Source organism: Pantherophis guttatus, chromosome 2 (assembly GCF_059756535.1).
Source record: "Pantherophis guttatus breed Tessera chromosome 2, ASM5975653v1, whole genome shotgun sequence".
Lineage (NCBI taxonomy): Eukaryota > Metazoa > Chordata > Lepidosauria > Squamata > Colubridae > Pantherophis > Pantherophis guttatus.
Window position 1 is genome coordinate 276,474,825 of NC_142064.1, and position 211,827 is coordinate 276,686,651.

The window sequence follows — 211,827 nt, forward strand, 5'->3', positions numbered from 1 at the left end:
ATTATTTACACATTGGAGAATAAGGCATTTACATCTGACAAAGTCCAAGTGTCGGAGTCTGAGAAACTCTTAATTTAGGCCTTTACTTGAGAGCCACTGATCATGAGAAGAGTTGGGTAGCCAGGATCTCAATCCCCTCCAAGGTGGCTGAGGGGCATTTCTGCCTTTCTTTGTGCTGACCAAGTGCAGGATCAGCCCCAGAGGAGGAGAAGGGTCAGAGCAGCTTCTGGGGAAAGTGAAGGGGGAGATTCAGAGGAAATCTGGTGCATTGCAAAGGTCCTTGAAGGAGAGTTTGAGGGCCCTAATTGGGTTGCTGAAAGGAAGAAATCTTGGTTTAATCAGAGTGAGATTTTCTGTGGAAGGAGGAGGAGCCCCTCTGAGTCCTGGGTTCAAAAGCCGATTCTTGCTCAGATGGCTGAACTCTGGGAGGGGAGGGGGGATTTTCCAGCGGGGGGGGACAGGAGGAAGATCTGGGGGGCTAAGTCACTCCATTGCTCCTTCCTTCCCTCCCCCCTTTGCATTTCCCCATTTGGGTTTCCCCCAAAGGATCCCATGGCCTCTGGTCTCACCCGGATTCCCCCTCCCCCATTTTATAAAACCCCTCGCCAAATCTGCATCTGTTAACAGTCCAGGTTGGCCTTCAGTGAAGTCAGGATGGGGTTTTTTTCCCCTGTGAATGGAAAGGAGGGGGGACCAGGGGGGGTTTCCTGCTGCTTTTGAGCTTCTGGGAGGGTGGAATCCCCCCTTTTACCTGTGCAGCCATTGCAGCTTCCTTGGGGCAGAGGCTGAGCAACCCAGAAGGGGGTTTGAGGGAGGCCTTGCTAGAAGGGGGGAGGGCACAATTGGGGCAGGTAAAGTTTGGGGGACCCTCCCCTCCCCTCCTCTCTCACCCCCCCACCTTCCCTTCCCTCCAACCCTTCAGGCCCTCCAGAAGCTCCTTTTTTCCCCTCTCAGTCGCTCCCTCATTTCCATCTCCTGCCTCTTCTTCCACCATCTCCCCCTTCCTTCCCCCCTTCCTCCTCTGCCCCCCAACTCTCCTCCTCTTCCTCTTCCTTCTTTCCCCCAGTGCCTCAGATGGGAGCCTCCATGGGATCAGGGTCCTTGACTGGAGCCCCCAAACATTTCCCCTCTGGCTCCCTTCCAGGCGCCTCCTCCCACTCCCTGAAGTATTTTCTCAGCTCCATCTCGGACCCCAGTCAGGGGCTGCCCCACTTTGTCTCTACGGGGTTTGTGGATGGTCAAATCTTAGATCACTATGACAGCCACACCCGGAAAGTGCAGCCTCGAGTCTCCTGGATGGAGAAGTTTGGGAAGGAGGATCCCCAGTACTGGGACAGAGAGACCCAGAAGGCACGTGGCAATGAGGAGATGTTCAGAAGAAGCCTGGAGATTCTGAGGAGTCGCTACAATCAGAGCGAAGGTGAGTGATGGGTCGGGTGGCTCCACCGGCCCCATAATCCCCTCCCCAGGAACCAGAGGGGGGGGAAAGAAATGGGTCCCTTCAAAGGGAAAGGCTGCTTCCACACCTTTTAAAAAGTCTTTTTTTATACGTTTATTCTTTTTTAAAAAATCATGTTGCAATATTTTCAGGATCAGACTCAATAAGATCAACAAGAGTTAAAGATTTAACTATATATTCTTTTATTTACATTAGGCATTCTATATTCACTGAATATTCACAGATAGAAGCAAGGGAAATGGTGTAGGTAGCTCCTTATATATACAATGGGTGGAGCTATATGTGGGAGTGGTGAATTATGAATACATTAAGAAGTGAAGAATAAGTTAACCCCTGATACCCTGTCTGTACACTATTTACACATTGGAGAATAAGGCATTTACATCTGACAAATCCCCCTCTAAATGCCGATTCGTTATACAACACCAGTTACATTCAGATTCAGGACAATACAAAACATACAACTTAGAGGTTAAGTATTTATGCTGTTTAGAAGGTAAAGGCTTCGTTAATATATCAGCTAATTGTTCTGAAGTGTCGCAATGCACTGCTTTAATAAATCCATCCTGAGATAATTGTCTTACATGTTTAAATTTTATATCTATATGTCTGGACCTTTGTCCAATGGCATCAGATCTAGATATTTCAATGGCTGCTTTATTGTCTTCATGCATAACAAAAGGCAGAGCAGGTTTTTTCCAGACATCTGAAATTAAATCATTAAACCATACAAGATTATTTGCGGCCTTGGATAAACAAACATATTCCGCTTCTGTTGTTGAAGTAGCCACTAGTTCTTGTTTACCAGTGTACCAGTAAACTGGACAGTCATTTAAGAGAAATACATAACCAGATGTGCTTTTTCTGCATGAGGTGTCTCCAGCCCAATCTGCATCTGCATAACACGTAAGCTTTGGTTCTTTAATATCATTAGGTTCTAACATTAAACAAAAGTCTAGTGTGCTTTTTAAATATCTTAAAATTCTTTTAACAGCTTCCCAGTGGTACATCGTTGGTTTGCTGACATGCCTGGATAATAAATTGAGTGGTAAAGCGATGTCCGGTCTAGTCCAATTAGATATGTAAAGGAGTGAACCTATGATTGATCTATAGAATGTATTGTCCTTGAACTCGGGAGAAGATTCATCAGAATTCCTTAGAAAGTCAGTTTGCATAGGGGTATCACAAGGTTTGGCATTGTTTAAGTTGCATTTATTTAAAAGATCTATGATCTTATCTCTCTGGGTAAGTTTGAATCCCCTTTTTGTTTTATTAATTTGGACACCAAGGTATTTGTTTACCTTGCCTAAAGATTTCAATGAGAAGTGTTCATTTAGTTTAGTTACAAAAGTTTCTCTTCTTTCTTTATGTTTTCCTATGTATAAAATGTCATCCACATAAATCAATACAAATTCAATATAATCATCACCCCTCTTGATAAAGAAACAATTATCAGCAGTGGTAGCGTTGAAGTCCATGGTCTTAAGTACTTTTACTAAACAATCATACCACCGTTTACCAGATTGTTTTAGCCCGTATAAACTCTTGTTTAACAACCAAGTCTCATTTCTGTTTGTGTATGGACTATGAGGTGCTCTCACGTATATTTCTTTATCTAATTTTGCGTGTAGGTACGCAGTCTGTATGTCATATTGGAATACATCTAGATTGAGTGCTGAAGCTACCACTAGAGCTGTTTTGACACTCTCTGTTCTTACAGTGGGGGAATACGTGTCAGTATAGTCCTCTGGATATTTCTGTGCATAACCCTGTGCAACCAATCTAGCTTTGTATAGAGTATTTCCTCCCTCTAAATTCTTAATTTTATATATCCATCTGGTACCAATAATTGTCTTATCTTTAGGCGCAGATGTAGGTGTAAATACATTTAGTCCTTGTAAACTTTCCATCTCCTTCTTCATTGCTAATTCCCATTTTTCTTTTTCTTCGTGAGGAAGTTTTAACACTTCCTCGTATGTATTGGGTGTTGTTAGTTCACCATTCATGTGCATTACATAATCCTTGTATTTATTTGGCATTTGATTTCTGGTGTTTCTAATGATTTTCTCGGGTTTACTATCGTTATCATGCAAATATCTTGCTTCCTTTTTTGTTAGTGTATCTGTCTTTATTTTGAGTTGGCTATTTGTCCAAGTTTTGGTTTTGTTTTTATATTTGTTGATATTTTGTTTTTCTATAGTCCCTTTCTCATGAGATTTTGTATCTTCATGTTTATTTGGGAATATCTCATTAAGATGTAATTTAGACCAGTTAGCTTGTTCATGGAACACAGCTGTTCTGGAGACTATAAATTTGTTGTTACTATCAATGAATCTGTATCCTTTAGTGCCAGTCTCATATCCCATAAATCTGAGTCTCCTGGACACATTTTCTCCCTTTCTTCTTAATTGTTTAGGTATGTGTACGTCTGCTGTGACTCCAAATATATGCATGTGTGCTAATTTTGGTTTTCTATTATACATCACTTCATATGGTGTCTTATTTATAATGCTGGACCATGTTCTATTTTGTGTGTAATTTGAATAATGTAAGGCTTCTGACCAGAATTGTTTGCTTAAGCCAGCATCTTCCAATGTGCATCTAATCATGGTTTGTAATGTGGAATTTTTTCTCTCTGCAATCCCGTTTTGGAACGGAGAAAATGGACTAGATGTGTAATGTAACATTCCTTTGTCTTTTAACCATTGTGAGAATTCTTTAGACATGAATTCGCACCCTCTGTCTGTCATAATTTGTTTTATTTTGATGTTGTGTTGTGTTTCTATGCGTTTGTAAAATTCTTTAAATTTTTGAAATGTTTCATCTTTGTGTTTTAGTGTGTAAACAAATCCATAGCGGCTATAATCGTCCACTATTGTCAGGAAGTAACGTTTCCTATAAGTGATTGATGGAGTTAATGGACCAACTAAGTCCATGTGTACTAAATCAAAAATTTTGTTAGTTGATCTGGTAGATTTTCTTGGCCTGGGACTAGTTTTTAGTTTTGTAGATTTACATACTGAGCATTCCAGATAATTTTCACAATTCTTTATTTTAACACCTTCTGCGTGTTCAGTCATTTTTTGCACTACAGGAAAACTGGCATGTCCTAACTTCCTATGCAATATGTGAGCACACTCATCATGAATTGGTTTACCTATCTTTGGCTTCTTATCGTTGTGTGCATCTGTGTGATCATGAGATATTTTACATTCATCATTGTCACTGTTGCTAACATTCTCATCATCTATTTCAATACAATCTTCCATATTTGAATCAATGTTATGTAACCATTTTTCTTTTGTTATTAGGTAAGGTAGTCCTCCTTTAGTCACCACAGTGCCTACATTTATTTTATTCTTTTCCAAAGTTGCCTTTCCTTTTGAAAAGACAATGTTAATGTCAGAATCTCTGCTTAGTTTTATGGCACTTAATATGTTATGAGGTATTTCAGGTATTAGTAATACCCCCTCTATTTTTCCTAAACCAGGCAAGGTTACATTTCCTCTACCTAATACTTGAACCTTTTCTTGGTTAGCAACCTTAATTACAAATTTATCTTCTGCAAATGAAGACAATATACTTTTGTTATTAGTGGTGTGATTAGTTGCTCCAGAATCAATAAGCCAATTATTGTTCTCACTTTGTTGTGTGTTAGTGTTGTCTTGTTTATTTAATCCATTCAGTGAACCAGACTTTCTATCCTTTGAATTGTCTCTGCCCCCTCTATTCTCTCTGTGATTTGGTGGGCTCCTATATCTATGCCTTTCTATGGAAGGCTGTCTATAATCGTATTTGTTTCTGTATTCTGATCTATATCTTTCTTTTAAGAATTTTGGGCAATCTCTTCTATTGTGTTCCCTGGATCCACAATTATGACATTTAAATGTTCCACTATATTTTTCTTGGAAAGCTACTTTCCTATATGGTTTATGTTCTGTGTGATTGTTAGAACGATTCCTTCTAGAATTATCTTCTGTTATCAATTTGTTAGATAGACTTTCTATGGATAAATACCCTAGATTGATTGTGTCTAAATGTGACATAAAATTGTCCCATGATGGGTCAAGTGAGTTGATAATGACACTTTTCATTGTTTGGTCTGAAATCACTTCCCCCCTCAAATGCAGTTCAGCTCTTATTTTGTTCAAAGATATTAAATGTTCACTTATGGAAACCCCTGGTTTTATCCTAGATGAAAAGAAGTCTTTAGATATCCTTGTGGTGGTGGCTACACTGTCACTGTGAAACAAATTAAACATGCATTGAATAATTTCTGAAACAGTCAAATTTGGCTTAATGCTGTGATACATTGCAGGAGACACACTAGATATTATTAAGAAAAAAGCTCTATGGTGTAAGCAATCTATTTTTAGTGTCCAAGGTCTTTTTGGGGGACTAGTGATAAAAAACAGTAAGTTTTCCTTCATAAAGACAACCTGGAGCTGTTGATACCATTCTTGTAAATTAATGCCATCAACCCTTAGTTTTGGGAAGTCACTGGGTAAATTTCCGACATTATTGGGTCCATTACTTACAACCTGAGGTAGTCCGTGGTCTCGTAAATGCAGAAAATTGCAAAACGGCATGGGGATGCTCGCTACGAGTCTGCATGATCTTCTCTCCTGTTCATGTCTTCCCGGATCGTCAGCGTAGTTTCGCGCATGCGCGTTGTCCATTTCTTCTTCGGCGTCGTCGTGGAAGGTTCTCCTCATTGCGGCCCGCTCGCTCTGCTCCTCTTCAGATGAGTCGGTCTCTGGTTCGACTTTGGGGGTTCTGGCGACGGTGGCTGTTCTTCCTCTTCTATTGAACGCGTTGGTGCTTGCTTCGGTCTGCGGCGTAGGGCGGTATCGGCAGGGCTCTCTGGGTTCCGGCGTCAGCGTTCTAGTAGTCAGGATGGGAGCGGGCAGGTCTTGAGGCATTGGCTTGCTCGTTCGCTTTTTTAGTGTCTTTTTAGTAATTTTCAGTTTTGGCCCAAATGCAGCAAAGAGCGTTTTCATCGCTGATTTTATTTGGTGTTTTGTTGGATCTTCCTCGCTTTCTGGTTCTGATTCTTCTGAGGTGTTTGAATCTTCCTTTTCGTTTTCGTTGTCCGATAATATTTTTCGCGCCAGAAATTTTGAATTGAGATTGCTGATTGGCTCTTCTTCGTTCATCTTGGAGGCCGGTTGAAACCAAGATGGCCGCCATTCAAATTTTTGCGCGGGATCATCGTTTTTCTTCTTTGTAATGATTTTCTCCGCAGTCATATTACTCACTATTTTTGGATCTTTGGGTTTTTCATTGGTGATGTTTTTCTCTCTCGCTGCTCCGCTGTTCTTTAGCATATCTTGGAGGTTCGCGATGAGGCTTTCATCATTCTTCTGGCTTTTTAATAGTTTTAATATCTCTGACCTGAGTTCGTTATTTTCTATTTCGATTTCCTCCTGGTCATCAATTATTTCTTCGTCTTCAGTGGTGTATTCTTCGGATTCTCTCGAAATTGCATTCGTGGATTCGTTGATTATTTCTTGTTCCGTTTCCATTTCTTTGCTGTAGGCCCTGGTGTTGGGCCTATCTTTCTTATACATTTTAAAGCTTTTTATTGAGTCAATTAACCATCCTCTGCTACCAGTTTGTTGCAATATTTTCAGGATCAGACTCAATAAGATCAACAAGAGTTAAAGATTTAACTATATATTCTTTTATTTACATTAGGCATTCTATATTCACTGAATATTCACAGATAGAAGCAAGGGAAATGGTGTAGGTAGCTCCTTATATATACAATGGGTGGAGCTATATGTGGGAGTGGTGAATTATGAATACATTAAGAAGTGAAGAATAAGTTAACCCCTGATACCCTGTCTGTACACTATTTACACATTGGAGAATAAGGCATTTACATCTGACAAATCAATATAAGTTTCTCATTCCCTCCATAGCTGACATTTTCTGCCAATTGCAGTTAATAAAAAGATGTTTAAATTTATCCATCTGTCTTTCTGAATATTGATATGGATATGGATATAAACTGAGGTAAAAAGAGACCGAAATCTCCCCTCCCCCCATGAAAGATGGACGATCTGGCCTTGGGGGATCTCCTGCTGTGGGGGAGGAAGGGAATCACAGATCTTCCCACACCAAAAAAAAAAACAGGCAGGTGGATCCTAAGGAGATCCTGGGGGAAGCAGGTCCTCGTCCTTCTGTCTGTTTCCACCCCAGAGAAATGAGGGATCGAGTGCAGATCCACCTGGGGAGACTAGATCCCTTTCCTTCTCCCCCTTTTTGGAGGGGCGAGTGGGGCCCAAATGCCAGGAGCTTCTTCTCACCCTCCAGTTGGAAGGAGAGGCCGGGAGGACCAAATGGGGGGCTGGGGGCTTTTGTGGGGGGGGATCTCAGGGCCAGGATCCTCCCAATCTTCATGGGGAAGAGACGGAAAAGAAAGAAACCTCCATTTGGGGCCCTTCCAGAGTCTCTCAGAGCCTTCATGGCTTCCCATCCTTGGTCCCTCAGGCTGAACTCCTGCACGGTCCTCTTGGTGGGGCTGCCCTGGAGGGAGGGAGACTCTTTCTTCTGCAGCCCCCCCTTCTGCCATCTTTGGGGGACAAGATTCACCTCCAAGGAACCTTATTTGGGGAGGGTCTGCAAGGAAATGTGTGTGTAAAGAGAGGCTGCTTTTGGCTGAAGAAAAGCTTCTCCACAAACAGGAGCCATTTTCCCTCCTTTCATCCCAAGGAGCTGCAGCCCCCCCAATTCTTCCTCCCTTTCCTTGCCCCTCCCCCTCTACCGGTGACCCCCAGAGCTCTGCCAGTTCTGCCCCTGATCCCCCAGGATCTCCCCAGATCCCTCCAGGCCCCCTGCTGGCCTCTCAGGGGAGCAGAGCTGGACCCAGAGGGCTCCCCCTGGTGGAGGAAGGAGGAAGGAGACCGGCCAGAGTGGAGGGGAGCCTCCTTTCCAGGCTCAACGGCCCCAAATGTCCCAACCTTTCCTCAAAGGGAGGCTGCTTCCTCCCTCCCATCACCTCAGTCGCCTCCTCTGGACCTTCTCGGGCTCCCTCCTCTCCTTTTGGAGGTCTGTTCACCAGAAACTGCAGACAATATTCCAGATGTGGCTGCACCCTTGATTTTTTTTTTAAAAAAATTGATTTATATGCTGCCCTTCTCCGGAGACTCAGGGCGGTTTACAATGCGTTAAGCAATAGCCTTCATACTTTTGTATATTTATACAAAGTCAGCTTATTGCCCCCACAAACTGGGTCCTCAATTTACCTACCTTAGAAAGGATGGAAGGCTGAGTCAGCCTTGAGCCTGGTGAGATTCGAACTTACAGTAATTGCAGACAGCTGGTGTTAATCACAATGCTATCAGTCTGCTGAGCCACCAGGCCCGTTTGCTCTAAGGCTTTGTGATATTAGCCTGTGTTTTCAATACCATTTTAATGATCGCTGACATCCTCTTGGTCTTTTTAATTTTTTAATATAATTTGTATTAAACCTTTTAAACAAAAGATAAAAACTAATAGAAGGTAACATAAAGAAAAGATGATAAAGAAATCAAAGAAAAATTTAAAAAGTACAAGAAAAGAAAACAATTGAAGAAAATAAAGAAAAAAGACATAAAGAAGTGGCTTCTGATATTCTTCACAGTGGTTCTAAATATTACTACATTTTAGCCCCTCTAAAGCAGCTTTTCTTCATCTTTTGGCCCTGAAAGAACTCTTGAACTATTTTTCAGACCTCAGGAAACCCCTGAAGATCCAGGCTCAGAGATCGGCTGAAATTGTTTCATGCATAGACCTTTGAGATGCATTAATAGTGTTCTTACACGAACAATAAAAAAATGAAACTTGCCTTTTCAACGTGATCCCTGTGCTTTCTTTTTACTGCACAAATATTCAGTTCTGTGCCAAACTTGAAATAAGAACACATTTCACCTTCAAGTGAAATAAGACAATTTCTGTCTTAGCTTTTGATGCTTCTGAAGTACGACAGAGCTTGTTCCCAGAAGTTGAAAACTGCTGCCACATGTTCAGGGCCTTCCTGTGAATGGCAGGAGATTAATCTTGGGCAGAAATCCAGAACTATTTTTCCCATGGGGAGATCAGGGAATCTCCTCTCGAGAGCAGGATCAGATTGCAGCTCACGAGGTTCTTCCTCTTCCTCCAAAGGGAAGTTTGCTGGCTGAGCAGAAGATGCAGAGAAAGGATGCTTCACCTGTCATTCCTGGGTGTGGAAAGGGAGGGAAAGGACTGGTCAGTTTAGTTCAGCTGTACTTACAGGAGGTTTTCCATTAGATTTGAGAATTCCTGGCGTCCTTCCTCCCTCTCAAGCCCAGACAGGAATAGAAACATTTCAAGATTTCCTTTTGGTTTTTTCAAACATTCAGTTTTCGTTTAAATCCAAGAATCTGTTCACTCGAAGTTGAAATATCTTCTCCAGGGCCTTGCAGAGACTGTGAACTTCAAACTTCATTTCAAAGGTTAATAACCCTTTGGGTCTCCAGATCAGACTGGGCCACTTGCTGCTGTTGCTAAGAAAAATATTCCTTTGTGGCCCTTCAAGGCTTCATTCCCACATTGCATTAAACCATGGTTTGTTTCTGGTTAGCCCAAAGTGGGAACCAGCCTTTGTGACTTGGTGCTATTTGTGAAGGTAGACCAAGATTTATGGTCACAGAGATCCCTGCAAGCTTTTGTGTAGATCAACCAGATTCTCTTTGAGGCCATGAGATTCTCAGTCCCTCTTTGCAGCCGCAGATTCAGGCAATTGTTCCCTCTCTGGCATCCCTTCCTTTCCCTCCCCCCTCCCCCGAGAAATGGTAGAAGGAAAGATGGAAGGGATTTCTGTCCCTCTGTTTCTTCTGTGACTCCTTCTTTTCTCGGTCTCCCTTGGGATCCTCTGCTGGCTTTTCCAGCTTCGCTTTTCCCTGGGGAGGTTCAGGGGCTCCATCCTGGGAGGGAAAATGTAGGGAGACGGGTTGAGGGAGGGGAGAAGGGCGGTTAGTGATGGAGTCTTTCTTTCCCTTGATTGTTAGGGAGGAAATGGGGGAATCAGTGCCTCCCTCCAGTGTCACAGTCCCTGCAGGGAGGGGGATCTCTGTTTATCTTGAGTTCTCCCCAAACCATCATCTTCTCCCTCTTTCAGGACTTCACATAATACAGGTGATGTATGGCTGTGAGCTCCGGAGAGACGGGAGCAAAGGAGGGTTTAACCAGCATGGCTACGATGGGAGGACCTTCCTCACCTTTGACAAGGAGACCCTCACCTGGGTGGCTCCCGATCCTCTGGCCCAGATCACCCAGAGGAAATGGGATGCTATTCCAGGAAAGAATCAGAGACATAAGGCCTACCTGGAGGAAATCTGCATTGAGTGGCTGGAGAAGCACCTGTCCTATGGGAATGAGACCCTACTCAGGAGAGGTGAGTATCTCAATCCAGGCTGGACTTTCCACCTTTACGGTTGGATTTCTTGTGCACATTCAGCCCTTTTGGGTCCCTTGTGCGGAGCCTGTTTGCCCTGGTGGGAATCCTCCTCCTCCCCTCCCAGCACCTCTCCAGGACATGGGAAGAACTGATTGGTTCCTATTGCCAGGCAGCCGTTCAATGCACCAGGAAATGCAGCCTCTGCCTTGCAGGCATCTATATGGATCAGGCAGAAAAGGATTTAAGGGTATCCTGTTCACTGCCCACAGTGAGGCCACCATTTGGGGTTCTTCAATGAAATAACCCAAACTGTAGCCAAGAGTGGTGGGCAACCTTAATTTCCTCCCACTAACTCTCCTTCCCCCCACATCTCACAGAAGGCTCCCTCCCAGTCTCGTCCCTGATGGTGCACCTCCCACGCCCATCACTGGGGGGCTCCACTTCTACCATTAATAAGACACTAGCAGTGCCCCCACTTGGGCAAAAAGGCCCATGAATGAGGGGTTCTTTTCTTTCTGAGGGAGGAGCAAAGTTTCTGTCAATCTTTCTCTTAAACCTCAAACAGGTTCCCACAATTCTTAGTCCGCCTTTCCTAAAAACAACCCCCTCCCCACCTTCAGGAACACCCCTCATCCCACAGGGGGGCTCACATTATAATCTTTTCATAGAAATTTTTATTAATGTACCATCTAGAACACCCCTCTCGCCTAGATCTACCCCTTCCCCTCTGGGACCCTTGATCCCTCCAGGATCAGCTGGATGAAATTAGGATCAATGGGAAACTCCATACACACCCCACTGATGATTGCCAACAGGCAGCCCCTCCCTTCCCAGGGAGGACCTTCTCTCTCTTCCATTGGCATCACCTCTCTCTGTCCCCCCCCCCTTTCAGAGATCAAATCTCTTTTCCAAATTGATCAGTGTGAGATTCCCTTTGAGCTCTCTTCCTCTTAAAATTGTGGTTGTGTTGCTTAGAAAGAGGCCTCGAGCAGCCTCAGATTCAGGGGAGCAGAAGAGGATGCAAAAAGTAGGGTGAAACTTCTATTTGTTGTTGTTTTGAAAGGGAACATAAAAGAGCATCTCCACTATCCCTCCCCTGAAGGGAGCAGCCCAAGATCAGTCAGAGTTGAAAGCAATCAGAGTGAAATTTTCTTGGACCTTCAATTGGCTGCTGGAGGTTTTTCAGGCTGAGTCTCTGGGAAGGACTCAAAATCAGGAGTTCTTGTGGTTGAGGATTTTTGAGATTGAGAGCATTTCCCAAAACTCTTGGAGATGCAGCATGTGTGGAGTGGGAAGTAGTGGGAGATTTTCCTGCCCCTCCAGGATTCCCACCCACCTTCCAGGCTCTGGAGGGGCTCAGAGTTAATTCCTGTGTTTCTGCAGAGCCTCCGATGGTGACGATGAGCAGCAGATCAGAGACTGAGGATGGGATGGAGACGCATGTCTGCCGTGTGGATGGTTTCTACCCGAGGGAGATCGATGCTTCCTGGAGGAGGGATGGGGAGGTCTGGCTGGATGACACTCTCCGCGGGTTTCTGGCCCCCAATGCGGATGGGACCTACCACTACTGGCTCAGCATCCAGATCGATCCCAAAGAGAGGGACCGCTATCGATGCCACGTGGAGCACGACAGCCTGCAGGAGCCTCTGGATGTGGCCCTGAAGGGTGAGAGGCTGCAGGGAGGGAAAGGCTGGGCTCTTTGGCAGCCTGGAGGGTTGTGGGAGAGAAATCTGACCCCAGCTGTGTCCAGGTGTGAGCATACCTGAATTTTAAGACATTGGTTTTTCCAGTGTTTGAGGTTGGTGAAGCTGCAAGGACCAGACCATAGAACTGACTTCAGGTGATGGAAACTACAGAATCCCATCACAATACTTGGCCGATCCTGATGAAATGCCCTTAGATCCTCTCTGAGGCCTTCCCTGTTTCTTGCCCCCAACAGAAAAGCAGCAGTTCCTCTGAGCACCAGAAAGAGATTTCCTTTTGTTTACAGTTCCTAAAGTAGAAGAATCAGGAGGAGTCTGGCAGCCCCTTTTCTGAAGGCAAATTCTGATTAAAACGGATGAACTGCAGCTGAGTTCAGGAAATGCAGAGAGTAGCTGGACTGATGCTTCAGGAGTCAGAAAAGAAAGTACCAAAGTCTGAGTTTTTTCCCATTAGAGACTAACAGGATTTCCTGCTTTAAAGGTCAAAAGGTCACTCTGTGTTGCTGCTCTAAGAAAGAAGCTCCACATTATTTTATGATACGATACATGAATTCCCGAGGCTCAGCATAAAACCCAAGGAAAAGATCCCTCTCTCATAAGCGTCCCTAATGTTTTTTACACTGGACGTCCACATTTGCAAAATTCAAATTCTAATTTTTTTATTGATGATTGTCACCACGATACAAGAAATATTCAAATGTAATTGTTATGCTGATATCCCAGGGAAAATTTATTACATGTATTTAAATATTTGTTTTATTTTTCTGGTTGTTTATAGCAAGCATCAATTCACAAGTGGCCTGATTGCTATTCAATGGGAATCCTGAATTTTGTGCAAGAGAAATTTAAATTTGAAGTTCCCTCCTCAAACCTGCCCCCCCTCCCCCAAGCAATACCAATTTATGATGCTTTGCTAAGACCATACTTGGAATTCTTCACCCAGTTTTGGTCGCCACAATATAGAAAAGATGTGGAGACTCTGGAAAGAGTGCAGAGAAGAGCAAGAAAGAGGATTAGGAGCCTGGAGGCTAAAATATATGAAGAGCAGTTGCAGGAATTGGGCATGTCTAGTTTAAGGAAAAGAAGGACGAGGGAAGACATGATACGTTCCAATATCTCAGGGGCTGCCACAAAGAAGAGGGAGTCAAGCTTGTTGCAATATTTTCAGGATCAGACTCAATAAAGATAATAGAAGTTAAAGCTTTAAATATATTTCTTTTTAATTATGATAGGCATTCTATATTCACTGAATATTCAAGGTAGAAGCGACGAGAATGGTGAGGGTGGCTCCTTATATATACAAGGGGTGGAGCTAGGAATGGGAGTGGTAAGTTATGAATACATTAAAGTCCAAAGAATAAGTTAACCTCTGATGTTCCATATATACATTATTTACACATTGGAGAATAAGGCATTTACATCTGACAAATCCCCCTCTAAATGCCGGTTCGTTACACAACACCAATTACATTCTGATTCAGGACAATATAATACATATAATTTAGAAGTTAAATATTTGTGTTGTTTAGAAGGTAAGGGTTTTGTTAATATGTCAGCTAATTGTTCAGAAGTATCGCAATGTATTGCTTTAATGAATCCGTCTTGAGACAGTTGTCTCACATGCTTAAACTTTATATCAATATGCCTGGACCTTTGTCCAATTGCATCGGATCTGGATATTTCAATGGCCGCTTTATTGTCTTCATGCATAATAAATGGTAAGGTGGGTTTCTTCCAAACATCAGTGATCAGATCATTGAACCATACAAGGTTGTTTGCAGCTTTGGACAAACAAACATATTCCGCTTCTGTAGTAGAAGTGGCTACTAGTTCTTGTTTACCAGTATACCAGTAAACTGGACAATCATTCAATAGAAAAACATAACCAGAAGTACTCTTTCTGCATGATGTATCACCAGCCCAATCTGCATCAGCATAACAAGTAATTTTTGGTTCTCTGTCATTATTGGGTTCCAACATTAAACAAAAATCTAATGTACCCTTCAGATATCTTAGAATTCTTTTGACAGCTTCCCAATGATACAAGGTTGGTTTACTAACATATCTTGACAATAGATTGAGAGGTAATGCAATATCTGGCCTAGTCCAATTAGATATATAAAGGAGTGAACCTATAACTGATCTGTAAAATGTGTTGTCTTTAAACTCAGGGGAAGATTCATCAGTGTTTCTAAGAAAATCAGTTTGCATAGGGGTGTCACAGGTTTTAGCATTATTTAAGTTACATTTGTTTAGGAGTTCGATGATTTTATCTTTCTGTGTAAGTTTGAATCCCCTTTTAGTTTTGTTAATTTGCACACCAAGGTATTTATTCACTTTACCCAGAGATTTCAGTGAGAAGTGTTCATTTAACTTATTTACAAAGATTTCCCTGCTCTCTTTATGCTTTCCAATGTATAAAATATCGTCCACGTAAATTAATACAAATTCAATATGATCATTACTCTTTTTTACAAAGAAACAGTTATCAGCAGTGGTGGCGTTGAAATCCATGGTCTTAAGTACTTTTACCAAGCAATCGTACCATCTTTTGCCGGATTGCTTTAATCCGTACAGACTCTTATTTAATAACCAAATTTCGTTCTTATTAGTGTATTGACTGTGTGGTGCTCTTACATATATTTCCTTATCTAATTTTGCATGTAAGTATGCGGTCTGTATGTCATATTGGAATACGTCCAGATTGAGTGCAGATGCTACTACAAGGGCTGTTTTGACACTCTCTGTTCTCACTGTGGGTGAATATGTATCAGTATAGTCTTCTGGATATTTTTGTGCATAGCCTTGTGCAACTAGTCTAGCCTTGTATAAGGTATTGCCTCCTTCTAAGTTCTTAATTTTATAAATCCACCTGGTACCTATAATTGTTTTATCCTTAGGTGCGATCGCAGGTGTGAATACATTTAATCCTTGTAAACTTTCCATCTCTTTTTCCATAGCTAGTTCCCATTTTTCTCTTTCTTCATGTGGAAGTTTCAATACTTCTTCATATGTATTAGGTGTTATTTGTTCTCCATTCATATGCATTATGTAATCTTTGTATTTATTTGGTATTTGGTTTCTATTGTTTCTAATAGTTCTTTCAGGCTTGCTATGGTTATCATGCAAATATCTAGCTTCCTTTTTTGTTAATGTGTCTGTCTTTATTTTATGCTGACTATTAGTCCAAGTTTTGGTTTTGTTCTTACTTTTGTTAATATTTTGATTTTCTGTTGTTCCTTCCTCGCAAGATATCGTATCTTTACATTTATTAGGAAATATTTCATTAAGGTGCAATTTTGACCAATTGGCCTGTTCATGGAACACAGCTGTTCTGGATACTATAAATTTGTTATTACTATCAATAAATCTGTACCCTTTGGTTCCAGTTTCGTATCCCATGAATCTTAATCTCCTGGATACGTTTTCTCCCTTTCTCCTCAATTGTTTAGGTATGTGTACGTCTGCAGTGACTCCAAATATGTGCATGTGTGATAATTTGGGTTTTCTATTGTACATCACCTCATATGGTGTCTTATTCACAATACTGGACCAGGTTCTATTTTGAGTGTAATTCGAATAATGTAATGCCTCTGACCAAAATTGTTTGCCTAAACCAGCATCCTCTAATGTGCACCTAATCATGGTTTGTAGTGTGGAATTTTTCCTCTCTGCAACTCCATTTTGAAATGCAGAAAAAGGATTGGACGTGAAATGTAACATTCCTCTATCCTTTAACCATTGGGAGAATTCTTTAGACATGAACTCACATCCCCTATCTGTCATAATTTGCTTTATTCTGATATTATGTTGTGTTTCTATACGTTTGTAGAATTCCTTAAATTTCTGAAATGTTTCATCCTTGTGCTTTAATGTGTAAACAAAACCATATCGGCTGTAGTCATCCACTATTGTTAGGAAGTAACGTTTTCTATAGGTAATTGAGGGACTTAATGGACCAACTAAGTCCATATGTACCAAATCAAAAATATTGTTAGTTGATCTGTTAGATTTTTTTGGTCTGGGACTGGTTTTTAGTTTGGTGGACTTACATACTGAGCATTCCAAATAATTTTCACAATTTTTTATTTTGACACCTTCTGCGTGTTCAGTCATTTTTTGTACTACAGGAAAGCTTGCATGTCCTAACTTCCTGTGTAAGATGTGAGCACACTCATCATGAATTGGTTTACCTATTTTTGGTTTCTTTTCCTTGTATGTGTTTTTGTGATCATGAGTTATTCTACACTCATCATTGTCACTGTTACTGACATTTTCATCATCTGCTTCAATACAATCTTCCATATTTGAATCAATGTTATGTAAACATCTTTCTTTAGTTATCAGATAGGGTAGACCTCCTTTTATCATTACAGTACCTACATTTGTTTTGTTCTTTTCTATAGTTGCTTTCCCCTTTGAGAAAACTATATTGATATCAGATTCTCTGCTTAATTTTATGGCACTTAGTATGTTGTGAGGTATTTCTGGGATTAATAATACCCCCTCTATTTTCCCTAGACCAGGCAAGGTCACATTTCCTTTGCCTAGTACTTGAACCTTTTCTTGATTAGCTACCTTTATCACAAACTTATCTTCTATAAATGAAGATAATATACTTTTGTTGTTGGTGGTGTGATTTGTTGCACCAGAATCAATAAGCCAATTGTTATTCTCATCCTGCTGTGTTCTGGTGCTGTCTTGTTTATTTAGCCCATTCAGTGACCCAGATTTCCTCTCTTTTGAATTTTCTCTACCCCCTCTACCTTCTTTGTAATTTGGTGGGCTTCTATATTTGTGTCTATCTGTGGAAGATTGTCTGTAATTATATTTGCTCCTATATTCTGGTCTATGTCTCTCTCTTGAGACTTTGGGGCAGTTTCTTCTACTATGTTCCCTGGATCCACAATTGTAGCATCTAAAGGCCTCATTATGTTTATCTTGAAAGACTACTTTCCTAAAAGGTTTGTGGTCTGTTTGGTTACTGGATCGATTTTTTCTTGAATTGTCTTCTGCTATCAATTTGTTAGATAGACTTTCTATGGATAAATATCCCAAATTAATGGTATCTAAGTGTGACATAAAGCTATCCCATGATGGATCAAGTGAATTGATAATAACACTTTTCATTGTTTGATCTGAAATCACTTCCCCCCTCAATTGTAGCTCAGCTCTTATTTTGTTTAGATTTATCAAATGCTCACTTATAGAAACCCCTGGTTTTACTCTAGAGGAAAAGAAATCCTTAGACATTCTTGTGGTTGTAGCTACGCTATCGCTGTGAAATAGATTAAACATGCATTGAATTATTTCTGATACAGTTAGGTTTGGTTTGATGCTATGATACATTGCAGGAGACACGCTAGATATTATTATGAAAAATGCTCTATGATGTAAACAATCTATTTTTAAAGTCCAAGGTCTTCTTGGAGGGCTAGTTATAAAGAATAGTAAATTTTCTTTCATGAAAATAACCTGAAGCTGTTGATACCACTCTTGTAAATTAATGCCATCAATTCTAAGTTTTGGGAAGTCACTGGGTAAGTTACCTACATTATTCTGTCCATTACTTACAACCTGGGGCAGTCCGTGATCTCTCAAGTGCAGGAAATTACAGAACGGCATTGGGATGCTTGCAATGAGTCTGCGCGGTTCTCTGGCCAGTTCAAGTCCTTCTGGGTCGTCTACGTAGTTTCGCACATGCGCGTTGTTCATTTCTTCTTTGGTGGCGTCGTGGAAGGTTCTCTCCCTTTCAGCTCTCTCGATCCGCTCCTCCTCAGATGAGTCGGTCTCTGGCTCGGTTTTTGGGGTTCTGGTGGTGGTGACGGTTCTTTTCTTCTTTTTGTGTGCGTTGGTATTCGATTTTGTCTGTGGTGTAGGGCGAAATCGGCATGGCTCTCTGGGCTCGGGCGTCGTCGCTTTCGAAGTCAGGATGGGAGCGTGCAGGTCTTGAGTCGCCGGTTTGATTTCTTGGTTCTTCGTAGATGTCTTGGTAATTTTCAGTCTTGGCCCAAAAGCAGCAAAAAGCGTTTTCATTGCTGATTTTACTTGAGATTTTGTTAAATCGTCTTCACTTTCTGATTTTGGATCATCTGAAGAGTTTGAGACTTCTTTCTCACTTTCTTCGTCTGATAGTGTTTTTCGCGCCAGAAATTTTGAACTGAGCGTTTTGATTGGCTCTGCTCCATTCTCTTTTGAAGTTCGTTGAAACCAAGATGGCTGCCATTCAAAATTTCGCGCGGGATCACATCTTTTCTTTTTAACAACTATTTTCTCAGTAGTCATCTCACTTACGATTTTTTGATCTTTGGGTTTTTCTTTAATGACGTTTTTCTCTCTCGCTGCTCCGCTGTTCTTCAGCATCTCCTGGAGGTCCGCGATGAGACTTTCATCATTCTTTTGGCTTTTTAGTATCTTTAATATCTCTGACCTGAGTTCGTTATTTTCTATTTCGATTTCTTTCTGGTCATTATTTTCACTCATTAGTTCTTCTTCTTCAGTGGTGTATTCTTCGGATTCTCTCGAAATCGCATTGGTGGATTCGTTGATCATCTCTTGATCAGTTTCTATTTCTTTGCTGTAGGCCCTGGTGTTGGGCCTATCTTTCTTGGACATTTTTAATTACTTATTGAGTCAATTAACCATCCTCTGCTACCAGCTTGTTGCAATATTTTCAGGATCAGACTCAATAAAGATAATAGAAGTTAAAGCTTTAAATATATTTCTTTTTAATTATGATAGGCATTCTATATTCACTGAATATTCAAGGTAGAAGCGACGAGAATGGTGAGGGTGGCTCCTTATATATACAAGGGGTGGAGCTAGGAATGGGAGTGGTAAGTTATGAATACATTAAAGTCCAAAGAATAAGTTAACCTCTGATGTTCCATATATACATTATTTACACATTGGAGAATAAGGCATTTACATCTGACAAAGCTATTCTCCAAAGCCCCTGAGGGCAGGACAAGAAGCAGTGGGTGGAAACTAAACAAGGAGAGAAGCAACCTAGAACTGAGGAGAAATTTCCTGACAGGGAGAACAGTTCATCAGTGGAATGACTTTCCTTCAGAAGTTGTGGCTGCTCCATCACCAGAAACGTTTCAGAAGAGACTGGAGAGCCACTTGTCTGGGGCCTCTGGAATGAGCAGGGGGTTGGACTGGAAGACCTCCAAGGTCCCTTCCAACTCTGTGACTCCGTTATTCTATTTCTGCCATTTGTGGGACCATCCAGAACCTGCTTATAACCATATTCCATTTTTCATGCTAAAGTTCTGGAAGCACAAATTATAATTTTTTGTTATTCCTGGACTGGCCAAGGAAAATGAAAGTGTACATTTAAAAAAAAAGTCTAGGAGATATGAACTATTTTACTTTAAATAATAAAATGCAAACACTCAAACTGAAGAAAAAAGCATACAGAGCTGCCCATTTCCACTCAGAATCATGGCTTATTGGAGCAGCCTATAAAAACAACAAAAATGTTTTTGTTTTAACAAATTTTGTTTATATTATTGTGTTGGTGAAGTTTTTGTTTTGTAACCTGCAAAGAGTCACAAGGTGGCAAACGGCTGTTTTTGAGTGGAAAAGCCAAAGATGAATTCAGTTGCCTTCATGCTGGGCTGGGGTGAGAAGGAGGCAGCGTCATGAGGACACGTCCTCTAACAACGGTTAGCAAGGCGCCTTCATCTTACCTTGAGAAGGACAGAAAAATGAGCCCATGGAGTTTTGAATTTGGGGAAATTCCAGCTTTCACTTCTTTAGGTCTCTTCTGTGATTGGGAGGATTGTTTGGGGTTCTCTGTCAACGATCTGCTCTTTCTCCCAATTTAGAACCAACCAATTCAAAATCCAATCTCGGGCTCATCATCGGCTGCGTTGTGGCTGCTCTTGTCCTGGTGGGTGTGATTGCTGGGATCCTCCTGGTATTCTTCAGTAAGTATCTTTTGGGGGGGAGGGGTGATGGAAGGAAGATGGGGAGATTCCCCCCTAAATCTCTCCCTTTGGGGAGCTTCTTCTGGGCTTCCTTCTGTTTTCTCAGCCCTCTTGGGGAGCATCTGAGATCTCAGCCTCTTGCTGGGACTCCAGTCATTTGTATTTTGAAGATCTTTCTCTTTTTATAAATGGGAAAAAGTGTCTGTGAAATATCTCCTGGGGTTCTTCCTCCTACAGAGGGAGAAATTGGGTGATCTCTCGTGGATTCTGTTGAACTTTCACTGATTTTTATCTTTGCAGAAAGACGTCAAGATGACTACAATGCAGCACCAAGTGAGTGAATTGTCCTCTTTCCATGTAATTTCCAACTTAGAACAGGCTTCAGAGGCATCATCACTTGAGGATTGTTTGTGTGTGTGTGTGTGTGTGTGTGTGTGTGTGTGTGTGTGTGTGTGTGTGTGTGTATTTAAAAACAAAAGAAACTCATGAAGCTGCAGTTGTGCTATTTCCTCCTAAGAACTAAGCTGGGGAAGGAGGCCCCCTTTTCATAACAGCCAGGCTGTTCTTGGGAGTGAAGATCTAGGACAAGAAACCCTCAAGAGGATGAGAAGATCCATGTGGGTGAAATATTTCCTCTGAGTGAGAAGCTGCTGTTTTCCAAGTAGGAGGAACTTACAAAATTCAATTTACTTGCACTGGTTTGTTCCTGCAGAGGAGAAGGGAAACTCTCCCTGTTGGATTTCCAGGCACTTTCATTCAGGCAGGGAAGGCAGCCCACAGTCTGCGTGGTGGAGCCTGGCCCCCTTTGGAGGAAAGAGCCCTTCACTCCTTAGGGAAATAGGAAAACCTCCACAATGCCGTGATCCCCAGTGGTCGGAGACTCTTCTGGTGAGATAGCTGAGACTGGCTGAATCTGGAAAGGAGGATGTTCTCCTCTCAGAGACATGTCCAGCTGGGTTTAGGTTTGGCACCAGCTGATACCCCAGGACGCAGCCCAGGTGGGATAGCAAGTGGTCCTCTGAGAATCTTCTTTGGCTTTCAAGGGGCCTTGTGCCCCAAATTTTTGGTTGTTACTCCCTGTTTTGGAGCTAAGTTCATGAAATCAGTTGGGCTTGTTCCTACTGTACCAGCCTCCCTACCTGAGTGCTGTAGATTATTTGGGGTTGGCAGTGGAGTTCCCCAGGATTATGGTCTTGCGAGAGGGGTCCTTGGTGCTCTCTGAGCTTGCTTGACTAGCACTGAGGATGTTACCTAGTTATGGTAATGAAACATCTGCAAGAAAACAAACAAGCTCACAGAACGGCTTGGCGGCTTTGCTCCCTGTTTTTTAAAGGGGAGACTAGGAACAACCCAAGATGACCTTCGGACAATCATGCACAGACAGAGAAGAGAGGGGGCTGGATCTCTTGCCATCCTTTCCCTTCAGCTGCTCAGCTTTCTTAAGCACACCTGGGTTTTAATTGCACTCCTGAAGCTTTACAATCTCTTGATTTATGACTAGTTCACTTCTGACCTATTTTATAACCTGGACTTTTACAACTTTTTTCCCCTCCTCTTTCATTGTTTACCATTAAGTTTAAATTATTATTTGTTTATTCGTAAGAAAGTTGCAATGGATTTTATGTTTATATGTACACAGGATTATACTATAAATCTTGCTCTTTCTATCTTTTTTCTTTCTTTTTTTAAGTGTCTCAATATTTAACTCTGAATTTTTATGGAAAAATTTCCCCTTTTTTAACTCTGGAGGAAAAAATCCTTTCCCTCTGCTTATCTGCTTCTCTTGTCTTTGAGTAGAAAACCAAAAGTGTTTTTCATGTCTTCGAAAGGCGATAAATTATTTTGGGAGATAACTGAAAAAAGAATGCTCTCCAATTTACAGGATCTACGACAGGTCAGTTAGGCTGCAAATAGATCTACAAGATTATAAATTTTGGACCTCTTTTGCAAGGGGGAAATTGATTTCTCAGCGTTCAACTGGGGAGGGCATAATATGACTTTTCCTGTTTTTTCATTAATTTTTTTCAATGTTTTTGTTTAGTTTTGTTCTGTCTCTGTTCAATCCTTTTCTTTTGGATTTTAATCTTTTGCATAAAATACAATAAAATGGTCAATTCTAAGAAAAGTGGAACAGGAGATCCACAGTTTGGCCAGGCTCCTTTCCCCCTAACTGTTGCACACATATCATAAGAATACGAAAATAGTTTGCTGAAAATAAATGGTTTTGCCTTCTTCTTACCTGAGTTGCTTCCTATTATTGGAAGTTGGGAATAACAAGGATTTTCCCCTCCTGGCTGTTCGGAGACCCTGAGTTCCCTTTGAGTGGCAGGAAGGGGAGGAACCAAGGCAAAAACTGGGGGGGCTCCTTGGGGAGGAGGCAGCCATTTTGCTCCTGTGTCCAGATGTTTCTCTTGCCTCAGGCTGTTGGCCAAGTGGCTGGTCTCTGAGCCTCACCCAGTGGCCCTTCGGGAGACAGGAGTTCAATGCCCAGCCAGAGCCGTCCTGATTCCCTGGCAGAAGGGCAGCTTCTCCTGCTTCTGGGAGATCCTCTCTGGACTCCTCAGCTGCCCAATAGGATGCAGTGGCCCAAGAGTGGGGAGACCCCTGATGGATGGGAAAGATGTCCCCCATATTACAGAAAGTCTTCAACTTACGACCACAATTGACCCTAAAATTTATTGAGTTTTACCCCGTTTTACGACCATTTTTACGACCAGACAGTTATCGAGTCTGGCTTCCCCATTGACTTTGTTTGTCAAAAGGGGACCACATGATCCTGGGACTCTGCAACCGTCATAAGTATGAGGCAGTTGCCAAGCGTCCGAATGTAAATCATATGAGCCACGAAGATGCAGAAACGGTCATAAGTGTGAACCATGGTCATATCTCCTTTTTTCAGTACTATAACTTTGAAAGGTCAATAAATGAACTGTTGCAAGTCGAGGACTACCTGTATAGCGGATGCTTTCTGGGAGAGGAGTGAAAAGGGGGGGTCTTTCACTCCAATTCCTTTTGGGCTCCCCAGATGCCCTCAAGAGCTCCCATCTTTGACAGCCTAAAAAGGGGACAGTTTCCACCTGCAACACAAGAGTCACATTCAGCCTTGGGCAGCTAATCATGTAACCCACAAAACTTTTAATGTTATAATAAACAATGTAAAAAAACAATAGAAGGGTTTACGGACGATATTATCTAATTTATATGCAGTCCATGACAATCCCTTTTCACTCAGTGCTGCCCAGGGAAGCCAGAAGGTTGGAGACGGCTGCTTTAAAGCATTTGGTGAGAATTCAATCCCTATTTGAGCATATCAATTCAAAGGTTTTAGAAAGTTTCTCCTTACTTCTAGGTTGGATCTCTCTTTAAGAAGCTTCCACCCCTTTTTCTTTTCTCCTGCCCTCTGGAGCTTTGGAGAAGAAGCCGATCCTTTGTGGCAGCCCCCCCTAAGTACTGGAAGGCAGGTATCATGGGTCCCCCCTCCCCGATTCTTCTCTGCCAGAGGCTAGAGACCCATCCCTCCTTCAGTCTCTTCCCCATATAAGATTTGGCCTCAGGATCCTTTATGATCTTTTGTTGCTCTTCTCTGCACACTTTCTAGGGTCTCGGCGTCTTTTTTTCTATCGTGGTCCCCAGAGTTGTACCCAGAATTCCAAGGGTGGCTTCACTTGTGCAATATAAACCGACATTATGGCTTCTCCTGATCTTGATCTTCTCCCTCTGTTGATGCAGCCCAAGACGGCCTTGGCTTTTTTGGCAGCTCCCCCTGATCCCCGGCTGGGAGGGGCTGTGCGGGGTCTCCCCTCCCCTTTGCCTGCGCCCCTCCCCCCAGGCCCTGAAACACCTCCCACTTTTCCCAGTCCCGCAGTTCCGCCCCTCCCCCAAGAGGCGGAATCCCTGGAAGGGGATTTCCTGATGGAACTTTCGCTTTCCTCTCCACGTCTCTCTCGCCGGTTGCGCCTGGACCTCTGCCTAGCAACAGTGACGAACATGGGGTTATTTTTTTTCTACTGGTTGAGTTCGCCCAATCGCCAGCGGGCTCTGGATTGTTGCACTGTTGACCACCCGGAGCCCCTCTCGGTTTGCTTGCGACTTCAGGAGAGCGGAGCGGAGGTTGAGGATCGCGGCCAGGATGGCTCTGCGCTCTGCGCCCTTCCTGCTCCTGGTGTTGGTGGCGGTCGCCCTACGAGAGAGCTGCTTCGGTGAGTCCCTTTGGGGGCCTTGGGGGGGTTTCTCCCTTTTTATCTGCCAGGGAATTTCTCTCTCTCCTCCCCCCCAAAATATTTATTCCCAAAAGGAGAATCCTCTGGGATTAGGCTCCGACGTTGCCCCCCTCCAGGAGAGCCCCTTTGGGAACAAGACAAGGGTGGACCCTCCAGATGTCAGTCAAGTCTACCTGGGCACCCCGAAGCTCAATTCTTTCTCTCCCTTCCAAAATGAAGATTGTTGGAAAGCGGCGTTTGCACGTGATCAGGTCAGTTCACAAACTTCCTGGCTGCCTCCGCCCAACTCCCTCCGCCTGGATCCTCTTTCCTGCCTTTGGCGGTGATCTGTGGCTCTTTGTGGCTTCTGGTGCTGGGAGGACCCGGCTTGATTCTCGGTTCCCTGCATTGGCAGAGGCGGAGACTGGTGCAAAGGAGCGACCGGGATAAGGCTGCCGTGTGAATGCAGCAGGATGAGAGTCTGGAGAGAGAAAGGCTCCTTCAATAACCTTCCTCAAGATTCGCCTTTCTTCCTTTTCACTTTCTCCTGGCTCCCCCTCCCCCTCCCACCGCATCCTAAACCCCAAGATCCCCCAAATTTTCCTTTCTGGGACAGGCAGGGATTTGCCTCCTCAGGTGATCCTTCTTCCATTCCAGAAGCCACCAAAGTGGGAAAATTTGCAAAATTAAGAATATTTAAAATGTAATATTATGATGTTATTATTCCTTAGTAGTCAGGAAGGGGCCTTCGGAAGTTCCTAGCTGATCGCTGAGAGAAACTATCACTGAAGCATCTTTTCCAAAGGCAGAAAGAAAAACCGTCAGGATCTTAACCATTAAATAGGCTGGGTTGGAGGCAGAAGAAGAGAAGCAACTCTGGATGCTGACCATGAAATAATGAACGGCTTGCTTGGACACAGACAGTCCTGACTTGAGGAGGATTCATGACTGTGAGGATGTCCCACCTGCGTTAGATTCACACATTTCTCCTCAGCCCCACAAGGGAAAGAAGCAGGTTCTGGATCATGGAGAGTCCGATCCCCCCCTCCTTCTGTTGGAGAAAAGCTTTGATCCCTTTGGAATCTGAAATCTCCCAAGAGCTAGAATTGGATCTGGGGCTCCCTCTCCCCAAAAGCTCTTGAGAAGCCACTGGGATTGTGGGGAGGAGCAGGAAGAAGGAGGCCCAGGCCTTTGCCTTGGACTGGGAAGGCCTGGGAGACCATACTGGAGGGAATGGGCAGTAGGAGCACAGGTAGTCCTCAACTTACAACAGTTTATTTAGTGACCATTCAAAGTTGCAATGTCATTGAAAAAAGTGACAGCATGACCATTTTTCACACTTATGACCATTTTACTGTCCTCATGGTTACGTGACCGAGATTTTGATGCTTTTGGCAACTGATTCATATTTATTTATTATTTTTTAAACAAGTTATATTGGTTTTTTCTCCTCTCCCACATTCACCCCAATTTTTTTTTTGAACAGAGTGTTGACCGTTTCTTATCTTATACAATTAATCTAATTCAAATACATTTTACTCAATTACAATTTTTGCCAAAATCGTTTTTCCCTTTTCTTTTTTTTTAAACATATCCCAATATTTCTATATTTGCGTACATAAACACCATCTTCATTTGTCCCTAGATTCTAACTTTACTATTTATTCATATTTATTCTCTTTTATTCTTAAACAGTTCATTCTTTATCTTAATATATTTATATTTGTTTGTCGGAGTTGCCTTTCTTCCACTTCATCTTTTTTATTGCACAGCAATCTTTCTCCTCAAACCTACCCTCTCCCTCTTCCCTATCTCTTCCTACTTTCTTTCCCCACCTCCTTCTTCTCTTCTCTACTTCCCCTTCCCTTCTCCTTCTCTCTTCCCCCGTCTTACCTTTTCTCCTACTCTAATTTCCCTTCCCTTCCTTCCTCCCTACTCTTCCATCCCTCTCTCTCCTTCCTCCTCCCTTCCAACTCTCTTCCCCTCCTTCATCTCTCTCTATTGCTGTATTCATTTTCAATTTAATATTTTCCACCGTGGAGGCCAGGCAGCCCCGATCCCTTGTCCTTTTAATTATTAACAGTATATTTCATCTTATTCCTTTTTTTTTTCAAATCTTTACTCAATCTTCTAATCCTTTATCTTTTTTACTTTTACCAATGTATTTTTTCTGCTTTACTTCTTGCAAGTATAACATTTAAATCATTTTTATAATTTCAATTTCATTCAATTTTACATTCAATCTTCCTATCTTAACAATATATTTCCACTTATTCAAATATATATTTATAAAGCGCATCTTAATAATTTCTCATTTTACCCAATCCAATTAGTTCTTAAAATATTCTTAATTTGCCTTCTTTTCTCTTTTTGATTGTTTCAGATATATAGTTTGAAATATTCCAATTATTACATTTCCCCCAGCAAGTTTAGTCATATTATTAAAACCTATCATTCTATAGACCTCCGATATTATTAAGCATATGATACTTATTTCTTATTATTTTCCATCTCTTTTCCCTCTTTCTTATATTTCCACTGTAAATCCCAGTGTAATCATTTAAATTTTTTATATTTTTCCTATTCCACCCTCTTTTCCTTCTTTGTTTCTTTTCTTTTTGTCCATACCTAATATTACAATTGTTTAATTTTCCATAGTCAGTCTCTTTATCTTTGTCTTCTTCATTATCCTTCTCTCCTTCTTGTTTCTCATTAGTCATTTCCTTTTCATCTTCAGTGCATTCTAGCTCAGTCTTTACATCCTCGAATTTCCATGCAAATTTATAATCATTTCCTTCATTTCCAAACACATCGACTTTATCAGTTCCTGTTCCATTTTATTCTTTCCGGGTTGATATTATTCCAGTTTTAAGTCGCATTACGGTCCTTCTTTTTTAATCATCAAAGTCTATCCTCTTATAGGCAAAACATATCATCCTTAGTTCTCGCCAGTTATTGTTTCAAAAGTTCAAGGTTTTATTTTTTTTTCCTCGCTTCTTCAAAGGTTTTCTCAAAACAGACAATTCCGTTTCATGCTCTTCTTTCTCCTACAGATGTCTCTCTATAATCCACCGTTCCACTCAGCTAATTAACAAATCGCCATTTTATTTGTAATCCACATCCGTTTTTACCAAGTTAAAAAAGAGAAAAAAAAGTTTTTCACTTCTTCTTTCACCTTTATATACAACCAATCAGTTTGTAATCCAATCCAAATTAAATCCAAGTTCCAAATTTACATTTCTATTTATCAATCACTTTTAATTCTTTAGTCGGGTTCTTCTATGGCGCGCTTGTCATTCTCACTTTTTCTCTTCATCCGCCATCTCTCCCCGTCGCTATTTAGCCGCTATTTCCACACCGGGGTAATTTTAGTAGTTTAAAATATTTAGAATTTTCTTTTTATTGTCTATGGGTTGGCCAATCACTCACCCAACACCAACACTCTGTCCAAATCTTCCCTCCTGCACATCGCTTGCTCCAGAGGCTTCATGGCGATTCACCCTGATCACCGCCTCCCATCACCGACTCGGAGAGTTTCTCGGGCTATCCAAGGAACTTGCCTGTCCTTCTTTAGACACTGAGCTGCCTCTCCTTCTTCACTGTCCCTACAGGACAGTTTCAGTCCGAAGACCCCTCAGGTGTCGGTTCGTCTAGCTGGTTTTTGCCAGGCTCGTTGGAGCCCTGCATTTTTCCAGCCAGTCACGCTGCGCCACTTCTGGATTCTCAACTGATTCCTATTTATGACGGTTGCAGTGTCCCCGTATCACCTGATCCCCTTTTGCAACTTTCTGACAAGCAAAGTCAATGGAGAAGACAGATTCACTTAACAACCCGGTTATTAATTTAACAACTGCAATGATTCATTTAACAACTGTGGTAAGAAAAGTTGTAAAATGGAGCAAAACTCACTTCACGAATGTCTCACTTAGCAACAAAAAATGTGGGCTCAATTAAGGTCATAAGTCGAGGACTACCTGTATTTATTTCTCTGGGCTTTGGAGGTTCTGCCCTTTTGTATGCAGACCCAGGTTCTGCCCAAATACGTCCCATGAACGATCCTGAAAATGATCTTCAAAATCTTTGGTGCCCTGAAATAATTTCTGATCTGAAGAGCTTTCAGAATGGACACCAAAAAGGGGCCTTGGGGATTTTCCAGTTTAACGTATTTCCCAGCAGCATTTTATTCATTTTATTTTCTTTTGATTCTTTTATCCTGCTTAGAAGCGGTTGTTTTTCTGTTCATTGGGCAGCCTTAGAGTCTCTACCGTGTTTGTATTTTGACAATGGAAACTAAAAGGTGACTTAATGTGATTTTTTTTTTGGTCATTGTTCGGAAAGTTTTCTGTCTTGTGAATTGAGCCTGTCCTCCAAGAAAGGGCTGAAAAAACTTTGATGCTCCTCATTCAGGAGTTTGCATGATAGAAACTGACAGAATTTTGTATTTTTATGTTGGATTCCCCAGAGGGGCTTTAAAGATGACAGGACCCCCCAGACAGAGACTGAATTTAGGGAGAGGACCAGGGGTGAAATCTAAAATTTGTTATCTTCGGCTAAGAGGTTGTAAAAAATTGTTTTCAAAAGGCTCTGAGGATCCAAGCTGAGTTCCCTGATCAGCAGACGCTTTTTTAAAAAGCCTCTGCAGATCAGGGAACTCAACTGGGATCGTCAGAGCATTTAAAAGAAAACAAGGGTTTTTTTCTTTTAAATGCCTTTGATGAGCCGCACAATCATCAGAGGCTTTTTTTTTTTACTTTTAAAAGCATTTTTTCGGCCGAAGTTGTAGAAAAAATGCTTTTAAAAGTAAAAAAAATGCCTCTGATGATTGTGCGGCTCAGCTGGGCATGGGGGGGGGCAGTGGGAATTTTTGCTACCGGTTCTCTGAACCACCCGCCTCCATTGCTATCGGGCGATCCGGTCCAAACCGGGAGCATTTCACCCCTGGAGAGGACCCCAGCTGAGCCCCCTCCCCAAAATATGGGCGTTGGCAGGAGAAGCTCCCAACATCCTCCTTGGGGGCAGGGATTGGGGCCAGGGTGGAGAGGCCAATGGTTTTCTGGGGGTGAGGAGAATTCTGGGAGTTGAAGTCCAAGTGTTGGAGTCTGAGAAACTCTTAATTTAGGCCTTTACCTTGAGAGTCATTGATCATTGATCCATCTGGGAGCGCGGGAAGACCCCTTGGAGGCTAGAGCTGAGGATTTTGTACAGTATCTGCATGACAAAATCGCTCAAATTCAGGAAGGCTTGGACTCTGACGGGATAGGTTCAGACTGGGTGATGGAGGAAGGTCTTGAGAGTGTTATCTGGGAGGAGTTTGACCCGGTGACTCCCGACGATGTGGACAGGATTCTGGGTAGACTTAGCGGGGCCACATGTCTATTGGAGCCGTGTCCCTCCTGGCTGGTGCTGGCTTCTCGGGAGGTTACATGAGGCTGGTTCCAGAGGATTATCAGCGCTTCTTTGAGCGAGGGTTGCTTTCCCGCCGCCTTGAAAGAGGCGGTGGTGAGGCCCCTCCTCAAGAAGCCCTCCCTGGACCTGGCTGTTTTAGCGAATTATCGTCCAGTCTCCAACTTCCACTTTGTGGTGAAGGTTGTTGAGAATGTGGTGGCGCGACAGTTCCCCCAGTACCTGGATGAAGTGGTCTATCTTGATCCATTCCAGTCGGGTTTCAGACCTGGGTACAGCACAGAAACGGCATTGGTCGCATTGGTTGATGATCTCTGGAGGGCTGGGGACAGGGGGTTTTCCTCTGTCCTGGTCCTATTAGATCTCTCAGCGGCTTTTGATACCATCGACCATGGTATCATGCTTCGCCGGTTAGAGGGGTTAGGGGTGGGAGGCACCGTGTTGTGGTGGTTCTCCTCCTTTCTCTCTGACCGGTTGCAGTTTGTGTTGACAGGGGGCCAGAGGTCAACCTCGAGGCGCCTTGTGTGTGGGGTGCCGCAAGGGTCGGTCCTCTCGCCCCTTCTGTTCAACATTTATGTGAAGCCGCTGGGTGAGATCATCCGTGGTTTCAGGAAGCAGTTCCATCAGTACGCTGATGACACTCACCTGTACATCTCCACCCTGGAGCACCCCAATAATGCCCTTAATGCGATGTCCTGGTGTCTGGAGGCCGTGCAGATCTGGATAGGGAGAAACACGCTCAAGCCCAACCCGTCCAAGACTGAGTGGCTGTGGCTCCCGGCGTCCCGATATAGTCAGTTGGTGCCATCTCTGACTATTGGGGGCGAGTCGTTGGCCCCCACGGAGAGGGCTCGCAATTTAGGTGTCCTCCTGTATGCACGGCTGTCCTTAGAAGAACATATGACGGCCGTGGCCAGGGGGGCTTTTTATCAGGTTCGCCTGATCCGCCAGTTGCGTCCCTTTCTGGATTGGGACTCCCTACTCACGGTCACTCATGCCCTCGTCACTTCCCGCCTGGACTACTGTAATGCTCTCTACATGGGGTTCCCCTTGAAGAGCACCCGGAGGCTCCAACTGGTCCAGAATGCGGCCGCGTGGGTGATTATGGGAGCGTCATGGCGCTCCCATGTAACACCTCTCCTGCGCGAGCTGCACTGTCTTCCCGTGGTCCTCCGGGTGCGATTCAAGGTATTGGTTACCACCTTCAGAGCACTCCATGGCTTAGGACCTGGGTATTTACAAGACCACCTTCTGCTACCAATAGCCTCCCACCGGCCAATTCATTCCCACAGAGAGGGGCTCCTCCGGGTGCCGTCGGCCAAACAATGTCGGCTGGCAAACCCCAGGGGAAGAGCCTTCTCTGTGGGGGCTCCTGCCCTCTGGAATGAATTGCCCCCCGAAATGCAGAGGATTCCCGACTTACGCACCTTCCGCCGGGCCCTCAAGACGCTTTTATTCCAACAAGCCGGGCTGGCCTAATTTTTAAATTTTTAATCGTTAACTTTTAATTTTAAATGTCCAAACGGGTAGTTTTATTTTAATTAGATATGGGCCAAATTATTTAATATTTCTTAAATTGTTTTTTAAATTTTATATCTGTGTGTTTTATTTTGGCTGTACACCGCCCTGAGTCCTTCCGGGAGAAGGGCAGTATTAAATAAATAAATAAATAAATAAATAAATAAATAAATAAATAAATAAATAAATAAATAAATAATCAATCAATCAATCAATCAATCAATCAATCAATCAATCAATCATGTGAAGAGTTGGATAGCCAGGATCACAATCCCTTCCCGAGGTGGCTGAGGGGCATTTCTGCCTTTCTTTGTGCTGACGAAGTGCAGGATCAACCCCAGAGGAGGAGAAGGGTCAGAGCAGCTTCTGGGGAAAGTGAAGGGGGAGATTCAGAGGAAATCTGGTGCATTGCAAAGGTCCTTGAAGGAGAGTTTGAGGGCCCTAATTGGGTTGCTGAAAGGAAGAAATCTTGGTTTAATCAGACTGAGATTTTCTGTGGAAGGAGGAGGAGCCCCTCTGAGCCCTGGGTTCAAAACCGATTCTTGCTCAGATGGCTGAACTCTGGGAGGGGAGGGGGGATTTTCCAGCCAGGAACGGGGGGGGGGAACAGGGGGAAGATCTGGGGGGCTAAGTCACTTCATTGCTCCTCCCTTCCCTCCCACTCCTCTCTCACCTCCCCACCTTCTTCAGTCCCTCCAGAAGCTGCTTCTTTCCCTCTCAGTCACTCCCTTAGTTCACCTCCTGCCTCTTCTTCCACCATCTCCCCCTTCCTTCCCCCCCTTCCTCCTCTGCCCCCCAACTCTCCTCCTCGTCTTCTTCTTCCTTCTTTCTCCCCAGAGCTTCAGATGGGAGCCTCCATGGGATCAGGGTCCTTGACTGAAGCCCCCTTCAAGGTATTGGTTACCACCTTTAGAGCGCTCCATGGCTTAGGACCTGGGTACCTAGGAGACCACCTTCTGCCACCGGTAGCCTCTCACCGGCCAGTACACTCCCACAGAGAGGAGCTCCTCAGAGTGCCGTCGGTCAAACAGTGTCGCCTGGCAGCCCCCAGGGGGAGAGCCTTCTCTGTGGGGGCACCTGCCCTTTGGAACGAGCTCCCCCCGGAGATACGAAGGATCCCGGATTTACGCACTTTCCGCCGTGCCCTCAAGACTTTGTATTCCAATAAGCTGGGCTGGCCTAACTCTTTTTCATTGCTTAATTTTAATTTGCTTTTAAAAGGGGGTGTTTTAATTAGTATGGGCCAAATTTGTTTAATGTGTTTTAAATTGTTTTTAAATTTTATATTGTATGTGTTCTATCTTTGGCTGTTCACCGCCCTGAGTCCTTCGGGAGTAGGGCAGTATATAAATCCAAATAAACCTAAACCTAACTCTTCCCTTCCAGGCGCCTCCTCCCACTCCCTGAAGTATTTCTCCACCGGCATCTCGGAGCCCAGTCAGGGGCTGCCCCACTTTGTCACTGTGGGGTTTGTGGATGATCAAATCTTCAGTTCCTATGACAGCAACAGCCGGAAGATGAAGCCTCGAGTCTCCTGGATGGCGAAGGTGAGGAAGGACAATCCCCAGTACTGGGACAGAAACACCCAGGAAGTACGTGACACTGAGGAGGTCTTCAGAAGAAACCTGGAGACTCTGAGGACTCGCTACAATCAGAGTGAAGGTGAGTGATGGGTCAGGTGGCTCCTCCGGCCCCATAATCCCCTCCCCAGGAACCAGAGGGGGGAGAAATGGGTCCCTTCAAAGGGAAAGGCTGCTTCCACACCTTTTAAAAAGTCTTTTTTTATATGTTTATTCTTTTTTGTAAATCAATATAAATTTCTCCTTCCCTCCATAGCTGACATTTTCTGCCAAGTGCGGTTAATAAAAAGATGTTTAAATTTATCCTTCTGTCTTTCTGAATGTTGATATGGATATGGATATAAACTGAGGTAAAAAGAGACCGAAATCTCCCCTCCCCCCATGAAAGATGGAGGTTCTGGCCTTGGTGGATCTCCTGCTGTGGGGGAGGAAGGGAATTACAGATCCCCCCCCCCAAAAAAACCAGGCAGGTGGATCCTAATTAGATCCTGGGAGAAGCAGGTCCTCGTCCTTCTGTCTGTTTCCACCCCAGAGAAATGAGGGATCGAGTGCAGATCCACCTGGGGAGACTAGATCCCTTTCCTTCTCCCCCTTTTTGGAGGGGCGAGTGGGGCCCAAATGCCAGGAGCTTCTTCTCACCCTCCAGTTGGAAGGAGAGGCCGGGAGGACCAAATGGGGGGCTGGGGGCTTTTGTGGGGGGGGGGAATCTCAGGGCCAGGATCCTCCCAATCTTCATGGGGAAGAGACAGAAAAGAAAGAAACCTCCATTTGGGGCCCTTCCAGAGTCTCTCAGAGCCTTCATGGCTTCCCATCCTTGGTCCCTCAGGCTGAACTCCTGCATTGCCCTCTTGGTGGGGCTGCCCTGGAGGGGGGGAGACTCTTTCTTCTGCAGCCCCCCCCTTCTGCCATCTTTGGGGGACAAGATTCACCTCCAAGGAACCTTATTTGGGGAGGGTCTGCAAGCAAATGTGTGTGTAAAGAGAGGCTGCTTTTGGCTGAGGAAAAGCTTCTCCACAAACATCAGCCATTTTCCCTTTCATTCCAGGGAGGTGCAGCGCCCCCCCCCCACTTTCTTCTCCTTTTTCCTTGCCCATCCCCCCACCTCCAGGCAGACCCCAGAGCTCAGCCAGTTCTGCCCCTGATCCCTGAGGGTCTCCCCAGATCCCTCCAGGCCCCCTGCTGGCCTCTCAGGGGAGCAGAGTTGGACCCAGAGGGCTCCCCCTGGTGGAGAAAGGGGGAAAGAGACCGGCCAGAGTGGAGGGGAGCCTCCTTTCCAGGCTCAACAGCCCCAAATGTCCAAATTTTTCCTCAAAGGGAGGCTGCTTCCACCCTCCCATCGCCTGAGTCACCTTCTCTGGACCTTCCCCAGCTCCTTCCTCTCCTTTCCAAGGTCAATAACCCTTTGGGTGTCCAGATGAGACTGGGCCACTTGCTGCTGTTGCTAAGAAAAATATTCCTTTGTGGCCCTTTGAGGCTTCATTCCCACTTGCACTAAACCATGGTTTGTTTCTGGTTAGCCCAAAGTGGGAACCAGCCCTTGTGACTTAGTGCTATTTGTGAAAGTAGACAAAGATTTATGGTCACAGGGATCCCTGCAAGCTTTTGTGTAGATCAACCAGATCCTCTTTGAGACCATGAGATTCTCAGTCCCTCTTTGCAGCTACAAATTCAGGCAACTGTTCCCTCTTTGGGATCCCTTCCTCCCCCCCCCCACCCCCGAGGAACGGCAGAAGGAAAGATGGAAGGATCTCTGTCCCTCCGTTTCTTTTGCCACTCTTTCTTTTCTCAGTCTCCCTTGGGATTCTCTGCTGGCTTTTCCAGCTTCTTCTCCTTGGGAAGTTCAGGGACTCTCTCCTGGGGTGGGGAAGGGTTGGAATGCAGGGAGGCAGGTGGAGGGAGGGGAGGAGAGCCGTTAGTGATGGGGGATTTCTTTCCCTTGAATGCTAGGGAGGAAATGGGGGTGTCAGTGCCTGTGTCAAAGTCCCTGCAGGGCGGGAGGCAGCCCTGTCTGTCTTCAGGACTCTTGAAACCATCCTCCTGTCTGTTTTTTAGGCCTGCACACATTCCAGAGGATGTTTGGCTGTGAACTCCGGAGAGACGGGAGCAAAGTAGGGATTGAACAATATGGCTACGAAGGGAGGACCTTCATCACCTTTGACAAGGAGACCCTCACCTGGGTGGCTCCCGACCCCCAGGCCCAGATCACCCAGAGGAAATGGGATGCTATTCCAAGAAAGAATCAGGGACATAAGGCCTATTTGGAGAAAATCTGCATCGAGTGGCTAAAGAAATATGTGTCTTACGGGAATGAGACGCTGCTGAGGACAGGTGAGCATCTGGATCCAGGATGAACTTTCCTCCTTTATGGCTGAATCTCTTGTATACATTCTGCCACTTTGGGTCCCTAGTCTTTAGTCTGTTTGCCCTGGTGGGAATCCTCCTCCTCCCCTTCCAGCCCCTCTTGCAGGACACGGGAAGCCCTGTTTGGTTCGCATTGCCAGGCAGCCATTCAATGGACCAGGAAATGCAGACTCTGCCTGGCAGCTGTCTGGGTGATTCAGGCAGGACAATCACTTAAGGGTGTCCTGTTCGCTGCCCACAATGAGGCAACCATTTGGGGCTATTCAATGAAACCCTCATTAGCCAAACTGTAGTTGAGAGTGGTGGGCACCTTTAATTTCCCCCCATTAACTCTGCTTCTCCCCACATCCCATAGGCGGCTCCCTCCCTGCCTTGCACCTGATGGTGCACCTCCCACCCCCACCGCTAGAGGGCTCCACTTCTACCATTAACAGTAACAGTAATAGAGTTGGAAGGGACCTTGGAGGTCATCTAGTCCAACCCCCTGCTCACGCAGGAGACCTGTGCTAGGGATTTGAACTGCTAAACTGACCTTTCTGATCGAGGAGCTCAGTGTCTTAGCCACTGAGCCACCTAGTCAGGCTTTGTTAATAAGACGTTATCAGTGCCCCCACTTGGGCAAAGAAGGCCCTGGATGAAGGGTTCCTTTCTTTCCAGGGCGATGGGGGGGGGAGCAAAGTTTCTGTCAACCTTTCTCTTAAGCCTCAAACAGGTTCCCACAATTCTCAGTGAGCCTTTCTCAAAACAACCCTCTCCCCACCTTCAGGAACACCCCCTCATGCCCCAGGGGGGCTCACATTGTAATCTTTTCCTAGGATTTTTTATTAATTTACCATTTAGACCACCCTTCTCCCCTAGGTCTACCCCTTCCCCCCCTGGGGTCCTTGATCCCTCCAGGATCAGCTGGATGAGATTAGGATCAATGGGGGAATCCCCCCCCATGATTGCCAACAGCCCCTCCCTGCCTGGGGAAGACCCTCTTCCTTTTTCCATTGGCATCTCTCTCTGCCCCCCCCCCTTTTCAGAGACAAAACCTCTTTTCCAAATTGATCAGTGTGAGATTCCCTTTGATCTCTCTTCCTCTTAAAATTGTGGCTGTGTCCCTTGGAAAGAGGCCTGGAGGAGCCTCAGATTCAGGAGAGCAGAAGAGAAGAGCATCTCCACTATCCCTCCCCTGAAGGGAGCAGCCCAGGATCAGTCAGAGTTAAAAGCAGTCAGAAAGGAATTTCCTTGGATCCTCAATTTTCTGCCGGATGCTTTTCAGGCTGAGTCCCTCTGGGAAGGACTCAAAATCAGGAGTTCTTGTGGTTGAGCATTTTCCAGATTTGGAGCATTTCCTAAAACACTTGGAGACACTGCAAGTGTGGAATGTAAATCTTTGGATTAAAACTAAGTGGGGGGAGATTTTCCTGCCCCTCCAAGTTTCTCAGCTACCTTCCAGGCTCTGGAGGGGCTCAGAGTTAATTCTGGGGGTGCCGTTTCTGCAGAGACCCCAAAGGTGACGGTGAGCAGCAGGACGGAGGTGGATGATGGGATGGAGACGCACGTCTGCCGCCTGGATGGCTTCTACCCCAAGGAGATCGATGCCTCCTGGAAGAGGGATGGGGAGGTTTGGCTGCAGGACACCTTCCATGGGTCTCTGGCCCCCAATGCAGATGGGACCTACCACTACTGGCTCAGTGTCCGGATCGACCCCAAAGAGAGAGACCGCTATCGCTGCCACGTGGAGCACGATGGCCTGCAGGATCCTCTGGACATGGCCCTGAAGGGTGAGAGGCTGCAGGGAGGAGAAGGCTGGGCTCTTTGGCAGATTGGAGGGTTGTGGGAGAGAAATCTGACCCCAGCTGTGTCCAGATGTGAGCAAAGCTAACCTATGAGTCATTGATTTTTCCAGTGTTTGAGGTTGGTGAAGCTGCAGGGACCAGACCATAGAATTGGCTTCAGGTGATGGAAACTACAGAATCCCATCACAATATTGGATCGATCCTGATGAAATGCCCTTAAATCCTCTCTTAGGCCTTCCCTGTTTCTTGCTGTCAGCAGAAAAGCAGCAGTTACGCTGAGCCCCAGAAAGAGATTTGATTTTGTTTACAGTTCCTAAAGTAGAAGAATCAGGAGTCTGGCAGCCCCTTTTCTGAAGGCAAATTCTGATTAAAACGGATGAACTGCAGCTGAGTTCAGGAAATGCAGAGAGTAGCTGGACTGATGCTTCAGGAGTCAGAAAAGAAAGTACCAAAGTCTGAGTTTTTTTCCCATTAGAGACTAACAGGATTTCCTGCTTTAAAGGTCAAAAGGTCACCCTGTGTGGCTGCTCTAAGAAAGAAGTTGCACATTATTGTATGATATGATGTGTGAATTCCTGAGGCTCAGCATAAAACCCAAGGAAAAAATCCCTCTCTCAAGGGGTTCTGTATATGCTCATAAGAGAAAGAGCCCATGGAGTTTTTAATTTGGGGTATTTCCAGCTTTCATTTCTTTAGGTCTCTTCTTCCCTGATTGGGAAGATTGTTTGGGGTTCTTCTTCAATGATCTGCTCTTTCTCCCAATTCAGAACCAACCAATTCAAAATCCAACCTGGGGCTCATCATTGGCTGCGTAATGGCTGTACTTGCCGTGATTGTGATTGTTGGGATTTTGGCTTTTATTTACTTTCGCAGTAAGTATTCTTTTTTGGATGATTGGGGGAAGATGGGGAGATTCCTCTCAAGTCTCTCCCTTTGGGGAGCTTCTTCTGGGCTTCCTTCTGTCCTGTTTTCCCAGCCCTCTTGGGGAGCATCTGAGATCTCAGCCTCTTGCTGGGACTCCAGTCTCGACTCAGACTGAATCTGAGATTCAGGCAGTCCTGTCTTCTCCTGACCTGGGAAGAGGCATCGCAGTTCCGTCCTTTTCAAAAGCTTTGTTCAAAGAGCAGCAGAGAAGGATTTCCATGAAAATCTTCCTCCCCTCCCAGTTGCTTCTGCTGCTTCCCCCAATTCCCCTCCATCCACCTCAGAGGCAGCAGCTCTCTCTTTTGGGCAAATCAGGAGATACATTTGTATTTTGAAGATCTTTCTGTCTTTGTTGATGGGACAAAGTGACTGTGAAGTATCTCCTGGGGTTCTTCCTCCTATGGAGGGAGAGTTTGGATGATCTCCGGTGGATTCTTTTGAGCTTTCACTGATTTTTATCCTTGCAGAGAGACGTCAAGATAGCTACAATGCAGCACCCAGTGAGTGTTTTGTCCTCTTTCCATGTAATCTCCAATTTAGAGCAGGAACCACAGAGTCAGTATTGGTTGAGAGGGATGTGTGTATGTATGTTTCTGTGTGCTATCTTCCTCTTCACCCTAAGAACCAGGCTGGGGAAGATGGGCTCCCTTTTCATTACAGCCAGATTGTTCTTGGAAGTGGAGTCTTCAGGGAGAAACATCTGGGAGAAGGAACCTTCAAGAAGATGAGAAGATCTGGCTGGTGGAAAGTCCCTCTGACTGAGAAATTGCTCTGTTTCCCAAGTAGGCAGAAACGAAAGGCCTGGCCAAAAGAGAATCAGAAGCTCCATAAAATTAGGGATGACAAGGGGCCATTTTGAGAGAAGAGGAGCTTTGTGGGATGCCAGCTGGATCTCCCCATGGCTCACTAAGCACAAACTGGTTACAAAAAGAAACTTTGGCTCCATCTGTAGCTTTTTAGGTCAGCTCTGCCTTCTGGTTTTGTGTGATATAAATATAAATTTTAAGAATTTATTATGCCTTTCTTATGGCTTTTAGCCAAAGCAGTTTGGTTCAAACTCTCTCCATGTTATTTGTGGGTCTTTTTTTTTCTTATAAAGTTTTTTATTTTTATTTTTCATAAACACATTTACATGTACAGTCATTTCCATCATTTTTCATTCATCTTTTCTTTTGACTTTCATTTTTCATTTTTACTTTTACGGGGCTGCTCTTTTACCTCTTTTATTTGTGGGTCTTTGAAGGTGTGCGAGAGAGAAAGGGAGGGAGGGAGGGAGGGAGGGAGGGAGCTGGAGTCAGAAAGAGCTGAGCTGCCCCACCTATAAGCTTAGAGAGAGACCTCCTCACCCCCTTTTTCTTTCTTTCTTTTCCAGCAAGAGACAAAGGATCCAACAGTTCAGACCAGGGTGAGTCGGAGGGAGCTGCTGCTCCTGCTGCTGCATGAGCCATTCTGCCCCTTTGCAAGACTTTGGAGAGATGGATGCGGAAATGAAAAGAGGGAAAGGCTCCTATTTTTTTAAGCAGCCCCCCCCCCAATTCATCCTCCCTATGTCAGCACTGACATAGAAAAGGGAGGAGAAGCCTGAACTTTTGCCTGCTAAATCCCTTTGAAGATTCGGTCTCCTCGGAGATGGGGAGGGGGGAGACATTCCTGTGATCTGACGAATAAGGAATCAGGAGAGTGACTTGGAAGATAGCCAATGAGAAGCAGAGAATTGGGGATCAGAAAGGGAGGGATTGGGGGGCAAAGGTCAGTACTGACCGCGAAGAGTCAGGATCAGGTTGCTGTGCTCGAATAAAGAGAAAATTTCCTTAAAGATCGGCAGTTTGGAAGTTCATTTATTTTGAGATAGCATCGAAACCTGACACCCTATGTGTCTGGTTCTGGTGGAATAATAAGAATAATTGCACCCACTTTGGCCTAGTGGTGAGGGCACCAGGCGAGACCATGAGTTCTGGTCCCACCTTAGGCATGAAAGCCGGCCGGGTGTCACAAAATTCACTTTCCTTGCACTGGTTCATCCTGCAGAGGAGAAGGGAAACTCTCCCTGTTGGATTCAGGCAGAGGAGGCAGCCCAGAGTCTGCATGGTGGAGCCTTGACCCCCTTTGGAGGGAATTGCCCTCAATTCTTTGAAGCGAAATAGGGAAACTTCCAGCAATGTCATGATCCCCAGAGACGCTTCTGCTGGCATAGCTGAGACCTGACTGATTGTGGAAGGGGGTGGGGGGAGATTCCCTCTTTCAGAGATGTGCCCAGCTGGGTTTAGGGTTTGGCCCCAACGAGATCCCAGCCAGGATTGGTGGGTTTACAGTGGTCATCTGAGAATCTCTTCTGGCACTCAGGATGCTCCCACCCCACGATTCTGGTTATGACTCCCTGTTTCTGACTCTGGGCTGACATGATGGGCTTGTTGCTACTGTACCAGCCTCCCTGCTGCATGGCCACCTCCCTGCCTCAGTTTCTGGGGGCCACCTCAGGATTGCCATGGACTTGCCCAGGATTCTGGTCCTGGGAGACTTCAATCTGCCATCCCTGGGTTTGGCCTCAGAAGCAGCCCAGGGGTTCATGGCCTCCATGGGGTCTGTGAGCCTCTCCCAGATCGTCCTGGGTCCGACTTGAGACAGCAGTCACACACTGGACGTGATCTTCTTGTTGGAGCAATGGCAACATAATCTGATGGGGGAATCTGGTTTTTATTGATTGTTTTAAATATTCTACATGCCATTTTATTGAATTTTACTGTGAGCTGCCTAGAGTCACCTTAATGAGATAGGTGGGATGGAAGTTTAATTACTAAATTAATAAAAAGCTTTATGTCCTCTGAGAAGTTTGTGAAGCTGCAGAGGTTTAATGGTGAAGAGAGAGAGGATCAGGACAAAGCTATTCCTGTCCCTGTCCCTGTCCCTGTCCCTGTCCCTGTCCCTATCCTATCCTATCCTATCCTATCCTATCCTATCCTATCCTATCCTATCCTATCCTATCCTATCCTATCCTATCCTATCCTCTCACTCTGTGTCTGTCTCTCCAATGCAGGGAGGAACCAGGCCATTTAGCAGCCCACTCGCAGGTGAGTGGCCCCACGGGGGTCTGTGTGGGGAGGAGGGAGAGAGGAGAATGAGGGCTTTGAGGTCCAAGGGCCAACAGATGGTGAAGGTGCTTTGGGAAATCCCTCTTCTCTCTCCTATTCATCTCAAAGGCTGGAAGGGAAGGAATTTGGGGGAGATCCAGAGGGGCTCTGGGAAGGGGGGGGGCTCTGCCTGCCCCCAAACTCTTCTCCTGCAAGGCCAGACTGTGGCTCCTTTTGGGATCTGACTGTCTTGGATCAGGAGGCTCAGAGAGCTGCAGAGAGGAGATTTGTCAAGGAAGGACGTAGCAGCTGTCCAGATGAAGTCAAAAGACACTGAGACAAACTTGTAGGTTAGATATATAAAAGTATTTAAGATTTATAGTTGCAGCAGACAAGATAGTCAGGAAGACAGGAACATCTTGAGGTAAATCAAAAGGCACACGGAACACACAGACGAAAAAGGCGGGAAAAAGGGAAACTCCCCCTTTATACCCACAGCAACCAATCACAGCGTGGATTGCCTCATGCAGAAGCCAGTTCAACCAATCAACTACTGCCCATTGCACACTTAACCTGTTCCAGCTCCTAAACTTAATATCCTAACAGGACTGGGGGGTCCCCAGTGCAGGAGGGAAAGAGGGGCAGATGAGGGGCTTCTTGTGGGTCTTGCAGTCATGGATGGAGAAGGGGCTTCTCTCCACTCCTTCCAGCCCTCTGGGGATCCCTCCCTCCAGATGCTGAAGGAAGACATAGGGGGAAGATAAGGATCCGTAGATCTCCGGGAGCAACACAGACTAGTATTGGATTCCTATATTTGAGGGGGGGACATTGATTTTATGTAACTTGTGGGGCAGGTTCTCAGCTGTCTCAGAGCCAGTCCCAGCCCTGCCTCTCCCTTCTTTCTACCTTGGAATATCCCACCCAGCAGATCCCTCTCTTGAGGAAGCAGCAGTTCTCAGGAGTGGGATCAGCTGGGCAGATTGGTGCTGATCCCACAGCCTGGGTGGTGGGATTCTTCCTCTGGGCTCCCTCCCAGACTGACCCTGCCTGCTTCTTCCCTCTCTTTGCAGCACGAGTGGACAGTCCCAGCATGAGGAGAGAGGAGAGAAGATGGGACCGACCTTCCCCTGAATTAGGCCGGACTCTCAGGAACCCTTCAGGCCCGTCCTGCATGCTTGGAACCAGGATGCATTTGGGGTCTTTCACCATCGCTTTTATCATTGGATCAGTAACCTTTTGTATTAGGATTGAGGAACCGAGGAGAAAAGAACATCTTACGTGTTTATAATTGTGGAATCAAAAGGATTCAAACTGGAATTAGTAGATATTATTTTATTTTTTATTTATTTGTATCCTGCTGAAGGCATTGAAGATATCTAACACACCTTCTCCTCCTATTTCCCCCACAACAACCACCCTGGGAAGTGGGTTGGGGTCAGAGAGAATGACTGGCCCACCCAAGCCGTCTTTCGTGGCTAAGGCGGGATTTAAACTCACAGTCTCTTTCTAGCCTGGTAACCACTACAACAAATTGCCTTGTATAGCTTGTAAATAGCTTTGTAATATAGCTTGTAGCAACTATGTTGTTATTTTTGGTGACCTTTAATAGGCTTCTGCTGATTAACAGGTTTTAGAGAAGGGCCCATAGCCCATAGTTGGTAAAGTTCCTAATTAAAAACCTAAGGAAAAGTGTCAGATGTAAATGCCTTATTCTCCAATGTGTAAATAATGTATATATGGAACATCAGAGGTTAACTTATTCTTTGGACTTTAATGTATTCATAACTTACCACTCCCATTCCTAGCTCCACCCCTTGTATATATAAGGAGCCACCCTCACCATTCTCATCGCTTCTACCTTGAATATTCAGTGAATATAGAATGCCTATCATAATTAAAAGAAATATATTTAAAGCTTTAACTCCTATTATCTTTATTGAGTCTGATCCTGAAAATATTGCAACAAGCTGGTAGCAGAGGATGGTTAATTGACTCAATAAGTAATTAAAAATGTCCAAGAAAGATAGGCCCAACACCAGGGCCTACAGCAAAGAAATAGAAACTGATCAAGAGATGATCAACGAATCCACCAATGCGATTTCGAGAGAATCCGAAGAATACACCACTGAAGAAGAAGAACTAATGAGTGAAAATAATGACCAGAAAGAAATCGAAATAGAAAATAACGAACTCAGGTCAGAGATATTAAAGATACTAAAAAGCCAAAAGAATGATGAAAGTCTCATCGCGGACCTCCAGGAGATGCTGAAGAACAGCGGAGCAGCGAGAGAGAAAAACGTCATTAAAGAAAAACCCAAAGATCAAAAAATCGTAAGTGAGATGACTACTGAGAAAATAGTTGTTAAAAAGAAAAGATGTGATCCCGCGCGAAATTTTGAATGGCAGCCATCTTGGTTTCAACGAACTTCAAAAGAGAATGGAGCAGAGCCAATCAAAACGCTCAGTTCAAAATTTCTGGCGCGAAAAACACTATCAGACGAAGAAAGTGAGAAAGAAGTCTCAAACTCTTCAGATGATCCAAAATCAGAAAGTGAAGACGATTTAACAAAATCTCAAGTAAAATCAGCAATGAAAACGCTTTTTGCTGCTTTTGGGCCAAGACTGAAAATTATCAAGACATCTACGAAGAAGCAAGAAATCAAACCGGCGACTCAAGACCTGCACGCTCCCATCCTGACTTCGAAAGCGACGACGCCCGAGCCCAGAGAGCCATGCCGATTTCGCCCTACACCACAGACAAAATCGAATACCAACGCACACAAAAAGAAGAAAAGAACCGTCACCACCACCAGAACCCCAAAAACCGAGCCAGAGACCGACTCATCTGAGGAGGAGCGGATCGAGAGAGCTGAAAGGGAGAGAACCTTCCACGACGCCACCAAAGAAGAAATGAGCAACGCGCATGTGCGAAACTACGTAAACGACCCAGAAGGACTTGAACTGGCCAGAGAACCGCGCAGACTCATTGCAAGCATCCCAATGCCGTTCTGTAATTTCCTGCACTTGAGAGATCACGGACTGCCCCAGGTTGTAAGTAATGGACAGAATAATGTAGGTAACTTACCCAGTGACTTCCCAAAACTTAGAATTGATGGCATTAATTTACAAGAGTGGTATCAACAGCTTCAGGTTATTTTCATGAAAGAAAATTTACTATTCTTTATAACTAGCCCTCCAAGAAGACCTTGGACTTTAAAAATAGATTGTTTACATCATAGAGCATTTTTCATAATAATATCTAGCGTGTCTCCTGCAATGTATCATAGCATCAAACCAAACCTAACTGTATCAGAAATAATTCAATGCATGTTTAATCTATTTCACAGCGATAGCGTAGCTACAACCACAAGAATGTCTAAGGATTTCTTTTCCTCTAGAGTAAAACCAGGGGTTTCTATAAGTGAGCATTTGATAAATCTAAACAAAATAAGAGCTGAGCTACAATTGAGGGGGGAAGTGATTTCAGATCAAACAATGAAAAGTGTTATTATCAATTCACTTGATCCATCATGGGATAGCTTTATGTCACACTTAGATACCATTAATTTGGGATATTTATCCATAGAAAGTCTATCTAACAAATTGATAGCAGAAGACAATTCAAGAAAAAATCGATCCAGTGACCAAACAGACCACAAACCTTTTAGGAAAGTAGTCTTTCAAGATAAACATAATGAGGCCTTTAGATGCTACAATTGTGGATCCAGGGAACATAGTAGAAGAGACTGCCCCAAAGTCTCAAGAGAGAGACATAGACCAGAATATAGGAGCAAATATAATTACAGACAATCTTCCACAGATAGACACAAATATAGAAGCCCACCAAATTACAAAGAAGGTAGAGGGGGTAGAGAAAATTCAAAAGAGAGGAAATCTGGGTCACTGAATGGGCTAAATAAACAAGACAGCACCAGAACACAGCAGGATGAGAATAACAATTGGCTTATTGATTCTGGTGCAACAAATCACACCACCAACAACAAAAGTATATTATCTTCATTTATAGAAGATAAGTTTGTGATAAAGGTAGCTAATCAAGATAAGGTTCAAGTACTAGGCAAAGGAAATGTGACCTTGCCTGGTCTAGGGAAAATAGAGGGGGTATTATTAATCCCAGAAATACCTCACAACATACTAAGTGCCATAAAATTAAGCAGAGAATCTGATATCAATATAGTTTTCTCAAAGGGGAAAGCAACTATAGAAAAGAACAAAACAAATGTAGGTACTGTAATGATAAAAGGAGGTCTACCCTATCTGATAACTAAAGAGAGATGTTTACATAACATTGATTCAAATATGGAAGATTGTATTGAAGCAGATGATGAAAATGTCAGTAACAGTGACAATGATGAGTGTAGAATAACTCATGATCACAAAAATACATACAAGGAAAAGAAACCAAAAATAGGTAAACCAATTCATGATGAGTGTGCTCACATCTTACACAGGAAGTTAGGACATGCAAGCTTTCCTGTAGTACAAAAAATGACTGAACACGCAGAAGGTGTCAAAATAAAAAATTGTGAAAATTATTTGGAATGCTCAGTATGTAAGTCCACCAAACTAAAAACCAGTCCCAGACCAAAAAAATCTAACAGATCAACTAACAATATTTTTGATTTGGTACATATGGACTTAGTTGGTCCATTAAGTCCCTCAATTACCTATAGAAAACGTTACTTCCTAACAATAGTGGATGACTACAGCCGATATGGTTTTGTTTACACATTAAAGCACAAGGATGAAACATTTCAGAAATTTAAGGAATTCTACAAACGTATAGAAACACAACATAATATCAGAATAAAGCAAATTATGACAGATAGGGGATGTGAGTTCATGTCTAAAGAATTCTCCCAATGGTTAAAGGATAGAGGAATGTTACATTTCACGTCCAATCCTTTTTCTGCATTTCAAAATGGAGTTGCAGAGAGGAAAAATTCCACACTACAAACCATGATTAGGTGCACATTAGAGGATGCTGGTTTAGGCAAACAATTTTGGTCAGAGGCATTACATTATTCGAATTACACTCAAAATAGAACCTGGTCCAGTATTGTGAATAAGACACCATATGAGGTGATGTACAATAGAAAACCCAAATTATCACACATGCACATATTTGGAGTCACTGCAGACGTACACATACCTAAACAATTGAGGAGAAAGGGAGAAAACGTATCCAGGAGATTAAGATTCATGGGATACGAAACTGGAACCAAAGGGTACAGATTTATTGATAGTAATAACAAATTTATAGTATCCAGAACAGCTGTGTTCCATGAACAGGCCAATTGGTCAAAATTGCACCTTAATGAAATATTTCCTAATAAATGTAAAGATACGATATCTTGCGAGGAAGGAACAACAGAAAATCAAAATATTAACAAAAGTAAGAACAAAACCAAAACTTGGACTAATAGTCAGCATAAAATAAAGACAGACACATTAACAAAAAAGGAAGCTAGATATTTGCATGATAACCATAGCAAGCCTGAAAGAACTATTAGAAACAATAGAAACCAAATACCAAATAAATACAAAGATTACATAATGCATATGAATGGAGAACAAATAACACCTAATACATATGAAGAAGTATTGAAACTTCCACATGAAGAAAGAGAAAAATGGGAACTAGCTATGGAAAAAGAGATGGAAAGTTTACAAGGATTAAATGTATTCACACCTGCGATCGCACCTAAGGATAAAACAATTATAGGTACCAGGTGGATTTATAAAATTAAGAACTTAGAAGGAGGCAATACCTTATACAAGGCTAGACTAGTTGCACAAGGCTATGCACAAAAATATCCAGAAGACTATACTGATACATATTCACCCACAGTGAGAACAGAGAGTGTCAAAACAGCCCTTGTAGTAGCATCTGCACTCAATCTGGACGTATTCCAATATGACATACAGACCGCATACTTACATGCAAAATTAGATAAGGAAATATATGTAAGAGCACCACACAGTCAATACACTAATAAGAACGAAATTTGGTTATTAAATAAGAGTCTGTACGGATTAAAGCAATCCGGCAAAAGATGGTACGATTGCTTGGTAAAAGTACTTAAGACCATGGATTTCAACGCCACCACTGCTGATAACTGTTTCTTTGTAAAAAAGAGTAATGATCATATTGAATTTGTATTAATTTACGTGGACGATATTTTATACATTGGAAAGCATAAAGAGAGCAGGGAAATCTTTGTAAATAAGTTAAATGAACACTTCTCACTGAAATCTCTGGGTAAAGTGAATAAATACCTTGGTGTGCAAATTAACAAAACTAAAAGGGGATTCAAACTTACACAGAAAGATAAAATCATCGAACTCCTAAACAAATGTAACTTAAATAATGCTAAAACCTGTGACACCCCTATGCAAACTGATTTTCTTAGAAACACTGATGAATCTTCCCCTGAGTTTAAAGACAACACATTTTACAGATCAGTTATAGGTTCACTCCTTTATATATCTAATTGGACTAGGCCAGATATTGCATTACCTCTCAATCTATTGTCAAGATATGTTAGTAAACCAACCTTGTATCATTGGGAAGCTGTCAAAAGAATTCTAAGATATCTGAAGGGTACATTAGATTTTTGTTTAATGTTGGAACCCAATAATGACAGAGAACCAAAAATTACTTGTTATGCTGATGCAGATTGGGCTGGTGATACATCATGCAGAAAGAGTACTTCTGGTTATGTTTTTCTATTGAATGATTGTCCAGTTTACTGGTATACTGGTAAACAAGAACTAGTAGCCACTTCTACTACAGAAGCGGAATATGTTTGTTTGTCCAAAGCTGCAAATAACCTTGTATGGTTCAATGATCTGATCACTGATGTTTGGAAGAAACCCACCTTACCATTTATTATGCATGAAGACAATAAAGCGGCCATTGAAATATCCAGATCCGATGCAATTGGACAAAGGTCCAGGCATATTGATATAAAGTTTAAGCATGTGAGACAACTGTCTCAAGACGGATTCATTAAAGCAATACATTGCGATACTTCTGAACAATTAGCTGACATATTAACAAAACCCTTACCTTCTAAACAACACAAATATTTAACTTCTAAATTATATGTATTATATTGTCCTGAATCAGAATGTAATTGGTGTTGTGTAACGAACCGGCATTTAGAGGGGGATTTGTCAGATGTAAATGCCTTATTCTCCAATGTGTAAATAATGTATATATGGAACATCAGAGGTTAACTTATTCTTTGGACTTTAATGTATTCATAACTTACCACTCCCATTCCTAGCTCCACCCCTTGTATATATAAGGAGCCACCCTCACCATTCTCATCGCTTCTACCTTGAATATTCAGTGAATATAGAATGCCTATCATAATTAAAAGAAATATATTTAAAGCTTTAACTCCTATTATCTTTATTGAGTCTGATCCTGAAAATATTGCAACAAAAAGTTTCACAATTAAGAACCAAAACACAAGTATTTAACACTGGACTCAGAGATAACGATGGAAGCGGTTTGTGAGAAATAAGAAATTGGGTAGACTTTCTATGAATAAATTATAATAACAGACTGTTAAGAGAGTGCTTTGAATTTTAACTTTGCTGTTGTTCAACTGTTAACTATTTTTCCTTTCACATATGTAATCTACGACAGGTCAGTTAGGCTGCAAATAGATCTACAAGATTATAAATTTTGGACCTCTTTTGCAAGGCGGGGAAGCTAATATTGTTGCAATAGATTTCTCAGTGTTCAACTGGGGGGGGGCATAATATGTCTTCCTGTTTTTTCATTAATTTTTTTCCATGTTTTTCTTTAGTTTTGTTCTGTCTCTGTTCAATCCTTTTCTTTTGGATTTTAATCTTTTACACAAAATAAATAAAATAAAATGGTCAATTCTAAGAGAAATGGAACAGGAGATTCACAATTTGGCCTGGCTCCTTTCCCCCTAACTGTTGCACATACCATAAGAATACGAAAATAGTTTGTTGAAAATAAATGGTTTTGCTTTCTTCTTACCTGAGTTGCTTCCTATTATTGGAAGTTGGAAATAACAAGGATTTTTCCCTCCTGGCTGTTCAGGGACCCTGAGTTCCCTTTGAGTGGCAGGAAGGGGAGGAACCAAGGCAAAAACTGGGGGGCTCCTTGGGGAGGAGGCAGCCATTTTCCTCCTGTGTCCAGATGTTTCTCTTCCCTCAGGCTGTTGGCCAAGTGGCTGGTCTCTGAGCCTCATCTGTGTCTGCCTTGTTGGGTTGCAGAACTTATGGGAAAGATGTCCCCCATATTACAGATACTCCTCATTTGATGATTATAATTGAGCCCAAACTTTATGTTCCTAAGTGAGAAATTTATTAAGTGGGTTTTGCCCCATTTTACGACCATTCTTACCACAATTGTTAAGTTAATAACACAGTTATTAAGTGAGTCTGGAAGGGTAGAGGGCCTCTGGAATGAGCAGGGGGTTGGACTGGAAGACCTCCAAGGTCCCTTCCAACTCTCTTACTCCGTTATTCTATTTCTGCCATTTGTGGGACCATCCAGAAGTTGGATATCACCATATTCCATTTTTCATGCTGAAGTTCTGGAAGCACAAATTATAATTTTTGCTATTCCTGGACTGGCCAAAGAAAATGAAAGTGTATATATAAAAAAAAGGCTAGGTGATATGAACTATTTTACCTGAAATAATAAAATGCAAACACTCAAACTGAAAAAGAAAAGCATACAGATCTGCCCATTTCCACTCAGAGTCATGGCTTATTGGAGCAGCCTATAAAAACAACAAAAATGTTTTTGTTTTAACAATTTTTGTTTATATTATTGTGTTGGTGAAGCTTTTGTTTTGCAAGCTGCTATGAGTCACAAGGTGGCAAACGGCTGTTTTTGAGTCGAAAAGCCAAAGGTGAATTCAGTTGCCTTCATGCTGGGCTGGGGTGAGAAGGAGGCAGCGTCATGAGGACACGTCCTCTAACAACGGTTAGCCAGGCGCCTTCATGTTACCTTGAGAAGGACACAAAAATGAGCCCATGGAGTTTTTCATTTGGGGAAATTCCAGCTTTCACTTCTTTAGGTCTCTTCCCTGATTGGGAGGATTGTTTCGGGTTCTCCGTCAATGATCTGCTCTTTCTCTGTGGGAGCCCCTGCCCTTTGGAATGAACTGCCCCGGGACATACGCAAGATTTCCGCTGTGCTCTTAAGACCCTGCTCTTCCGACAGGCAGGGCTAGCTTCATAAATTGAGTTTTAAATTTGGAGTTCTTAAATTTTTGGGTTTTTTAGTTAATTGGTCTTAAATGTAATACTTTTAATAATTTTTAAATTTAAATTGTGATATTTGTATTGTGTTTTTACCTGGCTGTACACCGCCCCGAGTCCTTCGGGAGAGGGGCGGTATAGAAATAAAATTATCTATCTATCTATCTTTCTCCCAATTCGGAACCAACAGATTCAAAATCCAACCCGTGGCTCATCATCGGCTACGTTGCGGCTGCTCTTGTCCCGGTGGGTGTGATTGCTGGGATCCTCCTGGTATTCTTCAGTAAGTATCTTTTCAGGGGGGGGTGATGGAAGGAAGATGGGGAGATTTCTCCCAAGTCTCTCCCTTTGGGAAACTTATTGGCTTCAGAAGTCCTGTTTTCCCAGCCCTCTTGGGGAGCATCTGAGATCTCAGGCTCACGCTGGGACTCCAGTCTCAATTCAGCTAAGTCTGAGACTCAGGCAGTCCTCTCTTCTTCTAAGCTGGGAAGAGGCATCCCAGTTCTGTCCCTCTTAAAGGGACAGAACTGATCAAAGAGCAGCAGAGAAGGATTTCCATGGAAACCTTCCTCCCCTCCCAGCTGCTGCTGCTGCTTCCCCCAATTCCCCTCCATCCATCTCAGAGGGAGCAGGTCTCTCTTGGGGCAAATCAGGAGATACATTTGTATTTTGAAGGTCTTTCTGTCTTTGTTCATGGGACAAAGTGACTGTGAAATATCTCCTGGGGTTCTTCCTCCTACGGAGGGAGAGTTTGGATGATCTCTGGTGGCTTCTTTTGAGCTTTCACTGATTTTTATCCTTGCAGAGAGACGTCAGGATGGCTACAAAGCAACGCCAAGTGAGTGACTTGTCCTCTTTACATGTAATCTCCGATTTAGAGCAGGGACCAGAGGCACCGTTAATTGAGAGGGGAGTGTGCATGTATGTTTGTGTGTGCTTTCTTCCTCTTCCTTCGAAGATCCAGGCTGGGGAAGATGGGCCCCCTTTTCATTAAAGCTAGGCCAGGGGTGGGTTTCACTTACCTTTGCTAATGGTTTGTATTGGGAGCATGTGCAGCACTTCTGCGTGGGTGCAGTGCTTCTGCGCATGCGCAGAGTGTCCATGATGGCGGGTGGGCAAAGCCTCCCACCGCCGCTACTACTGGTTCACAAGATCCGGAGTGAACCGGTAGGAATCCACCACTGAGCTAGGGTGTTAGTGGGAGTGGAGTCCTCCAGGAGAAACATCTGGGAGAAGGAACCTTCAAGACGATGAGAAGACCCAGCTGGTGGAAGGTCCCTCTGACTGAGAACATGCTCTGCTTCCCAAGTAGGCAGCAAGGGAAGGCTTGGCCAAAGGAGAGTCAGAAGCTCCATAAAATTAGGGGTCAACGGGGGGCATTTTGAGAGAAAAGGAGCTTTGGGGGATGCCGCCTGATCTCCTCTTGGTCTCCCATCACAAGGCTCACTAAGTACGAACTGGTAAGAAAAAGAAACTTTGGATCCATCTGCATCTTTTTAAGTCAGCTCTGCCTTCTGGCTTTGTGCGATCTACACACACATTTTAAGAATTCTTTCCAATGCCTTTTAGCCAAAGCTGTTTGATCCAAACTCTCTCCATGTGTTTGTGAGTCTTTGATTGTGTGCGAGAGAGAGAGAGAGAGAGAGAGGGAGGGAGGGAGGGAGGGAGGGAGGGAGGGAGGGAGCTGGAGCCAGAAAAAGCTGAGCTTCTCCACCTATAAGCCAAGAGAGCAACTTTCTCACCCTCTTTTCTTTCTTTCTTTTCCAGCAAGTGACAAAGGATCCAACAGTTCAGGCCAGGGTAAGTCGGAGGGAGCTGCTGCTGCTCCTACATGAGCCATTCTCTCCCTTTGCAAGACTCTGGGTGGATGAGGGGATGAAAAGAGGGAGAGGCCCCCCTTTTTAAAGCCCCCCCCTAATTCATCCTCCCTGGGTTCCCTCTATGTCCAGTTTTAGTGAAATAATTAAAAGAGTCAGTTTGGTTTAGTGTTGAGGGCACCAAGTGAGTCTAACTGGGTTGACGGTGAGTTCTAGTCCTGCCATAGGCATGAAAACCGGCCGGCTGTCACAAAATTCACTTTCCTTGCACTGGTTCATTCTGCAGAGGAGAAGGGAAACTCTCCCTGTTGGATTCAGGCAGAGGAGGCAGCCCAGAGTCTACATGGTGGAGCCTTGGCTCCCATTGGAGGAAATTGCCCTCAATTCTTTGAGGGGCAATGGGGAAACCACCATTGATCCCTAGTGGTTAGAGACTCTTCTGGTGGCATAGCTGAGACCTGACTGACGGTGGAAAGGGAAGAGGTTCCCTTTCTCAGAGATGTGCCCAGCTGGGTTTAGGGTTTGGCCCCAACCGAGATCCCAGCCAGGATTGGTGGGTTTACAGGGGTCATCTGAGAATCTCTTCTGGCACTCAGGATGCTCCCATCCCACGATTCTGGTTGTGACTCCCCATTTCTGACTCTGGGCTCACTTGACCAGTTGGGCTTGTTGCTACATACCAGCCTCCCTGCTGCATGGCCACCTCCCTGCCTGAGCAGCTTGGGAGCCATCTCAGGGTTGGCATGGACTTGCCCAGGATTCTGGTCCTGGGAGACTTCAGTCTGCCACCCCTGGGTTTGGCCTCGGAAGCAGCCCAGGGGTTCGTGGCTTCCATGGCAGACATGGGACTCTCCCAGACCATCCTGGACCCGCCTCAAGGCAGTGGTCAATAAACTCCGGATATGATCTTCTTGTCAGACAAAGGCAACATGATCTGATGGGGGAATCTGGTTTTTATTTATTGTTTTAAATATTCTACATGGCATTTTATTGAATTTTACTGTAAGCTTCCTTGAGTTACCTGGGCGAGATGGGTGACACAGATGTTTAATAATAAATAAATAAATATAAAGTCTGACTTCCTCAGAAGTTCATGAAGCTGCAGAGGTTTCATGGTGAAGAGAGAGATTTGTCCCCCTCAGAGGATCCAGACAAGGCAGAGACTCACTCGGCGTCTTTCTCTCCAATGCAGGAAGCAACCAGGTCATTTAGCTGCCCCCTCGCAGGTGAGTTTCCCCCTCTGGAGGCTGCATGGGGGGAGAGGGAGGGGGGGCCTTGACATCAAATGACCAGTGGATGAGGAACATAGATTGGGAAATCCCTCTTCTCTCTCCTGTTCATCTCAACCACTGCAAGGGGAGGAATTGGGGGGGAATTGGGACTATGGGGAGGGTCTACCTGCCCCCAAACTCTTATTCTGCAGGCCCAAAGTGTGGCCAGAGCCCTCTCACGATCTGACTGTCTTGGGTCAGGACTCAGGAGGCTGAGAGACCTGCAAAGAGGAGATCAGAGGGTTCCCACTGCAAGGAGGGAAAGAGGGAGAGAGGAGGGACTTCCTGAGGGTCCTCCAGTCATGGATGGAGAGGGGGATTCTCTTCCCTCCTTGATCCCATCTGGGAATCCCTCCCTCCAGATGCTGAAGGGAAGACCTGGACTCTCTGGAAGCCATGAATCCATTTCCACTTGTATTTGAGGGGGGATATTGATACGTGTTATATAACTTGTGGGGCAGTCCCAGCCCTCCCCTTCTCCTCTTGCAACTCTGGAAATCCCACCCAGCTGATCCCTCTCTTGAGGCGGCTCCTCCTGCTTCTTTTTTTTTTTTTTTTTTTTTTATTGAAAAGGTTTTCAAATACAAATTTTTCCCCCTTTTTTCCCCCCCTCCCCCCCTCCCTAACCCCCCCTCCCCCCCCTTCCCCCCCTGTGACTTCTTCGTAACAAAAAAAAAAACCCTAATTCATAACAGATTACTTACTCCCTCCTCAAAATACTGACCTTTACTTACTAAAAGTATTATAAATCCCCCTTTATCCATACATTTCAGAAAAGAAGAAGAGAAAAAAACAAAAAAAAACAAACACATTATACTATAACTATTATAAAATAACTTCAAATTTAGCATAATAGTGTTTTATATCTATACATTATTGCAACAATTCAAAACCACCTTCCACTTTAAAACTATACGATAAGTCCTACTTTAATAACATTTCAAAGCGGGCTCCCCATAAAATCTAATTTTAACATTTATTCCACTCTATCCATTTCCTCCACTCCCCTAAATGTATCACTTAAAAATCCCTTTTCTTAAACTAATCAGTCTGTAGCTAGCTTATTCACCCACTGTCTTACAAATTTACCATACACAACAATTCTTGATATCTTTAATTCACTGCCCACACTACTTAAAAATATATATATATATATAATCCATTATATCTAAATAAAAAAAGAAAAGACAATAACTTTAAATTTATAGTCCATATAATATCTTCTTGAAGTCTTTCCACTGGATTGTTAAAACCAACATCCATAATAGGGTAACATAGCTTGCTGATGCAACAGTTTATTCAAGATCTCCAATCATACCTGCCCCCATCAGTAGTAAACATCTTCTTATATATATAAAAGTAAAAACAACCACCCGAGTGACATTATAATTATATTCCATATAATAATAATTGTGGGTTTCATCAGGATTATTAATTTCCATCATCGTATTGGGTAACAACCCGATCTTCTGCATGTCCCAATGTGATTCTCTTGCCTTATAATTCAAGATAATTATAATATATTTATCAACACAAAAAGAAGTTTCAAAGTAGATAATTCAAAACCATCAATTTGAGGCTCTTTCCATGTCCCAAAATTACGGCAATGCAGAGATCTGCCACTATCCTCAGGATGATATTGACCAATATGTCGCCTCCTCTATGTTTTCACATAATCATTCATATTTTAAAATCACTGGCTTCACTGTTGCTTGGGTTAGAAATTTCTATTTTTGTACAACCTATTTCTTTTTTTGTTTTCTTTTTGTGGGTTTGACTTCCATCCTAATTTTTTGTGTCTCGCGTTTCTTTTTTATCCCTTGTATATCCTCTAATTGGTTTCCATGCTTGTCCTTGCCTTGATAAGTCATCACATTAAAATCAGATGGCACTTCTCTCAAATTTGTAGATAATCCAGCTGGGGTATCCGATAAATCCAAAGGCAATTTATCTGGTACAGTCTCTGTCTTTAGTTCCAGCTCCTTGTGCTTATCCTGTATTATATCTGAAGACGTTAAATTCATTTTCAACCTATTTTGATAAAATTCTTCCGCTCTTTCAACAGTATTTAACTGGTATCTTTCTCCTTGATATCTCAATATAATACCAACTGGGACGTCCCACCGGAATTGAATATTTCTCCTTTTTAACTCAGACACCAGAAAGCCAAATTTCTTCCTTTCCATTAATATCTTAGGTGGGAGTTCCTTGTAAATCCAAATCTTTCTTCCATACAATTGCAAATTAGAATTGAAGGAATTTTGCACAATTTTATTCCTAATTTCTTTATCTGAAAAATAGATTACCACATCTCTAGGCAATTGCCTTTGCTTGGCAGTCCAGGAGTTTATTCGATAAGCTCTGTCAATCCTACAAAAGACTTCCTCAGGTTGAATCTTTAAAATCCCAGCTAGAAATTCAGAAGATATTTTCCTTAAGTCATCTCTGTTATTTTCCTGCAAACCTCTAAGTCTTATTGCATATTCTGTGAAATTATATTGTATCTTTAGAACCTCTTTTTCAATCCTCTGTTGCAGATTTTCTACATTACCAGACTTTTGGTCAGCATCCATTTTAAATTTTTCTTCTGAACTATAATCCTGAATATTTAACAAATCATTTTCAATTTTTTGAATTCTATTGTCCAATTTATCTTGAATTTCATCCATTTTTGACTCTAGTAAATTAGTATTTGTATCCAACCGAATCATGAATTCTGACACTTTTAAAATTTTTTGCTGCAAAAAGTCAAACTTGGATTTCACCAATTCCTTAGTTTCCTGCTTAAATTTTTCAAGTTGCTGATTCACAATCTCATCCCTTCTTTCAATCTCCTCTAAGAGAAATTCTATTATATTAAAATCAGGTTTCTGGGACTGAAGAGTTAAAACTTGTTCCTTTAAATTCTTAGTGGGGGAATCCCCCCCACCTATTTGTTTGTCTGACTTCACAAGCCTCAGTGCCATGTTTCCGCCTAAGCAGGCTTTGTTAGAAGAAAAAAAAAAAAAAAAAAAAACAAGACAAAAGACTTCCAGCCAGCAACAATCAGGCCTCCAGGGGAAAAAGAGAAAAACAAAAACAGGAGCGGAGTTTTGTCTACAAATGTAGCCAGTGGTATTTATTCCGCTACATTGTAATAATAAAAAACGGAAGAACTTTCCCTCTCAAACTCTTCTCCAGCCGCGGCAGACGCCATTTTAAAAAAAAAACTTTTTTCCTCTTTCTCTTCCTCTATTCTCTTAAGTAATTTTTAAAAGCTAAGTAAAATACTTGCGCTTCAGTATTACAGGTCCAGCTCACATTTTCTTTGAGTAATCTGTCAAATTCGCAGGCTTGCTTTTGACGCCTGGCTCTGCATTAGCAGAGGTCTCCCAAAGCCCGGAGCAGCGGCTGGGGATATGGGGCATCTCATCCGCTCCATCCCAAAAGTAAAAGAAAAACTTTTGGGACTCTGCAGAGAGTTCTACCCACCCCTGCCGGCTCTATCTCCGTTTCCTCATGGGAACGGAGTTTTTTCGAGCCGCCGTTCCGTTGTGAAGGCGGCTCTGACAGGCAGTGGAAGCTGACGATCCCAAAGGAACGTCTGGCGGCGGCCAGCAGCAAACAGGAAGTCCTAAAATAGGAATGAAGTTCCCCTGGTAGTCTCTCAATCTGACAGGGCAGGGTTTCAAACGTCTCTTCTGAATCGTTGGAATTAGCCGCTTTAACACCCCCCATGACACGATTGACTTTGCCGAACCAGTGTCCACCTCCATCGGACAGGAGGCGCCTTCGATGAGCACTGTCATTGAAAGTTTGTTGTTACTGGGTAGTCTGGAAAGGGAAGTCACCTCAGTGATAAGGCAGTCGCGCGAAATCGAGAAACATTCCTCCTTTTTAGGACGGTGAGACTTCGGCAAAACAGCAGGTTTGGGCAGAGATTGGCATGCTCGAGCAATGTGGCCCAGTTTCCCACAATGGCGGCAAGTTGCAGATCTAAATCGACAGGTCGCCCTTGGATGCTGTTCACCGCAGCTGAAGCATAGAGAGGGCTGAGGTTTAATTGGCCAACGTTTGTTCTTCGGTCTAGGCTTAGAAGCTTGTAGACGTCTAATATCGGCCTCCTCATCCGTAGACTCTTCAGAGGCAACGTCTTGCAGGTTAACAGTAGTAGATGACAACCCTCTGAAAGGGTAGAACTTTCTAATGTTGGCAGTAGATTTGTCCGACATTTCAGCCGCCTGTGCCTCCTCGATCGCAGTCGGGAGATCTAAATTCTTTTTGGCCAGTAAACGTCTTTGCAGATGGATGTCTTTAACGCCACACACCAGTTGTTCCACCAGGGCATCATCAAGGTCGCGGTATTCACAATCGAGGGCAGCTGTCCTCAAACGAGCCACATAACGATTGATAGACTCCCCCTCCTCTTGTAACACCTGTCGCAGTTGAAACCGACGGGCAAATCGGGAAGGTACAGGGGAGTAGTGGTCTTTTAACTTAAGGCGCAGGACATCCCAGGCAACTGTGTGCACCGGGGTAGGGGCAAACAAAGCCCGAGCGGTCGCAAAAACCTCAGGGCCACAAGAATTCAAGAAATGAGCTCTCTTTTTACCTCCAGAAAGGTCGGTGAAGTCGTTTGCCTCTAAGAAACATTCGAAGCGTTCCATGTAAGCTTCCCAGACCTCAGTGGATGGGTCAAAAGGGGCAAAAGTCGGTGGAGCCATTGGAATTCTTCCTCTTCCTCGTCGCCAGTGTTAAATAGTTTGTTCAGGCATGAACTAGGCCGAGGTTGCGTTTAAACAGAACACTTTATTAAACAGCAACAGGCATTGAGAAAACACGAACCAGGCTGAGGAGAACTGACAGCCTATTTATACTCCTTAGCTTGTCAAACGATAACCAATCAGCAACCACAGATACTCCCGCTTTAGGGAGGCCACGCCTCTTGGCCAATCACAGGGTGGCGTCCCCAGTTGCCGGGGCCGCCGAACACAACAGGAATTTACCCTCGTTGTTGATCAGAGACTCCAATTCCACTTTGAGTGGCAAGAGGGGGAGGAACCAAGGCAAAACCTGCAAGGAGCAAGAACTGAGGGGTTTCCTGTGTGCTCCTTTGGGGAAGAGGCAGCCATTTTGTTCCTGTGTCCAGAGGTTTAGCATCACCAGCTGATCTTCCGTAAAATGGCCGTTTGGTCTTGGCTTGGTGGTGGCAGCAACAGAGGCTGTTTTTCCCTCAAATCCACCTTTGCCTCAGGCTGTTGGCCAAGTGGCTGATCTCTGAGCCTCACCCGGTGGCCCTTCGGAAGACAGGAGTTCAGTGACCGGCCAGAGCCGTCCTGATTCCCTGGCAGAAGGGCAGCTTCTCCTCTTCTGAGAGATCCTCTCTGGGTTCTTCAGGTGCCCAATATGGCCCAAGAGTGGGGAGACCCTTGACTGATGGGAAAGAAGTCCCCATGTTACAGCGGTTCTCTCTGGCAAAGAGGAGTGAAAATCATTGGAACTTTCACCCAAATTCCTTTTGGGCTTCCCAGATGCCTTCAAGAGCTGGCCATCTTTGAGAGCCTAAAAAGTGGACCTCAGGTGTGCCCAATCTGTGGCTCATAGACCACATTCAGCCTTTGAAAGCTAGTAATGTGGCCCCGCAAAACCTTTGATATTATAATAAGAAATAGACATTTCCTTTTCATTCAGTGCTGCCCAGGCAAGCCGAAAGGTTGGACACGGCTGCTTTAAAGCATTTTGTGAGGATTCAAAATGAGTGTCTTCTACTGATTGGAAAGTTTTTTAGAAATGTGTTTTAATTATTAGACATCTACGACTGGCCAACTCACACAAGCTGTTTGGGCCAACACAATAAAAAAAATATAAGTAGAAGAACAGGAGACCATAAATACAATACACAAAAGTCAAATGAGCACCAAGACTTTTGGACCTGCTGATGACCTTGAGCTGGCTCTTGGACCGTGGACCAACTAAACAACTCTTTTGAATGCTCTTCTTTTAAATAAACACACACTCACACTTGGAAGGCAAGGCTTTACTTTGGTTGACGTTCCTGGGGACATTGCTAATTCCATGACCTGAAAATCAAACTGATACTATAGGACTACAATTAATTACAGCCAGGGCTTCCTGGGATTTTAAGCTTCATTATTAGCACTTTAAAAGGGGATATTTGTGCTTTTAACTAGAGAGGCTGGGTCTCTTTTTTTTTAACTTTAAGGAAGCATAATGTCTATGGAGATTCTCAGTCATCCAGGTCATGGTTGTCCCAAAGGTGCTTTTTCAAGAGGCAGCTGGACTTTCTGTTTTTTCTTTGAAGATGTTTTGCTTCTCACCTAAGAAGCTTCTTCAGCTCTGACTGGAAGGATTTGGAAGGAGAAAACGGAAGGAGGGTTATGACATCAGCTATCTCCAATCTACAACACAGTCCTTTCAACAGTTCCAAGAAGGCTCCACACCCACTTGCACCACTCAGGTGACCCTGATGACACAGATAAATCTCCAGGTGACCTTAAGAACTCAGTAGAAGAATGCAAATGTCCAGCTCTCTGCAAGGAGTTTAAATCCTTCCATTCCTCCTCATCCAGTCAGAACTGAAGAAGCTTCTTGGATGAGAAGTGAAATGTCTTCAAAGAAAATCCAGAAAGTCCTGTTTAAGGAAGCAGGTTTTCATCTCCTTAGCCAAGGCCGTTTCTTTTGGTATCTGAGAACTTTCTTCCTCAGCAACTACACAACAGAAAATGTCTTCTGGAAGCCCTTGGATACACTTCCAAGCATTAGGCAAGATACAAATTTATCTGGAAAAGGGAGGATGTAGATCATACGGTTTGCCACTTGTGGAATGCCCTCTAGAACCATCATTAGTTCTTTCACATCACAACTTTTACAAAGGCCGGATTCACACAGGAGATGTAACTGGGTCAGTCATGCACCTAAGAGATTCGTTTCCATGACCTTCTCACATTGGGTTTCCTGCAACCTTGGTGAATTTTCCCTTCAGGGACTTGTGTGTATTGTGCCTGGATCCCATTTGCAGGAGATGCTGCACCATAAACCGACCAGTCAGTTAAAACAGAGGAAGGTTACACCTGCTGTGGACCCAGAGAGACAAGAGAGGATCTGAAGGGGAGGCTCATCCTGCAGACGGCCGGTTTCCAGGGACTCCCCAGGAATTGGAATCTCCCTCTAATGGCCTTGGCCTTCTTCATCGGTAGAGATACAGACGGGTGAAAGGGAGGAGAAGGTCCCTCGGTTAGCCGGAGCCTCCATTGGGTTCTGTTTTCCCTGCAAGGCTGGCCAGGAAGTGAGGCTGGAACGAGGGAGGCAACTGTCAGCTGTTTATTTCTGCAGAAATGGAGAGCCTGACTCTTGGAATAGAGGTCCAAATCTAGCATGCTGTGTAAAATACGGCTCAGATATTCACACATAAAGTTTGTTATTTACAAGCAATCAATGGGATTCTTTCACAGGATTAGTGTTCACTTCTGGTCAATTACATTTGTCTTTTTGTGTACAAGATTACATTTGTTGTACTTCGTACAAGAGAGCAAAACCTTCCTATCCTATCATTGTCAGGAATCGCCTGTCGCAGGTTTGTCTGCCTGCCTGTCTCACAAAGAAGCCGGCAAAGAGAAAGGGAGTTTACACAATCCAGCAGCTAATTTGATTAGTTCCATCTTTAGCTGGCTTGTTTCTACGTAATTTGATTAAGTTCTGGCTGTCTTGGTGCTTAAAACAGTATTTGAGACTTTTCTTCAGATGGGATGGTTTTTCTTTCCCCCCTTTGCTGAGAGGAGAAACTGCTAAGCCTCAAGCCAGCAGGGGGCGCCATTCTCCAGCTCATCCCTGTTTCCGGAAATTCTTAGGGCCTTGCTGAGACTCTGGGATCTGAAAGATTTTTCAAACATTTATATTCTTTTATGTTCTATATTTTATATTCTTGAACTATCAAGCTATCCCCTCCTCTTTTCCACAGACAGGGCCTAATTTCCACTCTGTACATGCTCAGTGGAAAAATGACTGCAGAAGAAAGGAGATGATTCAAGCCCTGAAAAGTCCATTGGATGTTTCTCATACTTTGTTCATCATAGGAAATGTAAAATCAGCTGAATTTGGGGATCATAATAACAACTGTAATCGGAAGAGGGATTTATTAATTTAATCCAAGGAATCTCCAGAAGAAGCACCAAAGGAGAGAGCAGCCATCTTAGTTTATTGTGAGAAAAGAGAAGAGTTTGAAGCTTCCTAAAGATTCATGGATTCACCAGAGAAGAAAAGGAAACGGAATTTATATACTATATTTGACACCTCTGATATTTTCCCATAGAAAGAAATATCTTTGCCTTGAAGATGCCACAAAAAAGCCTTTGAGCTTTTTTATCCAGAGCGAAGATCATTTGGAGTTTCTGACCTAAAACACGGAATCATAGGACTAGAAAGGACCCCAGAGGTCTCCTAATCCAACCCTCAGATCCAGGCAGGAGATCTAATACCTTCCAAGCCTAACGGTTCTCCAGTCTATTTTTGGAAACTTCCAGTGAGGGAGGACTCACAATTCCAAGATGTAATTTATTCCACTGATTAATTGTTCTCATTTAAAAAAAAATATCTTTCTAGATTGGATCTCTGTTTAACAAGCTTCGAACCCAATGACTTCTTGTCCTGCCCTCTGGGGCTTTGGAGAAGAGGTCAATCCATTCTTCTCTGGGATAGTCCCTCAAGTGCTGGAAGACAGTTATCCTGACACCCCAGTCCCCAGTTCTTCTGTTCCATAGGTTGGGCATCTCTTTCTCTCTCTCTCTCTCTCAGTGGTTCCTCATACCATTTAATCTTCCTTTATCATCTTTATTGCTTCTCTCTGCCCTCTTTCCAGGGTCTCAGCATCTTTTTTGAACCGTGGAGACCAGAAGTGGATCCAGCATCCCAAGGGAGGCCTCACTAGGGCAGGATAAACCGGTATTATCATTTCTCGGGTTCTCTGTATGTTCTCCCTCTGTTGATGCAGCTCAGGACTGCCTTGGTCTTTTTGGCAGCTCCATCTGATCCCCTCCCCTCGCCTGTGCCCCTCCCCCCAGGCTTAGAAACCCCCCCCTCTTTTCCGACTCCCGCAGTTCTGCCCCTCCCCCAAGAGGCGGAATGCCTGGAAGGGGATTTCCTGCTGGAACTTTCGCTTTCCTTTCCCCTCCTCTCTGGCCGGTTGCGCCTGGACATCTGCCTAGCAACAATGACGACACGGGGATATCTTTTTTCTACTGGTTGAGCCTGCCCAATCGCTGGCTTGCTCAGGGTCGTTGCGTTGTTGATCGCCCGGGCAGCGTCTTTCTCTGCCTGCGACTTCAGAAGCCCTGAGCGGAGGCTGAGGATCGAGGCCAGGATGGCTCTGCACTCTCTCTCCCTTCTGGTGTTGTTGGTGGTCGTTCTTCGGGAGAGCTGCTTCGGTGAGTCCCTTTGGGGGCGTCGGGGGTTCCGGCCCCTTTTTCTACTGTTGGGAATCCATCCAGGGAATCTCTCCCCCCCCCCACCAAAAGTTTCTTCCCAGAAAGAGAATCCTGATTCGGTCCTCTCTCTAGTCCGCTCCCCCTCTGGCCACTCTCAGAAGGGACCCCAAAGCGTGGATGGGACTCTGCTGCCTCTCCCTACCCCCAGGAGAGCCCCCCTGGGAGCAGGACAAGAGTGGCCCCTCCAGATCTCAGTCCAGTCTACCTGAGTGCCCCTCCAGCGCAGTTCTTTCCCAATTTCAAAGTGGAGGTTGTGGGAAAGCGGTGTTTGCTCGGGATCAGGACAATTCACGAACCTCCTGGCTGCCTTTGCCCAACCCCTCCACCTGGGTCGCCTCTCCTGCCTTTTGGGGGGCTTGGTGGCTCTTGGTGGCTTCCGGTACTGGGAGACCCAGCTTGTTTCTGGAAGCGGTTTGGTGTATTGGCCAATGCCAAGGCTGGTGCCATTGAACCGTCAGGCTAAGGCTGCCCTGTGAATGCAGCAGGAGAAAAGCTTGGAGAGAAACACTCCTTGAACAATGTTTCCGCCTTTAGGACGTTCACTTTCTCCTCCATCCTAAACCGCAATATCCCCAGAGCATTTCTCTAGGCCAGGCAGGTATTTTACCCCCCAAAATCCTCCTCCTTCCATTCCAGGATTGCTCAGCATGGGTCAGTTTGCAGAATCCAAAGTATTTAAAATGTACTGTTATTCCTTAGGAATCAGGAAGGGGCCTTGGGGTGTTCCCAGTTGTTTGCTTTGAGAAACGACCGTTTGAATAGAGCAGCTTTTCAGAAGGCATTAAAAAAGCTGTCAGGGTTTATAATGTTTTGTTAGAAAGGGATTCAGAAACTGAATTGGTTAAAGATTGTATGATAAAGTGGGCACAAAATTTTGCAGAACCAGTGATGTTGGAAACATGGGAAAAAATATGGGTTCAGAATGTTAAATTTACACAGTCGCAGAATTTGAGGGAAAATTTTTATAAAATGTTTTATAGATGGCATTTAGATCCTAAGAAATTGTCGTGTATGTACCCTAATGTTCAACCAAAATGCTGGAGATGTGATTGCCTAGATGCCACATATTATCATATGTGGTGGACTTGTAAGAAAGTGAAGGCTTTTTGGATAAAAATTTGGTGGGTTATGCAAAATGTTCTGAAGAAAAAAATTCAGTTCTCTCCACAATTGTTTTTATTGGGTATAGTTAAGGGTTTTACATTGGGTGAAGTAAAGTTGATATTGTATATGATAACAGCAGCGAGATTACTGATAGGTCAATATTGGAAAAATGATGCTATGCCCACTATTGAAGAATGGACTTTGAAGATGGCTGGTTTTGCAGAGATGGCGAAGATTTCAGCATATCTAAAAGATCGGACACAAGAGACTTATGTATGGGAGTGGAAAAAGTGGATAGATTATGTGCAGAATAAATATCAAACTAGGAAATATCAGATAGCTTTTAATGGAATGTATTATATAGTGATAGAATAATTGGATTGTGAAAATGTGAAGAATATATAGTGGGTGGAGGGGTTCAAGTTTATAAAATATGTCTTTGATTTGGATTATACTCTGTGGAAGTCTGGGGGGGAGGGGAGGGTCAGGGAGGGTTAGAGGGGTGAAATTGGGGAGAAAATGTATTTGTAAAACTTTTTCAATTAAAAAAAAAAGCTGTCAGGATCTTAAGGATTAAATAGGCTGGGTTGGAGGCAGAAGAAGAGAAGAACCTCTGGAGGGAGACCATGAATTGAATCGCTTGCTTGGACACAGACAGGCCCAAACTCACCAGCCGTTCCTGACTGGAGGCACGTTCACCATTGTGAGGATGCCAAACCTATGCACACCTGTGTTATAGTCACACGTGTCATTTCTGACATGAAGAGGATTCGTGGCTGTGAGGACGCCCAACCTGTGTTATATTCACACGTTTCTCCTCTCAGGCAGACTTCAGACTTCCTCATTGCTCAGCCCCACAAGGGAAAGAAGTGGGTTTGGATCACGGAGAGTCCGATCCCCACTCCTTCTCTTAGAGAAAAGCTCTGATCCCTTTGGATCAGATGTGATCTCCCCAGAGCAGGAAGTGGATCTGGGCCTCCCTCTCCCCAAAAGCTCTGAGAAGCCCCTGGGATTGTGGGAGGAGCAGAAAGAGGGAGGCCCAGGCCTTTCATTTCCGTGGTGTCTAAGTGCCTGGAGGCGGTACGGGTCTGGATGAGTAGAAACAGGCTCAGACTCAACCCCTCCAAGACTGAGTGGCTGTGGATACCAGCATCGCCTGATCTAGCTACCCCATCACTTTTGATGGGAGGGGAGCTACTTATTCCCTCTGAAAAGGCTCGCAATCTTGGCGTCCTTGATCCATGGCTGTCCTTGGTGGACCATCTATCGGCCGCGACAAGGGGGGCCTTTGCACAGGTTCGCCTAGTACGCCAGTTGCGGCCTTTCCTAGACAGGGATGCCCTCCGTACAGTCACTCAAGCTCTCATTGTCTCTCGGTTGGATTACTGCAATGCCCTCTACATGGGGCTGCCCTTGTGGTGCACCCGGAGGCTCCAGCTAGTCCAGAATGCGGCCGCACGGGTTGTTACGGGAGCTTCCCGTTACTCTCGTGCAACATCTCTCCTGCGTGAGCTGCACTGGCTGCCGGTGGCCTTCCGGATCAGCTTCAAGGTGCTGGTATTGACCTATAAAGCCCTACATGGCATGGGCCCAGGGTACTTGCAGGACCTCCTCGTACCGGCCTCCCACTGCCCTGTGCGTTCACATAGAGCTGCCCTCCTCTGGGTGCTGTCGGCCAGACAGTGTTGGCTGGCGGCTCCCAGGATGAGGGCGTTCTCTGTGGCCGCACCGACCCTTTGGAATGGGTTACCCACCGAGCTCTGGACGTCTCCCGAGCTCTGCACTTTCCGCGCTGGCCTGAAGACATGGCTGTTCCAGCAAACTCCCTGATCATTCTACGAGGTTTTAAATCTGGGGATTTTAATTTTGGATTGGTCTTAGATTTTATTGTTATTGTTTTTTATTTATGTGAGCCGCCCCGAGTCCTTCGGGAGAAGGGAGGCATATAAATTTTAATAATAAATAAATAAATAAATAAATTTGGACTGGGAAGGGCTGGGAGACCATACTGGAGGAAATGGGCAGTAGGACCACAGGTAGTCCTCGATTTACAACAATTCATTTAATGACCCTTCAAAGTTTCAATGTCATTGAAAACTTTTCACACTTATGACCATTTTAGCATCCTCATGGTCACGTGACCGAGATTTGGATGCTTGGCAACTGGTTCATATTTATGACGGTTGCAGTGTCCCCGTATCACCTGATCCCCTTTTGCAATGTTCTGACAATCAAAGTCAATGGACAAGCCAGATTCACTTAATCAGGTTATTAATTTAACAACTGCAATGATTCATTTAACAACTGTGGCAAGAAAAGTTGTAAATGGAGCAAAAAACTCACATAACAAATGTCTCACTTAGCAACAAAAAATGTGGGCTCAATTATGGTCATAAGTCAAGGACTACCTGTATTTATTTCTCTGGACTTTGGAGGTTCTGCCCTTTTATATGCAGACCCAGGTTCTGCCCAAATAAGTCCCATGAACGATCCTGAAAATGATCTTCAAAATCTTTGGTGCCCTGAAATAATTTCTGATCTGAAGAGCTTTCAGAATGGACACAAACAAGGGGCCTTGGAGATTTTCCAGTTTCATCTTATTTTCTTTTAATTCTTTTAATCCACAAATAAACTGTTGTTTTTCTGTTCATTGGGCAGCCTTAGAGTCTCTTCCGTGTTTGTATTTTTTTTTTTTATTGCAAAAGTTTTACAATTACATTTTCACCCTTTTTTTTTCACCCCCCCACCTCCCTCCCCAAACTTCCCGTCCTCCCTAACCCTCCCTAACCCTCCCCCCCCGGACTTCCCTATTATGTACTCATAACTAATAACACTAATATATATACCTGAACCCATCCCTCCCCCTATATAATTTTCCCTCTTTGTCTCTTTACATTAAGATATTTCTAATACATTGTTTTCAAATAAAAGCTATTTGATACTTTCTAATTTGATATTTGTTCTGAACATATTCTATCCACCTTTTCCATTCCCATTCATAAGTCTCTTGTGAACAATCTTTTAAATATGCTGAAATCTTCGCCATCTCTGCAAAACTGGCCATCTTCAAAGTCCATTCCTCGATAGTAGGCAAAGCTTCATTCTTCCAATATTTACCTATCAACAATCTTGCTGCTGTTATCATATACAATATCAACTTTGTTTCACCCAATGTAAAACCCTTAACTATGCCCAATAAAAACAGTTGTGGAGAAAATTGAATTTTTTTCTTCAATACATTCTGCATGACCCACCAAATTTTTATCCAAAAAGCCTTAACTTTCCTACAGGTCCACCAAACATGATAATACGTAGCATCCAAACATTCACATCTCCAACATTTTGGCTGAACATTAGGGTACATACATGACAACTTTTTAGGATCTAAATGCCATCTATAAAACATTTTATAGAAATTTTCCCTCAGATTTTGCGACTGTGTAAATTTAACATTCTGAACCCAAATTTTTTCCCATGTTTCCAACATCACTGGTTCTTCAAAATTTTGTGCCCACTTAATCATGCAATCTTTAACTAATTCCGTTTCTGAATCCCTTTCTAGCAAAACATTGTAAAGCCTTTTAATATGCATTGGACCTTTCTCTCTTATATGTCTAACCAATTCTTCCTCATGCAACATAATACCAGTTTTTTGGTCCTCTTTCCATCTCAGTTGTAATTGATTATATTGTAACCAGGTTAAATTAATCCCTTCGTCCAACAGTGTCTGCAATGTCTTCAGCTGCCATCTGCCCGCATCTGTAAAAAGAACCTCTTTGTATAAAACCCCCCCGAGTGACATTATATTTGTATTCCACAAGGTATGACCAAGATCCAGCCATAGCGGTATTTTATAATCCCATTTGAATCGGTGCTTCTTCCAAACTCTCATCAAAGAGAGAGACTCTTTGTAAAAGTCATATACTTTAAAAGTATATGACTTTTAAATACTTTATCAACTTTGTCATCATAAAATAGGTAAGCATGCCATCCAAATTCAAGATCAAAACTTTCTGCATTCAATATTCCAGCCTTTTTACTTCCAAACCAATCACTTGTTAAAGTTAAAGCTACTGCATCATAATATAACTGCAGGTTTGGAAGTTTAAGGCCTCCTCTTTCTGGAACATCTTGCATAATTTTCAATTTCACTCTCGGCTTTTTCTCGTTCCAGACAAACTTATTAAGTCCAGTTTGCCAAACTTTCAGTTGTTTATCATTTTTAAGCACCGGAATCATTTGAAACAAAAACAGAAATCTTGGCAAAATGTTCATCTTAACTGCTGCTATTCTTCCAAGTAAAGACAGTTGCAGCTTTTTCCAAGTCTCTATGTCTTTCTGAACCTCTCGCCACAACACCTCATAGTTATTTTGAAACAATTTCATATTTGATTCTGCAACCTGAACTCCAAGATATTTTACCTTAGGTACAATTTCAAAACCTGCCCTCCTTTCAAGCTCATGTTTACGATCTTGTGTCATATTTTTGATTATCATTTTAGTCTTTTTTGAATTCAGTCTAAAACCTGAAACTCTACCATAGTCTTGTATAATGTCGTTCATCAGGATTATTGATTCCATTGGTTGTGATAGGGTAACCACCAGATCATCTGCAAATGCCTTTATTCTATAATCCTCTTGCCTTATCATTATGCCTTTCAAAATTTTTGAGTCCCGTATTGTATTTAGCAAGACTTCCAATGTTAAAATAAATAAGAGTGGGGACAACGGACATCCCTGTCTTGTTCCTTTTTCAATTTTAAACTCTGTCGTCAAACTTCCATTAATAATAATCTGTGCTTTTTGCTCTTGATAAATTGCTGAGATTGCCTGTATAAATTGGTCCCCAAAGCCCATCTTTTTTAAAGTCTTTAGTAGAAAATTCCAGTCCACTCTATCAAAGGCCTTCTCCGCATCCAAAAAAACCAGCACTGCAGAAATCTGTTTATTCTTATCAAGATATTCCAATAAGTCTATTACTTGCCTTACATTGTCCTTCATGTATCTGCCCTCAATAAATCCCGCTTGGTCCTCATGAATCACCTTTTGGATTACTGGCATCAACCTGTTGGCTAATACCTTCGCATAAATTTTATAGTCTGTGTTCAAAAGAGATATTGGTCTGTAGTTCTCTGGTTTTTTAGGACCAACTTGTTCCTTTGGTATCAAAGATATATAAGCAGTTGTCCAAGATGGGGGTATTTTACCCCCTTGTTGAATATTGCAAAATAAATCTCTAAGTTGTCCCACCATTTCAGCTTGTAAAGTTTTGTAATACACTGCAGTCAAACCATCCGTGCCAGGAGCTTTGGCTGTTTTTAGCTGTTTAATTGCTGCTGTTATCTCCTCCTCTGTTATAGGATAATTCATTCTTTCCTTTTGTTGATCAGTAATTTTTGTAACTCTCTTATCCTTTAAATATTTTTCTATAAGTCCATTCTGCACCTCTTCTTTGGCATATAGTTTAGTATAATAATCCACAAAAACTTCTTTAATTAGTTTTTGTTGAAAGATTTCTTTCCCTCCAATATCAATACTGTCAATAGTCCGTATACTTTCTTTTTTCCTCAATGTGTAGGCCAACCATCTGCCCGGTTTATTAGCATTGCAAAATGTATTATGCTTCGCGTATTGTAAGCTTGTTGCAACTTGTTCCGCCATAAGCATTTGGAATTGGTCTTTCAAAAGTTTTATAGCACTTCGTATTCTTTCATCTGTTGGGTTTTTAATAAGTAACTGTTCTTTATTCTTTATTTCCATTTCCAACTCAGATCTTTTCTTTTGTCGGAACAGTCTATGTTTAGAATTCATGTAGATAAGTACCCCTCTCATATAAGCTTTACTTGCGTCCCAAACAATTTCAACTGGGGTACCTTTATTCAAATTTATTTCAAAAAATTCTTTCAAATGCTTTTTAAGTTCTATTATATTTTTTCATATCTAAACAAGTTCTCATTTAATCTCCAAGAACGTCTCTCAACCTTATCCATCTCGATTTCTATCCATACAGGACTATGATCAGTCAAAGTTCTTGGAAAAATCTTTGTTCTTTTTGTCTTAACAAGTAGATCATTTGACAACAAGATAAAATCAATCCTAGAAAAGGATCTATGTCTATCAGAAAAGAAAGTGTAATCCAATTCATTTGGATTATGTATTCTCCAAACATCTTTTAGTTCCATATCTTCTTTCATATCAAAAAAGGTCTGTGGTAATCTAATTCTAGACTTTGCCAAGCTCTTTTTATCTAATTTAGAATCAATTACTCCATTCCAATCTCCCATGATTAAAATAGATCTGTAGTCCCATTGCAATATTTTAGTATGTAACATCTTGTAAAAATAATCCTGTTGTTGGTTGGGAGCATAAATTCCAATCAAAAGAATTTGACCATTTGCTGTGAACAATTCAATTGCTACAAATCTACCATCTTGATCTACTTCTATAACTTTTGCTGTTAATTTTTTATTTACATAAATAACCACACCATTCTTTTTCTGCGAAGTTGAAGATATATAATGTGCTCCTAGTTTTGAGTTTATCAAATATTTTTGATCTTGAGTTGTGATATGCGTTTCTTGTAAACATATTATATCATTATTAAATTGTTTCAAATATGTAAATAATTTCTTCCTTTTCTGTGCTGAATTCAACCCATTGACATTCCAAGATAAACACTTAAAGGTCATTAGCCTCTTTCTGGAGCGCAGAGCAATATGCTTGAAGTTCATCCGAGAGCTTCGATCTCGCTCCTCCCATAGCTCCAATCTCTTGTGCAGTGCTCTTAACTGCCTTCTTGTCTTGTCTTTCCTGTTGTTGTTGTTGCTTTTGTTTAAGTAGCTTGGATTGAGCTCTAGTTATACGTTGATCTTTAACTTCAGTCAACTGAATCAAATCCAAAATTGGAGAAGAATCCAGCAAGGGCTCACTCAGAATACCTCCTTCTGCACCTTGCACGTTTTCTAATTCCTGCTTAGACTGTTCTTTCAATTGCCTCTCTTCACTCTCCTTAATCTCCAAAACTGTAGATGTACGTGGAGATGGTGTTCTTTCCTTAAGAATAGTACTGTAAAAGTGTTGTGCCTTCTCCACGGTATTCAACCGATATCCTTCTCCCTTATATCTAAAAATTACCCCAGCTGGTGCATCCCACCGGAAGGGTATCTGTAAATTTTTCAATTCCTTAACAAGAAAACCAAATTCTTTTCTAGCTTTCAGCATTTTAGGAGGTAATTCTTTAAAAATTACAAGCCGTGAGCCCCCCACTTGTACAGAAGTGTGAAAAGATTTTTGCAGGATATCATTTCTAATTTCTCTCTCAGTAAAGTATATGACCACATCTCTGGGTAGTTGTCTTTGCCTGGCCACCCAAGAGTTCACTCTGTAAATTTTATCTATTTTATGAAATACCAAATCAGGATTAACTTGTAAAATCTTAGCCAGGGCTTCAGAGCAAACTTGTCTCAGATCCTGTCTTTCCTCCTCTCGAATTCCCCGAAGCCGTATGGCAAATTCCATCGCCCGGAATTGTATCATAACAATCTCATCTTCAATTCTCTGCATTTTATTGTCAACTTCATCAATTTTATAGTCATTGTCTTTCATCCTAACATTAACTTCTGATTTAAATTCTTCAACTTTAAAATCAACTTTCCCAATAAAATCTGCCAGGCCAGACGCCACTTCAGATATTTTTTTGGTCACCATAATTTGATTCTGTTTCACCATGTCTTTAACTTCATTAATTTCCTGCAAAAATTCCTGATGTGATTTTTGAAGTTTGTCATCTATCTCCTGTTGTGATTCTTGAAATTTATCATCCAAAGTTTTAGAAATAAATTCTTTTAAATCTGCCACATCAAATTCTTTTTTCTGAGTTTGTAGCTGTTGAGCAGGGGGAAGTTGCGTTTGATGTTTATGTGTGGGGGATCCCCCCCCTGATGCCTTCCCTTCCTGCTTCTTTGAAGCCATCGTGCCACGTAGACTAGTTTTTTTGAAGAGGGAAGTTCTTTTTCCTTTCCCTCTTCCACAGAAACTTCTAAAAAAGTCCCCCAGATTTAATCAGGTAGAACTAAAGTAAAGCAAAGTCAAATTTTAGCAAAAGAAATTTTTTCTTTAGATAGAGCAACTTTGTAGCAATTTTACAACTTTGTAGCAAAGCAGGGAGGCTTCACAAATCCACTTTCACTAGCTCGTTAACTCAAACGCTGGACGCCATATTTTTTTAAATCACTTTCACTCGCTCACTTTCTTTTTTGATTTAAAAAGTCAACAAAGCACCAATACTTGCAGTTTTCAAGTTTCTGGATTCAAGTTGATATTTCCGCTGTTTGTTAAAATTAATTCCTCTCACTTTAAAAGTTTGCTGCTGCCGGCTTGTTCTGCTGAAGGCAGAATCGTCCCACGCCGCCCGGAGTCTCCGCAGGTTGGAAGGGAGCCACACCTGTTTTCACCCCCAGAAGCAATTCCCTGGGGGGGTTACAGGGGCTCAACCTGTACTCTGCTGTCTCTGCTCCTGCAATCCTCAAGATTTCGGAGTTTTCGAGCCGCACCTCGTTCGCGGGGCGGCTCTACAGGCGGCGGGGCTGGCGGTCTTTAAGAAGTCACCGCCGTCGCCGAAGCTCGCAAACCGGAAGTCCTCTTCCGTGTTTGTATTTTGACGATAAAAACTAAACAGTGACTTAATGTGATTTTTTTTGGGTCATTGTTAGTAAAGTTTAGCATAGTTTTCTGTCTTGTGAATTGAGCCTGTCCTCCAAAGAAGGGCTGAAAAAACTTTGTTGCTCCTCATTCCGGAGTTTGCATGATAGAAACTGACATAATTTTGTATCTTTATCTTGGATTCCCCAGAGGGGCTTTAAAGATGACTGGACCCTCCAGACAGAGACTGAATTTAGGGAGAGGATCCCAGCTGAGCCCCCCCACCCCAAATATGGGCGATGGCAGCAGAAGCTCCCAACCTCCTCCTTGGGGGCAGGGGGTGGGGCCAGGGTGGAGGGGCCAATGGTTTTCTGGGGGTGAGGAGAATTCTGGGAGTTGAAGTCCAAGTGTCGGAGTCTGAGAAACTCTTAATTTAGGCCTTTACGTTGAGAGTCCCTGATCATGAGAAGAGTTGGACAGCCAGGATCTCAATCCCCTCCAAGGTGGCTGAGGGGCATTTCTGCCTTTCTTTGTGCTGACCAAGTGCAGGATCAGCCCCAGAGGAGGAGAAGGGTCAGAGCAGCTTCTGGGGAAAGTGAAGGGGGAGATTCAGGGGAAATCTGGTGCATTGCAAAGGTCTTTGAAGGAGAGTTTGAGGGCCCTAATTGGGTTGCTGAAAGGAAGAAATTTTGGGATAATCAGACTGAGATTTTCTGTGGAAGGAGGAGGAGCCCCTCTGAGTCCTGGGTTCAAAATCCGATTCTTGCTCAGATGGCTGAACTCTGGGAGGGGAGGGGGGATTTTCCAGCCGGGAGGGGGGGGGAACAGGGATGAGGAGGAAGATCTGGGGGGCTAAGTCACTCCATTGCTCCTTCCTTCCCTCCCCCCTTTGCCCTTCCCCATTTGGGTTTCCCCCAAAGGATCCCATGGCCTCTGGTCTCCCCCGGATTCCCCCTCCCCCATTTTATAAAATCCCTCCTCAATTCTGCACCTATTAACAGTCCAGGTTGGCCTTCAGTGAAGTCAGGATTGGGTTTTTTTCCCCTGTGAATGGAAAGGAGGGGGGACCAGGGGGGGTTTCCTGCTGCTTTTGAGCTTCTGGGAGGGTGGAATCCCCCCTTTTACCTGTGCAGCCATTGCAGCTTCCTTGGGGCAGAGGCTGAGCCACCCAGAAGGGGGTTTGAGGGAGGCCTTGATGGAAGGGGGGAGATCACATTTGGGGCAGGTAAAGTTTGGGGGACCCTCCCCTCCCCTCCTCTCTCACCCCCCCACCTTCCCTTCCCTCCAACCCTTCAGTCCCTCCAGAAGCTGCTTTTTTTCCCTTTCAGTCACTCCCTCATTTCCACCATCTCCCCCTTCCTTCCCCCCTTCCTCCTCTGCCCCCCAACTCTCCTCCTCCTCCTCCTCCTCTTCCTTCTTCCTCCCCAGAGCCTCAGATGGGAGCCTCCATGGGATCAGGGTCCTTGGCTGAAGCCCCCTAACTTCTCCCCTCTGGCTCCCTTCCAGGCGCCTCCTCCCACTCCATGAAGTATTTCTCCACCGCCATCTCGGACCCCAGTCAGGGGCAGCCCCACTATGTCACTCTGGGGTACGTGGACGGTCAGGTCTTTGTTCACTACGACAGCCACAGCCGGAGGATGAAGCCTCGAGTCTCCTGGATGGAGAAGGTGGGGAAGGAGGATCCCAAATACTGGGACAGAAACACCCAGAGAGAACGTGCCCAAGAGGTGGTGTTCAGAGAAAACCTGGAGATTGCAAGGAATCGTTACAATCAGAGTGAAGGTGAGTGATGGGCCAGGGGGCTCCTCCAGCCCCATAATCCCCTCCTCAGGAACCAGAGGGGGGAGAAAGCAAAAGTTCAAAGCGAAAGGCGGCCTCCACATCTTTTAAAAAGTCTTTTTTATATGTTTATTCTTTTTTTTAATAATATAAGATTGTCCTTCCCTCCATAACTGACGTTTTCTGCCAACTGCAGTTAATAAAAAGATGTTTAGAGAATATTGATATGGATAAGGATATAAACTGAGGTAAAAAGAGACTGAAATCTCCCCTCCCCCCATGAAAGATGGAGGATCTGGCCTTGGTGGATCTCCTGCTGTGGGGGAGGAAGGGAATCACAGATCCCCCCCCCCAAAAAAACCAGGCAGGTGGATCCTAATTAGATCTTGGGGGAAGCAGATCCTCGTCCTTCTGTCTGTTTCCACCCCAGAGAAATGAGGGATCGAGTGCAGATCCACCTGGGGAGACTAGATCCCTTTCCTTCTCCCCCTGTTTGGAGGGGCGAGTGGGGCCCAAATGCCAGGAGCTTCTTCTCACCCTCCAGTTGGAAGGAGAGGCCGGGAGGACCAAATGGGGGGCTGGGGGGCTTTTGTGGGGGGGGGATCTCAGGGCCAGGATCCTCCCAATCTTCATGGGGAAGAGACGGAAAAGAAAGAAACCTCCATTTGGGGCCCTTCCAGAGTCTCTCGGAGCCTTCATGGCTTCCCATCCTTGGTCCCTCAGGCTGAACTCCTGCACGGCCCTCTTGGTGGGGCTGCCCTGGAGGGGGGGAGACTCTTTCTTCTGCAGCCCCCCCCTTCTGCCATCTTTGGGGGACAAGATTCACCTGCAAGGAACCTTATTTGGGGAGGGTCTGCAAGGAAATGTGTGTGTAAAGAGAGGCTGCTTTTGGCTGAGGAAAAGCTTCTCCACAAACAGGAGCCATTTTCCCTCCTTTCATCCCAAGGAGCTGCAGCCCCCCAATTCTTCCTCCCTTTCCTTGCCCCTCCCCCTCTACAGGTGACCCCCAGAGCTCTGCCAGTTCTGCCCCTGATCCCCCAGGATCTCCCCAGATCCCTCCAGGCCCCCTGCTGGCCTCTCAGGGGAGCAGAGCTGGACCCAGAGGGCTCCCCCTGGTGGAGGAAGGGGGAAGGAGACCGGCCAGAGTGGAGGGGAGCCTCCTTTCCAGGCTCAACAGCCCCAAATGTCCCAACCTTTCCTCAAAGGGAGGCTGCTTCCTCCCTCCCATCACCTCAGTCGCCTCCTCTGGACCTTCTCGGGCTCCCTCCTCTCCTTTCGGAGGTCTGGTGACCAGAAATATTCCAGATGTGGCTGCACCCTTGATTTTTTTTGTTTAATTTGATTTATATGCCGCCCTTCTCCGGAGACTCAGGGCAGCTTACAATGCATTAAGCAATAGCCTTCATACTTTTGTATATTTATACAAAGTCAGCTTATTGCCCCCACAAACTGGGTCCTCAATTTACCTACCTTAGAAAGGATGGAAGGCTGAGTCAACCTTGAGCCTGGTGAGATTCGCACTTACAGTAATTGCAGACAGCTGGTGTTAATCACAATGCTATCAGTCTGCTGAGCCACCAGGCCCATTTGCTCTAAGGCTTTGTGATATTAGCCTGTGTTTTCAATACCATTTTAATGATCGCTGACATCCTGTTGGTCTTTTTAATTTTTTAATATAATTTGTATTAAACCTTTTAAACAAAAGATAAAAACTAATAGAAGGTAACAGAAAGAAAAGTGATAAAAAAATCAAAGAAAAATAAAAAAAAGTACAAGAAAAGAAAACAATTGAAGAAAATAAAGAAAAAAGACATAAAGAAGTGGCTTCTGATATTCTTCACAGCAGTTCTAAATATTACTACATTTTAGCCCCTCTAAAGCAGCTTTTCTTAATCTTTTGGCCCTGAAGGAACCCTTGAACTATTTTTCAGACCTCAGGAAACCCCTGAAGATCCAGGCTCAGAGAAAGGCTGAAATTGTTTCATGCATAGACTTTTTTTTTTTTTTTAAATTTGATTTATATGCCGCCCTTCTCCGGAGACTCAGGGCGGCTTACAATGCGTTAAGCAATAGCCTTCATTCTTTTGTATATTTTATACAAAGTCAGCTTATTGCCCCCACAAACTGGGTCCTCATTTCACCTACCTTAGAAAGGATGGAAGGCTGAGTCAACCTTGAGCCTTGGAGAGATTCGAACCAGCAGAAATTGCAGGCAGCTGTGTTAATAACAGGGTGCACTAAACCACTGTACTATCAAGGCACCTTTGAGATGCATTAATAGTGTTCTTACACGAACAATAAAAAAAATGAAACTTGCCTTTTCAATGTGATCCCTGTGCTTTCTTTTTACTGCACAAATATTCAGTTCTGTGCCAAACTTGAAATAAGAACACATTTCATCTTCAAGTGAAATAAGACAATTTCTGTCTTGGCTTTTGATGCTTCTGAAGTACGACAGAGCTTGTTCCCAGAAGTTGAAAACTGCTGCCACATGTTCAGGGCCTTCCTATGAATGGCAGGAGATTAATCTTGGGCAGAAATCCAGAACTATTTTTCCCACGGGGAGATCAGGGAATCTCCTCTCGAGAGCAGGATCAGATTGCAGCTCACGAGGTTCTTCCTCTTCCTCCAAAGGGAAGTTCTCTGGCTGAGCAGAAGATGCAGAGAAAGGATCCTTCACCCGTCATTCCTGGGTGTGGAAAGGGAGGGAAAGGACTGGTCAGTTTAGTTCAGCTGTACTTACAGGAGGTTTTCCATTAGATTTGAGAATTCCTGGCATCCTTCCTCCCTCTCAAGCCCAGACAGGAGTAGAAACATTTCAAGATTTCCTTTTGGTTTTTTCAAACGTTCAGTTTTCGTTTAAATCCAAGAATCTGTTCACTCGAAGTTGAAATATCTTCTCCAGGGCCTTGTAGAGACTGTGAACTTCAAACTTCATTTCAAAGGTCAATAACCCTTTGGGTCTCCAGATGAGACTGGGCCACTTGCTGCTGTTGCTAAGGAAAATATTCCTTTGTGGCCCTTCGAGGCTTCATTCCCACATTGCACTAAACCATGGTTTGTTTCTGGTTAGCCCAAAGTGGGAACCAGCCTTTGTGACTTGGTGCTATTTGTGAAGGTAGACCAAGATTTATGCTCACAGAGATCCCTGCAAGCTTTTGTGTAGATTAACCAGATCCTCTTTGAGGCCATGAGATTCTCAGTCCCTTTTTGCAGCCGCAGATTCAGGCAACTGTTCCCTCTCTGGGATACCTTCCTTCCCTCCCAGAGAAAACAGCAAAAAAAAAGATGGAAGGATCTCCGTCCCTCTGTTTCTTTTACCAGTCCTTTTTTCGGTCTCCCTTGGGTTCCTCTGTTGGCTTTTCCAGATTCCCTTTTTCTGGGGAGATTCAGGGACTCCATCCTGGAGGTGGAAGCAAAATGTAGGGACGCAGGGAGAGGGAGGGGAGAAGGGCAGTTAGTGATGGAGGCTTTCTTTTCCTTGAATGCTAGAGAGGAAACAGTCCCTGTGTCAAAGTCCCTGTAGGGAAGGGGAGTAGCTCTGTCTATCTTCGGGACTCCTGAAACCATCCTCCTGACTGTCTTTTAGGCCTGCACACATTGCAGCTGATGTATGGCTGTGAGCTCCAGAGAGATGGGAGCAAAGGAGGATTTCGTCAGTATGGCTATGAAGGGAGGACCTTCATCGCCTTCGACAAGGAGATCCTCACCTGGGTGGCTCCTGAACCCCAAGCCCAGATCACCCAGAGGAAATGGGATGCTCTCCCAGGAATGAATCAGGGACAGAAAGCCTACCTGGAGGAAATCTGCATTGAGTGGCTGGAGAAGTACTTGTCCTACGGGAAGGAGACATTGCTGAGGACAGGTGAGCATCTGAATGCAGACTGGACTTTCCTCCTTTATGGCTGGATCTCTTGTACACATTCAGCCCCTTTGGCCCCCGGTCTGGAGCTTGTTTGCCCTGGTGGGAATCCTCCCCCTTTCAGCCTCTCTCCAAGACATAGGAAGCCCTCTTTGGTTCCCATTGCCAGGCAGCCATTCAATGGACCAGGAAATGCAGCCTCTCCCTGGCAGGTCTCTGTGTGGATCAGGCAGGAAAATCACTTAAGGGTGCCCTGTTCACACCCACAATGAGGCAACCATTTGGGGCTATTCAATGAAACCCCCATTAGCCAAACTGTAGTTGGGAGTGGTGGGCACCCTTAATTTCCCCCCATTAACTCTGCTTCTCCTCACATCCCATAGGCGGCTCCCTCCCTGCCTTGCACCTGATGATGCACCTCCCACCCCCACCACTAGAGGGCTCCACTTCTACCATTATTAAGACATCAGTGCCCCCACTTGGGCTAAGAAGGCCATGGATGAAGGGTTCTTTTCTTTCCAGGGCAGTGGTGGGGGAGCAAAGTTTCTGTCAACCTTTCTCTTAAACTTCAAACGGGTTCCCACAATTCTCAGTGATCTTTCTCAAAACAACCCTCTCCCTACCTTCAGGAACACCCCCTCATGCCCCAGGGGAGCTCACATTATAATCATTTCCTAGAATTTTTAAAATTAATTTACTATGTAGACCACCCCCTCTCTCCTAGGTCTATCTCTTCCCCCCTGGGGTCCTTGATCCCTCCAGGATCAGATGGATGAGATTAGGATCAATGGAGGAATCCCCTCCCCCGATGATTGCCAACAGCCCCTCCCTGCCTGGGGAAGACCCTCTCCTTTTTCCATTGGCATCAATCTCTCTCTGCCCCCCCCCCCTTTTCAGAGACAAAACCTCTTTTCCAAATTGATCAGTGTGAGATTCCCTTTGATCTCTCTTCCTCTTAAAATTGTGGTTGTGTCCCTTGGAAAGTTGTCTGGAGCAGCCTCAGATTCAGGGGAGCAGAAGAGGATGGAAAAAGTAGGGAGAATCTTCTGTGTTGCTGTTTTGAAAGGGAACTTAAGAGACCATCTCCACTATCCCTCCCCTGAAGGGAGCAGCCCAGGATCAGTCAGAGTTCAAAGCAGTCAGAGTGGAACTTTCTTGGACCTTTAATTTGATGCTGGAGGTTTTTCAGGCTGAGTCCCTGGGAAGGACTCAAAATCAGGAGTTCTTGTGGTTGAGCATTTTCCAGATTTGGAGCATTTCCTAAATCTATTGGAGATGCTGCAGGTGTGGAATGTGGATTAAAACTAAGTGGTGGGAGATTTCCTGTCCCTCCAAGTTTCTCATCTACCTTCCAGGCTCTGGAGGGGCTCAGAGTTAATTCTGGGGGTGCCATTTCTGCAGAGACCCCAAAGGTGACGATGAGCAGCAGGACGGAGGCTGAGGATGGGATGGAGATGCACGTCTGCCGCCTGGATGGCTTCTACCCCAGGGACATCGATGCCTCCTGGAAGAGGGATGGGGAGGTTTGGCTACAGGACACCTTCCATGGGTCTCTGGCCCCCGATGCAGATGGGACCTACCACTACTGGCTCAGTGTCCGGATCGATCCCAAAGAGAGGGACCGCTATCACTGCCATGTGGATCACGATGGTCTGCAGGATCCTCTGGACGTGGCCCTGAAGGGTGAGAGGCTGCAGGGAGGGAAAGGCTGGGCTCTTTGGCAGACTGGAGGGTTGTGGGAGAGAAATCTGACCCCAGCTGTGTCCAGATGTGAGCAAAGCTAACCTCTGAGTCATTGATTTTTCCAGTGTTTGAGGTTGGTGAAGCTGCAGGGACCAGACCATAGAACTGGCTTCAGGTGATGGAAACTACAGAATCCCATCACAATATTGGATCGATCCTGATGAAATTCCCTTAGATCCTCTCTTAGGCCTTCCCTGTTTCTTGCTGTCAGCAGAAAAGCAGCAGTTACGCTGAGCACCAGAAAGAGATTTGATTTTGTTTACAATTCCTAAGGTTCAAACATCAGGAGTCTCTGGTAGCCTTTTTCTGAAGGCAAATTTTGACTTAAAATTGATGAACTGCAGCTGCCTCCAGGAAATGCAGAGAGGCTGGACTGATGCATCAGGAGTCAGAAAAGAAGCTACCAAATCTGATTTTTTTCCCATCAGAGACTAACAGGGTTTCCTGCTTTAAAGGTCAAAAGGTCACCCTGTAAGAAAGAAGTTGCACATTATTGTATGATATGATGTGTGAATTCCTGAGGCTCAGCATAAAACCCAAGGAAAAAATCCCTCTCTCAAGGGGTTCTGTATATGCTCATAAGAGAAAGAGCCCATGGACTTTTTAATTTTGGGTATTTCCAGCTTTCATTTCTGTAGGTCTCTTCTTCCCTGATTGGGAAGATTGTTTGGGGTTCTTCTTCAATGATCTGCTCTTTCTCCCAATTCAGAACCAACCAATTCAAAATCCAACCTGGGGCTCATCATTGGCTGTGTAATGGCTGTACTTGCCGTGATTGTGATTGTTGGGATTTTGGCTTTTATTTACTTTCGCAGTAAGTATTCTTTTTTGGATGATTGGGGGAAGATGGGGAGCTTCCTCCTAGTCTCTCCCTTTGGGGAGATTCTTCTGGGCTTCCTTCTGTCCTGTTTTCCCAGCCCTCTTGGGGAGCATCTGAGATCTCAGCCTCTTGCTGGGACTCCAGTCTCGACTCAGACTGAATCTGAGATTCAGGCAGTCCTGTCTTCTCCTGACCTGGGAAGGGGCATCGCAGTTCCGTCCTTTTCAAAGGCTTTGTTCAAAGAGCAGCAGAGAAGGATTTCCATGAAAATCTTCCTCCCCTCCCAGTTGCTTCTGCTGCTTCCCCCAATTCCCCTCCATCCACCTCAGAGGCAGCAGCTCTCTCTTTTGGGCAAATCAGGAGATACATTTGTATTTTGAAGATCTTTCTGTCTTTGTTGATGGGACAAAGTGACTGTGAAGTATCTCCTGGGGTTCTTCCTCCTATGGAGGGAGAGTTTGGATGATCTCCGGTGGATTCTTTTGAGCTTTCACTGATTTTTATCCTTGCAGAGAGACGTCAAGATGGCTACAATGCAGCACCCAGTGAGTGTTTTGTCCTCTTTCCATGTAATCTCCAATTTAGAGCAGGAACCACAGAGTCAGTATTGGTTGAGAGGGATGTGTGTATGTATGTTTCTGTGTGCTATCTTCCTCTTCACCCTAAGAACCAGGCTGGGGAAGATGGGCTCCCTTTTCATTACAGCCAGATTGTTCTTGGAAGTGGAGTCTTCAGGGAGAAACATCTGGGAGAAGGAACCTTCAAGAAGATGAGAAGATCTGGCTGGTGGAAAGTCCCTCTGACTGAGAAATTGCTCTGTTTCCCAAGTAGGCAGAAACGAAAGGCCTGGCCAAAAGAGAATCAGAAGCTCCATAAAATTAGGGATGACAAGGGGCCATTTTGAGAGAAGAGGAGCTTTGTGGGATGCCAGCTGGATCTCCCCATGGCTCACTAAGCACAAACTGGTTACAAAAAGAAACTTTGGCTCCATCTGTAGCTTTTTAGGTCAGCTCTGCCTTCTGGTTTTGTGTGATATAAATATAAATTTTAAGAATTTATTATGCCTTTCTTATGGCTTTTAGCCAAAGCAGTTTGGTTCAAACTCTCTCCATGTTATTTGTGGGTCTTTTTTTTTCTTATAAAGTTTTTTATTTTTATTTTTCATAAACACATTTACATGTACAGTCATTTCCATCATTTTTCATTCATCTTTTCTTTTGACTTTCATTTTTCATTTTTACTTTTACGGGGCTGCTCTTTTACCTCTTTTATTTGTGGGTCTTTGAAGGTGTGCGAGAGAGAAAGGGAGGGAGGGAGGGAGGGAGGGAGGGAGCTGGAGTCAGAAAGAGCTGAGCTGCCCCACCTATAAGCTTAGAGAGAGACCTCCTCACCCCCTTTTTCTTTCTTTCTTTTCCAGCAAGAGACAAAGGATCCAACAGTTCAGACCAGGGTGAGTCGGAGGGAGCTGCTGCTCCTGCTGCTGCATGAGCCATTCTGCCCCTTTGCAAGACTTTGGAGAGATGGATGCGGAAATGAAAAGAGGGAAAGGCTCCTATTTTTTTAAGCAGCCCCCCCCCCAATTCATCCTCCCTATGTCAGCACTGACATAGAAAAGGGAGGAGAAGCCTGAACTTTTGCCTGCTAAATCCCTTTGAAGATTCGGTCTCCTCGGAGATGGGGAGGGGGGAGACATTCCTGTGATCTGACGAATAAGGAATCAGGAGAGTGACTTGGAAGATAGCCAATGAGAAGCAGAGAATTGGGGATCAGAAAGGGAGGGATTGGGGGGCAAAGGTCAGTACTGACCGCGAAGAGTCAGGATCAGGTTGCTGTGCTCGAATAAAGAGAAAATTTCCTTAAAGATCGGCAGTTTGGAAGTTCATTTATTTTGAGATAGCATCGAAACCTGACACCCTATGTGTCTGGTTCTGGTGGAATAATAAGAATAATTGCACCCACTTTGGCCTAGTGGTGAGGGCACCAGGCGAGACCATGAGTTCTGGTCCCGCCTTAGGCATGAAAGCCGGCCGGGTGTCACAAAATTCACTTTCCTTGCACTGGTTCATCCTGCAGAGGAGAAGGGAAACTCTCCCTGTTGGATTCAGGCAGAGGAGGCAGCCCAGAGTCTGCATGGTGGAGCCTTGACCCCCTTTGGAGGGAATTGCCCTCAATTCTTTGAAGCGAAATAGGGAAACTTCCAGCAATGTCATGATCCCCAGAGACGCTTCTGCTGGCATAGCTGAGACCTGACTGATTGTGGAAGGGGGTGGGGGGAGATTCCCTCTTTCAGAGATGTGCCCAGCTGGGTTTAGGGTTTGGCCCCAACGAGATCCCAGCCAGGATTGGTGGGTTTACAGTGGTCATCTGAGAATCTCTTCTGGCACTCAGGATGCTCCCACCCCACGATTCTGGTTATGACTCCCTGTTTCTGACTCTGGGCTGACATGATGGGCTTGTTGCTACTGTACCAGCCTCCCTGCTGCATGGCCACCTCCCTGCCTCAGTTTCTGGGGGCCACCTCAGGATTGCCATGGACTTGCCCAGGATTCTGGTCCTGGGAGACTTCAATCTGCCATCCCTGGGTTTGGCCTCAGAAGCAGCCCAGGGGTTCATGGCCTCCATGGGGTCTGTGAGCCTCTCCCAGATCGTCCTGGGTCCGACTTGAGACAGCAGTCACACACTGGACGTGATCTTCTTGTTGGAGCAATGGCAACATAATCTGATGGGGGAATCTGGTTTTTATTGATTGTTTTAAATATTCTACATGCCATTTTATTGAATTTTACTGTGAGCTGCCTAGAGTCACCTTAATGAGATAGGTGGGATGGAAGTTTAATTACTAAATTAATAAAAAGCTTTATGTCCTCTGAGAAGTTTGTGAAGCTGCAGAGGTTTAATGGTGAAGAGAGAGAGGATCAGGACAAAGCTATTCCTGTCCCTGTCCCTGTCCCTGTCCCTGTCCCTGTCCCTATCCTATCCTATCCTATCCTATCCTATCCTATCCTATCCTATCCTATCCTATCCTATCCTATCCTATCCTATCCTATCCTCTCACTCTGTGTCTGTCTCTCCAATGCAGGGAGGAACCAGGCCATATAGCAGCCCACTCGCAGGTGAGTGGCCCCACGGGGGTCTGTGTGGGGAGGAGGGAGAGAGGAGAATGAGGGCTTTGAGGTCCAAGGGCCAACAGATGGTGAAGGTGCTTTGGGAAATCCCTCTTCTCTCTCCTATTCATCTCAAAGGCTGGAAGGGAAGGAATTTGGGGGAGATCCAGAGGGGCTCTGGGAAGGGGGGGGGCTCTGCCTGCCCCCAAACTCTTCTCCTGCAAGGCCAGACTGTGGCTCCTTTTGGGATCTGACTGTCTTGGATCAGGAGGCTCAGAGAGCTGCAGAGAGGAGATTTGTCAAGGAAGGACGTAGCAGCTGTCCAGATGAAGTCAAAAGACACTGAGACAAACTTGTAGGTTAGATATATAAATGTATTTAAGATTTATAGTTGCAGCAGACAAGATAGTCAGGGAGACAGGAACATCTTGAGGTAAATCAAAAGGCACACGGAACACACAGACGAAAAAGGCGGGAAAAAGGGAAACTCCCCCTTTATACCCACAGCAACCAATCACAGCGTGGATTGCCTCATGCAGAAGCCAGTTCAACCAATCAACTACTGCCCATTGCACACTTAACCTGTTCCAGCTCCTAAACTTAATATCCTAACAGGACTGGGGGGTCCCCAGTGCAGGAGGGAAAGAGGGGCAGATGAGGGGCTTCTTGTGGGTCTTGCAGTCATGGATGGAGAAGGGGCTTCTCTCCACTCCTTCCAGCCCTCTGGGGATCCCTCCCTCCAGATGCTGAAGGAAGACATAGGGGGAAGATAAGGATCCGTAGATCTCCGGGAGCAACACAGACTAGTATTGGATTCCTATATTTGAGGGGGGGACATTGATTTTATGTAACTTGTGGGGCAGGTTCTCAGCTGTCTCAGAGCCAGTCCCAGCCCTGCCTCTCCCTTCTTTCTACCTTGGAATATCCCACCCAGCAGATCCCTCTCTTGAGGAAGCAGCAGTTCTCAGGAGTGGGATCAGCTGGGTAGATTGGTGCTGATCCCTCAGCCTGGGTGGTGGGATTCTTCCTCTGGGCTCCCTCCCAGACTGACCCTGCCTGCTTCTTCCCTCTCTTTGCAGCACGAGTGGACAGTCCCAGCATGAGGAGAGAGGAGAGAAGATGGGACCGACCTTCCCCTGAATTAGGCCGGACTCTCAGGAACCCTTCAGGCCCGTCCTGCATGCTTGGAACCAGGATGCATTTGGGGTCTTTCACCATCGCTTTTATCATTGGATCAGTAACCTTTTGTATTAGGATTGAGGAACCGAGGAGAAAAGAACATCTTACGTGTTTATAATTGTGGAATCAAAAGGATTCAAACTGGAATTAGTAGATATTATTTTATTTTTTATTTATTTGTATCCTGCTGAAGGCATTGAAGATATCTAACACACCTTCTCCTCCTATTTCCCCCACAACAACCACCCTGGGAAGTGGGTTGGGGTCAGAGAGAATGACTGGCCCACCCAAGCCGTCTTTCGTGGCTAAGGCGGGATTTAAACTCACAGTCTCTTTCTAGCCTGGTAACCACTACAACAAATTGCCTTGTATAGCTTGTAAATAGCTTTGTAATATAGCTTGTAGCAACTATGTTGTTATTTTTGGTGACCTTTAATAGGCTTCTGCTGATTAACAGGTTTTAGAGAAGGGCCCATAGCCCATAGTTGGTAAAGTTCCTAATTAAAAACCTAAGGAAAAGTTTCACAATTAAGAACCAAAACACAAGTATTTAACACTGGACTCAGAGATAACGATGGAAGCGGTTTGTGAGAAATAAGAAATTGGGTAGACTTTCTATGAATAAATTATAATAACAGACTGTTAAGAGAGTGCTTTGAATTTTAACTTTGCTGTTGTTCAACTGTTAACTATTTTTCCTTTCACATATGTAATCTACGACAGGTCAGTTAGGCTGCAAATAGATCTACAAGATTATAAATTTTGGACCTCTTTTGCAAGGGGGGAAGCTAATATTGTTGCAATAGATTTCTCAGTGTTCAACTGGGGGGGGGGCATAATATGTCTTCCTGTTTTTTCATTAATTTTTTTCCATGTTTTTCTTTAGTTTTGTTCTGTCTCTGTTCAATCCTTTTCTTTTGGATTTTAATCTTTTACACAAAATAAATAAAATAAAATGGTCAATTCTAAGAGAAATGGAACAGGAGATTCACAATTTGGCCTGGCTCCTTTCCCCCTAACTGTTGCACATACCATAAGAATACGAAAATAGTTTGTTGAAAATAAATGGTTTTGCTTTCTTCTTACCTGAGTTGCTTCCTATTATTGGAAGTTGGAAATAACAAGGATTTTTCCCTCCTGGCTGTTCAGGGACCCTGAGTTCCCTTTGAGTGGCAGGAAGGGGAGGAACCAAGGCAAAAACTGGGGGGCTCCTTGGGGAGGAGGCAGCCATTTTCCTCCTGTGTCCAGATGTTTCTCTTCCCTCAGGCTGTTGGCCAAGTGGCTGGTCTCTGAGCCTCATCTGTGTCTGCCTTGTTGGGTTGCAGAACTTATGGGAAAGATGTCCCCCATATTACAGATACTCCTCATTTGATGATTATAATTGAGCCCAAACTTTATGTTCCTAAGTGAGAAATTTATTAAGTGGGTTTTGCCCCATTTTACGACCATTCTTACCACAATTGTTAAGTTAATAACACAGTTATTAAGTGAGTCTGGAAGGGTATAGGGCCTCTGGAATGAGCAGGGGGTTGGACTGGAAGACCTCCAAGGTCCCTTCCAACTCTGTGACTCCGTTATTCTATTTCTGCCATTTGTGGGACCATCCAGAAGTCGGATATCACCATATTCCATTTTTCATGCTGAAGTTCTGGAAGCACAAATTATAATTTTTGCTATTCCTGGACTGGCCAAAGAAAATGAAAGTGTATATATAAAAAAAAGGCTAGGTGATATGAACTATTTTACCTGAAATAATAAAATGCAAACACTCAAACTGAAGAAAAAAGCGTACAGATCTGCCCATTTCCACTCAGAGTCATGGCTTATTGGAGCAGCCTATAAAAACAACAAAAAATGTTTTTGTTTTAACAATTTTTGTTTATATTATTGTGTTGGTGAAGCTTTTGTTTTGCAAGCTGCTATGAGTCACAAGGTGGCAAACGGCTGTTTTTGAGTCGAAAAGCCAAAGGTGAATTCAGTTGCCTTCATGCTGGGCTGGGGTGAGAAGGAGGCAGCGTCATGAGGACACGTCCTCTAACAACGGTTAGCCAGGCGCCTTCATGTTACCTTGAGAAGGACACAAAAATGAGCCCATGGAGTTTTTCATTTGGGGAAATTCCAGCTTTCACTTCTTTAGGTCTCTTCCCTGATTGGGAGGATTGTTTCGGGTTCTCCGTCAATGATCTGCTCTTTCTCTGTGGGAGCCCCTGCCCTTTGGAATGAACTGCCCCGGGACATACGCAAGATTTCCGCTGTGCTCTTAAGACCCTGCTCTTCCGACAGGCAGGGCTAGCTTCATAAATTGAGTTTTAAATTTGGAGTTCTTAAATTTTTGGGTTTTTTAGTTAATTGGTCTTAAATGTAATACTTTTAATAATTTTTAAATTTAAATTGTGATATTTGTATTGTGTTTTTACCTGGCTGTACACCGCCCCGAGTCCTTCGGGAGAGGGGCGGTATAGAAATAAAATTATCTATCTATCTATCTATCTTTCTCCCAATTCGGAACCAACAGATTCAAAATCCAACCCGTGGCTCATCATCGGCTACGTTGCGGCTGCTCTTGTCCCGGTGGGTGTGATTGCTGGGATCCTCCTGGTATTCTTCAGTAAGTATCTTTTCGGGGGGGGGGGTGATGGAAGGAAGATGGGGAGATTTCTCCCAAGTCTCTCCCTTTGGGAAACTTATTGGCTTCAGAAGTCCTGTTTTCCCAGCCCTCTTGGGGAGCATCTGAGATCTCAGGCTCACGCTGGGACTCCAGTCTCAATTCAGCTAAGTCTGAGACTCAGGCAGTCCTCTCTTCTTCTAAGCTGGGAAGAGGCATCCCAGTTCTGTCCCTCTTAAAGGGACAGAACTGATCAAAGAGCAGCAGAGAAGGATTTCCATGGAAACCTTCCTCCCCTCCCAGCTGCTGCTGCTGCTTCCCCCAATTCCCCTCCATCCATCTCAGAGGGAGCAGGTCTCTCTTGGGGCAAATCAGGAGATACATTTGTATTTTGAAGGTCTTTCTGTCTTTGTTCATGGGACAAAGTGACTGTGAAATATCTCCTGGGGTTCTTCCTCCTACGGAGGGAGAGTTTGGATGATCTCTGGTGGCTTCTTTTGAGCTTTCACTGATTTTTATCCTTGCAGAGAGACGTCAGGATGGCTACAAAGCAACGCCAAGTGAGTGACTTGTCCTCTTTACATGTAATCTCCGATTTAGAGCAGGGACCAGAGGCACCGTTAATTGAGAGGGGAGTGTGCATGTATGTTTGTGTGTGCTTTCTTCCTCTTCCTTCGAAGATCCAGGCTGGGGAAGATGGGCCCCCTTTTCATTACAGCTAGGCCAGGGGTGGGTTCCACTTACTTTCATTATTGTTTTGCATTGGGAGCACGTGCAGTCCTTCTGCGTGCATGCAGCGCTTCTGCGCATGCACTGAATGTCTGTGATGACGGGTGGGCAGAGCCTCCCACCGCCGCTACTACCGGTTCGCAAGATCTGGAGCGTTAGGAACCCACCACTGAGCTAGGATGTTAGTGGGAGTGGAGTCCTCCAGGAGAAACATCTGGGAGAAGGAACCTTCAAGACGATAAGAAGACCCGGCTGGTGGAAGGTCCCTCTGACTGAGAACATGCTCTGCTTCCCAAGTAGGCAGCAAGGGAAGGCTTGGCCAAAGGAGAGTCAGAAGCTCCATAAAATTAGGGGTCAAAGGGGGGCATTTTGAGAGAAAAGGAGCTTTGGGGGATGCCGCCTGATCTCCTCTTGGTCTCCCATCACAAGGCTCACTAAGTACGAACTGGTAAGAAAAAGAAACTTTGGATCCATCTGCATCTTTTTAAGTCAGCCCTGCCTTCTGGCTTTGTGTGATCTACACATACATTTTAAGAATTCTTTCCGATGCCTTTTAGCCAAAGCTGTTTGATCCAAACTCTCTCCATGTGTTTGTGAGTCTTTGATTGTGTGCGAGAGAGAGAGAGAGGGAGGGAGGGAGCTGGAGCCAGAAAAAGCTGAGCTTCTCCACCTATAAGCCAAGAGAGCAACTTTCTCACCCTCTTTTTCTTTCTTTCTTTTCCAGCAAGTGACAAAGGATCCAACAGTTCAGGCCAGTGTAAGTCAGAGGGAGCTGCTGCTGCTCCTACATGAGCCATTCTCTCCCTTTGCAAGACTTTGGGTGGATGAGGGGATGAAAAGAGGGAGAGGCCCCCCTTTTTAAAGGCCCCCCCCAATTCATCCTCCCTGGGTTCTCTCTATGTCCAGTTCTAGTGAAATAATTAAAAGAGTCAGTTTGGTTTAGTGTTGAGGGCACCAAGTGAGTCTAACTGGGTTGACAGTGAGTTCTAGTCCTGCCATAGGCATGAAAGCTGGCCGGCTGTCACAAAATTCACTTTCCTTGCACTGGTTCATTCTGCAGAGGAGAAGGGAAACTCTCCCTGTTGGATTCAGGCAGAGGAGGCAGCCCAGGGTCTGCATGGTGCAGCCTTGGCTCCCATTGGAGGAAATTACATTGGAGGATTATAAATGCTTCTCTGAGTGAGGGTGTCTTTCCCGCCACCTTGAAAGAGGCGGTTGTGAAGCCCCTCCTCAAGAAGCCTTCCCTGGACCCGGCTATATTATCAAATTATCGTCCAGTCTCCAATCTTCGCTTTGTTGCGAAGGTTGTTGAGAGTGTGGTGGCGTGACAACTACCCCAATACCTGGATGAAGTTATCTATCTGGATCCGTTCCAGTCGGGCTTCAGGTCACGATACAGCACAGAAACAGCATTGGTCGCGTTGGTGGATGATCTCTGGAGGGCTCAGGACAGAGGTTGCTCCTCTATCCTGGTCCTATTAGATCTCTCACCATCGACCATGGTATCTTACTGCATCGGCTGGAGGGGTTAGGAATAGGGGGCACCGTGCTTCGGTGGTTCTCCTCCTTCCTCTCTGACCGTTCGCAGTTTGTGTTGGCAGGGGGGCAGAGGTCAACCTCGACGCACCTTATTTGTGGAGTGCCACAAGGGTCAGTCCTCTCACCCCTTCTGTTCAACATTTATGTAAAACCGCTAGGCGAGATCATCCGTGGTTTTGGGGTGAGTGTTCATCAGTATGCTGATGACACACAGCTATACATCTCCACCCCAGACCCCCCCAATGATGCCCTTGCTGTGATGTCCCGTTGCCTGGAGGCCGTGCGGATCTGGATGGGGAGAAGAAGACTGAGTGGCTGTGGCTTCCGGCGTCCCGGTATACTCAGCTGGTACCATCACTGACAATAGGAGATGAGATCTTGCTCCCCACAGAGAGGGCCCGCAACTTGGGTGTCCTCCTGGATTCACGGCTATCTTTAGAAGATCATTTGACGGCCGTGGCCAGGGGTACCTTTTATCAGGTTCGCCTGATCCGCCAGTTGCGTCCCTTTCTGGATCGGGACGCCTTGCGCATGGTCACTCATGCCCTAGATACCTCCCTTATGGACTACTGTAATGCTCTCCACATGGGGCTCCCCTTGAAAAGCACCTGGAGGCTCCAACTGGTCCAGAATGTAGCCGTGCGGGTGATTATGGGCGCAGCTCGTTACGCCCATGTAACACCTCTCCTACGCGAGCTGCACTGGCTCCCGGTGGTCTTCCGGGTGCGATTCAAGTTGTTAGTTATCACCTTTAAAGCGCTCCATGGCTTAGGACCTGGCTACCTACGAGACCGTCTTTTGCCACCAATAGCCTCCCACCGACCAGTTCGTTCTCACAGGGAGGGACTACTCAGGGTACCGTCAGTCAAATTATGCTGACTGGCGACTCCCAGGGGGAGGGCCTTCTCTGTGAGGGCTCCAACCCTTTGGAATGAACTGCCCCCGGAGATACGGAATATCCCTGATCTCCGTGCTTTCCGCCGTGCCCTCAAGACCCATGATGTTCCAACAGGCGGGGCTAAACATATGAACATGTGAATGATTTTTAAAATGTTATCTAATTCTGGGTTTTATTTAATTGGCCAAACTAAGTAATAATTTTAATTAGCAATTTTATGATGTTTGTGTGTCTATATTTTTCTTGACTGTACACCGCCTTGAGTCCTACGGGAGAAAGGCGGTATAGAAATAAATAAATAAATAAATAAATAAATAAATAAATAAATAAATAAATAAATAAATAAATAAATAAATTTGCCCTCAATTTTTTGAGGGGCAATGGGGAAACCACCATTGATCCCTAGTGGTTAGAGACTCCTCTGGTGGCATAGCTGAGACCTGACTGACTGTGGAAAGGGAAGAGGTTCCCTTTCTCAGAGGTGTGCCCAGCTGGGTTTAGGGTTTGGCCCCAACCAAGATCCCAGCCAGGATTGGTGGGTTTACAGGGGTCATCTGAGAATCTCTTCTGGCACTCAGGATGCTCCCACCCCACGATTCTGGTTGTGACTCCCTGTTTCTGACTCTGGGCTCACTGGACCAGTTGGGCTTGTTGCTACATACCAGCCTCCCTGCTGCATGGCCACCTCCCTGCCTCAGCTGCTGGGGGCCATCTCAGGGTTGGCATGGACTTGCCCAGGATTCTGGTCCTGGGAGACTTCAATCTGCCCTCCCTGGGTTTGGCCTCAGAAGCAGCCCAGGGGTTCATGGCCTCCATGGTGGACATGGGCCTCTCCCAGACCCTCCTGGACCCGCCTCAAGGCAGTGGTCAATAAAATCCAGATGTGATCTTGTCAGACACAGGCAACATGATCTGATGGGGGAATCTGGTTTTTATTTACTGTTTTAAATATTCTACATGGCATTTTATTGAATTTTACTGTAAGGTTCCTAGAGTTACCTGGGCGAGATGGGTGACACAGATGTTTAATAATAAATAAATAAATATAAAGTCTGACTTCCTCTGAGAAGTTCATGAACCTGCAGAGGTTGAATGGTGAAGGGAGAGATTTGTCCCCCTCAGAGGATCCAGACAAGGCAGAGACTCACTCGGTGTCTTTCTCTCCAATGCAGGAAGCAACCAGGTCATTTAGCTGCCCCCTCGCAGGTGAGTTTCCCCCTCTGGAGGCTGTATGGGGGGAGAGGGAGGAAGGGAGGGGGGGGCCTTGACGTCAAATGACCAGTGGATGAGGAACATAGATTGGGAAATCCCTCTTCTCTCTCCTGTTCATCTCAACCACTGCAAGGGGAGGAATTGGGGGGGGGGATTGGGACTATGGGGAGGGGTCTGCCTGCCCCCAAACTCTTATCCAGCAAGGCCAGACTGTGGCCAGATCCCTCTCACGATCTGACTGTCTTGGGTCAGGACTCAGGAGGCTGAGAGACCTGCAAAGAGGAGATCAGAGGGTTCCCACTGCAAGGAGGGAAAGAGGGAGAGAGGAGGGACTTCCTGAGGGTCCTCCAGTCATGGATGGAGAGGGGGATTCTCTTCCCTCCTTGATCCCATCTGGGAATCCCTCCCTCCAGATGCTGAAGGGAAGACCTGGACTCTCTGGAAGCCATGAATCCATTTCCACTTGTATTTGAGGGGGGATATTGATACGTGTTATATAACTTGTGGGGCAGTCCCAGCCCTCCCCTCCCCCTCTTGCAACTCTGGAAATCCCACCCAGCTGATCCCTCTCTTGAGGCGGCTCCTCCTGCTTCTTCAAAGGGCTGATCTTGGCTGATCCCTCAGCCTGGACTGTGTGATCCTTCCTCTGGGCTCCCTCCCAGACTGACCCTGCCTGCTTTTTCCCTCCTCTTGGCAGAAGGAGTGGACAGTCCCTGCATGAGGAGAGAGGAGAGAAGATGGGATCGGCCTTCCTCTGAATTAGGCCGGAGTCTCAGGAGGAGCCTTCAGGGCCTCCCAACATGCAGGAACCCGGATGTATTTTGGGTCTTTCGTGATGGCTTTTATCTCCGAATCAGTAACCGTTTTTATTTTGATTGAGGAACAGAGGAGGAGAGAGAATATTATATTTTTATAATTGTGGGATCAAAATGATTCAACTTGAGTTTACTAGATATTTTTTATTTATTTGTATGCCGACGAAGGTATTGAACATGTCCAACACACCTTCCTCCTCCTCTTTTCCCCACAACGACAACCCTGTGAGGTGAGCCGGGCTGAGAGGGAGGGACTGGCCCAAGGTCACCCAACTGGCTTCCATGGCTGACGCAGGACTTGAACTCACAGTCCCTTTCTAGCTTGGTGCTTTAACCACTAGACCAAAGTGGCTTGTGGGGCTCGTAATAGCTCTGCAATAGAGCTTGTATCAGCTACGTTGTTATTTCTGATGACCTTTAATGGGCTCCTGCTGATCAACAGGTTTTAGAGAAAGGTTTGTAGCTAATGAGGTGAGGAATAGGATGAAGAGTTGCTGCTTTTACTTTAAGGGAGAGTGAAAAGTTGTTAATCTTCATCATACTTGCTTGGGTTGAAAGGGAAGATATTTTCCCCCATCTCTTACGGCCTGTCAAACTGGCGTCCCACGGGCCGGATGCGTCCCACGCAGGCCATGCCCACCCCAGCTCCGCAAAGGCAAGAAACTTTGCGATCTGTCACGATCCGACCCCCAACACGATCGCGTTTGACACCCCTGGTATAACATATAGTAGAATCTTCCCCAAAATTATTTCTTTTAAAAAGAAGTGTGCCTTCTGAGATTTATGCCGTTAAAGTAGTTAATGTATTTCAATGTTTTTAAAGATTAAAGTTGACCGTATATTTGATCCTCCAAAGTTTGATACATAATTAATATACTGTACCAAGTATAGCTTTCAAACACTAAATTTTTCCAGATCATCATTTATGGATTTTCATGCTATAGAAAAAGGGAACATGAGATTGATTGCACAACCAGGCTACTACCTCCTTAATTATTGTACATATATTGTAAATTTGCCGTAACTGTTGGCTGAAAATAAATGCTTTTGTTTTCTTCCCACTTGAGTTGCTGCCTGTTGTGGGAGGTTGAAGAAAGGAGGGATTTTACCCCCCTTGTTGATCAGAGACCCGTGGGAGGAACGGGAGGAACCGGGGTGAAATCCAGCAGGTTCTGACAGGTTCTGGAGAACCGGTAGCGGAAATTTTGAGCAGTTCGGAGAACCGGCAAATACCACCCCAGCTGGCCCCAGAGTGAGGTGGGAATGGAGATTTTGCAGTATCCTTCCCCTGCCACGCCCACCAAGCCACGCCCACAGAACCAGTAGTAACAAAGTTTGGATTTCACCACTGGGAGGAACCAAGGCAAAACCTGGAAGGAGCAAGAACTGTGGAGGCTCCTGTGTGCTCCTTTGGGGAAGAGGCAGCCATTTTGTTCCTGTGTCCAGAGGTTTAGCATCACCAGCTGATCTTCCGTAAAATGGCTACTTGGTCTTGGCTTGGTGATGGCAGCAACAGAGGCTCCTTTTCCCTCAGATTCACCTTTGCCTCAGACTGTTGGCCAAGTGGCTGATCTCTGAGCCTCATCCAGTGGCCCTTCGGGAGAGGAGTTCAGTGACCGGCCAGAGCCATCCTGTCCCCTTGCAGAAGGGCAGCTTCTCCTCTTCTGAGAGATCCTCTCTGGGCTCTTCAGGTGCCCAATATGGCCCAAGAGTGGGGAGACCCTTTGCTGATGGGAAAGAAGTCCCCATGTCACAGCGGTTCTCTCTGGCAAAGAGGAGTGAAAAGCGTTGGGACTTTCACCCCAATTCCTTTTGGGCTTCCCAGATGCCTTCAAGAGCTGGCCATCTTTGAGAGCCTAAAATGTAGACTTCAGGTGTGCCCAATCTGTGGCTCATAGACCACATTCAACCCTTGAAAACTAGTAATGTGGTCCCGCAAAACTTTTGATATTATAATAAGAAATAGACAATTCCTTTTCATTCAATGCTGCCCAGGCAAGCCGAAAGGTTGGACACGGCTGCTTTAAAGTATTTTGTGAGGATTCAAAATGAGCGTCTTTTACTGATTGGAAAGTTTTAGAAATACGTTTTAATTATTAGACATCTACGACTGGCCAGCTCACACAAGCTGTTTGGGCCAACACAATAAAAAAAATATCAGTAGAAGAACAGGAGACCATAAATACAATACACAAAAGTCAAATGAGCACCGAGACTTTGGGAGCTGCTGATGACCTTGAGCTGGCTCTTGGACCGTGGACCAACTAAACAACTCTTTTGTATGCTCTTCTTTTAAATAAACACACACTCACACTTGGAAGGCAAGGCTTTACTTTGGTTGAGGTTCCTGGGGACATTGCTAATTCCATGACCTGAAAATCAAACTGATACTATAGGACTACAATTAATTACAGCCAGGGCTTCCTGGGATTTTAAGCTTCATTATTAGCACTTTAAAAGGGGATATTTGTGCTTTTAACAAGAGAGGCTGGGTCTCTTTTTTTTTAACTTTAAGGAAGCATAATGTCTATGGAGATTCTCAGTCATCCAGGTCATGGTTGTCCCAAAGGTGCTTTTTCAAGAGGCAGCTGGACTTTCTGTTTTTTCTTTGAAGATGTTTTGCTTCTCACCTAAGAAGCTTCTTCAGCTCTGACTGGATGGTGGGGAATGGAAGGATTTGGAAGGAGAAAACGGAAGGAGGGTTATGACATCACCTGTCTCCAAACTACAACACAGTCCTTTCAACAGTTCCAAGAAGGCTCCACACCCACTTGCACCACTCAGGTGAGCCTGATGACACACAGATAAATCTCCAGGTGACCTTAAGAACTCAGTAGAAGAATGCAAATGTCCAGCTCTCTGCAAGGAGTTTAAATCCTTCCATTCCTCCTCATCCAGTCAGAGCTGAAGAAGCTTCTTGGATGAGAAGCGAAATGTCTTCAAAGAAAAACCAGAAAGTCCTGTTTAAGGAAGCAGGTTTTCATCTCCTTAGCCAAGGCCGTTTCTTTTGGTTTCTGAGAACTTTCTTCCTCAGCAACTACAGAAGAGAAAATGTCTTCTGGAAGCCCTTGGATACACTTCCAAGCATTAGGCAAGATACAAATTTATCTGGAAAAGGGAGGATGTAGACCATACGGTTTGCCACTTGTGGAATGCCCTCTAGAATCATCGTTTTCTATTGTTCAAGTTTTGCATTTAATCCATCTCTTTTTTTTATGTAATAGTTTTTTATTTTCTAAGACAAACAAACATTTCATACATCAATCATCCCTCCCCTGTGGCCTCTCGGGGTATCTTCTTCCATTCTTTTTGTTCTTCTTCTTCCAGAAGTTTCTTCTATCTTAATCGTCATCCAAACTACTATAACCGTTCATTCCTATAACCATATTCCTATCATCAAATTTTTACACCTAATTATAAAATTAATCATTTCTATCTCTTTTCCAACCAACAATAAAAATAATTGTATAATAAGTAGGGGGGTTGGACTAGATGACCTCCAAGGTCCTATTATTCTGTAAGAGCCAACAATAACACAGGTCCCTAGGCAACACACACACACACACACACACACACACACAAACACACACTGCTCACACTTTTCCACAGCTCCTCCCACCTGCATTCCTCATTGTGAGATCTGCTACAGAAAAACACCCCTTTCTAACCGCTTTACTTCCACACAAAAATACACACCTTCTTTCCCCACCCCCTCAGTTCTTTCACAGCACAACTTTTACTGGCCATTTCGTTGTACTCTTCCTGGGGAGAGGCCTTGAAGAGACAGGACGAAAACAGCACAGCTGGTAGCAACGTTCTGGACAGACGCCTCTCTCTCACCCACAGCCCTTAAGGTCCCAAAGTGATGCCTGCATTTGCAGCCTCTTCTCAGTGGTTCGTGAAATCCTTGTGCAGCTTCAGCAGCTCCTCGGCTCAAGGAAGGAGAAAGCGATTCAGCATGTTGAATCCCGTCGCGTTCCCATTGTTCTCTATTTACGTTGCCTCCAAAGTGAAAATTCAGAAAAAAGAAAAATATTATCTTAAAATCAACTACGTCCCTTATTAATCAGTGGTGGTCTTTGGAAGGTGGAAGGAAGGAAGATAGCAGCACTCTTTGCCTCCTTAACTGAAAAGATAAATATGGAATTTATTTTATTTATTTATTTTATTTAATTAAATTTTTATACTTGACTATACCTACTGGACTCAGGGCGGTGAACAGCCAAGAATAAAAACTTCCCATACAAAATTTAAAATTTTTAAAAGAATTAAACAAATTTTGGCCCAATAAATTTAACTAAAATCAACTAAAATCAATTTACAATTAAAATATCTAAGGGAGGGTTACGCCAGCCCAGCTTGATGAATGGGAGACAATATATACCTTCTTGGCTATGAAAGCAATGCCAGGTCTTTCTTTATCATCTCCCAAATAATAAAATTGTGTGTTCTTTTCAACACAGTTGAATAAAAATAATAACATTACGGCCTCAACCTTTTACTTTTCCAAAGTTAATACGTATTAGCCAAAGGCTGTCCTGAGCTGCTTCGGCCTGTCTCCTGGCATTTGGCTCCTTTCCAAAATCCTGGCTCAGGAAGCAGCCCAGAGTCTCTTTTGCCAGGGATTCTCCAGACCCACAAAGGCCGGATTCACACAGCGGATGTAACTGGGTCAGTCATGCATCTGAGAGATTTGTTTCCATGACCTTCTCACATTGGGTTTCCTGCAACCTTGGTGAATTTTCCCTTCAGGGACTTGTGTGCATTGTGTGTGGATCCCATTTGCATGAGATGCTGCACCATAAACCGACCAGTCAGTTAAAACAGAGGAAGGTTACGCCTGCTGTGGACCCAGAGAGAAAAGGGAGGATCTGAAGGGGAGGCTCATCCTGCAGACGGCCGGTTTCCAGGGACTCACCAGGAATTGGAATCTCCCTCTAATGGCCTCGGCCTTCTTCATCAGTAGAGATACAGACGGGTGAAAGGAAGGCAGAAGGTCCCTCGGTTAGCCGGAGCCTCCATTGGGTTCTGTTTTCCCTGCAAGGTTGGCCAAGAAGTGAGGCTGGAACGAGGGAGGCAACTTTCATCTGTTTATGTCTGCAGAAATGGAGAGCCTGATCTTTGGGACAAAAGTCCAAATCTAGCATGTTGTGTAAAATACGGCTCAGATATTCACACAGAAAGTTTCTTATTTGCAAGCAATCAATGGGAATTCTTTCACAGGATTAGTGTTCACATCTGCTCAATTACATCTGTCCTTTTGGGTACAGGATTACATGTGTTGTACTTAATACAAGAGAACAAAACCTTCCTATCCTATCATCGTCAGGAATTGCCTGTCGCAGGTCTGTACTTTGTCTGTCTGTCTGTCTCACAAAGAGAAAGGGAGTTTACACAATCCAGCAGCTAATTTGATCAGTTCCATCTTTCGCTGGCTTGTTTCTATGTAATTTGATTAATTTCTGGCTGGCTTGGTGCTTAAAACAGTATTTGAGACTTTTCTTCTGATGGGATGGTTTTTCCTTCCCTCCCACTTTGCTAATTGAGAGGAGAAACTGCAAAGCCTCAAGCCAGCAGGGGGCGCCATTCTCCACCTCATCCATGTTTCCGGAAATTCTTAGGGCCCGCCTTGCTGAGACTCTCCAGATTTGAAAGATTTTTCAAAGATTTATATTCTTTTATGTTCCATATTTGATATTTTATATTCTTGAACTATCAAGCTATCCCCTCCTCTTTTCCACAAACAGGGCCTAATTTCCACTCTGTACATGCTCAGTGGAAAGGTGACTGCAGAAGAAACGAGATGATTCAAACCCTGAAAGGACCATTGGATGTTTCTCATACTTTGTTCATCGTAGGAAATGTAAAATCAGCTGAATTTGGGGATCATAATAACAACCGTAATCGGAAGAGGGATTTATTATTTTAGTCCAAGGAGTCTCCAGAAGAACCGCCAAAGGAGAGAGCAGCCATCTTAGTTTATTGTGGGAAAAGAGAAGAGTTTGAAGCTTCCTAAAGATTCATGGCTTCACCAGAGAAGGAAAAGAAACGGAATTTATATACTGTATTTGATACCTTTGGCATTTTCCCATAGAAAGAAATATCTTTGCCTTGAAGATGCCACAAAAAAACCTTTCTCTTGAGGTTCCCTCTGTTGATGCAGCCCAGGACTGCACTGGCCTTTTTGGCAGCTCCACCTGATCCCCTCCCCTCGACTGCGCCCCTCCCCCCAGGCTTAGAGAGCCCCCCCTCTTTTCCGACTCCCGCAGCTCTGCCCCTCCCCCAAGAGGCGGAATGCCTGGAAGGGGATTTCCTGATGGAACTTTCGCTTTCCTTTCCCCTCCTCTCTGGCTGGTTGTGCCTGGCCATCTGCCTAGCAACAATGACGACCCGGGGATATCTTTTTTCTACTGGTTGAGCTTGTCCAATCGCCGGCTTGCTCTTGGTTGTTGCGTTGTTGATCGCCCAGGCAGCGTCTTTCTCTGCCTGCGACTTCAGAAGCCCTGAGCTGAGGTTCGCGGTCAGGATGGCTCTGCGCTCCCTGTCCCTTGTGGTGGTGATGGTGGTGGTCGTTCTGCGGGAGAGCTGCTTCGGTGAGTCCCTTTGGGGGCATCTGGGGTTCCGGCCCCTTTTTCTACTGTTGGGAATCCATCCAGGCAATCTCTCTCTCTCTCCCAAAAAGTTTCTTCCCAGAAAGAGAATCCTGATTCGGTCCTTTTCCTAATCCGCTTCCCCATCCCCCCCTCTGGCCACTCTCAGAAGGGATGGATGGGACTCTGCTGCCTATTCCCCCCCAGGAGAGCCCCCCCTGGAGCAGGACAAGGGTAGCCCCTCCAGATCTCAGTCCAGTCTACCTGGGCACCCCCAAGCACAGTTCTTTCCCAATTTCAAAGTGGAGGTTGTGGGAAAGCGGCGTTTCCACGGGATCAGGACAATTCACGAACCTCCTGGCTGCCTTCGCCCAACCCCTCCGCCTGGGTCTCCTCTCCTGTCTTCTGGGGGGCTTGGTGGCTCTTGGTGGCTTCTGGTGCTTCTGGGAGGACCCGGCTTGTTTCCGGAAGCTGTTTGGTGTATTGGCTGATGCCGAGGCTGGTGGCATTGAATAAGGCTGCCCTGTGAACGCAGCAGGAGAAGAGCCTCGAGAGAAACACTCCTTGAATAATGTTTCTGCCTTTAGGACGTTCACTTTCTCCTCCATCCTAAACCCCAACATCCCTAGGAACTTTTCTCTAGGCCAGGCAGGGATTTTACCACCCAAAATCCTCCTCCTTCCATTCCAGGATTGCTCAGCATGGGTCAGTTTGCAGAATCCAAAGTATTTAAAATGTACTATTGTTCCTTAGGAATCAGGAAGGGGCCTTGGGGTGTCCCTAGTTGTTTGCTCTGAGAAGGGAGCAGCATTTCCGAAGGCATTAAAAAAGCTGCCAGGATCTTAGGGATGAAAAAGGCTGGGTTGGAGGCAGAAGAAGAGAAGAACCTCTGGAGGGGGACCATGAATTGAATCGCTTGCTTGGACACAGACAGGCCCAAATTCACCAGCCGTTCCTGACTGGAGGCACATTCACCATTGTAAGGATGCCAAACCTATGCACACCTGTGTTATAGTCACACGTGTCATTTCTGACATGAAGAGGATTCGTGGCTGTGAGGATGCCCAACATTCACACATTTCTCCTCTCAGGCAGACTTCAGACTTCCTCATTGCTCAGCCCCACAAGGGAAAGAAGCAGGTTCTGGATCACGGAGAGTCCGATCCCCCCTCCTTCTCTTAGAGAAAAGCTCTGATCCCTTTGGATCAGATGTGATCTCCCCAGAGCAGGAAGTGGATCTGGGCCTCCCTCTCCCCAAAAGCTCTGAGAAGCCCCTGGGATTGTGGGAGGAGCAGGAAGAGGGAGGCCCAGGCCTTTCATTTCCGTGGTGTCTAAGTGCCTGGAGGCGGTACGGGTCTGGATGAGTAGAAACAGGCTCAGACTCAACCCCTCCAAGACTGAGTGGCTGTGGATACCAGCATCGCCTGATCTAGCTACCCCATCACTTTTGATGGGAGGGGAGCTACTTACTCCCTCTGAAAAGGCTCGCAATCTTGGCGTCCTCCTTGATCCACAGCTGTCCTTGGTGGACCATCTATCGGCCGCAACAAGGGGGGCCTTTGCGCAGGTTCGCCTAGTGCGCCAGTTGCGGCCTTTCCTAGACGGGGATGCCCTCCGTACAGTCACTCAAGCTCTCATTGTCTCTCGGTTGGATTACTGCAATGCCCTCTACATGGGGCTGCCCTTGTGGTGCACCCGGAGGCTCCAGCTAGTCCAGAATGCGGCCGCGCGGGTTGTTACGGGAGCTTCCCGTTACTCTCGTGCAACATCTCTCCTGCGTGAGCTGCACTGGCTGTGGGTGGCCTTCTGGATCAGCTTCAAGGTGCTGGTATTGACCTCTAAAGCCCTACATGGAATGGGCCCGGGGTACTTGCAGGACCTCCTCTTACCGGCCTCCCACTGCCCTGTGCGTTCACATAGAGCTGCCCTCCTCCGGGTGCCGTCGGCCAGACAGTGTTGGCTGGCGGCTCCCAGGATGAGGGCGTTCTCTGTGGCCGCACCGACCCTTTAGAATGGGTTACCCACCGAGCTCTGGATGGCTCCCGAGCTTCACACTTTCCGCGCTGGCGTGAAGACATGGCTGTTCCAGCAAACGAGGTTTTAAATCTGGGGATTTTAATTTTGGATTGGTTTTAGATTTTATTGTTATTGTTTTTTATTTATGTGAGCCGCCCCGAGTCCTTTGGGAGACGGGCGGCATATAAATTTTAATAATAAATAAATAAATAAATAAATAAATAAATAAATTTGGACTGGGAAGGGCTGGGAGACCATACTGGAGGAAATGGGCAGTAGGACCACAGGTAGTCCTCGATTTACAACAATTCATTTAATGACCGTTCAAAGTTTCAATGTCATTGAAAACTTTTCACACTTATGACCATTTTAGCGTCCTCATGGTCACGTGACCGAGATTTGGATGCTTGGCAATTGGTTCATATTTATGACGGTTGCAGTGTCCCCGTATCACCTGATCCCCTTTTGCAACGTTCTGACAATCAAAGTCAATGGAGAAGCCAGATTCACTTAACCAGGTTATTAATTTAACAACTGCAATGATTCATTTAACAACTGTGGCAAGAAAAGTTGTAAAATGGAGCAAAAAACTCACATAACAAATGTCTCACTTAGCAACAAAAAATGTGGGCTCATTTATGGTCATAAGTCGAGGACTACCTGTATTTATTTCTCTGGGCTTTGGAGGTTCTGCCCTTTTGTATGCAGACCCAGGTTCTGCCCAAATAAGTCCCATGAACGATCCTGAAAATGATCTTCAAAATCTTTGGCGCCCTGAAATAATTTCTGATCTGAAGAGCTTTCAGAATAGACACAAACAAGGGGCCTTAGAGGTTTTCCAGTTTAATCTTATTTTCTTTTAATTCTTTTAATCCACGAATAAGATTGTTGCAATATTTTCAGGATCAGACTCAATAAATTTAGTAAGAGTTAAGAGTTCAAATATATCTCTCTTTATTTACACAAGGCATTCTATATTCACTGAATATTCACAGATAGAAGCAAAGAAAAGGGTGTATACAGCTCCTTATATATACAATGGGTGGAGCTAAGTATGGGAGTGGTGAATTATGAATACATTAAGAAGTGAAGAATAAATTAACCCCTGATACCCCGTTCATATACTATTTACACATTAGAGAATAAGGCATTTACATGTGACAAATCCCGCTCTAAATGCCGATTCGTTAAGCTACACCAATTACATTCAGATTCAGGACAATACAGGACATATAACTTGGAAGTCAAGTATTTATGCTGCTTAGAAGGTAGAGGCTTTGTCAGTATGTCAGCTAATTGTTCTGATGTTTCACAATGCACTGCTCTGATAAATCCATCTTGAGATAATTGTCTCACATGTTTAAATTTTATATCTATATGTCTGGACCTTTGTCCAATGGCGTCAGATCTAGATATTTCAATAGCTGCTTTATTGTCTTCATGCATAACAAAAGGTAAAGCAGTTTTTTTCCAAACATCTGAAATTAAATCATTAAACCATACAAGGTTATTTGCAGCTTTAGATAAACAAACATATTCTGCCTCTGTTGTTGAAGTGGCCACTAATTCTTGTTTGCCAGTGTACCAGTAAACTGGACAATCATTTAGGAGGAATACATAACCGGATGTACTTTTTCTACATGAGGTGTCTCCAGCCCAATCCGCATCTGCGTAACATGTGAGGTTTGGTTCCTTAACATTATTAGGTTCTAACATCAAACAAAAGTCTAATGTATTTTTCAAATATCTTAATATCCTTTTAACAGCTTCCCAATGGTACATTGTTGGTTTGCTGACATGTCTGGATAATAAATTGAGAGGTAAAGCGATATCAGGTCTTGTCCAGTTGGAAATATAAAGAAGTGAACCTATGACTGATCTATAAAACGTGTTATCTTTGAATTCAGGGGATGATTCATCAGCATTTCTTAGGAAGTCAGTTTGCATAGGAGTGTCACAAGGTTTGGCATCACTTAGATTACATTTGTTTAAGAGCTCTATGATCTTATCTCTCTGAGTAAGTTTGAATCCTCTTTTTGTCTTATTAATTTGAACACCAAGATACTTATTTACTTTGCCTAAAGATTTCAATGAGAAATGTTCATTTAGCTTAGTTACAAATGTTTCTCTTCTCTCTTTATGTTTACCTATGTATAAAATGTCATCCACATAGATCAATACAAATTCTATATAATCATCACCTTTTTTAACAAAGAAACAGTTATCAGCAGTAGTAGCATTGAAATCCATAGTTTTAAGTACTTTTACTAAACAATCATACCATCGTTTACCAGATTGTTTTAACCCGTATAAACTCTTGTTTAACAACCAAGTCTCATTCTTGTTTGTGTATTGACTGTGAGGTGCTCTTACATATATTTCCTTATCTAGTTTTGCGTGTAGATATGCAGTCTGTATGTCATATTGGAATACATCGAGATTGAGTGCTGATGCTACTACTACAGCTGTTTTGACACTCTCAGTTCTTACTGTGGGGGAATATGTGTCAGTATAGTCCTCCGGATATTTCTGTGCATAACCTTGTGCAACTAGTCTAGCTTTGTATAATGTATTGCCTCCCTCTAAGTTTTTAATTTTATATATCCACCTAGTACCAATAATTGTTTTGTCTTTTGGTGCAATTGCAGGTGTAAATACATTTAATCCTTGTAAACTTTCCATCTCTTTTTTCATTGCTAATTCCCATTTTTCTTTTTCTTTACGAGGAAGTTTTAACACTTCCTCATATGTATTAGGTGTCGTTGATTCACCATCCATATGCATTATGTAATCCTTGTATTTATTTGGCATTTGATTTCTGGTGCTTCTAATTGTTTTTTCAGGTTTACTATTATTATCATGCAAATATCTTGCTTCCTTTTTTGTTAGTGTGTCTGTCTTTATTTTGTGTTGGCTATTTGTCCATGTTTTGGTTTTGCTTCTATGTTTGTTGTCATTTTGCTTTTCTATAATCCCTTTTTCTTGGGATTTTGTATCTTTGTTGTTACTTGGAAATATTTCATTAAGATGTATTTTAGACCAGTTGGCCTGCTCATGGAACACAGCTGTTCTGGAAACTATAAATTTGTTATTATTATCAATGAATCTGTATCCTTTAGTGCCTGTCTCATATCCCATAAATCTGAGCCTTCTGGACACATTTTCTCCCTTTCTTCTTAATTGTTTAGGTATGTGTACGTCTGCAGTGACTCCAAATATGTGCATGTGTGCTAATTTTGGTTTCCTATTATACATCACTTCATATGGTGTCTTATTTACAATGCTGGACCAGGTTCTATTCTGTGTGTAATTGGAATAATGTAGGGCTTCTGACCAGAATTGTTTGCTTAAGCCAGCATCTTCCAATGTGCATCTAATCATGGTTTGTAACGTTGAGTTCTTCCTCTCTGCAATTCCGTTCTGAAACGCAGAAAATGGGCTAGATGTGTAATGTAACATTCCTTTGTCCTTCAGCCATTGGGAGAATTCTTTAGACATGAATTCACATCCCCTATCTGTCATGATTTGTTTTATTTTGGTATTGTGTTGTGTTTCTACGCGCTTATAAAATTCTTTAAATTTCTGAAAAGTCTCATCTTTGTGTTTTAATGTATAAACAAACCCATAGTGACTGTAATCGTCCACTATGGTCAAGAAGTAACGTTTTCTATAAGTGATTGATGGAGTTAGTGGACCAACTAAGTCCATGTGTACTAAATCAAAAATTTTGTTGGTTGACCTAGTTGATTTCCTTGGTCTGGGGCTAGTTTTTAGTTTTGTAGATTTACATACTGAGCATTCCAAATAGTTTTCACAATTTTTTATTTTAACACCTTCTGCGTGTTCAGTCATTTTTTGTACTACAGGAAAACTGGCATGTCCTAACTTCCTATGTAAAATATGAGCACACTCATCATGAATTGGCTTACCTATTTTTGGTTTTTTTTCATTATGTGCATCTTTGTGATCATGAGCTATTTTACATTCATCATTGTCACTATTGCTAATGTTTTCATCATCTACTTCAATACAATCTTCCATATTTGAATCAATGTTATGTAACCATTTTTCTTTTGTTATTAAATAAGGTAGACCCCCTTTAATCATCACAGTACCTATATCTGTTTTATTTTTCTCCAAGGTCGCTTTTCCTTTAGAAAAGACAATGTTAATATCAGAATCCCTGCTTAGTTTTATGGCACTTAGTATGTTATGAGGTATTTCGGGTATTAGTAATACCCCCTCTATTTTTCCTAGGCCAGGTAAGGTTATATTCCCTCTACCTAATACTTGAACTTTTTCTTGGTTAGCTACCTTTATTACAAATTTATCTTCTACAAATGAAGATAGTATATTTTTGTTATTGGTGGTGTGATTAGTTGCTCCAGAATCAATAAGCCAATTATTGTTCTCAGATTGTTGTATGTTAGTGTTGTCTTGTTTATTTAATCCATTCAGTGAACCAGATTTTCTATCCTTTGAATTATCTCTGCCCCCTCTATTCTCTTTGTAATTTGGCGGGCTTCTATATCTATGTCTATCAATGGAAGACTGTCTGTAATTGTATTTGTTTCTGTATTCTGACCTATGTCTTTCTTTTGAAATTTTGGGGCAATCTCTTCTATTGTGTTCCCTAGATCCACAGTTGTGGCATCTAAATGTTTCATTATATTTTTCTTGAAAAGCTACTTTTCTATATGGTTTGTGTTCTATGTGATTGTTAGAGCGACTCCTCCTTGAATTGTCTTCAGCTATTAACTTATTGGATAGACTTTCTATGGATAAGTATCCTAGATTGATTGTGTCTAAATGTGACATATAATTATCCCATGATGGGTCAAGTGAGTTGATGATAACACTTTTCATTGTTTGATCTGAAATCACCTCCCCCCTTAAATGCAGTTCAGCTCTTATTTTGTTTAAAGATATTAAGTGCTCACTTATGGAAACCCCTGGCTTTATCCTAGATGAAAAGAAATCTTTAGACATCCTTGTGGTAGTAGCTACACTGTCACTGTGAAATAGATTGAACATGCATTGAATAATTTCTGAAACAGTCAGATTTTGCTTAATGCTGTGGTACATAGCAGGAGATACACTAGAAATTAATAAGAAAAATGCTCTATGGTGTAAACAGTCTAATTTTAGAGTCCAAGGTCTTTTTGGGGGACTAGTGATAAAAAACAGTAAGTTTTCTTTCATAAAGACAACCTGGAGCTGCTGATACCATTCTTGTAAATTAATGCCATCTATCCTCAGCTTTGGGAAGTCACTGGGCAAATTTCCGACATTATTAGGTCCATTACTTACAACCTGAGGTAGTCCGTGGTCTCGTAAATGCAGAAAGTTACAAAACGGCGTGGGGATGCTCGCAACGAGCCTGCACGGTCTTCTCAGCAATTCATGTCTTCCTGGGCCGTTTGCGTAGTCTCGCGCATGCGCGTTGTCCATTTCGTCCCTGGAGTCGTCGTGAGAGGTTCTCGTCGTTGCGGCTCGCTCGTTCTGCTCTTCCTCAGACGAATCGGTCTCTGGCTCGATCTTGGGAGTCCTGACGATGTCGGCTGTCCTTTTTCTTCTTTTGAGAGCGTTGGTGCTTGCATCGGTCTGTGGCGTGGGGCGGTATCGGCAGGGCTCTCTGGGTTCGGGCGTCGTCGCTCTCGTATTCAGGATGGGAGCGGGTAGATTTTGAGGCATTGGCTTGCTCGCTTGCTTCTTAGTTAGCTTTTTGGTAATTTTTAGTTTTGGCCCAAATGCAGCAAAAAGCGTTTTCGTTGCAGATTTTATCTGATTATCTGTTGAATCACTTTCACTTTCCGATTCTGATTCTTCTGAGGTGTTTGAATTTTCTTTTTCGTTTTCGTTGTCTGGTAATGTTTTTCGCGCCAGAAATTTTGAATCGAGCTTTCTGATTGGCTCTGCTTCGCTCACCCTGGAGGTCTGTTGAAACCAAGATGGCTGCCATTCAAAATTTCGCGCGGGGTCACCGTTTTTCTTCTTCATAGTATTTTTTTCTGCAGTCATATCACTCACTATTTTTGGGTCTTTTGGTTTTTCAGTAGTGATGTGCTTCTCTCTCGCTGCTCCGCTGTTTTTCAGCATATCTTGGAGGTTCGCGATGAGGCTTTCATCATTCTTCTGGCTCTTTAATAGTTTTAATATCTCTGACCTGAGTTCATTGTTTTCTATTTTGATTTCCTCCCGATCATCATTTTCATCTATTATTTCTTCGTCTTCAGTGGTGTATTCTTCAGATTCTCTCGAAATCGCGTTTGTGGATTCGTCAATTATTTCTTGATCCGTTTCCATTTCTTTGCTGTATGCCCTGGTGTTGGGCCTATCTCTCTTAGACATTTTTTTTTAATAGATTTTTTTTTTATTGAGTCAATTAACCATCCTCTGCTACCAGCTTGTTGCAATATTTTCAGGATCAGACTCAATAAATTTAGTAAGAGTTAAGAGTTCAAATATATCTCTCTTTATTTACACAAGGCATTCTATATTCACTGAATATTCACAGATAGAAGCAAAGAAAAGGGTGTATACAGCTCCTTATATATACAATGGGTGGAGCTAAGTATGGGAGTGGTGAATTATGAATACATTAAGAAGTGAAGAATAAATTAACCCCTGATACCCCGTTCATATACTATTTACACATTAGAGAATAAGGCATTTACATGTGACAAAGATGTTGTTTTTCTGTTCATTGGGCAGCCTTAGAGTCTCTTCCGTGTTTCTATTTTGACGATAAGAACTAAACAGTGACTTAATGTGATTTTTTTGGTCATTGTTAGTAAAGTTTAGCATAGTTTTATGTCTTGTGAATTGAGCCTGTCCTCCAAAGAAGGGCTGAAAAAACTTTGATGCTCCTCATTCCGGAGTTTGCATGATAGAAACTGACATAATTTTGTATCTTTATCTTGGATTCCCCAGAGGGGCTTTAAAGATGACAGGACCCTCCAGACAGAGAGTCTGAATTTAGGGAGAGGACCCCAGCTGAGCCCCCTCCCCGAAATATGGGTGATGGCAGCAGAAACTCCCACCATCCTCCTTGGGGGCAGGGGGTGGGGCCAGGGTGGAGGGGCCAATGGTTTTCTGGGGGTGAGGAGAATTCTGGGAGTTGAAGTCCAAGTGTTGGAGTCTGAGAAACTCTTAATTTAGGCCTTTACGTTGAGAGTCCCTGATCATGTGAAGAGTTGGGTAGCCAGGATCACAATCCCCTCCAAGGTGGCTGAGGGGCATTTCTGCCTTTCTTTGTGCTGACCAAGTGCAGGATCAGCCCCAGAGGAGGAGAAGGGTCAGAGCAGCTTCTGGGGAAAGTGAAGGGGGAGATTCAGGGGAAATCTGGTGCATTGCAAAGGTCTTTGAAGGAGAGTTTGAGGGCCCTAATTGGGTTGCTGAAAGGAAGAAATCTTGGTTTAATCAGACTGAGATTTTCTGTGGAAGGAGGAGGAGCCCCTCTGAGTCCTGGGTTCAAAAGCCGATTCTTGCTCAGATGGCTGAACTCTGGGAGGGGAGGGGGGATTTTCCAGCCAGGAAGGGGGGGGGAAACAGGGATGAGGAGGAAGATCTGGGGGGCTAAGTCACTTCATTGCTGCTCCCTTCCCTCCCCCCTTTGTCCTTCCCCATTTGGGTTTCCCCCAAAGGATCCCATGGCCTCTGCTCTCACCCGGATTCCCCCTCCCCCATTTTATGAAATCCCTCCTCAAATCTGCACCTATTAACAGTCCAGGTTGGCCTTCAGTGAAGTCAGAATGGGGTTTTTTTCCCCTGTGAATGGAAAGGAGGGGGGACCAGGGGGGGTTTCCTGCTGCTTTTGAGCTTCTGGGAGGGTGGAATCCCCCCTTTTACCTGTGCAGCCATTGCAGCTTCCTTGGGGCAGAGGCTGAGCAACCCAGAAGGGGGTTTGAGGGAGGCCTTGCTGGAAGGGGGGAGGGCACAATTGGGGCAGGTAAAGTTTGGGGGACCCTCCCCTCCCCTCCCCTCTCACCCCCCACCTTCCCTTCCCTCCAACCCTTCAGGCCCTCCAGAAAATGCTTTTTTTCCCTCTCAGTCGCTCCCTCATTTCCATCTCCTGCCTCTTCTTCCACCATCTCCCCCTTCCTTCCCCCCTTCCTCCTCTGCCCCCCAACTCTCCTCCTCCTCTTCCTCTTCTTCCTTGTTCCTCCCCAGAGCCTCAGATGGGAGCCTCCATGGGATCAGGGTCCTTGGCTGAAGCCCCCTAACTTTTCCCCTCTGGCTCCCTTCCAGGCGCCTCCTCCCACTCCATGAAGTTTTTCTCCACCGGCATCTCGGACCCCAGTCAGGGGCAGCCCCACTTTGTCATTGTGGGGTACGTGGACGGTCAGGTCTTTGTTCACTACGACAGCCACAGCCGGAGGATGAAGCCTCGAGTCTCCTGGATGGAGGAGGTGGGGAAGGAGGATCCCCAGTATTGGGACAGAGAGAGTCGGAAACAATGGAATGTTGAGGAGACGTTAAGAGAAAACCTGGAGAACCTGAGGAGTCGCTACAATCAGAGCGAAGGTGAGTGATGGGTCTGGTGGCTCCTCCGGCCCCATAATCCCCTCCCCAGGAACCAGAGGGGGGGAGAAATGGGTCCCTTCAAAGGGAAAGGCTGCCTCCAAACCTTTTAAAAAGTCTTTTTTTATATGTTTATTCTTTTTTAAAAAAATCAATGAAAGATTCTCCTTCCCTCCATAGCTGACATTTTCTGCCAATTGCAGTTAATAAAAAGATGTTTAGAGTTATCCTTCTGTCTTTCTGAACGTTGATATGGATATTGATATAAACTGAGGTAAAAAGAGACCGAAATCTCCCCTCCCCCCATGAAAGATGGAGGATCTGGCCTTGGGGGATCTCCTGCTGTGGGGGAGGAAGGGAATCACAGATCCCCCCCACAAAAAAAACCAGGCAGGTGGATCCTAATTAGATCCTGGGAGAAGCAGGTCCTCGTCCTTCTGTCTGTTTCCACCCCAGAGAAATGAGGGATCGAGTGCAGATCCACCTGGGGAGACTAGATCCCTTTCCTTCTCCCCCTTTTTGGAGGGGCGAGTGGGGCCCAAATGCCAGGAGCTTTTCCTCACCCTCCAGTTGGAAGGAGAGGCCGGGAGGACCAAATGGGGGGCTGGGGGCTTTTGTGGGGGTGGGGATCTCAGGGCCAGGATCCTCCCAATCTTCATGGGGAAGAGACGGAAAAGAAAGAAACCTCCATTTGGGGCCCTTCCAGAGTCTCTCGGAGCCTTCATGGCTTCCCATCCTTGGTCCCTCAGGCTGAACTCCTGCACGGCCCTCTTGGTGGGGCTGCCCTGGAGGGGGGGAGACTCTTTCTTCAGCAGCCCCCCCCTTCTGCCATCTTTGGGGGACAAGATTCACCTCCAAGGAACCTTATTTGGGGAGGGTCTGCAAGGAAATGTGTGTGTAAAGAGAGGCTGCTTTTGGCTGAAGAAAAGCTTCTCCACAAACAGGAGCCATTTTCCCTCCTTTCATCCCAAGGAGCTGCAGCCCCCCAATTCTTCCACCCTTTCCTTGCCCCTCCCCCTCTACAGGTGACCCCCCCAGAGCTCTGCCAGTTCTGCCCCTGATCCCTGAGGGTCTCCCCAGATCCCTCCAGGCCCCCTGCTGGCCTCCCAGGGGAGCAGAGCTGGACCCAGAGGGCTCCCCCTGGTGGAGGAAGGAGGAAGGAGACCGGCCAGAGTGGAGGGGAGCCTCCTTTCCAGGCTCAACAGCCCCAAATGTCCCAACCTTTCCTCAAAGGGAGGCTGCTTCCTCCCTCCCATCACCTGAGTCGCCTCCTCTGGACCTTCCCCGGCTCCCTCCTCTCCTTTCGGAGGTCTTTTGACCAGAAACTGCTCACAATATTCCAGATGTGGCTGCACCCTTGATTTTTTTTTTTTTTATTTGATTTATATGCAGCTCTTCTCCGGAGACTCAGGGCAGCTTACAAGGCGTTAAGAAATAGCCTTCATACTTTTGTATATTTATACAAAGTCAACTTATTGGCCCCACAAACTGGGTCCTCAATTTACCTACCTTAGAAAGGATGGAAGGCTGAGTCAGCCTTGAGCCTGGTGAGATTCGAACTTACAGTAATTGCAGACAGCTGGTGTTAATCACAATGCTATCAGTCTGCTGAGCCACCAGGCCCGTTTGCTCTAAGGCTTTGTGATATTAGCCTGTGTTTTCAATACCATTTTAATGATCGCTGACATCCTGTTGGTCTTTTTAATTTTTTAATATAATTTGTATTAAACCTTCTAAACAAAAGATAAAAACTAATAGAAGGTAACATAAGGTAAAGATGATAAAGAAATCAAAGAAAAATAAAAAAAAGTACAAGAAAAAAAAACAATTGAAGAAAATAAAGAAAAAAGACATAAAGAAGTAGCTTCTGATATTCTTCACAGCGGTTCTAAATATTACTACATTTTAGCCCCTCTAAAGCAGCTTTTCTTAATCTTTTGGTCCTGAAGGAACCCTTGAACTATTTTTCAGATCTCAGGAAACCCCTGAAGATCCAGGCTCAGAGATCGGCTGAAATTGTTTCATGCATAGACCTTTGAGGTGCATTAATAGTGTTCTTACACTAACAATAAAAAAATGAAACTTGCCTTTTCAATGTGATCCCTGTGCTTTCTTTTTACTGCACAAATATTCAGTTCTGTACCAAACTTGAAATAAGAACACATTTCATCTTCAAGTGAAATAAGACAATTTCTGTCTTAGCTTTTGATGCTTCTGAAGTACGACAGAGCTTGTTCTCAGAAGTTGAAAACTGCTGCCACATGTTCAGGGCCTTCCTGTGAATGGCAGGAGATTAATCTTGGGCAGAAATCCAGAACTATTTTTCCCATGGGGAGATCAGGGAATCTCCTCTCGAGAGCAGGATCAGATTGCAGCTCCCGAGGTTCTTCCTCTTCCTCCAAAGGGAAGTTTTCTGGCTGAGCAGAAGATGCAGAGAAAGGATCCCTCATCCGTCATTCCTGGGTGTGGAAAGGGAGGGAAAGGACTGGTCAGTTTAGTTCAACTGTCCTTACAGGAGGTTTTCCATTAGATTTGAGAATTCCTGGCATCCTTCCTCCCTCTCAAGCCCAGACAGGAGTAGAAACATTTCAAGATTTCCTTTTGGTTTTTTCAAACATTCAGTTTTCGTTTAAATCCAAGAATCTGTTCACTCGAAGTTGAAATATCTTCTCCAGGGCCTTGCAGACAATATAAACTTCAAGCTCATTTCAAAGGTCAATAACCCTTTGGGTGTCCAGATGAGGCTGGGCCACTTGCTGCTGTTGCTAAGAAAAATATTCCTTTGTGGCCCTTTGAGGCTTCATTCCCACATTGCACTAAACCATGGTTTGTTTCTGGTTAGCCCAAAGTGGGAACCAGCCTTTGTGACTTGGTGCTATTTGTGAACGTACACCAAGATTTATGGTCACAGGGATCCCTGCAAGCTTTTATGTAGATCAATCAGATTCTCTTTGAGGCCATTAGATTCTCAGTCCCTCTTTGCAGCCGCAGATTCAGGCAACTGTTCCCTCTCTGGGATCCCTTCCTTTCCGCCCCCCCCCCCCCCCCCGAGAAATGGTAGAAGGAAAGATGGAAGGGATTTCTGTCCCTCCGTTTCTTCTGTGACTCCTTCTTTTCTCGGTCTCCCTTGGGATCCTCTGCTGGCTTCTCCAGCTTTGCTTTTTCCTGGGGAGGTTCAGGGGCTCCATCCTGGGAGGGAAAATGTAGGGAGGTGGGTTGAGGGAGGGGAGAAGGGTGGGTAGTGATGGGGGCTTTCTTTCCCTTGATTGTTAGGGAGGAAATGGGGGAATCAGTGCCTCCCTCCAGTGTCAAAGTCCCTGCAGGGAGGGAGATCTCTGTTTATCTTGAGGACTCCCCAAACCATCATCTTGTCTTTTATTTCAGGCTTTCACACATGGCAGTGGATGTATGGCTGTGAGTTCCAGCGAGAGGGAAGCAAAAGAGGGTTTGCGCAGTATGGATATGATGGGAGGACCTTCATCACCTTCGACAAGGAGACCCCCACCTGGGTAGCTCCCGATCCCCTGGCCCAAATCACCCAGAGGAAATGGAATGATATTCCAGGAGAGAATGAGAGGTTTAAGTCCTACCTCGAGAATATCTGCATTGAGTGGCTGGAGAAGTACCTGTCCTATGGGAATGAGACCCTGCTCAGGAGAGGTGAGTATCTCAATCCAGGCTACACTTTCCACCTTTACGGTTGGATTTCTTGTGCACATTCAGCCCTTTTGGGTCCCTTGTGCGGAGCCTGTTTGCCCTGGTGGGAATCCTCCTCCTCCCCCCCAGCACCTCTCCAGGACATGGGAAGAACTGATTGGTTCCTATTGCCAGGCAGCCGTTCAATGCACCAGGAAATGCAGCCTCTGCCTTGCAGGCATCTATATGGATCAGGCAGGAAAAGCATTCAAGGGTGTCCTGTTCACTGCCCAGAGTGAGGCCACCATTTGGGGTTCTTCAGTGAAACAACCACTAGCCAAACTGTAGCCAAGAGTGGTGGGCACCCTTAATTTCCTCCATTAACTCTCCTTCCCCCCACATCCCACAGGAGGCTCCCTATCAGTCCTGTCCCTGACGGTGCACCTCCCACGCCCATCACTGGGGGGCTCCACTTCTACCATTAATAAGACACTAGCAGTGCCCCACTTGGGCAAAAAGGCCCATGAATGAGGGGTTCTTTTCTTTCCGAGGGAGGAGCAAAGTTTCTGTCAATCTTTCTCTTAAACCTCAAACAGGTTCCCAGAATTCTTAGTCCGCCTTTCCTAAAAACAACCCCCTCCCCACCTTCAGGAGCACTGCCTCACCCCACAGGGGGGCTCACATTATAATCTTTTCCTAGAAATTTTTATTAATGTACCATCTAGAACACCCCTCTCACCTAGATCTACCCCTTCCCCTCTGGGACCCTTGATCCCTCCAGGATCAGCTGGATGACATTAGGATCAGTGGGGAACTCCACACACACCCCACTGATGATTGCCAACAGGCAGCTCCTCCCTTCCCAGGGAGGACCTTCTCTCTCTTCCATTGGCATCACCTCTCTCTGCCCCCCCCCTTTCAGAGATCAAATCTCTTTTCCAAATTGATCAGTGTGAGATTCCCTTTGAGCTCTCTTCCTCTTAAAATTGTGGTTGTGTTGCTTGGAAAGAGGCCTGGAGCAGCCTCAGATTCAGGGGAGCAGAAGAGGATGCAAAAAGTAGGGTGAAACTTCTGTGTTGTTGTTGTTTTGAAAGGGAACTTAAAAGAGCATCTCCACTATCCCACCCCTGAAGGGAGCAGCCCAAGATCAGTCAGAGTTCAAAACAATCAGAGTGAAATTTTCTTGGACCTTCAATTGGCTGCTGGAGGTTTTTCAGGCTGAGTCTCTGGGAAGGACTCAAAATCAGGAGTTCTTGTGGTTGAGGATTTTTGAGATTGAGAGCATTTCCCAAAACTCTTGGAGATGCAGCATGTGTGGAGTGGGAAGTAGTGGGAGATTTTCCTGCCCCTCCAGGTTTCCCATCCACCTTCCAGGCTCTGGAGGGGCTCAGAGTTAATTCCTGTGTTTCTGCAGAGCCTCCGATGGTGACGATGAGCAGCAGATCAGAGACTGAGGATGGGATGGAGACGCATGTCTGCCGTGTGGATGGCTTCTACCCAAGGGAGATCGATGCTTCCTGGAAGAGGGACGGGGAGGAATGGCTGGTTGACACCCACCATGGGTTTCTGGCCCCCAACGCGGATGGGACCTACCACTACTGGCTCAGCATCCAGATCGATCCCAAAGAGAGGGACCGCTATCGGTGCCACGTGGAGCACGACAGCCTGCAGGAACCTCTGGACTTGGAACTGAAGGGTGAGAGGCTGCAGGGAGGGAAAGGCTGGGCTCTTTGGCAGCCTGGAGGGTTGTGGGAGAGAAATCTGGCCCCAGCTGTATCCGGATATGAACAAACCTGAATTTTAAGCCATTGGTTTTTCCAGTGTTTGAGGTTGGTGAAGCTACAGAGACCCAATCATAGAACTGACTTCAGGTGATGGAAACTACAGAATCCCATCACAATACTTGGCCGATCCTGATGAAATGTCCTTAGATCCTCTCTGAGGCCTTCCCTGTTTCTTGCCCACAGCAGAAAAGCAGCAGTTCCTCTGAGCACCAGAAAGAGATTTGGTTTTCAAAGTAAAAGAATCAGGAGGAGTCTGGTAGCCCCTTTTCTGAAGGCAAATTCTGATTAAACCGGATGAACTGCAGCTGAGTTCAGGAAATGCAGAGAGTAGCTGGACTGATGCTTCAGGAGTCAGAAAAGAAAGTACCAAAGTCTGAGTTTTTTTTCCCATTAGAGAGTAACAGGATTTCTTGCTTTAAAGGTCAAAAGGTCACCCTGTGTTGTTGCTCTAAGAAAGAAGTTGTACATTATTTTATGACATGATATGTGAATTCCCGAGGCTCAGCATAAAACCCAAGGAAAAAAATCCCGCTCTCAAAGAGTTCTGCATATGCTCATAAGTGTCCCTAATGTTTTTTACATGGACATCCAAATTTGCAAAATTAAAATTCTAATTTTTTTTATTGATGATTGTCAGTATGATACAAGAAATATTCAAATGTAATTGTTATGCTGATATCCCAGGGAAAATAAAATATTTGTTTTATTTTTCTGGTTGTTTATAGCAAACATCAATTCACAAGTGGCATGATTGCTATTCAATGGGAATCCTGAATTTTGTGCAAGAGAAATTTAAATTTGAAGTTCCCTCCTCAAACCTGCCCCCCCTCCCCCTCCAAGCAATACCAATTTATGATGCTTTGCTAAGACCATACTTGGAATTCTTCATCCAGTTTTGGTCGCCACAATATAGAAAAGATGTGGAGACTCTGGAAAGAGTGCAGAGAAGAGCAAGAAAGAGGATTAGGAGCCTGGAGGCTAAAATATATGAAGAGCAGTTGCAGGAATTGGGCATTTCTAGTTTAATGAAAAGAAGGACTAGGGGAGACATGATACGTTCCAGTATCTCAGGGGCTGCCCCAAAGAAGAGGGAGTCAAGCTATTCTCCAAAGCACCTGAGGGCAGGACAAGAAGCAATGGGTGGAAACTAAACAAGGAGAAAAGCAACCTAGAACTGAGGAGAAATTTCCTGACAGGGAGAACAATTCATCAGTGGAATGGCTTCCCTTCAGAAGTTGTGGATCCTCCATCACCAGAAACGTTTCAGAAGAGACTGGAGAGCCGCTTGTCTGGAAGGGTATAGGGCCTCTGGAATGAGCAGGGGGTTGGACTGGAAGACCTCCAAGGTCCCTTCCAACTCTGTGACTCCGTTATTCTATTTCTGCCATTTGTGGGACCATCCAGAAGTCGGATATCACCATATTCCATTTTTCATGCTGAAGTTCTGGAAGCACAAATTATAATTTTTTGTTATTCCTGGACTGGCCAAGGAAAATGAAAGTATATATTTAAAAAAAAAGTCTAGGAGATATGAACTATTTTACTTTAAATAATAAAATGCAAACACTCAAACTGAAGAAAAAAGCATACAGAGCTGCCCATTTCCACTCAGAATCATGGCTTATTGGAGCAGCCTATAAAAACAACAAAAATGTTTTTGTTTTAACAAATTTTGTTTATATTATTGTGTTGGTGACGTTTTTGTTTTGTAACCTGCAAAGAGTCACAAGGTGGCAAACGGCTGTTTTTGAGTGGAAAAACCAAAGATGAATTCAGTTGCCTTCATGCTGGGCTGGGGTGAGAAGGAGGCAGCGTCATGAGGACACGTCCTCTAACAACGGTTAGCAAGGCGCCTTCGTGTTACCTTGAGAAGGACAGAAAAATGAGCCCATGGAGTTTTGAATTTGGGGAAATTCCAGCTTTCACTTCTTTAGGTCTCTTCTGTGATTGGGAGGATTGTTTGGGGTTCTCCGTCAATGATCTGCTCTTTCTCCCAATTTAGAACCAACCAATTCAAAATCCAATGTCGGGCTCATCATCGGCTGCGTTGTGGCTGCTCTTGTCCTGGTGGGTGTGATTGCTGGGATCCTGGTATTCTTCAGTAAGTATCATTTTGGGGGAGGAGGGGTGATGGAAGGAAGATGGGGAGATTCCCCCCTAAGTCTCTCCCTTTGGGGAGCTTCTTCTGGGCTTCCTTCTGTTTTCTCAGCCCTCTTGGGGAGCATCTGAGATCTCAGCCTCTTGCTGGGACTCCAGTCATTTGTATTTTGAAGATCATTCTCTTTTTATAAATGGGAAAAAAGTGTCTGTGAAATATCTCCTGGGGTTCTTCCTCCTACGGAGGGAGAAATTGGGTGATCTCTCGTGGATTCTGTTGAACTTTCACTGATTTTTATCTTTGCAGGAAGACGTCAAGATGACTACAATGCAGCACCAAGTGAGTGAATTGTCCTCTTTCCATGTAATTTCTAACTTAGAACAGGCTTCAGAGGCATCATCACTTGAGGATTGTTTGTGTGTGTGTGTGTGTGTGTGTGTGTGTGTGTGTGTGTGTGTGTGTGTGTGTGTGTTTAAAAACAAAAGAAACTCATGAAGCTGCAGAGTTGTGCTATTTCCTCCTCAGAACTAAGCTGGGGAAGGAGGCCCCCTTTTCATAACAGCCAGGCTGTTCTTGTGAGTGAAGATCTAGGACAAGAAACCCTCAAGAGGATGAGAAGATCCATGTGGGTGAAATATTTCCTCTGAGTGAGAAGCTGCTGTTTTCCAAGTAGGAGGAACTTACAAAATTCAATTTACTTGCACTGGTTTGTTCCTGCGGAGGAGAAGGGAAACTCTCCCTGTTGGATTTCCAGGCACTTTCATTCAGGCAGGGAAGGCAGCCCACAGTCTGCGTGGTGGAGCCTGGCCCCCTTTGGAGGAAAGAGCCCTTCACTCCTTAGGGAAATAGGAAAACCTCCACAATGCCGTGATCCCCAGTGGTTGGAGACTCTTCTGGTGGGATAGCTGAGACCTGGCTGAATCTGGAAAGGAGGATGTTCTCCTCTCAGAGACATGTCCAGCTGGGTTTAGGTTTGGCACCAGCTGATACCCCAGGACGCAGCGCAGGTGGGATAGCAAGTGGTCATCTGAGAATCTCCTTTGGCTTTCAAGGGGCCTTGTGCCCCAAATTTCTGGTTGTTACTCCCTGTTTTGGAGCTAAGTTCATGAAATCAGTTGGGCTTGTTCCTACTGTACCAGCCTCCCTACCTGAGTGCTGTAGATCATTTGGGGTTGGCAGTGGAGTTCCCCAGGATCATGGTCTTGCGAGAGGGGTCCTTGGTGCTCTCTGAGCTTGCTTGACTAGCACTGAGGATGTTACCTAGTTACGGTAATGAAACATCTGTAAGAAAACAAACAAGCTCACAGAACATCAAGGACCCCTCATTTCAACCCTGAGCTACAAATATTCTCCTTTATTGGTCTTGGGAAACTGCAATCTGCCATCCTTGGTTTTGGCCTTGGGAGCAGCCCAGGATTTCATGGCCGCCCTGTTGGCCATGGGCCTCCCCCAGATCATCTTGGACCCGACCCAAGGCAATAGTCAATCAACACCGGATATGATCTTCTTTTTTTCAAGTTTTAAAAAGTTTTTATTAAATATAAAAAAATCCATTTCTACATAAATAGTGTGTTGTCTAAGTACAATTAATTTTGAGAAATAGTAATAATAATAACAATAATATTCATAATATTGATCACATATTTGCTTATCCATTTTGATAAACCTTCCTTGTGTAATTAATCATCCTCTTATGCTTCAAAATTTCTTAATTCTGTTTCTGCTAGTTAGCCATAGATAAAATAAGTCCCATGTTAAAAAGTATTCAGTTTCTTCCTTCTCCTTCATTTTAAGTGTTAATCTATCCACTTCTGCGCATTCTAGTATTTTTTTAATTACATTTTCCACTGCAGGGATCTCTTCACTTTTCCAATGTTGTGCAAACACGATTCTAGCTGCTGTTAAGACATGTAAAATTAAGTATATGTTCTCTTTATTGTATTTTTCTAGTAAAATGCCCAAAAAGAATATTTCTGGTTTTAGATCTATATGTTGCTTTACCATTTTTTCTAACCATGTATGTATTTTTGTCCTTTTTTTATTTGCCTTTGGGCATGTCCACCACATTTGATAATACGAACCCGGTGCCTGATTACATTTCCAACATTTAGTGGACATGTCCTTAAATATGTTTGCCAATCTTGTCAGTGAAAAGTGCCATGTATAAAACATTTTACATAGATTTGCTTTGTATGCAGTTGATATTGTTAATTTATAATTCCTATCCCACAGTTCCTGCCATTTATCTAACTCTATAGTATAACCAACATTTTTAGCCCATACTGTCATTGTTTCCTTTACTTGATCTTCTTCCATTTTAATACTCAGTAAATAGCTATATAGATTTTTAATTCCTTTTTCATCCGTCCCTGTTAATATCTGATCTAGTTCTGTTGATTCTTTATAAAAGCCATACATTTTAGCATCTTTCTCATATCATGAGTCCCTTGGGAGTTGGGCGGCATAGAAATGTGATAAATTAAATTAAATTAAATCATGAGATGATCTTTTCGTTGAAGTAAATGGCAACGTGATCTGGTGGGTAAAATCTGGCTTTTAATTTATTATTTTAAATGGCATTTTATGGTAAGCTTCCTAGGGTCACCTTGAACAGAGGGATGGCATAGAGGTTTAATAATGAACTAAATAAATAGGCTGGTATCCTTTGAGAGATTGATGAAGCTGCAGAGGTTTAATGGTGAAGAGAGAGAGGATCAGGACAAAGCTATTCCTATCCCTATCCTATCCTATCCTATCCTATCCTATCCTCTCACTCTGTGTCTGTCTCTCCAATGCAGGGAGGAACCAGGCCATTTAGCAGCCTCCTCGCAGGTGAGTGGCCCCACGGGGGGTCTGTGTGGGGAGGAGGGAGGGAGGGAAAGGAGGGCTTTGAGGTGAATGGTGAAGATGCTTTGGGAAATCCCTCTTCTCTCTCCTATTCATCTCAAAGGCTGGAAGGGAGGGAATTTGGGGGAGATCCAGAGGGGCTCTGGGAAGGGGGGCTCTGCCTGCCCCCAAACTCTTCTCCTGCAAGGCCAGACTGGGGCTCCTTTTGGGATCTGACTGTCTTGGATCAGGAGGCTCAGAGAGCTGCAGAGAGGAGATTTGTCAAGGAAGGACGTAGCAGCTGTCCAGATGAAGTCAAAAGACACTGAGACAAACTTGTAGGTTAGATATATAAAAGTATTTAACATTTATAGTTGCAGCAGACAAGATAGTCAGGAAGACAGGAATATCTTGAGGTAAATCAAAAGGCACACGGAACACACAGACGAAAAAGGCGGGAAAAAGGGAAACTCCCCCTTTATACCCACAGCAACCAATCACAGCATGGATTGCTTCATGCAGAAGCCAGCTCAACCAATCATCTACTGCCCATTGTACACTTAACCTGTTCCAGCTCCTAAATTTAATATCCTAACAGGACTGGGGGGTCTCCAGTGCAGGAGGGAAAGAGGGGCAGATGAGGGGATTCCTGAGGGTCTTGCAGTCATGGATGGGGAAAGGGCTTCTCTCCACTCCTTGGAGTCCTCTGGGGATCCCTCCCTCCAGATGCTGAAGGAAGACATAGGGGGGAGATAGGGATCCATAGGTCTCCGGAAGCAACACAGACTAGTATTGGATTCCTGTATTTGAGGGGGACATTGATTTTATGTAACTTGTGGGGCAGGTTCTCAGCCACCTCAGGAGCCAGTCCCAGCCCTGCCTCTCCCTTCTTTCTACCTTGGAAAATCCCACCCAGCAGATCCCTCTCTTGAGGAAGCAGCAGTTCTCAGGAGTGGGATCAGCTGGGTAGATTGGTGCTGATCCCTCAGCCTGGGAGGTGGGATTCCTCCTCTGGGCTCCCTCCCAGACTGACCCTGCCTGCTTCTTCCCTCTCTTTGCAGCACGAGTGGACCAGCATGAGGAGAGAGGAGAGAAGATGGGACCGACCTTCTCCTGAATTAGGCCGGACTCTCAGGCCCATCCTGCATGCTTGGAACCAGGATGCATTTGGGGTCTTTCACCATCGCTTTTATCATTGGATCAGTAACCTTTTGTATTACGATTGAGGAACGGAGGAGAAAAGAACATCTTAGGTGTTTATAATTATCTAATCAAAAGGATTCAAACTGGGATTAGTAGATATTATTTTATTTTTTATTTATTTGTATCCTGCTGAAGACATGGAAGATATGGAAGGCGGGACTTGAACTCACAGTCGCTTTCTAGCCTGGTGCCTTAACCACTACACAAACTGCCTTGTACAGCTTGTAATACTGTTGTAATATAACTTGTAGCAAGTATGTTGTTATTTCTGATGTCCTTTAATGGGTTTCTGCTGATTAACAGGTTTTAGAGAAAGGCCCATAGCGAATGGGGCGAGGAATAGGATGAAGAGTTGCTGGTTTCACTTTAAGGGAGAGTGGATTGGAAGTAGAGGTTTTTTTCTCTCTCATTTTTCTTTGTATAAGTTGTATAATGAATAGTATGTACCATATACTGCCATTTATGGATTTTTACAGTTTAGAAAAATGAAATAGGAACCTTCTCCCATCATGCCGTGCTAAATGGACCTAATTTTTTTCTGCTGCCAATGAACAGCTGATTTTGCCACAAAGTTGGTTATTTGGCGGCTTTGCTCCCTGTTTTTTAAAGGGGAGACTAGGAACAACCCAAGATGACCTTCGGACAATCATGCACAGACAGAGAAGAGAGGGGGCTGGATCTCTTGCCATCCTTTCCCTTCAGCTGCTCAGCTTTCTTAAGCACACCTGGGTTTTAATTGCACTCCTGAAGCTTTACAATCTCTTGATTTATGTCTAGTTCACTTCTGACCTATTTTATAACCTGGACTTTTACAACTTTTTTTCCCTCCTCTTTCATTGTTTACCATTAAGTTTAAATTATTATTTGTTTATTCGTAAGAAAGTTGCAATGGATTTTATGTTTATATGTACACAGGATTATACTATAAATCTTGCTCTTTCTATCTTTTTTCTTTCTTTTTTTAAGTGTCTCAATATTTAACTCTGAATTTTTATGGAAAAATTTCCCCTTTTTTAACTCTGGAGGAAAAAATCCTTTCCCTCTGCTTATCTGCTTCTCTTGTCTTTGAGTAGAAAACCAAAAGTGTTTTTCATGTCTTCGAAAGGCGATAAATTATTTTGGGAGATAACTGAAAAAAGAATGCTCTCCAATTTACAGGATCTACGACAGGTCAGTTAGGCTGCAAATAGATCTACAAGATTATAAATTTTGGACCTCTTTTGCAAGGGGGAAATTGATTTCTCAGCGTTCAACTGGGGAGGGCATAATATGACTTTTCCTGTTTTTTCATTAATTTTTTTCAATGTTTTTGTTTAGTTTTGTTCTGTCTCTGTTCAATCCTTTTCTTTTGGATTTTAATCTTTTGCATAAAATACAATAAAATGGTCAATTCTAAGAAAAGTGGAACAGGAGATCCACAGTTTGGCCAGGCTCCTTTCCCCCTAACTGTTGCACACATACCATAAGAATACGAAAATAGTTTGCTGAAAATAAATGGTTTTGCCTTCTTCTTACCTGAGTTGCTTCCTATTATTGGAAGTTGGGAATAACAAGGATTTTCCCCTCCTGGCTGTTCGGAGACCCTGAGTTCCCTTTGAGTGGCAGGAAGGGGAGGAACCAAGGCAAAAACTGGGGGGGCTCCTTGGGGAGGAGGCAGCCATTTTGCTCCTGTGTCCAGATGTTTCTCTTCCCTCAGGCTGTTGGCCAAGTGGCTGGTCTCTGAGCCTCCCCCAGTGGCCCTTCGGGAGACGGGAGTTCAATGCCCAGCCAGAGCCGTCCTGATTCCCTGGCAGAAGGGCAGCTTCTCCTGCTTCTGGGAGATCCTCTCTGGACTCCTCAGCTGCCCAATAGGATGCAGTGGCCCAAGAGTGGGGAGACCCCTGATGGATGGGAAAGATGTCCCCCATATTACAGAAAGTCTTCAACTTACGACCACAATTGACCCTAAAATTTATTGAGTTTTACCCCGTTTTACGACCATTTTTACGACCAGACAGTTATCGAGTCTGGCTTCCCCATTGACTTTGTTTGTCAAAAGGGGACCACATGATCCTGGGACTCTGCAACCGTCATAAGTATGAGGCAGTTGCCAAGCGTCCGAATGTAAATCATATGAGCCACGAAGATGCAGAAACGGTCATAAGTGTGAACCATGGTCATATCTCCTTTTTTCAGTACTATAACTTTGAAAGGTCAATAAATGAACTGTTGCAAGTCGAGGACTACCTGTATAGCGGATGCTTTCTGGGAGAGGAGTGAAAAGGGGGGGTCTTTCACTCCAATTCCTTTTGGGCTCCCCAGATGCCCTCAAGAGCTCCCATCTTTGACAGCCTAAAAAGGGGACAGTTTCCACCTGCAACACAAGAGTCACATTCAGCCTTGGGCAGCTAATCATGTAACCCACAAAACTTTTAATGTTATAATAAACAATGTAAAAAAACAATAGAAGGGTTTACTGACTATATTCTATAATTAATCTGCAGTCCATGACAATCCCTTTTCACTCAGTGCTACCCAGGGAAGCCAGAAGGTTGGAGACGGCTGCTTTAAAGCATTTGGTGAGAATTCAATCCCTATTTGAGCATATCAATTCAAAGGTTTTAGAAAGTTTCTCCTTACTTCTAGGTTGGATCTCTCTTTAAGAAGCTTCCACCCCTTTTTCTTTTCTCCTGCCCTCTGGAGCTTTGGAGAAGAAGCCGATCCTTTGTGGCAGCCCCCCCTAAGTACTGGAAGGCAGGTATCATGGGTCCCCCCTCCCCGATTCTTCTCTGCCAGAGGCTAGAGACCCATCCCTCCTTCAGTCTCTTCCCCATATAAGATTTGGCCTCAGGATCCTTTATGATCTTTTGTTGCTCTTCTCTGCACACTTTCTAGGGTCTCGGCGTCTTTTTTTCTATCGTGGTCCCCAGAGTTGTACCCAGAATTCCAAGGGTGGCTTCACTTGTGCAATATAAACCGACATTATGGCTTCTCCTGATCTTGATCTTCTCCCTCTGTTGATGCAGCCCAAGACTGCCTTGGCTTTTTTGGCAGCTCCCCCTGATCCCCGGCTGGGACGGGCTGTGCGGGGTCTCCCCTCCCCCTCGCCTGCACCCCTCCCCCCAGGCCCTGAAACACCTCCCACTTTTCCCAGTCCCGCAGTTCCGCCCCTCCCCCAAGAGGCGGAATCCCTGGAAGGGGATTTCCTGATGGAACTTTCGCTTTCCTCTCCACGTCTCTCTCGCCGGTTGCGCCTGGACCTCTGCCTAGCAACAGTGACGAACATGGGGTTATTTTTTTTCTACTGGTTGAGTTCGCCCAATCGCCAGCGGGCTCTGGATTGTTGCACTGTTGACCACCCGGAGCCCCTCTCGGTTTGCTTGCGACTTCAGGAGAGCGGAGCGGAGGTTGAGGATCGCGGCCAGGATGGCTCTGCGCCCTTCCTGCTCCTGGTGTTGGTGGCGGTCGCCCTACGAGAGAGCTGCTTCGGTGAGTCCCTTTGGGGGCCTTGGGGGGGTTTCTCCCTTTTTATCTGCCAGGGAATTTCTCTCTCTCCTCCCCCCCAAAATATTTATTCCCAAAAGGAGAATCCTCTGGGATTAGGCTCCGACGTTGCCCCCCTCCAGGAGAGCCCCTTTGGGAACAGGACAAGGGTGGACCCTCCAGATGTCAGTCAAGTCTACCTGGGCGCCCCGAAGCTCAATTCTTTCCCTCCCTTCCAAAATGAAGATTGTTGGAAAGTGGCGTTTGCACGTGATCAGGTCAGTTCACAAACTTCCTGGCTGCCTCCGCCCAACTCCCTCCGCCTGGATCCTCTTTCCTGCCTTTGGCGGTGATCTGTGGCTCTTTGTGGCTTCTGGTGCTGGGAGGACCCGGCTTGATTCTCGGTTCCCTGCATTGGCAGAGGCGGAGACTGGTGCAAAGGAGCGACCGGGATAAGGCTGCCGTGTGAATGCAGCAGGATGAGAGTCTGGAGAGAGAAAGGCTCCTTTAATAACCTTCCTCAAGATTCATCCTTTCTTTCTTTCTTTCTTTCTTTTTAAAATAAATTTTATTAATTTTTTCAGATTAAAATCGACACAAGACAAAGACGTTATTTATACATAAAAACAAAAACCATACATTCCCCTCCCTCCCTCCCCCATTCATAACACTAAACAGAAATACAAACACGTCTATCCCAGCAGGTCCTATTCCTGCCCTCATTGGTAAATAATTATGCCCACAACACAGAATAAGCTAAGCAATCCCCAAATGTGATTTTCATACAATTATCTTTCAATCTAAATAAGTATATCTCTCCTCATATTAACATAGACCTTCACTTCGCCTCAATTCTTTTATTCAACCACCGATACCAACAGTCCCAGCTTTGAAAAAATTCAGAATCCTCTTTTTCTTTCAACATATACGTCATTCTATCCGCCTCAGCACATTCTAATACTTTGTTTATAATTTGGGCACCAGCTGGTATCTCTTTTTCTTTCCACTGCTGGGCGAACACTATTCTCCTGGAACCTCCCCCTCCCACCGCATCCTAAACCCCAAGATCCCCAACATTTTCCTTTCTGGGACAGGCAGGGATTTGCCTCCTCAGGTGATCCTTCTTCCATTCCAGAAGCCACCAAAGTGGGAAAATTTGCGGAATTAAAAATATTTAAAATGTAAGAGCACCAGGCTCTTAGTAATCCGGAAGGGGCCTTCGGAAGTTCCTAGTTGATCGCTGAGAGAAACTATCAATGAAGCAGCTTTTCCAAAGGCAGAAAGAAAACCTGTCAGGATCTTAACCATTAAATAGGCTGGGTTGGAGGCAGAAGAAGAGAAGCAACTCTGGATGCTGACCATGAAATGAACGGCTTGCTTGGACACAGACAGTCCTGACTTGAGGAGGATTCATGACTGTGAGGATGTCCCACCTGCGTTACATTCACACATTTCTCCTCAGCCCCACAAGGGAAAGAAGCGGGTTCTGGATCATGGAGAGTCTGATCCCCCCCCTCCTTCTGTTGGAGAAAAGCTTTGATCCCTTTGGATTCTGAAATCTCCCCAGAGCTAAAATGGGGTCTGAGGCTCCCTCTCCCCAAAAGCTCTGAGAAGCCCCTGGGATTGTGGGGAGGAGCAGGAAGGAGGAGGCCCAGGCCTTTGCCTTGGACTGGGAAGGCCTGGGAGACCATACTGGAGGGAATGGGCAGTAGGACCACAGGTAGTCCTCGACTTATAACAGTTCATTTAGTGACCATTCAAAGTTTCAATGTCATTGAAAAAAGTGACAGTATGACCATTTTTGACACTTATGTCCATTTTAGCGTCCTCCTGGTTACATGACCGAGATTTGGATGCTTGGCAAGTGATTCCTATTTATGACTGTTGCAGTGTCCCCGTATCACCTGATCCCCTTTTGCAACTTTCTGACAAGCAAAGTCAATGGAGAAGCCAGATTCACTTAACAACCCGGTTATTAACTTAACAACTGCAACCATTCATTTAACAACTGTGGCAATAAAATTTGTAAAATGGAACAAAACTCACTTCACGAATGTCTCACTTAGCAACAAAAAATGTGGGTTCAATTATGGTCATAAGTCGAGGACTGCCTGTATTTATTTCTCTGGGCTTTGGAGGTTCTGCCCTTTTGTATGCAGACCCAGGTTCTGCCCAAATAAGTCCCATGAACGATCCCGAAAATGATCTTCAAAATCTTTGGTGCCCTGAAATAATTTCTGATCTGAAGAGCTTTCAGAATTGACACCAGAAAGGGGACTTGGGGATTTTCCAGTTTAATCGATTTCCCAGCAGCATTTTATTCATTTTATTTTCTTTTGATTCTTTTATCCTGCTTAGAAACGGTTGTTTTTCTGTTCATTGGGCAGCCTTAGAGTCTCTTCTGTGTTTGTATTTTGACGATAAAAACTAAACAGTGACTTAATGTGATTTTTTTGTTCATTGTTAGTAAAGTTTAGCATAGTTTTCTGTCTTGTGAATTGAGCCTGTCCTCCAAAGAAGGGCTGAAAAAACTTTGATGCTCCTCATTCCGGAGTTTGCATGATAGAAACTGACATAATTTTGTATCTTTATGTTGGATTCTCCAGAGGGGCTTTAAAGATGACAGGACCCTCCAGACAAAGACTGAATTTAGGGAAGGGACCCCAGCTGAGCCCCCCACCCCAAATATGGGAGCTGGCAGCAGAAACTCCCAACATCCTCCTTGGGGGCAGGGGGTGGGGCCAGGGTGGAGGGGCCAATGGTTTTCTGGGGGTGAGGAGAATTCTGGGAGTTGAAGTCCAAATGGCTGAGTCTGAGAAACTCTTAATTTAGGCCTTTACGTTAAGAGTAACACTGATCATGAGAAGAGTTGGGTAGCCAGGATCTCAATCCCCTCCAAGGTGGCTGAGGGGCTTTTCTGCCTTTCTTTGTGCTGACCAAGTGCAGGATCAGCCCCAGAGGAGGAGAAGGGTCAGAGCAGCTTCTGGGGAAAGTGAAGGGGGAGATTCAGAGGAAATCTGGTGCATTGCAAAGGTCTTTGAAGGAGAGTTTGAGTGCCCTAATTGGGTTGCTGAAATGAAGAAATCTAGGTTTAATCGGACTGAGATTTTCTGTGGAAGGAGGAGGAGCCCCTCTGAGTCCTGGGTTCAAAAGCCGATTCTTGCTCAGATGGCTGAACTCTGGGAGGGGAGGGGAGATTTTCCAGCCAGGAAGGGGGGGGACAGGGACGAGGAGGAAGATCTGGGGGGCTAAGTCACTTCATTGCTCCTTCCTTCCCTCCCCACTTTGCCCTTCCCCATTTGGGTTTCCCCCTAAGGATCCCATGGCCTCTGGTCTCACCCGGATTCCTCCTCCCCCATTTTATAAAATCCCTCCCCAAATCTGCACCTATTAACAGTCCAGGTTGGCCTTCAGTGAAGCCAGAATGGTGTTTTTTTTGTTCTGTGAATGGTGTTAGATCGGCGCAGGAAATGGAAGACGCGACCAGCTTGTTACATTAGTAACTTTATTGGAAACAGTAACAAGACTGGCTGCGCACTGCCGAAGCTCTCTTTATATTCGCTCCGGCAGTCGCACCGCCTCTGACAGTGATTCAAACTTTCCCGCTCGATGGCTGGCAGCCAATCCGGGCGGATGTCCTTATAAGGACATAACACTCCTCCCCTCCTAGTCAGAAAACAGTCAATCCTCATTAATAAAAGTCACGTAATCGCACAGGTACGTAGGACGCCTCGGTACCCTAGTTGACCTGTGCAGTCTCACTTCTTCCTCATCCCCGACCTGGACGGACGGGGCTCCTGCGTCTCCTGGTTCCCTCCCCGGAACCGGGCTCGGTTCGGCTGGCGAGTGTGCGGGGTCACCCTCAGTGCCTCCGGCCGAACCGCAGACCTTGGATGGCTGGTTCTGGTGGTCTTCCTCCTGGCCTGTGGATCTATCGTCTCGTTGTGGTTGCTCGGTACCGATCCGGGAAGAGCGTTTGAGTCTCGGTAAGTCCCAGGCTGTCACTTGCTCCTCCCCGGTCTCCTGGGCTCTGCGGTTCGGTTGCGGTTCGGCTCGTTGTCGTCTGGGGGGTGTCTTGGATCGGTGCCCTCGGGTCCGGTCTGCCAGCGATGGATGGTGTTGGCTCCGGTCGTGGTGTCCGACCTCGCAGGGGTGGCGCAGGTCTCCTTGGTCGGGGTGGCGGAGGCCTTCCTCGCCGGGCTGGTGTTGGCCTACCCCGTCAGGTCGGCGGTGGCCATCCTGGGCGGGTTGTCGTTGCGGGGTGTTGTTGGCTTTCCCTTCGCCCTAGTCCCTGGTCTACCGCAGATTGGTGGCTGGGGTCTTCTGGGCTGGGTTGTTGATGCCGGGTTGTCCTCTGTGCTGGGTGGGGGTCCCCCTCGCCAGGGTGTTGTGTGCCACCCTCACCCATGGGCTGTGGTGTGCCCACCTCGGATGGTCCCCGGTCTACTTGCCTGGAGTGGAGGTCTCCCTGGCAGGGCTGTCGTTGGTCGCCTTTGCTGGAGGGGTACGATGCTTCCTCCCTGGGCAGGTCCCGGTCTACTCGTGGGCTGTCTTGGCGGTCCCTCGCCCTGGCGTGACGGGTGCCCACCTCGCTGGGCTGGTGTTGCCATCCCTCGTGCGGCAGGCCCCGGTCTACCGCTCTGGACTGTCGATGTGTTAGCGCCTGGTAGTGTGCTTGGCTGGCCTCGTCGGGGTGGCGGTGGTCTGCCTCGCCAGGGTGTGGTAGGCCTACCTCGTCGGGGTGTCGCAGGCCTACCTCGTCGGGGTGTTGTAGGCCTACCTCGTCAGGCTGGTTTTCTTCCGCTCCCCTCCACCTTTTCCGGAGCTGGTCGATGTGACGTCTACAGACCTGTCCATCTTCCAGCTCCACTGTGTAAGACTTTGGACCGGTTAGGTTGTCTATCTTCCCCTTCAGCCACTTAGGAGAGCCGTGGAAATTGAGCGCGAAAACCGAATCTCCTTTGCTGAAGGCGCGAAGCGGGCGGCTGGCCGTTGCGGTCACTTCTGGGCTGTATTGGGGGTGCAGACAGTCCACTGGTGACCTCAACCTTCTGCCCATCAACAACTCGGCTGGGCTCTTGTGGGTGGTGGCATGCGGTGTGATGTGCTGGGTGAGGAGGAAGTTGTCTATTCTTTCCTGCCAGTCGCCCGTGCCCATCTTGGTGAGTGCCTCCTTGGTGAGTCTCACCATCCGTTCCACCTGTCCGTTCCCAGCTGGCCTGTACGGGGCGGACAGGGCATGGCGGATGCCCAGTCCTGCCAGGAATGCCTCCATGGCCAGGGAAGTGAGTTGGGGCCGGTTGTCGGAGACCAGCACATCCGGCAGTCCATGGGTGGCGAAGAGGCGGCGTAGGGCCCGGATCGTCGCTTCCGTTGTGGTAGATGCCATGGGCACCACCTCCAGCCATTTGGATAAGGCATCGACGACAATGAGTAGGTGGCGCCCCTGCATCGGACCTGCGAAGTCGATGTGGATCCTCGACCAGGGGTTGCTGGGGGCCTCCCACTTCGCTGCTTCGGTTTGTGGTGGTGCTGGGTGTACTTCTTGGCACGGGTCACATCTGGAGACTCATTCCTCAATGTCTTTGTCCAGTGATGGCCACCAGACGTAACTCCGTGCCAGGGCTTTCATGCGGACGATGCCTGGGTGCCCGTTATGCAATGTCTCTAGCGCTCTTCTTTGCAGAGTGCTTGGAATCAGCACCCTGTCTCCCCATAGCAAACAGCCCTTCATAGTGGACAGCTCCTTTTGCTTCCTGACGAACGGGCTGAACTTCTCCTCCGTCTTCTCTGTTGGCCACCCCCTGAGGATCCAGGATTTCACTTGGCGGAGTGTGGAGTCCTTTTGGGTGTGGACGGCCACATCTGCGGAAGAGACTGGACAGCTGGCGTCGTTGTCTATGTGGAAGAGGTGGAGCGTGGGGGCTGGGTCTTCTACTGGATTCTTCAATGGGCATCTACTCAGCGTGTCGGCGTTTCCTATGGCTGTGCCTGGCTGGTGCACGAGCCTGTAGGAGTAGCCGGCTAGGAAGATGGCCCATCTCGTCATCCACGGGGACATGAAGGTCGGGGTGGGTTGGTCGCCTGCGAGGAGCCCCAGGAGTGGCTTGTGGTCGGTCACTATGGTGAAACTCCTCCCATAGAGGTATTCGTGGAAGCGTTTCACTCCTGCCACGATGGCCAGGGCTTCTTTGTCCAGCTGGCTGTAGTTGCGTTCCGCGCCGGACATGGTCTTGGAGAAGTAGGCTATTGGGGCTTCGGAGCCATTGGGCAGTTCGTGGCTGAGGACTGCCCCCACCCCATAAGGCGACGCGTCGCAGGTGAGCTTAATTGGGAGCGTCTCGTTGTACTGGATGAGGACGCTTTTGGAAGTTAAAAGTCCTTTCACGGCCCGGAATGCTGCTTCCTCTCCTTGGCCCCACTTCCAGGAAGCCGCTTTCCCCAGCAGGCGGTGGAGTGGCTCAGCAACTGTGGCTTTCTGTTTGAGGAACATGGCATAGAAGTTAAGCAATCCAAGGAATGCCTGAAGTTCCGTTTTGTTTTTGGGGCTCGGAGCTTCATGGATGGCTTTCACTTTTGATTTGGTGGGGTGGATGCCAGTGCTATCTATGAGATAGCCCAGGAACTCGACTTCCTGTACTCCTAGGATGCATTTATCTCTCCTGACTCTCAAGCCCTTGGCCTTGAAACGCTGCAGGACAAGCCTGAGTCTTTCAAGGAGTTGTGCCTGTGAATCTCCGGAGATTAGTATATCGTCAAAGTATGGCACCACCCCTGGAACGCCTTGGAGAAGGCATTCCATCATAGATTGGAAAATGCTGGGGGCCGCGCTGACTCCAAATTGGAGGCGGTTGCATTTGAATGCCCCCCTGTGTGTGACTATTGTTTGTGCCTCCGCCGTTTTTTCGTCCACTGGCAGTTGCTGGTAAGCCTGGGCCAGGTCCAGTTTGGCAAAAATTGAGCCAGTCCCCAGGGAATGCAGCAGATGTTGCACCACTGGGACTGGGTATGCGCTCTGTGCCAACGCCTTGTTGATGGTACAACGATAGTCAGCGCAGATGCGCACAGATCCATCATGCTTCACTGGGGTCACAATGGGGGTTTCCCATGAGGCATGATCGATCGGTTCCAGGACGCCCTGGGCGATCAGCTTATCCAGCTGCTCGTCTACTTTTGGCCGCAAGGCAAATGGAACCCGGCGGGGCTTCAGCCTGATTGGGGTGATACTCTTGTCCAGATTAAAAGAGATTGGCCTCCCCACAAATTTCCCCAGCTTACCATCGAAGACTTCCTTGAACTCTTTGATGAGGTTGTCGAGTTCATCCCTGTGAATTTGGTGGATGCCTCCGATTGATAGCCCCAGTGGCTTAAACCACTCCACTCCTAGCAGGTTCGGTCGGCTGTGCTCCATGACTGTGATGGGAAGCTTGCCTTGGAACTGGTTGTAGGAGACTCGGATGTTGGCTCTTCCTAAGACTCCGATGGGGTTTCCCCCAAAATCAACGAGCTTGGAGTGTAGTGGCTTCAGGTCTCGTTTGCTGATGCTGGGTTGCAGGTGCTTCAGCTGGTGCCAATCCATAATGGAGTAGACTGAGCCCGAGTCTACCTCCATTGAGCAAGGTAATCCTTCCACGTGGATGGTCACGTGGAACTTAGTGGCATTGTCTGAGTTGGTGTGGGCGATGGTCGTCTGGTGGACCGCTCCGCTCCTGGGAAATTCATCGTCTCTCCGTCTAGATTGGCCAGAGGACCGTTTGGATGATCTCTGGTAATCTTTCCGATTTTCACAAGGACGGTGGCTGGAGGGTTCTGGGGCTGGTTCCTCGGCTCTGCAAGCTTCGGCGATGTGACCCCTTCTGTTGCAGCATCTGCAGGTCGCATCTCTCCACTTGCAGGTTGCCCTGGCATGGTGCCCTCTGCAGCTGGCACAGCGCTCCCCCTTGTAGCTTCTTTGAGCGGTTCCCCACCTTGGGGGTCTGGATACCTTGTGGACGGTGGACTCTTCCTCCGACTCCAATCCAGCTGTGGAATCCTCAGTTGATGATTGTGTGGCACTGCGAATCTTGTGGATTCCCTTTGCCCTGATTACCGCGGCTGCCGCTTTCTCGGAGATTTCGGATGCGGTAGCTTCCTCCACCACATCCTTGAGCACGAGTTTCTTCCTGCTCAGGAATTTCTTTTGCAGGCCTCTGTCCCTCATGCCGAAAACCACGTGGTCAGCGATGGCGTTGTCCACATGGTCAAACTCACAGCTGGCTGCGATTTGGCACAGGGCGGCCACGAATTCTTTGATGGTTTCCCCTTCCTTCTGATCCCTCTGATGGAAGGTGAACCGGTTCGCCATTGGTGTTCCTGTTGGGGCATAATGGTCCTGTAGGATCTGCAGCAGGTCCGTCCATGGTACTTCTTCGATGTCCTGTGGTGCCACAAGATCGATGGCCATGTCGAGGACTTCTGAGCCACAGTTGGCCAGGAAAATGCCCTTCTTGCGGTCATCATCGGCATCCCTGATATTGTTGCCTCTCAGGTATTGCCGAAATTTGACCACGTAGGATTTCCACTTGTCCTTCCCTGGGCGGAATGGAGCAAGGGCTGGCAAAGTGACTTCAGCGGATGCCATGCCTTCGGAAAATGCCTACTGGTGGTTTCAGGTGCCGAGTGACTTGGTCTTGTTGGCTTGGCGCCACGAGGTTCGTCGCTTGGTTCTAGTCCTTCGTCGCCAGTGTTAGATCGGCGCAGGAAATGGAAGACGCGACCAGCTCGTTACATTAGTAACTTTATTGGAAACAGTAACAAGACTGGCTGCGCACTGCCGGAGCTCTCTTTATATTCGCTCCGGCAGTCGCACCGCCCCTGACAGTGATTCAAACTTTCCCGCTCGATGGCTGGCAGCCAATCCGGGCGGATGTCCTTATAAGGACATAACAAATGGAAAGGAGGGGGGACCAGGGGGGGTTTCCTGCTGCTTTTGAGCTTCTGGGAGGGTGGAATCCCCCCTTTTACCTGTGCAGCCATTGCAGCTTCCTTGGGGCAGAGGCTGAGCAACCCAGAAGGGGGTTTGAGGGAGGCCTTGCTGGAAGGGGGGAGGGCACAATTGGGGCAGGTAAAGTTTGGGGGACCCTCCCCTCCCCTCCTCTCTCACCCCCCCACCTTCCGTTCCCTCCAACCCCTCAGGCCCTCCAGAAGCTCCTTTTTTCCCCTCTCAGTCGCTCCCTCATTTCCATCTCCTGCCTCTTCTTCCACCATCTCCCCCTTCCTTCCTTCCCCCCTTCCTCCTCTGCCCCCCAACTCTCCTCTTCCTTCTTCCTCCCCAGAGCCTCAGATGGGAGCCTCCATGGGATCAGGGTCCTTGACTGAAGCCCCCTAACTTTTCCCCTCTGGCTCCCTTCCAGGCGCCTCCTCCCACTCCATGAAGTATTTTGTCAGCTGCATCTCGGAGCCCAGTCAGGGGCAGCCCCACTTTGTCTCTATGGGGTTAGTCGACGATCAGGTCTTTGTTCACTACGACAGCCACAGCCAGAAGCTGCAGCCTCTAGTCTCCTGGATGGAGAAGATGGGGAAGGAGGCTCCCCAGTACTGGGACAGAGAGACCCAGAGAGAACGTGGCAATGAGGAGGCCTTCAGAAATTACCTGGAGATTCTGAGGAATCGCTACAATCAGAGTGAAGGTGAGTGATGGGTCTGGTGGCTCCTCCGGCCCCATAATCCCCTCCCCAGGAACCAGAGGGGGGAGAAAGAAATGGGTCCCTTCAAAGGGAAAGGCTGCTTCCGCACCTTTTAAAAAGTCTTTTTTTTATATGTTTATTCTTTTTTAAAAATCAATATGAGTTTCTCCTTCCCTCCATAGCTGACATTTTCTGCCAAGTGCAGTTAATAAAAAGATGTTTAAATTTATCCTTCTGTCTTTCTGAATGTTGATATGGATATGGATATAAACTGAGGTAAAAAGAGACCGAAATCTCCCCTCCCCCCATGAAAGAAGGAGGTTCTGGCCTTGGTGGATCTCCTGCTGTGGGGGAGGAAGGGAATCACAGATCCCCCCCCCAAAAAAACCAGGCAGGTGGATCCTAAAGAGATCCTGAGGGAAGCAGGTCCTCCTCCTTCTGTCTGTTTCCACCCGAGAGAAATGAGGGATCGAGTGCAGATCCACCTGGGGAGACTAGATCCCTTTCCTTCTCCCCCTTTTTGGAGGGGCGAGAGGGGCCCAAATGCCAGGAGCTTCTTCTCACCCTCCAGTTGGAAGGAGAGGCCGGGAGGACCAAATGGGGGGTGGGGGCTTTTGGGGGGGGATCTCAGGGCCAGGATCCTCCCAATCTTCATGGGGAAGAGACGGAAAAGAAAGAAACCTCCATTTGGGGCCCTTGCAGAGTCTCTCAGAGCCTTCATGGCTTCCCATCCTTGGTCCCTCAGGCTGAACTCCTGCACGGCCCTCTTGGTGGGGCTGCCCTGGAGGGAGGGAGACTCTTTCTTCTGCAGCCCCCCCCCCTTCTGCCATCTTTGGGGGACAAGATTCACCTGCAAGGAATCTTATTTGGGGAGGGTCTGCAAGCAAATGTGTGTGTAAAGAGAGGCTGCTTTTGGCTGAAGAAAAGCTTCTCCACAAACAGGAGCCATTTTCCCTCCTTTCATCCCTAGGAGCTGAAGCCCCCCCAATTCTTCCACCCTTTCCTTGCCCCTCCCCCTCTACAGGTGACCCCCCCAGAGCTCTGCCAGTTCTGCCCCTGATCCCTGAGGGTCTCCCCAGATCCCTCCAGGCCCCCTGCTGGCCTCTCAGGGGAGCAGAGCTGGACCCAGAGGGCTCCCCCTGGTGGAGGAAGGAGGAAGGAGACCGGCCAGAGTGGAGGGGAGCCTCCTTTCCAGGCTCAACAGCCCCAAATGTCCCAACCTTTCCTCAAAGGGAGGCTGCTTCCTCCCTCCCATCACCTCAGTCGCCTCCTCTGGATCTTCTCCAGCTCCCTCCGGTCCTTTTGGAGGTCTGGTGACCAGAAACTGCACACAATATTCCAGATGTGGCTGCACCCTTGATTTTTTTTTTTAAATTTGATTTATATGCCGCCCTTCTCCGGAGACTCAGGGCGGCTTACAATGCATTAAGCAATAGCCTTCATACTTTTGTATATTTATACAAAGTCAGCTTATTGCCCCCACAAACTGGGTCCTCAATTTACCTACCTTAGAAAGGATGGAAGGCTGAGTCAACCTTGAGCCTGGTGAGATTCGAACTTACAGTAATTGCAGACAGCTGGTGTTAATCACAATGCTATCAGTCTGCTGAGCCACCAGGCCCGTTTGCTCTAAGGCTTTGTGATATTAGCCTGTGTTTTCAATACCATTTTAATGATCGCTGACATCCTGTTGGTCTTTTTAATTTTTTAATATCATTTGTATTAAACCTTTTAAACAAAAGATAAAAACTAATAGAAGGTAACAGAAAGAAAAGGTGATAAAGAAATCAAAGAAAAATAAAAAAAGTACAAGAAAAGAAAACAACTGAAGAAAATAAAGAAAAAAGACATAAAGAAGTGGCTTCTGATATTCTTCACAGCGGTTCTAAATATTACTACATTTTAGCCCCTCTAAAGCAGCTTTTCTTCATCTTTTGGCCCTGAAGGAACCCTTGAACTATTTTTCAGATCTCAGGAAACCCCTGAAGATCCAGGCTCAGAGATAGGCTGAAATTGTTTCATGCATAGACCTTTGAGATGCATTAATAGTGTTCTTACACTAACAATAAAAAAAATGAAACTTGCCTTTTCAATGTGATCCCTGTGCTTTCTTTTTACTGCACAAATATTCAGTCCTGTGCCCAACTTGAAATAAGAACACATTTCATCTTCAAGTGAAATAAGACAGTTTCTGTCTTAGCTTTTGATGCTTCTGAAGTACGACAGAGCTTGTTCTCAGAAGTTGAAAACTGCTGCCACATGTTCAGGGCCTTCCTGTGAATGGCAGGAGATTAATCTTGGGCAGAAATCCACAACTATTTTTCCCATGGGGAGATCAGGGAATCTCCTCTCGAGAGCAGGATCAGATTGCAGCTCACGAGGTTCTTCCTCTTCCTCCAAAGGGAAGTTCTCTGGCTGAGCAGAAGATGCAGAGAAAGGATCCCTCATCCGTCATTCCTGGGTGTGGAAAGGGAGGGAAAGGACTGGTCAGTTTAGTTCAGCTGTACTTACAGGAGGTTTTCCATTAGATTTGAGAATTCCTGGCGTCCTTCCTCCCTCTCAAGCCCAGACAGGAGTAGAAACATTTCAAGATTTCCTTTTGGTTTTTTCAAACATTCAGTTTTCTTGTAAATCCAAGAATCTGGTCACTCGAAGTTGAAATATCTTCTCCAGGGCCTTGCAAAGACTGTGAACTTCAAACTTCATTTCAAAGGTTAATAACCCTTTGGGTCTCCAGATGAGACTGTGCCACTGGCTGCTGTTGCTAAGGAAAATATTCCTTTGTGGCCCTTCGAGGCTTCATTCCCGCATTGCACTAAACCATGGTTTGTTTCTGGTTAGCCCAAAGTGGGAACCAGCCTTTGTGACTTGCTTCTATTTGTGAAGGTAGACCAAGATTTATGGTCACAGGGATCCCTGCAAGCTTTTGTGTAGATCAACCAGATCCTCTTTGAGGCCATGGGATTCTCAGTCCCTCTTTGCAGCCGCAGATTCAGGCAATTGTTCCCTCTCTGGGATCCCTTCCTCCGCCCCCCCCCCCCCCGAGTCTCCCCAACAGAGAAATGCTAGAAGGAAAGATGGAAGGATCTCCATCCCTCCGTTTCTTCTGTGACTCCTCCTTCTCTCGGTCTCCCTTGGGATCCTCTGCTGGCTTTTCCAGCTTTGCTTTTTCCTGGGGAGGTTCAGGGGCTCCATCCTGGGAGGGAAAATGTAGGGAGGCAGGTTGAGGGAGGGGAGAAGGGCGGTTAGTGATGGGGGCTTTCTTTTCCTTGATTGTTAGGGAGGAAATGGGGGAATCAGTGCCTCCCTCCAGTGTCAAAAGTCCCTGCAGGGAGGGGGATCTCTCTTTATCTTGAGGACTCCCCAAACCATCATCTTGTCCCTATTTCAGGACTTCACATAATACAGGTGATGTATGGCTGTGAGCTCCGGAGAGACGGGAGCAAAGGAGGGTTTATGCAGTTTGGCTATGAAGGGAGGACCTTCCTCACCTTTGACAAGGAGATCCCCACCTGGGTGGCTCCCGATCCCCTGGCCCAGATCACCCAGAGGAAATGGGATGCTATTCCAGGAGAGAATCAGGGATGGAAGACCTACCTGGAGGAAATCTGCATTGAGTGGCTGGAGAAGTACCTGTCCTATGGGAAGGAGACGCTGCTGAGGACAGGTGAGCATCTGAATGCAGACTGGACTTTCCTCCTTTATGGCCGGATCTCTTGTACACATTCAGCCCCTTTGGGTCCCTGGTCTGGAGCTTGTTTGCCCTGGTAGGAATCCTCCCCCTTTCAGCCTCTCTCCAAGACATGGGAAGCCCTGTTTGGTTCTCATTGCCAGGCAGCCATTCAATGGACCAGGAAATGCAGCCTCTGCCTGGCAGCTGTCTGGGTGGATCAGGCAGGACAATCACTTAGTGGTGTCCTGTTCACTGCCCACAATAAGGCAACCATTTGGGGCTATTCAATGAAACCTCCACTAGCCAAACTGTAGTCAAGTGTGGTGGGCACCTTTAATTTCCCCCCATTAACTCTGCTTCTCCCCACATCCCCACAGGGGGTTCCCTTCCTGCCTTGTACCTGATGGTGCATCTCCCACCCCCACCGCTAGAGGGCTCCACTTCTACCATTAATAAGACATTATCAGTGCCCCCACTTGGGCAAAGAAGGCCATGGATGAGGGGTTCTTTTCTTTTCTTTCCAGGACGGTGGGGGGAACAAAGTTTCTGTCAAACCTCACATTATAATCGTTTCCTAGAATTTTTTATTAGTTTACCATATAGACCCATGATGGCGAACCTATGACACGCGTGTTACAGGTGGCACGCAGAGCCCTTTCTGCGGGCATGCCAGCCGTCGCCCCAGCCCAGCTCCAAAGCACATGCGTGCACCTCCCACCTGCCAGTTGGTCTTCGGGTCTCTGCCACGTATGTGCACGGGGGCAGGGCCTTCCCCGATCTCTGCAGGTTCCACCCTCTGCAGGTGCCTCTCCGTGGCAGGAAGGCAGGAGAAAGCTAGGACGGGATGGGGGGAGAAACCGTAAAGATTGGAGGAGGCACAGAAGGCAGGAGGCAGCTAGGATTCGATGGGGGAGAAACTTTGGAGATCGTGGAAGGCAGGAGGCAGCTAGGATTCGATGGGGGAGAAACTGCAAAGGTTGGAGAAGGCAGGAGAAAGCTAGGATGTGATCTCCATGTCAACATGCAAAGCTTTCAAGTTGCCATGAGCAGGAGGGAGGGAGAACTGAAGTGAATTCCATACATTTTTCTGACCGCAATCAGAAGGAGGGTGTTAGGGTTCACAGCCAGCCAAAGTGGTTAATTGGAGAATGTGATTATGACATGGCCAGGGGGGAGGGGAGAGACAGGGTCATAGGGGAACATAAATCGACGTGGGATCAGTCCTGACTGCATCCGAGTATTGCCGGAATGGTGCTCCCAATAAATCACTATATTGCCTTTGAAGTTTGGATCATGGCTCATGAATTAATTAGGGCATCTTTCAGAAACTTGACACTCCACAGTTTCTCCCTCATCGAGTCCTAGCTGCCTCTCCCCCCCACACCCATTTTGGGCCTGAAAAGCCTCCTGCACCAACCCGGAAGCCAAAACGGGGCCCAGGGCGCATGCGCAGGGAGCACTCACATTGCATTTTGGGGGTCTGTCACGGGGGCACCAAAAAGGTTAACCATCACTGATATAGACCATTCCTCTCCCCTAGGTCTACCGATTCCCCCCTGGGGTCCTTAATCCCTCCAGGATCAGTTGGATGAAATTAGGATCAATGGGGGAATCCATCCCCCCCCCCCACTGATGATTGCCAACAGCCCATCCCAGCCTGGGGAGGACCTTCTCTCTCTTCCATTGGCATCAATCTCTCTCTCCTCCCCCCCCTTTCAGAGACAAAATCTCTTTTCCAAATTGATCTGTGTGAGATTCCCTTTGATCTCTCTTCCCTTGGAAAGAGGCTTGGAGGAGCCTCAGGTTCAGGGGAGCAGAAGAGGATGGAAAAAGTAGAGAGAAACTTCTATGTTGTTGTCATCTTTAAAGGGAACTTAAAAGAGCATCTACGCTATCCCCTGAAGGGAGCAGCCCAAGATCAGTCAGAGTTCAAAGCAATCAGAGAGGAACTTTCTTGGACCTTCAATTTGCTTCTGGAGGTTTTTCAGGTTTAATTTAATTTAATTTAATTTAATTTCCAATTTATATACCGCCCTTCTCCCTGAGGACTCAGGGCGGTGTACAGCCAAGATAAAAATACAAATATTAAAAAAACATTTAAAAATATATATAAATTTTGGCCCGAAAGTTAAAAAATCACAGACTGATTAAAAGAATTTAAAAATTTCTTCTTAAGACAACCCGGCTTGCTGGAAAAGATGGGTTTTCAGGGAACGACGGAAGGCATTGAGGTCATGGATTCTCCTTATCTCCGGGGGCAACTGATTCCCGAGGGTGGGAGCCCCCACCGAGAAGGCCCTCCCCCTGGGGGTCACCAGCCTACATTGTTTGGCTGATGGCACCCTGAGGAGGCCCTCTCTGTGGGAGCGCACGGGTCGATGGGAGGTCGTCAGTAGCAGCAGGTAGTCTCGCAGATAGCTAGGCCCTATGCCATGGAGCGCTTTAAAGGTGATAACCAACCAAGCGCACCCGGAAGACCACTGGGAGCCAGTGCAGCTCACGCAGGAGCGGTGTTACATGGGAGCGCCATGCTGCTCCCATCACTACCCGGGGTTGAGTCAAATTTTTTTACTACCAGTTCTGTGGGTGTGGCTTGGTAGGCGTGGCTTGGTGGATGTGGCAGGGGAAGGATACTGTAAAATCTCCATTCCCACAGATTTTGCCAAGAATTGTAATTGAGTAAAATATATTTGAATTTAATTAATTGTATAAGACAAGAAACGGCCAATACTCTGTTCAAAAAAGATGTGGGGAAATGTGGGGGGGACCAATAAAACTTGTAAATGTGCAAGTTTGTCATCCACCTTCCAGGCTCTGGAGGGGCTCAGAGTTAATTCTGGGGGTGCCGTTTCTGCAGAGACCCCAAAGGTGACGGTGAGCAGCAGGACAGAGGTGGAGGATGGGATGGAGACGCACATCTGCCGAGTCCATGGCTTCTACCCCAGGGAGATCGATGCCTCCTGGACGAGGGACGGGGAGGTCTGGGAGGAGGACACCCTCCGTGAGTCTGTGGCCCCCAATGCGGATGGGACCTACCACTACTGGATCAGTGTCCGGATCGATCCCAAAGAGAGAGACCGCTATCGGTGCCATGTGGATCATGACAGCCTGCAGGAGCCTCTGGACTTGGAACTGAAGGGTGAGAGGCTGCAGGGAGGGGAAGGCTGGGCTCTTTGGCAGGCTGGAGGGTTGTGGGAGAGAAATCTGACCCCAATTGTGTCCAGGTGTGAGCATACCTGAGCTTTAATCCACTGGTTTTCCCAGTGTTTGAGGTTGGTGAAGCTGCAAGGACCAGACCATAGAACTGGCTTCAGGTGATGGAAACTACAGAATCCCATCACAATACTTGGCCGATCCTGATGAAATGCCCTTAGATCCTCTCTGAGGCCTTCCCTGTTTCTTGCCCCCAGCAGAAAAGCAGCAGTTCCTCTGAGCACCAGAAAGAGATTTGGTTTTTAAAGTAGAAGAATCAGGAGGAGTCTGGTAGCCCCTTTTCTGAAGGCAAATTCTGATTAAAACGGATGAACTGCAGCTGAGTTCAGGAAATGCAGAGAGTAGCTGGACTGATGCTTCAGGAGTCAGAAAAGAAAGTACCAAAGTCTGAGTTTTTTTCCCATTAGAGACTAACAGGATTTCCTGCTTTAAAGGTCAAAAGGTCACTCTGTGTTGCTGCTCTAAGAAAGAAGTTGCACATTATTTTATGATATGATACATGAATTCCTGAGGCTCAGCATAAAACCCAAGGAAAAAATCCCTGTCTCATAAGTGTCCCTAATGTTTTTTACACTGGACGTCCAAATTTGCAAAATGCAAATTCTAATTTTTTTATTGATGATTGTCACCACGATACAAGAAATATTCAAATGTAGTTGTTATGCTGATATCCCAGGGAAAATTTATTACATGTATTTAAATATTTGTTTTATTTTTCTGGTTGTTTATAGCAAGCATCAATTCACAAGTGGCATGATTGCTATTCAATGGGAATCCTGAATTTTGTGCAAGAGAAATTTAAATTTGAAGTTCCCTCCTCAAACCTGCCCCCCCCTCCCCCAAGCAATACCAATTTATGATGCTTTGCTAAGACCATACTTGGAATTCTTCATCCAGTTTTGGTCGCCACAATATAGAAAAGATGTGGAGACTCTGGAAAGAGTGCAGAGAAGAGCAAGAAAGAGGATTAGGAGCCTGGAGGCTAAAATATATGAAGAGCAGTTGCAGGAATTGGGCATTTCTAGTTTAAGGAAAAGAAGGACTAGGGGAGACAGGATACCTTCCAATATCTCAGGGGCTGCCACAAAGAAGAGGGAGTCCAGCTATTCTCCAAAGCACCTGAGGGCAGGACAAGAAGCAATGGGTGGAAACTAAACAAGGAAATGTTACAGATGAAAATACCTAACCTGATATCTGTAAATATGTGTGCTTGTGTATATGTCATTGTGTGATGTCATTGTGTCACTTACCATTGGTTAGTACTTACCATTAGCCCCGCCTTCTCTGTATATAAGTTCTTGCTCCTCCCAGATTAGTGCTTGTCTAATTGTGTTCCTGAGGAAGAAAAGAAATAAATATTACTATTACAAGAAAGTCTACAGTCTCTTATATATGGGCCTAACCAGGATCTGCTGGAAGAAAATGAAGACTGAGCATGCCCAGAAAGAGCCTGCAGAAAAGGAAAAAGGAAACATAGATACAAGTCAAGACAACATAGAGATAAGTAAATACAGACATACATCTACCATCCCCAGACCTTATTGTGAGTATGCTAAGGTCTTAAACCATGGACAGCTACTAAACATGAATAACACCTCACTACACTCAGGGACAATACCTCCAGACTTTATAAAATTGAAATTAGATGGAAGCAACTTAATGGAATGGGATCAGTGTTTACAGATTGTATATATGAAAGAAAATGTTTTATTTTTTATTGATAACCCACCAAATAAGCCTTGGACCTATGAAATAGACTGCCTCCATCACAAAGCATACTATATGTTAATTGTTTCTATTTCCCCAAGTATACTCCCCAGTATAGAGCATAATTTAACTGTATTTGAAGTATATCAAAAATTATTCAGACTGTTCTATAGCAAAAATGTAGCCACTACCACAAAAATCTCTAGGGAATTCTATTCTGCCAAACTAAAACATGATACATCCATGAGTGAGCATATCTTGAATTTAAACGCTGTAAGAGCAGACCTTATTCAAAGAGGAGAAACCATTTCTGACAACACCATGAAAAGCATTATAATTAACTCACTAGATCACAGCTGGGATAACTACATTACCCTAATAGATAACCTAAGTATAGAGCAAATTACTTTAGAAAACCTTACCAATAAGCTTATTACTGAAGATAGACTTAGAAGAGAGTGATATACACAACAAAGAGAAGGTAGAAATCAAAGAAGGACTGATTTCAGGGCCAGAGACAGATACCCACATGAATGTCTCACATGTGGATCTGAAAGACATCAGAGTAGAGACTGCCCCAAGAATATAGGATACAGTGACTCATATAAACACAAGGATAGAAGAATACACTTTTTAGACAGAACCTCCCCAGATTACAGGTATAAGAGAAGAGAATCACCACACTCTAGAGAAAGACAAACATACAGAAATAACCCTAGAGAAAATAAGAAAGGATCACTATATGGAATAAGAAATAATAACACTTTCATATCTGATTCACTCAACACCTGGCTCATAGATTCAGGAGCCACATGCCATACAACTCATAATAGAGAAATATTAAGTAACTTCACTGAAAAGAAATATTATATTAAAGTAGCAAACCAAAATAGAGTCCTAGTGAGAGGAATAGGAGACACGCATATAAAAGGTATAGGAAAAATAGAGGGGGTACTATTTGTGCCCGAAATTCCAAATAACATATTGGCAACCCTAAAGTTAAGCATAGAGAATGCAATAGAAACCACTTTCAGAGGTGGAAAGGTATTCATGACTAAGAACAACAGAAACATAGGTAAACTATTTACACTTTACATTAAGATATTTCTAATACATTATTTTCAAATAAAAGCTATTTGGTACTTTCTAGTTTGGTATTTGTTCTGAACATATTCTATCCACCTTTTCCATTCCCATTCATAAGTCTCTTGTGAACAATCTTTTAAATATGCTGAAATCTTCGCCATCTCTGCAAAACTGGCCATCTTCAAAGTCCATTCCTCGATAGTAGGCAAAGCTTCATTCTTCCAATATTTACCTATCAACAATCTTGCTGCTGTTATCATATACAATATTAATTTTATTTCACCCCGTGTAAAACCCTTAACTATACCCAATAAAAACAATTGTGGAGAAAATTGAATTTTTTTCTTCAAAACATTCTGCATGACCCACCATATTTTTATCCAAAAAGCCTTAACTTTCCTACAGGTCCACCAAACATGATAATACGTAGCATCCAAACATTCGCATCTCCAACATTTTGGCTGAACATTAGGGTACATACATGACAGCTTTTTAGGATCTAAATGCCATCTATAAAACATTTTATAAAAATTTTCCCTCAGATTCTGCGATTGTGTAAATTTAACATTCTGAACCCAAATTTTTTCCCATGTTTCCAACATCACTGGTTCTTCAAAATTTTGTGCCCACTTAATCATACAATCTTTAACTAATTCCGTTTCTGAATCCCTTTCTAGCAAAACATTGTAGAGCCTTTTAATATGCATTGGACCTTTCTCTCTTATATGTCTAACCAATTCTTCCTCATGCAACATAATACCAGTTTTTTGGTCCTCTTTCCATCTCAATTGTAATTGATTATATTGTAACCAGGTTAAATTAATCCCTTCGTCCAACAGTGTCTGCAATGTCTTCAACTGCCATCTGCCCGCATCTGTAAAAAGAACCTCTTTGTATAAAAACCCCCCGAGTGACATTATATTGTAAACTATTTACAAATGATGGACTAACATACCTACTGCCACAAGATAACGAACTAGTCTATGCAAACTATCAATTAAGAAACGAAAAACCAAATTCAGATAGCCATGATGAAAATAATGATAAGAATGCATCAAACACTGATACTAATATGTCTGAAAATTTAAACAATGGAAAACCTATTCACGATAATTGTAGTCACTTACTCCACAGAAAGCTAGGACACGCGAGCTTTCCAGTCATACGAAAAATGTTAGAGTGTTCCGAAGATTTAAAAATAAAGAACTGTAAAAATTACTTAGAATGCTCTGTGTGCAATTCTTCCAAAATTAAAAACAAGCCAAAACCCAAAAAAGCCACTCGCACCACACAATCAACCTTTCAACTAATTCATATGGATGTAGTAGGCCCATTAAAACCTTCAATTAAATACAAAAAAAGATACTTCCTGACCATAGTCGATGACTATAGTAGATTTGGTTTTGTATACACCCTTAACCACAAAAGTGAGGTTTTCAAAAAATTTAAGGAGTTCTTTAAAATGGTAGAAACACAACACAATACCAAAATCAAACAAATAATGACTGACAGGGGGTCGGAATTCCTATCCAACGAATTTTCAACTTGGCTAAAATCACAAGGAATATTGCACTTTAAATCTTGTCCATTTTCCCCATTCCAAAATGGAGTCTCTGAAAGGAAGAATGGTTTGCTACAAACCATGGTTAAATGTGTGTTAGATGATGCTGGCTTAAACCAGTCATTCTGGGCTGAAGCCCTTAATTATTCCAATTACACTATAAATCGCTTATGGTCCAGTACAATCAATAAGACCCCATACGAACTCATGTATGGAAGGAAACCAAAAATTGGGCATTTACACGTATTTGGTGTATCTGCTGATGTATATGTGCCCTCACAGTTAAGGCGCAAAGGAGAGAAAGTATCCAAAAGACTGATATTTATGGGGTACGAATCAGGAACCAAGGGATATCGCTTCATTGATAAAAATAATCACTTCATTGTATCCAGATCTGCCGTGTTTCATGAACACATGAACTGGTCAAAATTACATCTCAATGAAATTTACCCAGAATCAAAAAATATTACACACACGCACGCAAAACATCACACATCAGATACGAACCCCAAATCCACATCTACTAACAGAATCAAATGCCCAGTAATAGTTAATGATGAATGGAAAAAAGGACACCCCACTTTGAAAGTAGATCAATTAACCGAAAAAGAAGCTAAGTATATGCATAGCGATGAACATCCCCAGAATAGGCCCATTAGATCCAATAGGGGCATAATTCCTAAAAGATTAGATGATTACGTACTGTCTATCCAAGCTAAACACCTGACTCCTAACACATATGATGACATACTTAAGCTACCCCTAGAAGAAAAAAGTAAGTGGGAGGAAGCAATGAAAAAAGAGATGGACAGTTTGAGAGAACTAAATGTATATACACCAACAGACCTGCCCACTGAGAAATCCCCTATTGGCACTAGGTGGATCTATAAAATCAAGGAGCTAGAGGATGGTAAATTCCTATACAAAGCCAGGTTGGTGGCTCAAGGCTTTGCCCAAAGATTTCCGGATGACTATGAAGACACTTACTCCCCAACCGTTAGATCAGAAAGCGTGAAAACAGCACTAGTGTTAGCTTCTATCTTAAATCTGGAAGTATATCAATTTGACGTGCAGACAGCCTATCTGCACGCTGATCTAGATAAAGAAATTTATGTGAAAGCACCCCCAGGAAAGGATACAAAAAAGGGAGAAATTTGGCTATTAAACAAGAGCCTTTATGGACTAAAACAGTCCGGTAAGCGGTGGTATGAGTGCTTATCAAAGATACTTAAAAATATGGGTTTTGTAGCTACTTCATCTGATTTTTGTTTTTTCACAAAAAAAAATAATGATTCTATTGAAAATGTTTTGATTTATGTTGATGATATATTGTATTTTGGACACGACAAAATTAAATGTGATAATTTCGCTGAACAACTAGGCAAAAATTTCAACTTAAAAATATTAGGAAAGGTAAATAAGTATCTAGGAGTCCAAATTGACAAAACAGATAAGGGGTTCAAATTATCTCAGAAAGACAAGATTATGGAACTCATACAAAAATGTAACTTAATTAACTCAAAAATTTGTGATACTCCTATGTCAACTGATTTTTATAGGAATGTGTATAATGAGTACGAACCATTCAAGGATAACACGTTATATCGATCAATTATTGGGTCCTTATTATACATATCTAATTGGACCAGGCCCGATATCACCCTTGCTGTAAATTTGTTGTCAAGACATGTAAGCAATCCTAACTCATACCACTGGGAAGGAATTAAGAGGATTCTAAAATATCTAAAGTCTAGCATTGATATGTGCTTATTCTTAGAACCATTCATTTCTGAAAAACCAACTTTGACCTGCTACGCTGATGCTGATTGGGCTACTGATTCAAAAACCAGAAAAAGTACTTCTGGATATGTTTTTCTTATAAATGGCTGTGCGGTGCACTGGTACACAGGCAAACAGAATTTAATTGCCACTTCCACAGCGGAAGCCGAATATGTTTGTTTATCCAAAGCGGTCAACAATCTAACTTGGTTCGATGACTTGTTAACCAATGTGTGGGATGAACCTGTTTATCCAATTATTATCAATGAGGACAATAAGGCAGCAATTGATATATCAGCTTCCGAAGCAATAGGTCAACGATCTCGACATATCGATATAAAATATAAACATGTAAGACAACTGTCAAGTATAGGATTTATTAAAGCTATCCATTGCAATACTAGTGAACAAATTGCTGATATCCTCACTAAGCCATTGCCAACCAAACAACATATGTACTTGACTTCCAAACTTGATGTACATATATAATCTTAATAACCCACCATTAGTTAGGTATTTTAGAGGGGGATTTGTTACAGATGAAAATACCTAACCTGATATCTGTAAATATGTGTGCTTGTGTATATGTCATTGTGTGATGTCATTGTGTCACTTACCATTGGTTAGTACTTACCATTAGCCCCGCCTTCTCTGTATATAAGTTCTTGCTCCTCCCAGATTAGTGCTTGTCTAATTGTGTTCCTGAGAAAGAAAAGAAATAAATATTACTATTACAAGAAAGTCTACAGTCTCTTATATATGGGCCTAACCAGGATAACCAAACTAGCAACAGGAAAGAAGCAGATTAGAACTAAATTTCCTGACAGGGAGAACAATTCATCAGTGGAATGGCTTCCCTTCAGAAGTTGTGGGTACTCCATCACCAGAAACGTTTCAGAAGAGACTGGAGAGCCGCTTGTCTGGAAGGGTATAGGGCCTCTGGAATGAGCAGGGGGTTGGACTGGAAGACCTCCAAGGTCCCTTCCAACTCTGTGACTCCGTTATTCTATTTCTGCCATTTGTGGGACCATCCAGAAGTCGGATATCACCATATTCCATTTTTCATGCTGAAGTTCTGGAAGCACAAATTATAATTTTTTGCTATCCCTGGACTGGCCAAGGAAAATGAAAGTGTATATTTTTTTAAAAAAGTCTAGGTGATATGAACTATTTTACCTGAAATAATAAAATGCAAACACTCAAACTGAAGAAAAAAGCGTACAGATCTGCCCATTTCCACTCAGAGTCATGGCTTATTGGAGCAGCCTATAAAAACAACAAAAATGTTTTTGTTTTAACAAATTTTGTTTATATTATTGTGTTGGTGAAGTTTTTGTTTTGCAAGCTGCTAAGGTGCCTGGTGGCTCAGCAGACTGATAGCATTGTGATTAACACCAGCTGTCTGCAATTACTGTAAATTCGAATCTCACCAGGCTCAAGGTTGACTCAGCCTTCCATCCTTTCTAAGGTAGGTTAAATGAGGACCCAGTTTGTGGGGGGCAATAAGCTGACTTTGTATAAAAATATACAAAAGTATGAAGGCTATTGCTTAACGCGTTGTAAGCTGCCCTAAGTCTCCAGAGAAGGGCGGCATATAAATCAAATTTTAAAAAATTAAAAAAACAAGGCTGAAAACGGCTGTTTTTGAGTGGAAAAGCCAAAGATGAATTCAGTTGCCTTCATGCTGGGCTGGTGTGAGAAGGAGGCAGCATCATGAGGACACGTCCTCTAACAACGGTTAGCAAGGCGTCTTCATGTTACCTTGAGAAGGACACAAAAATGAGCCCATGGAGTTTTGAATTTGGGGAAATTCCAGCTGTCATTTCTTTAGGTCATGTTTGGGGTTCTCCATCAATGATCTGATCTTTCTCTCCATTCAGAACCAACCAATTCAAAATCCAACCCATGGCTCATCATCAGCTGCGTTGTGGCTGCTCTTGTCCTGCTGGGTGTGATTGCTGGGATCCTCCTGGTATTCTTCAGTAAGTATCTTTTCTGGGGGGGGAGGGGTGTGATGGAAGGAAGATGGGGAGATTCCCCCCAAGTCTCTCCCTTTGGGAAACTTATCAGCTTCAGAAGTCCTGTTTTCCCAGCCCTCTTGGGGAGCATCTGAGATCTCAGCCTCTCGCTGGGACTCCAGTCTCAATTCAGCTGAGTCTGAGATTCAGGCAGTCCTGTCTTCTCCTGACCTGGGAAGAGGCATCCCAGTTCCTTTGTCCCTCTCAAAGGCTTTGATCAAAGAGCAGCAGAGAAGGATTTCCATGGAAACCTTCCTCCCCTCCCAGCTGCTGCTGCTGCTTCCCCCAATTCCCCTCCATCCATCTCAGAGGCAGCAAGTCTCTCTTGGGGCAAATCAGGAGATACATTTGTATTTTGAAGGTCTTTCTGTCTTTGTTCATGGGACAAAGTGACTGTGAAGTATCTCCTGGGGTTCTTCCTCCTACGGAGGGAGAGTTTGGATGATCTCTGGTGGCTTCTTTTGAGCTTTCACTGATTTTTATCCTTGCAGAGAGACGTCAGGATGGCTACAAAGCAACGCCAAGTGAGTGACTTGTCCTCTTTACATGTAATCTCCGATTTAGAGCAGGGACCAGAGGCACCATTAATTGAGAGGGGAGTGTGCATGTATGTTTGTGTGTGCTATCTTCCTCTTCCTTCGAAGATCCAGGCTGGGGAAGATGGGCCCCCTTTTCATTACAGCTATCTTTGCTAATGGTTTGCATTGGGAGCGTGTGCAGCACTTCTGTGTGCGTGCAGTGCTTCTGCACATGTGCAGAGTGTCCATGATGGCGGGTGGGCAAAGCCTCCCACTGCCGCTACTACCGGTTCGCAAGATCCGGAGCGAACCGGTAGGAACCCACCACTGAGCTAGGGTGTTAGTGGGAGTGGAGTCCTCCAGGAGAAACATCTGGGAGAAGGAACCTTCAAGACGATGAGAAGACCCGGCTGGTGGAAGGTCCCTCTGACTGAGAACATGCTCTGCTTCCCAAGTAGGCAGCAAGGGAAGGCTTGGCCAAAGGAGAGTCAGAAGCTCCATAAAATTAGGGGTCAAAGGGGGGCATTTTGAGAGAAAAGGAGCTTTGGGGGATGCCGCCTGATCTCCTCTTGGTCTCCCATCACAAGGCTCACTAAGTACGAACTGGTAAGAAAAAGAAACTTTGGATCCATCTGCATCTTTTTTTTTTTTAATTGAAAAAGTTTTCAAATACAAGTTTTTCCCCCTTTTTCCCCCCCCTCCCCCTCCCTAACCCCCCTCCCCCCTCCCCCCTGTGACTTCTTCATAACAAAAAACCAAATTCATAACAGATTACTTACTCCCTCCTCTAAATACTGACCTTTACTTACTAGAAATATTATTAATATTATAACATCCCCTTTTAACCATACATTTCAAAAAAGAGAAGAAAAAAAAAAGAAAAAAAAAGAGAAAGAGAAAAGATTCTACTATGACATTATATGATGACTTCTAATTTAACATATTTTTATAACCCCCAATTTAACAATAATCTGCCCTTTTTCTCCTCTTTCAAACTTTTATCTATATATTATTTTACAACATTTCAAAACCACCTTCCGCTTTAAAAATATATAGTAAATCCTGCTTTAACATTTAATCTTTTGTGTATATTAATATAACATTTTAAAGCGGCCTGCCCCATAAATCCTAATTTAACATTTATTCAACTCTGTCCATTTCCTCCACTCCCCTAAATATATCACTTAAACATCCCTTTTCTTAAACTAATCAGTCTGTAAACTAGCTTATTCACCCACTTTCCTGCAAAATTGCCATACACAACAATTCTTAATATCTTGAATCACTACCCACTCTGCTTGAAAATATATATATATATATATATATATACGTATATATTCCAATATATCTAAATAGAAAAGAAACGACAATGACTTTAAGTTTATAGTCCATATAATATCTTCTTTGAAGTCTTTCCGCTGGATTATTAAGACCATCATCCATAATAGGGTAACATAGCTTCCTGATGCAACAGTTTGTTCAAAATCTTCAATCATATCTGCCCCCATCAGTAGTAAATATCCTCATATATATATAAAAGTAAAAGCAACCACCCGAGTGACATTATAGTTATATTCCATATAGTTGTAATTGTGGCTTTCCTCAGGATTATTGATTCCTATCATCCTAGTGGGTAGCAACCAGATCTTCTGCATGCCCCAACGTAACTCTCTTGCCTTGTAACTCAAGATAGTTATAATATATTTATCAGTACAAAAAAAAAAAATCCAAAGTAGATGATTCAAATCCAACAGTTTAAGGCTCTTTTCACATCCCAGAATTACGGCAATGCAGAGGTCTGTCACTGTCCTCAGGATAATATTAACCAATACTTCACCTCCACTATCTTTTCACATATTCATACATTTTTTAAAGTCACTGGCTTCACTGTTGCTTGGTTTAGAAATTTCTATTTTTGTACGACCTATTTCTTTTTTTCTTTTCTTTTTGTGGGTTTAATTTCCATCCTGGTTTCCTTTCTACAGATTGTATATCAACTAATCAGTTTTCATTCTGCTTTATAGGTTGATCTTGTTGGTTTTGTTTTTGTATCTCGTGTTTCTTTTTTGCCCCTTGTATATCATCTGGTTGGTATCCATACTTGTCTTTGACTTGATAAGTCATCACGTTAGAGTCAGATGGCACTTCTCTCAAATTTGTAAATAATCCGGCTGGGGTATCCAAAAAATCCAAAGGCAATTTATCTGGTACAGTCTCTGTAATTCGATATTTTCCCTTTATTTCCAACTCCTTCTGCTTATCCTGTATTGTGCCTAAAGATGTTAAATTCATTTTCAAAATGTTTTGATAAAATTATTCCGCTCTTTCAACAGTATTTAACTGGTATCTTTCTCCTTGATATCTCAATATAATACCAACTGGGACGTCCCACCTAAATGGAATATTTCTTTTTTTTAACTCAGTCACCAAAAAACCAAATTTCTTCCTTTCTGTTAATATCTTAGGTGGGAGTTCTTTGTAAATCCAAATCTTTCTTCCATACAATTGCAAATTAGAATTGAAAGAATTTTGCACAATGTTATTCCTAATTTCTTTATCTGTAAAATAAATCACCACATCTCTAGGCAATTGCCTTTGCTTTGCAATCCAGGAGTTTATTCTGTAAACTCTGTCAATCCTACAAAACACTTCCTCAGGTTGAACCTTTAAAATCCCAGCTAGAATTTCAGAAGATATTTTCCTTAAATCATCTCTGTTATTTTCCTGCAAACCTCTCAGTCTTATCGCATATTCAGTTAAATTATATTGTACCATTAAAACCTCTCTTTCAATCCTCTGTTGCAAATTTTCTACATTGCCAGTCTTTTGATCAGCCTCCATTTTAGGTTTTTCTTCTGAGCTATTATCTTGAATATTTATCAAATCATTTTCAATTTTTTGAATTCTATTGTCCAAATTATCTTGAGTTTCTTCCATTTTAGACTCTAGTAACTTAGTATTTGCATCCAACTGTATCATAAATTCTGAAAAGCCATTAGCCATTTTTAAAATTTTTCGCTCCAAAAAATCATACTTAGATTTCACCAATTCTTTAATTTCCTGCTTAAATTTTTCAAGGTGCTGATTCACAATCTCATCCCTTCTTACAATCTCCTCTAAGAGAAATTCTATTATATTAAAATCAGGTTGCTGAGACTGGAGACTTAAAACTTGTTCCTTTAGCTTGTTAGTGGGGGAATCCCCCCCCCACTACTTGTTTGTCTGACTTTATAAGTCTCAGTGCCATGTTTCCGCCCAGGCAAGCTTTGTAAAAAAAAAAAAAAAAGACTTCTTTCCAACCAGAAGCAATATCCGATCCCCAGGAAAAAAAGAGAGAGAAAAAGAACACGGGAGCGAAGTTTTGTCTACAATTGTAGCCAGTGGTATTTATTCCGCTACTTTGTAATAATAGAGAACGGAAGAACTTTCCCTTTCAGCCTCTTCTCAAGGCTCGGCAGACGCCATTTTAAAAGTCCTTTTTTTTTTCCTCTTTCCTTTCCCCTTTTCTCTTGAATAGTTTTTATAAAATAAGTAAAATACTTGCGATTCTATATCACAGGTCCAGCTCACATTTTCTTTAATCAATCTGTTAAATTCGCAGGCTTGCTCTTGTCGCCTGGCTCTGCATATAGCAGAGGTCTCCCAAAGCCCGGAGCAGCGGCTGGGGATATGGGGAAGCTCATCCGCTCCGTCCCAAAAGTAAAAGAAAAACTTTTGGGACTATGCAGAGAGCTCTACCCACCCCAGCTGGCTCTATCTCCGTTTCCTCATGGAAACGGAGTTTTTTCGAGCCGCCATTACGTTGTGAAGATGGCTCTAACAGGCAGTGGAAGCTGACGATCCCGAAGGAACATCTGGCGGTGGCCAGCAGCAAACCGGAAGTCCCCATCTGCATCTTTTTAAGTCAGCTCTGCCTTCTGGCTTTGTGTGATCTACACATACATTTTAAGAATTCTTTCCGATGCCTTTTAGCCAAAGCTGTTTGATCTAAACTCTCTCCATGTGTTTGTGAGTCTTTGATTGTGTGCGAGAGAGAGAGGGAGGGAGGGAGGGAGGGAGGGAGGGAGGGAGGGAGCTGGAGCCAGAAAAAGTTGAGCTTCTCCACCTATAAGCCAAGAGAGCGACTTTCTCACCCTTTTCTTTTCTTTCTTTCTTTTCCAGCAAGTGACAAAGGATCCAACAGTTCAGGCCAGGGTAAGTCAGAGGGAGCTGCTGCTGCTCCTACATGAGCCATTCTCTCCCTTTGCAAGCCTTTGGGTGCATGGGAAGATGAAAAGAGGGAGAGGCCCCCCTTTTTAAAGCCCCCCCCTAATTCATCCTCCCTGGGTTCCCTCTATGTCCAGTTCTAGTGAAATAATTAAAAGAGTCAGTTTGGTTTAGTGTTGAGGGCACCAAGTGAGTCTAATTGGGTTGAAGGTGAGTTCTAGTCCTGCCTTAGGCATGAAAGCCGGCCGGCTGTCGCAAAATTCACTTTCCTTGCACTGGTTCATCCTGCAGAGGAGAAGGGAAACTCTCCCTGTTGGATTCAGGCAGAGGAGGCAGCCCACAGACTGCATGGTGGAGCCTTGGCCCCCATTGGAGGAAATTGCCCTCAATTCTTTGAGGGGAAATAGGGAAACCACTAGCGATGCCATGATCCCCAGTGGTTAGAGACTTTTCTGGTGGCATAGCTGAGACCTGACTGACTGTGGAAGGGTGGGGGGGGGGATTCCCTCTTTCAGAGATGTGCCCAGCTGGGTTTAGGGTTTGATCCCGACGAGATCCCAGGCAGGATTGGTGGAGTTACACTGGTCCTCTGAGAATCTCTTCTGGCACTCAGGATGCTCCCACCCCACGATTCTGGTTGTGACTCCCTGTTTCTGAAGCTGGGCTGACATGATGGGCTTGTTGCTACTATACCAGCCTCCCTGCTGCATGGCCACCTCCCTGCCTCAGCTGCTGGGGGCCGCCTCAGGGTTGGCATGGACTTGCCCAGGATTCTGGTCCTGGGAGACTTCAATCTGCCACCCCTGGGTTTGGCCTCGGAAGCCGCCCAGGGGTTCATGGCCTCCATGGGGTCTGTGAGCCTCTCCCAGATCGTCCTGGGTCTGACTCGAGACAGCAGTCACAGTGGACGTGATCTTCTTGTTGGAGCAATGGCAACATGATCTGATGGGGGAATCTGGTTTTTATTTATTGTTTTAAATAGTCTACATGGCATTTTATTGAATTTTACTGTGAGCTGCCTAGAGTCACCTTAATGAGATATTTGGGATGGCAGTTTAATTAATAAATTAATTAATAAAAAGCTTTATGTCCTCTGAGAGGTTTGTGAAACTGAAGAGGTTTCCTGGTGAAGAGGGAGATTTGTCCTCCTCAGAGGATCCAGACATTCATTCATTCTGTGTCTTTTTCCCCAATCCAGGGAGCATCCAGGCCGTTAGCAGCCTCCTTGCAGGTGAGTGGACTGGGGGAGGGGGGGTGGCGTATGGGGGGAGAGGGAGGGAGGGAGGGGAGGGCTTTGGGGTCCAAGGAACAAGGGTGAAGATCCTTTGGAAATCTCAGACGCTGGAAGGGAAGGAATTTGGGGGAGAGGGCTCAGGGGAGGGGTCTTCCTGGCCCCAAACTCTGATCCTGTGGCAGCTCTCAGGCTCCGTCTGTCTTGATCCAGCTAACCCTTGGATATTTTTCCCTTCCTCTTTGCAGGGGACACGCCCAGCATAAAGATAGAGGAATGAGGAGGGATCAGCCTTCGTCTGAATTAGGCCGGACTCTTAGCAGGAGCCCTTCAGGCCCTTCCTGCATGCTGGAACCAGGAGAGATTTTGGGTCTTTCATCATTTCTTTTATCACTGAATCAGTAACTGTTCTTTTATGATGATGGAGGACCACAGGAGAAAAGAATATATTATGTGTTACTAATTGTGGAATCAAAAGATTTCAAATTGGGTTTTGTAGATAATAGTTTCTAATAGGAAGGTTGCCTAGCAGCCTTAATGGGCTTTTGCTGATTAGTCTGCGTGGATGGAGATTAGAGGTTAAAGATGAGATTTTAGAGATGGGTTTATAGAGAATGGAGAACGAGGAATAGGATGAAGAGTTCGTTGGTTTTACTTTAAGAAAGATTGATGAGTTAATTTTCATTATGCTTGTTGGAGATAGAGGTGGAGGTTGCTTTTTCTTTTTTCCCCTTGTGTTAGTTTTATCTGTTTAATCTAACCTTCAATGAAACTATTGCTAAACTGGGTTTTTAAATGGTTTTAAAATGGTTTTTAGTTGGGAGTTTTAAATTCGGCCTAAACTGATTGAATTATTTTAAATGGTTTTTAAATTTTGTCTCGTTATTGTTTTAACATGGCTGTACACCGCCCTGAGTCCTTCGGGAGAAGGGCGGTATAAAAATATAATAAAATAAATAAAATAAGTGTGCATTCTGAGATTTTTTTCATTAAAATGGTTGATGCATTTTAATTGATTATTGCACGGTTATTTGATTATATATTTGATAACACAAAGTTTGACAATCAATATACTGAGTGTAACATTAGACACTGGTTTTTTTATAAATTGCCATTTATGGATTTTCATGATTTAGAAAAATGGAACATGAGATCCATTGCAGTCAGGCTGCTACCTCCTTAACAATGGCACATATATTGTAAGTGCCAAAATTGTTTGCTGAAAATAAATGATTTCTTTTCCTCTTGCCTGACTTGCTGTGTGTTTGGGGAGGTTGGAATTAAGAGGGATTTTACCCTCCTTGTTGATCAGAGACCCCGATTTCACTTTGTGTTGGAGGAAGGCGGGGAACCAAGGCAAAACCTGGAAGAAGGAAGAACTGGGGGGCTCCTGCGTGCTCCTTTGGGAAGGCAGCCATTTTGTTCTTGTGTCCAGATGTTTCTCTAGCATCTCCAGCTGATCTTCTGTAAAATGGCCATTTGGTTTTGGCTTGAGCTTTTCCCTCAAATCCACCTTTGCCTCAGGCTGTTGGCCAAGTGGCTGATCTCTGAGCCTCATCCAGTGGCCCATCGGGAGAGAGGAGTTCAGTGACCGGCCAGAGACATCCTGGTCCCCTTGCAGAAGGGCAGCTTCTCCTCCTTCTCAGAGATCCTCTCTGGGATCTTCAGTTGTCCAATAAGATGCAGTGGCCCAACGGTGGGGATACCTCTGATTTATGGGAAAGATGTTCCCCATATTATAGTGGATGCTTTGGGGGCACAGAAGAGTGAAAAGGATGGGGTCTCTCATCCCCCTCCCTCTGGACTAGCCATCTTTGACAGCTTAACAAGTAAACTTGAAAGCATTTTGCAAGAATTCAATGCATATTTCAGCCTCTTCTATGGATTCAAAACTTTTAGAAATTTATTTCTTAATTAGAATATAGGACCGCCCAGCTCATGTAAGAGGCTCTGGTCAGCCAACACAATAAAAATATCAATACAAGAACAAAAGACAATAAATATAACGCACAAAAGAAAAAGGAGCACCAAGGATAAACCAGTCAGCCACAAATTCATTCAGTTCAGTCTACAGGTAGTCCTCGACTTACAACAGTTCATTTAGTGACTGCTCATAGTTACAACGTGATTGAAAAGTGATTTATGACTGTTTTTTGCACTTATGCCCATTGCAACATTCATGTCGTCAAAATTTGGACGCTTGGCAACTGGTTCATATTTATGACGGTTGCCATGTCCTGGAATCACATGATCCCCTGTCGACAAGCAAAGTCAATGGAGAAGCCAGTTTCATTTAACAGCCCTGTTACTAACTTAACAATTTCAGTGCTTCACTTAACAACCATGACAAGAAAAGTCATAAAAAGGGGCAAAACTCACTGAACAAAATGTTCACTTAACAACAGAAATGTTAGGCTTAATTCTCGTCGTAAGTTGAGGACTACCTGTAGTAGTTAAGGCACCGGCTAGAAAGCAGGAGGCAGTGAGTGAAAATGCCATCAGAGGCTTAGATTTGTCATGTAGTGAAGAGAGAGATTTAATAATAAATGGCTCAGAAAGCTGTAGTATGATGATATGTAATGTTATTTAGAAACTGTATATATATATGGGGGTTGAATCAACCTCAGTTGTATGTATGTGATTGTGTTTCGTTATAGTCTTTATTTTGTTTTATGTTTCTAATTTATAATAAAAATTTTAAATAAAAAAAATGGCTCAGAATTGAATTTGCTGAGCATTCAAAGCAAAACAGGAAAATAAATATAAATTACTCTGAAACAGGTCTTAAAATGATCTGGGACAGACTTGGTGAATCCTATGGCTCAGCAGAAGCCGTGTTCAAAAGGCTTGATAGCTTTCCCAAAATATCTAACGGAGCCTATCAGAAACTTTGGGAACTTAGAGACTTACTGATGGAACTACAAATAGCTAAGTCGGAAGGGGACTTGCAAGGACTTGCATTCCTTGACACAGCCAGAGGTGTCAGCCCCATTGTACAAAAGTTACCCTATAACTTAACAGGAGCAGTGGGTCACACATGGCTCCACATACAAAAGAGAGTACAATGTTCCATTTTCCTCCTTCTCTGTTTTGGTGGACTTTGTGTGCCAACAAGCTAAAAGAAGAAATGATCCTACCTTTGACTTCACATTGTCATCTGCTGCTCCTTCAGAACATGATCCTCACAAGCCTTCAGTAGCAGCCCAGAAAACTAATGTGACTCCCCCAGATTACCTTCACAGGTCTGCCAGCAGCTACGGACCCCAAAGAACGCAGCACACACATAATGTAGATAAAAGAAATAATGTGAATAAAATAGGAATCATACAGAGTCAGATATATGGGCTCTGGAGGACCCCCTTTATTCACATTATTATAAGGGGAAGACGTGCTTAGATACATGAACTTTGAGAGAACCTCTCTATTCACATTATTATAAGATAGAAAAGTGCTTGTTGGAGATTACATTAACAAACAGTTAAACCTCATTAAGTGGTAATATATCTTCTGATGAAACCTAGATGTCACGAAAGGACTGCCATATGGAAAACATCTGAGTGACCTCATTGTGAATGACACAAAGACCTATATGTTACAAAGAGTTACTTAATCCAATAAATTTACCCAAGGACAGCAGTAACTCTCCCATTAGCAACTCCGAGCACTTAGGAAAAGTTGTGTGGCTAAGATAATTTTATAAACTAAAATTAATGGTTTAAGTAATTAGATGAACATATTATCCAATGTATGTAACCATATAGGAAAAATCGGATATATGATCTCATGTTAACCATATATGGAAAATGTATGATCTCACTGAATCCTTTGTCTTAGAAATGTATAAAAACCGTTGTATCAGAGTTCTCTCCTTGTTCAAAGCTTCAGGTACAAAACTGGCTCTGAACCTTGCGCAATAAAACTGTCTCTGGCTGACCCAGGAATGTTGTTTGGTCTCATCATTCCACAACACACAAAGTCTATACAAACCTTAGTTTACTAATTAAGGACTACTAATGAGCTTTCTTAGTAGTTGTTCAAACACAAGTACAGTTTAAATCAGTCTTTTCTGAACAAGGTCTGTTAATTTAACTTCATTAACAGCCTACAAGAGTCCAAGGAATAATAACTCAATTCTGAGGCACAGTCTTTCAAATAACCGTAAGCTTACTGTGGTTGGCAGAATGCCCAGAAGCAATTTGCAGGAAAAATGACAAGAGAGAAGCAAGAGCCAATCAGACGTTTCTGGAGTCAATACGCGAAGGAATATGAACAAAGTTGTTTTCTGCAAATTGCCTCAGTCGTCGTCATTCCTTAAATAGGCTAGGGGAGTGGCCAATTAGCCCTAAGCCTTACTCTCGAGGAGATCTCCTCCTGAGGAGCCATTCCTGCCTTTTGGCAGCTCTGCGCGCCCGTGCATTGAGAAGAAGCTCCTCCTCTTCGTCCTCTTCACTTATGGGAGCTTCTGGAAGTTGTGAAGGCCCTGGCTGAATCCCCGCCTCTGGCACCAAATCTTCTCCAGCCTCCTCATTGTCTGACTCAAGCGCCAGCTGCACAGGCTGCTGGCAAATCATCACACCAGCCTCCTCGCTGTCAGAATCAGCTACCTGCTGCTCAGGCCTCTTGCAGGCCACAACAACTCTCATCTAGAAACTGAGATCAGGGATCATGGTAAGCAGTGTCCTCTACACCAGAAGCCAGACCCTCTCCTCAGGGGTGAAATCTACTTACCTTCCCTACCGGTTCAGAAGCGCACGTGCGATTTTGGATCCTCTGCACATGTGCAAAGCATGCACAGAGGGTTAAAAATAGGTTACTTCCTGGTTAAAAGCAGGTAGTAACGACGTCCGGGTGGGTGAGTGGAGCTTCGCGCTGCTGCCGCCACCAGTTCTCCGAACCACCCGCCGCTGCCATTACCGGATCACCCGAACCGGTCTGAACCAGTAGCATTTCACCCCTGCCTCTCCTAAAATGCAGAGCCTTCAGGGAGAAGCCCACGGAAGACCTCAAAGCTTTTCTGAAAGCAAACAACGTTTGTTACAAGTGCTGCTCATCAGTCCCCCACTTTGCCAACGCCTGTAAGGTCCGTGTAAAATGGATGGAATGTGGCAGCACAGGCCACAACACAGCTTTACACCCAGGGCCAGCACACCATGAACCTTACAACACGCTCACAGTGCCCGTGAGCACGGCAGGGAGGAAGAACGCACAGCTACAACCACAACAGAAATCCATGCAAAATGCCCAGAAGAGTGCAAAGAGATTGCAGGCGGCAAGTCCTCCTCCAAAATCTGTTTGGTGTAGTCAGAGTATTTAGTATTTAGTATTTATTAGATTTTTATACCGCCCTTCTCCCGAAGGACTCAGGGCGGTGTACAGCCATAATAAAACAATGAACCATACAAAATTTAAAACCAATTTAAAACAGAATTAAACAAATTTGGCCCTGTCAATTAAAACCCATAATTTAAAATACCCCATCCAGTTCTTATTCAGCCAGGCCAGCCTGTTGAAATAACAGGGTCTTAAGGGCCCGGCGAAAGGTACGGAGATCGGGAATCATACATATCCCAGGGGGTAGTTCATTCCAGAGGGCGGGTGCCCCCACAGAGAAGGCTCTCCCCCTGGGGTTTGCCAGCCTACATTCTTTTGCTGACGGCACCCTGAGGAGCCCCTCTCTGTGGGAGCGTGTTGGTCGGTGGGTGGCTATTGGTGGCAGAAGGCGATCCCATAGGTATCCGGGCCCTAAGCCATGGAGCACTTTAAAGGTGGTAACCAACACCTTGAACCGCACCCGGAAGACCACTGGGAGCCAGTGCAGCTTGCGCAGGAGAGGTGTCACATGGGTGCGTCGACTCGCACCCATAATCACCCGCGCGGCCGCATTCTGAACCAGTTGGAGCTTTCGGGTGCCCTTCAAGGGGAGCCCCATGTAGAGAGTGTTGCAGTAGTCCAGACGGGACATGATGAGGGACGCAACTGGTACATCAGGCAAACCTGATAAAAAGCCCCCCTGGCCACAGCCGTCATATGTTCTTCTAAGGACAGCCGTGCATCCAGGAGGACACCCAGATTGTGAGCCCTGTCCAAGGGGGCTAACGTTTCACCCCCAATAGCCAGTGATGGAACCAGCTGGCTATACCGGGATGCCGGGAGTCATAGCCACTCAGTCTTGGAGGGGTTGAGTCTACCCAGCAGGCCAAAGGGACAAAGCCATTAAGCTTTATGCCCTCCTAGAGGACCAAAGTAAGAGGTCTTTAGGCTTTAGCCAGCTCAGCCTTCTTTGATGCCTTTGACATTAAAGGCCCCAGCACTCCATATTCCTTAAAAGCTTGTGCAGGAATTGTGGAGACGGCGGGGAGAAGAGCATCTGATTTCCAAGTCAAGTCAGCAGACGGGAAAAGATGCCTGACTTTGCCAACTCTTATCGAATGCAGCCAGATCCCTGACCATAGATCTGAAATCCCTACACCAGATGCAGCGATTCATCACACACATTTGAACCACATAGTGGATCCGACACCAGAGCTCGATCCTCAGGCTCAGATGGTTTTGCTCCCAGGGAGAGAGATTTTATGAGTCCACAAGGCCAGAGCTCAGATCAAGGGTCCCCACAATGCTCCCGAGGCCCAGAAATTAGGCCTAGGGTGGGTCATGATGGGAGAGGTCTGTCTTAGGGTTAAATGCACAAACCGGCCTCCCTTAGCAGCATGCTGACAAGCACATTAGAGAACAGACCTCCTCCTATTTTTCAGCCAAGCCCCAACCAATTCCTCTTAAAGGACTCGCCGCACGTCACCCGTTTGCCTTGTCCCTTCATGGGCATCCCCTTTAGTGACAGCCTCGCCTGTGACGGTGACCGAGGGTCATTGAAGATGCCCAGTCTTCCAAACGACGGAAGATGACAATCGGGTGGCAACATCTGCTGAGGACAAACTCCCTTTAGAAATGGGTTACTCAAAGAAGAAAGTGACAACCAGGTCACCCCTCTTTCCTTCAGTCCACAGAGGCCACACCTACCTGACCATAAAAAACGAGCTTATATAATATATTAAAGGTGGAAAAAATTCTGAACGGATTTATCTTGGTTGGGTTTTCTTACCTTTAAAAAAAACTGGCATTTTAACGGGATATGTTGACTTTTTATATCCACTGTAATCTGGTTCCCCCGTTGACTTTCCTTGTTGGAAGTCCCCTGGGAAGGTCACATGACCTCAGGGATGCTCCAAAGGTCATACCTGCAAGGACCAATCACTTTTTTCAGCAGTGTTGCAACCTTGGACGGTCATTAAACAAACAGACATTAATAGAACTGTCATTAATTCAAGAATTACTTGTAAAGGCAGGGAAATTCAGGCAGTGCTCAATTTCTCATCTCTTGTTTGGCAACTGTTCCAGATTATGGCAGCATTGAAAACACTGACTGCTCCTCGCACTTACAACCATCACAATGTTCCCGCTGTCACATTGTTGTGATTCAGGTGCTTGGCAACCGTGACACACTTATAATGGTCGTCCTGAGGTCACATGACTGCCATTTTTGACTTTCCCTTCCAGCTTTCCCTAAGCAAAGTCAATGGGGAATCCGGCAGAGAAAGTCATAGTCATGTGATGTCTTGCTTAACGACCAGGGATTCACCTCATGTGCTCACATGAAGTTTCACTTAACGACCACACTGCTTAATGACAAATTTTCAAGTCTCTATTGTCATATGTCGAGCGAGGACTACGTGCAGGAACGGTTTGGGATGCAAGCAAAGCTTTTATGAGAGGATAATTTAACATAACAGTAACTTTAAGGAGAATACGCAAGAGAAAACACAAATGATTTTGGATGAGATAAGAAAAGTTTTTTAAAAGTTTACAAAGAGGACAACTATTGGCCCCCGAATTAAGCTTCCACAGAGGCAATAATCTATGAAAACAGATAATTAAATAGCTCAGTAACAAAGTAAGAGAAATGGAAATAAAGATGAATTATGCAGTGGGGGGGAAGAAATCTGGAATTTGCAAATACACTGGGAAAATGATTGGCAAAGAAAAATAAAATCAAATAAAACTTACCAGTCAAAAAGAGAACAGAAGAGAGGTCCTATTGGTCATTGCCTAGCAACAGAATAAACATTCCGATGAGTGACAGTTGGATGCAGACTATAATAAGAGATTCGGCTGCTTTCATTCTCTTTGGTGGAAACAGCATTTAGCTCAGTTGTGTCTGAATTTCACTCCTGAATCTCAGCCTTTTGGACCTGCTGACAACCTTGAACTGGACCTTGGACCAACTTTAGATGATTCTTGGAAGCTTCTCTTTGAAAAACATATTTTGCAGGCAAAGCTTCGCTTTGGTTGAGCTTCCTGGGGACATTTCTTTTACCTGATAAGGAAACCTGATATTCTCTTGTGGGACTAAAATTTAATACAGGCAGCATTTTGCCTGGGATTTTAGGCTGCATTATTAGCATTTTATTTTTTTTTATTTTTTTAAAAAATAGTCTTTCTTAAATATTTACAATAAAATTAACACACAAAATAATGGTTGAAAAGCAATATAGGAAGCGAAACATAGAAACATCTAAACACAGGACTAAAACCAAACAACAGACAAGACTAACCGAGAGTTAAGCTCACTCTTCAATGAATATTAACTAGTATCATCCTAGCCAAACATTTCCATGCAATCAGGTTCTTTTTATTAACTACAAAACAATTGGTCTGTTTTTATCAAAATTGTAAAGAGTTATAAAGCCTAGTAAATGTCTAGTTAATCTAATTAAACGATCTTATCACCCTTCTCCTAAGTTTAACCTTTAGCATTTTAAAAGGTGATATTAGCACTTCTAATATGGCAGTCTGGATCTCTCTCTTTTTTTTTTTTTTTAACTTTAAGGAAGTGTGTTTTTCTCTCCTTAGCCAAGCCTGTTTCTTCTGATATGGGAGAACTGGCTTTTTCAGCAACTGCACAACAGAAAATTTCTTCTGGAAGACTTTTGGATACACCTGCAAGTATTAAGCAAGACAAAAATGTACCTGGAAAAGGGAGTATATAGACCATAAGTTTGCCACTTGTGGAATGCCATCTAAAATTGTTGTTTTCTGTTATTCAAGCTTCGCAGCTAATTCAGCTCTTATGTCAAAAAGCCTAGAGATCAAACAATATCAGATATTTTGCATTTGTTTCCGTCACCTGTACAAAGACTTGACACACAGTCACTGGTTATTTTAACTGTACCCAATTTGGTGGACTCGAGACACACAAGGGCCAACAACAACACAGGTCCCTAGACAAAACACACACACACACACTCCTCACGCTTTTCCACAGCTACTCCCACCTGCATTCCTCCTTGGGAGTATTGTTAGAGAAAAACACCCCTTTCTAATTGCTTTACTTCCACGCAAAAATACACACTTTCTTTCCCCACACCCTCAGTGGTTCCACAGCACAGCTTTTACTGGCAATTGTGCTGTGGTGTCCCTGGGGAGAGGCCTTGAAGGGACAGGACAAAAACAGCACAAGTGGTAGCAGCTTCCTGGGCAGAGGACTCTCCCTCTCATGCACAGCCCTTCATGAAGGCTTTTTCCTTTGCCTGAATTTCTTGGTGTTTCCTATTTTCAGGTGGGCAAAGAAGCCCCTTTGCGAAACGAAAAGGGTCTCTCTTAAATTCAGGGCCCTGAGTTCGTATCCCCTCCAGGCCAAAGTCGGAGTGCCGGAGTTTGGAGGCCACAGCAGGGTCTGCCTCAAGAATCTCTAACGGACGATGAAGAGTTACAAATGGGCTGCCTGCAGTCCCTAAAATGGTGGAAGGCTGCCTACAGTCGACTTAAAATGGCTGACGGCCAATGGCATCTGACTCAACATGGCAGATGGTGGTTCCTCCCATCTGAAGTTGACAAACCGCCAGTCCCTCAGTGCCTCCAGGAGTGTCACAAAGTTGTGCATGCATTTTGCAGCCTGTTCTCAGCAGTTTGTGGAAAATCTTGTGCAGTTTCAGCAGCTCTTCCGCTCAAGGAGGGAGAAAGCAATTCAGCATGTTGAGTCCTGTCATGTTCCCGTTGTTCCCTATTTATGTTACCTCCAAAGTGAAAACTCAGAAAATTGTAATCTTAAAATCAACTACATCCCTTATGAATCAGAGATGGTCTTTGGAAGGTGGAATGAAGATGGCAGCACTCGGTGCCTTCTTAGCTGAAAAGATCAATGTGGGGTGGGAGATAATATACCTTTTTGGCTATGAAAGCAATGCCTGTTTATCACCTCTCAAATAATAATATTGTGTGTTCTCTTTGATACAGTTGAATAAAAATAACATTACACTGTTGACTTTGTATTTTGTGTATTTAAACTGTACTAGCCATTTCTTTGACAACAAACTTGTCTAATCAACAAAACAGAAAGTCAAAGTTTTGTACTTTTTTTCTGTATCAAGCACAGAATCCAAAAGCAGTTTTCAAGTGGGAACAAAATTGGATCGATTCTTTTCTTTGACTGAAGTATTTAATCTGCCTGTTCTTGCTGCTGCCAAAAAGGATAACATTGAAGTTCCTTTTTTCACAAAGAAAAGTCTCTCATTTAAATTTTATATTCATTTTGAGACTCTTTTGTATTATAATATGGATCTTATTTTAATATTTTTAAAATGTGCAATTTTTAACAAATCACTTTATTATTAGTCGATGAGAAGGAAGGATTTGATATGATCATCAATGCAGCCCCATTGCTAGTTCCCCAGTTCCTTGAGATCCCCAAGCCTATTCACACAACCATATTTTAAAGGACTTCTGGAAGGATATCAAGGATGGCTACCACAGCAGAAAAGGCCCGTCTCCTGGGTCCCACTACATGTGGCTCCTTAACAGCCAAGACCTACAACGTACCGTATTTTTCGGAGTATAAGGTGCTCTGGACTACCTTTAAGATGCACCTACCTTTTTTGGGGAGGAAAACAAGAAAAAAAAATCTGCCTCCCAGCAGTTTGCCTCGTTGCAGCAAACAGCCTGCTTTAGTTTCATTTTCATTTTCAGCACAGCCTGCTTAGCACAAGAAAAAAAATCTGCCTCCCAGCAATTTGCCTCCTTGCAGCAACAGCGGAGGCCCGCGCGGCAACAGGCAATGGCAAATCCCTGCAGCCTGAAACAGCTGGGGGTCGGGAGGCTGATCCAACCGACAATCAACTGCTTGTGCTAATCAGGCTGTGCTGAAGCTGAAATGGGCTGTTTGTTGTTTGCTGCAAGGAGGTAAATTGCTGGGAGGCAGAGGCCAAAGGCAGAGGCCAATTTTCACCCTCTTTTAGAGGGGGGTGAAGTGCATCTTATACTCCAAAAAATACAGTACCTCTTCTGCTAGAGCTGATGGGGTGAAGAGATGTAATCGGAAGAGGGGATCTCATTCCACGAAGGGCTTCATAGGTCAAAAACAGTACCCTGAATAGGACCCAGAAGCAAACTGGCAATGAATGTGGAGCAGAGATGTAATGTGTGCCATTCTTGGGGTGCGTATAACTGCCCACACTATCCCAATTTGTAATCTTTGAAACCTTCCAGATCAAGGATGGGTTCTAAATTTTTTTACTACTGGTTCTGTGGGCATGGCTTATTTTGTGGGCGTGGCTTGGTCATGTGATGGTGGGAGTGCTTCATGGTCATGTGACTGGGTGGGCGTGGCCAAGTCAATGTCACTCAGGTCAAGGGGTCCCTCGCCTGGCCCCTCCCCTCCCAGCCATTCCTTGTCACACACAGCCTCAACGTATCTATAGTTCTGTAAAAATGTTGTTCACCTTTTTTCAACTTTATTATCTTTATTATCTACATACTACAGATGTACTTTCATGGACCACTGAAAGGAGGAAACGGCTCACATGCTTTGCCCAAGAGTGTGAGAGGCAACAGGTTTTTAAGGGGCTGCCAGAAAGAATGTATAGGCCATGTATTTTCCAAAGCACCAGAAGGCAAAACAAGAAGCAATGGATGGAAACTGAACAAAGAGAGAAGTTAATTTTTCTCCTCAAACTAAGGAGAAACTTCCTGACAGTGAGAACCAATATATGTGCAGAAATATTTCAGTCATAATTTCACATATAAAATAGCCATTCGTGCATATTGTTCAAAACAGTCATTAGTATTATGGCTGATGTTTGACAGCAAGCGTAAAAGTGAAAGATCACGAGAGCGCTTCTTTCTCTGTAGGTATACAAAACATCACATACCAGGAATAGCATATTAAGATGGACCTATGCAACCTGATGTACAAAATAAACACACGCATATTTATGCTCTGGACTATAGACATTGAATGCATGTAAATCCCTGAAAAATACGCAAGCCTCCCTGCAGCCCCTGGGAGCCAAAACAGGGCGTGGGGGGGGATTCTTGTAAGGGGCGGGGAAGGTAAGGTCGTGAGCCCAGTGGGGGTGGTGCAGCATGCTTTGGGGGGGGAGGTAGTGAGACTTACCTATAGGAAGGAGGCGGTAGCTCAGTTGGGGCGCAGGGCAGGCACCACGTGGGAAGGCAGCTTAGGCAGGCAAGCCGCCCGGATGGTAAGGAGGAAAAGGAAGTGACTGGGTGGGGTGGGGACCGGTTCAGGGGCTTGGCCAGCCAGCAATTAATACCCGTTCTGCGACCCTCGCCAATTTATCGCTACGGGTCCTCCCGAACCGGTGCGAACCGGTAGCAACCCACCACTGTTCCAGATGCTCTTCAATGGCAGCTCCATATAGACTACATTAGAGTAGTGCACCTAGGATGGCTATGTACATTTGACTAATATATCAATAAATTCTGGGCATCCCTAAGGAAGCAGTCTGGAGAGGCGGGGGGGAGGTGCGTAACTGGGTAGATCAGGGTCCTCCCCAGATGAGTCATGTGGGGCTGTGGCTGGAGAAAGTCCCCACAACGCTTGGGCAGGGCAGCTCCGTCTCCTTCCTCTGATTTTCATAGGCAAAGGCTGCCCTAAGTGGCTTCGGCCTGTCTCGTGTTTGGCTCTTTTCCAAAATCCTAGCTCAGGAAGCAGCACAGCATCTCATTTGCCACATATTCTCCTGACCCACAAAGGCCAGATTTACACACCGGATGTAACTGAGTCAGTCATGCACCTAAGAGATACCTTTCCAGTGGTGGGTTCCTCTCGGTTCGGCCCGGTTCTCCCGAGACGGTAGCGGTGAAGATATGACATCACCAAACTGGTTCTGGCCCCCCTGCCCCCACCCCCTGCCCGCTCCCACCCCCTGCCCGCTCCCACCCTCCGCGTTATTCTTACCTTTTCTTTGGCCCTACCCCCAATCTATTGCTGCCTCCTGAGTCCCAGCTGATGGCTAGGGGAAAAAAAACTGATTAAACTCTTGCCACGGGGCTTCAAAGGGCCACTCTACAGCTGATCAGTGTTAAAAGAAAACAAATGAGTAGATCAGTGCCTGCAAAAAATAAATGGGTAAATCGGTACAGATCTGGAAGCAGTTAAAAGCCTGGTAGACCAGTACCTCTGCTTAATTGTCACATGACCATCAAGCCACACCCACAAAATAAGCCACGCCCACAGAACCGGTAGTAAAAAAAATTAGAACCCATCCCTGTACCTTTCCATAAACTTCTCATATTGGGTTCCCGGCAAATTTTCCCTTCAGGGACTTGTGTGTATTGTGTGTGGATCCCATTTGCATGAGATGCTGCACCATAAACTGACCAGTCAGTTAAAACAGAGGAAGGTTACGCCTGCTGGGAACCCAGAGAGAAAAGAGAGGATCTGAAGGGGAGGCTCAACCTGCAGACGGCCGGTTTCCAGGGACTCCCCAGGAATTGGAAGCTCCCTTTAATGGCCTCGGCCTTCTCCATCGGTAGAAATACAAACGGGTGAAAGGGAGGAGAAGGTCCCTCGGTTAGCCGGAGCCTCCATTGGGTTCTGGTTTCCCTGCAAGGCTGGCCAAGAAGTCAGGCTGGAACAGGGGAGGCAACTGTCAGCTGTTTATTTCTGCAGAAATGGAGAGCCTGACTCTTGGAATAGAGGTCCAAATCTAGCATGTTGTGTAAAATACGGCTCAGCTATTCACACAGAAAGTTTGCTATTTGCAAGTAATCGATGTGAATTCTTTCACAGGATTAGTGTTCACATCTGGTCAATTACATCTGTCCTGACTTCCTGTTTGCTGCTGGGACTTCCTGTTTGCTGCTGGCCGCCGCCAGACGTTCCTTAGGGATCGTCAGCTTCCACTGCCTGTTAGAGCCGCCTTCACAACGGAACGGCGGCTCGAAAAAACTCCGTTCCCATGAGGAAACGGAGATAGAGCCGGCAGGGGTGGGTAGAACTCTCTGCAGAGTCCCAAAAGTTTTTCTTTTACTTTTGGGATGGAGCGGATGAGATGCCCCATATCCCCAGCCGCTGCTCCGGGCTTTGGGAGACCTCTGCTAATGCAGAGCCAGGCGTCAAAAGCAAGCTTGCGAATTTGACAGATTACTCAAAGAAAATGTGAGCTGGACCTGTAATACTGAAGCGCAAGTATTTTACTTATCTTTTAAAAATTACTTAAGAGAATAGAGGAAGAGAAAGAGGAAAAAAGTTTCTTTTTAAAATGGCGTCTGCCGCGGCTGGAGAAGAGTTTGAGAGGGAAAGTTCTTCCGTTTTTTATTATTACAATGTAGCGGAATAAATACCACTGGCTACATTTGTAGACAAAACTCCGCTCCTGTTTTTGTTTTTCTCTTTTTTCCCTGGAGGCTTGAGTGTTGCTGGCTGGAAGTCTTTTGTCTTGTTTTTTTTTTTTCTTCTTCTAACAAAGCCTGCTTAGGCGGAAACACGGCACTGAGGCTTGTGAAGTCAGACAAACAAATAGGTGGGGGGGATTCCCCCACCAAGAATTTAAAGCAATATGTTTTAACTCTTCAGTCCCAGAAACCTGATTTTAATATAATAGAATTTCTCTTAGAGGAGATTGAAAGAAGGGATGAGATTGTGAATCAGCAACTTGAAAAATTTAAGCAGGAAACTAAGGAATTGGTGAAATCCAAGTTTGACTTTTTGCAGCAAAAAATTTTAAAATTGCCAGAATTCATGATTCGGTTGGATACAAATACTAATTTACTAGAGTCAAAAATGGATGAAATTCAAGATAAATTGGACAATAGATTTCAAAAAATTGAAAATGATTTGTTAAATATTCAGGATTATAGTTCAGAAGAAAAATTTAAAATGGATGCTGACCAAAAGTCTGGTAATGTAGAATATCTGGAACAGAGGATTCAAAAAGAGGTTCTAAAGATACAATATAATTTCACAGAATATGCAATAAGACTTAGAGGTTTGCAGGAAAATAACAGAGATGACTTAAGGAAAATATCTTCTGAATTTCTAGCTGGGATTTTAAAGATTCAACCTGAGGAAGTGTTTTGTAGGATTGACAGAGCTTATCGAATAAACTCTTGGACTGCCAAGCAAAGGCAATTGCCTAGAGATGTGGTAATCTATTTTTCAGATAAAGAAATTAGGAATAAAATTGTGCAAAATTCCTTCAATTCTAATTTGCAATTGTATGGAAGAAAGATTTGGATTTACAAGGAACTCCCACCTAAGATATTAATGGAAAGGAAGAAATTTGGCTTTCTGGTGTCTGAGTTAAAAAGGAGAAATATTCAATTCCGGTGGGACGTCCCAGTTGGTATTATATTGAGATATCAAGGAGAAAGATACCAGTTAAATACTGTTGAAAGGGCGGAAGAATTTTATCAAAATAGGTTGAAAATGAATTTAACGTCTTCAGATATAATACAGGATAAGCAGAAGGAGCTGGAACTAAAGACAGAGACTGTACCAGATAAATTGCCTTTGGATTTATCGGATACCCCAGCTGGATTATCTACAAATTTGAGAGAAGTGCCATCTGATTTTAATGTGATGACTTATCAAGGCAAGGACAAGCATGGAAACCAATTAGAGGATATACAAGGGATAAAAAAGAAATGCGAGACACAAAAAATTAGGATGGAGGTCAAACCCACAAAAAGAAAACAAAAAAAGAAATAGGTTGTACAAAAATAGAAATTTCTAACCCAAGCAACAGTGAAGCCAGTGATTTTAAAATATGAATGATTATGTGAAAACATAGAGGAGGCGACATATTGGTCAATATCATCCTGAGGATAGTGGCAGATCTCTGCATTGCCGTAATTTTGGGACATGGAAAGAGCCTCAAATTGATGGTTTTGAATTATCTATTTTGAAACTTCTTTTTGTGTTGATAAATATATTATAATTATCTTGAATTATAAGGCAAGAGAATCACATTGGGACATGCAGAAGATCGGGTTGTTACCCAATACGATGATGGAAATTAATAATCCTGATGAAACCCACAATTATTATTATATGGAATACAATTATAATGTCACTCGGGTGGTTGTTTTTACTTTTATATATATAAGAAGATGTTTACTACTGATGGGGGCAGATATGATTGGAGATCTTGAATAAACTGTTGCATCCGCAAGCTATGTCACCCTATTATGGATGTTGGTTTTAACAATCCAGTGGAAAGACTTCAAGAAGATATTATATGGACTATAAATTTAAAGTTATTGTCTTTTCTTTTTTTTATTTAGATATAATGGAATATATATATATATATATTTTTAAGTAGTGTGGGCAGTGAATTAAAGATATCAAGAATTGTTGTGTATGGTAAATTTGTAAGACAGTGGGTGAATAAGCTAGCTACAGACTGATTAGTTTAAGAAAAGGGATTTTTAAGTGATACATTTAGGGGAGTGGAGGAAATGGATAGAGTGGAATAAATGTTAAATTAGATTTTATGGGGAGCCCGCTTTGAAATGTTATTAAAGTAGGACTTATTGTATAGTTTTAAAGTGGAAGGTGGTTTTGAATTGTTGCAATAATGCATAGATATAAAACACTATTATGCTAAATTAGAGTTATTTTATAATAGTTATAGTATAATGTGTTTGTCTTTTTTTGTTTTGTTTTTTTTTTCTCTTCTTCTTTTCTGAAATGTATGGATAAAGGGGGATTTATAATACTTTTAGTAAGTAAAGGTCAGTATTTTGAGGAGGGAGTAAGTAATCTGTTATGAATTAGGGTTTTTTTTTGTTACGAAGAAGTCACAGGGGGGGAAGGGTGGGGAGGGGGGGTTAGGGAGGGGGGGGAGGGGGGGGGAAAAAGGGGGAAAAATTTGTATTTGAAAACCTTTTCAATAAAAAAAAAAAAAAAAAAAAAAATTACATCTGTCCTTTTGGGCACAAGATTACATGTGTTGTACTTAATACGAGAGCAAAAACTTCCTATCCTATCATTGTCAGGAATTGTCTGTCGCAGGTCTGTAGTTTGTCTGCCTGCCTGTCTGACAAAGAAGCCAGCAAAGAGAAAGGGAGTTTACACAATCCAGCAGCTAATTTGATCAGTTCCATCTTTCGCTGGCTTGTTTCTACGTAATTTGATTAATTTCTGGCTGGCTTGGTGCTTAAAACAGTATTTGAGACTTTTCTTCTGATGGGATGGTTTTCCCTTCCTCCCTTTGCCAAGTGAGAGGAGAAACTGCAAAGCCTCAAACCAGCAGGGGGCGCCATTCTCCACCTCATCCCTGTCTCCGGAAATTCTTAGGGCCTTGCTGAGACTCTCGGATCTGAAAGATTTTTCAGACTTATATTCTTTTATGTTCTATAGTTTATATTCTTGAACTATCAAGCTATCCCCTCCTCTTCCACACAGACAGGGCCTAATTTCCACTCTATACATGCCCAGTGGAAAGGTGACTGCAGAAGAAAGGAGATGATTCAAGCCCTGAAAAGACCGTTGAATGTTTCTCATACTTTGTTCATGATAGGAAATGTAAAATCAGCTGAATTTCGGGATCATAGTAACAACTGTAATCAGAAGAGGGATTTATGAATTTAATCCAAGGAATCTCCAGAAGAAGCACCAAAGGAGAGAGCAGCCATCTTAGTTTTTGTGGGAAAAGAGAAAAGTTTGAAGTTTCCTAAAGATTCATGGCTTCACCAGAGAAGAAAAGGAAACAGGGAATTTATATATTGTATTTGATACCTCTGACATTTTCCTATAGAAAGAAATATCTTCGCCTTGAAGATGCCACAAAAAAGCCTTTGAGCATTTTTATCCAGAGCGAAGATCATTTGGGGTGTCTGACCTAAAATACGGAATCATAGGACTGGAAAGGACCCCAGAGGTCTCCTAATCCAACCCTCAGATCCAGGCAGGAGATCTAATACCTTCCAAGCCTAACGGTTCTCCAGCCTATTTTTGGAAACTTCCAGTGATGGAGCTCTCACAATTCCAAGATGTAATTTATTCCACTGATTAATTGTTCTCATTTAAAAAAAAATATCTTTCTAGATTGGATCTCTGTTTAACAAGCTTCCAACCCAATGACTTCTTGTCCTGCCCTCTGGGGCTTTGGAGAAGAGGTCAATCCCTTCTTCTCTGGGATAGTCCCTCAAGTGCTGGAAGACAGTTATCCTGACACCCCACTCCCCAGTTCTTCTGTTCCATAGGCTGGGCATCTCTTTCTCTCTCTCTCTCTCTCAGTGGTTCCTCATACCATTTAATCTTCCTTTATCATATTTGTTGCTCCTCTCTGCCCTCTTTCCAGGGTCTCAGCATCTTTTTTGAATCCTGGAGACCAGAAGTGGATCCAGCATCCCAAGGGAGGCCTCACTAGGGCAGGAGAAACTGGTATTATCATTTCTCTTGATGTTCTCCCTCTGTTGATGCAGCTCAGGACTGCCTTGGTCTTTTTGGCAGCTCCATCTGATCCCCTCCCCCTCGCCTGTGCCCCTCCCCCCAGGCTTAGAGAGACCCCCTCTTTTTCGACTCCCGCAGCTCTGCCCCTCCCCCAAGAGGCGGAATGCCTGGAAGGGGATTTCCTGCTGGAACTTTCGCTTTCCTTTCCCCTCCTCTCTGGCCGGTTGCGCCTGGACATCTGCCTAGCAACAATGACGACACGGGGATATCTTTTTTCTACTGGTTGAGCTTGCCCAATCGCTGGCTTGCTCGGGGTCGTTGCATTGTTGATCGCCCAGGCAGCGTCTTTCTCTGCCTGCGACTTCAGAAGCCCTGAGTGGAGGCTGAGGATCGAGGCCAGGATGGCTCTGCGCTCTCTCTCCCTTCTGGTGTTGTTGGTGGTCGTTCTTCGGGAGAGCTGCTTCGGTGAGTCCCTTTGGGGGCGTCGGGGGTTCCGGCCCCTTTTTCTACTGTTGGGAATCCATCCAGGGAATCTCTCTCTCTCTCCCAAAAAGTTTCTTCCCAGAAAGAGAATCCTGATTCGGTCCTCTTTCTAGTCCGCTCCCCCTCTGGCCACTCTCAGAAGGGACCCCAAAGCGTGGATGGGACTCTGCTGCCTCTCCCTACCCCCAGGAGAGCCCCCCTGGGAGCAGGACAAGAGTGGCCCCTCCAGTTCTCAGTCCAGTCTACCTGAGTGCCCCTCTAGCGCAGTTCTTTCCCAATTTCAAAGTGGAGGTTGTGGGAAAGCGGCGTTTGCTCGGGATCAGGACAATTCACGAATCTCCTGGTTGCCTTCGCCCAACCCCTCCGCCTGGGTCGCCTCTCCTGTCTTCTGGGGGGCTTGGTGGCTCTTGGTGGCTTCTGGTGCTTCTGGGAGGACCTGGCTTGTTTCCAGAAGCTGTTTGGTGTATTGGCTGATGCCAAGGCTGGTGCCATTGAACCGTCAGGCTAAGGCTGCTCTGTGAATGCAGCAGGAGAAAAGCTTGGAGAGAAACGCTCCTTGAACAATGTTTCCGTTCACTTTCTCCTCCATCCTAAACCCCAAACTCCCCAGGAACTTTTCTCTAGGCCAGGCAGGGATTTTACCACCCAAAATCCTCCTCCTTCCATTCCAGGATTGCTCAGCATGGGTCAGTTTGCAGAATCCAAAGTATTTAAAATGTACAATTGTTCCTTAGGAATCAGGAAGGGGCCTTGGGGTGTTCCCATTTGTTTGCTTTGAGAAACGACCGTTTGAAGGGAGCAGCTTTTCAGAAGGCATTAAAAAAACTGTCAGGGTTTATAATGTTTTGTTAGAAAGGGATTCAGAAACTGAATTGGTTAAAGACTGCATGATTAAGTGGGCACAAAATTTTGCAGAACCAGTGATGTTGGAAACATGGGAAAAAATATGGGTTCAGAATGTTAAGTTTACACAGTCGCAGAATTTGAGGGAAAATTTTTATAAAATGTTTTATAGATGGCATTTAGATCCTAAGAAATTGTCGTGTATGTACCCTAATGTTCAACCGAAATGCTGGAGATGTGATTGCCTAGATGCCACAGATTATCATATGTGGTGGACTTGTAAGAAAGTGAAGGCTTTTTGGATAAAAATTTGGTGGGTTATGCAAAATGTTCTGAAGAAAAAAATTCAGTTCTCTCCACAATTGTTTTTATTGGGTATAGTTAAGGGTTTTACATTGGGTGAAGTAAAGTTGATATTGTATATGAAAACAGCAGCGAGATTACTGATAGGTCAATATTGGAAAAATGATGCTATGCCCACTATTGAAGAATGGACTTTGAAGATGGCTGGTTTTGCAGAGATGGCGAAGATTTCAGCATATCTAAAAGATCGGACACAAGAGATTTATGCATGGGAGTGGAAAAAGTGGATAGATTATGTGCAGAATAAATATCAAACTAGGAAATATCAGATAGCTTTTAATGGAATGTATTATATAGTGATAGAATAATTGGATTGTGAAAATGTGAAGAATATATAGTGGGTGGAGGGGTTCAAGTTTTATAAAATATGTCTTTGATTTGGATTATACTCTGTGGAAGTCTGGGGGGGAGGGGAGGGTTAGGGGGGTTAGGGGGGTCAGGGAGGGTTAGGGGGGGGTTGGGAGGGTTAAAGGGGTGAAATTGGGGAGAAAATGTATTTGTAAAACTTTTTCAATTAAAAAAAAAAAGCTGTCAGGATCTTAGGGATTAAATAGGCCGGGTTGGAGGCAGAAGAAGAGAAAAACCTCTGGAGGGTGACCATGAATTGAATCGCTTGCTTGGACACAGACAGGCCCAAACTCACCAGCTGTTCCTGACTGGAGGCACATTCACCATTGTGAGGATGCCAAACCTATGCACACCTGTGTTATAGTCACACGTGTCATTTCTGACATGAAGAGGATTCGTGGCTGTGAGGACGCCCAACCTGTGTTACATTCACACATTTCTCCTCTCAGGCAGACTTCAGACTTCCTCATTGCTCAGCCCCACAAGGGAAAGAAGCAGGTTTGGATCACGGAGAGTCTGATCCCCCCTCCTTCTGTTAGAGAAAAGCTCTGATCCCTTTGGATCAGATGTGATCTCCCCAGAGCAGGAAGTGGATCTGGTCCTCCCTCTCCCCAAAAGCTCTGAGAAGCCCCTGGGATTGTGGGAGGAGCAGGAAGAAGGAGGCCCAGGCCTTTCATTTCCGTGGTGTCTAAGTGCCTGGAGGCGGTACGGGTCTGGATGGGTAGAAACAGGCTCAGACTCAACCCCTCCAAGACTGAGTGGCTGTGGATACCAGCATCGCCTGATCTAGCTACCCCATCACTTTTGATGGGAGGGGAGCTACTTACTCCCTCTGAAAAGGCTCGCAATCTTGGTGTCCTCCTTGATCCATGGCTGTCCTTGGTGGACCATCTATCGGCCGCGACAAGGGGGGCCTTTACACAGGTTCGCCTAGTGCGCCAGTTGCAGCCTTTCCTAGACAGGGATGCCCTCCGTACAGTCACTCAAGCTCTCATTGTCTCTCGGTTGGATTACTGCAATGCCCTCTACATGGGGCTGCCCTTGTGGTGCACCTGGAGGCTCCAGCTAGTCCAGAATGTGGCCGCGCGGGTTGTTACGGGAGCTTCGCGTTACTCTCGTGCAACATCTCTCCTGCGTGAGCTGCACAGGCTGCCGGTGGCCTTCCGGATCAGCTTCAAGGTGCTGGTATTGACCGATAAAGCCCTACATGGCATGGGCCCGGGGTACTTGCAGGACCTCCTCCTACCTCCCTCCCACTGCCCTGTGCGTTCACACAGAGCTGCCCGCCTCTGGGTGCCGTCGGCCAGACAGTGTTGGCTGGCGGCTCCCAGGATGAGGGCGTTCTCTGTGGCCGCACCGACCCTTTGGAATGGGTTACCCACCGAGCTCCGGACGGCTCCTGATCTCCGCATTTTCCACGCTGGCCTGAAGACATGGCTGTTCCAGCAAACTCCCTGATCATTCTACGAGGTTTTAAATCTGGGGATTTTAATTTTGGATTGGTTTTAGATTTTATTGTTATTGTTTTTTATTTATGTGAGCTGCCCGGAGTCCTTCGGGAGAAGGGAGGCATATAAATTTTAATAATAAATAAATAAATAAATAAATTTGGACTGGGAAGGGCTGGGAGACCATACTGGAGGAAATGGGCAGTAGGACCACAGGTAGTCCTTGATTTACAACAATTCATTTAATGACCCTTCAAAGTTTCAATGTCATTGAAAACTTTTCACACTTATGACCATTTTAGCGTCCTCATGGTCATGTGACCGAGATTTGGATGCTTGGCAATTGGTTCATATTTATGACGGTTGCAGTGTCCCAGTATCACCTGATCCCCTTTTGCAACGTTCCGACAATCAAAGTCAATGGAGAAGCCAAATTCACTTTACCAGGTTATTAATTTAACAACTGCAATGATCCATTTAACAACTGTGGCAAGAAAAGTTGTAAAATGGAGCAAAAAGCTCACATAACAAATGTCTCACTTAGCAACAAAAATTGTGGGCTCATTTATGGTCATAAATCGAGGACTGCCTGTATTTATTTCTCTGGGCTTTGGAGGTTCTGCCCTTTTGTATGCAGACCCAGGTTCTGCCCAAATAAGTCCCATGAACGATCCTGAAAACGATCTTCAAAATCTTTGGTGCCCTGAAATAATTTCTGATCTGAAGAGCTTTCAGAATGAACACAAACAAGGAGCCTTGGAGGTTTTCCAGTTTAATCTTATTTTCTTTTAATTCTTTTAATCCACAAATAAGCTGTTGTTTTTCTGTTCATTGGGCAGCCTTAGAGTCTCTTCCGTGTTTGTATTTTGACGGTAAAAACTAAACAGTGACTTAATGTGATTTTTTTTTGGTCATTGTTAGTAAAGTTTAGCATAGTTTTCTGTCTTGTGAATTGAGCCTGTCCTCCAAAGAAGGGCTGAAAAAACTTTGATGCTCCTCATTCCGGAGTTTGCATGATAGAAACTGACAGAATTTTGTATCTTTATGTTGGATTCCCCAGAGGGGCTTTAAAGATGACTGGACCCTCCAGACGGAGACTGAATTTAGGGAGAGGACCCCAGCTGAGCCCCCCACCCCAAATATGGGCGATGGCAGCAGAAACTCCCAACATCCTCCTTGGGGGCAGGGGGTGGGGCCAGGGTGGAGGGGCCAATGGTTTTCTGGGGGTGAGGAGAATTCTGGGAGTTGAAGTCCAAGTGTCGGAGTCTGAGAAACTCTTAATTTAGGCCTTTACGTTAAGAGTAACACTGATCATGTGAAGAGTTGGGTAGCCAGGATCTCAATCCCCTCCAAGGTGGCTGAGGGGCATTTCTGCCTTTCTTTGTGCTGACCAAGTGCAGGATCAGCCCCAGAGGAGGAGAAGGGTCAGAGCAGCTTCTGGGGAAAGTGAAGGGGGAGATTCAGAGGGAATCTGGTGCATTGCAAAGGTCTTTGAAGGAGAGTCTGAGAGCCCTAATTGGGTTGCTGAAAGGAAGAAATCTTGGTTTAATCAGACTGAGATTTTCTGTGGAAGGAGGAGGAGCCCCTCTGAGTCCTGGGTTCAAAAGCCGATTCTTGCTCAGATGGCTGAACTCTGGGAGGGGAGGGGGGATTTTCCAGCCAGGAAGTGGGGGGGAACAGGGATGAGGAGGAAGATCTGGGGGGCTAAATCACTTCATTGCTGCTCCCTTCCCTCCCCCCTTTGCCCTTCCCAATTTGGGTTTCCCCCAAAGGATCCCATGGCCTCTGCTCTCACCCGGATTCCCCCTCCCCCATTTTATAAAATCCCTCCTCAAATCTGCACCTATTAACAGTCCAGGTTGGCCTTCAGTGAAGTCAGGATGGGGTTTTTTTTGTTCTGTGAATGGAAAGGAGGGGGGACCAGGGGGGGTTTCCTGCTGCTTTTGAGCTTCTGGGAGGGTGGAATCCCCCCTTTTACCTGTGCAGCCATTGCAGCTTCCTTGGGGCAGAGGCTGAGCAACCCAGAAGGGGGTTTGAGGGAGGCCTTGCTGGAAGGGGGGAGGGCACAATTGGGGCAGGTAAAGTTTGGGGGACCCTCCCCTCCCCTTCTCTTTCACCCCCCCCACCTTCCCTTCTCTCCAACCCTTCAGGCCCTCCAGAAGCTCCTTTTTTCCCCTCTCAGTCGCTCCCTCATTTCCATCTCCTGCCTCTTCTTCCACCATCTCCCCCTTCCTTCCCCCCTTCCTCCTCTGCCCCCAACTCTCCTCCTCCTCTTCCTCCCCAAAGCCTCAGATGGGAGCCTCCATGGGATCAGGGTCCTTGGCTGAAGCCCCCTAACTCTTCCCCTCTGGCTCCCTTCCAGGCGCCTCCTCCCACTCCCTGAAGTATTTTCTCAGCTCCATCTCGGACCCCAGTCAGGGGCTGCCCCACTATGTCTCTACGGGGTTTGTGGATGGTCAAATCTTAGATCACTATGACAGCCACACCCGGAAGAGGCAGCCTCGAGTCTCCTGGATGGAGAAGGTGGGGAAGGAGGCTCCCCAGTACTGGGACACTGAGACCCAGAAGGCACGTGGCAATGAGGAGATGTTCAGAAGAAGCCTGGAGATTCTGAGGAGTCGCTACAATCAGAGCGAAGGTGAGTGATGGGTCGGGTGGCTCCTCCGGCCCCATAATCCCCTCCCCAGGAACCAGAGGGGGGGGGAAAGAAATGGGTCCCTTCAAAGGGAAAGGCTGCTTCCACACCTTTTAAAAAGTCTTTTTTTATACGTTTATTCTTTTTTAAAAAATCAATATAAGTTTCTCCTTCCCTCCATAGCTGACATTTTCTGCCAAGTGCAGTTAATAAAAAGATGTTTAAATTTATCCTTCTGTCTTTCTGAACCTTGATATGGATATTGATATAAACTGAGGTAAAAAGAGACCGAAATCTCCCCTCCCCCCCATGAAAGATGGACGATCTGGCCTTGGTGGATCTCCTGCTGTGGGGGAGGAAGGGAATCACAGATCCCCCCCCAAAAAAACCAGGCAGGTGGATCCTAATTAGATCCTGGGGGAAGCAGGTCCTCGTCCTTCTGTCTGTTTCCACCTCAGAGAAATGAGGGATCGAGTGCAGATCCACCTGGGGAGACTAGATCCCTTTCCCTCTCCCCCTTTTTGGAGGGGCGAGTGGGGCCCAAATGCCAGGAGCTTCTTCTCACCCTCCAGTTGGAAGGAGAGGCCGGGAGGACCAAATGGGGGGCTGGGGGCTTTTGTGGGGGGGGGGATCTCAGGGCCAGGATCCTCCCAATCTTCATGGGGAAGAGACGGAAAAGAAAGAAACCTCCATTTGGGGCCCTTCCAGAGTCTCTCGGAGCCTTCATGGCTTCCCATCCTTGGTCCCTCAGGCTGAACTCCTGCACGGCCCTCTTGGTGGGGCTGCCCTGGAGGGGGGGAGACTCTTTCTTCTGCAGCCCCCCCCCTTCTGCCATCTTTGGGGGACAAGATTCACCTGCAAGGAACCTTATTTAGGGAGGGACTGCAACTGTTTGCAATGATAGGCTGCTTTTGGTTGAGGTACAATAAACCCCCTTCTTCCACCCTTTCCTTGCTCCTCCCCCCTCCAGGCAGATCCCAGAGCTCTGCCAGTTCTGCCCCTGATCCCTGAGGATCTCCCCAGATCCCTCCAGGCCCCCTGCTGGCCTCCCAGGGGAGCAGAGCTTTACTCAGAGGGCTCCCCCTGGTGGAGGAAGGAGACTGGCCAGAGTGGAGGGGAGTCTCCTTTCCAGGCTCAACAGCCCCAAATGTCCCAAACTTTCCTCAGAGGGAGGCTGCTTCCACCCTCCCATCGCCTGAGTTGCCTCCTCTGGACCTTCCCCAGATCCCTTCCCTTCTTTTGGAGATCTGGTGACCAGAAAGTGCAGACAATATTCCAGATGTGGTTGCTCTACCTTGATTTATGCAAAGGCTTTGTGACATTAGATTCTCTGGTTTGAATACCATTTTAATGATCGCTGACATCCTGTTGGTCTTTTTAATTTTTTACATGAAGGTAAAAATAAATAGAAAGTAATAAAAACTAAAGGAGAAAAAGGAAATCAATCAAAGAAAAATAAAAAAGTACAAGAAAAGAAAAGCAGTGGAAGAAAATTAGTAAAGAAAGAAGATATTAAAAATTGGCTTCTGATATTCTTCATGGCACTTCTAAATATAAATATATTTTAGCCCCTCTAAAGCAGCTTTTCTTAACCTTTTGACCCTGCAGGAACCCTTGAACTATTTTTCAGGCCTCAGGAAACCCCTGAACATCCAGGCTCAGAGATAGGCTGAAATTGTTTCATGCATAGACCTTTGAGATGCATTAATAGTGTTCTTATACTAATAATAAAAAAATGAAACTTGCCTTTTCAATGAGATCCCTGAGCTTTCTTTTTGCTGCACAGATATTCAGTTCTGTGCCAAACTTGAGATAAGAACACATTTCATCTTCAAGTGAAATAACACCATTTCGGTCTTAGCTTTTGATGCTTCTGAAATAAGACAGAGCTTGTTCTCAGAAATTGAAAACTGCAGCCAAATATTTAATGTCTTCCTGTGAATGGCAGGAGATACTTCTTGGACAGAAATCCAGAACTATTTTTCCCATGTGGAGATCACAGAATCTTCTCTCGAGGGCAGGATCAGACTGCAGCTCACTAGGATCTTCCTCTTCCTCTTCCTCTTCCTCTTCCTCCAAAGGGAAGTTCTCAGGCTGAGCAGAAGATGCAGAGAAAGGATCCCTCACCCCGTAATTCCTGGATGTGGAAAGGGAGGGAAAGGACAGGTCAGTTTAGTTCAACTGTCCTTACAGGAGGTTTTCCATTAGATTTGAGAGTTCCTGGCATCCTTCCTCCCTCTCAAGCCCAGACAGGAGTAGAAACATTTCAAGATTTCCTTTTGGTTTTTTCAAACATTCAGTTTTCGTTTAAATCCAAGAATCTGTTCACTTGAAGTTGAAATATCTTCTCCAGGGCCTTGTAGAGACTGTGAACTTCAAACTTCATTTCAAAGGTCAATAATCCTTTGGGTCTCCAGATGAGACTAAGCCACTTGCTGCTGTTGCTAAGGAAAATATTCCTTTGAGGCCCTTCAAGCCTTCATTCCCGCATTGCATTAAGCCATGGTTTGTTTCTGGCTAGCCCAGCCCTTGTGACTTGGTGCTATTTGTGAATGTAGACCAAGATTTATTGGCACAGGGATCCCTGCAAGCTTTTGTGTAGATCAACCAGATCCTCTTTGAGACTATGAGATTCTCAGTCCCTCTTTGAAGCTGCAGATTCAGGCAACTGTTCCCTCTTTGGGATCCCTTCCTTTCGCCCCCAGAGGAATGGCAGAAGGAAAGAAGGAAGGATCTCCATCCCTCCGTTTCTTCTGTGACTCCTTCTCTCGGTCTCCCTTGGGATCCTCTGCTGGCTTTTCCAGCTTCGCTTTTTCCTGGGGAGGTTCAGGGGCTCCATCCTGGGAGGGAAAATGTAGGGAGGCGGGTTGAGGGAGGGGAGAAGGGCGGTTAGTGATGGGGGCTTTCTTTTCCTTCATTGTTAGGGAGGAAATGGGGGAATCAGTGCCTCCCTCCAGTGTCAAAAGTCCCTGCAGGGAGGGGGATCTCTGTTTATCTTGAGGACTCCCCAAACCATCATCTTGTCCCTATTTCAGGACTTCACACAATACAGTGGATGTATGGCTGTGAGCTCCGGAGAGACGGAAGCAAAGGAGGGTTTGACCAGCATGGCTACGATGGGAGGACCTTCCTCACCTTTGACAAGGAGACCCCCACCTGGGTGGCTCCCGATCCCCAGGCCCAGATCACCCAGAGGAAATGGGATGCTATTCCAGGATGGAATCAGGGACAGAAGACCTACCTGGAGGAAATTTGCATTGAGTGGCTGGAGAAGTACTTGTCCTACGGGAATGAGACGCTGCTGAGGACAGGTGAGCATCTGAATGCAGACTGGACTTTCCTCCTTTATGGCCGGATCTCTTGTACACATTCAGCCCCTTTGGGTCCCTGGTCTGGAGCTTGTTTGCCCTGGTAGGAATCCTCCCCCTTTCAGCCTCTCTCCAAGACACGGGAAGCCCTGCTTGGTTCTCATTGCCAGGCAGCCATTCAATGGACCAGGAAATGCAGCCTCTGCCTGGCAGCTGTCTGGGTGGATCAGGCAGGACAATCACTTAGTGGTGTCCTGTTCACTGCCCACAATAAGGCAACCATTTGGGGCTATTCAGTGAAACCTCCACTAGCCAAACTGTAGTCAAGTGTGATGGGCACCTTTAATTTCCCCCCATTAACTCTGCTTCTCCCCACATCCCCATAGGGGGTTCCCTCCCTGCCTTGTACCTGATGGTGCATCTCCCACCCCCACCGCTAGAGGGCTCCACTTCTACCATTAATAAGACATTATCAGTGCCCCCACTTGGGCAAAGAGGGCCATGGATGAGGGGTTCTTTTCTTTTCTTTCCAGGACGGTGGGGGGAGCAAAGTTTCTGTCAAACTTTCGTTTGATCGTTTCCTAGAATTTTTTATTAGTTTACCATATAGACCCATGATGGCGAACCTATGGCACGCGTGTCACAGGTGGCACGCAGAGCCCTTTCTGTGGGCATGCCAGCCGTCGCCCCAGCCGAGCTCCAAAACACATGCGTGCACCTCCCACCTGCCAGTTGGTCTCTGCCATGTATGTGCACGGGGGCGAGCCTTCCCCGATTTCTGCAGGTTCCACCCTCTGCAGGTGCCTCTCCGTGGCAGGAAGGCAGGAGAAAGCTAGGACGCGATGGGGGGAGAAACTGTAAAGATTGGAGGAGGCACGGAAGGCAGGAGGCAGCTAGGATTCGATGGGGGAGAAACTGGAGATCGTGGAAGGCAGGAGGCAGCTAGGATTTGATGGGGGAGAAACTTTGGAGATCGTGGAAGGCAGGAGGCAGCTAGGATTTGATGGGGGAGAAACTGCAAAGATTAGAGAAGGCAGGAAGGCAGGAGAAAGCTAGGGTGTGATCTCCCTCATCGAGTCCTAGCTGCCTCCCCCCCCACACCCCGTTTTGGGCCTGAAAAGCCTCCTGCACCAACCTGGAAGCCAAAACGGGGCCCAGGGCGCATGCGCGGGGAGCACTCACATTGCATTTTGGGGGTATGTCACGGGGGCACCAAAAAGGTTAACCATCACTGATATAGACCATTCCTCTCCCCTAGGTCTACCGATTCCCTGCTGGGGTCCTTAATCCCTCCAGGATCAGTTGGATGAAATTAGGATCAATGGGGAAATCCACTCCCCCCCCCCCCACTGATGATTGCCAACAGCCCATCCCAGCCTGGGGAGGACCTTCTCTCTCTTCCATTGGCATCAATCTCTCTCTCTCCTCCCCCCTGCTTCAGAGACAAAATCTCTTTTTCAAATTGATCTGTGTGAGATTCCCTTTGATCTCTCTTCCTCTTAAAATTGTGGTTGTGTCCCTTGGAAAGAGGCTTGGAGGAGCCTCAGGTTCAGGGGAGCAGAAGAGGATGGAAAAAGTAGGGAGAAACTTCTATGTTGTTGTCGTCTTTAAGGGAACTTAAAAGAGCATCTGCGCTATCCCTCCCCTGAAGGGAGCAACCCAAGATCAGTCAGAGTTCAAAGCAATCAGAGAGGAACTTTCTTGGACCTTCAATTTGCTTCTGGAGGTTTTTCAGGTTGAGTCCCTGGGAACAGTGGTGGGTTTCAAAATTTTTTACTACCAGTTCTGTGGGTGTGGCTTGGTGGGCGTGGCAGGGGAAGGATACTGTAAATCTCCATTCCCATCCCATTCCAGGGGAAGGATACTGTAAAATCTCCATTCCCACCCCACTCCAGGGGAAGGTTACTGCAAAATCCCCATTTCCTCCCAATCAGCTGGGACTTGGGAGGCAGAGAACAGGTGGGGGCAGGGCCAGTCAGAATTTTTACTACCGGTTCTCCGAACTACTCAAAATTTCTGCTACCGGACTTCCTGTGGTGCCACGAACGCCGATGGCAGCTCCTTTTGGAGCTCCAGCCGCGAGATTTCGTTAGCCGCTAGTACAGCGAAAAACAGCTGTCTAGTGGCTCAAAACTCTCCCCCTGGGGAAAAGTGGGGAGAGAAGAGCAGAAGGGTTTGGGTAGAGCTCCCCTAGATCCCCAGACTTTCTTTTTTTTTAAGCCTGGGGGTTGCAGGGTGAGAGCTCCCTGGAAGCCCTTCAGTGCTCCGGATCCGGGACGTATCTGTCTCAGGCAGAACGGGGCATCACAACCACACCAGCAGCAAAAGATTAAAGATTTAAAGATTTATTTCTTGAGACTTAAAGACACTTTAATTCTGGATGCTGGCAGAGCAGAATCAGGAGAGCAGAACATGCAAGTATAAAAGCTTTAACTCCATTCAAAAAGGGGGGAAAATGGCGTTGAAGAAAATGAAACTTATCAGTGAAAGTGCTTGTTAATGCCTGCAACATTGTTAAAGGTATTGGATTATATAGAGAAGAAAAAGAAAAAGATTTAAAGTGGAAGTGGAATGGAAAAGACTATGGTATGGACCTCAATTAATGTACAATGTTAAAGTGTGTGGAAAAGAATTGGACTTACCTATTTGATAGCTGAATAAATATAAAGTTAAAACTGAAATATGGCTGCCATTAAGGAAGGAGGATATGAGTTAGCAAATTCACAAGTTCTGACTGTAAAGGTTTTACAAGAACTTTTAAATGATTTTACTTCTGATATACTGGATTCAGCTAAAAGGATTATTCAAGATTGTAAATTGGAGTATTACAATGATTTGCTGGCTGGAAAAGAGGAAGAAATCAAGCAGGCTAATGTGATTTTGGAAGACAAAGGAGAGGCTGACAGGATTAAGATGGAGTTTAGCACACTGCAAACAGAGGTTTTGGTGGAGGCTTCCACACAATTAACTGGAAAGTATCAAGGAGATTAATCACTGCAGATTGGAAAATATTTTGACAATTTTTGGCTTTACAGACAGAGTCAATACTTAAAGAATGAAGTGACTGATTATACAAGCAGGAAGAGCAGAGATGGGGGCTCCAAAGTGAAAGAAATAATTTTGAAAGGAGAACGAATTTCTAAGACACATCAACTACAAATCCAATTTCAAAAATTTTTGAAAATAAAAGCAGGGGGACAAGCAACACCGAAGAAGAAAGTGTTAATGAAGAAGAAGGACTGGAAAAAATACAGAAAGAAAGGAAGAATGCGAGGTTAACTTTTTGAAGGAATGTTTGGAAGACTATTGATGCTTAATTAAAATGTTTAACTAAAAATGGATAGCTCTTTAAGACTTACTGAGGTATTAAAAGGGTCAATCAAAAATTTAAGGGGTAGCTTTTTGAAAGTTTTGGAATCTATGTAATACTTTTAGGGTCATCTTTGAACAATGTTTTATTAAAACAAAAGGTTTAAATAAAATTGGATAGCTTTTTGAAATGTATTGCAGTTTTAAAGTGGTTAACCTAAAATTTAATGGATAGTTTTTTCTTTTTTAAAAGTCTGGAAATTTAGATCATGAAGAATGTCTTACTGAAACATGAAGAAGTATTAAAATATTTTAAAATGTTTAACTTGAGATTATAGAACTCTTAAAAGGCATATATAATTAAATGTTTATGTTTGATGTTACTTAACTTAATGGTTAAAAATGCTACTCTAAAGATATGTTTTAAAGAAAGTTCTACAATGTTTAATTGTTTAATTAAGTTAGTATATGTTATTTTAGGATTGCTAAATGATATATCCTGTTTTTGCCCTGGGAAGTCGGGGTGGTGGTGGTGGTGGTGGTGAGAGGAGGGGGAGTTGAGGGGTGCTGGGAATAAAATTATTTTATGATTTTTAATAGAATAAAAAGAAAGGCAAATGTATTAATAGAGAAGTAAGAAGAAGAAGATATAAAAGATGTATTAGATGATATATTCAATGATTGATTATGTATTGTTTGTATGTTTGATTATAAAAATAAAAAACTTTTGTATTAAAAAAAAATTCTGCTACCAGTTCTCCAAAACTGCTCAGAACCTGCTGAAACCCACCTCTGCCTGGGAAGGACTCAAATGTCAGCGGCCCAGCACTGACATATATAAAGAGAGGAGAAGCTTGAACTTTTGCCTACTAAATCCCTTTGAAGATTCTGTCTCCTCGGAGATGGGAGGGGGAGACATTCCTGTGATCTGACGAAGAAGGGATGAGGAAAGTGGCTTGGAAGATAGCCAATGAGAAGCAGAGAATTGGGGATCGGAAAGGGAGGGATTGGGGGGTAAAGGTCAGTACTGACCACGAAAGAGCCAGGATCAGATCGCTATGCTCAATAAAGAGAAAATTTCTTCAAAGATCGGCAGTTTGGAAACTCATTTATTTTGAGATAGCATCGAAACCTGACATCAAAACCAGGAGTTCTTCTGGTTGAGCGTTTTCCAGATTTGGAGCATTTCCTGAAACTCTTGGAGACGCTGCAAGTGTGGAATTTAAATCTTTGGATTAAAACTAAGTGATGGGAGATTTCCTGCCCCTCTAAGTTTCTCATCCACAGAAGGAAGGGAAGGGAAATTAGAGTAGGAGAGTGGGGAAGAGAGGAGGAGAAGGAGAAGGGGAGGGGAAGTAGATAAGAAAAGAGGAGGAGGAGAGAAAGGAAAGAAAGAAAAGAGGGAGATGGTAGGTTGGAGGAGAAAGATTGCTGTACAATAAAAAAGAGGAAATGGAAGAAAGACAACCCTGAACAAATACAAATATATTAAGATAAAGAATGAATTGTTAAAGAATAAAAGGGAATAAACATGAATAAATAGTAAAATTAGAATGTAAGGGCAAATGAAGGTATCGTGTATGTAAGTAAGCATAGAAATAGTGAGATATGATAAAAAAAAGGCGGGGGGAGAAGATTTTGGCAAGAATTGTAATTGAGTAAAATATATTTGAATTTAATTAATTGTATAAAACAAGAAACGGCCAATACTCTGTTCAAAAAAGATGTGGGGAAATGTGTGTGTGTGGGGGGGGGGGGAATCAATAAAACTTGTAAATGTGCAAGTTTCTCATCCACCTTCCAGGCTCTGGAGGGGCTCAGAGTTAATTCTGGGGGTGCCGTTTCTGCAGAGACCCCAAAGGTGACGGTGAGCAGCAGGACAGAGGTGGAGGATGGGATGGAGACGCACATCTGCCAAGTCCATGGCTTCTACCCCAGGGAGATCGATGCCTCCTGGACGAGGGATGGGGAGGTCTGGCTACAGGACACCCTCCATGAGCCTGTGGCCCCCAATGCTGATGGGACCTACCACTACTGGATCAGTGTCCAGATCGATCCCAGAGAGAGAGACCGCTATCGATGCCATGTGGAACATGACAGCCTGCAGGAGCCTCTGGACTTGGAACTGAAGGGTGAGAGGCTGCAGGGAGGAGAAGGCTGGGCTCTTTGGCAGGCTGGAGGGTTGTGGGAGAGAAATCTGACCCCAATTGTGTCCAGATGTGAACATACCTGGAATGTATGTTCACACCTGGAAGAGGGCGATTCTATCAGGACCATGGTTGGGAGGGGCAGATACGGCGGGAGCAGGGGACCATATCGTGTTAGGGGGGCACGCACCCGCTGTCTTCAAGCGGTGGCATGCCTCGGTCCCCAAGGCTCCTCTTGTTTCCCGGGTTGTCCAGAGCTTCAGAGCCCAGGCCTTAGGCTGATGCTGTGCAACGCCAGGTCGATGGTTAATAAGGCCCCCCTCATCTGTGAGTTAATTCAGGAGGGGGGAGCGGACCTGGCGGGTATTACAGAGACCTGGCTGGGCCAAGAGGGGGGGGTCCCCCTCGTAGAAATGTGCCCACCAGGTTTCCGAGCACTTCATCAGCCCAGGGCAAGGGTGGGGGGGTGGCGGTTGTCATTAAGGAAAGTCTTGATCCGAGGGAGACCACTGTACCACAGATAGCTGGATGTGAGTCTCTCCTGATGAAGTGGGGCCATGGGATGCAGATGGGCCTGCTGATCACATACCTGGCTCCCTGCCACGTGACAGCGGCCCTGCCCGAGCTTCTCAACGTTATTGCCGGAGTGGCGGTTGATACCCCCAGACTGGTAGTCATGGGGAATTTCAACCTGCCGTCGGCCGGTGAGGCATCTGAGGTGGCCCGGGAGTTCATGGCTTCCATGACGGCCTTGGACCTGACACAACTAATTCATGGCTCTACTCACACGGGAGGACACACTCTGCACTTAGTTTTTGTCTCTGGTCAGTGGTTGAATGGCCAGGTTATAGGGGATATAGCTATTGAGCCCTTGTCATGGTGTGACCATTCTCTCCTGAGGCTGGACTTTCTGACCGCTGCACCCCACCGCAGGGAGGTGGAACCGATTAGGTGGTTCCGCCCCAGGCACCTGATGGATCCGGAGAGATTCCAGAGGGAGCTTGGGCCATTTCCTGAGGCTTTGGCTCACGACTCGACTGAAGATCTGGTGGCCGCCTGGGATAGGACGGCCGCCGGGGCTTTGGATCGTGTCGTGCCTTTGCAGCCTCTGACCCGGCGTCGCACCTGCCCAGCTCCTTGGTTAACCGAGGAGCTGAGGGGGATGAAACACCAGAAAAGACGCCTAGAGAGTGGTTGGAGGGCCAGTCGCTCCGAATCTGATCGAACACTAATTAGGTCTCATATTAAGACCTATTTAGTGGCAATAAAAACGGCAAAATGTGATTACTTTTCCGCTCTTATTGCATCGGCAGAAAATTGCCCAGCCGCCTTGTTTAGAGTGACCCGCTCCCTCCTACATCAGGGAGCGCGGGAGGACCCCTTGCAAGGGCAGGCTGAGGATTTTGCACAGTATCTGCACAATAAAATCACTCAGATTCGGGAAGGCTTGGACTCTGACTGGGTAGATTCTGGCGGGGTGGCTGAGGCGGGTCTTGAGAATGTTATCTGGGACAAGTTCGATCCTGTGACTCCTGAGGACGTGGACAGGATTCTGGGGAGGTTAAATGCAACCACATGTTTACTGGACCCGTGTCTCTGGTACTGGCTGGTACTGGCTACCCGGGAGGTTACGCGAGGCTGGCTCCAGAGAATTATAAATGCTTCTTTGGGGGAGGGTTTCCTGCCGCCTGCTTTGAAAGAGCGGTGGTGAGGCCCCTCCTTAAGAAGCCTTCTCTGGATCCGGCTGTTATGGCTAACTACTGTCCTGTTTCCAACCTTCGCTTTATTGTGAAGGTTGTTGAGAGTGTGGTTGCGCAACAGCTCAGCAGTACCTGGATGAAACCGTCTATCTAGACCCGTGCCAGTCCGGCTTCAGGCCTGGGTACAGCACGGAAACGGCATTGGTCGCATTGGTTGATGATCTCTGGAGGGCTCGGGACAGGGGTTGCTCCTCTGTTCTGGTCATATTAGATCTCTCAGCGGCTTTTGATACCATCGACTATGGTATCATGCTGCACCGGCTGGAGGGATTGGGGGTGGGAGGCACCGTGTTGCGGTGGTTCTCCTCCTATCTCTCCGACCGGTCACAGTCTGTGTTGGCAGGGGGGCAGAGGTCGACCTCGAGGCTCCTTGTTTGTGGGGTGCCACAAGGGTCGGTCCTCCTGTTCAACATTTATGTGAAGCCGCTGGGTGAGATCATCCGTGGATTTGGGGTGCGATGCCATCTGTACGCTGATGACACTCAGCTGTACATCTCCACCCCAAACCACCCCAACGATGCCCTTGAAGTGATGTCCCAGTGTCTGGAGGCCGTGCGGGTCTGGATGGGGAGGAACAGGCTTCAACTCAACCCTTCCAAGACCGAGTGGCTGTGGATGCCGGCATCCCGATATAGCCAGCTGGCACCATCGCTGGCTATTGGGGGCGAGTCATTGACCCCCACAGAGAGGGCTCGCAACTTGGGCGTCCTCCTGGACACACAGCTGTCTTTAGAAGAGCATATGATGGCCGTGGCCAGGGGGGCTTTTTGTCAGGTTCACCTGATATGCCAGTTGCGCCCCTTTCTGAGTCGGGATTCCTTATGCACAGTCACCCAGGCTCTCGTTACTTCTCGCCTTGACTACGCTAACGGTCTCTACATGGGGCTCCCCTTGAGGAGCACCCGGAGGCTCCAACTGGTCCAGAATGCGGCCGCACGGGTGATGGGAGCGACATGGCGCTCCCATATAACACCTCTCCTGCGTGAGCTGCACTGGCTCGCGCCACCCGGTGGTCTTCCGGGTGTACTTCAAGGTGTTGGTTCTCACCTTTAAAGCGCTCCATGACTTAGGGCCAGGGTATTTACGAGACCGCCTTCTGCTACCGATAACCTCCCACCGGCCAATACGCTCTCACAGAGAGGGCCTCCTCAGGGTGCTGTCGGTCAAGCAATGTCGGCTGGCGGCCCCCAGGGGGAGACCCTTCTCTGTGGGAGCACCTGCTCTCTGGAACGAGCTACCTCCCGGAATACGGCTGATTCCGGATCTCTGCACTTTCCGTAAGGCCCTGAAGACGTTTTTATTTCAGCAAGCCGGCCTGGCCTGAATAGGTTTTATGGGTTAGTTTTTTAATTGTATTGCTAGGGGTTTTAAATTGGGGAGGCCGTTTAATTTACTTTATTTTTAATTATTTTAACTTTTATATTGTATGTTATTTTAATTCTCGGCTGTTCACCGCCTGAGTCCCTTTGGGGAGAAGGGCGGGATATAAATTTAATAAATAATAATAATAATAATAATAATAATAATAATAATAATAATAATAATAATAATTATTATTATTAATACCACTGACAATCATTTTGAAGAAGATGAACTGTGGATACGAACTTGCAAAGAAAGGACTGAAAATCTCGCACTTGATGTACATGGATGATTTGAAGCTGTTTGGTAAAACAAAAGCTGAACTGAATTTATTAATTGAAAACACAAAAGAATTCAGCCAAGACATTGGTTTGCAGTTTGGAATTGACAAATGTGCAACAATAGCAACCAAAGCAGGCAAGATCATAGAAGAGGATGGAATGGAACTAGAGAATGAAGAAATGATAAAGGCAGTAAAATCAGAAGAAGGCTACAAGTACTTGGGAATTTTAGAAGCCTCTGACTTAATGCATAATAAAGCCAAGGAATTAACTTCAGCCAAGTACATTCGACGAATTCGTAAGATATTAATGTCCAAATTGAGTGGAGGAAACATCATAAAAGCCATAAATACCTGGGCTATACCTGTGATTAGATACTCTGCAGGAATAATTGACTGGACCCAGATGGAGTTAGACAATTTGGACAGAAAAACAAGGAAGTTTATGACAATGAATCATGCCTTGCACCCTAAAAGTGATATTGACCGATTATATTTACCAAGAGCAGAGGGTGGTCGAGGACTCCTACAAGTAAAGCAGACTGTGGAAGAAGAAAAATGCAGCTTGAATGATTACATCCAGAAAAGTGAAGAACCAATGATTAAGGAAGTAAATAAAGGAGGCCTTTTAAAGACAACTAAAACAAAAGCAGAATATAAGAAAGAAGTAACTGAGCAGCGAGCTGAAAATTGGAAACACAAAGCTCTGCATGGCCAATACCTGAAAAGTATTGAAGGCAAAGCTGACCAGAAACTAACTTGGAACTGGTTAAGATCAGGAGTACTGAAAAAAGAAACAGAAAGCTTTATTTTGGCAGCTCAAGAACAAGCCCTAGCCACAAACTGTATGAAGGCAAAAATTCAACATGTTACCACCAACAGCAAATGCCGCCTCTGCAATGAAAAAGAAGAGACAGTTGACCACCTGATCAGTGGGTGCAGCAAAATTTCACAAACTGACTACCTACAACGCCATGACCGTGTTGCTAAAACCATTCACTGGAAATTGTGCCAGAAGTTTGGATTTGAGTACAGCAAAAACCACTGGGAACATCAGGTTGAGAAAGTTTTAGAGAATGAGAAACTCAAGATCTTGTGGGACTTTAGGATTCAGACTGACAGGCACTTGGTCCACAACACACCTGACATAACAATAGTTGAAAAGAAAAAAGTATGGTTCATTGACATTGCAATACCTGGTGATGCACGAATTGAAGATAAGCAGCAAGAAAAAATCACAAAGTACCGGGACTTACAAATTGAAGTTGAGCGACTGTGGAAAAAGAAATCGTGTGTTGTCCCGATTGTAATTGGAGCCCTCGGAGCAATACCCAAAGGGCTACCCCGCTATTTAGAAATTCTAAATTTGCCGGACTTGAACATTTTGACTCTACAAAAAACCACCTTACTCGGAACAGCTTACATCCTCCGACGATACCTTAACAGTTCCTAGGTCCTTGGTTAGGACTCGAGCTGCTGAGCTATTAACCAGCCTCAAAGGCTGTGAATCTCACTAAAGATTAACCAATAAATAATAATAATAATAATAATACCTGAGGTTTAAGCCATTGGTTTTCCCAGTGTTTGAGGTTGGTGAAGCTGCAGGGATCAGACCATAGAACTGGCTTCAGGTGATGGAAACTACAGAATCCCATCACAATACTTGGCCGATCCTGATGAAATGCCCTTAGATCCTCTCTGAGGCCTTCCCTGTTTCTTGCTCCCAGCAGAAAAGCAGCAGTTATGCTGAGCACCAGAAAGAGATTTCCTTTTGTTTACAATTCCTAAAGTAGAAGAGTCTGGAGGAGTCTGGCAGCCCCTTTTCTGAAGGCAAATTCTGATTAAACCGGATGAACTGCAGCTGAGTTCAGGAAATGCAGAGAGTAGCTGGACTGATGCTTCAGGAGTCAGAAAAGAAAGTACCAAAGTCTGAGTTTTTTCTCATTAGAGACTAACAGGATTTCCTGCTTTAAAGGTCAAAAGGTCACTCTGTTGCTGCTCTAAGAAAGAAGTTGCACATTATTTTATGATACGATACATGAATTCCCGAGGCTCAGCATAAAACCCAAGGAAAAGATCCCTCTCTCATAAGCGTCCCTAATGTTTTTTACACTGGACGTCCAAATTTGCAGAATTCAAATTCTAATTTTTTTATTGATGATTGTCACCACGATACAAGAAATATTCAAATGTAATTGTTATGCTGATATCCCAGGGAAAATAAAATATTTGTTTTATTTTTCTGGTTGTTTATAGCAAGCATCAATTCACAAGTGGCATGATTGCTATTCAATGGGAATCCTGAATTTTGTGCAAGAGAAATTTAAATTTGAAGTTCCCTCCTCAAACCTGCCCCCCCTCCCCCAAGCAATACCAATTTATGATGCTTTGCTAAGACCATACTTGGAATTCTTCATCCAGTTTAGGTTGCCACAATATAGAAAAATGTGGAGACTCTGGAAAGAGTGCAGAGAAGAACAAGAAAGATGATCAGGAGCCTGGAGGCTAAAATATATGAAGAGCAGTTGCAGGAATTGGGCATTTCTAGTTTAATGAAAAGAAGGACGAGGGGAGACATGATACCTTCCAATATCTCAGGGGCTGCCACAAAGAAGAGGGAGTCAAGCTATTCTCCAAAGCACCTGAGGGCAGGACAAGAAGCAATGGGTGGAAACTAAACAAGGAGAGAAGCAACCTAGAACTGAGGAGAAATTTCCTGACAGGGAGAACAATTCATCAGTGGAATGGCTTCCCTTCAGAAGTTGTGGCTGCTCCATCACCAGAAACATTTCAGAAGAGACTGGAAAGCCACTTGTCTGGAAGGGTATAGGGCCTCTGGAATGAGCAGGGGGTTGGACTGGAAGACCTCCAAGGTCCCTTCCAACTCTGTGACTCCGTTATTCTATTTCTGCCATTTGTGGGACCATCCAGAAGTCGGATATCACCATATTCCATTTTTCATGCTGAAGTTCTGGAAGCACAAATTATAATTTTTTGCTATTCCTGGACTGGCCAAGGAAAATGAAAGTGTATATTTAAAAAAAAGGCTAGGTGATATGAACTATTTTACCTGAAATAATAAAATGCAAACACTCAAACTGAAGAAAAAAGCGTACAGAGCTGCCCATTTCCACTCAGAGTCATGGCTTATTGGAGCAGCTTATAAAAACAACAAAAATGTTTTTGTTTTAACAAATTTTGTTTATATTATTGTGTTGGTGAACTTTTTGTTTTGCAAGCTGCTATGAGTCACAAGGTGGCAAACGGTTGTTTTCGAGTCAAAAAGCCAAAGATGAATTCAGTTGCCTTCATGCTGGGCTGGTGTGAGAAGGAGGCAGCGTCATGAGGACACGTCCTCTAACAACGGTTAGCAAGACGCCCTCATCTTACCTTGAGAAGGACACAAAAATGAGCCCATGGAGTTTTTAATTTTGGGTATTTCCAGCGTTCACTTCTTTAGGTCTCTTCCCTGATTGGGAGGATTGTTTGGGGTTCTCCGTCAATAATCTGCTCTTTCTCTGTGGGAGCCCCTGCCCTTTGGAATGAACTGCCCCCAAACATACGCAAGATTTCCGCTGTGCTCTTAAGACCCTGCTCTTCCGACAGGCAGGGCTAGCTTCATAAATTGAGTTTTAAATTTGGAGTTCTTAAATTCTTGGGTTTTTTAGTTAATTGGTCTTAAATGTAATACTTTTAATAATTTTTAAATTTAAATTGTGATATTTATATTGTGTTTTTACCTGGCTGTACACCGCCCCGAGTCCTTCGGGAGAGGGGCGGTATAGAAATAAAATTATCTATCTATCTATCTATCTATCTATCTATCTATCTATCTATCTATCTATCTATCTATCTATCTTCGGAACCAACAGATTCAAAATCCAACCTGCGGCTCATTATCGGCTATGTTGCGGCTGCTCTTGTCCCGGTGGGTGTGATTGCTGGGATCCTCCTGGTATTCTTCAGTAAGTATCTTTTCTAAGGGGGGGGGGGTGATGGAAGGAAAATGGGGAGATTCCCCCCAAGTCTCTCCCTTTGGGAAACTTATCAGCTTCAGAAGTCCTGTTTTCCCAGCCCTCTTGGGGAGCATCTGAGATCTCAGCCTCTTGCTGGGACTCCAGTCTCAATTCAGCTGAGTCTGAGATTCAGGCAGTCCTGTCTTCTTCTGAGCTGGGAAGGGGCATCGCAGTTCCGTCCTTTTCAAAGGCTTTGGTCAAAGAGCAGCAGAGAAGGATTTCCATGGAAACCTTCCTCCCCTCCCAGTTGCTGCTGCTGCTTCCCCCAGTTCCCCTCCATCCATCTCAGAGGGAGCAGGTCTCTCTTGGGGCAAATCAGGAGATAGATTTGTATTTTGAAGATCTTTCTGTCTTTGTTCATGGGACAAAGTGATTGTGAAGTATCTCCTGGGGTTCTTTCTCCTAAGGAGGGGGAGTTTGGATGATCTCTGGTGGCTTCTTTTGAGCTTTCACTGATTTTTATCCTTGCAGAGAGACGTCAAGATGTCTACAGAGTAGCACCAAATGAGTGACTTGTCCTCTTTACATGTAATCTCCAATTTAGAGCAGGGACCAGAGGCACCATTAGTTGAGAGGGGTGTGTGTATGTATGTTTGTGTGTGCTATCTTCCTCTTCCTTCGAAGAGGCCGGGGAAGATGGGCCCCCTTTTCATTACAGCTAGGCCAGGGATGGGTTACACTTACATTGGAGGAAATTGCCCTCAATTCTTTGAGGGGCAATGGGGAAACCACCATTGATCCCTAGTGGTTAGAGACTCTTCTGGTGGCATAGCTGAGACCTGACTGACGGTGGAAAGGGAAGAGGTTCCCTTTCTCAGAGATGTGCCCAGCTGGGTTTAGGGTTTGGCCCCAACCGAGATCCCAGCCAGGATTGGTGGGTTTACAGGGGTCATCTGAGAATCTCTTCTGGCACTCAGGATGCTCCCACCCACGATTCTGGTTGTGACTCCCCATTTCTGACTCTGGGCTCACTGGACCAGTTGGGCTTGTTGCTACATACCAGCCTCCCTGCTGCATGGCCACCTCCCTGCCTGAGCAGCTTGGGAGCCATCTCAGGGTTGGCATGGACTTGCCCAGGATTCTGGTCCTGGGAGACTTCAGTCTGCCATCCCTGGATTTGGCCTCGGAAGCAGCCCAGGGGTTCGTGGCTTCCATGGCAGACATGGGACTCTCCCAGACCATCCTGGACCCGCCTCAAGGCAGTGGTCAATAAACTCCGGATATGATCTTCTTGTCAGACAAAGGCAACATGATCTGATGGGGGAATCTGGTTTTTATTTATTGTTTTAAATATTCTACATGGCATTTTATTGAATTTTACTGTAAGCTTCCTAGAGTTACCTGGGCGAGATGGGTGACACAGATGTTTAATAATAAATAAATAAATATAAAGTCTGACTTCCTCTGAGAAGTTCATGAAGCTGCAGAGGTTGAATGGTGAAGGGAGAGATTTGTCCTCCTCAGAGGATCCAGACAAGGCAGAGACTCACTCGGCGTCTTTCTCTCCAATGCAGGAAGCAACCAGGTCATTTAGCTGCCCCCTCGCAGGTGAGTTTCCCCCTCTGGAGGCTGCATGGGGGGAGAGGGAGGGGGGGCCTTGACCTCAAATGACCAGTGGATGAGGAACATAGATTGGGAAATTCCTCTTCTCTCTCCTGTTCATCTCAACCACTGCAAGGGGAGGAATTGGGGGGGGGATTGGGACTATGGGGAAGGGTCTGCCTGCCCCCAAACTCTTATCCAGCAAGGCCAGACTGTGGCCAGACCCCTCTCACGATCTGACTGTCTTGGCTCAGGACTCAGGAGGCTGAGAGACCTGCAAAGAGGAGATCAGAGGGTTCCCACTGCAAGGAGGGAAAGAGGGAGAGAGGAGGGACTTCCTGAGGGTCCTCCAGTCATGGATGGAGAGGGGGATTCTCTTCCCTCCTTGATCCCATCTGGGAATCCCTCCCTCCAGATGCTGAAGGGAAGACCTGGACTCTCTGGAAGCCATGAATCCATTTCCACTTGTATTTGAGGGGGGATATTGATACGTGTTATATAACTTGTGGGGCAGTCCCAGCCCTCCCCTTCCCCTCTTGCAACTCTGGAAATCCCACCCAGCTGATCCCTCTCTTGAGGCGGCTCCTCCTGCTTCTTCAAAGGGCTGATCTTGGCTGATCCCTCAGCCTGGACTGTGTGATCCTTCCTCTTGGCTCCCTCCCAGACTGACCCTGCCTGCTTTTTCCCTCCTCTTGGCAGAAGGAGTGGACAGTCCCTGCATGAGGCGAGAGGAGAGAAGATGGGATCAGCCTTCCTCTGAATTAGGCTGGACTCTCAGGAGGAGCCTTCAGGGCCTCCCAACATGCAGGAACCAGGATATATTCTGGGTCTTTCGTGATGGCTTTTATCTCTGAATCAGTAACCATTTTTATTTTGATTAAGGGACAGAGGAGGAGAGAGAATATTATATTTTTATATTTGTGGGAGCAAAATAATTCAACTTGAGTTTACTAGATATTTTTTATTTATTTGTATGCCGACGAAGGTATTGAACATGTCGAACACACCTTCCTCCTCCTCCTCTTTTCCCCACAACGACAACCCTGTGAGGTGAGCCGAGCTGAGAGGGAGGGACTGGCCCAAGGTCACCCAACTGGCTTCCATGGCTGACGCAGGACTTGAACTCACAGTCCCTTTCTAGCTTGGTGCTTTAACCACTAGACCAAAGTGGCTTGTGTGGCTCGTAATAGCTCTGTAATAGAGCTTGTATCAGCTACGTTGTTATTTCTGATGACCTTTAATGGGCTCCTGCTGATCAACAGGTTTTAGAGAAAGGTTTGTAGCTAATGAGGTGAGGAATAGGATGAAGAGTTGCTGCTTTTACTTTAAGGGAGAGTGAAAAGTTGTTAATCTTCATCATACTTGCTTGGGTTGAAAGGGAAGATATTTTCCCCCATCTCTTACGGCCTGTCAAACTGGCGTCCCACGGGCCGGATGCGTCCCACGCAGGCCATGCCCACCCCAGCTCCGCAAAGGCAAGAAACTTTGCGATCTGTCACGATCCGACCCCCAACACGATCGCGTTTGACACCCCTGGTATAACGTATAGTAGAATCTTCCCCAAAATTATTTCTTTTAAAAAAGAAGTGTGCCTTCTGAGATTTATGCCGTTAAAGTAGTTAATGTATTTCAATGTTTTTAAAGATTAAAGTTGACCGTATATTTGATCCTCCAAAGTTTGATACATAATTAATATACTGTACCAAGTATAGCTTTCAAACACTAAATTTTTCCAGATCATCATTTATGGATTTTCATGCTATAGAAAAAGGGAACATGAGATTGATTGCACAACCAGGCTGCTACCTCCTTAATTATTGTACATATATTGTAAATTTGCCGTAACTGTTGGCTGAAAATAAATGCTTTTGTTTTCTTCCCACTTGAGTTGCTGCCTGTTGTGGGAGGTTGAAGAAAACAGGGATTTTACCCCCCTTGTTGATCAGAGACCCGTGGGAGGAACGGGAGGAACCGGGGTGAAATCCAGCAGGTTCTGACAGGTTCTGGAGAACCGGTAGCGGAAATTTTGAGCAGTTCGGAGAACCAGCAAATACCACCCCAGCTGGCCCCAGAGTGAGGTGGGAATGGAGATTTTGCAGTATCCTTCCCCTGCCACGCCCACCAAGCCACGCCCACAGAACCAGTAGTAACAAAGTTTGGATTTCACCACTGGGAGGAACCAAGGCAAAACCTGGAAGGAGCAAGAACTGTGGAGGCTCCTGTGTGCTCCTTTGGGGAAGAGGCAGCCATTTTGTTCCTGTGTCCAGAGGTTTAGCATCGCCAGCTGATCTTCTGTAAAATGGCCATTTGGTCTTGGCTTGGTGGTGGCAGCAACAGAGGCTGTTTTTCCCTCAGATCCACCTTTGCCTCAGACTGTTGGCCAAGTGGCTGATCTCTGAGTCTCATCCAGTGGCCCTTCGGGAGACAGGAGTTCAGTGACCGGCCAGAGCCATCCTGTCCCCTTGCAGAAGGGCAGCTTCTCCTCTTCTGAGAGATCCTCTCTGGGCTCTTCAGGTGCCCAATATGGCCCAAGAGTGGGGAGACCCTTTGCTGATGGGAAAGAAGTCCCCATGTCACAGCGGTTCTCTCTGGCAAAGAGGAGTGAAAAGCGTTGGGACTTTCACCCCAATTCCTTTTGGGCTTCCCAGATGCCTTCAAGAGCTGGCCATCTTTGGGACTTCCGGTTTGCGAGCTTCGGCGACGGCGGTGACTTTTTAAAGACCGCCAGCCCCGCCGCCTGTAGAGCCGCCCCGCGAACGAGGTGCGGCTCGAAAACTCCGAAATCTTGAAGATTGCAGGAGCAGAGACAGCAGGGTACAGGTTGAGCCCCTGTAACCCCCCCAGGGAATTGCTTCTGGGGGTGAAAACAGGTGTGGCTCCCTTCCAACCTGCGGAGACTCCGGGCGGCGTGGGACGATTCTGCCTTCAGCAGAACAAGCCGGCAGCAGCAAACTTTTAAAGTGAGAGGAATTAATTTTAACAAACAGCGGAAATATCAACTTGAATCCAGAAACTTGAAAACTGCAAGTATTGGTGCTTTGTTGACTTTTTAAATCAAAAGAGAAAGTGAGCGAGTGAAAGTGATTTGAAAAAAAATGGCGTCCAGCGTCTGAGTTAACGAGCTAGTGAAAGTGGATTTGTGAAGCCTCCCTGCTTTGCTACAAAGTTGTAGAATTGCTACAAAGTTGCTCTATCTAAAGAAAAAATTTCTTTTGCTAAAATTTGATTTTGCTTTATTCTAGTTCCACCTGATTAAATCTGGGGGACTTCTTTAGAAGTTTCTGTGGAAGAGGGAAAGGAAAAAGAACTTCCCTCTTCAAAAAAACTAGCTTACGTGGCACGATGGCTTCAAAGAAGCAGGAAGGGAAGGCATCAGGGGGGGGATCCCCCACACATAAACATCAAACGCAACTTCCCCCTGCTCAACAGTTACAAACTCAGAAAAAAGAATTTGATGTGGCAGATTTAAAAGAATTTATTTCTAAAACTTTGGATGATAAATTTCAAGAATCACAACAGGAGATAGATGATAAACTTCAAAAATCACATCAGGAGATAGATGATAAACTTCAAAAATCACATCAGGAATTTTTGCAGGAAATTAATGAAGTTAAAGACATGGTGAAACAGAATCAAATTATGGTGACCAAAAAAATATCAGAAGTGGCGTCTGGCCTGGCAGATTTTATTGGGAAAGTTGATTTTAAAGTTGAAGAATTTAAATCAGAAGTTAATGTTAGGATGAAAGATAATGACTATAAAATTGATGAAGTTGACAATAAAATGCAGAGAATTGAAGATGAGATTGTTATGATACAATTCCGGGCGATGGAATTTGCCATACGGCTTCGGGGAATTCGAGAGGAGGAAAGACAGGACTTGAGACAAGTTTGCTCTGAAGCCCTGGCTAAGATTTTACAAGTTAATCCTGATTTGGTATTTCATAAAATAGATAAAATTTACAGAGTGAACTCTTGGGTGGCCAGGCAAAGACAATTACCCAGAGATGTGGTCATATACTTTACTGAGAGAGAAATTAGAAATGATATCCTGCAAAAATCTTTTCACACTTCTATACAAGTGGGGGGCTCACGGCTTGTAATTTTTAAAGAATTACCTCCTAAAATGCTGAAAGCTAGAAAAGAATTTGATTTTCTTGTTAAGGAATTGAAAAATTTACAGATACCCTTCCGGTGGGATGCACCAGCTGGGGTAATTTTCAGATATAAGGGAGAAGGATATCGGTTGAATACCGTGGAGAAGGCGCAACACTTTTACAGTACTATTCTTAAGGAAAGAACACCATCTCCACGTACATCTACAGTTTTGGAGATTAAGGAGAGTGAAGAGAGGCAATTGAAAGAACAGTCTAAGCAGGAATTAGAAAACGTGCAAGGTGCAGAAGGAGGTATTCTGAGTGAGCCATTGCTGGATTCTTCTCCAATTTTGGATTTGATTCAGTTGACTGAAGTTAAAGATCAACGTATAACTAGAGCTCAATCCAAGCTACTTAAACAAAAGCAACAACAACAACAGGAAAGACAAGACAAGAAGGCAGTTAAGAGCACTGCACAAGAGATTGGCGCTATGGGAGGAGCGAGATCGAAGCTCTCGGATGAACTTCAAGCATATTGCTCTGCGCTCCAGAAAGAGGCTAATGACCTTTAAGTGTTTATCTTGGAATGTCAATGGGTTGAATTCAGCACAGAAAAGGAAAAAATTATTTACATATTTGAAACAATTTAATAATGATATAATATGTTTACAAGAAACGCATATTACAACTCAAGATCAAAAATATTTGATAAACTCAAAACTAGGAGTACATTATATATCTTCAACTTCGCAGAAAAAGAATGGTGTGGTTATTTATGTAAATAAAAAATTAACAGCAAAAGTTATAGAAGTAGATCAAGATGGTAGATTTGTAGCAATTGAATTGTTTACAGCAAATGGGCAAATTCTTTTGATTGGAATTTATGCTCCCAACCAACAACAGGATTATTTTTACAAGATGTTACATACTAAAATATTGCAATGGGACTACAGATCTATTTTAATTATGGGAGATTGGAATGGAGTAATTGATTCTAAATTAGATAAAAAGAGTTTGGCAAAGTCTAGAATTAGATTACCACAGACCTTTTTTGATATGAAAGAAGATATGGAACTAAAAGATGTTTGGAGAATACATAATCCAAATGAATTGGATTACACTTTTTTTTCTGATAGACATAGATCCTTTTCTAGGATTGATTTTATCTTGTTGTCAAATGATCTACTTGTTAAGACAAAAAGAACAAAGATTTTTCCAAGAACTTTGACTGATCATAGTCCTGTATGGATAGAAATCGAGATGGATAAGGTTGAGAGACGTTCTTGGAGATTAAATGAGAACTTGTTTAGATATGAAAAAAATATAATAGAACTTAAAAAGCATTTGAAAGAATTTTTTGAAATAAATTTGAATAAAGGTACCCCAGTTGAAATTGTTTGGGATGCAAGTAAAGCTTATATGAGAGGGGTACTTATCTACATGAATTCTAAACATAGACTGTTCCGACAAAAGAAAAGATCTGAGTTGGAAATGGAAATAAAGAATAAAGAACAGTTACTTATTAAAAACCCAACAGATGAAAGAATACGAAGTGCTATAAAACTTTTGAAAGACCAATTCCAAATGCTTATGGCGGAACAAGTTGCAACAAGCTTACAATACGCGAAGCATAATACATTTTGCAATGCTAATAAACCGGGCAGATGGTTGGCCTACACATTGAGGAAAAAACAAAGTATGCGGACTATTGACAGTATCGATATTGGAGGGAAAGAAATTTTTCAACAAAAATTAATTAAAGAAGCTTTTGTGGATTATTATACTAAACTATATGCTAAAGAAGAGGTGCAGAATGGACTTATAGAAAAATATTTAAAGGATAAGAGAGTTACAAAAATTACTGATCAACAAAAGGAAAGAATGAATTATCTTATAACAGAGGAGGAGATAATAGTAGCAATTAAACAGCTAAAAACAGCTAAAGCTCCTGGCACGGATGGTTTGACTGCAGTGTATTACAAAACTTTACAAGCTGAAATGGTGGGACAACTTAGAGATTTATTTTGCAATATTCAACAAGGGGGTAAAATACCCCCATCCTGGACAACTGCTTATATATCTTTGATACCAAAGGAACAAGTTGGTCCTAAAAAACCAGAGAACTACAGACCAATATCTCTTTTGAACACAGACTATAAAATTTATGCGAAGGTATTAGCCAACAGGTTGATGCCAGTAATCCAAAAGGTGATTCATGAGGACCAAGCGGGATTTATTGAGGGCAGATACATGAAGGACAATGTAAGGCAAGTAATAGACTTATTGGAATATCTTGATAAGAATAAACAGATTTCTGCAGTGCTGGTCTTTTTGGATGCGGAGAAGGCCTTTGATAGAGTGGATTGGAATTTTCTACTAAAGACTTTAAAAAAGATGGGCTTTGGGGACCAATTTACACAGGCGATCTCAGCAATTTATCAAGAGCAAAAAGCACAGATTATTATTAATGGAAGTTTGACGACAGAGTTTAAAATTGAAAAAGGAACAAGACAGGGATGTCCGTTGTCCCCACTTTTATTTATTTTAACATTGGAAGTCTTGCTAAATACAATACGGGACTCAAAAATTTTGAAAGGTATAATGATAAGGCAAGAGGATTATAGAATAAAGGCATTTGCAGATGATCTGGTGGTTACCCTATCACAACCAATGGAATCAACAATCCTGATGAATGACATTATACAAGATTATGGTAGAGTTTCAGGTTTTAGACTGAATTCAAAAAAGACTAAAATGATAGTCAAAAATATGACACAAGATCGTAAACATGAGCTTGAAAGGAGGGCAGGTTTTGAAATTGTACCTAAGGTAAAATATCTTGGAGTTCAGGTTGCAGAATCAAATATGAAATTGTTTCAAAATAACTATGAGGTGTTGTGGCGAGAGGTTCAGAAAGACATGGAGACTTGGAAAAAGCTGCAACTGTCTTTACTTGGAAGAATAGCAGCAGTTAAGATGAACATGTTGCCAAGATTTCTGTTTTTGTTTCAAATGATTCCGGTGCTTAAAAGTGATAAACAACTGAAAGTTTGGCAAACTGGACTTAATAAGTTCGTCTGGAACGAGAAAAAGCCGAGAGTGAAATTGAAAATTATGCAAGATGTTCCAGAAAGAGGAGGCCTTAAACTTCCAAACCTACAGTTATATTATGATGCAGCAGCTTTAACTTTAACAAGTGATTGGTTTGGGGGTAAAAAGGCTGGAATATTGAATGCAGAAAGTTTTGATCTTGAATTTGGATGGCATGCTTACCTATTTTATGATGACAAAGTTGATAAAGTATTTAAAAGTCATATACTTAGAGACTCTTTGATGAGAGTTTGGAAGAAGCACCGACTCAAATGGGATTATAAAATACCGCTATGGCTGGATCTTGGTCATACCTTGTGGAATACAAATATAATGTCACTCGGGGGGTTTTTATACAAAGAGGTTCTTTTTACAGATGCGGGCAGATGGCAGTTGAAGACATTGCAGACACTGTTGGATGAAGGGATTAATTTAACCTGGTTACAATATAATCAATTACAATTGAGATGGAAAGAGGACCAAAAAACTGGTATTATGTTGCATGAGGAAGAATTGGTTAGACATATAAGAGAGAAAGGTCTAATGCATATTAAAAGGCTTTATAATGTTTTGCTAGAAAGGGATTCAGAAACTGAATTAGTTAAAGACTGTATGATTAAGTGGGCACAAAATTTTGAAGAACCAGTGATGTTGGAAACATGGGAAAAAATTTGGGTTCAGAATGTTAAATTTACACAGTCGCAGAATTTGAGGGAAAATTTTTATAAAATGTTTTATAGATGGCATTTAGATCCTAAAAAGTTGTCATGTATGTACCCTAATGTTCAGCCAAAATGTTGGAGATGTGAATGTTTGGATGCTACGTATTATCATGTTTGGTGGACCTGTAGGAAAGTTAAGGCTTTTTGGATAAAAATATGGTGGGTCATGCAGAACGTTTTGAAGAAAAAAATTCAATTTTCTCCACAATTGTTTTTATTGGGCATAGTTAAGGGTTTTACACGGGATGAAACAAAATTAATATTGTATATGATAACAGCAGCAAGATTGTTGATAGGTAAATATTGGAAGAATGAAGCTTTGCCTACTATCGAGGAATGGACTTCGAAGATGGCCAGTTTTGCAGAGATGGCGAAGATTTCAGCATATTTAAAAGATTGTTCACAAGAGACTTATGAATGGGAATGGAAAAGGTGGATAGAATATGTTCAGAACAAATACCAAATTAGAAAGTATCAAATAGCTTTTATTTGAAAACAATGTATTAGAAATATTTTAATATAAAGAGACAAAGAGGGAAAATTATATAGGGGGAGGGATGGGTTCAGGTATATATATCAGTGTTATTAGTTATGAGTACATAATAGGGAAGTCTGGGGGGGGAGGGTTAGGGAGGGTTAGGGAGGACGGGAAGTTTGGGGAGGGAGGTGGGGGGTGAAAAAAGGGGTGAAAATGTAATTGTAAAACTTTTGCAATAAAAAAAAAAAAAAAAAGAGCTGGCCATCTTTGAGAGCCTAAAAAGTGGACCTCAGGTGTGCCCAATCTGTGGCTCATAGACCACATTCAGCCTTTGAAAGCTAGTAATGTGGCCCTGCAAAACCTTTGATACTATAATAAGAAATAGACAATTCCTTTTCATTCAATGCTGCCCAGGCAAGCCGAAAGGTTGGACACGGCTGCTTTAAAGCATTTTGTGAGGATTCAAATGAGCGTCTTTTACTGATTGGAAAGTTTTTTAGAAATGTGTTTTAATTATTAGACATCTACGACTGGCCAGCTCACAAAAGCTGTTTGGGCCAACACAATAAAAAAAATATCAGTAGAAGAACAGGAGACCATAAATACAATACACAAAAGTCAAATGAGCACCAAGACTTTGGGAGCTGCTGATGACCTTGAGCTGGCTCTTGGACCGTGGACCAACTAAACAACTCTTTTGAATGCTCTTCTTTTAAATAAACACACACTCACACTTGGAAGGCAAGGCTTTACTTCGGTTGAGGTTCCTGGGGACATTGCTAATTCCATGACCTGAAAATCAAACTGGTACTATAGGACTACAATTAATTACAGCCAGGGCTTCCTGGGATTTTAAGCTTCATTACTAGCACTTTAAAAGGGGATATTTGTGCTTTTAACTAGAGAGGCTGGGTCTCTCTTTTTTGTTAACTTTAAGGAAGCATAATGTCTATGGAGATTCTCAGTCATCCGGGTCATGGTTGTCCCAAAGGTGCTTTTTCAAGAGGCAGCTGGACTTTCTGTTTTTTCTTTGAAGATGTTTTGCTTCTCACCTAAGAAGCTTCTTCAGCTCTGACTGGATGGTGGGGAATGGAAGGATTTGGAAGGAGAAAACGGAAGGAGGGTTATGACATCATCTATCTCCAATCTACAACACAGTCCTTTCAACAGTTCCAAGAAGGCTCCACACCCACTTGCACCACTCAGGTGAGCCTGATGACACACAGATAAATCTCCAGGTGACCTTAAGAACTCAGTAGAAGAATGCAAATGTCCAGCTCTCTGCAAGGAGTTTAAATCCTCCCATTCCTCCTCATCCAGTCAGAGCTGAAGAAGCTTCTTGGATGAGAAGCGAAATGTCTTCAAAGAAAAACCCAGAAAATCCTGTTTAAGGAAGCAGGTTTTCATCTCCTTAGCCAAGGCCGTTTCTTTTGGTATCTGGGAACTTTCTTCCTCAGCAACTGCACAACAGAAAATGTCTTCTGGAAGCCCTTGGATACACTTCCAAGCATTAGGCAAGATACAAATGTTACAGATGAAAATACCTAACCTGATATCTGTAAATATGTGTGCTTGTGTATATGTCATTGTGTGATGTCATTGTGTCACTTACCATTGGTTACTACTTACCATTAGCCCCGCCTCCTCTGTATATAAGTTCTCGCTCCTCCCAGATCAAAGCTTCTCTAATTGTGTTCCTGAGGAAGAAAAGAAATAAATATTACTATTACAAGAAAGTCTACAGTCTCTTATATATGGGCCTAACCAGAATAACCAAACTAGCAACAAATTGGTAGCAGAGGATGGTTTGGTAGGCCCAACCAAACATAAAGATGCAAGACTCACAAAAAGAAAAAAGAAGACCTGCCACCCGATACATAACAAAAAGAATGGCAGCCCAGCTGACTCCTGACATATATACACCAATTGAAAACATGAAGAAACAAACGCAATCACAAGAATATGAACAGCTAACGCAAAACGAACAACCACTAGCTGAAGCAGAAGAACCCTTCTCAACGCCAAACAAAGAAGATGAAGTAAAAAGAAAAATACTACAATTAATAGAAACAACTACAACTGAATCAAATCTGCTTGTGAAAATCCGCAGCATGATAAAAGACCACGGAACAGCAGCAGATAACGAAAATAACAAACAAGAAAACTACGAGGTAAGAAACTCAACCCCTAACTTCAAAAACGACACCAAAGATGGCGACAGCTTCCCGCCTTTTTTATGGCAGCCATCTTACCCACCTAATACCTCTAAAATGCCCGACCAATTACTAAAAGAATCCCAAACCTCAAAATACGAAATGAAAAACGAAAACTACCAAGAAGATGACTACCTGAGCCCAAAAACAAATAAAAAACAATTATTTAAACAAAGCAAAGCTCAACCTACTGAAGTAGAAATAGACAACGCTATACAAGTGCTGACTGCAGCACTCGGGACTAAACTAAAAATACCAAACCAACTTTCAGAAAATAAAACAGAAAATTCTAAACTACCATCAGCAAAAAGCCAAAAAGAAACAGACTATCTAAACAAAGACCTAGCCACCCGAAGAAAGACGCGCTGGCAATCATACTCACCTACCGAAGAGCGACTCGCAGAGCAACCCGGCTCCACCGGCAATAGTGGCAGAGAAAATGGCCGACAAGCCTCCAGTGTCTTCTCCCCTGATCCTCGCGACTCCAGAGACTCCACGACGAGCAGAGCAGCGTCCCAGGCATTTTCCAGCCACCAGAGGCCCTCTGGAAACAAAACAGAACAACAGAAGGCCATCTGGGACATCACCCCGGGAGCTGCAAACAAAGGAACCTCCCTCGCCGACTGCTGGAAGAAAATGAAGACTGAGCATGCCCAGAACGAGCCTGCAGAAAAGGAAAAAGGAAACATAGATACAAGTCAAGACAACATAGAGATAAGTAAATACAGACATACATCTACCATCCCCAGACCTTATTGCGAGTATGCTAAGGTCTTAAACCATGGACAACTACTAAACATGAATAACACCTCACTACACTCAGGGACAATACCTCCAGACTTTATAAAATTGAAATTAGATGGAAGCAACTTAATGGAATGGGATCAGTGTTTACAGATTGTATATTTGAAAGAAAATGTTTTATTTTTTATTGATAACCCACCAAATAAGCCTTGGACCTATGAAATAGACTGCCTCCATCACAAAGCATATTATATATTAATTGTTTCTATTTCTCAAAGTATACTCCCCAGTATAGAGCATAATTTAACTGTATTTGAAGTATATCAAAAATTATTCAGACTGTTCTATAGCAAAAATGTAGCCACCACCACAAAAATCTCTAGGGAATTCTATTCTGCCAAACTAAAACATGATACATCCATGAGTGAACATATCTTGAATCTAAACGCTGTAAGAGCAGACCTTATTCAAAGGGGAGAAACCATTTCTGACAACACCATGAAAAGCATTATAATTAACTCATTAGATCACAGCTGGGATAACTACATTACCTTGATAGATAACCTAAGTATAGAGCAAATTACTTTAGAAAATCTTACCAATAAGCTTATTACTGAAGATAGACTTAGAAGAGAGCGATATACACTACAAAGAGAAGGTAGAAATCAAAGAAGGACTGATTTCAGGGCCAGAGACAGATACCCACATGAATGTCTCACATGTGGATCTGAAAGACATCAGAGTAGAGACTGCCCCAAGAATATAGGATACAGTGACTCATATAAACACAAGGATAGGAGAATACACTTTTTAGACAGAACTTCCCCAGATTATAGGTATAAGAGAAGAGAATCACCACACTCTAGAGAAAGACAAACATACAGAAATAACCCTAAAGAAAATAAGAAAGGGTCACTATATGGAATAAGAAACAATAACACTTTGATGTCTGATTCACTCAACACCTGGCTCATAGATTCAGGAGCCACATGCCATACAACTCACAATAGAGAAATATTAAGCAACTTCACTGAAAAGAAATATTATATTAAAGTAGCAAACCAAAATAAAGTCCTAGTGAGAGGAATAGGAGACACGCATATAAAGGGTATAGGAAAAATAGAGGGGGTACTATTTGTGCCCGAAATTCCAAATAACATATTGGCAACCCTAAAATTAAGCATAGAGAATGCAATAGAAACCATTTTCAGAGGTGGAAAGGTATTTATGACTAAGAACAACAGAAACATAGGTAAACTATTTACAAATGATGGACTAACATACCTACTGCCACAAGATAACGAACTAGTCTATGCAAACTATCAATTAAGAAACGAAAAGCCAAATTCAGATAGCCATGATGAAAGTAATAATAAGAATGCATCAACCACTGATACTAATATGTCTGAAAATTTAAACAATGGAAAACCTATTCACGATAATTGTAGTCACTTACTCCACAGAAAGCTAGGACACGCGAGCTTTCCAGTCATACGAAAAATGTTAGAGTGTTCCGAAGATTTAAAAATAAAGAACTGTAAAAATTACTTAGAATGCTCTGTGTGCAATTCATCCAAAATTAAAAACAAACCAAAACCCAAAAAAGCCACTCGCACCACACAATCAACCTTTCAACTAATTCATATGGATGTAGTAGGCCCATTAAAACCTTCAATTAAATATAAAAAAAGATACTTCCTGACCATAGTCGATGACTATAGTAGATTTGGTTTTGTATACACCCTTAATCACAAAAGTGAGGTTTTCAAAAAATTTAAGGAGTTCTTTAAGATGGTAGAAACGCAACACAATACCAAAATTAAACAAATAATGACTGACAGGGGGTCGGAATTCCTATCCAACGAATTTTCAACTTGGCTAAAATCACAAGGAATATTGCACTTTAAATCTTGTCCATTTTCCCCATTCCAAAATGGAGTTTC

General features: G+C 44.5%; 6 protein-coding genes and 1 long non-coding RNA gene across 20 annotated transcripts; 6 read left to right on the forward strand and 1 right to left on the reverse strand.

The window, feature by feature from the left end:
- Positions 1-1,149: 1,149 nt before the first annotated feature.
- On the forward strand, positions 1,150-41,337 carry LOC148115956 (class I histocompatibility antigen, F10 alpha chain-like). Of its 2 annotated transcripts, XM_087884551.1 has the most exons (6): positions 1,150-1,420; positions 10,584-10,859; positions 12,246-12,527; positions 20,398-20,499; positions 20,800-20,832; positions 41,303-41,337. In XM_087884551.1, the coding sequence occupies exons 1-6, from the start codon at positions 1,297-1,299 to the stop codon at positions 41,320-41,322; spliced, it is 837 nt and encodes a 278-aa protein (XP_087740677.1). In that variant the 5' UTR covers positions 1,150-1,296; the 3' UTR covers positions 41,323-41,337. The 2 variants fall into 2 exon arrangements, with proteins under 2 accessions (XP_087740677.1, XP_087740678.1); XM_087884552.1 differs by lacking the exon at positions 41,303-41,337 and having other exon boundaries at positions 20,800-20,840.
- On the forward strand, positions 23,792-52,513 carry LOC132710161 (major histocompatibility complex class I-related protein 1-like). 6 transcript variants are annotated; one of them, XM_087884532.1, is made up of 9 exons: positions 24,376-24,698; positions 33,006-33,281; positions 35,252-35,527; positions 37,048-37,329; positions 38,112-38,216; positions 38,736-38,768; positions 39,641-39,673; positions 41,303-41,336; positions 42,407-42,543. In XM_087884532.1, exons 1-8 carry the CDS (start codon positions 24,629-24,631, stop codon positions 41,320-41,322), a joined length of 1,095 nt encoding a protein of 364 aa, XP_087740658.1. In that variant the 5' UTR covers positions 24,376-24,628; the 3' UTR covers positions 41,323-41,336; positions 42,407-42,543. The 6 variants fall into 6 exon arrangements, with proteins under 6 accessions (XP_087740653.1, XP_087740654.1, XP_087740657.1 ...); XM_087884528.1 differs by lacking the exon at positions 41,303-41,336 and having other exon boundaries at positions 24,371-24,698; positions 42,407-43,257; XM_087884531.1 differs by lacking the exons at positions 38,736-38,768; positions 39,641-39,673; positions 41,303-41,336; positions 42,407-42,543 and adding exons at positions 51,421-51,453; positions 52,383-52,513 and having other exon boundaries at positions 24,374-24,698.
- Positions 24,878-200,423, forward strand: LOC148115957 (class I histocompatibility antigen, F10 alpha chain-like). Of its 3 annotated transcripts, none has more exons than XM_087884565.1 (8): positions 24,878-24,970; positions 110,068-110,343; positions 113,725-114,000; positions 115,391-115,672; positions 117,763-117,861; positions 118,165-118,197; positions 120,657-120,690; positions 121,746-123,397. In XM_087884565.1, the coding sequence occupies exons 2-7, from the start codon at positions 110,085-110,087 to the stop codon at positions 120,674-120,676; spliced, it is 969 nt and encodes a 322-aa protein (XP_087740691.1). In that variant the 5' UTR covers positions 24,878-24,970; positions 110,068-110,084; the 3' UTR covers positions 120,677-120,690; positions 121,746-123,397. The 3 variants fall into 3 exon arrangements, with proteins under 3 accessions (XP_087740691.1, XP_087740690.1, XP_087740689.1); XM_087884564.1 differs by lacking the exons at positions 24,878-24,970; positions 121,746-123,397 and adding exons at positions 99,674-99,804; positions 199,244-200,423; XM_087884563.1 differs by lacking the exon at positions 24,878-24,970 and adding an exon at positions 99,674-99,804.
- LOC117660348 (class I histocompatibility antigen, F10 alpha chain-like) lies at positions 62,965-94,272 on the forward strand. 5 transcript variants are annotated; one of them, XM_087884557.1, is made up of 11 exons: positions 62,965-63,122; positions 74,433-74,708; positions 78,295-78,570; positions 79,969-80,250; positions 81,020-81,124; positions 81,643-81,675; positions 82,548-82,580; positions 84,210-84,243; positions 85,314-88,021; positions 92,357-92,390; positions 93,094-94,272. In XM_087884557.1, exons 1-8 carry the CDS (start codon positions 63,059-63,061, stop codon positions 84,227-84,229), a joined length of 1,089 nt encoding a protein of 362 aa, XP_087740683.1. In that variant the 5' UTR covers positions 62,965-63,058; the 3' UTR covers positions 84,230-84,243; positions 85,314-88,021; positions 92,357-92,390; positions 93,094-94,272. The 5 variants fall into 5 exon arrangements, with proteins under 5 accessions (XP_087740683.1, XP_087740684.1, XP_087740685.1 ...); XM_087884558.1 differs by lacking the exons at positions 81,643-81,675; positions 82,548-82,580; positions 84,210-84,243; positions 85,314-88,021 and adding exons at positions 88,546-88,578; positions 89,472-89,504; XM_087884559.1 differs by lacking the exons at positions 81,643-81,675; positions 82,548-82,580; positions 84,210-84,243; positions 85,314-88,021 and adding exons at positions 88,546-88,578; positions 89,472-89,504 and having other exon boundaries at positions 93,097-94,272.
- On the forward strand, positions 125,062-156,971 carry LOC117657947 (H-2 class I histocompatibility antigen, Q10 alpha chain-like). Of its 2 annotated transcripts, XM_087884533.1 has the most exons (9): positions 125,062-125,355; positions 134,742-135,017; positions 138,406-138,681; positions 141,545-141,826; positions 149,914-150,015; positions 150,543-150,575; positions 154,731-154,763; positions 155,974-156,006; positions 156,255-156,971. In XM_087884533.1, the coding sequence occupies exons 1-9, from the start codon at positions 125,076-125,078 to the stop codon at positions 156,284-156,286; spliced, it is 1,347 nt and encodes a 448-aa protein (XP_087740659.1). In that variant the 5' UTR covers positions 125,062-125,075; the 3' UTR covers positions 156,287-156,971. The 2 variants fall into 2 exon arrangements, with proteins under 2 accessions (XP_087740659.1, XP_087740660.1); XM_087884534.1 differs by lacking the exon at positions 138,406-138,681.
- LOC132710160 (uncharacterized) lies at positions 136,711-159,260 on the reverse strand. Its single transcript, XR_009620925.2, has 4 exons — positions 159,144-159,260; positions 148,668-148,735; positions 143,168-143,235; positions 136,711-137,471 (listed from the first exon to the last, which is right to left on the reverse strand). It is a non-coding gene; the product is annotated as an uncharacterized LOC132710160 (long non-coding RNA).
- LOC117657868 (class I histocompatibility antigen, F10 alpha chain-like) lies at positions 175,099-200,423 on the forward strand. The gene is made up of 7 exons (XM_087884568.1): positions 175,099-175,162; positions 180,545-180,820; positions 183,853-184,128; positions 189,285-189,566; positions 196,856-196,948; positions 198,514-198,547; positions 199,241-200,423. The coding sequence occupies exons 1-6, from the start codon at positions 175,099-175,101 to the stop codon at positions 198,531-198,533; spliced, it is 1,011 nt and encodes a 336-aa protein (XP_087740694.1). The 3' UTR covers positions 198,534-198,547; positions 199,241-200,423.
- Positions 200,424-211,827: the final 11,404 nt, after the last annotated feature.

Coding starts and splice junctions, on each gene's coding strand:
- LOC148115956 (XM_087884551.1), top strand. CDS start 1,297: ATGGAGAAGTTTGGGAAGGAGGATCCCCAGTACTGGGACAGAGAGACC. Junction 10,860..12,245: donor TGAGACCCTACTCAGGAGAG/GTGAGTATCTCA, acceptor GTGTTTCTGCAG/AGCCTCCGATGGTGACGATG. Junction 20,833..41,302: donor TGACTACAATGCAGCACCAA/GTGAGTGAATTG, acceptor TCTCCAATGCAG/GGAGGAACCAGGCCATTTAG.
- LOC132710161 (XM_087884527.1), top strand. CDS start 24,629: ATGGCTCTGCGCTCTGCGCCCTTCCTGCTCCTGGTGTTGGTGGCGGTC. Junction 24,699..33,005: donor CCTACGAGAGAGCTGCTTCG/GTGAGTCCCTTT, acceptor CTTCCCTTCCAG/GCGCCTCCTCCCACTCCCTG. Junction 38,217..38,735: donor GGCTTTTATTTACTTTCGCA/GTAAGTATTCTT, acceptor TTATCCTTGCAG/AGAGACGTCAAGATAGCTAC.
- LOC117660348 (XM_087884557.1), top strand. CDS start 63,059: ATGGCTCTGCACTCTCTCTCCCTTCTGGTGTTGTTGGTGGTCGTTCTT. Junction 80,251..81,019: donor TCTGGACGTGGCCCTGAAGG/GTGAGAGGCTGC, acceptor CTCCCAATTCAG/AACCAACCAATTCAAAATCC. Junction 82,581..84,209: donor ATCCAACAGTTCAGACCAGG/GTGAGTCGGAGG, acceptor TCTCCAATGCAG/GGAGGAACCAGGCCATATAG.
- LOC148115957 (XM_087884564.1), top strand. CDS start 99,738: ATGGCTCTGCGCTCCCTGTCCCTTGTGGTGGTGATGGTGGTGGTCGTT. Junction 114,001..115,390: donor TGAGACCCTGCTCAGGAGAG/GTGAGTATCTCA, acceptor GTGTTTCTGCAG/AGCCTCCGATGGTGACGATG. Junction 117,862..118,164: donor TGGGATCCTGGTATTCTTCA/GTAAGTATCATT, acceptor TTATCTTTGCAG/GAAGACGTCAAGATGACTAC.
- LOC117657947 (XM_087884533.1), top strand. CDS start 125,076: ATGGAACTTTCGCTTTCCTCTCCACGTCTCTCTCGCCGGTTGCGCCTG. Junction 141,827..149,913: donor TCTGGACTTGGAACTGAAGG/GTGAGAGGCTGC, acceptor CTCTCCATTCAG/AACCAACCAATTCAAAATCC. Junction 156,007..156,254: donor CGTTAGCAGCCTCCTTGCAG/GTGAGTGGACTG, acceptor TCCTCTTTGCAG/GGGACACGCCCAGCATAAAG.
- LOC117657868 (XM_087884568.1), top strand. CDS start 175,099: ATGGCTCTGCGCTCTCTCTCCCTTCTGGTGTTGTTGGTGGTCGTTCTT. Junction 189,567..196,855: donor TCTGGACTTGGAACTGAAGG/GTGAGAGGCTGC, acceptor CGGAACCAACAG/ATTCAAAATCCAACCTGCGG. Junction 196,949..198,513: donor GATCCTCCTGGTATTCTTCA/GTAAGTATCTTT, acceptor TCTCCAATGCAG/GAAGCAACCAGGTCATTTAG.